The sequence below is a fragment of the Heloderma suspectum genome, chromosome 3, assembly GCF_057233095.1.
Source record: "Heloderma suspectum isolate Gila_16-S chromosome 3, 16-S_ref, whole genome shotgun sequence".
NCBI lineage: Eukaryota > Metazoa > Chordata > Lepidosauria > Squamata > Helodermatidae > Heloderma > Heloderma suspectum.
In genome coordinates, this window is record NC_139460.1 from 252,880,807 (window position 1) to 253,166,355 (window position 285,549).

Here is a 285,549-nt window from a genome sequence, read left to right on the forward strand (position 1 = left end):
GATGTCTCCAGCCAGTGAGCACCGGTGGGAAAATTTCATTCTTCAAATTTGGGATGATGAGACCTCAAAACCCACACTTTTTGAAATTGTGGAGGAGCTTTATTCAACACTGAAGAAGAAGCATACCTGTTGAGAAGAGTGTCATTATTATGATTCGGAAGTTTACAAACATCTGTTTCAATCAAACAGCAGCCAAACACTTTGGCATTGGGAGATCAACAGTTGCTGAAATGTTTATTGAGTTGTGCTTTGCCATGAAACATGTGCTACTGTGGTGTACCATTAACTCTGGAGATGTATGAGTATGTGCTTTTTTGGTCTGACTGTAATGTATTTCTGCACACCTACACAGGGGCGTATACATTATTAATGTTGCTTACCATTTCTTTTTCAGATTATGGATGAGTTTGGAAAACTGCATAGTTGCTTGTGATGGGATATATATGCCAATAGTGTCTCCAATATGGCAGGGAAATGGTTTCATAAATTGGAAGCACTTCAAGTCCATGGTTCTACAAGGCCAGATGGTTAATTAATGTTGAAATTGGTTGGAGTAGTAAAAATAATGTCGCTTATGTGTTTTGAAACTCTGGATGCCAGTGCATAATCCGCCATTTACTCTGGGTGGCATGCAGATTCTTCTGCTTATAGTTGCTGACCCCTATATGTAGGCAGCTAATGAAGCCTAACAGGTGGACCCTCCAGGCACATTTCAGCTACTGCTTAAGCAAAACTAGAAACATGGTGGAGCATGTGTCTGGCTGTCTGAAAAGCCATTACTGTTAAGTTGCCCAAGGAAAATGTTGCATCCGTCATTAGCGCATGTGTGATTTTGCATGATGTGTGCGAATCCAAAGGTCATGTGATTCATGACATACTTGAGTGCATGGATCGTATATTTTTTACCAACACTGAGAATGCCATATGAAAATAATGATACTGAATACCCTGGCAAGGAAACACAATCACTGGTTGTGGACTGGCTGGGCCACCTGTGAGGTGCAAGTACTGATGTCTGTACATTCACTCAGTTCATCTGCAGATCGCTGCATTAAGTTTTGCTCCATCCTCTTTCAATTTGTACTGCACGGTTGCTCCATTTATGCTCCTGGTCTGTGTAGCAAATAACTTTTTAAAAAAACTTTTCCTTGAAGTTGTGTTAATTTCCTGGAAAACATGCCATCAAATATTAGATGGAACTTATTTCCCTGGGCAGCAACACAGCAATGCACATGCACTTGAAGGGCAGCAGGTGACAAAAAAATGTACTATGTAGTAGCTGGGACACTCAGTGGACCCTGTATCTCCTTGTCCACATCCTGCCCAAACTGTCACCAAGGCTAGTGGCCTGCTGGTGAGACAAGGAGGTAGAAATTAGGCCTGTGCATGGACCCCCAACCCACTTTGGAGGCTGATTCGGAGCTTCGGATTTGACCCTGAACTGCTTCAGACTGATTTGGTCCCGATCCGACCCACTTCAGACTCCGAATCCAAAGAAAGGTTCGGAAATCCTAATTATTCAGATTTTACATTTTCCCATTGACTTGCATTGGAAAACAGAAGCGGCCATAACTTGTTTAGTTTTTAGATAAATACATGAAATTTGGAGACCTGGCATGCCCTATGGAGGTGATTGAACCTGCCAAATTTCAGACAGCTAGGTTCAGTGGCTTTTGTGTTAGCCATGCATAACATTTCATTTTCTCAAAAACTAAAACAAAAAGGGAAAAAAATCCTGTCAAGCCACATAGAGGATTAGAGATCCTAATCAGAAGGTGTTTAAGAGAACAATTAGGAGGTCACTATCCCTAATCTCTGGTGTAGGTTTTCTGAAGTGCAAAATAACCCCCCATCCCTAGTACTTTCCTTTTGTCTGTCCTGAATCTGCCGCTATTCAGCTTCACTGGATGACCTGAGACTCTTCTCATTAAGGGAAGAAAGAAGTTAAACCTCTTTTTGGCTGGAATACACATTACCTGGGAGTAGGTTACACCAAACTCAGTGGAGCTTATTTATTGCACTGCTCCACTTCCTCTACTCCATATAATTTTATAATTCTCCTCCTTATTTGCCCCCCCCCACATTAAATAGCCCAAACATTGAAGCCTTTCCTTATAGAGTTGTTCCAGATCATTTAGGCAGGCCTTTCCCCCATTTGTAAAAGGAAGGGTAAGTTGAAGCAAACATTTTTTAAAAAATGCATACAGCCTAGCCTGATCACATTCTTCTCATGGTCATTTGATGTACACAAGGGAAAACAAATGACAGCAAAGTGTCTTAGAAAATCAAAATTGTGTGGTGCTTCGCCCCACAGTGTATACTGGATGGTGTAATAGTGTATGCTTTGGCCAAACACACCATAGGATTTCACCCTACGTTTTTGGAAGCCACAGTAAATTATGACTTTGAAGGTCTAGCAATGGCATGGGTACCATGGATAGAACATCATGGGTATGCTTCCATTCACATACCATGCAGTAACCATTGCATGGGACATGAAGCGACACAAGGTGGAGTATAGGAAGGCATCTTGCCTGTGCTCACTATAGAAATGGTGTGCATTGGAGCATAGTTCCCCATGAACAATGGTTCAGGGATCAGTACGTTAGTATATAACACAAAAAGTAATACTTCACCCACTAAGAAAATGAAGACTGGGCAATCCAAGGGGCTACAGTCAGGGCCAGAAATATTGGAACAAGGATAACTGTTTTGGCAGTTGGCCTCTGTACACACCACATTGAAGTTGAAAGGAAACACACCCAGATGGGAGCCAAGCCAGGACTTTCAGCTGTAATTCAAGGGTTTGGACAAAAGTGGGGCACTAACCATTCAGGAAGGACAGCCAGTGGCATACACATACACCCATCGTTGGTGGCTCATAAGTAATGGAACGAATGGCTGACAAGCAGCTGCAGGGCCAGGTGTGGCCTGTTTCCTGGGTGCCCCATGACCAATCAAGCAGATAAAAGGCCTGGAGGTGGTTCTGAGTGTTACATTTGCATTTGGTAGCTGTTCACTGGAACTCCCAACATGAGGTCCAAAGAGGTATCCATGCAAGTGCAGGAGGCCATCATTAGGCTGAGGAAACAAAATAAACCCATCAGAAAGATAGCAAAAACAGTGGGAGTGGCCAATACAACTGTTTGGAACATCCTGAAAAAGAAGGAATTAACTGGAAAGCTCAGCAACAGCAAAAGGCCTGGAAGACCACGGAAGACAACTAAAATGGATGACCGCAGAATTCTGCTCATGGTGAAGAGGAACCCTTTCACAACATCTAGCCAGGTCAAGAATTCTCTTGCGGAGGTAGGCGTGTCATTGTCAACATCTACAGTCAAGAGACGGCTTTATGAATGTAAATACAGAGGCTTCCCAACAAGGTGCAAACCACTGGTAATGCTCAAGAACAGAAAGGCCAGATTAGCCTTTGCCAGCAAACACCTAAAAAAGCCTGCCCAGTTCTGGAATAAGATTCTTTGGACTGATGAAACCAAGATTAACTTGTACCAGAATGATGGGAGGAGAAAAGTATGGAGAAGGAATGGAACAGCTCATGATCCAAAGCATACCACATCATCTGTCAAACATGGTGGAGGCAGTGTTATGGCATGGGTATGTATGGCTGCCAATGGAACCGGGTCACTGGTGTTTATTGATGACCTGACTGCTGATAAAAGCAACAGGATGAATTCTGAAATGTATAGGGCTATACTTTCTGCTCAGATTCAGCCGAATGCTGCCAAACTGATAGGACGCCGCTTCATACTGCAGATGGATAATGACCCAAAACATACAGCAAAAGCTACCCAAGAGTTTCTGAAGGCAAAGAAGTGGGATGTTCTTCAATGGCCAAGTCAGTCACCGGATCTCAACCCAATAGAGCATGCTTTTCACTTACTGAAGACAAGACTGAAGGCAGAAAGACCCACAAACAAGCAGCAGCTGAAGGCAGCTGCAGTAAAGGCCTGGCAAAGCATCTCGAGGGAGGAAACTCAGCATTTGGTCATGTCCATGAGTTCCAGACTTCAGGCAGTCATTGACTGCAAAGGATTTTCCTCCAGATATTAAAGGTGATCCTTAAGTTTGAAATGATGCTGGTTTGTTCTATTACTTATGAGCCACCAACGACGGGTGTGTGTGTATGCCACAGGCTGTCCTTCCTGAATGCTTAGTGCCCCACTTTTGTCAAACCCCTTGAATTACAGCTGAAAGTCCTGGCTTGGCTCCCATCTGGGTGTGTTTCCTTTCAACTTCAATGTGGTGGTGTACAGAGGCCAACTGCCAAAACAGTTATCCTTGTTCCAATATTTCTGGCCCTGACTGTATGTGGCACCTACTGAACCTATAACTGTAGGTGTTTGGACAGGGGCCACGTGAATGTTGTTTGTCCATGAACACATACAGTCCTGTCACATACACTTTGAAGGGCTGCACTGCAGAGCACAGGTAAACGTATGAGAAGCATCTCATCATTGTAAGGGTAGCCCTACAATAGTATGTAAATGTATGCATGACATACTTCAAGGGATTATACTTGGGTGTGAATACTGCTTGCAACATAGGAATGTACAGAGCTCCTGTTGTTCAGTGTGGCTGTGTATAACACCACTGCACAACACATTCCTGAGTGCAGTTTTGTCCCTGCAATGTAGCTCCTACCTATCCTATGTTTGGGGAAAGAGGAGGCATCTCACCCATTACTGTACATTGATTTAGTGCATGATACATGCATTCTGTTCTTACATTTCACTTTCCTGTTCCTCCCACATCCCTCAAAACCTGAGAATACACAGATCTGCAGGAAAAGGGGAGGAGGAGGTGGTGGAGGAGGAGGAACAGGATAATACCCTGGCCCAACATGCTCCAAGTAATGGTGAACAGGCTTACTAAGGGTGCAATCCTATGCATGTTTGGACAGAATAAAATCTTACAGCTCCCAGGATTTCCCAGACATGCTGACTGGGAAATGCTGGGAGTTGTAGGACTTTTTTCTGTCTAAACATGCATGGGATTGCACCCTAAAATCACTAAAATATGTTGACTTCCTTGTGACAGTTTTGCTTAGCTATAGGTACAGTATAGGTACAGCAAGGAGTAACAACTTCAATATGGCATAAAGTGCCATAGGCTACAGTTAACGCCAGATGCATGGTGTCCGTCTTGGGTTCCACATTTATGTAGATACAGACTTTTAAACAGTGACACCAAGGGGAAGGCATATATTACCAAATGCATCTGAGGAAGTGAAATGTATTTCACTGAAAGTTATGCCATAATTAAATTGGTACATTAAAAGGTGACACAAGAATCTCTCCTGTTTTTGCTGTAGCAGACTAACACTGCAGACCTTCAGGAATATGTGCAGTGAATTCATATAATGTTAGTGTGTTTTTGTCACCGCAGACATGGTATAGTAGGGTGCTTCCTTCATTTTCAGAGCAAGTGGAAGAGAAGCCTTCAGCTTCCTCTGCAGGTCAAGCACAGCTGTCTGTTGCAACTCAGACAGAGACCTCTACCTATGGTTTTGGTTGTGGGACTCAGACTGTCTCCAATGACTGCATTTCTGGTCCTAAGGGACTCTGTCCACAAATCAGTTAGGTGACCCCCACAAACCAGTCCCTGATACTGCTTCTGCATTACTCCTCTATTAAGAACTTCCTAACTGCTTCTTACAATGAGGTCAATAAAGGAGAGGGTTATACCACTGAAGAGATGCACCCGAAGCCAAAGAGCACATTGTGGAAAGAGGAAGTAAGACAGAGATCGGCAGCCTTACTGGGCTGTGGGCACATACGACATTTTGAAAAAGTGTCTTAGGCTGCACTGCAAATTGCCATGGGGGGTAAAATGTTGGGAGCAGCCTCCCTCTCTGGATTCTGACTGTTCTTGCCAACCCCAACCTGCCCAGCCATTTTTTGGCAGGGGACTTTTGTCTCACCTCAGTTCAAGTCAATGGAGCAATATCACTCCATTGACTTGAACAGAGATGGGGGAAAGAGTCCCCTGCTGAAAAATGGCTGAAGAGGGGAAAGTCCACCCACCACCAAGGTCCCTGCTGCTCCAAAGGTCCTTGATAGGGATGAGCTACCTCCCCCTGAAGCCATTTTCAGCAGGGGACCCTTTTCCCCACCTCTGTTCAAGTCAATAGAGTGACATTGCTCCATTGACTTGAATAGAGGTAGGGAAAACGGTGCTGACTGGGAGATGAAAAGGGCAGTGGTGGTGAGTGGAGGGCAGTACAAGGGCCTTGCAGGTACACTTGGGGGTCTTAGCAGGTGCCAATGCACCTGCACCCACTGTGTAGCCAGCCCTTAAAGTAAGGCATTCTGACCCAAATGAATAAGTGTTAGTAAATTCAGGGCAGCCTATTTCTTTGGGGGAAGTAATGAGTGCCTCTGAGCTGTTGCACAGGAACCACAATTTTGTGAACAAAATGGGATGTCATAATATGCCTAGGGGAAAATGGAATATTGAGTCTGTGTGCCTTTCAACAGGAGGTGTTTATTGTGTGTTCCTGATTCCTCTCACCTGGTAGTTTGCAGGTGCTTTACACCACATCGTCATCCTCTAGAACCTCTCCTCTTCTTTGCAACCATTATAGTGGGGGGTTTTCTAATGACAAAAGTCTGGTATTTCTGAAAATGGTGGCATATAGCCCTGTGTATTTGCACAATCCTACTATACCACGGTGCCACCTAGTGTTTGGGTAATGGAACATATAGAAAAGCAGAGAAAGAAAAACCCTTTACATGTGTAAAGGAGCCGATTTTAATCCCACAAAGAATCTGGAAGCAGAAGTCTCAGTAAAGTGGCGGGTCAAAAGCCTCAAGTAGAAAAGCCCAGAAATAATGCCAGGATAATGGGTCAGGGAGTGCCTTTTGTGCTGTGCAAGTGAGCCAGGTGTTGCAGTAAAGGAAAAAAATGCCTTGTATAGATCCAGACAGTGGGGGATCAGGATTCATTGCAATGGAAAATGCCAGGGTAGAAAACAAAGTCTAGCTGTCCTGTGGTGTTTAAGGTTTCTATCCTAAACCTGAGTAGAAAAACAACAACATATCAAAAGCCCAACTTTTCTGTGAATACCCTACTGTAACTAAGCCTAAGTAGATGTAACTGAAACATTCTTTCTCTATTTACCCCTGTCTCTTTTTCCTTCTCCTCCCTCTGTTATCTCCTTTGTATCTGTTTTCAGAATGTGAGCCCATTGGGACAGTGATTTGTCCTCCTTCATTGTACAGCACCATGCATATGGATGGTGCTTTATATAAATAAATAAAATTAAGCTAGGCAAGAAATTCAGCTTTGCCTGACACTACAGTGACCACACCTGGCTGTACAGGGAGCCAGGAGGGGCAGGCACAGTTTTTTAAAAATCTGTCTCTGCTCTGTTGCCGGATGGGAAATGGGTTCTATTGCACCACTGACATCCCCTTCATATGATGGGTGTTACATTGTGATTTTCAACCATAGGATCACTGATAATCATGGCTGCTTTTCATATCATCCCTTTCCATATACACCCATTTGGTGTCTGAAATGCACTGTCCCTACAAAAGCTCCAGGCACTGAGCGTCTGCACTCCCTTACGAACACACCCAAAGTAATAACCTGCCATGTTTATGCTCTGTTTTGTTTTGTTTTAAGGGCAGAGCTTTTTAGCCCATGGTTTTTTTTTCTTTCCTTTTAAAACTGGTACTTAAGTTATAGTCCAGGGTAAAGTGGAGTGGCAAATGGATATAATTAGAGGTTCGAAGATCTGATTATACAGTTGCCAGCAACATATAAGCAATATTATGTTACCAAATAATGGGCGAGAAGGTAACACTTCAACCTGGCAATTATTTTGTTATGATACATCAGAGCCACAGTGGAACCAAATGGAACACTTAAAGCCAAGGACGGGGGGTCATAAAATGTCTGGGTCATAGGGATTTTCATCTGAGCAATTCAGATTGCTAGGCAGTATTGCCCTGATACCCTAGCCTGAAGGGCATGTTGAAAATGCTTTTAATAAATACATGTAGTAGGGTACCATCAATAGTGCTGGGATACCTCATTTAGGGCCAATCGTGCATATATACATATTACCAATATTTCACAATAACTCAAAACGTTAATTACTCCCATTGAAAACCATCACCTTTGAGATGCTTTTAAGTGATATAAACAACCTGTGGGTTTTGACCTGATTCCAGTTTCATACATGTAAGTCATCACTTGAACTTTCAATCAAGCAACAAACAGGCATCATGGGTTCAGCTATGGGAACTGGTGTCACCCCAATTGGCTTGGCCTTGGTCAAGCTCTTCACCCTCAACTTTGGTTTCTGAGTGTCTGGAGCCAAGGAGGAAAGAGATTCTGCAAAATGTCCCCTTTGAGGCATGTGAATCTGCATTCGTGTTTTGCAGCTCCTTTCCCCCTGCTTTGTAGCAGACAGATACCAGGTAATGACTGGTAGTTTGAAGGGGTAAGAGAAAGTGGGGGGAAAGGGCTCGAATTATGGGGTATATATGACCAAAGGCTTGGGAGGTAAATTTAAAAACCTTCCAGGATAAAAACGCATGGGATTTTAAAATGATCTAAAATAAATTATTTTAGCATACAGAATGTATGACTATTTCAGCAAAGTCCTTTAAAGAAATATATTCAGTTAATTCTGAGGAAGAATCTTTGACTCAAAATACATTGGGTCACACTGAACAGCGCTGGGTTTTGTGCACCTTTGGGGTCCTTGCTCTGTGGATTCCTGGATTAGTTTCACCCTGTTTTACTGTTCTAATCAACTTGCCCCCCCCACCCCACAGCACATGGCAGCCCATAGGTGAGAATAAGCATGAAAATGAGCTGAATTCTCCACAGCCATCTTGTCCCCCATTGTGGCAGTTGGCTTGGCACAGAAAATTCTAGATCCTCTCCCTTGGGCTCCATTGTGCAGGGCATTAGCATGCACACCATTCAGAAGGCTAGTCTGGGCAACTCCTTGGCATCATTTATTTATTGTGAGGAAAATGAAAAGGGTAATGCAAATGTTGGGGTGGGTGGGAGAGAATCATGAAAAGACCAATGGGTGAAATTATAACCAAGAGAATAAAGCCAGCTACCTCATAACAGATCCAACATGAATGTTCTTTCCAGTGACTAAGTATTTTGAGCTGAAACATGCCAAAATGTGCCTCTGTCTGATACACCACATAGTTAGAGAGATAGAGAGAGATATGTACCTCCACCTGGCTCTGGGTTGTCACATGTTGCATGTGAGTGGTTTCATTCCCCCCCACCCCCCGCACTCTGCCAGACTGATTTTGTCTGGATATCAAGTCTGCACTCTGTGGCCAGGTTCAAGCAGACAGCTAGACAAGCAGGCGAGCCATTCTCTGAGAATGTGGCCGGGTGCCATCTGCTGTTAAACGTGATTCCCCCACTCCTCTCCAACTCACACACATGGCCCTGGCTTTTTTAGACATGCTTACCGACTGTCAATTAACAGGCCTTCCATACACTGGAAAGGGAAAGGAAGCTGCCCCATGGCAAGGATGGTTTCCCTTCCCCCAAGTGTTGGGGCTGGAAGGCCTAGATCCCCAACATGTTAGCTGTGAAACTTTAACCTTATAAGGTCTCTGGCCTTAAAGGAATCCCAGCCTCTTGGTGCTTTAGATGACCCCCCCCCCCCCAGGGCTTAATGAAAAGCTTCATTGTGATCACTTTACGCAGCAAGGAGATTGCGATGATCTCATTGGCCTGGGTGAAAGGGACCTTCGTTACTTGGGGCTATTGGAGTGATCTCATTTGTGTGCTGGGCTCTAGGCAAAGGGAGCCCATCTGCAGAACCTTTTTTCCCCCATGAACAGAACGGGATGTTGTGACATGCCCAGCCCTGGATATCAGTGGAGGCTGGTGGCTCTGATGCCAGTGGGGCAGTGAATCCACTCCAGGTTTCAGTCAGAACCAGTCAGAACTCTAAAGGAGCTCTCCAAGGTGCACTGCTGACTTTTCCCTAAGTGGTGGGCAGTTTCTTCAGAGCTGGTTTCTTTTGGAAATAGGAAACCTGGGATGCTGTTGCTCTTGGTGAAAGGCGGAGGTGAAGGGATGGGAGGCAGTTGGCTCAGGTCATTTATCCTAGAATCATTCCAAGCCATTTTGCTGCCTGAGACAAAGGACAATATGGTCTCTCCCCCCCCCCCCACACCCAATTCCATGTACAGAAGCTGATTGGACTGCAAGTTGAATCTTACTTCAACACTGGTGATGGACAGCATCCTACACTCCACCTGAAGGCAGCAGGCTAGTTTAGGGCAGGTGGGTGGGATGTAGGGTAGGCCACATGATGCACACAACTCTGTCCTCCAACACCTCACTGCCTCTTCTGGCCCCTTCACCATCTGCCACATGGGGCAGCTGCCTCAGTCTGCCTAAGGGTAGGGCCAGCCCTGGCTCTACCCTATTAGAATTGCTATATTCCAGCATGGACCAGGGACAATGGTGGACTTCAGTAATCCCCTCTTAGCCACAGGTCTGCTGGATAGTCATTGATATCAGCTTTAACCTTCTGCCTCTACCATCTGCTCGGTCTGGATCAGATCCCCAGGCACCTGCTATTTGCAATAGGGGGGATGCTCCCACTGGTGCCAGTCTTAGCTCAACCTCACTTTTAGAGCTGATGCACACAACTGACAATTTCAACAATACTGTATCCAAGCAGGAACATCCAGTATTTTATTTTTTTGCATTTGAGACTGAGTCAGTTCAGAAAGTCAATCAGTAAGCATTGTATTTACATATGTTAAAATATATCAACATAACCCAAGGGTAGGCAACTTGTACTCCTCCAGATGTTTTGGCCTACAACTCCCATCAGGCCTAGCCAGCATAGCCAATGATGAGGGATAAGGGAAGCTGTAGACTAAAACATCTGGAGGGCCACAACTTGACCATCCCTGACATAAACAAACGAGCAAGGGACATTTTTTTCTTTGGGAGACATAGCAATCCTATTGTGGATTCAAACACTCCCCCCTGCAGTCAATTTTTGTTTTAAAACTAGGAAATCTGCATTTCCCATATGGCTGTGGCTTCAAAAATCAGCCTTGCTGAGACCCATCTGCATGGAATGCAGGCTGCATCCAAATGATAACTGAAAATCCTTACCAAGTATGCAGTCAGGACAGTCAGACAAACAGGATCTTTATTGCACATAGCTAAAGGCCACTACAATAGAGTAAAATTATATAAAACAAAACCCAGTGCACAAGGATTCAATAATAAAACAGAAGACATTAAGTCATAAAATGAAATACAAGGATTACCTTTAGACCATGGACCCATAGTCCATATCCAAGTATGCAGGCATTGACATTGACTCTCAAAAGATACGGGAGACCTAGAAAGCTTCACATTACAGCCACCACATCAATATGTTCTGTACTTCTCTTAAATTCAAAGGCTGCTCAGGAATACATACAAGTGTAGTAAAGGAATCAATTATTCTAATTTATGTTAAGGGTGGGCAGAAGGTTGATCAGGAGCCACTGGTAGATCTCTGGGTGATTTTAAATGGATCGGTAAAACTTTCTGATTCCCAGTTGTTCAACAATGGAAGCAACAAAATGGCTTGGTTCGCACATAACAAAAACCCATGGATTGTCAGGGCCAAGTACAAGTGAGTGAACTGCTGCTGCTCACCCACTCACTCACACCTGCACGGCCCTGCCAATATATGGGTTCTTTAATTGGTGTTATGTACGAATCAGGTCAATGATACCCCACCCTCCCCAGTTATACTGCTGAAGTGAAGAAAGCTGTATAACCAGGAATGGCTTTTTGTGTGGAAGGACTGTGAACTCAGTTCAGTTCCTGGGCTCAGAATTCTTTAATTAAGTCTATGTGTTTTTCACATGGCTCCAGTTGTAAGGATGTATGGATTTTGTAAAATCTGTTCTGTCTGCATCTCACAGATTGTCAGGTATCTTTTGTTCTGTCATCTGTTCATTGGTGGAATCAGATTTTTTTCCCAATGTCCTGAATTTGCACAAATCTGCATTTGTGTAAGTTGCATTTGTGCCAATTTGCACCTACAAAAATGTGCAACCCCCCCCATGCACAAATCTCTCAACAAATACACATTTTCATGCTTTATCCTATAGAGGAAATGTGCATTTTCAGCTGTTTTTTATTTTACATATTTTTCTACATAAATTTCCGGAAAATTAAAAAAAAAATGGTCTGCAAGCCCGCTGAATCTGTGCAACTCAGGAAAAGCCAGGCTGCTGCAGAATCTATGGGTTGGACTCACAGAAATCCAAACTCATTTGATTCCATTGTGGATTTCTCCAACATCCCTATCCAGCTGGTGGATCTCAGGATTCCACTAAAAAACAAAATAGATCCCGCAAGCTGAAGTTTACCCACCCCTAGTTTATATAGTGCCATTAAGATACAAGGTGCTTTACCAAGCTTCATATGCCTCCAGAAAGTTTACAGTTTCAGTTTTGATAGTCAAGGAGATGGAGAAAGGGATAACAAGAGAGTGGGGTGAGATCCAAATTACATATTATGCAGGAGTCCTGTGATTGCCCAACTTTTTTTTCCAGTTAAGATTGCTTCCATCCTACAGTCTGGAATATCTATGCTTTGTTCACTCACTTTTTATGGGGCATTTGACATTGGGTGCTTCCAGCCGAGGCTTTTATGGCACCATCACCCAGCCTCGTTCACAGAATTTTACAGGGTGGTGGTGGTTGCAGACATCGTCTTCCATGTAACCCTCCTTTGTTTTCCCACTGGTTTTTCCATCTTTTTTTCTTACCAAAGAAAATCCATTAAAGAGGTGAAAATGGAATAGCTTCACCATGTCTTTTGGCTGGTAGCACTAGGAGCCCTCCATCTGGAAGCACCGTTCATGATTATGTACGCCGCCTTGGGTTCCTTGGAGGAAAAAAGGCGGGATATAAATGCAATCACTAGATAGATAGATAAATAAATAAATCAAATTGCTGCTTCCCTGTGGTTCTTGTTATTCTTTCACTTTTTCGTCAGCAGAAAATCTAGCTCTTTTGGAAAGAATGGAACGGTAGTGCAAGATCACCTTAGTGCTACTCGTCCATCTTTTTAAAGAAGCATGGTTTTGATATGTGCAGTGACGTATTTGGCAGGTGAGCCTGTCACCATATATCTACTTCAGCACACCTTCACTATTACCTTTCCCGTTGGTGCCATTTTGTCAGCATGTTTATTTTTTAAAAATATTGAAAAACATTTTAAACATTTGACATATTTACAGAAATGAAAAGGTGTTTTTGAGCACATTTAAGCATTGATCAGTACAAACAGAAATGCCTGTCAGGCTGATGACACTTTAGCATCGTGTTCATTTCCCCTCAGTCTTGTAATTAGCGCTAATACACTTTTCAGTTTCTGCTTGCCCCAAAGGAGGGAAGAATACAGGTGCCTGCACTTTCCCCCAAGGAGCAGCAAACACCAGCAAGGAGGGGAATTAACCCACATCACTGCAGAAAGTTGCAAAACACTGGGAGGAGGACACAATTTGTGGTGCTGAAGTGAGAGGTGGGACAGGGTGCTTTGCTCTTTCCCTACTTATCACTTTCCCTTTGCAACTGTCTCCCCGCAACCATTTTCTCCCTATCTGGCTCCCAATGCATGTTTTCCAAGATGAAGATGAGAGGTAGGAAAATGATGCTTTCAGTAGAATTTGCTACCAAAAGTGGCTGTTTCACACTGTTTCATGTTAAGCCACCTCCAAACCAGGTAATCCAAATAAATTATTCCCATCACTCAGTGTCATATGGATCTGAGGTGTGCAGTAACTGAAAAACAATTAACTCCATGGTGGAAAAAATGATCCTATGAATCCACGCTGTGCTTCATTAACATAATCTGAATGTATAAATACAGAACCAGCCAGCATATGTTTAGGAGTGCAATCACCTACTTCAGTCATGGACTTTTATGGAGGGTCCAGATGATGTTATCTTTCACTTGTAACCCTCCCATGTTTTCCTACCACTTCCAGGTTTTTTTCTTATCAAAGAAAATCTGTTAAGGAGGGAAACACTGAATAGCTGTTCAATGCCTTTTGACTAGTAGTGCTAGAAGCAGTCTGGAAGCACCCTAAATTTTAATTTCCAAGTTTGGCTTCTGTTGTTAGGTAATTGTCTAATGTAATGACAGTTGATTATCTATGAAGACTGGAGGTGATGTGTGATGGCTGATCTTGTGATAGAAGTTTCACATATACAAGTTAAGCAGAAACTGCAACCAACATGAAAAACATGTAACACATGAACTCATCCAAAGATCATTCAGCAACAATATTCTATCATTACTTCAGCTTGATGGTCTGCACCATCTGCATATTCTTCACATGTGTCATGTTCTGAGATGCAACATGGAGAGCTCATTGCTCCACAGCTCATCCTGGATAGTGCTTCTGATCACAGGCCTACGGCTGGGTTGTGCTGTAGTAAAGCTAGTACCTTAAAGAGGCACTGACTTTTGTAACAAGGACATTGACCTATATGTTAAGGGTCACTGCTGCATCTACCTGCAGTGCTATTTCAAGAGGCAGGTTGGCACAAACGCGTGTGAGTGAGTTTATTTGGAAATGCGTTTTCAGCTTGTTGCTCAGTTCAGCTCCTTTATTCCTTGCATCTCTGGTCTTTCATTGTTTCTCTGCTGATATTTGTATATGCACGTAGCAGACGCGTCAAGGGCAGCACGGGAATAAATGAAAGGAATTTTTTAAAAAAGTGAATGGCAACTGAGGCACCCTGGGGTTCTTAGGCCTTTTCTACATGAGGCTTTTAACCTGCAACTTTACGGAGGCTGCTTCTGGATTCTTTGTGGGATTAAGATGGGCTCTTTTACAACTGTACTTTCCCGGGGGGGGGGGGTGTCTTTCTCTGCCTTTCTATATGTTCCATTACACAACCACTAGGTGGCACTGTGATATAGCAGAATTGCACAAATACGCTAGGGTTTCATGCTCCCATTCACAGAAATACCAGACTTTCTGCATTAGAAAAAAAAAAGATAAAATGTTTGCAAAGCACAGGAAAGGCCCTGGAGGATGACGATGTTGTGTAAAACACCTGCAAAGTACTGTGAATGAGGAATCATGAGTGCACAATAAATGCCTTGTGTAGAAAGGCACTTAGTCAAAACAGAGAAAAAAGAAAAAATAGAGAAAATATAAACACACAGATATTTTGCACCATGAAGGAAGACGAGAGTGAAGCCAACTCCCCACACACATTTTTGACACACTAACATGCTGGATTTGGGAGTAAGACCCCCAAGGCAGCCTTCCCCATGCTGGCACCTTCCAGATGTGTTACATTACAATTCCCATCATCCCCATCCAGCATGACCATTCTGGCTGAGGATGATGAGAATTGTAGTCAAACATATCTGGATGGTCCCAGTTTGTGGAAGGCTGCCCTAGGGAATTCTGAGGTGAGGGTTAATATATCATACACCCACCCCAGGTCAGTAATCCAGTGCAGAATTAAATACGCTTAAGCCCATTGATTTAAATTGGCTTAAGTATGCCTAGCCCTGTTGGACTATGACTTAGGGCCCTCATACTGTCTGCCTGTCTGGTCTACAGGTAGCAAATTTGATGGGTGGTGCTTTTTGACCTTGACCTTCTTTTTCCAGGGAGAGTCAAACAGAGTGGGCTTGTCCAAGATGGAATGTCCAAAATGGGCACTTGTGAAGATCTGTCTTGCTCTGGCTCAGCCAACGGTGGTGGTGAGAAGGAGTAGTAGATGCCACAGCCTCCTTGCTCACTGCTCCTCTGTCTGTCAAGCAAGCAAGCGGAAGCAATGATGAGAAAGAGCGGAGGAGGAGCGAGAGCAGCTCATGACAGTGTCAGTGAGAAAGCAGACTTCCTGAGGGAGGTGGCCCACTGCGGGTGTCTTGCCCAAGGGCCCTCAAAAAGCTGGAGCCAGCACGGTCAGATATGTTCTTTTATAGTTCAAGATAAAAAATTGATAAGTGGCTCTGTTTTTTCTTTTCTTTTTTTTAACTGAGTGGCTGTCCAAAATTGCTACCTGCCATGATTTACTACCCTGAGTCCTAACAGCTGTCTTGAGATCCTGTTTTAAGGCAAGAAAACAATGTAAATAAATAGATGACGACACGAGACAAATCCTGCAGCCAGAATGACATGAATTAAGCAAATATGCATCATTATTTTATGGTGCAATCCTATGCATGTTTGGACAGAAAAAAAACCTACAACTCCCAGCATACCCCAGCTGGCTGCAGCATGCTGAGAGTTGTAGAACTTTTTCCTGTCCAAATATGCATAAGAGTGCACCCTTAACTAGCAAAACTAAGGATGCAATCCTATGCATGTTTAGACAGAGAACAGGCCTACAACTCCCAGCATGCCCCAGCCAGCAAAGCTGGGATATGTAGACCTTTTCTCTATCTAAACATGCGTAGCATTGCGCCCTAAGAGGCTGAAGTTTCTGTTTGTACAGTTATTTTTCTTTGTTCCAGAATTGGGTTTCTTTGCAGGAAAAGGTTCTGTTGACTAAAGAAACATTTAAAAATCCAGCTGGAGTTGAGCAAAGTCCTTGCTCAGCAGAGTCCAAATGTGTTTGTGTGCCAAAACATACGTTACCGCAGGAATCTGAGATCAAGGTCAGAGATTCAGGCTTCAAAACGTATTTCCAGTGCAAGAGTCCATCAACCAAAGCCTGAGTAAAATCAGGGTGAACATTGCAGGACCTTCCCCATTTTCATTCCAACTGCTTTGCATTCAGCAGATCGAATGGATGACTAGGTTCCACCTGAGATGACCAGCCACTGCCTGAGAAAGACCAAACTGTCCCTTTTAAACTCTAGAAGATGTCAACAACCCCCTTCAAAAGAACAGACAGCTGTGGGTGGGGGGTGGGGTGGGGGATGAAGCTGAGCCAGCTTGAAGAAACAGACTCGAATGTTAGCCACAAAAACTGTTAGGCCAAGAAGCAATTTGAGTGAAAAGCTTTTGTGGGCATGCCAGCAGCACATTCAGCCCCTAATTGTTTTTATCATTTTTCCACAGTTGACAGCCATTTTCACACATTTATAAGAAAGAGCTCTCTTCCCCCCTTTCCCCCCTTTTTTTAGTCTAAAGAGGGGGAAACCCCATAATTAGTAGTAATGGGACTAAAGATCTATTCTGGGACAGAAGGCTTTTTGTGCAAGCAACTTTGCATAGGCGTGCATATATTTGGCACACGTTTTCGCTACTCTAAATTATAGCCCATGTCCTCAGAGTTGGCACATGATTTGGGAAGCAGGGAGGCATGTAAACAGAGGGTTGCCTTGGCTGGGATGTTGCAGGCCAGTCAGGACAGTTAGGCTGCTTTCAAAGGTTGTCTGGTGAGCATTCATGCTTAATTGTTTTTAAAAGCACTTCAGAGAGAGACATAAAGGCGGTGGCAGTGGTGGCGGGGTATTTGTTCTATATCTAAGTTGCATCTGCACAAAACCTGATATGAGTGAATGCTCAAAGCAGTTTAAATGGGCCAGTTGTTCTGGTTTGGGATTCATAATAGTTTATCTGAGGGATCAGCCTTGGGCACAGCAACAAGTGTGTAGGGGATACAGAGAAAGCACCCATAAAGCCTTTACACATCGGTTCCCAAGCCTATGTGCCTCTTCTGCTATGTGTGGGATGTAGGCATGCTGTCACCAATTATCAATAAGCAGTTTGGAGTGATGTGCCAGAATCTAGATCCTTGTGTGCATAGTGGCAGCAACACACCGCTGGCTAACTTTGGGCCGGGAAACCAGCAGTGCCGGCTCCAGGTTCTTGAGAGTCCTTTGGCAAGACATGTCCAATGGGCCTCCCTTTGCTTGCTTGACAGACAGGGAGACAGAGAGTGAGACATCTGTGCTGCTCCTGTTCACCACCACTGTAGTCTGGGCCAGAGCAAGAGGGAGGTGAACCCGTAGGTTGCAATGGTGAGGAGGAGCAAGTCCAGGGGGCTAATGTCAGTGGGCCCCTGCTGGGGTGTGGGCCCTCAGCTGGTGCCTGACCATTCCTTCCCTTGCCGCTGGCTCTGGCCACTATGCACATGCTTTTCATATTACCATCACACACCCAGATGGTTGTGGAAAGTCAGCTCCCTTTGGGCATTTCAAGTGCCCTGCAAGCAAGGTGCACTTGTGCAAGATTGCACAAACAAGCCTGGACCATAAAGTAGAAAAAAGGCTACCTTACTGGCATGTGGAGCATCTATTATAGTGCTGGTATTAACATGGCTTGGGGAGAGCTTACCTGAAGGTCTTTTCCCATATACACCTGCTCAGACCCTAAGATCATCTTCAGCAGTCCTTCTCCAGGAGCACCCGCCAAAGGAAGTGAGGTGAGTGGCTACTAAGAAGAGGGCCTTTTCTGCTGTGGCACCCTGCTTGTGGAATGAGAAGCTCGTCTGGTGCCTACATTGTGCTGTTTTCGGTGCCAGGTGAAAACCTTTCTATTTTCTGAGGCATTTTAATTTTTTAGTTTTTAGTTTTAGTCTTCTCCATCTCCTACCTTGGCCAGTGACAGCTCTGCTGCCACCAGGCTTTTTAGTTAGCTTTATAGCAGGGGTTCTGTGTCTTCAACACCTGCCTGACATGCAGATATGTAGCAGGTGAGGCTTCTAAAAGTGTGGTTAAAATGTTCATCTGCCAAATTTCTGCATGTCAAGCAGTTGTTAAAGCAATACCTGACAGAGCGCCTCTCCTAACATGAACGTGCCCATACTCTATGCTAAGGTCCTCCTCTTGGTACTTCCTCCTAGGGAAACTTGGAAGGCCACAATGAGGGACAGGGCCTTCTCAGTGGTGGCCCCCCCAACTATGGAATTACTTCCCTGACAAGACCTGCCTGGTGCCAACATTGTTATCTTTTCAGTGTCAGGATAAGACCTCTCTCTTTTCTCAGGCATTTGGCAGCATATGATGAGTTTTTAATTGATCGTGGATCTATTTTCTGGTTATAGTTGACTGCTTAAAGTTGTTTTTAGATATATGTTGTCTCTGCGTATACTGTGTGCTGTATATAAATGGTTTTTAAACTTTGTGTATTGTATTTTAATGTTTTTTAATCTTTGTAAACCATCCAGAGAGCTTTGGCTATGGGGTGGTATAGAAATGCAAGTAATAGTAATAGTAGTAGTAGTAGTAGTAGTAATAATAATAATAATAATAATAATAATATAGTTTTTCAGTGTATGTTTTAAATCTGGTACTGTATTTTAAATCCTTGCACTGCTGCTAGGTTCTATTTAGTAATTTTATTGTATTTTATCATCCTGTATTTTAAGAGCTTCAGCTATTGGGCCATATAGAAATGTAATACACAAACAAACAAACCAGACTCATGTCAAAGACCCTGCAGTCTTAAGAGCCAGTTGTTAGCCTGCCTCCTGCTTTACTTTTATCTCCCAGCTGTGCTAAAATTTCTAGCCCTGTTCCTTTAAATTATAAATTGCCCTTTTGACTGTGACCGTGGGGTGGAACTCTGGATCCTGAGTAATGTCTTTGCTGGCTTTTGTTGGTGAATCACCCCAGCCTCACTGATTTTCCATTATTGACTCCACCCCCCCTCCCTCCATTTCCTGGCCCTTGTTTCAGCACTGTGTCACCTTGGGTCCACTGCAGACTTACGGTGCTTCCAGACGGAGGGCTCCTCGTGCTACCAATCAGAAGGCATTCTGCAGCGATGCCATCTTTTTTTCCTTAACAGAATTTCTGCGATAAGGAAAAGGAAGAAGTGGTGGGGAAACACAGGACAGATATGAGTGGAAGGCAGACTTCAGGGCTCCCCATAAATTTCTGTGAATAAGGCAGGGCAATGCTGAATAAAAGCCTTTTCTGGAAACGCAAGGTTTGGATGGGGTGGTCAATGGCAAAGGCTTGGATGGCTTCATCATTTGATGGTGTCTCCTGTGACAGTGTTTCCATATCTTGTCTAGAACATAAATAGGGCCCCATTTATATGACACCACTTTGACCCCCCACCCCGTCACAACTGCGCAGCAATGCGGCTTCGAGTCAGCATGCCCTGCGATACACTCGTGATGTACTGCGTGCTTCCCTTACACACTTGCCGTGCCCTTTTTTTTTGCTATTATACTGAAATGCGCAGCTGTGCAGTCTTGTGAGTGTGGGAGTGCGACACTTCAGTGGCTGTTTTGTATTTGAGGGGCTCTGCTGTGTCTTTCCATCCCTTTTTAGGTAAAAGGTGGGTGTTTTGTGCTCCTTCATTTCCACACCATTAGTTTTTGTCAGTTCCCCAGCCTGATACTCGCGATGGTTCGCACTCAGAAGCGTGAGCGCTACGTGCCTAGCCATTGCTCCAAAATGGTGGCTGGAGTGATGTTGGTCCTCCCCCAAGACACCCCCCCCCCAGCCCTTGGGTACTGAGTCCAAAATCAACTGTTGCGAAGATATGAAGCTGCAAACATGCGAAAGTGTGATTAAAAAGATGAAAGCACCCCTCTGTGCCTCTGTAACAGTGCAGCTGTGAAGGGATGGGGGAAGTAAAGGGTCATCACGGAGTGACACAGGCACTACGCACACCCACAATACACCCACCGCAAAATGCGAAGTTGGTTTGGGGAAGGGACAGACAGCTCACAAGCGTGGGGAAACCCGCAGCAAATGAAAAACATCAGAGCAAAACGACTCCCTGGAACTCCGCATTTTCTGGGCAAAAACCATGGATGGCTGTGAAGTGGTGATTGTGTCATCTATCATGAGGGACCTCACCTCGCAGCCGCCCCGGAGTAAAAGCCTGGTGTAGATGGTGCCCTGGTTTTATGTTATTTTGTGACTGTGGGCAAGACATGGTTCTTTTGTTTAGAAAAAAAAAGGTGAGGCATGATAGAGTTGTATAAAATTATGCATGATGTGGAGAAAATGGAAATGGGAAGTTTTTCTCCCTCATGATACTAGAACCTGGGAGCATCCAATGATGCTGAATAGGGAGTTTCAGGACATATAAAAAGAAGGACTTCTTCACACAGCACATAGCTGAACTATGGAATTCGCTACCACAGGATGTAGCAATGGCCACCAACTTGGACAGCTTTAAAAGGGGGTTAGACACATTCATGGGGGATAAGGCTATCAAAGGCTACTAACCATGGTGCTTATGTATTACCTCCAGCCAGGGTCCCATGTTGACATTCCTTACAGCATCTTGCGTTGGTTAAACTGGATGGAGGGTGATCAGGAACGGACAACTCAAAAGGGGCATTCTGCCAGATTTCATGCAGTTTGACTAGAGATGATTTTGATTGACAACAGCAATGGAATGGGCCAATGGGCATCAAGTCATGTAGGCAGGGGATGTCCAAGGAAGAGGGCAATTACCTCATGAAGGTGAGAATTGGGACGGAAGGCTAATCTTTTCCTGCCAGGCGGCATTGTGTACCCGACAGGCTGCAGGATGGGACATGACAGGACGGTTTGCATCGAGAGCCAGTGTGGTGTGGTGGCTTGAGTGTTGCACCAGGACTTGGGAGTCCTGGGCTGTAGTCCCCACTCATCCATGAAGTTTACTGGGTGACTTTGGTCACTGACTCTCAGCCTACCCTACCTCACAGGGTTGTTGAAAGGATAAAATACAGAAGAGGTGGAGGATCACTTTGGGCCTCTTGGAGGAAAAGGTGGGATATAAATGTAACTAACTAACTAACTAACTAACTAACTAACTAACTAACTAACTAACCAAACTAACTAACTAACCAAACTAACAAATGGAGCCTGCTGCTGCAGTCATTACAGGGAAAGCTAAAATGTCAGCTTCATAAGGGTGGAGGGCAGCCTTCCCCAGCCTGGTATTCTTCAGATGTATTGGACTGCAACTCTCTTGGCCGTTGGCCAACCTGGCTGGGGAATATGGGAGTTGCAGTCCAACACCTCTGGAGGGTGCCAGCGGTGCAGGGCATCATAAGCAAATGTGGCAAGTTCTTCTGGTGACCGCCATGCCTACAAATGTTCTGCTCATTAGAAATACTGCTGAAAGCAGTCCCATGTAAAGTTGAAATGAAACACAATCAGACTTAAAAAAAAAAATTCAACCAGTATCTGAAGTTTTGTTCCAGACTCAGCCAATTGACAATATACATACAAAACAGCAATGTGGTCATGTTAAGGCTACTTAAAGAAACCATATTAAACAATGTAGTACTTCCAGCTCACATTCAAACCTTTGGCATCATTTAAAAAACAAACATATTAGCATAGTTGACAATTTCCACATGTTTAGCACATCTCTGCCATTCTCAATCTCTCATAGTCTGCAGATTGGATACTTTTAAAACAAGGATTTGACTTTTAGAGTATTGGATAAAAGCATCCTGTGTCCTACTGGCACTGCATGAAGGATATACTGTATAATAAACAGTCACCTAGGAGCCTTTTGAGCAAGAAGTGCTTTTCCCAGAGATTTTGTGGTCTCTGGTCAGGGCAGCTATCTCTGACCTTTGCTTTCACACAACAAACAACTTGGGGAGAAAATACTGGTTTGAACAATAGATCAGATGGTATCAGTCAGGCAGTAGGGAGTAGGGTGCACGTGTCTATGGTAGTGAGAAGAGAAATCTATATTTGGAACAAAAAATAAAATTGGATATCTTGCCAGGGCAGACTGGTTGCGATTAAGACTGACCGTTGAGTACCAGGGTAAACAAGCACCTAATCTCTATGATGCCTGGATCTGCTGATTTCAGCAATTGTACACTCACCCCAAGTGAGATACAGCCATGCAAACTGTAACCATGACCTCTGTTACTTAACCATGTTATACTATCAAAGTTCTATGTTAAGTGAAACTTGGGCTCCTGCCAAGATAATGCACTGAAAGGGAAGACTATAAAGCCAACGCTTGCACTGTGCCTCAAGGGGACTTGTTTAAAGGGCTTCTTTATGCTTCAGCATAAAGATCTCGAGAGCCGGGTGGGGCGGGGAAACACACACATCTCCCTATTGTGCATATTTCTTTTATAAAACTTAGTTGACCCACAGGGAAAAAAAGCAGCCTGGAATGATGGGAACAAAGTCATTTCTTTATTATTATTATTATTATTATTATTATTATTATTATCATCATCATCATCATCATCATTATTATATTTATTAATCGCCCATCTGGCTGGCCACCCAGCCACTCTGGGCGATGCACAACATACAACAAAACAGTTTAAAACAATAAAATTCTACAATAAAAACATTTTCTAAAATGTTCTAACCCACCCCAAATGCCTGCCTGAACAACCACATTTTTAATGCACGACGGAAGCTCATTAAAGACGGAGTTCCCTAGGGAGGGAGTTCCACAGAGTGGGGGCCACCACAGAAAAGGCCCTCTCCCTCGTCTCCACCAGTCTAGCTGTCCTGGCTGATGGGACAGAGAGAAGGCCATCCGAGACTGATCTTGTTAAGCGGCCTGTCTGGTGCTGCTGGAGGCGCTCCTTAAGATAGGCTGGGCCGGAACCATATAGGGTTTTAAAGGTCAAAACCAACACCTTGAATTTGGCCCGGAAAACAACTGGTAACCAGTGCAACTCCTTCAGCACTGGAGTGATGTGATCTCGCCGGCGGCTGCCTTTAATCAGGCGAGCCGCCGCGTTCTGTACCAGCTGCAGTTTCCGAACCGTCTTCAAGGGTAACCCTTCTATGTAATCCTCCCTGTACACAGGTAGTAGATCTCTAAATGCCACATGCTATGCTAGGCATAAATGACAAAGAAAGGTGCAGTTTATTGACATCCACCGGCATCTGGCTGGCTACTATTGGAAGCAAACTGCTGGATGGATCTTGGTCTGATCCAGCAAGGCAATTCTTACGTTGCTAACTTAACACATTTTTGGACAACAGATTCTGGCACTTTCGGCAGAGGTCAGCATCATTGGGCACCTGCTAGGGCCCATGCCTCAGGAGGGGCCCACTGCTGACTGCCAGATCTTTGTACTCCTCTTCACATTGCCACCTGATATGTCCCAGTGGGGGTACTAGCAGGCAATGGGAGTGAGCAGAAAGAATAGTAGCTGTCACTCTCTGCTCATTTGTTGGCCCTTCCTCTGTGGCCAGTGGTGTGGTTTGGGCCCAGAGGAAGAGTGAAAGGACACATGCAGGGAGGAGAGAGAGCCTCCCCAAATCTGGAGCTGGCATTGTACATAGTGCACATATGGTAACATAGAAAACTGGTGTAGGAAGCTTGCATGGGCTGCCCTGGCTGTGTGCTCTGCTCTTGTCACTGCTGTGGATTGCCATCAATTCAGTGCACAGCTGGAACCTCCCCACAGCTGTATTTGTGCTAAATCCTCCTTCTTGACAAGGAAACTACAAGCCCAGAGCAGGAAAAATGTATTTTTTATCAGAAACCCTCGAAGGGGGTTCTTCATCAGCCCCCCCCAACACATTGTGCCAAAGCCTGCAATAACATTATTTACAGACCCACCCCCACCCCCAATCAATAGGATCTGTGCTCAAACTGACTGCCCCATTCATGCACTTGCAGCCAGGTTCACGGTGCACAACAAAGTAGAAGGTCTGCTGGAAGCACAAGCTAATCCAATCTTTTGGGAAGTACTTTTGTCTGGTAGTCTCCCATACTGGGGTTTATGTGTTCAAGGAGCACCAATTCATAAGTCATTTTGAATGAGGAAGTACATGACATCAAAGTTCTCGATGAACCAACATAGGCAGGAGCAATCACCCTCAGCCTGTGTCTCCATCTTCCACTGGAGCTTTTGCATTTTAGATGCAATTCCCTGGTATTGCTACTTGTCAGAAGAACATAAGAGCCATGCTGGATCTACCATGGGTACATCTAGTCCAGCACTCTGTTCACACAGTGGCCAACCAGCTGCTCACAGGAAATCCACAAGTAAGACAGGAGTGCAACAGAACCCACCCTTGTCGTGGGTGCTAATCATCCATACCAAACAATCCATAGCTGCCTGATCTCAACAGCCATCTTTCCTGAGCTATCAGAAACCTTGCTTTTCCTTGATGTGCCAGCTCCACGTCTGTCTTATGGTCCCAGTTCATGTTTGGCTGTCCCTTGACTTGCACACACTGCTGCCTCGGTTGCCTTCTTTCCACCTTGCTCAAACTTAGGCACTGATGCTCCCGAGAGGGGATGCTAACTGGAGTTGACCCCCTGCTGACTCTGCCTGCCTTTTGTTTTTCAATCCTTTGCTCTCCTCCCAGGGACTCTAAGAACTGCAATTCAGCACTCCCTGGACCACCTTAGTGAACATGTCTGCTCAGAAGCAACAGTTCTCCTGAAAAGAGGGTTGAAATACATCCTTCACTCATCCTGTTGGCTAGATCTGGGGTGTGTGTGTATGTGTGTGTGTGTTGGACACTTTCCCACTCTTTCTTCATAGTTTTCCAGCTAGAAACTTTTAAAAGACACAAAGTACTTGCCTTTACTTGTTCTTGGCTCTCTGCCCCTCCCTCTCAATTCCTGTATTCCTTCCCTTACCATTTTTGAACTCTGTATCTTTTCCCTAAAAAACAAAACACCATTTTCTTTGCTTGCAGGTAGTTCTGTATTTGCTGTTCTTTTGCTCCTCTCTCTCTCTCTCTCTCTCTCTCAATCTCTCTGTGCTTGTGTTGTGGAAAGCACTACACATGTCTGCATTTCAAAATACAGTGAGCAAAGCACTACATCTGTTATTTAAATGATACTCCACTGTGTGGCAAAGCCAAATATGAGGCATCTTCAGAGACTTGAATCCGTTGCAGATTTCTCCAACATCCCTACTGTTACAGAGTACTTGACAGAGAGTGAGAAGGAAGCTATATGGATTTAGAAAAGATGGAGCTATAAATTGACCAGATGTTAGAAATCCAGCAAATTTTTACCACAGAGCAGTTGCATGCATCAACCATCTCTTAAATCCAAGATGGCAAATTGGCAGTCCACAGCCTGGATGCCAACTTTATCTGGCCGCAGATTACCAAATTTAGTAGTACTAGGGGAGAAGAGTTATTTGCACTTCAAAGAAACCTGCAGTAGAGATTAAAGATAGTGACCTCCTTCTAATCACTGCTTAAACACCTAACTTCTCTGATTATGCCTTTATGACCTTTGGTTTGAATTTCTGAGAACAGCACATTTTATCTGTGCCTAGCACAAAAACTACTGGGCCAAACTGCATGTTGGCAGGTGAAATCCCCCCCATGGGGGCTGTCCCCAAATTTCATGCGCTCCTGTGGAAACAGTGAAAAGTTATAGCGCTTCGCTTTGAGAGTTTTTGTTGGAAAAAAAATCTAATTTTAACTCCGTCTAGCACAAAAACTACTGAGCCAAACTGTCTGAAATTTGGCAAGTGGTGCCCCTCCATGGGGGTTGACAGGTTCCCAAATGTCATGTATTTATCATGAAAACTAAAAAACATGGCCATTTCTATTTTCCAATGCAAGTCAATGGGAAAATGTTGTATCAGAATTATTCGGATATCCAAATCTCACTTCGGATTTGGATCCGAAGCAAAGCAGATGGGGTCTGAATTGGTCCAAAGCAAAGTGGGGCTGCTTTGGAAGGTCCGAAGCGGCATCCGAAGAGGAACAGGGGGTCCATGCACAGGCCTAGTTTTTACTGCATGATCTCTCTCATTGCAGCCAGGCAGAGCTAAACAACCCAGGGACATTGTGTCCCTGGGTTTTTTACAGTGATATCTGAACGTAGAATTGTGGGTTGTTAGGGGACAGGCGATATTCTGGAGGTGACGGACTCGACCTTGGGGGAGCTGGGGTGGCGATGGCCGACAGGAAACTCTGGCATGGGCTGGTCCATGAAGTCACGAAGAGTCGGAAACGACTGAGCGAATAAACAAGGGGAGAGGCAACCCAAAGTTCGAACCAAACAAATTATGGGTTCTAACTCTGGACTGTCTTTTCCCCAACAATCTACAATTCCAGGTTTGGACATCACAATAAATAACCCAGGGACGAGCATCCCTGGGTTGTTTAGCTCAGCAGAAATGGGCAGTCGGGTGCTAGCTCGCTCACCCACTCCTGTTCGTTCACAACTATACAATGTTTAAACTAACTGGTTTAAACAAACCCTGTGTACCTGTGACACGTTTCCTCTAATTGGTGATTGTGGTTTATTGTTATGGGGTATGCTTCCTTTAGGTTGCTTGTATTTTCAACTTAATTTCAAAGTAAAATGTCATTGTGGTCTCCAAACTGACCTGCTTTTTAGTCAAGCAGAAGTACTGGAAGTCTCTCTTGATTCAGTAGCAAAGTTTATGAATATGTGGTTAAAGCTATCAACCTTAATATAAATGCAAATAAATTAACAGGGTTATAATTTGTGCTCTTTTGCATAAAGGTATCACCTGCAAACCTACTAGGCATTTTCCATCCTCAATAAAGGAAAAAAGTTCAGACTTCAAGAAGCTCCTGCCCCAGGCCCACTGAAACCTGGCACAAGGCCTTAGCAGAACAGTTCACATGCAGGACCTCAAACAAATCTACATCAGTGTTTTTAGGAGGGGAACAAGATCCTTCATTAAGGGTGTTTATAGAATTCCCCCTTTGGGCTCCTTGCCGAGGATCCCACAATTCTAAAAAAATAATAATCTATAAAGATTTTGGTGCTCTAAACATTGCAATGAGCCATGGTAGAGATCATGCTTTGTAGGCAAAATGCCAGGTTGAATCCCTGGTATGTCCTGGTAGGGCTAGGAAAGAATACTGCCTGAAAATTCAGGGTCAGTGTTGACAACAAGAGTGAAGCGGCTGGGCCAAAGCCGAAAGGACACTCAGCTGTGGATGTGTCTGGTGGTGAAAAGAAAATCCGATGCTGGAAAGAACAATTTTGTTTAGGAACCTGGAATGTCAGATCAATGAATCAAGGTAAGTTGGAGGTGGTCAAAGATGAGATGGCAAGATTGAACATCGACATCTTGGGAATCAGCTAACTAAAATGGACAGGCATGGGCGAATTTAATTCAGGTGACCATCATATCTACTATTGTGGGCAAGAATCCCTTAGAAGAAATGGAGTAGCACTCATAGTCAACAAAAGGGTGGGAAAAGCACTACTGGGGTACAATCTTAAAAACGATAGAATGATCTCAGTACGAATCCAAGGCAAACCATTCAACATCACAGTAATTCAAGTCTATGCCCCAACCACTGAGGCCGAAGAAGCTGAGGTTGATCAGTTCTATGAAGACCTACAACACCTTCTAGAACTAACACCAAAAAAAGATGTCCTCTTCATCATAGGGGATTGGAATGCTAAAGTAGGAAGTCAAGAAATCACCAGGATAACAGGCAAGCATGGCCTTGGTGTACAAAATGAAGCAGGACAAAGGCTAATAGAGTTCTGCCAAGAGAACACGCTGATCATAGCAAACACTCTTTTCCAACAGCACAAGAGACGACTCTACACATGGACATCACCAGATGGTCAATATCGAAATCGGATTGATTATGTCCTTTGCAGCCAAAGATGGAGAAGCTCTATACAGTCAGTCAAAACAAGACCTGGAGCTGACTGTGGCTCAGATCATGAGCTTCTTGTTGCAAAATTTCGGCTTAAATTGAAGAATGTAGGGAAAACCACTAAACCATTCAGGTATGACCTCAATCATATCCCTTATGAATACACAGTGGAGGTGAGGAATAGATTTCAGGGATTAGACCTGATAGACAGACTGCCTGAGGAACTATGGATGGAGGTCCGTAACATTGTTCAGGAGGCAGCAACGAAATCCATCCCAAAGAAAAAGAAATGCAAGAAAGCCAAGTGGCTGTCTGATGAGGCTTTACAAGTAGCTGAGGAAAGAAGGGAAGCAAAAAGCAAGGGACAAAGGGGAAGATATATCCAACTGAATGCAGAGTTCCAGAGAATAGCAAGGAGAGACAAGAAGGCCTTCTTAAATGAACAATGCAAAGAAATCGAGGAAAACAACAGAATGGGAAAGACTAGAGATCTCTTCAAGAAAATCGGAGATCTCAAGGGAACGTTTTGTGCAAAGACGGGCATGATCAAGGACAAAGAAGGCAGGGACCTAACAGAAGCAGATGAGATTAAGAAGAGGTGGAAAGAATACACAGAAGAACTATACAGGAAAGATCTGAATGTCCCTGATAGCCATGGTAGTGCGGTCACTGAACTTGAGCCGGACATCCTAGAGAGTGAAGTCAAGTGGGCCTTAGGAAGCATTACTAACAACAAAGCCAGCGGAGATGACAGTATTCCAGCTGAGCTATTTAAAATCCTAAAAGATGATGCTGTTAAAGTGCTGCATTCAATATGCCAACAAATTTGGAACACTCAACAATGGCCGCAAGACTGGAAAAGGTCAGTTTACATTCCAATTCCAAAGAAGGGCAACGCCAAAGAGTGTTCAAACTACCGCACAATTGCGCTCATTTCACATGCCAGCAAGGTGTTGCTCAAAATCCTACAAGCTAGGCTTCAGCAGTATGTGAACCGAGAACTACCAGAAGTACAAGCTGGGTTTCGAAGAGGCAGAGGAACAAATCGCCAACATTTGCTGCATCATGGAGAAAGCAAGAGAATTCCAGAAAAAGTCTATTTCTGCTTCACTGACTACGCTAAAGCCTTTAATTGTGTGGATCACAACAAACTGTGGCAAATTCTTAAAGTGATGGGAGTACCAGACCACCTTACCTGTCTCCTGAGAAACCTGTACGAGGGTCAAGAAGCAACAGTAAGAACCAGACATGGAACAACCGAGTGGTTCAAAATTGGGAAAGGAGTACAACAAGGCTGCATATTGTCACCCTGCTTATTTAACTTATATGCAGAGTACATCATGAGAAATGCCGGGTTGGATGAATCAGAGGTTGGAATTAAGATTGCTGGGAGAATTATCAACAACCTCCGATATGCAGACGATACCACTCTAATGGCAGAAAGCGAAGAGGATCTCAAGAGCCTCTTGTTGAGGGTGAAAGAGGAGAGTGCAAAAGCTGGTTTGAAACTCAACATTAAAAAAACGAAGATCATGGCATCTGGCCCCATTACTTCCTGGCATATAGAAGGGGAAGAAATGGAAGCAGTGACAGATTTTACTTTCTGGGGCTCCAAGATCACCGCAGATGGTGACTGTAGCCATGAAATTAAAAGACGCTTGCTCCTTGGGAGGAAAGCTATAGCCAACCTAGACAGCATAGTAAGAAGCAGAGACATCACCTTGCCGACAAAGGTCCGTCTAATCAAAGCTATGGTTTTCCCAGTAGTAATGTATGGCTGTGAGAGCTGGACTATAAGGAAGGCTGAGCGCCGAAGAATTGATGCTTTCGAACTGTGGTGCTGGAGAAGGCTCTTACGAGTCCCCTGGACTGCAAGGAGGTCAAATCAGTCCATCCTAAAGGAAATCAACCCTGAATGCTCATTGGAAGGACAGATCCTGAAGCTGAAGCTCAAATATTTTGGCCACCGAATGCGAAGAGAAAACTCTCTGGAAAATACCCTGATGCTGGGAAAGATTGAAGGCAAAAGGAGAAGGGGACGGCAGAGGATGAGATGGCTAGATAGCATCACCGATGCAATGAATATGAACTTGAGCACACTCCGGGAGAGAGCGCAGGACAGGAAGACCTGGCGTGCTATGGTCCATGGGGTCACGAAGAGTCGGACACAACTTAAAGACTGAACAACAACAAACACAGCTTTCTATGTTCCTAATATTTCATAACCCCTGGACAAGTAGTATGCAGCAGGATCCATCCTTCCACACAGAAGCATACTTAGTTACTATTGCATCTTGCTTTGCTTAACAGATGCACCCATTTTGATCAGCCAAAAGCTGGCTTCATCATCATAGGAGCCAGTCAACTTGGGAGTGGCAAAACTATTGGTAACCTTGCCAAGAAACCAGGTTTTTTTTTGCAGTAGACACCTGATTTCAAATAGAATGGACAAGTGCAAGAGAATATATGCATTAGCTATAAAACTGGTTGTACTGCCATAATAATAATAAAGATGATGATGATGCAACCAGTTCAAAGGCGGCTGGTCAATCCTTGTTTCATTGTAATCTGCCAGAGGGATAGCCATTTTAAGCCTGTTGTAGCAAAGACAATTAAGTCTTTTGCCACCTTAAAGACTGACACATTTATTACAGCATAAGTTTTCATGGACTACAGTCCAGTTCATCAGACAGATGCATGAAATGTTATCCTAAGTTAGCAGGTTGTGTGTATGTGGTGGAGTTGTAAGCAATGAGATCAGAGGAAAATAAAATACAAAATGTACAGAAATTCATCAAACTAATTCCATACATCCAGAAAACAAGCAAGGTGTGTGTATGTGCGCGCACACGCGCGTCAGACAGAAGCTGTGCAAAGTAATGTTTTGAATCACCAGTTTTTTTCCCCATTGACACATTATCTAGTGAGCAGAGCCATTAGTGGGTGTGTTGAACCTGCACATGATGTGATGTCTTTATCAAACCGTTACATGTAAGGTTTTGACAGTGTATATATGCTTGGAAACCACAACTGCTAATGGTTTCCCAGCACATGTATACTGCAAGTACATGCAATGAAATACTTATATGCAGGTTGAAGTGGCCCTAAAATGGAGAATAGTCTAGCATGTTAATTTGGAAGTTGTATCATCAGAGAATAACATTTGTTATCAGAGAATAACATTCTAAAAATAGGAATATTATGGTACCCAACACAGTTGACAAAAGCTAACATAATAACCTTACAAGATTTTAAGGAAAATGTGTGGGGAGAAAATGTGTGTGTTGGGAGGGAGAGAAATCCTGTGAGAAAAACATTCCATTCCTGGGTTTCTAACTGAGCTGATAAACACAGACGTCCAAAAAAGCCAGCTGTTCCCTTTCATCTGTTTGAAGTGCAGCTGGAATAATGCCCACAGAGCCTCCACCAAAATGCTTTCTTTGAAAGCACATTGCTAATTGTCTTTCAAGGGAGTAATCCCATATACATCAAAAATGGGAAAGGTAGCTGGTGCCACCTAATGGTCATATGCTGCACTGCTTTGCACTGTACAGATGCCCGTATCTTCACAGTAATTACTACACCGACAGTATACTCTGCTATAAGTTGTTACTGCCTGCTAAGAACATATACACAGCCAAGCAGCAGCAATTGTGCGATATGGGTGAATTGCAGTGAACGCAGTTGAGTTACACTGAATGTAGCGGCCACACAGCAACACAATTTCCCCCTTCACAGGCTTTAATAGACATTGTTGTTGTTACTCAGTCGTTAAGTTGTGTCCGACTCTTCGTGACCCCATGGACCATAGCACGCCAGGCCTTCCTGTCCTCCACTCTCTCCCGGAGTGTGCTCAAGTTCATATTCATTGCATCGGTGATGCTATCTAGCCATCTCATCCTCTGCCGTTCCCTTCTCCTTTTGCCTTCAATCTTTCCCAGCATCAGGGTCTTTTCCAGGGAATTTTCTCTTCACATTAGGTGGCCAAAATATTGGAGCTTCAGCTTCAGTATCTGTCCTTCCAATGAGCACTCAGGGTTGATTTCCTTTAGGATGGACTGATTTGACCTCCTTGCAGTCCAGGGGACTCGTAAGAGTCTTCTCCAGCACCACAGTTCGAAAGCATCAATTCTTCGGCGCTCAGCCTTCCTTATAGTCCAGCTCTCACAGCCATACATTACTACTGGGAAAACCATAGCTTTGATTAGACGGACCTTTGTCGGCAAGGTGATGTCTCTGCTTCTTACTATGCTGTCTAGGTTTGCCATAGCTTTCCTCCCAAGGAGCAAGCGTCTTTTAATTTCATGGCTACAGTCACCGTCTGCGGTGATCTTGGGAGCCCCAGAAAGTAAAATCTGTCACTGCTTCCATTTCTTCCCCTTCTATATGCCAGGAAGTGATGGGGCCAGATGCCATGATCTTAGTTTTTCTAATGTTGAGTTTCAAACCAATAGTTTAATGTTAATAGACATTGCCTACATTTTAAAAGTTTTCCCATTGCAACTATAAATCTAGAAACCTGATGGGAATATCTCTTTTATTATAAGATTCTACCCTAGAGACCATGCACATTGTGATTACACATTTCTAGACCTTCTGAAAATAAAACTAGGTAGGTTGTGAAAATTGCATTTCTGTTTGCCACATGGTAATTTCCTAATTCATTCTCTAAAAAAAATAAAAAATAGAGATCTGATTAGCGAGCTATTTTACTCAAAGCCTGCTGGCTGCCCTGCATGTAAGGGCTGCATATTACATGCTCCTTTGTTGAGGAATGCTGTGAAGAATAGGTAGCTTCCAAAATCCATCTATTTAAAATACTGTTTATTTGTGATTTAACATTAATTAGCATTACATCTATGAGCAATTTCCAACAACATTTATATATCTTTTTCCACAGGACACAGAGTTGGCTGGCTCATTCTTTATGCCAAAGCAAGTAAATAGAGGCATTAGCAAAAAAAAAAAAAAGGTGCAAATAGTTCACGGTTGCAGTTTTTAAAAAATATTTATGCACATTGCATTCATTTAGATATATTTTTTAAAAGTTATGAAAAGCATAGTTCACAGGTTACTGTTTCTACATATGTTGTAATACAACAAAAAATGTAGAACATAAACAAAGTTAAGCAACTTAGAGATTCCCACTATTTTTTTTAAAAGAACACACTGATTCCAGTATTTTGAGATATCTAGGTATCATTTCCAGAGTCACTCCAGCGCTGCATTGTCACACTTACACAGTCACAGCTAACCAGCCCTGTAACATGCTATAGTCAATTTTTGCATGCCAAACCACGCCCCAGCCATATTTAACAATCTATATACGGTATATATTTGAACTGGAAATCTGGGAGTCACATTGATATTTGAGGTGTATTTGCTCTTGTGGCTATTGATGTACAAAGGCTAGTTCAAAGCCTAGGTTAATTTCATGTTTAGTGTGTATTTACAGGTTTATTTGTGTTTTATGTCCAAAGCAAAATAAAACTACCAGCAAAGAGGAATAAGTGGCAGGACCAGCACATACAACGCCAGTTTACTTGGTTCTACAATTCTTTGAGAAGGCAAAACTCAGATTAAAATGATCCTATTAAAACCTATTACAGCAAGGGGGGAAAGTGTGGCACTCCATATGAAATCCCTATACATTATTTTATCATTTTAAAATATGAAACTGCTGTTCAGTCAATTTAATAAAAATACCCCCAAATCCATACCATATATTTTATGAAAAATAACCCACAATGTACTACTCTTTACCTCCACCCCTTTATTCTTTCCATTTCACTTTCCCCTTTTCAGTTTTGGCTCCTTCATTTGGCTGTGGGCCTTTCCAGATGATCAGTTCGTAGTGCAACATGTATGCAGTTGCTTCTAATTTGTGGCGTGGGATCCAGACTTGATCCCACAAGGAAACACAACTGTTGTGGGGATATTGCATTTTGCCAGCATACAGATGGCAAGAGCGTCACTTCAACGACGTTGTTCTTTCCCCAGCTAGTGTGGGGCCATTGCCGCTTGGGAGTACAAGTGTGACTGGCATGTGTAGTGCCAGTTATGTGCTACTAACCAGCAGCACAACCCTTTGTCCCATGACCTTGCCATTCTGTGACTGCAGCACCAGCACTCTGTCTGCAGAGGGAGCTCATACAGGACCTGAAACTGAGTACCCCAAGGCAAAGAGTGGGGAAGGCCCTTGTGGTTTTAACTTGACCAGCAAGTCCCCAAGACTGTGCCTTGAGACTTTAGCTGGGCTTGCTATAGGAGTAAGCCAGAAAAGCTAAAATGAAGCTGGGACAGGCTTTGAACTGATCTCCTGGATAGGCCTTACATCAGCAAGATTATTTTTCTTCATTCAATAGCAATACCATGAGGAAAAAATATAGCAAGATTTAAACCTGAATCCAGTTAAATTTGTATGCTTTCAACATCTGGTATCAGAAGTTCTGGATTCCCGAATTATCTTTAAGTATATTCTACGCCAAGCATCCTTAAATACGTTCTACTGTTAAATGCTTGGTTTACATGCCTATAATACTTTATACTGAGTGGTATACAAAAATTTCAACATATAAAATTCTTTTTCTGTTTTGCCATAATTAAACTAAGTTATCAATGTTAAGCGTATAAAATCCCCTTTATTGAAAAATAAGGGCTTTCTCCCTGCCCCCCAACTGATAGAATAAAAAAAGTTTTCAAAAATTATATCTTACTAAAATGAAATATTTGGCAAAAGTTATTGTTGATGAATGCAATCTTTACAGAGTCTGTAAAATTCCAAATGCAATTCCTTTTACAGGTTTCCCCTCTAATATTATGTGCCAGTGTATAATAAATGACCTACTCTTGAAAAAGGTGTAGTGAGAAGCACCCTCTGAGGCAGGGGCAAAAGAAATACTATGGTCAAGATCACAATACGAAGAAGTATCATCCAATTACACAGTGAGGCAGTAGATTAAAAACAAACATTATCTGATAACTCAACAGCTACCTTAGTGAAACTGTGCTGAAGATTTTATAATCAAGAAAAATCTCCATGTGTAACTTGCTACCATAAGGATATCTGAAATCACTATAGTGCTATATTGGAACACCTGCTAGTGTTAGTTTGTGGTGGAACTATTCCATATTTCAAACCCTTATCGGAATTCTTACTCATACTAATTAAGAGATGAATTCTTTGCTTAATTAACATAAAAACTGTTTCTAGTATTTTTTTCCAGTTCTGTTCTTCAGTTAAGGCCCAGTTTCCTGCACAACCCTACCTAACTTGACCATGTTAATGGCTGACTAAAACGTGGGTTTGAAATGTGCAATGTAACCTCAGGCTTCCACCTTTTCCTTCTTTTTGTTCTTTTTTAAGAAAGATGGAGTGCGGAATTTCTTCTTCTTCTTTGATGGTGACTTCGACGGAGAGCCTTCAGGGGACAGGGCCTCCTCAATCTTTTCAGAGGTCTTAATTGTAATCTCTACATTTTCTACAGTACTAGTGGTTAACTGGCTGACTCTCTGTGCAAGTTCCTCTTCCACATCATGTGCATCTTCTTTGCCATTCATCACCACAACTGGGAGCTCAGGAGAGATGAGGTTAGCATCCTGTAGGTAATCATCATCATTTTCTGGAGAAAGAAAAGGGGGAGGTGTTTTACTCTTTGTTGCATTAAAGGTTATGCAGCAATTCTACAACGAGCTCAGATGCAAACTGTAGATTTGGGGCCTTGAGACAGTAAAGCCAGTATTTGGGACTGGGCTCCTCCTACCCACCGCCCCCAGAAATGTTCACTTTCTTCCCTTCGTTGTTTCTTTTTAAATACAAAGAATACGGAATTTAACTCATGGGCAAGATTAATTGCCAGACACCCAAAATCAAGGTTTTTAGCCAGTCCTGACCTGAACACAACTAGACACTTACAGACTGTATCTCTGATTAGAATATGATGTAATGACAATCCCACCAGAGCAACATCATGGCCTGTTACGTTAGCCTGGGTGTATAGACCAATGTACATATATAATTCTGGGAAAGAAATGTGGATGCATTTCCCCCCCAAAGATACAAACACAGATTGGTGCTAGAACAATAGATCAATGTAATGTTGAAACTGTCTGTAAGTGACCTGTCCTGAAAAATGAATGAGATTACAGCCAACTTCTATCCAATAATTCATAGGGAGAAGGCACTGGATCCCCTAGTTATGATAAATCCAGAAGGATTCTTAAAAGATGTGGAAGTCAATAAAATAAAATCCTAGCCTTCACTTTTAATTCCTTGCATGAACTAAGAAATTAAAAAAAAATAATTGGCCAGGAAGAATATAACAGGCTCATGATATTGTACAGGACGTTTACATTGTATACCTTCTAATTTGTCAGGGACATTTTGTGGGGACTGTGTTTGAGAGTTAATTTGTGAAACAGATGACCCATCATCTGAGAATAATTCCTGATCAGCATCTGTAGGACAAGAGCTTGAGTTAGTAAAAGCCATGCCAAAATAAACCAAACAGAAAAAGATCAGTGTATGTTAGTGCATACAAAACACAAGCAACTCTGCTAGCACTGATCCGATCATGCTAATGTTATAACACAGAATTAGATTATAGTCTTATCCTATTAGCAACCTATAATTATTAAATGTAAAATACACCAAAATGGTTCCAAATATTTAGAAGAAAGCATTCCATGAGAACATACTTTGGTTTAACCATGGAACTGTTACTATACAAAATAGACAGAACAATCTATGCAACATTAGTGCTGGAAATGCTAGTGTTAGACAATAGCAAGTTAGTAATTCCTGTATTATTAAAGACCCTTTTCAGATGCTTTGAATGAAGATGGGTGAAAAAGTTTGTTGAAATACAATATTTTTACCTTTGAATCTTTATGCTTTCAAAAATAAGAAATTGGCAAGTTAGAAGATTGCTAGCTGTAATACTAAGATCACAGGCAGCATAACATACTATTGTCAGACTGTTTTGCTAGAAAAAAATGATGATTTAAGAAGTCTTACCTTTTATTTTGCTGATTGCACTGTTGAACAAACCTGGTAATAGTTTCTAATTTCTTTCAATGGATGTGTAAGACTTTGTTTTCAAATGCAAACATACTCTTAGACTAGTAACACGCAAAAGCAATACAACTGTTCAACAGATTGCACCAAATATATGTAGCCATATTTCCTTTCTATATAAACCCCTTTATAGAACTATGAAATATAACAAGTACCCATTTTTATGCTGCATATTTCAAGACTACTAGATGCATGGTCCAAGAGCTGGGAAGTGAAGGATAGCTGAGGGATGACAGTTAAGAGGGACAGGTTGGGTCAAGAAATGTTTTCGCTTTTTGGAGAATGGGGTGATGGTTTCATGCTTGATTGCAGTGGGAAACAGATCTGGAGGACAGCAACATCATGGTTTTGTGGAGGGTGGAGATAAATGATGGAGGAGATAGCAGCCAGGAGCTGAGAGGAAATATGGAGGGCTTAGATGAAGACCATAGGGAGGCCATCTTATGTAGTAATACTGTGGGTCAGTACAGGTTGGTAAAGTGATTGTAGTATATTGCTTCAATTTTGTAACTGAAACAATAATCTGGGCAGAAAGCATGTGTGTATGAGAGAACAGTAGTCTTCAGTAGTGTATTAGAATGCATTGTTTACATATAGAACACACAGATATATCCAATTATGAAGTCTGAGTAATGGTTGTTCTTCTGAAGTTGTATAATGATGAGTACCAAGATGGAAATCTTGGAACACTGATGGTCCATCTGATGACCTGGACATCAAAATTATATTCCTTTTTGAGTTACAAATCAGATTTCATTTCAGTTTTTAATCTCCATTGATCTAAGCAGATTCTAAGGGTTGTGTAAGGTTCAGGGTTTACTGGTCACAATATAAGGGGGGGAGGGGGGTAAACACAGCTCCTCTACAGGTTGAATAAACAACACTAGTAGCCCAATCTCTGTAAGCACCCTAAGACTCATAAAAGAATGAGTGTTCTTCCTAAAACACAAATAAGTGAAAACCTTTAAAAGTGACTGAATCTGTCATTGATAATGTAATAGCTTTTAGTCTAGGAATTTCAAACATTCAAAATTCAGTTCAATTATGTTAATTCAAACTTACTCCACTAAAACAAAATGTTCAGGTGATCAGAACACTCACCCTCCACTCCTTGCTGCTTGCGTTCGATTGTCCGCTTGTACTCTTCCAGTTCCTTTTCAGTGAGATGACTGAATGGATTGGGAGGTGCTGGTGGGGCATGCTCATCTTCTTCAAACTGCATGGGCTGGAAGAGGAAATAAAACGTTTTAAGGAGTAGAAAGCAACTCCCAAAAACAAACATACTAAACAGTTCCAAATCTTCCTATTGTTGGTGATAACATTCCTCAAAACAAGAATCTGAAAGAGTGAAACAGTTAAAAAACAACTACCATTACATAAATTTGCCTTAGTTAATAGGCACTCAACTACTGTAAAAGCAGTTTACCTATGTGCTGTGTGAAGAAGTACTTAATTTTATCTGTCCTGAATCTCCCACCATTTTGCTATTTTGGATGACCCGGCATTCTAGTATCTATATACTATGCATATTTTTATACACTTCTATCATGTCCCCTCTTACTAGGAGGGGAGTTGCTCCAGCCCTTTGATCATTTTGAGCCCGTTCTGCTCCCTGGTATATTGGGGAGCTGCGGTCAATGAAACAGGCTGGACGTCGGCTAGAGCGCAAATGGCACAAGTCTCAAAGTGAAGACGACTGAGCATGCTCTAGAGTGCATAATTGTGCCTACTGCATGGCAGTGCGGGCAGCAAATGTTTATTTTGCCGCCTCCATTGCATCCTCAAGCTGTCCAGCGGAGCTCTTCCGGGTGGTCCGGCAGTTGTTAACATCTTCCCCAGTAAATGGGGCCCTGGCCCCATCGAGGACCCGCTGTGACCTTTTTGCATCACACTTTGAGGACAAAATCGCTTGTCTCTGCAGCGACCTTGATGCTGTTGTTAGTGCAGTACCAGTCGAGCTGTCTGATGCCACCATCTGCCTGATTTTGTGGGATCAGTTCCAGTTGTTAAGGCCAGATGATGTGGACAAGATGCTTGCAATAATGCGACCGAACAGGTGCCCTCTTGATCCCTGTTCCTCCTGGCTAATAAAAGCTAGCTGAGGGGGTATGACTGGGTGAGTCCAGGGAGTGATAAATGCTTCCCTACAGGAAGGGGTGGTCCCTGCTGTCCTTAAGGAGGCAGTAGTACGACCACTCCTGAAGAAGCCCACTCTGGACCCAACGGTATTAGTTAACTACTGCCCAGTTGCAAATACCCTTTTTCTAGGGAAGGTACTTGAGAGTGTCGTGGCAGACCAACTGCAGGCACTCTTGTTGTTGTTGTTGTTGTTCAGTCGTGTCCGACTCTTCGTGACCCCGTGGACCATAGCACGCCAGGCCTTCCTGTCCTGCGCTCTCTCAGAGCATGCTCAAGTTCATATTCATTGCATCGGTGATGCTATCTAGCCATCTCATCCTCTGCCATCCCCTTCTCCTTTTGCCTTCAGTCTTTCCCAGAATCAGGGTCTTTTCCAGAGAGTTCTCTCTTCGCATTAGGTGGCCAAAATATTGGAGCTTCAGCTTCAGTATCTGTCCTTCCAATGAGCACTCAGGGTTGATTTCCTTTAGGATGGACTGATTTGACCTCCTTGCAGTCCAGGGGACTCGTAAGAGTCTTCTCCAGCACCACAGTTCGAAAGCATCAATTCTTCGGCACTCAGCCTTCCTTAGAGTCCAGCTCTCACAGCCATACATTACTACTGGGAAAACCATAGCTTTGATTAGACGGACCTTTGTCGGCAAGGTGATGTCTCTGCTGCTTACTATGCTGTCTAGGTTTGCCATAGCTTATCTAGACCCATTTCAATCTGGGTTTCATCCTGGTTACGGGACTGAATCAGCCTTGGTCGCTCTGATGAATGACCTTTATCGAGAGAGGGACAGGGGCAGTGCAACCCTGTTAATTCTGCTCGATCTCTCATCGGCTTTTGTTACCATCGACCATGGTATCCTCCTGGATCAACTCCGTGGGATGGGTATTGGAGGCACTGTGTTACAGTGATTCCAGTCCGACCTACAGGGATGATTTCAGAGAGTAACATTGGGTGACTATTCCTCGGCCCCTTGGCAATTGAGCTACGGGGTGCCGCAGGGTACCATCTTGTCCCCAATGTTGTTTAACATCTATATGAAGCCCCTGGGAGTGGTCATTAGGGGATTTGGAGCTAAATGCCATCAGTATGCTGATGACACGCAGTAATGGGCTGGATGAGGGGGCCAATAAACTAAAGCTGAATCCTGGCAAGACGGAAGCCCTGTGGGTGAGTGGTTCCCAGGTCTGGGAAATAGGCTCATTGCCTCTTCTGGATGGGGTTGCATTCCCTCTGAAAGATCAGGTCCGTAGTCTGGGGGTACTCCTAGATCCATCATTGTCACTGGAGGCCCAAGTGGTCACAGCAGCTCGGAGTGCCTTTTACCAGCTTCGGCTGGTTCGCCAGCTACAGTGTCAGGGTGGACACTGAGCCCATAGAATCCCAGAGTAGTTCTGATTCTGAGGAAGAGCAGTCGCTCCTGGGAGAGGAGCGCGCTCCTCTTTCCCAGGACCAACAGCTGACGGAGATTCCTCCCACCAGCATTCCTAGTTTAGTTAGCAGTCCAGGGAGTAACCGAGCACAGATAGCAGACTTGGTGGATGCGCGACGCAGACGCAGAGAGCGGCGCCAGATGGAGGGCGCGGAAAGGAGGCGTAGTGCCTGGCTGGCGCGCAAACAACGGCTGCGCCCAGAGGATCCAAGGGAAAAGGGGAGGGACTCTCCCTAGTCCTTAAGTTCAGGGATCTGCCAGTAATTCCCTTTCAAACGGGGACCAACTGTTCCAACTTAGGGCATAGGTATTGTGCTGCTCAGATCTAGTTGCAAACAGTATAGTTGTTAAGTTGTAAAAGAAGAATAAAGCTTTGAAAGGAATCCCTTTGTCTGTGTCTGGATTTAGCTACTGGATTAGACTGAGAGAGCCCTCCAAGGAGCCCTTGACATACGGCCTCTCCTGGCCAGGGATAGCTTGACCACGGTGGGACAGGCATTAGTAACCTCAAGCCTAGATTACTGCAATGTGCTCTATGTGCGGCTGCCATTAAGGATGGTCCGGAAGCTGTGCACAATGCAGCAGCTCGGCTGTTGTCAGGAGCTGCGCCTTTTCAGCGTGTAACTCCTTTGCTGAGGGAACTGCACTGGCTGCCTATTCGCTATCAGGCCAGGTTTAAGGTATTAGTACTAGTGTACAAAGCCCTAAACAACTTGGGACCAAGATACCTGAGACAGCGTCTCCTTCCTTACCAACCTGCCTGGTCACTGAGGTCATCAGAGGGCTTGTTCCTGGTGGTTCCACATGGACCCATGGCCCAGTTGGAGTCCACCAGGAAAAGAGCCTTCCTGGTGGTCCCCTTCCTGTGGAATTTCCTGCCTTTAGAGGTCAGGCAGGCGCCAACATTGTGTTCCAGGGCTATATTTCCTGGAAGATGGGCTGTTGGCTAGGGACGGGCTGCACCTCACAAAGGATGGGAAGAATGTGTTTGGCCACAGCATGAAGAACTTCATCAGGAGGGCTTTAAACTGAATCCTACGGGGAAGGGAGATGTAATGTTGGGGGTAACAATGGACGTAGGCGCATGCACTGCAATGGAGAGAACAGCTCTCATAGCACCCAATAATAGTCTTCAGACACATGTAGGAAGAAAGCCAGACTATGAAGCACATGGTCTTCGATGTCTATATACTAATGCCCAGAGTATGGGAAACAAACAGAACAAACTTGAACTCTTAATACAAGAGGGAAATTATGACCTGATAGGTATAACTGAGAATTGGTGGGATGACTCTCATGACTAGAATACAGCAATTGAAGGATATAACTTGTTCAGAAAGAACAGGAGGAACAGAAAGGGAGGTGGGGTTGCACTGTATGTGAAAAATACATATCTCTGCACAGAAATACAGGAGAGGGAGCTTGGTAGCCCCATCGAGAGCATCTGGGTTGAAATAAATGGAGCAAAGAATAAAAGGAACCGGGTGGTCGGAGTCTGCTACCGGCCACCCAATCAAGGAGAAGACGAGGACGAAACTTTTGAAAAGCAAATAGCCAATGTTTTAAGGAAGCATGATGTAGTAGTAATGGGGGACTTCAATTTCCCCGATATTTGTTGGGAGACAAATTCTGCAGAACATGGCCCCTCCAGGAAATTCCTGACTTGTGTGGCGGATAACTTCCTCCTACAGAAAGTAGAGGAAGGAACTAGAGGATCGGCTATCCTTGACTTGATCCTAACCAACAGAGATGACTTAGTGGATAAAGTAGCAGTTACAGGAAGTCTGGGGGAAAGCGACCATGTTATACTTGAGTTCTTGGTTCTAAGGGAAGCAAAAGCCGAGTGTAGTCAAACGCGTACCCTGGATTTTAGGAAAGCTGATTTTAATGAACTCAGAACAATGATCAGTAAGGTCCCATGGCAAGCGACGCTAACGAGAAAAGGAGTCCAAGACGGGAGGGAGCTTTTAAAAAAGGAAATTCTCAAGGCACAATCACAAACAATTCCAACAAGAAGAAAAGGTGGAAGACAACAGAAGAAGCCAATGTGACTTCACAAAAAGCTTAGGGATGACCTGAAAACAAAAAAGGACACATATAGGAAGTGGAAAGAAGGCCAAGTAACAAAGGAAGAGTACAGGCAGATAGCACAGAATTGCAGGGATGGCATCAGGAAGGCTAAAGCTGAGAATGAGCTGAGGTTAGCAAGGGATGCTAAAAACAACAAAAAGGCTTTCTTCAGCTACGTGCATAGTAAAAGGCAGAGGAAAGAAATGGTGGTTCAGCTATTAAATCAGGATGGCAAAACGATAACAGAGGACAAAGAAAAGGCAGAGGTGCTTAATTCCTACTTTGGCTCAGTCTTCTCCCAAAAGAGGGTCTATAACCCCCCTGGCAAAGGCGAAGTACAGGCTGAAGGGGCAGGACTGCAGCTTGAGATCAATAGGCATATGATCAAGGAACACCTAATGACTTTGAATGAGTTCAAATCTCCAGGGCCAGATGAACTGCATCCTAGAGTAATAAAGCAACTGGCAGAAGAACTTTCAGAACCGCTGTCTATTCTCTTTGAGAAATCATGGAGGACGGGGGAAGTGCCAGATGACTGGAGGAGGGCTAATGTTGTCCCTATCTTCAAAAAGGGTAAAAAGGAGGAACCTGGGAACTACAGACCAGTCAGTCTGACATCAATCCCTGGGAAAATTCTGGAGCAGATGATAAAGGAATCCATCTGGAAGCACCTTGACAACAATGCCGTGATTACTCGAAGCCAACATGGATTTGTCAAAAACAAGTCCTGCCAGACAAATCTGATCTCATTTTTGATCAAGTAACCTCCCTTGTAGACCGTGGGAATGCTGTAGACATCATATACCTCAACTTCAGCAAAGCTTTCAACAAAGTGCCCCATGATATCCTGATGAGCAAATTAGCTCAAAGTGGGCTAGATGAAACAACGATCCGGTGGATCCACAGTTGGCTACAGAATTGGACTCAAAGAGTGCTTATCAATGGGACCTTCTCAAACTGGGGAGAGGTAACAAGCGGGGTACCGCAGGGCTCAGTCCTGGGCCCAGTGCTCTTCAACATTTTTATTAATGACTTGGAGGAGGAGGTGCAGGGAATGCTGATCAAATTTGCAGATGACACAAAATTGGGCGGGATAGCTAATACTTTGGAAGACAGAAACAAAATTCAAAGTGATCTGGATAGACTGGAGCGCTGGGCAGAAAACAACAGAATGACATTTAATAGGGATAAATGCCAAGTTCTGCACCTAGGAAAAAGAAACCAAATGCACAGTTACAAGATGGGGGATACGTGGCTCAACCACACTACAAGCGAGAAGGATCTTGGAATTGTTGTCGATCACAAGCTGAATATGAGCCAACAATGTGATGTGGCTGCAAAAAAGGCAAATGCTCTTTTAGGCTGCATTAATAGAAGCATAGCTTCCAAATCCCGGGAAGTCCTAGTTCCCCTCTACTCAGCACTGGTTAGGCCTCATCTGGAGTACTGTGTCCAGTTCTGGGCACCACACTTTAAGAAGGATGCAGACAAACTGGAGAGGGTTCAGAGGAGGGCAACAAAGATGATCAGGGGACTGGAAACAAAGCCCTATGAAGAGAGACTGAAAGAACTGGGCATGTTTCGCCTTGAGAAGACTGAGGGGAGATATGATAGCACTCTTCAAGTACTTGAAAGGTTGTCACAGAGAAGAAGGCCAGGATCTCTTCTTGATCATCCCAGAGTGCAGGACACGGAATAATGGGCTCAAGTGACAGGAAGCCAGATTCTGGCTGAACATCAGGAAAAACGTCCTGACTGTAAGAGCAATACGACAATAGAATCAATTACGTGGGGAGGTGGTGGGCTCTCCCACATTGGAGGCCTTCAAGACGAGGCTGGACAGCCATTTGTCAGGGATGCTCTGACTTGGATTCCTGCATTGAGCAGGGGGTTGGACTCGATGGCCTTGTAGGCCCCTTCCAACCCTACTATTCTATGATTCTATGATTCCTTCCGGCGCCTCCTGAAGACGTTGTTATTCCAAGAGGCCTTCCTTGCATGACCAGCCGTGGTTTGTTAATTCCATTTTGTTGGGGCTTGTCTTTTAAAAAAAATGTTTAACTCTTTTTTAAAAAAATGTTTTAACTCTTAACCTGTTTTTTCTTTTTCTTTTACCATGTTGTTCACCGCTCCGAAATCTTCTGATGTGGAGCAGTATATAAATATTGTAAATAAATAATAATAATAATAATTTTGGTTGCCCTTTTCTGCACCTTTTCTAGCTCTAAAATATCCTTTCTAAGCTTTGGTGACCAGAACTGTACACAGTATTCCAAGTGTGGTTGCACCATAGATTTGTATAAAGGCATTATAAAATGGCATTTTTATTTTCCATTCCTTTCTTAATGATCCCCAACATGGAATTCACCTTTTCACAGCTGCCATGCACTGGGTCAACATTTTCATTGATGCACTGGGTCGAGAGTGTCATTGAGCTGTCCATCACAACCCCAAAATACCTTTTCTGGTCAGTCACTGTCAGGTCAGAACCCATCAGCAAATACGTGAAATTGGGATTTTTTGCCCCAATGTGCATCACTTTCCACTGGCATTTACTGAAGTGTATTTGCAACTTCAATTCCCATTCCTCCAGTTTGGAGAGAAATTTTGGGAGCTTTTTGCCATCCCTTTTTGTTTTAACCACCCTAAATAATATGGTACCATCAACAAATTTGGCTGTCTTAATTACTGAACATATGGAATGGTGCTTTAATCAGCGCAGTGTGCCAACTTTAAATCAAAACAAAATGTAATTATGAACACCAACTTCTTGGTTTGAGAAATCTTGCCCAGAAAGTAATAGAAAGCAAAGAGTAGGTCAGTTCATTTGTACCCAACTTCTCCTTTGTTTGAAGAGGCTTACAAAAGCAACAAGATAAGAGTCATGCAACAAGACTGAACTTAAAGTTTAAGCACTGAACATTTCAAAAGTTTTTTTTTTTTTCACTCAGACAATGGATAGACTTACAGCACTGGGCTTTTTATCCACCACTATCCCAGCAAGCAGCTGAGACTGTGGACCTGCGGTCTTTAGGTCATAACGATTTTGCTCTCGAATCTGGAAAGAAAGCAAAAAGGTTTTGAAAGTACTCATTCTCTTTACTTCACAAACACACTGAAATATTAGGAATTCCAGACTTGATATGGGATGTAGAAAACAGATATTAGGGCTAATCTGTCACCCTACCGTTATTTGCTTTTATTCTGATCAATGTAAAGTGCTTGCAAATCCTTAAACAATGGCAATATAGATTATTTGCTTGAACATGCATTTTGGAATATTATCTATTTGCAAAATGTATGCCAATATTAGCCTGAATTATTAGCCTTCCTTTCTGCATATTTATGTTTCTGAATCAACCGTAGTGAATTTGATAAGAAGCAGGCAGTTCTTATGCAAGGCAAGACATATATTTACACTTTAAGGTTCTCTCTAAATATGTTAATATATTATCAGTCCTGCACATCATCTGCTGTAGAGTTTCTGCTTAGCCTTAAGCCCACCCTTCCAGCTTAACCCAACTCCAGTCTCAAGCTGACATTAATCATTCTCCTTTGTGAACTACAGTCCTGCTGATTCTGTTGCCAGCAGAGCATTTGGAAACCCAAACAGAACTTCTGTAATCACAACATGCTCTGTCTTTTGCTGCAGCTAGCTGCCCTGGTTATACAGCTCTGTGGTGTACAGCTGATGACAATTATGAAAATATACTGAAACACAGCCTCTCACTTTGACACTCTAAAAGCTCAAGTCTGCCTGAGAAAGCTGCGTGTCTAGAACTGATAATACTATTCTAAGCTGACGTCTGGGTGACACTGCTGTGTTGATCCTTTCCAAGAAAGACAGCAATCTCTTCTGAACCAAGTTGACTCCTCAGGATTGTGGCTTAGCCCTTTGATTGCTAGCAGATGTGAAGTAAGAAATTCCCAGAACGTCTAGATGAACCTTCTTGTATTTGGCAGAACAATCATTTCCCAGGGTGGAGCTTGAATTTGTATGAAAAATCAAATGCACTGAGGACAAAAAACAGCCAGGAGTCTGTGCTTACAAAGAATCTCTTGTCATTATTCCTCATTGCCATTGTTAAGTACCCTAGCTGACTGGGAACCAAGCAGGCAGAAAACAGCAGGGTTTAGGCTACCAGGGTAGACCATCTCTTGTGGAAACTGTCTAGCTCTTCCTTGAAAAGTGAAAAGGAAGAAGGAAAGTCCAAAATATTGCAATGTTAAGAACAGCATAGAAGAAAATATCACTTTAAATACTTTTCTTCAGAATCAGAATATGCATTTTTGATGGGAATTTAAAGCTGAAGAATTTCCCAGAACAAAATTATGGAAATTTTTTAGCAAGTGCTAAATACTCTGTTTTACCCCAAGGCTGCCTTCAAACTACCAGTAAAACCTATAGTTTTAATGCTATTCAAACAAACAGGATAATTTAAACATAGCCCTTTCATGACTGTTGTCAAGAAACAAATAAGATATATCTTCATGAAATCTGCCATACCCTATTTCTGTTTTCCAATACATCACTTGGATTTGTATTCAGAGGAACGAACTGGTTTGGATCTTCAATTTTGATTGGAGTTCCTCCACTAATCTTAGATGAGTCTTCAGCTTTTATCCACTTGGGAAAGAAAAAAAAAGTAGTAAGAAAAGAGGAGATTGTGCTCAAGGGAAGGAGTCAGTTTAGTGGCTGGAGAGGGCTATGGGGAGTTTTAGGAAAATAGGGTTTATATTCAGCTATGTAAATGGCCTACTAATAGTTCTTTGCCATGTAAATTAGCTTCTCAGTACATAATTTCATAGGGATATTAATAAGTGGTCCTCTTGTTGAATAGACCTTACGTATTTTACTTAATTATCTGAAAAGTATTGAAGTTTGGATATCAAAGTTACAAGTATATTTTCTAAGTATTTGTAGTGTCTCCACTGCCAAATACCATTCTGATGGACTAAACATCCACAGCATTTCTTAACTCACCACCCTGATGTCCCTTCTAATTAGGCATTTTTATTCTTCCTTTAAAGCAGTACTTCTCATAGGGTGGCTTACTGAAAACCACTGATAAAAACAAAAAAGCATAGTTGAATTTGATAAACCACCACCAGGTGGAGTGATCTTTTAATGTTAAATTTATGCTGTGGTCAACTACGTGACAGCTGCCCTTGAATAATATTTTTTATATATGCTCTCTGGATAATTTTGAAAGAGTAAAATACTATCCTTGGGACAGTGCAGCAGAAATATTTTCTTTGAACCACGTTTTGGAGAAAATGGCTCTATAGAAAAAACTGGTCTTGGGTGTAAATTGTTCTCAGGAAATGTAAGCTATCTTCCAGCTAAGAGGAACACAGGAATTCAAACCATTGGTCCATGTAGCTCAGTACTGTCTACGCTGACTAGAAGCAATTCTCCAGGGTTTCAGACTGGACACCCAGCCAGCCCCACCAGGAGATGCTAGGGGCTAAACTGGACCCTTTGTATGCAAAGCATGTGCTGTATTACTGAGCTGTGGCCTGTGTAAGACATAGATAGAGGGAAGAAAGGTGCATAGGCGTATTCAGATAGTTCATTGAAAACATGGAATCCTGGTCCAAAGATACTAGTATGATATGCAACTGTGTGAAGGAGAGGGGGTCAATTGCAGCAACAGGAATAGCCTTGCTGTGAGGTGGCATTAGCACCGCATTTCTTAAAGACTGGATGATATGCCACCCAGTCACGAAAGGGCACACACTCAGCCTGTGAAGAGGAGGCAGGTGTGGGAGTTAAAATGGACTGATCGTATTGTGTATTCGGTGTTGTTGTTGTTGTTCAGTCGTTCAGTCGTGTCCGACTCTTCGTGACCCCATGGACCATAGCACGCCAGGCCTTCCTGTCCTGCGCTCTCTCCCGGAGCGTGCTCAAGTTCATATTCATTGCATCCGTGATGCTATCTAGCCATCTCATCCTCTGCCGTCCCCTTCTCCTTTTGCCTTCAGTCTTTCCCAGCATCAGGGTCTTTTCCAGGGAGTTTTCTCTTCGCATTAGGTGGCCAAAATATTGGAGCTTCACCTTCATTATCTGTCCTTCCAATGAGCACTCAGGGTTGATTTCCTTTAGGATGGACTGATTTGACCTCCTTGCAGTCCAGGGGACTCGTAGGAGTCTTCTCCAGCACCACAGTTCGAAAGCATCAATTCTTCGGCGCTCAGCCTTCCTTATAGTCCAGCTCTCACATCCATACATTACTACTGGGAAAACCATAGCTTTGATTAGACGGACCTTTGTCGGCAAGGTGATGTCTCTGCTTCTTACTATGCTGTCTAGGTTGGCCATAGCTTTCCTCCCAAGGAGCAAGCGTCTTTTAATTTCATGGCTACAGTCACCGTCTGCGGTGATCTTGGAGCCCAAGAAAGTAAAATCTGTCACTGCTTCCATTTCTTCCCCTTCTATATGCCAGGAAGTGATGGGGCCAGATGCCATGATCTTCGTTTTTTTAATGTTGAGTTTCAAACCAGCTTTTGCACTCTCCTCTTTCACCCTCAACAAGAGGCTCTTGAGATCCTCTTCGCTTTCTGCCATTAGGGTGGTATCGTCTGCATATCGGAGGTTGTTGATAATTCTCCCAGCAATCTTAATTCCGATCTCTGATTTATCCAACCCGGCATTTCTCATGATGTACTCTGCATATAAGTTAAATAAGCAGGGTGACAATATGCAGCCTTGTCGTACTCCTTTCCCAATTTTGAACCACTCGGTTGTTCCATGTCTGGTTCTTACTGTTGCTTCTTGACCCTCGTACAGGTTTCTCAGGAGACAGGTAAGGTGGTCTGGTACTCCCATCACTTTAAGAATTTGCCACAGTTTGTTGTGATCCACACAATCAAAGGCTTTAGCATAGTCAATGAAGCAGAAATAGACGTTTTTCTGGAATTCTCTTGCTTTCTCCATGATGCAGCGAATGTTGGCGATTTGATCTCTAGTTCCTCTGCCTCTTCGAAACCCAGCTTGTACTTCCGGTAGTTCTCGGTTCGCATACTGCTGAAGCCTAGCTTGTAGGATTTTGAGCATCACCTTGCTGGCATGTGAAATGAGCGCAATGGTGCGGTAGTTTGAACACTCTTTGGCGTTGCCCTTCTTTGGAATTGGAATGTAAACTGACCTTTTCCAGTCTTGTGGCCACTGTTGAGTGTTCCAGATTTGTTGGCATATTGAATGCAGCACTTTAACAGCATCATCTTTTAGGATTTTAAATAGCTCGGCTGGAATACTGTCATCTCCGCTAGCTTTATTGTTACTAATGCTTCCTAAGGCCCACTTGACTTCACTCTCTAGGATGTCCGGCTCAAGTTCAGTGACCGCACTATCATGGCTATCAGGGACATTCAGATCTTTCCTGTATAGTTCTTCTGTGTATTCTTGCCACCTCTTCTTAATCTCATCTGCTTCTCTTAGGTCCCTGCCTTCTTTGTCCTTTATCATGCCCATCTTTGCACAAAACGTTCCCTTGAGATCTCCGATTTTCTTGAAGAGATCTCTAGTCTTTCCCATTCTGTTGTTTTCCTCGATTTCTTTGCATTGTTCACTTAAGAAGGCCTTCTTGTCTCTCCTTGCTATTCTCTGGAACTCTGCATTCAGTTGGGTATATCTTCCCCTTTCTCCCTTGCTTTTCGCTTCCCTTCTTTCCTCAGCTACTTGTAAAGCCTCATCAGACAGCCACTTTGCTTTCTTGCATTTCTTTTTCTTTGGGATGGATTTCGTTGCTGCCTCCTGAACAATGTTATGGATCTCCGTCCATAGTTCCTCAGGCACTCTGTTATTCAGGTCTAATCCCTGAAATCTATTCCTCACCTCCACTGTATATTCATCAGGGATATGACTTAGGTCATACCTGAATGGTTTAGTGGTTTTCCCGACGTTCTTCAATTTAAGCCGAAATTTTGCAAGAAGCAGCTCATGATCTGAGCCACAGTAAGCTCCAGGTCTTGTTTTTACTGACTGTATGGAGCTTCTCCATCTTTGGCTGCAAAGGACATAATCAATCTGATTTCGATATTGACCATCTGGTGATGTCCATGTGTAGAGTCGCCTCTTGTGCTGTTGGAAAAGAGTGTTTGCTATGATCAGCGTGTTCTCTTGGCAAAACTCTATTAACTTTTGTCCTGCTTCATTTTGTACACCAAGGCCATGCCTGCCTGTTATCCCGGTGATTTCTTGACTTCCTACTTTAGCATTCCAATCCCCTATGATGAAGAGGACGTCTTTTTTTGGTGTTAGTTCTAGAAGGTGTTGTAGGTCTTCATAGAACTGATCAACCTCAGCTTCTTCGGCCTCAGTGGTTGGGGCATAGACTTGAATTACTGTGATGTTGAATGGTTTGCCTTGGATTCGTACTGAGATCATTCTATCATTTTTAAGATTGTACCCCAGTACTGCTTTTCCCACCCTTTTGTTGACTATGAGTGCTACTCCATTTCTTCTAAGGGATTCTTGCCCACAATAGTAGATATGATGGTCACCTGAATTAAATTCGCCCATGCCTGTCCATTTTAGTTTGCTGATTCCCAAGATGTCGATGTTCAATCTTGCCATCTCATGTTTGACCACCTCCAGCTTACCTTGATTCATTGATCTGATATTCCAGGTTCCTAAACAATATTGTTCTTTACAGCATCGGACTTTCTTTTCACCACCAGACACATCCACAGCTGAGTGTCCTTTCGGGTTTGGCCCAGCCGCTTCACTCTTTCTGGCACTACTTGGAAATACCCTCTGCTCTTCCCCAGTAGCATATTGGACACCTTCCGACCTGAGGGGCTCATCTTCCGGCGTCATATCTTTTAGCCTTGTGATACGTTCCATGGGGTTTTCTTGGCAAGAATACTGGAGTGGGTTGCCATTTCCTTCTCCAGTGGACCACATTTTGTCAGAACTCTCTGCCATGACCTGTCCGTCTTGGGTGGCCCTGCACGGCATAGCTTATGGCTTCACTGAGTTACGCAAGCCCCTTCGCCACAACAAGGCAGTGATCCATGAAGGGGGTATTCGGTGTAATGGATAGTAATGTATGGATTTTCTTGAGGAAGGGTTTTTGGTTCCTGTACCAATGAACAAGCCACACTTTTGTAGTGGTATGAACTGACTGTGTAGAAAGGCCTGGTAGATGTGAAGGAGGGAGTAGTAGTGAGTGAAAGGATGGAATATAGGCAATCGGTTGAAAGAATACAGACAGCTTTGCAAAGAATGGAAGCAGTTGGAGCAGAGATAGGAATTTCCCTTTATTGACAGAAAACATTATAAAAGTGCTTTGAAATAATTTATTCTCTTTACATTAACAAAAAATAAAGGCTAGAATCTTCCCCAGAGTTGCACATTATTCCTACTGGAAATCAATGAGACACTGTGCAGAACTGCTGCCAAAGTTTGCCATCCAGATGTTCTCAGTACTCGTTTTCTCAGGGGCATAGTTCTTCCAAAAATGTAGCTATTCATGGACTCCTCACTGAATCATCAGTTCTACCATATAGGACACCTGACATTCCAAAAGAGCCCTATTCCCATTCCTTTTAGGACATCCCATACAAATCACTAGAAGCTGCTTACTGTAGTTTTAGTCCGGGGACTTGTTTCTCCATTCCGGGATTCTTCAGGAACATCCACTTTCAAATATGTATTTGGGGAGTTTAGCCATCTTGTCTTCTCTCGCTGCTGTTTTTGAGCTAGGAATTTGAGAGGGGAAATTGGGACTGGATCGTCCTCAAAGGAAAAGGCAGTCACAGTGGCTGGGATCTCAACGTCGCTCTTGTGCCTGGGTTTCTCCCTCACTAGGGGTTGTCGATAAGCATAGCCTGTTCTGTAACCCTGTAAGAAAAGTGGGGGAAATGTTTATTTTTTGTGCCTGAACAACATTAAAAACTGGGCATAAAATTAATTCTAAATCATACATGATTGCCAGTTGAAAATTTCATCAAAAAATACCTATGCAAACCTAAATGGTGAAAATATCAGCTAAACTGCCACCTTTAAACCTAGCCACTAGGGTTGCTCTCTGGCACTCCATCTTTTTTGAGGCAATACGCACTCTGGTGCAGACACTTACACCATCACCTACAAGGCGTCACAAAAGGCAGCTGTAGAACATTCTTGGTATGGTAGTAATCAGTTCTGCAGCATACACTGCATAGAAAGGATCTAAATCCTTACACAGACTGGGCAGAGCCCCCCAAATAAAAAAGTGCAGGAGAGATGAGATTTTTTTTTTAATATGGGCCTAGCTGTTCATGAACTATTGCCTCAACCTCAGTCAAATCAAGTATCTTTAATGTATTAAAACAAGATGAAGCCCAGTGCTGGTGGTTTCTTCTCAGCTTGAATTCTACTGCAAGAACATGCAGAAAAGTACACACATGTGCAAATTAATGTAACAATTTACATGCAGGTGTTTCATTTTCCTACATGTAATACTATCAGTGTAGGAAAGGCACAACACGTGAATAGTGTTGTTCACCAAATAAGGAAGACAAATGTATCTTGTGGGCCAGTAACAAGAGACTGAAGAATTGGCTCTTTTACTGCACCCCAAAGGAAGTATGTACTTCTCTGTACACCAAGTTCCTTATCACATGTGCTATTCATACACTAAGATCCTCATCAGAGGTCCTTCTACAGGTTCCCCTGCTACCCAAGGTACTGGATGGAGAAAGGGCCTTCTCAGTGGCATCAGCCCAATTAGAGAATTCTCTCCCTGGGATGCACACCTAAATGACCCTGATGTCATTCTGAAGCTAGGCAATGACCTTTTAATTCAATCCAGCATTTTATTGTGGCTAGATCTGTTGTTATTCTCCTGCTCCTAGTGATTTTACTATTTAAGTATATATTTTAAAATTTGTACATTTAAAATTTCTTTTATTGTTTTTAAATTCTGCAAGCCACTTTGGAAATTTTATTGAAGGTTGGGGGTATATATCCCTCACTTATCAATCAATCAATCAATCAATCTAGTATGAGGACTGGGGGGAGGAGGAAGTGACACCAGAATTTCTTTATGGCACAACCCATAGGGAATACATTGTTCAGAATATGAGAACCCATAGATTAGACATGTGCACGCACCAGGTTGTCCAGCATCCTCATCAGTGCTTCAAACTCCAGTTCTCCAACTTTCCACTTGAACTGAGAGGCCATAACAATTCCTCCACCTGCTGCCACATGGTGTGTGAAAGGTTTATACTTCTGCAAGTCTAGGACAAGAAGATTGTCTATGCCGCCTGCAGCCAAGGCATGTACCTGTGATATAAATGACTCAGTAATCTGCATTCTTACAAGTACTCTTTGAAGGCTAAATATGTAGCCTTCTTGAATTTTCCTGAAAGAAAACATTTGTTATTATTGTTCCTCTAGACATGTTAACATATACAAAAATGATAACTATCTTGTAAAATGCAGTAACAACTAAATACTAGGACAAGGGCTGTGTCACTTCTGCATCTTAGCATGCTGTTGGTGCTTTATAAATGTTAAATACAACGAGTTTTCCTTTCACCCCATGGATTTCCTATAAATAATTGCTCTTAGAAACAAGCACCCTATTAATATACAAACATTGACTAATAATAGTAAAAATGTAGCATTTATATAGCATTTCCAAGCGTTTGAAGTGCTTCATTTACATCTCTCTCACCTGTGTTTCGCAAGCTAATTGCACATTGTAGATGTAGTGGAAGGCCTCCTCTAATGTCTCTCCTAGTGCTACTACCCCATGGTTTCTCAAGACCAGCACCTAAGGAATGGAGACACTCATAACTGGAAGAAACTGGGCAAGTACTAGAAAGCTTTGACAAAAATATTAAATCGATTGGAATACCTTACAACTTGGCCCAAGAACTTTCTGGAGTTGAATTTTCTCTTCTTGTTCATCCAGAGATCCTTGATAATTGTAGTATGCAACATCCCCTAGAATCAGAGCTTCCTGAGAGATAGGAAGTATACCACACTTCATGGAAGAAACCTATTTCAAAGAAATAACATTTCTAAGGTGGGCAAAATGTGAAAACTATTTAAAATCTAAGGCAAGTACAGAAGTATTTATTCTATGAATTTAATTATCAATGATTTCAAAGTAGGAGAACAACAATTCGTACCTAGTACAAAGCCCACCAATGGGAATCTTTAGGATGGATTGCCAACATACGGATTTTGAGGCAAATGTGGACAAGAGGGATGGCTTCAAGATTAAATGGTGAGACTGACTGGTGGGTTCTGAACAAAGACAAGACTCCCCATCCCCCACCCCAGGACCAAAGCTGGGCTGCTCATACAGTTCTGGAAGCAAGCTAGGCAGGGAGGACTGCTGTACACTGGGTTGTCTAATTCAATGACAGAGTCTAGAAACTGGACTTACTCTGGACTTACTCTTCTCTTGCTAACAGACTGAATCAGGAAAGGAATTACATATACTATAGTTAGGTGGAAATTTTATTCTTTTCTGGCACTACTATCTTTAAACACCTTGCATATATTTATAACTTTTTCCTATTTTTTAAAAAAAATGTTACTCATTTAAAGAGTTTATAATTACAAGCACCATATAAAACAATACATTAGTTATACAGACGTACTAAATGTATAAACTTGCTAAAAAGAGAGCTGTTTCAATATGCATTCATACAAGAATGTCATAGAATCATAGAATAGTAGGGTTGGAAGGGGCCTACAAGGCCATGGAGTCCAACCCCCTGCTCAATGCAGGAATCCAAGTCAGAGCATCCCTGACAAATGGCTGTCCAGCCTTGTCCTGAATGCCTCCAGTCTGGGAGAGCCCACCACCTCCCTAGGTAATTGTTTCCATTGTCATATTGCTCTAACAGTCAGGACGTTTTTCCTGATGTTCAGCCAGAATCTGGCTTCCTTTAACTTGAGCCCATTATTCCGTGTCCTGCAGTCTGGGATGATCAAGAAGAGATCCTGGCCTTCTTCTCTGTGACAACCTTTCAAGTACTTGAAGAGTGCTATCATATCTCCCCTCAGTCTTCTCTTCTCAAGGCTAAACATGCCCAGTTCTTTCAGTCTCTCTTCATAGGGCTTTGTTTCCAGTCCCCTGATCATCTTTGTTGCCCTCCTCTGAACCCTCTCCAGTTTGTCTGCACCCTTCTTAAAGTGTGGTGCCCAGAACTGGACACAGTACTCCAGATGAGGCCTAACCAGTGCTGAGTACAGGGGAACTAGGACTTCCCGGGATTTGGAAGCTATGCTTCTATTAATGCAGCCTAAAAGAGCATTTGCCTTTTTTGCAGCCACATCACATTGTTGGCTCATATTCAGCTTGTGATCGACAACAATTCCAAGATCTTTCTCACTTGTAGTGTTGTTGAGCCACGTATCCCCCATCTTGTAACTGTGCATTTGGTTTCTTTTTCCTAGGTGCAGAACTTGGCATTTATCCCTATTAAATGTCATTCTGTTGTTTTCTGCCCAGCTCTCCAGTTTATCCAGATCACTTTGAATTTTGTTTCTGTCTTCCAAAGTATTAGCTATCCCGCCCAATTTTGTGTCATCTGCAAATTTGATCAGCATTCCCTGCACCTCCTCCTCCAAGTCATTAATAAAAATGTTGAAGAGCACTGGGCCCAGGACTGAGCCCTGCGGTACCCCACTTGTTACCTCTCCCCAGTTTGAGACGGTCTCATTGAGAAACACTCTTTGAGTCCGATTATGTAGCCAACTGTGGATCCACTGGATCATTGTTTCATCTAGCCCACTTTGAGCTAGTTTGCTCATTAGGATATCATGGGGCACTTTGTCGAAAGCTTTGCTGAAGTCAAGGTATATAATGTCTACAGCATTCCCACGGTCTACAAGGGAGGTTACTTGATCAAAAAATGAGATCAGATTTGTCTGGCAGGACTTGTTTTTGACAAATCCATGTTGGCTTCGAGTAATCACGGCATTGTTTTCAAGGTGCTTCCAGATGGATTGCTTTATCATCTGCTCCAGAATTTTCCCAGGGATTGATGTCAGACTGATTTGTCTGTAGTTCCCAGGTTCCTCCTTTTTACCCTTTTTGAAGACAGGGACAACATTAGCCCTCCTCTAGTCATCTGGCACTTCCCCCATCCTCCATGATTTCTCAAAGAGAATAGACAGCGGTTCTGAAAGTTCTTCTGCCAGTTCCTTTATTACTCTAGGATGCGGTTCATCTGGCCCTGTCTGGTGATCTTTTTATTTTTCAGCTATGCTATCCATGTAATTATTCATTAATGAGGTGTTTTGATACTATAGCATTTGTTTCATTGACATATTTTGACGCATTAGTCTGGATGAGCCCAGCATATCATGAATGTGTGTACCATATGATTTCACTAATTTACCGCAATATGGCAATCATGGGGTGGTTTGATTTAGATTTTAGTAGCATGAAATCATCTTCCTTAGCATCTTGCTGTTTAATTACTATGCATAGCATATAATCAGAATGAGATTGCCTTGTATCATACTTATCAGAGGTTAATAATGCAAAATCTGAAAACACAAATAAATTAATACTGACTTATTATTATTATTATTAAATTTATTAATCGCCCATCTGGCTGGTCACCCAGCCACTCTGGGCGATGTACAACATACAATAAAACAGTTTAAAACAATAAAATTCTACAGTAAAAACATTTTCTAAAATACCCTAACCTACCCCAAATGCCTGCCTGAACAACCACATTTTTAATGCAAGACGGAAGCTCATTAAAGAGGGGGCATGGCGGAGTTCCCTAGGGAGGGAGTTCCACAGAGTGGGGGCCACCGCAGAAAAGGCCCTCTCCCTCGTCCCCACCAGTCTAGCTGCCCTGGCTGATGGGACAGAGAGAAGGCCATCTGAGGCTGATCTTGTTAAGCGGCCTGTCTGGTGTTGCTGGAGGCGCTCCTTAAGATAGGCTGGGCCGGAACCATATAGGGTTTTAAAGGTCAAAACCAACACCTTGAATTTGGCCCGGAAAACCACTGGTAAACAGTGCAACTCCTTCAGCACTGGAGTGATGTGATCTCGCCGGCGGCTGCCTTTAATCAGGCGAGCCGCCGCGTTCTGTACCAGCTGCAGCTTCTGAACCGTCTTCAAGGGTAACCCCACGTAGAGCGCATTACAGTAGTCTAAACGAGAGGAGACCAGGGCATGTACTACCGATGGGAGCAGATGGTCGGGAAGGAAGGGGTGCAGCCGCCATATCAGATGGAGTTGATACAGCGTTGTCTGGCTCACAGCTGACACCTGAGCCTCCATGGACAGCTGGGAGTCCAAAATGACCCCCAGGCTGCGGACCTGGTCTTTCAAGGGTAGCCGTACCCCATTCAACACCAGGTCAACATCCCCCAGCCTCCTCTTGTCTCCCAGCAAAAGTACCTCGGTCTTGTCAGGGTTCAGCTTCAGCTTATTCCTCCCCATCCAGCCACTCACCGTCTCCAGACATTTGGACAGGGATTCTACGGCCAACCTTGGTGAAGATTTGAATGAGAGGTAGAGCTACGTGTCATCCGCATATTGATGACACTGCACCCCAAACCTCCTGATGATAGCCCCCAGCGGCTTCACATAGATATTAAATAGCATTGGGGAGAGGATGGAACCTTTTGGCACCCCACAAGTGAGTGGCCACGGGTCCGAAACCTCCTCTCCCAGTGCTACCCACTGGTACCTGCCGGAGAGGAAGGACCGGAACCATTGCAATACGGTGTCTCCAATGCCCAACCCCTCCAGGTGGTCCAGGAGGATACCGTGGTCAACGGTATCAAAAGCCGCTGAGAGGTCGAGGAGAACAAGGAAGGAGCATTCACCCCTATCCAGAGCCCTCCTCATATCATCTACCAAGGCGACCAAGGCCGTTTCTGTCCCATGCCCAAGCCTGAAGCCCGACTGAAATGGGTCTAGATAATCAGTTTCTTGAGTTATATCTAGCACTGCAACCCCATAAAGCAGAGGGTTGTGGGCACATTGGGGAATTTGAGAAATTGCTGTGGACACCACTACAAAATGGCTCCCATGGAGGATCTAGCTAATCACATAATAGCTGCCATCAGGGCCTGGCTAGTCAAGAGAGGTTGTGGAGACTAGGGATAGGGAGAGAAATAGCGAAGTGAGAGGCTGGAGGGGGGAGAAACAGTGAGGTAAAGAGTGGGGAGAAATAGCAAGATGAAGGGGTGAATGGGAGAAAAAGAGCAAGGCTAGGGGCTAGGAAGGGAGAGACAGAACAAAAGTAGGGACAGGGAAGGAACAGAAATAGTGAGGAAAGGGAGAAGGGAGAGATAGAATGAGGAAAGGGTGGAGAGAAATAGCAAGGCTAGAGGCTGGGAGCAGAGAGATAGAGAGCAAAGGGGAAAAGTCTGTGTGAACAGAAGAAGGTTGGGTGGGGCCAGGAAGGAACACTTTTCCTGCTTGCTGAACAGCTGATCAATGGCAGGTTCAGGACCAGGAAGGAGAACCTGGTGCCCTAACGTTTTTCAAGTTTTTTATTGAAAATAATTTTTTGACGGGGGCAGGGAGTGGAGAGTTTTGCAGGTCCTGGGCTAGGGACCCATGCCATAAAGGAACAGCTTTGATTTTCAATTTCTAGAATGTGAAAGATCCTGGGGGGAGAAGTTTGCTTGAAGTAGATAATGACTTCTCCTTGTTGGCTCTTCCCTTTGTAGTATTGTATAAATTACAGTTAATCAGAATAAAGCTACCTTGACAGGACAATCAGATCCATGAATATGCGAACTACAGCCACAAAAACAAAACTGGAGTTCCATACAACTGACATCAGCCCCAAAATAACTCAACCCATGACAACAAGAGGATGATTTCTTGTCTGTATAATTTCTTAGCACATGAGAAGATGGTAGATGAGTGGTTGAAAAGGTTAAATACAAATTATGGAGAGCAACAATCCATTATAGACTCGCTTATTCATTTCACAATGTGAGTTAGTTCCAGGCCCAACTATAACCAAATATACTTTAGCTTAACGGTGTATATTGAAACTTCCTCTTTGTTATGCCACATGAAGAACAGACTTACAGCTGCTGTTGCTGGAGTGTGTATGTGGATCACACATCGGACATCAGGGCGCATGGAGTAGATGGCTGCATGAGGGCTGAATCCTGCACTATCAATGCTTAGATTGGTGCTTCCCTGGTCAACCACATCTCCTATGATATTTACTTTTACCTAGAAAGACAAATTAGAGAAACAAGTCAAGAAAACACTGCTAATTACATTTCAACCTTGACTGCAAGTAGCTAAGGAACACAGGGTGACTTTTATAGTTCATCAGCTAGCAAAATGGAGCATTAGCTTTTCGTCAGAATTTTACCTGTAGGATTTGTGCTAGGATCAACATCTATGTTAACATTACAGTAGATTAAAGGAGCAATCCTCTGGCCCCTAGACTTTGTCTGAGGGGCCATAGGATAGTGGGGATATTTCCTGTTATAAGTTCAATCCAGCGTTTTACTTCTCCTGAATATTTTAATGACAGGATTTCTGATTTTCCTTGACTGACTTTATAACCAAATGCTTCTAATTCAGTTCAGACCTTTAAAGATTACAAAAAACGGACTCCATTTCTTTGCCATTGGAATTGATTATATATTTGAGTATTAATGATAAAAATAAAAAGAAAGCAAAGTAGGAAAGGAGAGGAATTTATTATTAACATTCCCATCAAAGATTTCAATGAGTATTGAATATGGTATTTTCAAGCCATTTCAGCTGGCCCTGTCATACATAACTTGTCTAATAAACTTTAAAGAAAAAGGACCAGCCCTCAGAAGGAGAGCAGCATTGTCACTGAAGTTCGTAATTACCTGGCTTGCAATAGGATTTCAGCCAGCTCATAATGTTTCACTGTGCTATGAAACCCAAGAGTAGTTTAGCTCATATTAATTAAAATGAAGTTCTAAATGTCAAGCATCTGTGCTTTCCTATCACTTTATATAATGCAAAAACATTGCCTTAGGGCTCTTTTCACTGGGACACTGCTAAGGAGCCCTGAGGCATGGTGTTTCCAGGGTACTTGACATCCATATTAAGGACGTAGGTGCCCTGAGAATATTAAAATTTCCAGGGTTCTTGTTTCCTGACTCTGCCATTACAGTATATAAAATGCCAGGGAGGGAATGATACCTCACCAAAAGGCCTCCATGAGACTTTTCTGCTGCCGCCACCAAGGAAAATGGGAAGGGAAGGGTACAGCTGCAATGGGGATACCATTAAGACCTCCAACATACTTCCCATTATGTCACTTGGAGCATGATGGGTTTGAGTTTCAATATTGGGGTATTTTCCAATGATCATTTGAGAGGATAGCTTGGTGTGCCAACTACAAATTGAGTCTTTAAAGGAGAATCTCTGAAATAGTTTCTTAAGCAGAACATAGAGGTTGCCTGGCTCACCCCATTCTCCACCCTCTCAAGGTATACCCCTGGTAGGTAGTTTAAGAATATCCAAATTTAATATAAGCTGGTCAAAAACTCTGGATCTACATTGGCCAGGATAACCATAAACATGAGTAGGAGATGATAACAAAGAACATGCTGGCAGATCATAAGTAAGAATCAGCAGATAAATTATGCAACATGTTTTAGATCTGGGCAAAAAACAAGTTCAAAATGTAAATGTTTACCAGAGGAAAGCAACAGGTGAAAGGGAATGGAAACCTATCACAACTAGAACTTCCAATGAAATAGAATTGTTCTAGTATCAGAAAAAAATAAACATTTGTTTTGCTAGCTGGCTAAAAAGAAAGATGAGGGTCAAATGCCCTATATGTTCCGAATGGTACATTGGGTCAATAGTTTTGTTTTGTTTTGTTTTAAATCAGAACAAAATTTTGAATACAACTAACTAAGCCTACAAAACTACCCACTTTTTTTAAGCACATACCAAATTGGAAGCAGAAGCTTCAGAAAATGATAGGCCTCTTGGAATGATAAGAATGTGATCATGTTCTTTGCTTACTCTTACCTGGAAACGAAGAGGAAAAGATTACTGTTATACTATCAAAACTGTATGTTTAATCCAAGGTGAAACATATACAGTTCATTGGGTTTCAATATAAATATTGTTTAAAAATAAAAATGTTGACTTCAGGATACTTACTGTGATATATGAGTTGGCCAAGTGTGCCCATCCAAACAAATCTGTCAGCCTATACAAGCTGGCTAATTTACAACGAGTAAGTTTTTCCCCCTTAACAAATGTAGTGGTATCTATCCCAGGTAGGTCATTGATGGGTGTAATCAGTCCAGAGCCTAAAATAATTTGTATAAAAATGAGTAACAATACTATCTTCAAAAGGAAGCATACAGCCACATTTAATATTGAACTAGAAACTACTACCTATACCTTCTCAACAGTCACTAGTATTTAAATCACTAAACATTGTACCTTAGTAATGCTAATTTTCTGACTTTCAAAAACGGGATACAGAACCAAGTTGTTGATGTGACACCAACTGAATTTGAACTCCACAACAAAACACCACCTTTCATTTTGCAAGGCTGCATTACGCACAGAGAGAAGCCACCCTTTTAATATTCTCCTGCACTTTAATTATCGAGCAACTGAATACAATATAAAGCTTAATAACACAGAGGAAAAACAATTATTTCCAACTTTTATCTCCAATCCAATTCATAGGTTAAATGGGTGATGTTTACACCATGCAGAACAATGGATCTTTTTGGTATCACATACACAGACGTATCTGTAATAATCAGGAACAGACATTTGTAAAAGCAAAAAGGAATCTCTAAGAATTTTGCCAAAAACATGTGGGCTGCATGTAACCCATACATTAATACAGGGACATATGCACAAACTAATAGGATGGTATCTAAAGGAGGAAAATTGATCCTTTCAGCTACTAAAAAGGCTATTATTAAATTGCATGCACTTTTACTTACTTAGAGGAGATGAAGAAAACCCTGCAAAAGAACTTGCCATAATGTAGTCAGCAATCTGCTGTAAGGCAAGCAATCCAGTTGGGTTATTGCCTTTCTTCATCTGTTCTTGTATAAGAGATTCCAGGTCCTCCCGAAATGCCTGTAAAGATATTGAAGTATCACAATGTACCTGGCAGGTACATTGCCAGGTACATGGTTCTACATGGTAAGGTGGTTCTACCACCTAAGACTGGTACTTATTGAACAACAGTTTAATTCAAGTTTGAAATATTCTGGAACCTGAAACTCTATACTGAACTTCAGGCCACATACATAAGTGTAGTGTTGCTTTGTATGGATTGACTGAACTTCCAGTTGCTGCTGCTTTATTGTAGCAGAGCCAGGAAAAGGAGAGCATAAGATGTTTAGTAGCTTGTTGAAAAATATTATATTCAATACCAACACCATTCTGCTCCTCATGTTTTTGAAGCTTTAGCCTTTTTGGTTAGCTTCTTAGCCAGTGCGAATGTCAAAGACTGGCCAGGAGTGGGAGGATCTTGTATACTTGGGGGAGTACGATGTTGAGTGGAAGATATCCCCAACACTGGGGCAGGCTCCTGCTCAGCGGGTGAGCTCCCTGAGGGTGAGGTTGGCTTCTCCACCATACCTTTTGGCTCCTCAGCTGCTTCCAACGTTGGTTTCCAAAGAGTGGCTTTCAATTGGTCAGAACGACACCACCTCGCCTGCTTGGAATGAGGACAAGCATCAACAACGTGCCCTTCTCCAAGACAAAAAAGGCAAAGAGGATGTCTGTCGGACAGCAGTAACTTAGCCCCACAACAGACACACTTTCTAAATGGTGCCTTAAGGGCCATATGCCTGTGAGGGTGGTTGTGAGATTGTAAAAAAAAGAAAAAAAGAAAAAAAGAAAAAAAAACAATGCAAAGATTAAAGAGAGAATACTTTGATAGGTAAGAAGATAGAATAAAACCTCAGCTTTGAAAACGTTTTCAGATTGAACTGAATGCAAGAGAAGTTCCCTCACGAGGCTACCACAATGGCCGTCAAAAGAGAACTGAGGGAATAAGCAGGAACCCGCTAAGGACATGCACAATGAGATGGTGGGGGAAGGGTTCCCGCCAAAGTTCCTCAGCTATAGAAGTTGAGGAATTGAGGCTCCACGCAGGGTTTCCTGAATCGAGGCTCCACTTAGCCACATAGCCCATATGTGTGATGCACAAAGACCACGAAGAAGAACTTTTGGAATTGCATATTTTTCCAAAAATGTTTAGGAGTGAAGAGTGAGGTGGCAAAGTTTGCTGATGACACCAAATTATTTACAGTGGTTAAAAGATAAAGGGACTGCTAAGAGTTCCAAATAGATCTCTCCAAACTGTGTGAATGGGCATCAAAATGGCAAACATGGTTCAGTGTAAGCAAGTGTAAAGTGATGCAACTTGGGGCAAAAATTCCCAACTCCACATATATGCTGATGGGATCTGAGCTAGCAGTGACTCACCAAGAAAGAGATCTTGGTGTCGTGGTGAACAGCTTGATGAAAATGTCAACCCAGTGTGCAGCTGCTACAAAAAGGCAAATTCCAAGTTAGCTATAATTAGAAAAGGAATTGAAAATAAAACTCCCCAAATCATACTGCCCTTATGTTGTGACCACACTTGGAATACCATGTACAGTTCTGGTCATTGCACCTAAAAAATGATACTGTAGAGCTGGAAAAAGTGCAGAAAGGGCAACTAAAATGATCAACTGGCTGGAGTAACTCCCCTATGAGGAACGGTTACAACATCTGGGGCTGTTTAGCTTAAAAAAGAAGCGACTAAGGAAAGACATGACAGAGGTGTACAAAATTATGCATGGCGTGGAGAAAGTGGATAGGGAGAGGTTTTCTCCTTCTCTCATAATACTAGGGTCAGCCCATGAAGCTGACTGGTGGGAGCTTCAGGACAGATAAAAGGAAGTAATTCCTTAGACAGTGCATAGTTAAACTATAGAATTCGCTACCACAGGATGTAGTGATGGCCACCAATTTGGATGGCTTTAAAAGAGGATTGGACAAAGTCCTGGAGGAGAAGGCTATCAATGGCTACTAGTCCTGATGGCTATATGCTACCTCCAGTATCACGGGCAGTATGTCTATGTACACCAGTTGCTGAGGAATATGAGTGGGAGGGTGCTGTTGTGCTCATGTTTTGCTTGTAGGTTTCCCATGGGCAGCTGGTTGGCAACTGTGTAAACAGAATGCTGGACTAGATGGACCTTGGTCTGATCCAGCAAGGGTCTTCATATATTCTTTTCTGCACATTTTGTGTATGGTTGTACATTTTTAAAAAGCACTGATAGCATCAGAGAACCTACCAAGATAGGTAGACCTGGCCTCTGAGAAACTCCTGCTGCCATATAGCAGGGCCAAAAGCAAAGTGAATACAGCTCTGGAACTCTGCAACTTGACTCCTTTGACCCTGCCTTTGCACCCACTTACTTGCAGCAGAGCCTATGTCATCCAACAGTCTGGCTATACATCCAGTGCCAACCCATGCCCGGTTCCATTTGCACTGTAGAAGTCCATGGGTCAGATGCACTGCAGATCTCATTATGTCAGAGCACTTCAGATCAGTGGCTTTGTCCATAGGAAACATAGAAGATCTGCATTTGAAGTCTTACTGTGTGAATGCCAAGTTTCTACTTACACAGTCTTGACTACATGATTGGAGTGTAAATATTACTATTCCATGACATCTCAGTGCTGTTTAAAAATGGAGAAATATTTAGCCTATTCAGCAACCCTTTCAAATGTGTGAGACCTATTTTTACAGGCCATATTAAAGAGATACACACACACACACACTATAATATATATATATATATATATATATATATATATATATATATATATATAGTCAATGCAGTAATTTTTCAAGCAGAAAGGGAAATAATCATTTCAGATGAAATACTTGACTGATGCTGAATCAGGAAACGAAACCACAGCAATTGTTAGAAGAATGAGAAATTATATTATTAAATCTGTGGGCACTCTACACCTTATTCAGTGAAGAAAGTGTTTCAGTCAAGAGACTGGCTATATGTGGATTGTGCAAGATATTGCAGAAACTCAGAAAAGCAAAACTCTGTAAGGGACTTGCGTTAGTGTTTATATTTTTCCTGTATGTGTATATGTGGTGGGAATTTGATCAGCTGCTTACAAGATCAATGCTAAAACCAAGTAAGCATGTGTTCAGCTGCAAAAAAAGAAAAGAAAAAAAGGAGCTAATAAAATGAGTTTTAAGACTTGTACGTAGCCTTGAGAGCTTTTGGGCTAAGAATGTGATTTATAAAACATGGCTGCTGCCAGAAGAGAAAATAAAAGAGAACTAAAATACAAGATCTAAATGTTCTCACAAAATTGCTTCATATACCCATATTTACTACTTCCATTTGTTTGGAGACACAGCCATTTTGTTTTGCTGTGTGGAAGATGTATCAACCTAGTTTTTATATATATTGAATATGTAGCTCTTCTTAACTAATAATGCCTTTTGTACTTCATGGACCAAGTTATGACAATGATCCTGTCTATCAGAGCAGTCAAAATCTGCAAGAATATAGTATGTTTTACTGGGTCCTGAACTTGCAGAACATTGATATTTTCAGTGAAGAAAATTCAGTAAGATACTATGAGTAACACCACAGATTCTCAATCAGCAGTTCATATAGAGAGCCTAAGGGGCTGTGTGGGTGGATGTCCAAACTGCCACTAAAGGATGCTGGGAAAAGTGGACTTAAACAAGTGAAGGGACTTTTTGACCAAGCTCTCGAGAGTCAAGAAACTCCTAAAAAACAGTTTTCTGATTTGGATTTCACAGGAAGAAACCCACTCCCTCAAAAGCTTGGTCCTTGAATAGCACTGTTAGCAATAAGCAGTGAGGTTTTCAGAAGGTCAGATTTTTCCAGCTACATAATAATTTATATGTTGACAACTGAAAAGAACAAACAGTGGATAAAACTGTACATTAGTACATGTAATCCATCTGGTTTTAGTAAAAAAAACCAAAACAAAAAACCACATTATTATACTGTGTCTCTATAAGACTTAGCAAACACACTCTAAGCAGACTGGCTAAAATACTGTACTATTAAGAAGAACTATGGAAAAGCCACATATTAAGGGGTGATAAGTGGAAAATGCTGAAGAAATGTTGGTTTAAGGTCTTAAATATCTGCATTACAATATTACTAAAACTGCTATATTATTCTAAATCTGGAGAAAGAAATGAGAGGTTGGGAACATGGGGAGGAAAACCCCAGTGAATTATTGGCAATACCAGTATAGCAGCAGAATTGTGTTCAGACCTCTTCATGTCTGGAAACTGCTGATATGCCAATATAAAGTTAGAGCTAACTAAAAGCTTTCTACACACCACTTTTTGCAACACACAAATGAAAAAAAGACACAGCTGACATGGAAAGAGCAAGCAGGAATCAGCAAATGTGATTTCCACTCACTGTTCCCTTGACCTACCCAGAAATACTGTTAATTCACACACTAGCCCAGGCAGAAGTCTTTTGTCTTGGGTAGTCTCCTTCTGCCATACTACATCCATGCATCTGAAACCATTCTGCAGTGACATGGCTTGTTTCTGCTTTCTCTGACTCAGTATTTCTACCACTGCCTCAATACATAGCAATCATCTTCTCAGTGCTTCAGAAAAGAAGATTCTCCATGGACTCCATGGTTGAAATGCCAGGCTGGATTTTTACATAGAGTGATTTCAGCATTGTGCACTGCCTGTAATCGTAGGCAAGCAGTATCACTTGATCCATAATCTCAGCTGTGCAGAACACAACACCATCTACAGGCCCTAAGCACTAAGGAGCCCTTGTTATTTGTGAGATATTGCAGATTTCCTGAGGAAACAAACGACAGTCCACTGATGATCTACTAGAAAACACTGTTCTGGCCACAATGGATACAGAAGGTCTTTAACAGCCACCTGCAGCCACCCCACCAGCACCCCCTGGTGTCCTCCAGATGCTTTGGCCAATGGTTAGGAATGCTGGAAGCAGTGGAGGCTGGTGGCTCCGATGTCAGTGGGGAGGTCAGAACCAGTCAGAACTCTAAGGAAGCTATCCGAGCTCCTTTAGAGTTCTGACTGAAACCTGGAGCAGGTTCACTGCCCCACTGACACTGGAGCCACCAGCCTCCACTAGCTGGGAGTTATAATCCAAAACATCTGGAGGGCACCAGGCTCCAGGGGAAGACTGCTCTATAAATCAACATTCTACATAATGTTGGTCTACAAGTCTGGCCATCAGAAATATTATCCCTGATGATAGCATGGCATACCCAGCTGCTTACCTCAAGACTTTGCACAGCTTTGGGGACAGTTTGTATCTTCAGTTCAGCAGTGCTGCTGTGGGTACCCACATGGCACCACAGTGCCAGATGGTGCCAACATATCTATGCCTGACTTAGAACAATGTTTTCTCATCTATTCTCCCTAAGCATATCTCCTCCATCCAGCAGACATCAATGACATTGTCAGCATCTGGATCCACAGGAAGGGGGCCCTTGAGAAATTCCACCAGGAATTCAACAACTGCCACTTCACCATCACCCTGAACCTGAACCAGCTGACTCAGCAGGTTTACTTTCTGGATTCCACAGTACAATTATGCAATAGAATATAAATACCACCTTGTACCAGAAAGAAAATAGGACTACTACACAGAAATACATGCTTCCAGTTCACACCACACAGTCTATAGCCAAGCCCTAAGTTATAACTATATTCCCTCCAGTTCTTTGGACAGGGACAAACACCTGCAGAACATACATCAAGCATTCTTAAAATTACAGAGCTCAACTGGGGAAATAAAGAAACAGATTAGCCCTATTCTGACATTCTACTTACTGTGTTGTATGAACATGCGAAAACAAGAGCGCTCCAGCCCCAACCCCCTCCGTTGGTGTATCTGTCACCCTGTACACGTAGAGGGCGACAGTCTGAACAGGAGCGCCTCCTGCATCTATGGAGGCTCTCCATGTGATTAAAAACCCTGATTGTAGAAATCATATAACACCAATATGGCTACCAATATGCTTCTGGCCAGAGATCAAGGTGTCAGTAACGATGTTTACAGCCCTAAATGGCTTGGGTATTTGAGGGAGCACTCAAATACAGGGCTCTCTTCTGTGCCTCACTGTTGGGATCTGTACATTATATGAATATGCAAGAAAAGGCCTTCCTGACTGTAGCACCCGGTTATGAATACCCTCCCCTCGGAGGCCTAGCACTGATGTTGACCTCATTTTGGAACCCAGTTACAACCTGGCTATTTACCCAAGCATTTGGTCTTATTGACTGTAGCTTGGTTTTGATTTATTTGCTTGGACAGTTGAAGATTACAATGGCATGGTTTTATGTTGTATTATTTTAATGTACCCCACCCTGAGATCAACTGATACAGGGTAGGTTAGAAATATTTTAATAATGAATGAATTAATGAATGGATCAAATAGAATTAAGGGTGTATGCACAAATATTTGAGGCTTTTGTGTTGCTTTCCACTGTAGGAAGTTGATCTGCATGCAGATATGCAAGTTCTTTCTACATATTAAAAGAAGCACTAGAGAGTCTAAGCTGAAGTCTTCTCACATACTCACTTTTCACAGCTTTTAGTAATGAGTAATGAGAGGAGAGGTCCTTGTGCACATGTGCAAATCCTGCGTAGGCACAGCTCTTTGGCTTGTCAGGAGTGCTCTGATGGTTTTGAATCTATTTCTTATATTTAGCCATAGCCATTAATGCCAGTTTGTTCATTATCTTCACACACATTAATGAAATAAAATTAACCTAGTTGCAGTTTTAGAAAGTTTTGATGCCTCAAGAGAAACTAAATATAAACCTTTTAATGTGCTTTAATTCTACTTTGTTGTTAGTAATACTCTCTTTCATCTACAATAATATTTTCTAAAAGTCTGATGATGGAATATGGACATTATTACAAGCCTGTAAAGCAGTACCTTAGAAAACAGTAGCACAGCTACTATTATTAAACTTTTTTTAAGCACAAGAGTGTAGACATTTCTGTATAATGCAAAGAACACAGTTCCCGCTGTCACTGAAAAGAAAATTCTAAAGTGCACACTATAGTGATAGTTTCTGTTTTATTTAGACACTCGAGAAGTGTTACATGAAATGGCCTGTGTAAAGTACATGCTACAGTTTATTTAGAAATAGTATTTTCTTTCCTAGTGGAACATCTTTTGCTCAAGATAAGGGCTACCCAGTTTTGTTTTACTTCGTATGTTCAGTGAGCACACAATGAGTGTGTGTTAGGCCTCTCATAGAATTTATGTTCGTAGTGATTAAATTAGTCTTGTCACACGTTTAACAATAGTACAATATTGACTCCAGGATGACTGTGACCCAGTCCACAAGTAACAGCAGCAAATCCTGGGTTAATTAACCCAGGATTTGCCATGCATGTGCCAGGCGCATACCGTGGCCATCTTGAATAGTCAACCCCCGATAGAGCCGATTGGGGTTGCTACGTGACATCCAAACCTGGACACTATAGGTTAATCATGTGTTAAACAACCTACAGATAATCTATAATTAGTAGCTAGATTCACTGAGGGTTGTTTAACCCCTATAGTGTCCAGGTTTGAACATCACATAGCAACCCCAATAGGTCCAAATAAAGAACACTGAGTATTCAAAAAAGCTGTGGAATGCACCCAGCATGAGCCACAGCAAATCATGGGTTATTACAGCCCTACTATGTATGGATTAGTCTAGGTCCAAATTTGGCCACATGAAGCTATTCTTGACTGATGTCTATACTGCATTGACAGAATTATTTCACATACAGTTGAAGAAGCAATACAGACAAACAGAATGAGGTAGTTTTAGAATGCAACATTGTTAAAACTGAAAATTTAGAAGCACATTTCAAATAGGTTTAAGTACCTTCAGATTAAGAGTTCTCTCAGATAGATACATTCTAGTAACTTCCCCATCACACAGTATTTGCTACCAATTTTAGCCTTACCTAATAAAAATTATTAGACTTTTAAAAAAGGAGCCTACGTATTTCAGATACAAGCCATAACATTTCACTATAATTGTCTATTCTTCCCATGAATCTATACTGTGTGCAACTCGCTGCCTTATTAACGGCCTCTGAACCATGACTAGAGAGTCCAATGGTGTCATTCCACAAACTCAAACTAGTGGAGTTCTGCTGAACCTTTCTGTTGTACAAGCACAGTTGTACATTGTGAGGATACAACGGTGAGGAGGAGGATAATGTAAGCCGCCTTGAGTTCCTTGCGAGAGGGAGAAAGGCGGGGTATAAATGCAATAAATAAAAATAAATAAATAAAATCATGCTTGCACAAGTGGTTGCACAACAGGTTGCACAATGGGCTGTGGAAGTGGTTGCACAGGTATGATGCAAAACTGGTTGTGCAAGCATAATGCGCAACCATGCTTGCACAAACATAACTTTAGTTGGATTCTCCTCTTGTGCATAGTTTGAAACCTAGTTTCTGGTAGCACAATGTCATTTGTGCTACCAGAATGACACAGTTGGATGCTGCCCTAGGCCTTTTAAAGCTATGAATGCTTACTGGGAGTAAGATTCAATAAATATAGTTGGACTTACTTCTGAGGAAAGCATACACAGGATCACTCCATTAATCACGGTTTTGCCCTTCATTTGACCAGCCTATCACATAATGCCCACTTAGCCCATATGTTAATTTCTTGGGCGTGATATCATCAGCCTCTGATCATTAGCAGGTCTTCTAGCTAAATACAGCCTGGCAAAAGAAAATGCCTCTCAGCACTTTGCGCCTTTCTGCACTATGGCATATAGGCTCACAGCAGGATGAATTTATTACAGAATTTTTCCATGGTAATTTAAGCAACTAAAGTGGGTTTTATGTCAAATGAACAGGGCATAGTAACCCTATTCAGGTGCTTGTTTTCTCCATGCAATTAACATTGCAACATTGCATGGAGAGGAAGCAGGGATGAGTATGCTCACACCAACCCATCTGTCATCCTCTATGCACTCCCCACTGCAACCATCTGCAGTAGGGAGTGTGCTCTGCTCATGCACGGTTCTAGCACAATTGATTCTAAATCACACGGAGAGCTTACACAGTAGAGCAGGCTTCTCACTACAGATGGTTGCCCTCCAACTCATGAAGGGTGATGGGGACAGTGATGGAGGGGGTGGAGCTTGTGCGCTTGTTCTTGCTTCCTCTCCATGCATTGCCTCTAGAAGTGTGGTTGGAGTGTGTTTGATGGTGGGGCCTGCTATCAAAGACTGCTTTCTTGAGGCTTCTCCCGCCTGCTTACCATCATTGGCTGACCAGCCACTCTTCTCTTCCCCAGCTATTAAAGGGTGGGAGCTGACAGAGGCAGTGCCTCTGTGTCATGCAAAGTGTGATGGTAAGTGTGCACTTAGCGTCACACTTGGAGACGCACAGAGGAGCACATACCAGACTCACCCTACTGCCTTTTCAGGGATATCTACAACCAGCCAATAGCTGCAAATAGCAGCAGCAGAGGGCAGCAGCTTCAAAGATCAAGAAAAAAAGAGCAAATGCGGATCTTCATTTGCTCCTTCTTAGCTGTTGCTCTCTCTCTTATACTGTTTTATATCATTTTACACTTCAATGTTTTTAAAATGTGCTTGGAAAACATATTGGGTAACTTGTGGAGGGAGGGGGTGCACCCATAATTGTGGTCACGGGTATGGGGAGGTATGGTGTTAGGTAATTAACAGACCAGCTGAGGAGAAGGGGGGCTAGATACCTTACAGCTATCCCCTTTTCTGGTTCTTCCTCCAACCAGATGGTTCTTGGTGGCCTTACCAGCTTGCCCTTGGGTCTTCTGCTGCTGCTGCTGAATGCCAGGTCGGTCCAAAACAAAATCTCCCTCATCCATGATTTGATTGTGGATGAGGGGGCTGACCTGGTATATATTACTGAGACCTAGGTGGGGGAACTGGGAGGGGCTACTCTCTCCCAGCTGTACCCTCCTGGGTACTTGGTGCAGCACCAATACTGACTGGAGAGGGGGGGGGGGCTGTGGACTATAGGAATATGATCTCCCTCTCTAGGCTCCCTGTTCATTCAAGAGCAGATCTTGAATATCTGTACCTTTTTGGGTAACCAGGACAGATTAGTGGTGTACCATCCACACTGCTACCCATCAGACTCCCTGCCTGAGCTGATGGAGATGGTCTCGGATTTGGTGTTGAGGACCCCTAGGATGATGGATCTGGGCAATCTTAACTTCCATGCTGAGGCTGCAGTATCCGGGGAGGCTCAGGACTTCATGGCTGCTATGACAACCATGGGGCTGTCTCAACTGTCATCGGTCTAGCACATGATTCATCTCATTTTCTCAACTGGGCAGGAGGATGGTGTTCCCCTTGTCAAGCTCAGATCACTTCCTATTGAGGTTTAGACCCTCAGCAGCCTTTCCCCTCTGCAAGGGTGGGGGAGCTATTACAATGGTCTGTCCCTGGAAGCTTCCAATGGATTCCAGAGGGCTCTGGGGGATTTTTCTGCTGTCGAAGCCCAGGTTGCTCCGTGGAATGGAGAGATGACTCGGGCGGTCGACACAATCATGCCCAAGCACACTTTTCCTCTGAGCAGAGCCCAGACAGCTCCTTGGTATAAACCTGAGCTGAGGGCAATGAAACAAGAGGGGAGATGGCTAGAATGCAGGTGGAGGAAAACTAATGTTGAGTCTGACTGAACACCAGTTAGAGCACATTATCAAGCCTACTCTGTGGTGGTGAGGGTGACAAAGAGAGATTTCTTTTCCACCACCATTGCATCTTCTCAGTGTTGTCCAGCAGAGCTTTTCCAAGTGGTTCATGGCCTGCTACACTCTGAGCCAGGAAGAGAAACTGTAGAACCCTCAGTAGCACGGTGCGATGAGTTTGCATGACACTTTGAAGACAAAGTCGCTCAGATTCGTCATGAATTGGACACCACGATTAATGCAGTTCCATTAGTAGTGGCATCCAGAGCACTGTCTAGTCCACTTTTTTTGGATGAGTTTCCGTTATTAAGGCCTGAGGTTGTGCTTGGCCAGGTCCAGCTGACCATCTGTGTGCTCAACCCTTGCCCTCCATGGCTCTTCACAACAAATAAGGAGGGGATATCCGGCTGGGTCCAAGAGGTTGTACATTCATCTTTGAGAGAGGAAGTGGTGCTGGCCTCTTTAAAAGAGGCGGTAATTAGGCCACTCATGAAAAAGCCTAGCCTGGATCCTGAGGATGTTAAAAACTATAGGCTGCTGGCTAACATCCCCTTCCTGGGCAAGGTGCTTAAGCGGGTTGTTGCAGGACAACTCCAGGCACTCTTGAATGAAACAGATTATCTAGATCCATTTCAGTCAGGAATCAGGCCTGGTTATGGAACAGAAACTGCCTTGGTCACCCTGTGGTATGACCTTTGCTGGGAGAGGGACAGGGGAGTGCAAGACTGTTGATTCTCTTGGACCTCTCAGCGGCTTTCGATACCATCGACCATGGTATCCTTCTGCATAGGTTGTAGGAGCTGGGAGTTGGAGGCACTGTGCTGCAGTGGTTCTGCTCCTACTTGGATGGCTGATTCCAGAAGGTGGTGCTGGGGAATTATTGCTCTGTGCCATGGCAATTATGCCATGGGGTTCCACAGGGCTCTGTTTTATCCCCCATGCTGTTTAACATCTACATGAAACCGCTGGGGGAGGTTATCTGGAGGTGTGGGCTGAGGTGCTATCAATATGCGGATGACACCCAGCTCTACCTCTGCTTCTCATCAAACCCAGGTGAGGCAGTGGCTGTTCTGAATCAGGGCCTGGGCACAGTAATGGACTTGATGAGGGCCAATAAACTGAAACTCAATCCAAACAAGGCAGAGGTACTGTTAGTGGGTGGTTTGTCTGCCTGGCTAGGTGATATTCAACCTATTCTGGAGGGGGTTGCACTCCCCCTAAAGGATCACATTCATAGTTTGGGGGTGCTCTTGGACCCAGAACTGTCACTTAAGGCACAGGTGGACTCGGTGGCTGAGAGCGCCTTTTATCAGCTTAGGCTGGTATACCAACTACACCCTTACCCGGACAGAGATAGCCTAGCTACAGTTATTCATGCTCTGAAAACCTCTCATCTGGATTACTGCAATGCGTTATACATGGGGCTGCCTTTCAAACCAGCATGGAAACTTCAGCTGATCCAAAACAGGGATCGTCTTTGGGAGCCCCTGCCAAAGGAAGTTAGGCGGGTGGCTACAGGGAAGAGGGCCTTTTGTGCTGTGGCACCCCGGCTGCCGAATGAGCTCTCTAGATAGGTTTGCCTGGTGCCTATGTTGTACTCCTTTTGGTGCCAGGTGAAGGCTTTTTATTTTCCCAGCATTTTAGCATTATAGTCTTTTAACTTTGCTGTTTTAAATATCTTACTGTATGTTAAATCTCTGCATCGCTGCTAGGTTTTATTCTGGTTTTATTTTTATACTGTACTTTTAAGCTTTTATATTTTATACTGTTTTTATTCTGTACTTTGTGGTTTTAATTTTTGTGAACCGCCCAGAGAGCTTTGGCTATTGGGTGGTATAGAAATGTAATAAAGAAATGATAGAAATCGAACACCTAAATAGGGCTAGTAAAGTCAGTCTTCTATGCTTTCTTTGAAACTAGAAACTTACAGATGACAAAACGTTCAGAGGCAACCAATAGTAGTAATGGGGGATTTCAACTATCCTGACATCTGCTGTAAGTATAACTCTGCAAAGAACGGAACATAAAATAAAATTTTTACTTGTCTTGCTGACAACTTCAACTCTCAGTAGGGTGGAAAACCAATTTCCTAAAATTTTCAACTTTAGGAAAACCAATTTCAAAATGCTCAGGGAAAAGTAGGGTGTGATCCCATGGCTAGAAATCCTGAAGGAAAAAAAGAGTTCAAGAGGTAAGGGAGATCCTGAAAACTGAAATACTAAAGGCACAATCACAAACTATTCCTATGAGAAGGGAAAACGGGGGACATTTAAAGAAGCCTGTGTGGCTGCACAGGGAGCTCCTGATAAGCTGAGACTCTATAGGAGATGGAAGGAGGAACATATTATGAAAGGAGAGTGCAACAGAGTTGCCTGAACCTGTAAGGATGGTGTCAGGAAGGCAAAAGCCCAGAATGAGCTGAGGCTGACAAGGGATGCTAAAAACAACAAAAAGGGCTTCTTTGGCTATGTTAGGAGAAAGAAGATCAAGGAAGGGGTGGGTCTGCTGCTTAGGGAAGTTGGTGACTTGTTAACAGGTGATGGCGAGAAGGCAGAACTATTCAACTCCTATTTTGCCTCAGTCTTCTCCCACAGGGGAAGATTTATACAACCAGAGACAAGTAGAACAAATGATATATGGAGGGATTTGCAGCACAGACACAAGGGCATGGTTAGAGAGCACTTAGCTACTTTAAATGAGTTCAAGTCTCAAGGGCCATCTGAATTACATCCCTGGGAGCTGAAGGAGCTTGCAGACATTATTTCAGAGCTGCTGCCTGTAATCTTTGAAAACCCCTGGAGAACAGGTGAGGTGCTGGAAGACTGGATATGGGCAGATGTTGTCCCCATCTTCAAAATGGAGAAAAAGGTAGATTCAGCAAACTACAGACCAGTTAGCCTGATGTCAATAGTGAATCTCAATCAGATGATTAAGCGGTCAGTCTGTGAGCATCTAGAACATAATGCACTGATTAGTAGGATCATAGGTTTGTCAGGAATAAGTCATACCAGACCTACTTCCTGACTGTTAGAGCAATACGACAAGGGAACCAATTACCTAGGGAGGTGGTGGGCTCTCCCACACTGGAGGAATTCAAGACGAGGCCGGACAGCCATCTGTCAGGGATGCTCTGACTTGGATTCCTGCACTGAGCAGGGGGTTGGACTCGATGGCCTTGTAGGCCCCTTCCAACCCTACTATTCTATGATTCTATGATACCTTATCTCCTTTTTTTGATAGAGTTGCTAGCTTGGTAGATCACGGGAATACTGTGGACATAGTGTATCTTGATTTCAGCAAAGCATTTGACAAGTTTTACCATGATAGCCTTGTTATGATGATGATAAAATGTGGGTTGGACGATATAACAGTTAGGTGGTTTCACAGCAAATTGAACAATCATCTTCAGAAAGTGCTAATTAATGGCTCAGCATCTTCCCAGAGGGCGGTCTCAAGTGGAGTGGTGAAGGCTCCGTTCTAAGCCCTGTGTTCATCAACATTTCAATAAAGGCTTGGATGAGGGTGCAGAGGGGTTGCTTATCAAATCTGCAGATGACACAAAGCTAGGAGGGATAGCCAATACCATAGAACAGCAGTCCCCAACCTTTTTGACACCAGGGACTGGTCTTGTGGGAGACAATTTTTCCACAGACCGGGGGGGGGGTTGGGGATGGGACCGGGCCACAGTAGGGGTGTGGGAACCCCCCTTACCTTGGGTCTGTGGGGAGGGGAGGCGATCTGTCCCCACCCCACCCCTGGAATCCTCGCTGGCCCTGGCCAGCTCCGCTCCACGGCAAGTCCGCAGAGCTGCCGGCTGGCTCTGGCTGCTGGCGGACTTCTGGCCACTGGGACGCAAATGGCGTCTGCTATGCGGACGCCATTTGCATCCCTGTTCTTTGCAGTAATAGGCTACGTAAAGATTTACGTAGCCTATTACTTGAAGAACAGAGATGCAAATGGCGTCCGCTATGCGGACGCCATTTCTGTCCCAGTGGCCAGAAGTCCGCCAGTGGCTGGAGCCGGCCAGCAGCTCCGCAGACTCACCGCGGAGCACAGCTGGCCAGGGCCAGTGAGGATTCCAAGGGGGGGGGAGGGACGGATCACCTCCCCCCCTCCTGCGGACCCAAGGTAAGGGGGGTTCCCACACCCCTACTGCAGCCCAGTTCCTAACAGGCCACGGACCAATACCAGTCCGCAGCCCAGGGGTTGGGGACCCCTGCCATAGAAGGCAAGATCAAGATTCAAAATAATCTAGACAGGCTGGAATACTGGGTCAAACCTAACAGGATGAGATTCAGCAGACATAAATGTAAAGTCTTGTATTTAGGTACAAAAAGATCAAAGACACAAATATAGGATGGGAGAGACCTGGCTTGGTAGCAGTACTTGTGAAAAGGGCCTAGGTGTCTTGGTAGATCAGAAACTGAATATGAGCCATCACTGCAATGCAGCAGCTAAGAAAGCTAATGGAATCTTGGGCTGCATTAACAGAAGCATAGTGTCCAGATCACAAGAGGCAATAGTTCCACTCTATTCTGTGTTAGTCAGCCCACATTTTGGAGTACTATGTCCAGTTTTGGGTAACTGATTTTAAGAAGGACATTGACAAGTTGGAGCGTGTCCAGTGAAGAGCAACCAGGATGGTAAGGGGTCTGGTAACTAAGTCCTATGAGGAACAATTGAAAGAACTGGGTAGGTTTAGACTGGAAAAGAGAAGAATAAAGGGAGGCATGATAACTGTCTTCAAATATCTAAAAGGCTATCATTCAGAAGATGGAGTAGACTTGTTCTCTGTTGCTTGAGGGAAGGACTAGACCTAATGGGTGGAAATTGCAGAGAAGCAGGTTTTGGCTAAACATTAGGATAAATTTCCTAACAGAGCTGTTCAGCAGTAGAACAGATCACCTCAGGAGGTGGTAAGTTCTTCTTCACTGGAGGCATTTAAGCAGAGCTGGATAGCCATTCTGTAGCTACACCCTGCAGTGCAGAGCTTGCACTGGGTTGGACTAGATGTTCTCTGAGGCGCCTTCCAGCTCTATGATTCTATGAATAGTGGGTTAACTTAACATGAAAACTAGAGGAGACCAATTGCCATTTCAGGCATGAATACAAATTAAATCTTTCGTGCAGGATTAACAGTATTATGCATTTTTTGACAAATATATCATAGTAAAGAATTTGGATTTCCTTGTACTGCTAACTTTAGACATTCTCATGCCTGAAGTTGAAGATCACACACTTAGATCAGCTCTGAAATTCAGTTTTTAAAATGACTACACAGAGATGCTATCTTAACAGTGCATGTTTTACTCACCACTTTAACAGTGCAGTCCTATGCATGTTTTACTCAGAAGCAAGTTCCATTGTCCATTTAGGCTGCAATCCTATGCACACTTACTTGGGCTTAGACTCAAGCAAGCATGCACAGGAATGCAGCCTATATAGACCATGCCATGTTGTTTGATGGTAGGCTGGTCCTGTTTCCTTGGCACAGAGCCTTATGACCAGACAAAATTGGATAATGTCCAATAAGTACATGAATTTAAAAACAGCAAACCAGATTTCTTACAAATGTTGAGCAATTACAATCTCTCTTGGACTCCTGAAGGAGTTACACAGACTTGACCACAGTTATGAGATCCACTGATTTCACAATGGAATGTACATTAAGCTGGTGTTCCAAAACATTATCTCAGTGATAATGTAAAATAGTTTACCTTTTCCAACAAAGCAAATCACGTGAAGGCATTAGAGGCAGCTTTTAAGTACAGAATTCAAAATAGGAGAGGAATGACGATCTGCATGTAAATATCCCAACAGTTTGTATCTGGCCAGTGACTTCCCCTCTCTTCCCTGTTTCTAAGCAGCAATGAAATGCCATGTAGTTTGGAAGCTACTTTTGTGCAGTGTTAATGAAGCATAGCATTAAGGGAGGGGGGGAGCAAAACTCAGGATAAAGGGCTGTTTGTTCACACATGAAAACTGTGCAAACAAATACTGTACAAACTATCCACTGATGATCCTCACGAAGAAGTTACAGTCCTGAGATATTCTCTCTTGCTGTGATGTAGTCTGAGTATTTTCTCCTTTGGTCAGTTTGTTCACACACACACACACACACACACACACACACACACAGAACATACAAAAATGCAAGTCTCTGAAAATGAAGAAATACTGTTCTGTTTCCTTTTCCCCTTTGAATCCTACTCACGGGACTCTGCAGTATCTGGGTGACTCTCTTCCTCTGTTCCATCATGTTGAAGTCTTGCCTGAGGTCAGGAGACATGTTTCTTTCACGGATGTAGTCAGGGTCATTTTCATTGATGCGGTCAAAATATCTCTCTTTGTGAGGCACACTGGGTGGTGGAGGGGTTGTGATTACCCCCTGGCTTGTCTCAGTGCTCATGCTTCTGGATTATTCTCTTCACCTGGAACATTAATAGGCCAGGAGAGATTTAATGGCATTTAAAAACAAACCATCAAATCGAGCTTACAAGCATGGACAAATACAATCTTTCCTCCTCCTAAGGCAAAACAGACAACGACAAATGTACTCCGAACCCTGCAGTTCTACAAAAGAGAAATAAGCAACAAGAAGTCTTAATATTTTATAACAATCCATTCACTGCCTGCTTGTAGTATCTTCACTGAAACAGATGCCACCGTTCTAGGTTTACAATATGCTGACTAGCAAGGTCATGAAATATTTTGACTATCTGAAATGACTACTGCAAACTAGCCACCACTGAGTAATTATATGAAGTCTATGGAAGTTTACAAGTGGGAAGGGCCACCCGAACTGATTTTGTGAACTCGCCCTAGGGGCCATTCAGATCTGTTCAGTTTTAGATCCTCTTTAACCAGGGGTCTAAAATCTGGATGTCAGTGACAATTACCCTTCTTGCCTAAGGTGATCACATCTTTTGAGCACAAAAACCCACCCACCTCCAAGTTCTTTATGTACTACAGAGAACTCTGAAGGAAAGAGAAACTTTGTGCTAGGCACAAGAGATTTGTGCTTCTTCAAAGCTTGGCACAGAGATATAAAGAATCCCCCCCCCCCCGCCTCCGTTCCCAAGTCCTCTGCATGTAGCCACAGACCAGGCCCTCATCTCACTTTGTGTTGGACTTAGAGGGAGGAAGAAGCAGTGAGGGAGAGTCATACCACCTCTGCTTCACTCCAAAGTCTAGTATGAAATTAGATACCAAATCTACTTTATCTCAGAGTTCTCTGCCTTTTCCAGGACTGGGAAATGAGATAAGGGGGTCAGTGGTGACCACAAATAATGGCTGGTTATTAAACCAACCAGTATTTATGGACCACCGATATGTCATCTGTAATTGCCACTCTGTAATGTACACACTTGTATCAGCATCATCACTTCCAAGTCAGACTGTAAGTTCAATGGGAAGATAACACTTCCGTTGCTGTAAATTGCTGCTAGCAGATCTCAGCAGACCACCAGATGGTGTCTAAGCCCTGAGATCTTAATCAAAAACAGCTCAGATATTGGGAAGAAGGTCACATGATTAGTTTCACTGAATTGTATCTAGAGTTCTGAGACCATCTAAGTTCAGTTTCTTCCAGCTGTATGTAGTGCTATCTCCCCCCCCCCCCCCGGTTTGAATTTTAAATATCCTGTTGTAGAAAGTTAAAAGATCTTCTTAGCACTATTTGTACACAACAGTTCTGAACAGGAATAGATGTCTGAATTCTCACATAAAGCTTTTTCATAGAATGTCATTTCCTCAATTTGTGGTTAAACACTACACTGGATATAATTTCTAATGGCTAAACTCTAGATCCATTTTAATCAGGCTTCAGGCTGGGTTTTGGAATGGAAACTGCCTTGGTCGCCCTGTGGAATGACCTCTGCCGGGAGAGGGACAGGGGGAGTGCAACCCTGTTGATCCTCCTGGACCTCTCAGCAGCTTTCGATACCATCGACCATGGTATCCTTCTGCATAGGTTGTCTGGGTTGAGAGTTGGAGACACTGCACTGCAGTGGTTCTGCTCCTACTTGGATGGCCGATTCCAGAAGGTGGTGCTGGGGAATTATTGCTCTGTGCAATGGCAATTATGCCATGGGGTTCCACAGGGCTCTGTTTTATCCCCCATGCTGTTTAACATCTACATGAAACCGCTGGGGGAGGTTATCTGGAGGTGTGGGCTGAGGTGCTATCAATATGCGGATGACACCCAGCTCTACCTCTGCTTCTCATCAAACCCAGGTGAGGCAGTGGCTGTTCTGAATCAGGGCCTGGGCACAGTAATGGACTTGATGAGGGCCAATAAACTGAAACTCAATCCAAACAAGACGGAGGTACTGTTAGTGGGTGGTTTGTCTGCCTGGCTAGATGATATTCAACCTGTTCTGGAGGGGGTTGCACTCCCCCTAAAGGATCACGTTCGTAGTTTGGGGGTGCTCTTGGATCCAGAACTGTCACTTAAGGCACAGGTGAACTCAGTGGCATGGAGCACTTTTTATCAGCTTAGGCTGGTATACCAACTACGCCCTTACCTGGACAGAGATAGCCTAGTTACAGTTATCCATGCTCTGATAACTTCTCGTCTGGATTACTACAATGCATTATACATGGGGCTGCCTTTGAAAATGGTCCGGAAACTTCAGCTGGTCCAAAATAGGGCAGCAAGATTGTTAACAGGGATTGGCCAATGAGCTCATATTATGCCAGTACTTTTCCAGCTGCATTGGCTGCCAGTCCATTTCGGGGCCCGATTCAAGGTGCTGGTATTAACATTCAAAGAGGATCGCCTCCTCCCATATGTGCCTGCCTGGACCTTAAGATCATCCTCAGCGGCCCTTCTCCATAAGCCCCTGCCAAAGGAAGTGAGGCGAGTGGCTACGAGAAGTTTTTTCTGCTGTGGCACCCCAGCTGTGGAATGAACTCCCCAGTGAGGTTCGCCTTGCACCGACATTATATTCCTTCCAGCACCAGGTGAAGACCTTTTTTATTTTCCCAGGCATTTTAGCATTTTATCTTTCTAGACTTTTAGCTTTGCTGTTTTAAATCTGTATTTTAAATCTCTGCATTGCTGCTAGGTTTTATTCTCGTTTTATTCTGGTTGTATTGTTATACTGTGGTTTTAATGTTTTATATATTTTATATTGTTTTATTGTGCGCTCATTGGTTTTAATTTTTGTGAACCGCCCAGAGAGCTTAAGCTATTGGGCGGTATAGAAATAAATAAATAAATAAATAATTCTCAGATGTATGATTTTGTACATACATCAAAAAATCAGTGATTTTTATCCAGGCTTTTCTAAAATGCTCAAGGTGTTTTTCCAGCCATGAACCTCCATGTGAACTGTGACAAATATAATATGCAAACACTACAGGTTTTTCTGGATATTGAAATAAGCAATTTTACTTGAATATAACATGCTGATAGGGTGAATCAAACTCCAAAACATAACTATGAAATTATTTTCAGGTTGTAGCTAAAGATGCTTTCCATATTATTTAAGAGTATTGAATAGAGGAGTGGGACTGTGACTATGATCCAGAGCTCCAAATAGGGTTTCTAATGGCAGCTATGCAGGTCTAGCATGGGAACACACAGAGCTATTTCCCTGAGAATTGCTGAAAACAGAGTAACTTTATTTGAATGTGTGGGGCTGCCTTACTGGATTGTGGCCAATATTCGGTAACAAACTCTTGTAAACAAGAGGTCAACATAGTATTAAATGCATAACTGCTCCCCCCCTCCCGCTACATAGAGGGTTTTTGGATGGTGATCTTGTCTTCAGTGTAATACTCTGTCCCGCACATAGCAGGCAGCTCTATAAATAGTAATAAGTGTAAATCCAGGGATTCTCCAACTTGGTAAGATGTAGAAAAATGATAACGGACTTTATGTATAACTCCCATGATGGTAAGTTTCTTTAGAGCAGTAATTCCCGAGCTGTGTGCTGGGGCAAACTAGTGGAATGAAAGAAATTAAATATTCCTGAAAATTCAAAACAAAAACCTGAGCATATAAATATCATAATGTGTAAAATCCTGTGTGAAATAACTGGTTTAAATTGTTCCTTTACAATTAATTTGTATGGTGACAAAGGTCATCTATGTCCACAAAAGACAGACTCAAGAAAGCATCTGAATGGCCCTTCAGTTTCCATTCAGAAACTGAATGGAAACAGGAAGTCTCACATGTAATGCTCTCCCTGTTCTCACCCTATCCTTTTCATTTGATTTGGATGTGTCAATATTATAAGAGAAGATTAATAGCTTTGGTGTTCTGTTTATAAATATGTACTTTTGTGATTCCACTCATGACATATTACAGCCTGATCTTATGTAGCTGCATTCCATTACAGGAATACAAGGCACACAGGTCCAAGCATTGCTGTAAACAGACCAGCCTCTTCAGGCTGGCACCAGGATACTGCTCTGATACAGCAGTGCAATGGAGGGTTATTAGAACAAAGCAAATAGGAACCTGCATAGTGCACCTGTATGATGCAAGGGTCTTTGTGATGCTTTGGCAGGGAAGTTACTGCAGCCAAGCTTCACCAGCCAGAACTGATACAGAACAAAAGACTGTAAGGCTTCTCAGGCATTTGGTCACATACCTAAACGACAGCAGCAGAAGTCCCAATTTATGCAGCAGCAGCTTACGGTGACCCCCACAGGTTCAGGATACTTGAATTTTCAACCTAGCCACTATCTATATCAATTCTTAATAAGTATTATGAAAGTGGGTAAAATTCTTATTACCCAACAATATTTTTATAATGGCAGCGAAGTGCAGCAGCTGGGACTGGGGAAGGAGGTTTACTTCACCATCCTACTTCTAAGATCTCTCAATTGATACTGCACCAAGAAACAAGACACAATCTGCAGGGACCCTGCTGGACTAAGCCAGCCCCTGTGGAGTAATTACATTTCTTGCCAGGTGAAACATGTCAGCCTACCCCTGGGGGAGGGATACTTATTGCAGGCCTGTTGCAAGCATCCCTATAGGATGATCTGTGCCAGGAGAGGGACAAGGAGTGCAACCCTGATGGTTCTCCTGGAACTTTCAGTACAATTTACTATGCGTCCTTCTGGATAGGCTGTCTGAATTGGGGTTTGGGAGACAGTGTTTTGCAGTAGTTTTGCTCCTACTTGGCTGGCTGATTCCAGAAGGTGGTGCTGGGGAATTATTGCTCTGCCCCATGGCAATTGTGCTATGGGATTCCTCAGGTTTCTATTTTATTTCCCATGCTTTTCAACATCTACATGAAACCACTAGGGAAGATTATCTGGGGATGTGGGCTGAGGTGTCCCCAATATGTGGTTGACACATAGCTCTACCTCTCCTTTTCATCAAATACGGGTGAGGCAGTTGATGTTCTGAATCAGTGCTTTGGCAGGATAATGGACTGGATGAGGGCCAATAAACTGAGATTCAATCCAGACAAGATGGAGATGCTTGTGGTTGGTTCATTTGTCCAGTTAAGTGATGTTCATCCTGTTCTGGAGGGGGCTGCACTCCCCCTAAAGGAGCAGGTTTGTAGTTTCGGGAGGTGCTCTTAGATCTATCATTGTCACTTGAGATACAGGTGCCCTTGGTGGCTCAGAGCGCCTTCTATCAGCTTAGGCAGATATACCACTATGGCCCTACCTGGACAGAGATAGCCTTGTGACACACTGGTATTCTCTCTGTTTGGATGACTGCAATACATTTATACATGGCTCTGCCTTTGAAAACAGTCTGGATTCAGTTAGTCCACTATAGGGCAATTAGACTGCTAACTGGGACTGGCTGATATGATCATATTATGCCAGTACTTTGCCATCTGTACTGGGTGCCAGTGCCCAATTCAAAGTGCTGGTTAAATAAAAATGCAGTATCTTCTCTTGTCTACCCCGTCTCCATCTCCCTCCCTTTCCTCTGTTGTCATCTCTGTGTTGAATATTTGGTTGCCTCTTCAGAGCAGGGACCTGTTCCTCCTGTACTTTGTAGGGTGCCATGCACTTTAATGGCACGGCAATAACCCTTTTCTAGGTATACACAATTTATCTTCATATTGACACATTTTCGTCTTCTCACATCTGAACAGGTAGCTATGGTTTTCCATAAACACACATTCACTATTTAAGATTCAAATCAGCAACAGATCTTTTTTTAAGGACATCCATTTTTTTAAACTACATTTATTCAAGGTAATTTTTATGTGAAACACCAGAAGAAGGAAAAAAATCAGTTGATACTCCTATTAGAAATGCTATTTTTCACCTTACCTTCTTGCATTTTTACTTATTTCACTGTAACCTCTTAAGCTGAATACAGTCCCGCCACCAACAGCACAGAATCATTTATGATGCCCTCCTTAATAACTTCATTCTGTTTGTTCACTAGCTGCAGGGAACTCACTTCCCCCTCCCTGTCAAAAAGAATACTGAGCCAAAGGGAAGCACACACTGGTGTCTGCCATCAGCCAGCCAATGAGAGGCTGTAACCTCTGCATCCCAGGAATAACATCAAGCCAAGGGGGTGAGCAACCTGGTCCATCCAACAGCCAGAGAAAGAGTAGTTGCAAGGAGTTTGTTTCCACCTCCCTGCCAGAAAGAATACTTGGCTCCAACTGCTTGTAGCCCTGGGATGGCAGAAGGAAGGAGAAAGAACACTCTGGCCATATCTATCGACCAAATAGCCACCAATTGCTATTCAAGCAAAAACACCAGCAAGGGAAGATCAGCCTGGCCCGAAGTGCATGTAAATACTCACTAGTAGTTCATCACTTTGTTCACCACTTCGAAAAATTGATCTCCCTCCTCTTCCTTTTTCCTCCACTCCACTCCCCTTCCCCTATCTTTTTAGTTTATAAGCCTGATGGCAGGTCCTGCCTCTTTATTTTGATTGATGTGAGCTGTTTTGGGAGATAACATTATCTGAAAAGTGGGATTAAAGTACAGTAAAAAATTAATATAAATAAATATAAATAATACTACTCATAAAATGAAGTTCCCAGGGGGAACATCAGTATATAAGTATAACAGAACCCGTAGTGATGATTCTGCAAAAGTAGAAGGGCAGGAGAAGAGGGGATACTGGAACATTCTTTTTGATAAACACTTATAAGTAAATACCCATGCAACCAACCAAAAAAATTCCTGCTTTAACCATAATTGAAAATTGCTACATTAATATGACATATTTCTCTTTCATAACTACAACACTACCAACTTACCCTATTCTTCAAATTTCAGAACTGTGTATTGATTGAACAGCCAGTATCACCTTTGGAACTTGTTAGGATTTTCCCTACTGCCTTTGAAATCAATTGCAAAGTTCCCAATTATGATAATTAAGTTCAGTTACGCAAATGTAATAGCAGAATAATTACCCTTTGAACTCCATGTCCCCACAAAATTAATTAGGATGTATAATTATATGACATGCCTTATTACAAAAGGAGATTTTCCTATGAGATAAAACTAGCATTTTGGTATCCCCACCCACCCATTCCCAGTTACTGGCTGGATATTCTTGTAGACGCCAACAAACTAAGAATATATAAGCTGAACAAAGGAGAGGAGAAATATCATTTCAGGGGAAGGTATTTGTTCAACAAATTAAGCCACTTCTGTAATCACCCCCCCTTTTGCCCCCCCCAAAGGTCAAACTGTCAATGATTGCCTCAGGGGATGAGCAGAATATTTTAATTTGGTTCTGCACAAGTTGTTTTCTACTTAGATTAACTGAGCTGACTCTAGTTAAAAAGAGACTTGTCTCACCATTTGTTAGTGTCCCCCCGCCCCCTGCCCAAGTAATGAGAACATTTATACATTTAGTCTCAGATAATTAATTACATTTTAGGTTAAGGTCAGGAATTGGAAAGGCCTATAAAAGAACTGTCTAGGCACCTTCAGTTATTTTCTTCTCTTGTTTTTGTTAAATACAAAGCAAACCAAGAATGTGAAGAAACATGACAATTGTATGTATTACTAATAGCAAACTTGGATGGTCAAGCACTACAGTTTAGAAAAGAAATGAGGCCACTCAAATATAAGGCATATCTGGGGGACTCCCTAGGTAATACCCCAACCCCTAAATGGCCTGACAAGAAAGTATGTGCTGTACAGAGTGTCAAAATTGTTTGCGTGTGTGTGCGCTTAGACCTCCCACTCCCTTCCTCCCAGGCCTGAACAGGACCAAAAGGGTCTTGTTCCAAGCTAGCTGAAACCTTGAACGGGAGCACTTTCCTTAGGGGGCGAGATGATGATGATGACGGAGATAATACCACCATGTCAAGAAGACTCCTGGCAATGACTTTGCTATCTAGAGCAGGGGTACACAGCGTGGCACCCATGGACACCCATGTGCCCCCAGACAACTTTCTTGGCATCCCTAGAGGTCTCACAGAGATAGAGAGAGAGAATGTCTATCAGTAGTGAGCCAGAATGAGAGAGGTGGGCAGGGTGTACGGAGGACCGCAGGGCAAAAGAAGCCATCGTGGCTTCTCCCCCCACTGCTGTGCATTCTCCACGCACACCCATTGTTTACATAATTACCTGCGCTGCAGTGCGGGTTGGTGTGTCATGTGACCCCAGCGTGTGGCACAGAGAGGGTGGCTTCATACCCACCCTACAACCCCTACTACACATCATGGGTTGTAGGGTGGGTACAAAGCCATGCCCGCCGTGCGCCAGGTTTGCATGACACACCAATTGGCGCTGCAGTGTGGGTAATGATGTAAACAATGGGTGTGCAGACAGCACATGTGGGGGGAGAAGCCACGATGGCTTCTTTTCCCCCCTTGATTGTCCAAATGCAGACAGAAAGTATGTGTGTGTATGGGTGGTGATCCAGAGTGTGAGAGAAAAAGACATAAGGAGGAATGAGTTGGTGGCAGAGGACTGGATCTGGATATGGGGAAATTTCCCCCAAATGTAATAAGTACTGACAGAAAAGAAAGTTATTCGAAAATATATATCAATGGCACCTAACACTTTATAAGTTGCACATCTATAGAACTAACACATTCAGTTTGGAGAGAAAACAATGCAGTAGAGCGATCTTCTCCATTTTTTTTAAAATATATACCATTAATCAGCCAAAATTACAAAAGATAAAGGACATATTTGGCTTCAGTATTCCTCATGAGTTGAAGGAGAGGAGGTTTCAGACCCGTGGCCACTTACTTGTGGGGTGCCATAGGGTTCCATCCTCTCCCCGATGCTATTTAACATCTATGTGAAGCCGCTGGGGCCTATCATCAGGAGGTTTGGGGTGCGGTGTCATCAATATGCGGATGACACGCAGCTCTACCTCTCGTTTAAATCTTCACCATGGTTGGCCGTAGAATCCCTGTCCAAATGTCTGGAGACGGTGAGTGGCTGGATGGGGAGGAATAGGCTGAAGCTGAACCCTGACAAGACCGAGGTACTTTTGCTGGGAGACAAGAGGAGGCTGGGGGATGCTGACCTGGTGTTGAATGGGGTACGGCTACCCTTGAAAGACCAGGTCCGCAGCCTGGGGGTAATTTTGGACTCCCAGCTGTCCATGGAGGCTCAGGTGTCAGCTGTGAGCCGGACAGCGCTGTATCAACTCCATCTGATACGGCGGCTGCGCCCCTTCCTTCCCGACCATCTGCTCCCATCGGTAGTACATGCCCTGGTCTCCTCTCGTTTAGACTACTGTAATGCGTTCTACGTGGGGTTACCCTTGAAGACGGTTCGGAAACTGCAGCTGATACAGAACACGGCGGCTCGCCTGATTAAAGGCAGTCGCCGGCGAGATCACATCACTCCAGTGCTGAAGGAGTTGCACTGGTTACCAGTGGTTTTCTGGGCCAAATTCAAGGTGTTGGTTTTGACCTTTAAAACCCTATATGGTTCTGGCCCAGCCTATCTTAAGGAGCGCCTCCAGCAGCACCAGACAGGCCGCTTAACAAGATCAGCCTCAGATGGCCTTCTCTCTGTCCCATCAGCCAGGACAGCTAGACTGGTGGGGACGAGGGAGAGGGCCTTTTCTGTGGTGGCCCCCACTCTGTGGAACTCCCTCCCTAGAGAACTCCGTCATGCCCCCTCTTTAATGAGCTTCTGTCATGCATTAAAAACGTTGTTGTTCAGGCAGGCATTTGGAGTGGGTTAGGGTATTTTAGAAAATGTTTTTATTGTAGAATTTTATTGTTTTAAACTGTTTTTATTGTATGTTGTACATCGCCCAGAGTGGCTGGGTGACCAGCCAGATGGGCGATTAATAAATTTAATAAAAAATAAAAATAAAATAAATTATAGAATGACCTGGAATTTATTTTATCTTTATTATTCTGTGCAAAAGTAAGTCTTGTATCTCCTCGGAAGAGAAACAAGCCATCTACGTTATTTGACAGGCACTCTAGCATTTCGGACATTGCACTGTATAAACTCACAAATTACATTAGGGAGAGAAGGCAAATAGATGAAAAATTATCTGGAAAATGGTCTTTATTTGTCAGATTCTGGGACAGTATAATACTAATGTTAATCCATACTTCATTCTCATTGCATAAGCTTGCTGTAGCTTTTATTTTGTTTGTGACTATGTAATGGATTAGATTCTAAAATTATTTCCTCTTACACAAATAAGTAAACACTTGCCATTTTGAACTCAGGATTTTAAGTCAATGCAAGTTTTTGACTTTAACAGCTTAGCAGAGACAAACAATAATTTGCAAGGGGGAAATCTCCTTTTGACAGTCAATATTCATTTTACTCTTTCCTTTCAGTTATTTCTGCCTCTTGCATTGAAATTCAACTGGTTCTGTTGGAATTCACTGGCTACTAAAAATTACTATTTTACTAAATGCTCCAGAGGAGTCTGGGATTAGGCAAATTGCACAGCATTAGAAAAAGACATTACCAGCTAGAGGTATCTGTTAGCACATTACTTTGCATATTTTCCTTGCAGGCAGTTAATATGATTTGCATACTATTTGCAAAACCATGATTGGATGCCAAATCATAGCAGGTCGACATGTTCCACTAATTCTACATTTATATTCTGGAATCGTTACAAACTGAAAAGGCTTGGGCAAAAGCTTGAATTGCATTAGAAACTGTGGGATTACAGAAGCAAGCATTTTATAAAAACTGATTTCCTTGTTTTCAAATTTTCCTAAAGTTATTTTTTTTTTAAAGGTGACAGTCTTCATAGCCACTCTTGAGCTTGTGGCTGTGGCCCTTCCCTAAACCCCAGGTTTGTAGCCCACAGACATAGCAGTTGTAACTTCACAGTGGAAGAGGCACAAAGGCAATTGTGGCAGCAGGGAACAAAAGGTTGTTGTACAAAATAAATAATATAACAAAACCAAACCTTATGCAATACAGTTTTTTTACAGCTGCAGATAAACTGAAGATCAACAGCAACAGGTCACTCTCTCCATACCTCTTCCCCCCTAACATTTTTTCCTTCACCAACTTCACTCCAGAGTAAAATATTTCCTTTAAGCTTTGGTGCCTGCTGAGCAAACAAAAAGAGGGCAAACAAATCTGACAATAAGGGCTGCAGCACATATTGTTATAAAACATCCATTAATCAGGTGACAAGTTTTCAGGAACTCTGTTCCAGCATCAACTATGAAATTGCTTTGTTCTATTCCCAACTACTTCAAGAAACTACTCAGAGAGAGGTTCAGCAAAGAAGGAATGTGTCAGCAGGGCTGTTTTGTTCTCTGGAAACGTCCATTTTCCACATCTCCAGCTGGCACCCAAATAATAGAGATTCTTGATTTCCTACATAATGGAACTCAAGTCTTACTATTTATAGTCAGCTTCAACTGACTAATCCCAACAAGTTTTAATCGCCTCCCTAGCTCTACTACCACAAAGGTGTCCAATGTTAGCTGCTCTGCAAACACATACAAAACTTCTTCATAAATCCTGAAAGCACTTCTTTCCTGAAAAAAGCGGCTATTCGATTCCTCTTGAGTACTTTCTACACATTGAGCACTAGCTGAAGGTTTATAAAGAAATCCTTCAAGACTTCATATACTTAATACTGTTGTTGTAAGCACACTTCTAGGAAGCAACTTCTTCACTGGGACTTACTATTTAAAGCAACCATGCTTAATATCTGCCTTCAAATGTACTAATAACAAACAAATAATAATTTATTCTTCCTAAGTTACTCACGTAAAAGCATAGGAGCACACACTGGCATCATAATTGTACCTATATGGATGGCCTTATGCCAGGATACAGACAGGTGTAGTGTGACCCTGTTGATTCTCCAGAAATCTCTTGGCAACTTTTAATACTATCAACTATGAGTATCCTCCTGGACCAGCAATGCAAACTGGGAGCTTGGGACATGGTGATATGGTGGTTCTGCTCCTATTTCCATGGCTGCTACCAGAAGTTCAGACTCATGGTACTTATGATATGAGGTCCCAAAAGGTTCCATCTTATACTCCATCCCCCAGGGTAAGAGAAGTCCTACCCTGGCACCAATGGAAAATTAAAAGTTTCATTCTTGTAGGTTTAAACAATCTATATAAAAGAGGATGTCTGTCTGTCTGTCAGCACTACAGAACCAAGACTCTGCAACTAGACACCTGAAACGTGGCATACATACTACATGGATTCTTGGGGTGTATACATCAGGATTATTTGGTTTTTTAAACATATTAATTTAAATATGTCCATGTGTTTGAAGTCTGCTGTACCATCTTCAGTCACTAGGTAGCAGACTTCCCTAACCAGCACAGTTTTGCAGTCAACAAAGTTTGAAGTTGTGAGAAGTAGTCTGAGGGACAGAGTTACATGGCTTCCCACTCCCCCTGCTCTGGGGCAAACCCCTACTTAGGGGAATGAAATGGACAGGTCCCTCCCTTAGGGGACTATAAGTGTGCACCATGGCAGGGGCCACACTTAAGCTTGCCAGCAGGCATGGCTTCATCAGATGGGGCAGGCACAATGACAGCTGCATAATGTCACCTGAAGTCTTCTCTGTATCAAATTAAGGACTATTGCAACACGTGCAAAGCAGGGTTCGTGTGTGTGCTTGTACGCACGTATACTCACCTCTTTCAAATTTCTGTCCAAGAAGCAGTAGCTGATGAAACTAGCTGGGAGGAAAGCAGCTCCTTAGCCAGTAGGCCTGAGACTAGACCCACCAAGCAGTTTGGGCAGGTACAGCAGGGCCTAGAAAACTTCATTTACAGACCTGGGGTGTACAGGGATCCTTTTCCAGATGATTTTGTCCCTGGTAGGCTTGGTTGGCATTGTTTCCCCATCCCCACCCACTTTTTCATGAGTCAACATAGTCAAGGTTAGAAGGATGATTGGCGCCTTTGGCCTAATCCAATATGCCACTATGGGTTAGCTCCAGACCTAGTCATACTTAAGTCCCATTGATTTCCATGTGTTTACTTTAAGTTAGTCATGACTAATGTAAGCCTCATTGATTTTAATGGATCGACTGCATGTATGACTGAGTCTGGATCCAACCCTATGGACACAATATAGGCAGTGTGCAAACTGAGGTACCATTATTGGCAAACAGAACTGAATACTACTACTAAAAGACAAGAAGTCCACATTTGAAGATTTGCTGCAGTTCTTTATTATTATTTCTGATAACTGATAAAATTGGCAAATGTTGTATAACTAGTATAAGTATCCTCCTCCATTGAGTGCTCATGAGAAAAAGCGTTCACATGCCTTTGGTAAGTGAAAGATTATTTGAGGGACCACATCCAGCTACAAGCTAAAGAAATGTACTACTAATGTAACATATGTACAAATACATGAGAGCCAGTGTAGTGTAGTGGTGAGAGTGATGGACTGGGAGCTGGGAGAGCTGGGTTCTAGTCCCCACTTGGCCACGGAAGCTCACTGGGTGACTTTGGGCCAATCACAGACTCTCAGCCCAACCTACCTCACAGGGTTGTTGTTATGAAGATAAAACGGAGAGGAGGAGGAAGCTGCCTTGGGTTCCTTGCAAGAGGAAAAAAGGCGGGATATAAATGCAATAAATAAATACAAATGATTTTAGTAGGTTTTTATACTTTTGAACTGGAGTACACAAATTCAGAACATTGAGAACAAAATTATGTGTAGTATATAGCAAAAAAATCAAACCCTGTAGTATCACCAAAATGGTCTTTGCTACTCCTTTGCTCCCCAATTTGAATTACTCTAGGGTTGCCTCCTCAGTTGTGCCTGATCCTCTGGCTGTTTCTGTTGTTATTCCAGGATGAATGCAAGGCATTTCAGGAAAAGAGGAATGAACTTACTTTTACATGAGACTGAAGTAAATGCCTATGTCCTTTTCTGCTGATCTTAAACTATCAGGAATAGTTTCATTCCCTCCTAACCCCACACCCCAAGGTTGGTGCTGACATCCTGAGCTAGTAAGCCATGAGGAAGGGAGTACAGATCAACAAAGGGCTTAAACTTCTTTCACATACAACATGGCAATGAATTCTGTGACATGAGAGCAACGCAAGAGCCCTGAATGTGCACATTTAGAAAAACCTACAAATAAGTGGGTTGAAAAAATGTTTTCAGAGATGACAGCATTTTTCTTTGCTGGGATAGGAAGATTTTGCTGCAGTCCTGGCAACATATGCATTGCCGCACTGAAACTGCCAGTTTCAGTTTTTGGTTCTCATGACCTAGCTTATTTTCACTGTACTTAATTCAGCTTGGACAAAAGTAAACATAAGCAGAAAGGAAAGAGAGAGAAAAATGGAAGGGAGGGGGAGTACAGGGGGCTCCAAGTGGGAAGAACCCAACTGTGACTTTGAACTCAGCCAACTTTCTGGAACTTTTTGCATCCCATACTTAATAACATTACATCTGGCATTTCAAATCAAAATATTCCTATAGTTGTAGATTTTGACAGATTTTTTTTAATAATGTAGTTTTCAAATCTGGCAGTACTCTGAAATTCCTCATTATTACAAAACTATAAAAATGGCCTATCATATTCTTTATTTACTATCAGCTTGCAATTGTGTGTATTTTATTGTTTGTATTCAGCTGTGGATAAACTTGTAGCCATGGAACAATTTTCTTCACTTTTTATGGTTTGTAAACTGTTTCTATGGTTCCACCGAGATAGCTATTACAAGTCTAAGAAACAATTGTAGCATACATTTGGTCCTAATTAGACAATGTTTTTTGAGGCCAAGAGTTTGGAAGTTTGTAAATATTTCCTCTCATGCAGCACCTCCTAGGCTCCTAACCTCATTTGCACAATCAAGTTCTTTTGGTTCTTTCTAAAATCTCCCTATGCAACAGAAGGAAAAGTTTCCAGTCATTGCTTAGATACACAATTTACATACTCACTGTAACTTACTGTTAGGTGGATGGAATTAATGAGGAATTTCATATTTTTGCACATGCACATCTTATGTTAACTCTCCCTAATGGGAATATCTCTGAAGAAGAATATCAGAAAACATTCTGCTTTCTCTCATTACTTCTAGCTGTGCAGATTAATATCATATCAAAGTCAGATTAATATCATATCAAAGTCTTTTTTATTTATGGTGGCTTTACCCATCCTTAGAAATGTCAGAGCAGAAACAGCTGTCTCCTTGCTCCAAATGTAGGTTCAAAAGTTGGGAAGGAGAGCAACTCTAGTGACAGACGCGCAGCAACTGGTAAATTTTACAAATGTTTACATGAACAACTGATCTCAAACAACACTGCTGTAGTATGCGTCCAACTCTTTTTATAGTGCAGGCCCTTGGACTTTCTCCTCTTTACCCGCATAATATAAGGCTAAGGTTTAATTCTCATAATTCTCATCAATGATATCACCAAGACAAAAAAGCTATCAAGTCTTCTGAAATGCTGCCACCTAGTGAGCACTTGGAGATCCATTACTACTGTATGCCATCTTGAATGCAAGTAGTGTGCTCTAGCAAGAAAATTGGAACTGATAATCAGTAGTGGGAGCAGAGCTGCACAAAGTTTCAGACAGGACTGTGAGCGCAAGCCAAAAACCTTCAAATCCAGCACAAAGGAGTTGCCCAATGTCAACTGCATCATTGCAGCTGCAGGGATGCATTACTGGTTTGCACCAGTCCAGCTTTTCTACCCATGCTGTCTTGACTTCCCTGTTCCATGCTGTATCTGGCACTCCAAAGTTGGGATAACCTCAGCATAAGGTTTTTGAGTAAACAGTTCTCTATGTGTCTATTTTTCACTAAATTTATGTAGCCCTGTTAATCCACTGATACTATTTGCTATTAATTCACTCTGAGCTAGACCTCACAAATAATTTATACGCAATTGTGCAAATTCTTCATGAAGCGTATGGCCCACCTTTGCAGAAGTAACTCCGCTCAATACACTTGAGTTTGCAATCAACAAATATATGAGTCACTCTGATACCATGGTTCACAGGATTAGGTGAAAAGGCTTCAGCACTGGCACTAGGGCACAAACCATCATCTTAAGACATAACATTCTCCTTGGCCCACGCAACGTCACTGCCAATAGATGTATTGAGGAGGATCCCTTCATTTGGAATAGCTCACAATAGATGTGCAGCCACAAAACGTTGTGACATGTTTAGAGGTCAGTAGTACAGCAGTCCCTCAGAACAGGATTGTCATTATTGGCTTGAGATGGATCCTGCCACTCTTAGGTGAACATTTTTAGTTACAGAATAAAATCATATGAAACACAAACTACTAATAAAGGAAATGAAGTATTTTGGACTCTCACACTAAATTTTCTTTTTTATTGATGTAACTGTTATACTAGGATTATAAAATAAAAACTAATATTGGTTTTACTTTTATCATTCAACCAGGTATGACTACACGTACCTAAGAACAAGCCAAAAATGCCACAGAACTTATTTTTATGGTAGGAAAAAAAGGATGCAAAAATGCCTGCTAACGCTTCCAGTCTCTTTTTTACAATTCCAAAATCATAAATCACAGTCATAAACTAGTACCAGATAAATTTTTGAAGATTCTATACAGCAAGACAAAATCAAGCGAAGCTTACAAAAACTGCAGACTCAGTTGTAGCAATGCAGTTTTAAAGTGATAAAAAATATTCTATTAGAGACTAACTAGATATTACTAACAGTAACATTAATTTCTGCACAGTTGGCCATATTGGAACCATGTTAGTATAACCTATGCTCAGATATTTGGAAGGACTTTAAGATACAATCCAGAAAACAAAGTATAATCAAGTAAGTTACCTAAATTGCTTCAAGGCAGCAGCAACAAAATTTCTAAGAAAAATAGCATTTCCTTAGAGAACAATGAGCCAATTTAAAACCTAAAATTGGTTGATGCTGTCCTTAATTTGCTTTGACTTGACCACAAAATTGAATAAAATGCTCTATGATTTTTCTATTGCACTATGTTTACTAGTTTATCAATGATCAAATTTAACAAAGGGAACAATGAAATATTATTAATTGATCTGCATCAGATTTAAAATACATGAATTCAAGGAAAGCTTATCATGCTTATAATTTAAAATCTAACTCCTGATTAATGTAGGAGGCAGTGTACTCGCTGAAAGTATACATTGATGGAGTGAAGTGATGAAAATATCAGAGTTGTAATCATTGTAATGTTAAAAGACATTAATATGAATTAAAAGTCTCCAAATACAACTAAGTGGTTAACATTTGTACTACACATGGAGCCAGCAAGCTGCTCATACCTCACCTGGCAAAACACATGCTCAGTGATGACCAAATTGCTTGAGAGGTCACTGCATCATTTATTTGTTTATCTAATATTTCTTTGGAAGTGAGACATTAACAGAGCCTGTCCCCTAGAGTGAAGAAGGGATGAAGACTATTTCATAGTTCATGCCACTAGAAGCCCTTTATTTAAAATAAAGGCCACTTGTACAATCAGTTTTTTAGAGAGAAGATAGACAAAAACTCTTTATATTGTTGAAATGAAGGAAGTAAACGCTTGTCCAGGACTCTCAGCTTGCTCCAGAGGCCTTTTGGATAAAACTTCACACACAGTTCTCATGGGGCAGCACCAACATTATCATCTGAATAGCTGGTCAAATTGGTCAAGAACAAATTCAGCGAGTCCAGAATCTATATTAGTGGTATATTCTGTAAAAGAGACTACAGTTGTTTATTTCCCTTACAGCGCTATGTGACACACTTGACTTGAATTAGCACCTCACTTTGGTAACCTTTGTACAAAAGCTACAGCAGAATTGCATCTCTGCCTTGAAGATTTTACCACTGGCATGGATGGAAAATATTTGAGGGGTGGATATACAAAGTCAGCATACACATATATACCTTCTAAATGAAATATGCATAAAAGTGGACAGGCTTTCTTTTCTAATTTGAGCCCTTTTGAGCTTGCCACACCTGTTCCCACTAATAGTACCTACATGTTAAACTGGGCACTCAAAGAGAATTCTGTTCAATTTTCTCCTTAAGGAAAATAGCGGCCACCTGGTGGTGATACAGAAGGCCCTGGATGAAGCAAATTGTCATGTTTCTTGCCACCAATAGTTCACAGCCTCTCTCTGCCCTTATACCTGCATTAAGACTTTCCTCCAGAACATTCCTTGACATTTACTTATTCATTTTCGTTTCTATAGTGCCCCAAAGCCGAAGCTGCTCTACAGCAGTGGAAGTGGGGAGAACTCACATTATGGTAGGTTTCAGATGCCTTCATGTTGCAGTTCTTCAGTATTTTTTGTGGTTCCCACTTCCCTCACCATCTTATCTCCTTCACATGTCCCTTCTACGCCCGCCCCTAGATTCCCCTGCTTTTCCTAGGCTTTCTGCTCCCCCTCTATATAGTCCTTTCTACATTCCCCTTGTCTTTGTGTTCTCATTACTGATGTACCAACAACATAGTTCAAACCCAATCCACATACTTCCTTTCAGGTCCTTTCCCCCAGTTCCCACTCTTGCTTTCCCATTCCCCCTCAAGACTTCTGTGATATAATAGTTTCACAGACCCTGAAAAGGGGGATGGGCAAAGAGGCTCTGGAAGTGGTATGGCGGGGGCACACAAGATTTCTGCCTGAAGCAAGCACAAAACAGCTTCTACCTGTTCAAAATATCTCGTGAGTATGCAAGAAACATGTGGTTAGCTTTTCTTCAGAACAGCAATTCATCTGTTGCCAGTGGTCTTTCCTTGAAGAGAAACACAACTTTATGCCTGCTTGAAATGAGCAATATGGATGAGCAATATGGATGAGCTTGTACTTCACTGATTCAATGTGCAGCAATTTCTGTGATCTCAAACATTTATTTATTAAATTTATCAATCGCCCATCTGGCTGGTCACCCAGCCACTCTGGGCGATGTACAAAGCAGTTTAAAACAATACTATTCTACAATAAAAACATTTTCTTAAATACCCTAACCCACCCCAAATACCTGTCTGAACAACCACGTTTTTAATGCGTGGCGGAAGCTCATTAAAGAGGGGGCATGGTGAAGTTCCCTAGGGAGGGAGTTCCACAGAGTAGGGGCCACCACAGAAAAGGCCCTCTCCCTCATCACCACCAGTCTAGCTGTCCTGGCTGATGGGACAGAGAGAAGGCCATCCGAGGCTGATCTTGTTAAGCGGCTTGTCTGGTGTTGCTGGAGGCGCTCCTTAAGATAGGCTGGGCCGGAACCATATAGGGTTTTAACAGTCAAAACCAACACCTTGAATTTGGCCCGGAAAACCACTGGTAACCAGTGCAACTCCTTCAGCACTGGAGTGATGTGATCTTGCCGGCGGCTGCCTTTAATCAGGCGAGCTGCCACGTTCTGTACCAGCTGCAGCTTCTGAACCGTCTTCAAGGGTAACCTCACGCAGAGCGCATTACAGTAGTCTAAACGAGAGGAGACCAGGGCATGTACTACCGATGGCAGCAGATGGTCGGGAAGGAAGGGGCGCAGCCACCATATCAGATGGAGTTGATACAGCGCTGTCTGGCTCATAGCTGACACCTGAGCCTCCATGGACCCCCAGGCTGCAGACCTGGTCTCTCAAGGGTAGCCATACCTCATTCAACACCAGGTCAACATCCCCCAGCCTCCCCTTGTCTCCCATCAAAAGTACCTCGGTCTTGTCAGGGTTCAGCTTCAGCTTATTCCTCCCAGCCACTCACCGTCTCCAGACATTTGGACAGGGATTCTACGGCCAACCTTGGTGAAGATTTGAACGAGAGGTGGAGCTGCATGTCATCCGCATACTGATGACACCGCACCCCAAACCTCCTGATGATAGCCCCCAGTGGCTTCACATAGAAGTTAAATAGCATCGTGGAGAGGATGGAACCCTGTGGTACCCAACAAGTGAGTGGCCACGGGTCTGAAACCTCCTCTCCCAGTGCCCCCCTCTGGTACCTGCCAGAGAGGAAGGACCGGAACCACTGCAATATTGTGTCTCCAATGCCCAACCCCTCCAGGCGGTCCAGGAGGATACCGTGGTCAACGGTATCAAAAGCCGCTGAGAGGTCGAGGAGAACAAGGAAGGAGCATTCACCCCTATCCAGAGCCCTCCTCATATCATCCACCAAGGTGACCAAGGCCGTTTCTGTCCCATGCCCAAGCCTGAAGCCCGACTGAAATGGGTCTAGATAATTGGTTTCTTCCAAGTGTGCCTTCAACTGTATCGCCACAACCCACTCAATCACCTTGCCCAAAAATGGCAGATTCGAGACTGGGCAATATACATTCTGAAGTATATGCAAAATATTACAGAAGTTTCTGCAGCTAATATCTGTGAAATAGCAAGTCACCTGTTACTTTCAGGACAAATATCTTTAATTATTTACTAACTGAAATGGACAGATAGGAAATCAACCCTTGGCATACTAACAGTGATGTGGAATTGAGGCTCATGACAGGAAAGGTGTGGGAAGGTACTAAAAGAAATATCTACTCAACTGAAAAACACTGTTTTCCTTGCATTACAATTTAATACACCCAGCCAACCTTGCCACTGATAGGCCTATGATGGAGAAAAACACTATATTATGCAGAATCAGAATGACAAACTATGAAACAGAGAAAACAGAGAAATTTCGCCATTGTGCAATTATTCCTTCTGCCTGTTCACATCAGTTTACAAAGCTGCCATGGAAACCGGTTGCAAACATATGAGTTTTCTTGCTATTTTAGATTCTGAACAGAAATTCTTTTGTGAGAATCCATGAGGATCTGCAGTCAGTGCCAACCACATAATGAAATTCTAATTTCTTCCATCACGTCCAACACAGGGGAGGCCTGGCACTCACTCAACCTCCTTGACAAAGAGAAAAATTCTAAACATCAATTTCTGCATTAAAATTTGTATCAAAGTCAGTACCAAGTTATGGGATGGGAATTAACTCAATGAATTGAATAGGCTTTGAATTAAGTCCTATAATAGCAGCTTACTTATATGATCAGTTCAAACAATACATTTGTTTTCATTGATGCAAACAGTCCTGAGCATCCTTCGATATGTGCTCATATGGACAAATATAATGTGTGAACTGAGAAGTCACAGATCTAGGCGGCAGCAATTCCAGTGACTCTGGAAGTTGGCAAATGTGCCACCTTAATCACTGGAATTACTACCAATTATATCTATGACTGTCCAGTTCACACAAACCTGGAGTTAGTCAGAAATGCTTGCACAGACTGAGAGTGTAAGGTATAATCTAGAACTTTGTGACAATTATGCACACAGCTCAAACTTAACGCTGGTTCATACACGTATGAACATCAATTGATTGTTCTACTGTTTTTACCATACAGTTGATTACTGGAACCAGAATATGAGAAATTAGTCCACTGAAAAATATTATACTGTTGGTAACATCAGATAATATGTAAGTTATGTGCAATGTCTCATTTATGTATCAAGCAGCTTAGTACTGTGAACAAAATCAAGTTACATTTATAAGGCTCAGGATTGTTATCTGTTACATTAGCTAAACCGTGGTTTAAAAAATCTTATTTCCATAGAACTGTTATAATGTTTAACAGAATATAAAAAATAAAGACACAAATCCCTATCCAAGTCTAAAATCTAAAACTGGATTAGGCTGATGGACAAAGGAATAGTAACATTATATTTTATTTTTAAAGGTGGCATTTATTAGTATTTATGATGCGTACAAAAATAGGAGCATTTGTGGAAGTATACTTATTTTTGAGCTATTACAATAAAGCTAATGAAAATTCAGAAATTTCAGATTATTAGAGATCAACAGTGGCAAATGTATATTTCAGTAAAATTAGATTTTGAAACTATGAGTCAACTGAAGGAGTAGTAAATACATGTGTGTGTCATAGTTAATCTTACAAAAGAGGCTTGACAAGTATTTAAAATTCTTATATTTGTGTTTTAATTCCTGAATAGGGATAAATAAAATTTAAAAATCCAAGTTTCTAGGCACCAGCATGAGATTCCTAGGTGCCTAGGATTGTTCCAGCTCTGCCCTGCAGAAGCTTCACTGTTAGCAACAATGAGTAGTAAACAGAAAAATCACTGAGTCTGTTTAAGACGTTATATGTTGGAGAGGTTTTTCATGGTACTTTACAATGACATTTTCATGTTCTTCAATAACCATTTGGAGCGCTAAGTTTTTCAAGTGACGTGATTGAGGATTTTGACTGTGAAGCACCTTTAAAACTACTACATTTATTTTTGTCACTTTTACTACAGGAAACAGTAGCAGGAAGCTCTGCGGGTTAATTGTGGTGCTATGCTTTGGCTAACGATGAGAATACACCCTAAATTCAATCCAACTGCCAATTACTGAACCCATTCTAAAATCCAACCAACACTTTTTTTAGGACAGTACTCTGAACAAGATATTGGCTTAGTTATGACACTTGTTATTCTAATGGTTTAATAGCTTATTTTTCACTCATGGTTGCTTCAACGAGATAAAAAACTGAAAACAGAATTTCCTTACAGGAAGTGAATTCCCACTGTTTGTCACAGGATTTCAGCCAAGAACTCTGCTTCAGAGAAGGAATAGAACTACAATTACAAATTATGCAAAAACCAAAAAGCCTGTTGAAGTTATTACTAGAAATTTTCCATAAGGTGATTTTATTTTTGCAACTACCTTATGATGAGATATTAGCCCTAACCAAGCATTCGTAATCTGTTTAGAATCTGTGTGAGAAAAAGGGAGTGCACTAGCCTTGCCCCCTCCTCACACATTTGCATCACCCTCTGCTTCTGGAGGGCAATAGTCTGAAAAGGAATGAGTTCTATAACCATGGAGGCTCTCCACACAATTAAGAACCAGCGTGGTGTAGTAGTTAGAGTGTTGGACTGGGAGTTGGGAGATCTGGGTTCTAGTTCCCACTTGGCCATGGAAGCTCACTGGGTGACTTTAGGTCAGTCACAGACTCTCAACCCAACCTACCTCACAGGGTTGTTGTTGTGAGGATAAAATGGAGAGGAGAATTATGTACACTGCCTTGGGTTCCTTGGAGGAAAAAAGGCAGGATATAAGTGTAATATATAAATAAAATAATAAGTACATAAGAACCCTGGAAAATATAGCCTTATATTGTATATGAGATAAAATAGTATCAATTGCCCTCACTTGGTAAAAATTGGCTTTTACTTCTCTCCTAACTACATAGGCTTATCATGTAATCTGAATGTGGCATGAATTTCTCCATTGTCAGGAAGTGGCTTTTTTGAAGTCAATAATGTTAAGTGTCAATTTTGTTTCTACTAGGGCAAGGGTGCTTTATTGTAGTCGCCCTGCCTCGTTTATAGAATTTTACAAGGGTCCAGACTATGATGTCTTCCACTTGTAACCCTCCCATGTAAACCTTCTGTCCCCAAAAAAGACAGAATAGCTGCACAATGGCTTTGACTGGCAGTGCTAGGAACCCTCTGTCTGGAAGCATCCTAACTCAATAAAAAAAGGATGTATTCCTTTCTGCTCGCCCCTCCCCCACTTTTACTGTCATATTTCAAATACCAAATTAACTTTGGTTACCATGGAAAAGCTGTTCTGATTGGCCAAAGTCACATGGATGGAATGAGAATGAGCTTTTTTTGGACTTCCACAATGCTTCTGACAAACCTCTCAAAGGTCAAGATGCCTGCTTCCCAGAATTTGAAGATCAGCTGAGACAGCCCAGCTTCAGGTTCTATCTTAAGTACAAAAGGTTCACATTTTGACAAGTGCAATGTATCTTGCCATATTGGCAGCGTGGGCAAACTACTGCCCTACCAAACTTCTTTCCACAAAGCTCTAAGAGATAACCTAGTCTATTTTGAAGCCCTAGGCATTCAAGGAGGCTAGAGCACAAATGATCTATGCAGAAAACTGAAACCATAGCCCTGCCTTTGGACTATTTACATTAGCTCTGCAGCATATCAAGTTTGATGAAAAAAGTCAGGCTATCCATGGTAAGGCTGACAAACCCCAGCCTTCCTCCCAAGTAAAGAACTGCAGAGGTGGGCAGAGTGTCCAGCAGTTGTGCAGCAAACTTCGCTCCCCAGCTCCAAGGCTGGGGGTTGTTTGGTCGCTGCGTTCCCAAGGCGACTAGGGCACCTTAGCTGAGCAGCAGCCAAAAGTGGAAGCTCTCCATGGGAAAGGGAAGTGGGGACTTTCTTGGATGGTGGGTGGCCAAGGCACCTGGAGCGCTATGGTTGAGTAACCGCCAAAAGGGCAAGTGTGATGGGATTTTACTTCCCTGTGCCACAGCTGCTCTTGTGAGGCAGGCTGCTTGCGCAGGCGCCTGTCAGCTTGGTAGTCTGCCACTTCCCATTTCTATCCTCTCACTCTGCGGAGGGCTCCACCAGAACTCAAGCCTGGGCTTGAGGTAGCGACAACGGAATCCTCCCATCATCACGGGCAGGCAGCTGGTATTCCTCCTACTTACCCATAGGCTCTGGTAGTGAGGACCAAGTGGTCAGGCAGGTGGGGAGAGAAAACCTCTCTCTTAGACTTTGGTTGGATACTCATACTCCAAATCTCCAGTCCAAATTAAGAGAACATGTTTATTAAAGGAATATAGTAAGAGACAAGAAGGGAAATCAGAGGGTAGAGAAAAGAAAACAGTAGCTTGCTAATCCTACACTACACTTCTCTGAGGCAAGGTCATTCACCCAATGTAGGGGTCACCTGGAGAGTGGGAAAACATTCAGCTTTCTTGTTTGGTCAAGAGAGGCAGTGGGGATTCTGTGTGATAGCATACCCAGGTGATGGAGGACACAAATGACAAGGGAATAAAAAACGACAAGGGAATAAAATTCCATTTTATTAAGTTGGCGATAGGGGCAGCAGGGATTGGGTGTCCAAGAAGCTTCACCAGGCAGCATGTAAACAGGAAAAGACTCCTTCGCACCTCTGGGGGCTAGGAAAGGGTTAATTTAAAAGAGATACACTTTAGCTAGCTTTGACAGACTGGGTGAATCAGAAGGTTTCCCGTGTTGTGGATTTGGATGCCCAAGAAATATGTGTATTATTCAAGGAGTCCTATGGATTGTCCTGGTCAGGGATGTTTGTAGGTTTAGGGAAATGTACACAGAAGGGCAGCTCAGGGTTACAGCAAGCTTTGTACCTCCCTTTCTCATTGCAGGGGCAGATGCTCAACATTCTAATTTCTGGCCAAAAATTGTGGATCCTTAAAAGTCTTAATACTCCTCCCTTAAAAAATGTAGTAACCTATACTTCCCAGGATTATAACATATCCTGACTGCTTGCAGCTAACTTGCAGTTGTCTGGGGCAATTAGACAGGTATTTGAACACATACCTACAGTTGCTTTAGTCCTTATGCCAGGATAACAGCTGATGAAATCAATGCTGAAATCCCTCAAGCTAAACACCTTTCCCTTGCAAACATACCAGTCACATCATCAAATATACACACACAAAATCAAGTATGAATCATTTTTACGAACATCCTATCCTTGACACTGTATGAATTACTGCTTCTACAACAATGTACATTTGTTGGCAGGACGGCAGGTTAAAGTTCATCTCTCATTCTGTTTCCTCAACACCACTCAGAAATCTTATGTCATTTTCAGTATTCAATGAAGCAAGGAATAGGATTAAAGGACTAAAATGTAGAAATAACACAAGACCAAGCACACTAATGTTCAGTATTAAGTGCCAATGTTTCATTTTATATGCTTGGCCTCAGAAAAGAGCTACATGAACTTTCAGAAGTAAGGTATATTTTGGCAAAGAATACATTGGCTAAGTTTGAGGTGGCTAAACAAAAGAGATTCCTAAAGATTTTAACAATCTTTTGCACTTATAAAGTTGAAAGTAAATTTAGGATGCAATCCTATACCCCACTTACCTGGTAGTAAGCCCTACTGAACTTAAAGGGACTTATTTCTAAGCAAACATACATAGGATCACTCTGGCAAATTTAGGGATTTGACTCACCTCTTTTTTCCTCCTAAAATACAGTCAGGGCCAGAAATATTGGAACAAGAATAACTGTTTTGGCAGTTGGCCTCTGTACACCATCACACTGAAGTTGTTGTTGTTATTATTATTATCATTATTATTTATATCCTGCCTTTTTCCCAATATTGGGACAACAGTATTGTTGAGAAGTTGAAAGGAAACACACCCAGATGGGAGCGAAGTCAGGACTTTCAGCTGTAATTCAAGGGGTTGACAAAAGTGGGGCACTAACCATTCAGGAGGTACAGCCAGTGGCATATGCACACCCCCATCGTTGGTGGCTCATAAGTAATGGAACAAACCAACATCATTTCAAACTTAAGGATCGCCTTTAATATCTGGAGGAAAATCCTTTGCAGTCAATGACTGCCTGAAGTCTGGAACCCATGGACATGACCAAATGCTGAGTTTCCTCCCTTGACATGCTTTGCCAGACCTTTATGACAGCTGCCTTCAGCTGCTGCTTGTTTGTGGGTCTTTCTGCCTTCAGTCTTGTCTTCAGTAAGTGAAAAGCATGCTCTATTGGGTGGAGGTCAGGTGACCGACTTGGCCATTGAAGAACATCCCACTTCTTTGCCTTGAGAAACTCTTGGGTAGCTTTTGCTGTATGTTTTGGGTCATTATCCATCTGCAATATGAAGTGGCATCCTATCAGTTTGGCAGCATTTGGCTGAATCTGAGCAGAAAGTATAGCCCTATACACTTCAGAGTTCATCCTGCTGCTTTTATCAGCAGTCAAGTCATCAATAAACACCAGTGACCCGGTTCCATTGGCAGCCATGCATGCCCATGCCATAACACTGCCTCCACCATGTTTGACAGATGATGTGGTATGCTTTGGATCATGAACTGTTCCACTCCTTCTCCATACTTTTCTCCTCCCATCATTCTGGTACAAGTTAATCTTGGTTTCATTAGTTCAAAGAATCTTATTCCAGAGCTGGGCAGGCTTTTTAGGTGTTTGCTGGCAAAGGCTAATCTGGCCTTTCAGTTCTTGAGCTTTACCAGTGGTTTGCACCTTGTTGGGAAGCCTCTGTATTTACATTCATAAAGCCGTCTCTTGACTGTAGATGTTGACAATGACATGCCTACCTCCTGAAGAGCATTCTTGACCTGGCTAGATGTTCTGAAAGGGTTCCGCTTCACCATGAGCAGAATTCTGTGGTCATCCAGTGTAGTTGTCTTCCATGGTCTTCCAGGCCTTTTGCCATTGCTGAGCTTGCCAGTTAATTCCTTCTTTTTCAGGATGTTTCAGACTGATGTGTTGGCCACTCCCAATCTTTTTGCTATCTCTCTGATGGGTTTATGTTGTTTCCTCAGCCTAATGATGGTCTCCTGCACTCACATGGATACCTCTTTGGACCTCATGTTGGGGGTTCCAGTGAACAGCTACCAAATGCAAATGTAACACTCAGAACCACCTCCAGGCCTTTCATCTGCTTGATTGGTCATGGGGTACCCAGGAAACAGGTCACACCTGGCCATGCAGCTGCTTGTCAGCCACTCGTTCCATTACTTATGAGCCACCAACAATGTGTGTGTGTGTGTGTGTGTATGTATGTGTATGTATATGTATGCCACTGGCTGTACTTCCTGAATGGTTAGTGCCCCTCTTTTGTCAAGCCCCTTGAATTACCGCTGACAGTCCTGGCTTGGCTCCCATCTGGGTGTGTTTCCTTTCAACTTCAATGTGGTGGTCTACAGAGGCCAACTGCCAAAACAGTTATCCTTGTTCCAATATTTCTGGCCCTGACTGTAAGTGTCCATGTAAAAAAAAATTACAGATAGGCTACAATGTCCAAAGTGTGGAGCTCATAATTCTCCACTGAAGCACAGTATATCTATCCTAATCAGCAATGAGTTGTAAGTAAAATGATTTTTGACTACCTGTGATGGTGATGATGATGATGATTTTGAAGAGAAAATAAGTGTATATATAAAAATTATATCATTACAACTCGCAAATAATAATGACAATTTCTGAGATTAAAATAAAAGGAAAATTTAATAAAACTCCCTCCACTCCAAACTAACCAGGTCTATCTATCTTTATCTCTATCTGGTATAATCAATCACTTGGTAGGAATTCTCATATCGAGCCTCTTGAAACTATTTTGATTTAACCCTTTAACATATTTACTTCAATTTCTTAGTACAAAACATCCATTTCATTTTATTTTGATAGTTGCCTTTAATCAAAAGAAAAGGATTATCAATCACAGTAATTTGTTTAGTGTAACCATGTTAGCCTTTTGTTTACATATCTAAGGATTAAGTATAGCACACACATAAGACTAACAAATTTGTTATTCCAGAATTGCGTAAACTATTCCCAATCTTGCTCAAACCTATTGTGAGTACCCCTTTCCTGTTTGGCTGAAATAGCCTGGATTCAAGTTACCGTATCGCATAATTTAACGACCTATCCTCTATGTCTTGATATTTCATTTTATTTCCAGTGCTTTGCATAACCCTACTCAAGTGGATAAAATCATGTGGAAAAAGTGTTTCTTTAACCTTAGTTACCTGTCCCTTAAAGTATGTTCATACAAACCCCCCAATTTAGAATGAAGAGATAATTTCTCATTAAGGATACTGTTGATTCTGCTAGCACTTGTTTCCAGAATCCCTTAGCCTATTTCAGGGCTGGCCCAATCATTTCTCTCTTACTCTACAAGTCTTTGCAGGAATCACAGGAGGAAGGGCATCGTTATTGTTTCCATTTCACAAGTAGAAAATTAAGGCCAAGGTCAGGCTGACCCTGAGCTACGATTTGAATGCAGTTCTGCCAGTATTGCTCTTCACATTCACACAACTGCAGCCCAACTCCAGCTCCTGCTTCTTACTTCCCACAGATGCCTATCCCACTGCTGATCACCCACCATTTAAAGTAGGGCTGCTGGTGGTGTGACAGATTCACAAAGCACTTTGGCATCTTGTGCCACCTTCCCCACAGGAACAGAACCTGTGCCTTGCAGTTGTTGAGCCCATGAGCTGTACAGTGCCTAGCACCCAGCCAAAGGTGAGATTCTAACCCTCCAAACTTGCTCAAGCAACCCAAAGGAGCTGCTTACTCACCTCTAGTCCACTTTTCAAGCTGAGAGATGAACAGGCAAAATCACTGAATTGGAAGGATTTTTTCTTTGAAAAGTGGAACTTGCATATTATAACCTTTACTCTCAAGGAGGGGGGAAACTGCTGACCAGGGAAGAAGGGGGGGGGAGATCATATGTTTGAATGTGGCTGTGAGTTGGGTCTCCCTCATCTGCTTCCCCCGCACACCTCTTTCTGGGGACCTGTATCACAGTTGGATTGAACTGATCCAAGATCTTTTTCTCATCCCTTTCCGCTTCTTTTTTGTACTTTTGAAAGCCACTTCCTCTGTCTTTGATGGCTTAAGTCAGCAATAGGCAATGGGTGCCCATGGGCGTTAGTGTACCCCCGGGGATCCACCCAAGGTACCCTACCCCTTCCACTTTAAAAAAAAATCAAGAAATGTTTCTCCTGGCATTGAAAAGTGTGGGCTCAAAGGCATTGTTTAATGGGTTGGGGCTCAGATCCCATCTCAGCCTTGTACTTATGCTTTTGGGCAGATTACTTGTCCTTTGTGATTAGCCACACCTCCTATGGCAGCCATTTTGTGGTGGGACCCACAAGAATTTCTCAAATTGCCAAATGTGCCCATGGGCCCAAAAAGGTTGCCTACCCCTGGCTTAAATAGAAGCTTTGCACACAGTTTGATTTTGATGAAAACTTCTCCCCTGCCCCCCAGGTCTTGGGGGAATTCCCCCAGGTGGACTCTCAGCTCTTTCCAGTTGTGGCTTTTGTGGTTTCACCATCATCCCCGGTTGGGCTGTGACTTGCTTACCATGCAGGAGGAAGAGTGAGTGAGTGAGTGAGTGAGCCAGCCAGCCAGCCAGCCAGCAAAACAGCAAGCAGATGCCGCTGCCCCAGCTGCTGCTGCTTCATGGTGTTTTTCTCTTCTTGTCCTCTTCCTTCCCAATGCTGTGCCTCCAGCCCACCTCCAAACCAGAAGAGGTGGGGAAGCAGTATGCAGGCATCTGCAAATGGAGGAGGGCAAGGGAAGTAGTGAGTGAGGCAGAGATAGGGTGGTTGATTGGAGACTGCCAAATCCTGCTGCCGTAAAAGGTGCCCCAGCATCCTGCAGGGAGGATTACGGTAGTGGGGCAGGTGGTTGTTGACTTCCCAATTCTGGTAAAAGTAGCTGCAGTGATGGAAGCCAAGCAGCCGCGGCAGGTGGGGGGCCTGGACCTAATCCACAGCCTGAGACAAAGGGTCTCAGTCTGGCTAACTGGAGGGCCTGGCCTGTTTTCCATTGCCACAAGCAGTGATAAAAAGCTCCTCTCACTATCACATATCTAACAGGTATCAGAATACTCTTGTTGAATCTCTGTAATCTTTACTGGAATTATTCTTTTAAAACTGTTACTACTGTACACTTATCTATCTGGTTCCACAAAAACTTCCACAAGTCCAGTGTTTGAAAATTTCTATTCTTTGATATATCCTGACTTATCTATCTTTATGTTCACAGTAAGATATTATAAATGACATCTATGGTCTATTCACTAAGGCTTGTTCTAACTTAGTAAATGGTCTAATACTGCCTCTTCCCTTCTCTCATCTGTGCATACCTTCCCCCCCCCCATGCCAGATTTGAAAGTATTCATAAAGAGGGCTCATGTTCTGATCACATAAACAAACTTTAAGAGCCTAACAACTGGGTTTATCTAATTGGCTAGAAGACCTAGATGATAAGATGCTGTTCAAGCTATACTCATTCACTTTATGACACTACTGTGTAAGAACTATGCACAATTCCCTGCTGGAGTTTTCCAGTGAGATGAAAACATGATGCCTGAGCCTGCTTTTATGTCAGAAGTGTACACCTTGCAGATCTGGTTTAATTTGTACTGATTTCAGACATGCTTTGTATTCTCCACAGTCTTCTATACCTTTAGATTTCATGAATCTGAGTAATTGCAGAATATCGACCTCTATTCATTTCATTTATTATACTTCTATACCGCCCATAGCCAAAGTTCTCTGGGCGGTTCTCTAGACATATTAACCGAACACTGAATACACAAATCTCCTGATTATCATCTAATTTTCCTTTTGATCATGCCTCTGCTATAGAACTGTTGATTTACCAGTCATTGTCTATCCCTAATATTCAGACTGGAGAGATTGCAGTGTAATTTCTGTGAGAGGGGAAAATTAGCAACATTATTGTTTCTTAACACAGAGAATAGTGGCATTTTAGAGATTTGTCAGGCAACTCTGTTAACTGGAATAGCCACACTGCTATCACTATAGCATTCAGTGCTTAAAGCTGTAGTTGTTTCCATATGCATTATGGATGTTAACACAGTCATTGTCAGATTTGACATAGGGAGCACATCCTGGCACCAGAATAACTCTTTACTGTATAGAAAACTGCCATTATTTGTGCAGATGTCACCCTATCTCCAATGTAGCAAGCCATTAACACAGATTACATAGTAAAAGCTAACACTTGCTTCTAAACCAAACGCATCAAATCCTGGGCTTATTATAACACTTTGCCAATGTAAGTCTGATATCCTGTCAAGAATCCACTTTGCACAATACTACAGGAGGGAAAAACATTTTGCAAAAGAAGAGATTTGGATTAATGTAAAAATAGCCTGCAGATGAAAAAATAATAATTCACACAAATTCAAACTCACCATTCCCATTGCTAAATCAAGATAAAGGGAAAGTTTCTAGCAGAAGAGAATTGAAATATGCTTCCAAACAATCTTTGGCTGCATCTCTCCCCAACTGGTCTGTCAAATACACAACAGCTACAGCACAAAGCATCTTTATGGATGGAATAAAAGGCTCTTTAAATGCTCCTTTTATTTTTTATTGAATGAAACCACTCTTACACAAGGTTCACGCCACGATGTCTCGAACAGCAGAACTGCTACATCACAAGTTATCATCGAATTCTTATAAATTCCGTACAGAAAGCATTCAAGTATTTACTTGATATTCAGTTAATAAACAAAACATATAATCAATGCTTAGTTGATTTAACATTTTAAGAGTCTTATCTATACCACCCACAATACTAAAGTTAATTTAGGATTGTTATTTCAGATCAAGTTTACTCAAGTTTTATTTACTCTGGGATTCCCAGATCATGTGATTTAGCCATACCTCCTTACCTTACCTTCCTGTCTCAAGTTACTCTGTGAATTATAAACTTCATGAACTCTGCCTATACAGTACCACTGACCACAGTGCTGTTTACTTTTGCAAGATGAAATAGTCCTACAGGGTCTCTTTTCTCCAGCTTTTAACTAATTTCAGTTTAGAATTCAGAATGTACCCTTTGCTTGTGTAAACAAATCTATGTGACATCATATAAAGATTATTCTTTAAATGATAATCTCTAATGACAATGTATTTTTGCTACACTTATGAATCTGAAAATATGTTATCTTTTTCCTCCAGCAGATGTATATTGCAGGAGACCCCTCCCGCTGCGCTATTAAAAAAAAGTAAAACAGGAAGCCAATGCTCATCACATATGGCAGTACTGAAAAAGAATCTTGCCCTGGAGGTGACCCTTCTTTTTCATCCAGTTTCTCATAATACATGTGGCAGAGTTTCAGGGTGGAGCTCTTTCTGTGCACAAAACTACTATACAAAACTGCTGAAAGCATGGTCTTTGTACTTCACACTAGCCCAGTCTACAAGTTCTGCTATCTAAGGCAGGATGATTTGAGTTTTGGATACTGGAAAATCTATAGTATCCTGCCAACTGTTGTTTTAAAGAGATCTATACGAACATTAACCTATTTACTCTCTCTCCAAACAGAGAAACTCCTGGCAATTAAAGACTTAATTAAGGAGTTCTCCCTACCAACACCACCCCACACAGCCCTTTCAACCACTGGATGAAAACTGATCAGGGCATTTGCACTTGCACTGCTCTCACGGAGAATTACACACAGAAGAGATGAAATGTTCTCAGGTGTCAAGAAATTGTTCTCAGGTACTGAGAAAAGTCAGACCTTAATATTCCTGTAATTTGCAACTTGCTGGCTCATCTCTGAGGCCTGCCTGGAGCCAACATTGTCATCTTTCAGTGCCTGGTTAAGACTGCCCTCTACTTAGGGCGCAATCCTATCCAGATAGGTGGCCGCCTCCAAACTCGGAGGTGACTGCCTATCCAATGCAGGGCAGGAGAAGCACAGAGAGGATTGTTCCCTCCACGCTTCTCCTGCCCTGCATTTTCGGCTAAACAGCCAATTGCAGCTGTCTAGCTGCGGGAGGGCGGAGCAGGGGAGGAGGCTGCTGTACAACACACTGGATGTGTCGTATAGGTGTTTCCACCCTCCCCGCCCCGGAACGCCCCAGACACGCCCCTTTTCGGCCGCTCTGCACTCCTCGTATAAGCGCAGAGAGCGGGGCTGTTCCACGCTGCCTTGGAGGTGACGTGGAAGTGGGGGGAGGTCGGTTCTCTGGGAACTGACCTCAGAGTGCGGGCTCCAAGGTCGGTCCCCAGAAAACAAGATATCCTATGGCCGTCTAGCCACTGTCTAGCGGCCATAGGATTGCTCCCTCCATGGCATATGATAGGACACTTAGGTCAGCTGTCTTGGACAGGTCTATTATTAAAATTGTTTACTGAAATTGTTGTTAGCTGTTTAAATTGTTTTAAATTTTGTATGTTAAAAATTTTAGACTATTTTTATCATAATGTTATATTTTGTAATGTGTGTAATGTTGTTGTTTGCGTTTTTTGTGAATTGTTGTGAATCATCCAGAGAGCTATTGGGAAGTATAGAAATGGAGAAATCCTCCTCCTCCTCATCTCTGGTGAGCAGCAACTTCCTCTAAAACCGTGTCTCCACGACAACAGAAAGGGAAGCGAATGGAGGAGTACCAGATTTTTTTTTTAAAAAAGGAATCTGCTTTGCTGTGCTTTGGTCCATGAAGAGCTCCATGAGCAAGTGCTCTGCACCAGTAAAAATCACTTCACAGAACATACTTCCTGGTAGGGGCTGGAGTGAATGCCATCTGACTGGCAGGGACTGCTCAACCAATAACAGAGGCTTGCCCCCTCCCTCCCTTCTCCTTTCCCCTGAAACTCCAGATGCACCTACATTTCAGGAGCAAGCCTCACTGAGCACAATGGGAGTTACTTCCGAGAAGATACACATATGCTTGTGCTGAGAAAGAGGGGAGGAACGCACAGGGATGGGAAACCAGCCCCCTTTCTAACCGCAGGATCTCTACAATGAAGGTGTGAAGTAGTTACTTCCTAAGGCAATAAACCAAGCCATGGAGAATTGCAGGTTCAGTAAAGCGCTTTACAGGCTTCAGGGAATCAGTGCTTTAAACTCTGTATTCAATTCAGGGGGATCTCCCAAAATTCTGATGCAGGCATTCAGAATGAAAGCCTCATTCAGCTCAATGGGAGTTACTTCTGAAGAGACACTAATGGGTTTCTTTTGGGAAAGCGAGCACTAAACAGAAGGACAGGAAACCAGCCCCCATTGTAACCCAATGCTGTGAAAGATCTCTATAATGAAAGAACTTAGGGAATTGGGCTTTAAACCGTGCCATTTCAATTGAGAGGGATCTCTGTAAATTCTGATGTGGGCATTCAGGGGACAGGCCTCATTGAGCACAATGGGAGTTACTTCCGAGTAGACGCACATATGCTTGTGCTGGGGAAAGGGGGTGGGGAGAGCACAGGGATGGGAAACCAGCCCCCTTTCTAACTGGATGCTGCCCATGAACTCTATAACAAAGGTGTGAAGTAGTTACTTCTTAAGGTAATAAACCAAACAACAGAAAATCGGAGCCTCAAGATCATGCTTTACAGCACTGAGGGAATTTGGGCTTTAAATTGTGCCATTTCAATTGAGGGGGATCTCTGTAAGTTCTGATGTGGGCATTCAGGGGAGAAGCCTCATTGACCACAATGGGAGTTATTTCTGAGTAGACACTAATTGGTTTGTGCACAGATGAGAAACACACAGGAAACACACCTTGACCAGGGTCACAATGAAAGGCACACCTCTGGGCAGGGCTAGCGTACCCGGGGTAAATGCGGGGGTTGGAGCACACCGCAACTATACCAGGGAGACCCGACTTAAGAAAAAGAATGGGACTTTAAGCAGTCTCAGGAAATCTGGTTTTTCCCTGATATCCGTAACGACCTCCAAACGGAGTCAGCTGGGAATAAATTGCTTGTGGAGACACCCCCCAAGTGAGCACCTAAAGTGTAAAGCCTTATAGGGTTTAGGTTTGGCTGATTGTCTTATCAATCTTCCAAAGTAATAAGAATAAAAGAAATGGCCTGGGCAGGTGTGAGGATTCATTTCATGTTGTCCTGCCTGGTAGGGATGGTTTGTGTTCCAAATTTCAAGACATTCTTTTAAAAAGCCATACAGTAGAAGACGGGGAAAATAGTATTGGCTTGTTACATTAGTCTGTGTTAACTTAGCATAATTACTTAACCTGAGGACTTTATAGTTGCTGGATATGATACTGAATGGAAATATATGTTATGGAAAAGGGGATTAATTGTAGTAAAGGTTTTTTTAATTACAAAAAGAAAAAGGAGAAACTGAAAGTACTTTTTGGAATCTCAAGCGCATTTCTTTATTATAGCAAAGATAGAGCTAGCATTTTTCCTAAACTCAAAATTTTTATCCAGGGAATTTTACATTTTAAAGTATTATTGTTACTTATTCTATGAATACAATGATCTATGTTAAAATATACCTTAATCAGATTAGATCTATTTAACAAATGCCTATTCATAAAAATGTATCTTTGGGATGGGGGGGAGATGCCTTGGGAAGCCAATTTAATTATTAATCTTAGTATCAGACTTAGTATTAAAAATGTTGATGCCATGTGGAAGGGTTTCTATCAATTTCCAGTTAATTGGCAAATAATGTTTTTGTTTAAATAGGCAGGAACCCGTCCTAAAAAGCTTGCCAAAACTGAGTAGACATTTTGTGGTCCAAATATATTTTTGTTGAAATCTTGGGCTTGGGTCTTCAAATCAAGTCTCCAATTACCCACCTTCATTAGAGCAAGTACTTAATTTAGTCATCATCATATCAATTATTGGCAGATTACAAATTGGTATATATTTAATGGTAATAAAAATAATCTAATTACATTTAGGTTTCACAGAACCCCTTTATTGTACTTATAAATCCAAAAGAAGAAATTCATGTTAGTTTACTGCAGCAAACACAACAAAAAGTCTTGTGGTACCTTAAAGGCTAACAGATTTATTATGGCATAAGATTTCATGCACACAGTCCAGTTCTGTGGACACAGTCCAGATGCAGACTGTAGCATCTGATGAAATGGACTGTGTCCACAGAAGCTTATGCCATAATACATCTGTTCATCTTCAAAGTGCCACAAGATTCTTGGTCTTTTTGCAAAAGAAGAAAAAAGTCCTTATATTAGTTAAATTGGATATATGATTTCTACACTTCAAGCTCAATCCAGTCCTGCAATGGATGGGGGTCTTGAATCTTTTTGGACTGTTGGGCACATTTGGAATTTGAGGGAGTATTAGGGGTGCTATCACAAAACACGCATTTCACAGAAAGGTAAACTGGTGATGTTAAGACAAAATTTTTATTGTTATTGTAATTTACATTTCTATACCACCTCATAGCCAAAGCTCTCTGGGAGGTTTACAGAAGTTGAAACATTAAAATACAATATACAAAGTTTAAAAGCCATTTACATAAAAGCACACAGACAATATACACAAACATATAATTAAAAACAGCTTTGAACAGTCAGCCATAACTAAAGACACATCCAGGACCGATTAAAACTCATCATGTGCTGCCAAATGCCTGGGAAAGAGATAGGTCTTAACCTGGTGCCGAAAAGATAACAATGTTGGCACCATGGAGACCTCATTGGGGAGCTTGTTCCACAGATGGGGGGCCAACACTGAGAAGGCCCTCTCCCTCGTTGCCACCTTTCGAGCTTCCCCTGGAGGAGGTACCCAGAGGAAGACCTTTAGATGCTGAATGTAGAGTACGGGGAAGTTCATTTTGGGAGAGGCGTGGCATCAGGTATTGCCGTCCCAAGCCATATAGGGCTTTATAGGTTAAAACCAGCACCCTGAATTGAGCTCGGAAGCATATAGGAAGCCAGAGCAAGTGGGCCAAAGTTGGTCTTATATGTGTGAACCTTCTAATCCCAGTTATTAATCTGGCCGCTGCATTTTTCATGAGCTGCAGCTTCTGAACCATCTTTAAAGGCAGCCCCACATAGAGCACACTGCAGTAATCTAACTTGGAGGTTACCAAAGCATAGACAACTGAAGTCAGGTTATCTCTGTCCATATAGGGGTGTAGCCTGAGTTGGTAGAAGGCACTCTGTGCCACTGAGGCCACTGAGCCTCAAGTGACAAAGATGCTTCCAGGAGGACCCCCAAGCTACAGACCTGCTCCTTCAGGGGAAGTGCAACCCCATCCAGAACAGGCTCACATCCTCCATCCAGTAAGCAGAACCACCCACCAACAGCATCTCAGTCTTGTCTGGATTGAGCTTCAGTTTATTAGCCCTCATCCAGTCCATTGTTGCAGCCAGGCACTGATTCAGCACATCCACAGCCTCACCTGAAGATGAAAAGGAGAAACAGAGTTGCGTGTCAGCAGCATGCTGATGACAGTGCACTCCAAAACTCAGGATGACTGCACTCAACATTTTCATGTAGATGTTGAAGAGCATGCGGGACAAAACTGACCCCTGAGAAGCAGTGTTCCCCAAGCACCACCTTCTGGAGACGCAGGAGCAAAACCACTGCAATACAGTGCCTCCCACTTCCAACTCAGAGAGTTATCCCAGAAGGATACCATACTGAAAGCTGCTGAGAGATCAAGGAGAATCAACAGGGTCATACTCCCCGTCTTTCTCCTGACATAGGTCATCATACAGGGTGACCAAGGCTGTTTCCATGCCCAAACCCAGTCTGAACCCCAGCTGAAATGGATTTAGATAATCAGCCTCACCCAACCATGTCTGGAGCTGGCTTGCAACCAGCCACTCAAGGACCTTGCCCAGGAATGGAACATTTGCAACCAGCCTATAATTATTAAGGTTTTCCAGGACTAGGGAGAATTCCTTCAGGAGTGGTCTCACCACTGCCTTTTTCAAGTGGCCCGGAACTACTCCCTCTGGCAACGAGGCATTAATTACTTCCTTGGCCCAGCCGGCTCTTCCCTCCCTGCTGGTTTTTATAGGCCAAGAGGGGCAAGGATCCAATATGGAAGTAGTTGCACAAACTGTCCAAGCACCTTGCCCATGTCCTCAAGCTCTAACAATTGAAACTTATCCAAGAAAGTCGGACCAGGCTGTGCTCTGGACATTTCACCTGATTCACCAGCAGTAAAACTGGAATCTAAGTCCCAGTGGATGCAAGAGATTTTATCTTGGAAGAGCCTAGCCAGTGCATTACAGCAGGCCTCAGATAGGTCCATACTGTCCTTAGGGCCGGAATGTAATAGGACCTGGACAACCCTAAAAAGCTCTGCTGGGCAACATATGGAAGATTGAATAGCGGCAGTGAAATGTTTTTTCCTTGCCACTCTCACTGCCTTTGAGTATACCTGGCCATAGGCACACACCAGAGTTCGATTGCATCCACTAGTTTTTCTCCACCTGCACTCAAGCCGTCTCTTACTTTGTTTCATTGCTCTCAGCTCTGGGGTATACCATGGAGCCATATGAGCTGTACTCTGGAGAGGGTACTCAGGAGCAATTGTGTCAACTGCCTAGGTCATTTCTGCTTTCCACAGGTCGACCAGGGCTTTGACAGGAGCATCAGCCATATCAGCCGGAAAAACCCCTAGAGACTTCTGGAAACCATCCAGATCCATTAGCCTCTGGGGGTGGACCATCTTAATAGGTCCCCCACCCTTGCAGAGGGGAAAAGCTGCTGTAGGTCTAAATCTCAGCAGGCTATGATCTGACCATGACAAAGAGATTGATGCGAAGTCCCCCACCTTCAGATCACCATCTCCATTTCCAGTTCAGAAAAACAGATCTAGAGTATGCCCCACTACTGCCCCATGTGCTGGGCTGATGACATGTTGGGACAGCCCCATGGCTGTCATGGAGACTAAATAACTTGCCCAAGAACCTGAACACATCTTAGAGCTAGAGTCTGAGCCATAAAACTCAAACCTTTCCCTTTCCTTTCTGAACAATTATTTGGGCCCATGTTGGGACGGCTGGAATCTGAAGCTCTTCTGTGTTCCTATCATCCAAGGTGAACATTTTATTAAAAAATTGGGGAGGGACAGGGGGCTTTGGTCGATTCCAAGAGAGATGTCCAGGGGTGTTTTGGGGCTGGTGGACACCATGTTACCAACCCCAGCTACAGAGTACATAGAGACCCATTTCTCTCCCAATTCCCATGCAGTACATATGCACAGATACATAACATGCAGGGCACCTGGAATGTCAGGCTGTCACAGGCAACAGAAGGCAAGTCTTAGAGGCTTTCCACATCCTATTTGGAATGGTACCCATGTAGTATATCAAGAGGAAACAGGGATTACATGCCCTGTGAGGATTCCTCTATGCACAGGCATACTGACAATACAACTGGACCAAGTCCTAGGTATTCTCTATATTTTGGTCCTTAACAGGTTTCATGTGTTTCCCATTTAAGCAATATTTCAACTCTTCATTTCTATAGTAATATGAACATAAACACACGTGTCTGCCTTCCCACCCCCTTTTAAACTATGCTCCTATTACATATTAGTAGTATACCACAGCTTGTCAGATAATACTTTATTTTTATCTGAATATTTTCAACACTGTGTTTGACTTGGTATTCAGAATGCTCAGTTTGATAGAAAGCTTTACACACACACACACACGAACAAAACTGACATTTTCTGTTGAAAAGTCCTTTCCAAAGCAAATTACTTTTGTTTTAAAGCAAGGATCTGCCCTTTATTTCCCAACCACCACCCACTCTTCCAAATAAACAAGTGAGCTGATGTTCCACAGGAATTTTAATTGTTTCCATAACTCTCATTGTCTGCCAAAAAGTACTTAATACAAGATAGCTGAGGGAGGATGCAAAAAATCCATGCACACAATTGTGTAATGAATGAAACCACATTAAATTTCTGCTTCCGTAAATCTTATTTTGGAGGGAAAATAAACACACCCAAAGAGATGTGAATCATCATTTAAGTCACTTATCTTTGGACCCAGATTCAGTGACCTGGTTCACGTGTCATGGTGGGTTGTTACCATGGGTGGTTGCAGGGCAGCTTAGCATGACATCCGAACCTGGAGCAATTTTTCCTTCTTGGGTGATTTTTCGCATACAAGCCCTTGGGAACCCATGGCTTGTAGTAGGGTTGTTTAGGGTGGCTTGTTCTCAGGGTGACTTTTTGTGATGTCCAAATTGCAGGGTGATTTTATCATGGGTTGTTGGGAACGGCTAGAGAACTAGCCAGCAAAAGCAGTGAAAACCCCCACTGGTCCTCACTAGTGCCACCACCATCCTCCCTCATCCCTTCTCAATGCCCTCCAGGCAGTGCTCCTAAAAACTAAGAAGAAAGGACACTGGAGAATGTCCTGAACTCATTCACAATTCCGCTTCCCCACCCCCACCCTGGTCCTGTACAAGTGCATAGGAGTGAATGTTTGCTGCTAGGAAATTTGTGTAATTTTCTCTTCAGTTTTACTGCTCTGCCTTGAAATCTGCAGTTTTCCTCTTAGTTTTACTGCTTTGCCATGAGATTTGTGCAATTTTCTCCTTGGTTTTACTGCTCTTGATATTTGCTCAGTTTCCCCCTCTGTTTTACTGCTTTGCCATGACATTTGCATATGTTTGGCGATACTGCTCACTGGCTTATGTGAGCAGTATCACTAATATGTATATGTGACAGCTACCAACAGAGACCAGTAGAGGGAAGCAACAAGCACACAGGTGGGGGGGGGGCAAAACAGGTGGTGGCTGCAAGAGAGAAGGAGATTTAGGGGTGGGTGTTCTTACTTCAACAGAACATGAAGCAGCCTTTTAAAAAATGTGTTCACTAGGAAGGGAAGCGCCAAAATAGAAGATGAAATTTACAAGGACATTAACAGGAAGAGAAAATTGTTATGCTAAACTTAACAGCAGACAGATGGTTTTATGGTCTTGCGCAAGACCCCGAAAAAAATGTGAATGTGTTCCTGCGTTCTTAAGGGCTCAGAAACTTAAAGCCATTTGGCAATCTGATGCAGGAGGTGAGAGAAGTTTCCCTCAGTAGCTGGCAACCCCTGCAGACTTATTGCAGAAAGGGTGTTGATGTAGATGACAAGGATTTCTGCCACATAGGCCCCTGGGAGACATGGCAGCAGCGACCAGGAGGACTGACAGGGACTGAGGGAAAACAAGCCACAGCAAGCCACTGAGCAGGCGACTGTCTGTCAGGAGTAAGAGACAAGCCACCCACCCACCATGCCTTACTCTCAGGGTGGCTTAGCATGACTTGCAAACTGGCCCAGTATGTCTTACCTTGGTGGTTGGTTATTTAAGAAAAGGGGGATCCTTTGGGGAGTACAGTAGTGTGACTGGAATGGAGCTGTGAATTATCTCATCAGACTCCATGCATTGAGGAAACTTCCTCCAATTTCAACATTCTTATCAGACTAGCCTACAGAAGATTAGACTTTAAAGGAGTGGAGAGATTGTGGTGAGCAACTGAGGATGAGAATAGGGATAGCACCTAGGGAAAGGCATGTTTAATATTGAAACAAAATCTGCAGTGCTCAGGGATGTAAAGCCATGCACAGAGGAATAGATGACCACCACCTATCCCGGCCTTCTCCAACTTGGTGCCCTCCATAGAATCATAGAATCATAGAATCATAGAATAGTAGGGTTGGAAGGGGCCTACAAGGCCATCGAGTCCAACCCCCTGCTCAATGCAGGAATCCAAGTCAGAGCATCCCTGACAAATGGCTGTCCAGCCTCGTCTTGAAGGCCTCCAGTGTGGGAGAGCCCACCACCTCCCCAGGTAATTGGTTCCATTGCCGTATTGCTCTGACACTCAGGAAGTTTTTCCTGATGTTCAGTCGGAATCTGGCTTCCTGTAACTTGAGCCCATTATTCCGTGTCCTGCACTCTGGGATGATCGAGAAGAGATCCTGGCCTTCTTCTCTGTGACAACCTTTCAAGTACTTGAAGAGCGCTATCATATCTCCCCTCAGTCTTCTCTTCTCAAGGCTAAACATGCCCAGTTCTTTCAGTCTCTCTTCATAGGGCTTTGTTTCCAGTCCCCTGATCATCTTTGTTGCCCTCCTTTGAACCCTCTCCAGCTTGTCTGCATCCTTCTTAAAGTGTGGTGCCCAGAACTGGACACAGTACTCCAGATGAGGCCTAACCAGTGCTGAGTAGAGGGGAACTAGTACTTCCCGGGATTTGGAAGCGATGCTTCTATGAATGCAGCCCAAAATAGCATTTGCCTTTTTTGCAGCCACATCACATTGTTGGCTCATATTCAGCTTGTGATCGACGACAATTCCAAGATCCTTCTCGCTCGTAGTGTGGTTGAGCCACGTATCCCCCATCTTGTAACTGTGCATTTGGTTTCTTTTTCCTAGGTGCAGAACTTGGCATTTGTCCCTATTAAATGCCATTCTGTTGTTTTCTGCCCAGCACTCCAGTCTATCCAGATCACTTTGAATTTTGTTTCTGTCTTCCAAAGTATTAGCTATCCCTCCCAATTTTGTGTCATCTGCAAATTTGATCAGCATTCCCTGCACCTCCTCCTCCAAGTCATTAATAAAAATATTGAAGAGCACTGGGCCCAGGACTGAGCCCTGCGGTACCCCACTCGTTACCTCTCCCCAGCTTGAGAAGGTCCCATTGATAAGCACTCTTTGGGTCCGATTCTGTAGCCAACTGTGGATCCACATGATCGTTGTTTCATCTAGCCCACTTCGAGCTAGTTTGCTCATCAGGATATCATGGGGCACTTTGTCGAAAGCTTTGCTGAAGTCGAGGTATATGATGTCTACAGCATTCCCACGGTCTACAAGGGAGGTGACTTGATCAAAAAATGAGATCAGATTTGTCTGGCAGGACTTGTTTTTGACAAATCCATGTTGGCTTCGAGTAATCACTGCATTGTTGTCAAGGTGCTTCCAGATGGATTGCTTTATTATCTGCTCCAGAATTTTCCCAGGGATTGATGTCAGACTGACTGGTCTGTAGTTCCCAGGTTCCTCCTTTTTACCCTTTTTGAAGATAGGGACAACGTTAGCCCTCCTCCAGTCATCTGGCACTTCCCCGGTCCTCCATGATTTCTCAAAGAGAATAGACAGCGGTTCTGAGAGCTCTTCTGCCAGTTCCTTTATGACTCTAGGATGCAGTTCATCTGGCCCTGGAGATTTGAACTCATTCAAAGTAATGAGGTGTTCCTTGACCATATGCCTGTCGATCTCAAGCTGCAATCCTGCCCCTTCAGCCTGTACTTCGCCTTTGCCAGGGGGGTCATAGACCCTCTTTTGGGAGAAGACTGAGCCAAAGTAGGAATTGAGCACCTCTGCCTTTTCTTTGTCCTCTGTTATCATTTTGCCATCCTTATTTAATAGCTGAACAACCATTTCTTTCCTCTGCCTTTTACTATGCACGTAGCTGAAGAAAGCCTTTTTGTTGTTTTTAGCATCCCTCGCTAACCTCACCTCGTTCTCCGCTTTAGCCTTCCTGACGCCATCCCTGCAATTCTGTGCTACCTGCCTGTACTCTTCCTTTGTTACTTGGCCTTCTTTCCACTTCCTATATGTGTCCTTTTTTGTTTTCAGGTCATCCCTAAGCTTTTTGTGAAGCCACATTGGCTTCTTCTGTTGTCTTCCACCTTTTCTTCTTGTTGGAATTGTTTGTGATTGTGCCTTGAGAATTTCCTTTTTTAAAAGTTCCCACCCATCTTGGACTCCTTTTCTCGCTAGCATTGCTTGCCATGGGACCTTACTGATCATTGTTCTGAGTTTATTAAAATCAGCTTTCCTAAAATCCAGGGTACGCGTTTGAGTACACTCGGCTTTTGCTTATGTTTGGACTTTAACTCTCAGCATTCCTGATCATTGGCTATGTTGGCTGGGGATGATGGGAGTTGGTCCAAAACATCTGGAGGGCACCAGATTGGGAAAGGCTGATTTATCCAATCTGGAAGAAAGTTGCTTCTAGACTCCAAATAGTTATACTCCTGCTCATCTATACCATCCTGCGTTCCATCAGTTGACCTTTCTAAAGCAACAGTACTTTGACAGTCCAATCCTATGCATGGTTTACTTCAAGCAAGTCCCACTGAGCTTAATGGGGTTTACTCCCAATTAAGCATTTATAGGATTGTAGCACAGAGCCCAGTACTGGACTACTCACTTCATTATGACTGTTTGGACTTAAGAAAGGCACTTTACTGAATAGATCTGCAAAAACAATTAAGCACAATTAAAAGGATCCCTGTCTTGTGCATATCTGAGATACACCCAAATATCAAACGTGCCTACGCTTTTCTGCCTGCCAATTTTTTGATTAAGGAAAAAGAGGAATGCATGTCTTTGGAACTGAGTAGTTGCTCAGAGAGACAGAAAGACAGAGTTGTTGCTTGAAAGTACTGTCACAGTACCAGTCATTTCCATGTCAAACTGCTGGCATAGTCCTGATTACCATTCATGGCTGCTTTCTCTCTGAGCACCACATACTATTCAAACACTATTTTCTGCATTTTTAAAATCTATCCTCTCTCCTATACCCCTCAACCAAACCACTGTGGCCTTTGTTGCCTTCTATCTTGCACCATTTACCCATTTGCTGTATTATATAGGTTGTGGGGTGGGGGCCAAAGATGATGAGGGTGAACAGGGTGGAGTAGGGGGTCAATGATTGGAAAAACTCCTCTAAGTTGGTATGGGGCACTGTCAAATTGTTGGCGCCATCTTTCATCATGAAACTGAAACTATGGTTCAACCAGATTACATGATTGTTTAAAAACACAACATCTGCTGCTAAGTCCATTTGCTGACAGTCATGTGATCTCAGAGTTTGGCAGGGATGGGCAGCGGGCAACCCAGAGTGCAGATTCAGACCTCCAGTCCACATCTTGCAGGAAGCCATGCCTCTGTTCCAGATACTGGATGACCACAACAGTTATATAAACCGACTTGTTTTTGATGCGAGCAGGAAAACACAACTGCTTTGCCACAAACAATGGGCTAGTGCAACAGTTAGGGACCCAGCAGCTAGAGACCTAGGTGTGAAGTGCTGAGGCCACTCTTCTAGGGTATGTTTGCAAGCAGTTATTCTGAATTAGTCGATCTAGAATAAAAACTATGCCCCTCATTTAACATTGTTTTACATGAGTTCTTAGCTTCATTATTATTTTTGGACTTAAAAAAATGTAACTGATACATATACATACACATACATACATACCACACAAAACAGAGCTGTTACAAAGTGCCCTTACCTTGTGAATCTCCACTGCTGGGCTCACAACCACCACCTGCAAAATCTTTTCTACAGGTATTAGCAGTCAGAGTACTTTTTCAATTAAAAGTAGAAACACTAAGCATTGGATTGCCTGTAGTAACTTAAACAGTGAGAGAATATGAGGGTGGAGGCTCTTAGCACTGCAATTTACCTACTGATAGTAACAGTAAGCCAGCAGGTTGTTAACTGCCACACCTTTATTGTGTCAGAAATTGCTCATGTAGCTGATGTTTTGTTATCGGATGAAAGAGTGAGCAATGAAGTGTTCTTGAAAAATAGTCAGACATAAAACTGACATTCTTATCCTTAGAAATATATGTACCTCTATATAGAAACCAAATCATTTAGGTAATTATATAGAATGGGCCAGTTTGCATGTCAAGACAAGCCACCATTGGGTTAATTAATCCTCAGGGTACCGCAGCATGTGCCAGCCACCATTCTGAATATGCAACCCCAGGCTGGAAGTTGCCATGGTTTGTTGTGTAGTACAAACGTGGGCAGCAGGGGTTGTACAAGGATTAAACAATCCTTGCATAACCCTAGAACAGACTGTGGGTTATGCAAGGGTTGTTTAACCTTTACACAACCCCCGCCACTCGGGTTCACAAGACACAACAAGCCATGGCAACTTCCAGCCAGGGGCTTGCATATTCAAAATGGCAGCCAGCACTGTAATGGCCCAGAGGGCTAACTAACCCACAGTGGCTTGTCATGACATGCAAACTCAGTCAAGATCTCAATAAAACAAAACTTTCCCAGTGGTTAAAGGCAATCAAGATGATAGTCAAAGTATGAAAACTTGCGGGTGAGTGTCTTCCTAAATTATATAGGGCAAGATGTCTGACAAAATTCAGGGTCTTCATTTTCAGAGTTGCAAGCCTTTGTGAATTTACTTTTTTATCCCATTTTTCCCATAAAACCCCACTGTCTTAGTGGCTTAGGCTTTTTTTCAAAATATGACTGCATGACTCTTGAGCTTTCAGAATCAGTGCTCTTGCAGGAAATATTTAAATCCAAATGAATCTATAATATTTGTAACTTTAGACTACTACTGCTGGAAATGCCCATGCTTTCAGGTTCAGAACTTGCCTTTCACAGCTGCAAAGGAAATGACAAGAGAAGAAAAACATAGGCAGCAGAGATCAGCAATTAATTCCATCTACAACTGGCCAGATGTTTGCATATAGAGAAATCAGTCTGTTTCCTTTAGGAGCTGTTGCCACTGAAAACTGATCTTGTGCTTTCAGAGACATAAACTGTTTGTAATATGTTAGGAATGCATACTGGATCACACAGAGATGAAGAAATCAAATCCAGATCTGGCTGTCTTTGCAGCATGTGGTGCATATCTCGACCAAGAGGATCAAGTTATTCTATCCCCTCCTCCTCACTCCCCTGATAACAATGGACAACTGCCAGCTCCATCAGAGTATGTATCCTGAGTGGACACAGTTGTGCTTTCCTGGCAGAAGAAAGGGGTGACATTCTTAGGGTTCCACCTTTTGTGGCATGTTAAAGTCGTCCAATGCATTAGTACTTCAGGAGGTGCTTGCCAAACACAATCAGTGGTACACAAGGTTGCTTGTGATGACTAGTTTCATGAAAAAACTTCAAGCAGCACAACATTTCTGGTCAAGAAGCACACATGGTCAATGTGAATACTTCTGCATAGGAGCTTCCCACACTCTCTGTCCTACACTATACATAAAACAGAAACCTACCTAGAAAAAATGGTATAATGAGGTGTGGATGTTGTTGTTGTTCAGTCGTGTCCGACTCTTCGTGACCCCATGGACCATAGCACGCCAGGCCTTCCTGCCCTGCGCTCTCTCCCGGAGCATGCTCAAGTCCATATTCATTGCATCAGTGATGCTATCTAGCCATCTCATCCTCTGCCGTCCCCTTCTCCTTTTGCCTTCGGTCTTTCCCAGCATCAGGGTCTTTTCCAGAGAGTTTTCTCTTCGCATTAGGTGGCCAAAATATTTGAGCTTCAGCTTCAGTATCTGTCCTTCCAATGAGCACTCAGGGTTGATTTTCTTTAGGATTGACTGATTTGTCCTCCCTGCAGTCCAGGGGACTCGTAAGAGTCTTCTCCAGCACCACAGTTCGAAAGCATCAATTCTTCGGCGCTCAGCCTTCCTTATAGTCCAGCTCTCACAGCCATACGTTACTACTGGGAAAACCATAGCTCTGATTATACGAACCTCTGTCGGCAGGTTGATATCTCTGCTTCTTACTATGCTGTCTAGGTTTGCCATAGCTTTCCTCCCAAGGAGCAAACGTCTTTTAATTTCATGGCTACAGTCACCGTCTGCGGTGATCTTGGAGCCCAAGAAAATAAAATCTGTCACTGTTTCCATTTCTTCCCCTTCCATATGCCAGGAAGTGATGGGGCCAGATGCCATGATCTTCGTTTTTTTAATGTTGAGTTTCAAATCAGCTTTTGCACTCTCCTCTTTCACCCTCAACAAGAGGCTCTTGAGATCCTCTTCGCTTTCTGCCATTAGGGTGGTATCATCTGCGTATCTGAGGTTGTAGATAATTCTCCTGGCAATCTTAATTCCGACCTGTGATTCATCCAACCCGGCGCTTGTCATGATGTACTCTGAATATAAGTTAAATAAGCAGGGTGACAATATGCAGCCTTGTCATACTCCTTTCCCAATTTTGAACCACTCGGTTGTTCCATGTCTGGTTCTTACTGTTGCTTCTTGACCCTCATAAAGGTTTCTCAGGAGACAGGTAAGGTGGTCTGGTACCCCCATCTCTTTCAGAATTTGGCACAGTTTGTTGTGATCCACACAATCAAAGGCTTTAGCGTAGTCAATGAAGCAGAAATAGACGTTTTTCTGGAATTCTCGTGCTTTCTCCATGACCCAGCGAAAGTTGGCGATTTGATCTCTAGTTCCTCTGCCTCTTCGAAACCCAGCTTGTACTTCCGGTAGTTTTCGGTTCGCATACTGCTGAAGCCTAGCTTGTAGGATTTTGAGCATCACCTTGCTGGCATGTGAAATGAGCGCAATTGTATGGTAGTTTGAACACTCTTTGGCGTTGCCCTTCTTTGGAATTGGAATGTAAACTGACATTTTCCAGTCTTGTGGCCACTGTTGAGTGTTCCAAATTTGTTGGCATATTGAGTGCAGCACCTTAACAGCATCATCTTTTAGGATTTTAAATAGCTCAGCTGGAATACTGTCATCTCCGCTAGCTTTGTTGTTAGTAATGCTTCCTAAGGCCCACTTGACTTCACTCTCTAGGATGTCCGGCTCAAGTTCAGTGACTGCACTATCATGGCTATCATGGGCATTAAGATCTTTCCTGTATAGTTCTTCTGTGTATTCTTTCCACCTCTTCTTAATCTCACCAGCTTTTGTTAGGTCCCTGCCTTCTTTGTCCTTTATCATGCCTGTCTTTGCACAGTGGATGTTTTACCAAGGAGCAAACCATCTCCTGGTAGAGTGAGGAAGCAGTGCATAGTCCACAGTTGCTTGCATCTATAATACAGCTTAAATGAAGTGGACATACCAAATATTTGCACTTATCACATATCCCTCCCTGCCACAGGCACACCCCTGTATTACTGATCTACTGAAGTTTTATGGATGGAATTTGCCCTTTACATAGATACTGAAAAGGCTTTCTTTATAGCTTTTAAGCTAGATATGCATGATATTAAAGAAGAATGTTGACAAAGATGAGAGGCTTCAATATTTTTTACAGTATAACAGCTACGTATATATGGGTTTCTAATTTTTTTTTACGCGTAAGAAAATTGCTGGCAATTTTTCTTAGCTGAACAAAGGCAACTTTGATTTCTGAACAATCTATGTTTGGAACTAATCCAAGGGCAAATCAAGATAAACATCTAGTCAAATTACACTTTTTACATTGGATACATTGATGCAAATACATTTTTGCCTAGTGTAAAAAGTAGTTGACTATGGAAAATGCTTCTCTGTCCGATATATGCACATCTGCCTCTGCCATAGGCACATCCCTTTTACTTCTTTATGTAATGAACTCAGGCTCTGTGGATGCAATAAGAGCAACCATCTCTTGGTAGGTCAGTGTATGGCAGAAGCAGAACATGCTGCTGTTGTCTTTGAAGAAATTAGACTTCTCAGTTCCTTATCAGGGTGCTATTCTTGGGCCTCTTTTTGGTTGATGTATATTCCTGTTCTTACTGCAAGTTGACCAAGTGGGTGTCAAAACAATGACTATAAAAACTGTGATACTAAATTACACATTTACCACTACAAGTCAAAAATATTTTTAGTATTAATAGAAAAGGATCATGCATAATGATTCATTAATGCTGGAGATGAGGCTGCATATAATTCCACTACACAGTTCATGAGTCAATCTTCAGGTTATGATGAAAATGCCCCATTTAGGGAGTTATTTAAAGCTCATGTACTGTCAATTCTCTCATTCCTGAACTTCAGGATTTCAATTATTCATGCAGATCAGCCATATCCTAAGTAGATCAAAGAGAATCATGTCTGATCTTCAACATAAAAACAGAAGAAGAGCCATGCTGGATCAAACCAAGGGTCCATCTAGTCCAGCATTCTCTTCACATAGTGGCTAACCAGCTGTCGACCAGGAACCCACAAACAGGGCATGACTGCAACAGCACCCTCCCACCCATGTTCCCCAGCAACTGGAGTACATAGGCTCACTGCCTCTGGTACTGGAGGTAGCACATAGCCATCAAGACTAGTAGCCATTGATAGCCTTTTCCTCTAGGAATTTGTCTAACCCCCCTTTTAAAGCCATCCAAACTGGTGGCCATCACTACTTCCTGTGGTAGCGAATTGCATAGTTTAACTATGTGCTGTGTGAAGAAGTACTTCCTTTTATCTGTCCTGAATCAGCTTCATAGGATGACCCCAGGTTCTAGTATTTTGAGAGAGGGAGAAAAATGTATCCCTCTCTACATTCTCCACACCATGCATACTTTTGTACATCTCTACCATGTCCCCCCTTACCCTCCTTTTTTCCCAAGCTAAACAATCCCAGCTGTTGTAACCTTCTCACATAGGGGAGATGCTCCAGCACCTTGATCATTTTAGTTGCCCCTTTCTGCACCTTTTCCAGCTCTACATTATCTTTTTTTAGGTGTGATGACCAGAACTGTACACAGTATTCCAAGTGTGGTCGCACCATAGATTTGTATAGGGGCATTATGATGTTGGCAGTTTTATTCTCAATCTCTTTTCTAATTATGCCTAACATGGAGTTTGCCTTTTTTACAGCAGCTGCACACTGGGTTGACATCTTCATTGAGCTGTCCACCACAACCCCAAGATCTCTTTCCTGGTCAGTCACCACTAGCTCAGATCCCCTTAGGTTATACTTGAAGTTGGGACTTTTTGTCCCAATGTGCATCCCTTTACACTTGCTTACAGTGAACCGCATTTGCCATTTAGATGCCCGTTCTCCCAGTGTGGAGAGATCCTTTGGGGCTCTTCACAATCCCTTTTTGTTTTAACCACCCTAAATAATTTGGTGTAATCTGCAAACTTGGCCAGTTTGTTATATAAACCTTTAAGAATAGGTGCTGCTTTTTGCCCATTCTCATAGGATTAAAAGAAACAAAAACAAAAATGGGTGGCTGTGCTAATTTGAGCGGGCAAGATACCAAATTAATAATACAGCGCTGGACAGACCTATGCAAAAATGACTAACTGAGCAAGACACATGGTGTGTACATGCCCATTTCAGCCTGCCTATTTCTAGCCATTTGTAAACAAACAATGTGACAAAAGGATATGTTCAAAAGGCAAACTACTAAGCCAAGAAGGTACAAAGAACACAATTTTTATTATATTAGTTGCAATTCTTTCCCACCTTTGAACCAAAACTCTGTCTTAGAAAAGCCTTTTTCATGCAATGACTTAACAGTTAACATACAAAGTATAATGTCAGCATTCCCACTTTACAGCGGGAAACTGCTTTTGAACTTTGTATTCATAATTATGGGTCCAAAATCTAAACAATTTATACATTTTGCAAGTACAAAAACAAAACAATGTTGACAAAACATTAAAATGTGGAACAACTTTGTCTGAGCAAGACTCTTATTAGAAGAATGTAAGCAAATAAGATACTCCGTTAGCTCAAATATTTAATGCAAACACAAACTTGGATGGTGTCTGAGTAAAATAGAAATAAAATTTTCCCTATTCCCTAAATAGGAAAACACCCATGCACGTCAATGCAACTCAACAATAGGCTGTATACTTATAGCTCCAAACTGACCAAAAAAAAAATGTACCAAAGTTTTCAAACTATGGACATGCCTCTCTGATAGCTGGGCCAAAGTGATGCCAGGAGGGGCATGGGTTTCTCTCTGGCTCAAGTTTGGCTTCAGGGAAGTATCTGGTACAAACATGAGTATAAGCATGGATAAGGTGAGAACAGTATTAATAATTAAACTTGATGGACACATTAGCTTTGTGTGGTACAAGCCACATACCAGAAGGAGTAGTTCACACAGTATGTTTTCTGTCTATCTTGGCAGTCTTGTAAACCTAACATACAAACAGGCCCTACCCATGATTGTAGATCAGTTTTTACTTGTACATGCCTATTTCAGCATGCTCAGGATGGTCACAACTGCTTACATGGAAAGAAAATACAGTTATTCAGAATATATTTATTTGTACTTTATTTACAGCAGTTTTACCCCACATTTCAACCAAAGAAGGCTCCAAGAGTGGCTTACATAGTTTAAGAATAAGACAGTTCCTACCCTCTGGGTTACAGTAAGAGTATAGCCTATTTCAGAGCCTACCCAAATCAGTCCACTGAATTGATTTAACCACCTTATTTTGCCAATAATGTGAACACAATTTATTCTAGCAAAAGATATTTAGAATAGTGTAACCTCTCTTTCTAAGGGAAATACGTTAATGGGTGACTGCCAGGCCTACAAGTATTTGTCCACATGAATCCATACCCAAGGAAGCTCACACCTGCTTGCATTTATAGAACATGTATTGCAAGAAAACAGTTCTAAGTCTTTAGGCTCCAAAAGCCCAATATGAATTGGTAGACTGTCTGCAGGGTTCTCTTAAGAAAAACAATAAGATAACAACACTTTAGGAAACTAATATAAGTAGCACCTGGAGCTGGGAAGCCCTGCTGTCACTGAGACAGCAGGAGTAAGTGTTAAGAAATGGATCAACTCTAAAATTTGCATCTCTCTCATAACTTCCTTAAAAGACTGGAAACATTCACAGCTGTTTTCATCTGTGCATAAGGCAATAATTGAAAATGAAGTTGCACAATATCAAAGATCATCCAGAAAGATTTTACAGCATTAAATACTGGATTGAGACCAGTGGATTGAATCCAAGATCTGCCTTCCATGGATGGAAGGGCTCCACTCATGGAAGGTGCTTCTGCCCAATTTTCAGCCCCCTCCCCCACACACACCACAGCTCACCTCATTCAGCAGGGTCCCTCGACCCTTTCTGTAGCCTTTTTCAGGGAGCTGAAGGGGCTGCCATGGGGAGGGAGAAGCAAGGAATTCCATTTCCACAAGCAGGGATGGCAAGGATTTTGGGGGTGTCAGACTAGAGAAATCAGTCCTATCAAGCAGTTATCACTGACTTCTAACAAACTCTAACAGCTAAAGTAGTGTGAGAAATGCAGCTCTCTGCTTTGATGTATGCATTAGAGGGGCGATTAAGAGCTGCAAAAAGAATACAGAAATCCAATATATATTTTAGGATAAAAAAGATCCTCATTCATCAAAGATATCAGCACGTGCAGCAAATTTAAAAGGACTGTTTACATTAATAAGACAAATATTACTAAAACAATCTAGCTGTTTTATTACTCAGGGAAAGCATACATGTGTCTCTGGATCTTGACCAACACAGGTCTCTCCTTCATACTTTTTTTTAGGTTTTTAAAGAACAAAAAATATACACCTAGAAAACGGAAAACACATCTGCCTCATCAAGTGTGATGCAGTCCTATGACACAAAAGTAGCCCTCACCACAGGGTTGGAGAACCATAATTGGGGGGGGGGAATGACCCACCACCCACAGGCCTGATGATGTCATGGAGTATGGCCATGCCTCCACAGCTGTCAAGGTTGTGGCCATGCCCCCTGACATCATTTGGTCCCTAGCCAAAGTGCCAGCTAGAGCTCCTCCAGCTAGTGACTCAACCAGGGGTCCAGCTTCAGTACATGTCATCTTTCCTCAGCCACGTATTCATAGTTGATGGAAGCTGTATCATGCCCCCTCCCTGTAATCCATCACTGCAGGCACTTTTCAGCTGAGTCAATGAGAAGGGTGCCTACAGTGACAGAGCACATGAGGCAAGGTTTGGGTTCTTCTTGTCCATGCATATATTTGTGCTGTAAAAATGAGATCCAATTTCTAGTTCTACTTTATATGTGAATGGGATAAACACATAAACAAAAATGCTTGGCTGCCCTAGTCGCATCTAGCTTGACCATGAGTTATTTATAGAATCATAGAATCATAGAATAGTAGGGTTGGAAGGGGCCTACAAGGCCATCGAGTCCAACCCCCTGCTCAATGCAGGAATCCAAGTCAGAGCATCCCTGACAAATGGCTGTCCAGCCTCGTCTTGAAGGCCTCCAGTGTGGGAGAGCCCACCACCTCCCCAGGTAATTGGTTCCATTGCCGTATTGCTCTGACACTCAGGAAGTTTTTCCTGATGTTCAGTCGGAATCTGGCTTCCTGTAACTTGAGCCCATTATTCCGTGTCCTGCACTCTGGGATGATCAAGAAGAGATCCTGGCCTTCTTCTCTGTGACAACCTTTCAAGTACTTGAAGAGCGCTATCATATCTCCCCTCAGTCTTCTCTTCTCAAGGCTAAACATGCCCAGTTCTTTCAGTCTCTCTTCATAGGGCTTTGTTTCCAGTCCCCTGATCATCTTTGTTGCCCTCCTTTGAACCCTCTCCAGCTTGTCTGCATCCTTCTTAAAGTGTGGTGCCCAGAACTGGACACAGTACTCCAGATGAGGCCTAACCAGTGCTGAGTAGAGGGGAACTAGTACTTCCCGGGATTTGGAAGCGATGCTTCTATGAATGCAGCCCAAAATAGCATTTGCCTTTTTTGCAGCCACATCACATTGTTGGCTCATATTCAGCTTGTGATCGACGACAATTCCAAGATCCTTCTCGCTCGTAGTGTGGTTGAGCCACGTATCCCCCATCTTGTAACTGTGCATTTGGTTTCTTTTTCCTAGGTGCAGAACTTGGCATTTGTCCCTATTAAAAGCCATTCTGTTGTTTTCTGCCCAGCACTCCAGTCTATCCAGATCACTTTGAATTTTGTTTCTGTCTTCCAAAGTATTAGCTATCCCTCCCAATTTTGTGTCATCTGCAAATTTGATCAGCATTCCCTGCACCTCCTCCTCCAAGTCATTAATAAAAATATTGAAGAGCACTGGGCCCAGGACTGAGCCCTGCGGTACCCCACTCGTTACCTCTCCCCAGCTTGAGAAGGTCCCATTGATAAGCACTCTTTGAGTCCGATTCTGTAGCCAACTGTGGATCCACTGGATCGTTGTTTCATCTAGCCCACTTCGAGCTAGTTTGCTCATCAGGATATCATGGGGCACTTTGTCGAAAGCTTTGCTGAAGTCGAGGTATATGATGTCTACAGCATTCCCACGGTCTACAAGGGAGGTGACTTGATCAAAAAATGAGATCAGATTTGTCTGGCAGGACTTGTTTTTGACAAATCCATGTTGGCTTCGAGTAATCACTGCATTGTTGTCAAGGTGCTTCCAGATGGATTGCTTTATGATCTGCTCCAGAATTTTCCCAGGGATTGATGTCAGACTGACTGGTCTGTAGTTCCCAGGTTCCTCCTTTTTACCCTTTTTGAAGATAGGGACAACGTTAGCCCTCCTCCAGTCATCTGGCACTTCCCCGGTCCTCCATGATTTCTCAAAGAGAATAGACAGCGGTTCTGAGAGCTCTTCTGCCAGTTCCTTTATGACTCTAGGATGCAGTTCATCTGGCCCTGGAGATTTGAACTCATTCAAAGTAATGAGGTGTTCCTTGACCATATGCCTGTCGATCTCAAGCTGCAATCCTGCCCCTTCAGCCTGTACTTCGCCTTTGCCAGGGGGGTCATAGACCCTCTTTTGGGAGAAGACTGAGCCAAAGTAGGAATTGAGCACCTCTGCCTTTTCTTTGTCCTCTGTTATCATTTTGCCATCCTTATTTAATAGCTGAACAACCATTTCTTTCCTCTGCCTTTTACTATGCACGTAGCTGAAGAAAGCCTTTTTGTTGTTTTTAGCATCCCTCGCTAACCTCACCTCGTTCTCCGCTTTAGCCTTCCTGACGCCATCCCTGCAATTCTGTGCTACCTGCCTGTACTCTTCCTTTGTTACTTGGCCTTCTTTCCACTTCCTATATGTGTCCTTTTTTGTTTTCAGGTCATCCCTAAGCTTTTTGTGAAGCCACATTGGCTTCTTCTGTTGTCTTCCACCTTTTCTTCTTGTTGGAATTGTTTGTGATTGTGCCTTGAGAATTTCCTTTTTTAAAAGTTCCCACCCATCTTGGACTCCTTTTCTCGCTAGCATTGCTTGCCATGGGACCTTACTGATCATTGTTCTGAGTTTATTAAAATCAGCTTTCCTAAAATCCAGGGTACGCGTTTGAGTACACTCGGCTTTTGCTTCCCTTAGAACCAAGAACTCAAGTACAACATGGTCGCTTTCCCCCAGAGTTCCTGTAACTGCTACTTTATCCACTAAGTCATCTCTGTTGGTTAGGATCAAGTCAAGGATAGCCGATCCTCTAGTTCCTTCCTCTACTTTCTGTAGGAGGAAGTTATCCGCCACACAAGTCAGGAATTTCCTGGAGGGGCCATGTTTTGCAGAATTTGTCTCCCAACAAATATCGGGGAAATTGAAGTCCCCCATTACTACTACATCATGCTTCCTTAAAACATTGGCTATTTGCTTTTCAAAAGTTTCATCCTTGGCTTCTCCTTGATTGGGTGGCCGGTAGTAGACTCCGACCACCAGGTTCCTTTTATTCTTTGCTCCATTTATTTCAACCCAGATGCTCTCGATGGGGCTACCAAGCTCCTCCTCCTGTATTTCTGTGCAGAGATATGTATTTTTCACATACAGTGCAACCCCGCCTCCCTTTCTGTTCCTCCTGTTCTTTTTGAACAAGTTATATCCTTCAACTGCTGTATTCCAGTCATGAGAGTCATCCCACCAAGTCTCAGTTATACCTATCAAGTCATAATTTCCCTCCTGTATTAAGAGTTCAAGTTCGTTCTGTTTGTTTCCCATACTCTGGGCATTAGTATATAGACATCGAAGACCATGTGCTTCATAGTCTGGCTTTCTTCCTACATGTGTCTGAAGACTATTATTGGGCGCTATCAGCGCTGTTCTCTCCATTGCAGTGCATGCGCCTACGTCCATTGTTACCCCCAACATTACATCTCCCTTCCCCGTAGGATTCAGTTTAAAGCCCTCCTGATGAAGTTCTTCATGCTGTGGCCAAACACATTCTTCCCAGCCTTTGTGAGGTGCAACCCATCCCTAGCCAACAGCCCATCTTCCAGGAAGTATAGCCCGTGGTCCCAGAATCCAAATGAAGAAAAACTAGGGGGACAAGCATAACTGAATATAACATTTTGATATGCATTTGCTATGTGCAATACACATGTCTTAAATACATGTTGGTCAACCCTGCAGGCTATTTTAACCATGTCAGGACAGTGAGTGTAAACTGTAAACAAATGTTTTCTCCTAGTCTGGAGGAAAAGCAAAATATTTAACATATGTGAGACTATGAGGGACAAATTATATTCTACCAGAGTGTCATTCTCTACTTAGTTTGCATAATATTACATGGATCCAAGAATACCAGAAGAAACAAATTCAGTAGAACAATAAATCAGCCACATCTTCTAATAACTGACTAAACTTGATGACAAGACACATTTTATTCAACCATTAGAGTAGAGAGGTAGGCAATATGAGAAGCTATGTATCAGACAAGTAATACGATAAAGCAATATGGTTAGGATGTCAATATCAAAGGTAGATCTGGAGTCATTATGGGCTGGTAGATCATGAGTGGAGTAATAAGTAGGACAAAGATGAGGACAGGCGAGGCTGGCTGTACACAAAAGCACTACAGGGCCATTATTCCTAACTGGTGACCCATCAGCGAGCAATGGGTCACCAGGCAGTATAAATCAAGAACCACAAAGCATGCAGAAGACACTCTTATTAACCTCAAATAACTGAGATCTGTCATAAAGCCAAGGTTTATTGACTTAAAAACTCAACAGTACCCAGTGTTTTATTCTTCTACCACATGTAAGTCTTTCATTGACCTTTTGACCCTTCCATCAGTGAGCATTCAAAGGCACTAGTCCAGGAGAAACTTCCAAATGTCTACCGGTAACCAAAAGAGAGCTATCTGCTCACCTAGTAAAAATAGATAGGGAGAATATCCAGGGCTCCTGTCCAGCCAATCAAAGTATGACTGGAAAGACGAATAAACTTATCTACTACATTGAAGCAGAATCACTGTTCCAAAAATTTATTGGATCCTTCACAGATGCAAGTGAGCATATTTACATATTCTTTATTCTTAATTTAAGGTTATAAAAAGAGTCACAAAGTTAAGACATATTGTAACCAAGTCTTTCTTATCAGTTCAACATAATTTGTTTCTAAGCTGTGAGAGCAGCAGAATAAAACTACAATAGAAAGAAAATGGGTGAAAAAGAATTGTAACTTTCTGGAGGGAAAAAAAATCAGCAACTGTGAGGCATTCAGCTGTAAGTGACTTAATCCATTGAACAATGCTTACAAAAATGACATAAGTTTCGCTGACATGCCAAGATATGTCACTAACACAATATTAAAGTTAAGGCCACTTCTTAATAACAGATCAATCAAACAAATAATAAAAGCCACAGTTTTTGGCCAAATGCACACCATAAAATCCTCACATTATTAAAACAGCACAATGAGATTAATAAAATTGTTCAACAATATATTTACAAAGCCTCTTTTTGGAACATCTCTTAAGTTCGCCAAGCATGTTGTCAACAGTTGACACAGTTTACTGTAACAGAAAACAAAAAACTTCTACAGACATGATTTACAACTTGGCTGGTTAAAAAATGAAGACCTGTGGAAAATCGGGAAAAAAGTTAGTTTCTCAACAGTTACTCATTCAGAATGATCTACCAAGTTCATATGAACCAAAAATAATGGGTACAGGGTTGTGAGAAAATCTCCACTTGAATTTGTACTCCGAGTTCTTTTTCACTGACATATATTTACATAACCAAATCTAAGAGAATCACTCAGACAAGAAAAACAGCACAGCAAGTTTTACATCAAAATAATTTATAACAATAGGTTTCTGTCCATTTCAAACCCAATTTGAAAATAATGTATATCAGCAAAATATGATATGCTTTAACTATCCATAATTAGCAAAACTAAGTAAGCTAAATTTAAACAGCTATGAGCAGTAGTAGTGATCAAGTGATTCATTTACATGAAGTCAGCATTTGCAGTGTAAATACCACTATCCTTTGAAAGGGTTCAGAAAAACCCATATGTCAATACCTCAACATGCAATTGTACCTGAATTATCCTTGCTATTTCTTTTCGGAGAATTATCCTTGCTATTTCTTTTAATTATACAATTAAATATGCAAGAAAAACCATATGCTGTGTTCCTCACCTTGAATAAGGCCCCTAGAATTCAAATGAAAAACAAAATCCATGTCTGGAGGATGGGGAAAAATGAACATTTCAGCTACCACTACAACAACGCACTCCTGCATAATTCCTTTTCAAAGCAATAGCCAAGTTTTCCTTAGCCATGAATGCAGTCAGAAACTTTACATTAACCTTAACCTTTTCGTTTTTGCGTTGTATTAAACTGGTTTATCTCATGGTCCAGGAATCTGACAGGGAAAGCGATACGGAAATTTATCTGCTGCCAGAAAATGGTCTGCATGCTAGCGTGTGGTACTGGAAAGAGGAGGGACAGTTGGAGAGATAGGAAAGAGCATTTTAACACAGTGCAGACGCAATGAGAAAAACATCAGCAGCTTCCTAGATTTAAAATTCAGAAGATTTGTCTTCAAAAGGTTGATTAATTACCCAGCAAATATGCATAGGAAACTCCCTATATTTAGATACCTGTAAAACATTAAGATTGTATGCAGAATAGTAGCGTTAAGAGAAAAACGTCTCTAATAGTTGTCGCCGTGTGTGTGTGTGTGTGTGTTTAAAATCTGCTTGCTTAACTGGTACCTTTATCATCAATTAAAAGGTATTTAAATCGATTAACCATTATAATAAATTGACAAAACATTGTAGCCCTGCTCTCTAATACGCCTTACTACCAAGGCTATTCGCACTTAGCAACTGTGCCCCAAAGGTTCATATTCTAGTACAAGGAACCAAAATGTGACACTCAAGTTATGCAAATACAGTGTTGGCAGTGCCAATGTATTTTCTTGTTTTAGACTATATTTTCCTCATGTAGTCCTATATTCCTTCTTTAAATAATATAGTTACATGAAGTTAGTCATAAATTAATATGTAAGACTACTGGAACTATGATCATAACACAGAAATATTACACAGGCTGAAACAAGAAGAAACTTCTCTTTGTAGAAGTATCTTAATAGCATTAGTTTGGTAAGATTCTTGCTTAGCTAAACTGAAAAGAGCTTTTCTATGCTAAGTGAAAATAAAATATCTGTATTTTATTGATATTACGTCTTATCTAGATTAATAGCCTGCCCATCAAAAGCTCAGGATAAATGTTAAAATAGAGAAAGATATTCTCCAACAAAATAGGTTAAAAATAGTACACAGAACTGAAGTTTAATACAGTTACATATTCTGTTATGGCACAACCTCTATTTTATGTTATAGCCTAATATATTCCTAATCTTGTGCAAATGTAAATTGAGCAGGTATTACAGGGTGTAGAAGCAGTACGCAGAAGATAGTCCCAAGTAAACACCAGTACTCTGTAATCACCAAATGGATGCTTCTAGCTGTATCTCTTGGCAATGTTTCAACAAAGTTCCAAAATACAAACCATCTTGGCACACCACCTCAGAGTGAACAAATCCGTTTCACCACCTCCGCCCACTGTCTAGTATGGATGTGAGCTGGTTATCCAAATAGACAAAGTTATCATGCACTGTTAGTGGACAAGCCATGCCAAAACTAAAATGGAGAGGTGGGAGGCTGAAACCACATAACAGCAGTATTTCTTCAAAATGGTCCCAGGGAGTGGTCTGAAGGCACATTACAGTAATCTTGGTGAAACAAAGCAAATTTGGAGCTGGCCAGTGCCTGGATGGGAAAGTATCTGGTTGCTATTGTAATGCTGGCATTTTCATTTTGAATGTATCCTATTCTTGTTTCTTACATTTTTCAGTCAAGTTTGTTAAAGTTTATACCTGATATTTGTTACTTGTAGCACCAACCTACAAGGAAAGAAGCTTAGTGGCCTCTATCCCAAAATCTGGGATTCTATATAATCCCATTTCATTTTACATCAGCTAGCCTGTTCATATTCTATACTCCATTCCAAAGTAGAATTCGAACTTTCTTGACAGGAGCCATATAATCAAAGGATCGATCAGAGAATCATAGAACAGTACGGTTGGAAGGGGCCTACAAGACCATAAAGTCCAACTCCAAGGAGAAAATAGTTTCTAAGAAGTTTTACCTTATTGCACATAACATTATGTTTAACAATCAAGGTAAAACATTATGGGTTAGATCCAACCATGCCCTTCTGCAGGAGGCCCTGGCCCGTCAGCAGCGGTGTGCACATGGCCAGCCCCATTGGCGTACAGGCTGCTGGTGGCTGCGATAATTCCAAAAATGAGCATTTCCACTCGTCTCAGTGCTTGCCCCCAGAAGTATTACATTGTGGACGCCAGTGGTAGGGTCTCCGCAAGCACTGCCACTACCGGGCCTAGACTGCCTGAGGAGAGATACCACTGGATCCAATCCTATGAATGAAAACCAGTTATCAAGGAATGAGAAATGATTTTTTTAGTCAGATTTCTTATTCATTACCTGTGTTCCCATACAGGTTATTGTAAGTTTGTAATGAACTGCAGGTCTGCTCTGAGGTAATGATGTTATTTTTACAGGTCATTTATTCCAACATTAAGCAGAGAAGAGGGAAGAAATCCTATTTGGAAGTTTAAAAGCAAGTTCCTTGATTTGTATTTAACACCCTTCAACCTCTAATCAACCCTCTGATTATGTCAAGGTCATCCAACAGAAAGAACACACAACAAAGAGTCCTGTGGCCCTTAAAGACTAACAATGACCAGGTCTGCATGATCACAGAGGGGGAAATAAGCCACATGCCAAAGGGGATCTGCATAATTGCCCTTGCCATCGCAGCTTGTTGTGTGAACCTGGAGAGGGTGACTTCTTGTTGTGGTTAACAAACCACCCCAAACCTGTGGGATGTTTTAGACCTGATCTATGATCACCATGGTGGGTTGCAGCATCTATGTGTGCCAGGCTGCTGATCCAAGCTCCCGCAGCTTCTCGTTACGTGTGAACCCAGCAAAGTGTGTTGTTCGGATGGCTGACAAGCCACCCAGAACCCATGGGCTGTTTTAGGGTTGCGGGTGGCTTGTCAACCACCCCAACAACTCACCCTTGCCAGGTGCACACATAATAAGAATGCCACATTCAGCATGCCCCAACTGTGCCCCAAATATTCAAAATGGCGGCTGCCACCACCACCACAAGCCCCGTGGGGAAATTCACCTATAGTAGCTGCTCATTATGTCTGAACTGGGCTTCTGGGTTCTAGGGTGACTTATTAACCACAGCAGCAAGCCACCCTCACCATGTTCACACGATTTGGCATGCTGCAATGGCGAGGGTAATTATGCAAATCCTACTGGCAGGTGCAGCAGGGGAAATAAGCCACCGTGAGTTATTTCCCACCCCATGACTATGCGAACAGGCCTAGTGTTAGTGTGATACCAGCATTAATGGCCAGAGGTTGCCTTATTCGGTGTATGAACCAATCACCTAAGGAGGTAGGCATATATTTCCCATCTCTCTGGAATCGGGGTTTAAATACCTACCCACTCAATCATGAACATGTATGCCCCTATTAATAGTCATGTTAAGTCTAAAATGCCTCAAGACTTTTTTTAAAAATTGTATTATACTAGCCTTCTGGATATTTAAAAAATGGAAGTAGTCTCACAATAGAATAATCACTTATGTGAAAGAAGTTCTAAATTTATTTTAGGTAACATATTAAAATGTTGTTTATAGAAGTAAAGTTCATAGGAAACCACATATCTTCCACAATTTATCTCAACTGGGGATGAGTAATATAAGGGGCTTAATTCACCTCAAAGGTAACCTATTCTAATCAGTTACACCAATATGGTGTTTATCATTCCCAAACCTCCCATGAAAAGACTGATGTACAGTCTGCAAAGTTATGATTCATCACACATAGAGTGGGAAAGAACAAACTTCACCATGCTTCATGCATTTGTAAAAGAAAAGAAAAGATTAATTTAGTAGGTCTTAAGCACACAGACTTTGAAAGAAAAGTTCAACTAAAATTCAGTGGGCAGAATCCAACTAATTTACCGCCGCTGATGGAAGGCTTCTGTCAATGGAATGGGGAGAAGGGCAATTTCCAGCAATTCTACCTCATCACTGCAGCCCCCCAAAATCTGCTCTGTGGGCTTGGGGACCTCCAGAGTAGGTTTGGGGGGAATGTGGGGAACTGTAGGGAGGAGGGGGAAATCAATGAAACTTGTCCCCAACTCTGTTCCACTGACGAAAGCCTTCCATCGGCAGAGGGAAACTAGTCGGATTCAGCCCAATGTGATTTGTTTACAAGAAAGTTTACTGAGAACTGAAGTCAAGAACTATTCAGATAGTATGTTAAGTTCAGTATAGGATGTAAGTAAACACTATTTTAATCTACGACTGCCATGAATCCACACCCCTCCTTGATTTAATGTTCATGTGAATACTACAACCTATCTGCAATATTTATATACTTTTTGCACTTGCATCTGGATAGTGTTCCAGTCTTTCATATTTTTAGTAAACAATACATAAGTGCAATACATTAGCACAAGAGTAATTAAGAAAGAGAAAGGAGACAGACAAAGCCATTTCCTTTCATGCTGAAGAATACAGTTATGACCACTCTGGCGAAAGATGGACTATCTTTCCAAAGAGTTTCCTGTAATCAACAGGAAAAAGAAAATCTACAGAATCTACTGTGAAAACTGTCTTTCCTTTCCAGAGGAGATAGAACCATTAGCACATCCTGTTTTTACTGTGCTATCTGAGCTAAAGCAAATGATACAAAACTATAGCAAACATATAGTGGAAAAAATTACCACTAGCATTCACAAGTAAGTATTCAAGATCCTATACATCGTAACATTAGTTTTTAAAAATCTAATTTAGCCCCTTCACGGGAGGCATAATATTTCTGATTGGGTTATGTTGGTGAAAGATCATCTTTTATTTACAAGACTCAAAATACTGGATACAGGTGCCCAATTGGAGGAGATGACCCATGGCAAATAAGGTACTTTACCTTCACTTGAAGGCACTTAAATTCCACCTTCTAATCATAAACTGAGTTCCAGGCACTACTGATATTCTGATTCATTAAACTGCAGAACATTCAAAGTGGCACATCCTGATTTTGAACATCTGGATACACGGTGCTATTTTTCAAATATTTGCCAAAATATTCCGCATTGTCCTTTGCAGTTCTCATAATACATTCATTATCAAAGTCTATATGCCTAAGAGCTTTATATTATTACCCAAGTTCATCAGTCTAATTCAATTCTGTTGCCCTACAGGTTTGTCAAAAAGGACCGTTAACTTTATCCTTGTATCCCTAAAAAGTTTATTTAAGTACTTACATCCTTTAAATTCTTAGGGTGACTTACAAAATCCAAATGAGAGCCAGTGTGGTGTAGTGGCTAGAGTGTTGGACAGGGAGCCGGGAGATCCAGGTTCTAGTCCCCACTCAGCCATGGAAGCTCACTGGGTGACTTTGGGCCAGTCACAGATTCTCAGCCCAACCTACCTCACAGGGTTGTTGTGAGGATAAAATGGAGAGGAGGAGGATAATGTAAGCCGCCTTGGGTTCCTTTCAAGAGGAAAAAAGTCGGGATATAAATGAAATAAATAAATAAATAAATGCCAGAACAATTAAAATATACACATCAAACGAACCATATGTAAAAGTAGCATAACATCATTTGGTAGAGATAACTATCAAGACTGGAGCTAAAAAAAATATTTAAGAGGTCTGAAAAAATAAAAAGGGTTCCACTTGGAACCAAAATGACATCAAGGCAGGCGTCAGATGAGCCTCCCTGGGGACAGCATTCCACAGCAAGGGTGCCACCAATGAAAAAGTCCTCTCTGAGGCAACCACTCACCTAGTGGGGCATCAGGGAAGGGCCTCAGATGATGAACTTAAGAGTACAACTAGACACATATTGACTCGTAATCTTACATATACCCTGGTCCTGAACCATGAAGGGCTTTAAATGTCAAAACTTGAACTTTGAGAATTGGGTTTTGAATCCAAACTTTCATCAGGGAAAATTTGGGTTGTTAACCACGGACAACCTAGAGTTCAAAACCCAACAACAAACCACGGGCTTTCTTCCTGGATTGTTTGTGGTTAACAATGCAGAGTTAAATCATAGTGCAGGTTTCAAACATAATGATAACCTACGATTCAACAACCCATACTCAGGGTTGTAATTATATGTGAACCAGACTTATTGACCTGGTTTGCACATAACAACAAACCAAGGCTCAATTAACCATGAGTTGTTGAATTGTGGGTTCTCATTGAAAGTGAACACAAAACTATGAATTAACTATGGGTTGTTAATGATAAACTACCCATAATAAGAACCCGTGGTTTGTTGCTGGGTTGTGAATTGCAGGTTGTTTAAACTATACATTGTCATAGAACCCAGAATCATCGGTTGTTTGGCCAGGCTACAGAGGCAATGGGCAAGACTGGTAATAAAACCTAGCCTCTTTACATGCCAGTACTGCAAAGGCAGTTGGGATACAGGGAGGAAGTGGGCGATGAAACGAATAACCCAGGGCCTGAGAGAAGAAAACATGGTTTGTTGGATCATCTGCCAGACAAACCCTGGGTAGGGCAACAAACTATGGTTTAAATAAACAATGGGTTAGCATTATGTGCGAACCATGCCATTGTTGAGATAAATATATGCACTGAGGTGATCCTGAATCATTAACACCTGGGTATTTATGATTATTATCCAAGGCAAAGTCATCTACTGATAAATGACAACAGCAAGACTATGGTCATACAGAGATAAGTGAGGCAACTGATTTAAGAAAAAGAAAAATAGTTTTTTGCCAATATATCCAAAGAATCAAGTAGGATAGAAATTTTATGACACAGTGGCATCTTGGCTCCGGTCAGCTAAAATTTGACAAAAGAAAAGGCAGGTTGCTACCTGTAACTGTAGTTCTTTCAGTGGTCGTCTGAGAATTCACTCATATGGGCTCTGTGCCTGTACGGAGCCTTGATTCAGGAAACTTCTACAGCTGAGGAATTTGGGTGAGAACCCTTCCCGCACCATCCCAGTGCCCATATCCCTAGGGGGTTCCCACTTATTCCCTCAGTTCCTTGAGACCAACATTGTGGCCTCGAAACTGAGAATACCTTTTGTACCCAACATCGAACTCAAGTATGACACCGAAGAGGGGACGGCGGGTGGGTTGTGTGAATGCACAGATGACCACTTGAAGAACTACAGTCACAGTTAGCAACCTATCTGTCTTCTTTGTGGTCTCTGTGCACCATACATATGGGCAAGTAGTAAGCTAACTTACACGGAGGAGTGGGTCGGTGTCCTATTACAACACTGAGGGAAGGACGGCACGACCAAAAGTACAGTCAGCTCTAGCCCGAACATCCAGTCTGTAATGTATAACAAAAGTAGAAGGTGTCGAGCAGTTTGCAGGGCAACACAGTTCAGGGATGGCAACCCTCCTGTCGAATGCGATGGACGTTGCTATCATATGAATAGAATGAGCTCAGACTTGGGCAGATGGTTCAAATCTAGCCAACTCACACGATAACTCAATAGTTTTGATGACCCAGGAAGCAAAGCTCTGAATCAAAAGCAGATGACCTTTACACTTGCCCCCATAACAGATGAACAGGTGAGGTGAAACTTGAAAAGGCTCAGTCCTCAACTTGTAAAAGGCCAGAGCATGTCGAACATTGAGTGGATGCAAAGTCGACTCCAAGGGCATAGATGGAGAAGTGAATAACGCAACAGAATGATGTCCTGATTTAAATTAAATTCTAATATAACTTTGGGTAGAAAGGAAGGGTTCAGTCTGAGGACCACCACGTCCTGGTGAAAGGTAAGATAAGGCTGGTCTACTCTGAGCACACAGAGCTCACTAGCACATTGTGCAGACATAATGGCCACCAGAAAGGCAACCTTCCAGGAGAGATGGTGCAAGTCTGTGGTTGCCAAGGGCTCGAAGGGCTTGGATGACAGTGCCTTCAGCACCACAGACAGACTCCAGCTAGGTACCGTGGAACGAACAGGTGGTGGCAGATTCCTAATCCCTTTTAGAAATGTCTTTGCTGTCAGATGCAAGAAGACTGAAAACCCCTCAACAGGAGGATGAAAAGCAGAGACAGCAGACAGGTAAACTGTGTGCCACAGAGGTGAAACAAGTCCCTCAGGATTGAACTGTCCAGCTCTCATTCATGTGAAGTCAGTTTGACCCGGCTGAGTTGGTCAGCCAAAACACTGTTCGCTCTGGCAACATGGATTGTGAGCAGTTCAGTCAGACAAAATGAACACCACTGAAAGATCTTGAGAGTTAGGGTGAGGAGTAGAAGCAATGTCGTACCCCCTTCCTTGTTCTGGTATGCAACAACTGTAGTGTTGTCCAAGATGACCTGGACCAGTCTGCCTACCAGGTCCCAGCTCCAACACCTGAAAAGTTTTCTTTCTGGCTCTGAGCTCTAGAAGGTTGATATCTTGTGTTACCTCCGAGGCCGACCATTGCCCATGGACTGTGAGGCCCAAGCAGTGGGCTCCCCATCCCAAGAGCAATGCACCCATAGTTACTACTCTGGATGGAGAAGTTTGAAGGAAGGGAATGCCCTCTGACAGGTTGGCTGGCACCACTGGCCACTGGAAGGAGTTCCTGATGTCCCGTAGAAGCAGCAGTTTGGTCTGGTGGGCATCCTGCTCAGTACTGAAGTTGCATATGAGCCAGTTCTGAAGAGGCCTCATATTCAACCAAGCATAGCGGACCACAGATGTTGTTGCAACCATAAGGCCTAATAGCTGCTGAATTTTGAGGGCCAAAATGGACTTGCAGCAATTTAGCTGTGCTGCCAACAAGGTCAGCACCTCTATTAAATCCCGGGGAGAAACGCTCTGCCCAAGCGGGAGTCTAGCAGCGCCCTGATGAACTGTAGAGACAACCCATGACAACCATGGGGCTGTCCCAACATGTCATCGACCCAACGCATACAAAAGGACACACGCTTGATCTGGTTTTCTCGACTGGGCAGGAGGATGGTGATCTGAAAGTGGAGGAATTAACATCTGTCCCTTTGTCATGGTCAGATCACTTCCTGCTGAGGTTTAGACTCCTGGCGGCCTTTCCCCTCTGCAAGGGTGGGGGACCTATTAAAATGGTCCGCCCCCGGAGATTAATGGATTCCGATGGATTCCAGAGGGCTCTGGGGGATTTTCCTGCTGGTATGGCTGGTGCTCCTGTCGAAGCCCGGGTCGCTCTGTGGAATGCAGAGATGACTCGGGCGGTTGACACGATCGCGCCCAAGCGCCCTTTCCCTCTGAGCAGAGCCCAGCCAGCTCCTTGGTACACACCTGAGCTGAGGGCAATGAAGCAAGAGGGGAGACGGCTAGAACGCAGGTGGAGGAAAACTTGTGCTGAGTCTGACCGAACACAGGTAAGAGCCCACTATCGAGCCTACTCTGTGGCGGTGAGGGTGGCAAAGAGGCAGTTCTTTTCCACCAGCATTGCATCTTCTCAGTGTCGTCCAGCGGAGCTTTTCCGAGTGGTTCGCGGCCTGTTACATTCTGGGCCAGGGACAGAGACGGTGGAACCCTCGGTAGCACGCTATGACGAGTTTGCACGGCGCTTTGAGGATAAAGTCGCTCAGATTCGTCATGAATTGGACACCACCATTAATGCAGTTCCATTGGTAGAGGCGTTCAGAGCACCGTCTGGTCCAGTTTTATTGGATGAGTTTCAGTTACTGAGGCCTGAGGATGCAGACAAGGTGCTTGGCCAAGTCCGATCGACCACTTCTGTGCTTGACCCTTGCCCTTCATGGCTTATTAAATCAAACAAGGAGGGGTTGTCCGGCTGGGTCCAGGCGGTTGTAAATTCCTCCTTGAGAGAGGGAGTGGTGCCTGCCGCTTTAAAAGAGGCAGTAATTAGACCACTCCTGAAAAAGCCTAACCTGGATCCTGAGGATGTTAACAATTATAGGCCAGTGGCCAACATCCCCTTCCTGGGCAAGGTGCTTGAGCGGGTGGTTGTAGGACAGCTCCAGGCACTCTTGAATGAAACGGATTATCTAGATCCATTTCAATCGGGCTTCAGGCCTGGTTTTGGAACGGAAACTGCCTTGGTCACCCTGTGGGATGACCTCTGCTGGGAGAGGGACAGGGGGAGTGCGACCCTGTTGATTCTCCTGGACCTCTCAGCGGCTTTCGATACCATCGACCATGGTATCCTTCTGGATAGGTTGTCTGGGTTGGGAGTTGGAGGCACTGCACTACAGTGGTTCCGCTCCTACTTGGATGGCCGATTCCAGAAGGTGGTGCTGGGGGATTACTGCTCTGTGCCATGGCAATTGTGCCATGGGGTTCCACAGGGCTCTCTTTTATCCCCCATGCTGTTTAACATCTACATGAAACTGCTGGGGGAGGTTATCCGGAGGTGTGGGCTGAGGTGCCATCAATATGCAGATGACACCCAGCTCTACCTCTCTTTTACATCAAAACCAGGTGAGGCAGTGACTGTTCTGAATCAGTGCCTGGGCACGGTAATGGACTGGATGAGGGCTAATAAACTGAAACTCAATCCAGACAAGACGGAGGTACTGTTAGTGGGTGGTTCGTCTGCCCGGCTAGGTGATATTCAACCTGTTCTGGAGGGGGTTGCACTCCCCCTAAAGGATCAGGTTCGTAGTTTGGGGGTGCTCTTGGATCCAGAACTGTCACTTGAGGCACAGGTGAACTCAGTGGCACGGAGCACTTTTTATCAGCTTAGGCTGGTATACCAACTACGCCCTTATCTGGACAGAGATAGCCTTGCTACAGTTATCCATGCTCTGATAACTTCTCGTCTGGATTACTGCAATGCGTTATACGTGGGGCTGCCTTTGAAAACGGTCTGGAAACTTCAGCTGGTCCAAAATAGGGCAGCAAGATTGTTAACAGGGACTGGCCTGCGAGCTCATATTACGCCAGTACTTTTCCAGCTGCACTGGCTGCCAGTCCATTTCCAGCTGCACTGGCTGCCAGTCCATTTCCAGGCCCGATTCAAAGTGCTGGTGTTAACATTCAAAGCCCTTAACGGCTTGGGGCCAGGTTACCTGAAGGATCGCCTCCTCCCATATGTGCCTGCCCGGACCTTAAGATCATCATCAGTGGCCCTTCTCCGTGAGCCCCTGCCAAAGGAAGTGAGGCGGGTGGCTACTAGGAGGAGGGCTTTTTCTGCTGTGGCACCCCGGCTCTGGAATGAGCTCCCTAGTGAGGTTCGCCTGGCGCCTACATTGTATTCCTTTCGGCGCCAGGTGAAGACCTTTTTATTTTCCCAGGCATTTTAGCATTTTAGCTTTCTAAATTTTTATCTTTGCTGTTTTAAATCTGTATTTTAAACTCCTGCACTGCTGCTAGATTTTATTGTGGTTGTATTGTTATATTGTGGTTTTAATGTTCTGTATATTTTAAATTGTTTTATTGTGTGTTGCTTGGATTTAATTTTTGTGAACCGCCCAGAGAGCTTCGGCTATTGGGCGGTATAGAAATGAAATTAATAAATAAATAAATAAAAGAGCTTGGGTAGGTTGCAGATGAGATTTCTTGAGATTTAGGCAAGTCCCAGGCTCTGAAGGAGATTGCACACCTATTGACCAAAGAAGATGGCTCCATGTCGATGCCACCAGAAGCCAATCAATGATATACGGGTACACCGCAACATCTCACATCCAAAGATGGGAACAGACCACTGACATACGTTTGGTGAAAACCATAGGAGCGGTGGCTAGGCTGAAAGGTAGTATCTAGAACCGGTAGGCATTGGTACCGATGACAAAGGGGAGGTAACGCTGATATGATTCTTCTATGGCGATGTGGAAGTATGCGTCACTGAGGTCGATAGAGGCGAACCAATCTCTTTTGGATAGAAGAGGGTGTATCAACTCGAGGGAAATCATATGGAACTTCCTGGGAGAGATGTAAAAGTTTAACTCCTGCAGGTCTAGGATCGCTCGAAGACCTCCGTCCTTCTTCGGAATTGTGAAGTACCTCGAGTAAAAACCATCCTGAAGTTGAGCGTGTGGGACTGGTTGAATTGGCTGAACTTTGAGGTGGAGGAACTGGGATGGAGCAGTACTGAGAGGAGGGAGGGTGTCAACCTTAATCCTCTAGACCCTACAGACTATGGAAAGGATCCAGAAATCTGATGCACTGTTGCACTAAGCAAGATGATAGGAGGACAGAAGAGGTCTGAAGATGGGAAGACAAGCAGAGGGATGAAAAAAAGGTTATCTTAATCAAATGCGCCACTTGTTTCTGCTGTCAGTTTTGCACTGATAGCCATGAAATTTTGAACTCAGGAAAGACTTTCCCAATGTTGTTAGTTGAGGATGCTACTGCTGCAGAGACCCGGGTTGTTGAGGTTGGTACCTGGTAGCGGAAGGTTGAAACCAATTCTGTTGGCTGGGTGGCAGTTGGGGCATGACTCTCATTCGACTCGCCGTGGTACGGGCCTTCTGTACTGAGTCCACTGCGTCATCAGTTTTTGCACTGAACAGTCCCTGACCATTGAAGGATAGATCACACTGTAGTTTCCTGAGGAAGGCTAGCTGACCTCAACCAGGCATGGCAACGTAGAGCAATGGACATGACGAGGACATTTGAATCACATCGACTTGATGGCAGGACGTATTTATTTGTTGCCTTGACAACTTCATTGCCTTGGCTTGAAAAAGGCAGCCTAATTCCTTCTGATCATCCAGTAGATGTTCAAAGAGGAGGCCAGTTTTATCCCACAACAGTAGCTGATACTGTGACATCACCGCTTGGCAATTTGAGATTTTTAGGCCCATTGCTGCGGAAGAATAGTCTCTTCCCAAGTAAGTAAAGGCATCTGCCTTCTTTATCAGTTGGAGAAGAATGTGCTCTCCTAGACTTTCCATGTCCAGCCTTTACACCATCAAGTTTGGAGCAGGGTGCTTGAATAGATATTCTGTGTTGGCTTCTTAGAAATGATAATTCCCTCCAAGCGTTTTGACTTTTGTGACACAGCGGATGGGGCTTTCCAGGACTGTTTTATAGTCTCTTCCAGGGCAGGAAGGAAGGGTATGGCAACAGGTTGAAACACTTCAGCATTCACTGTGTCAAAAACTGGATCTTGCACCGTGGAGGTTACTGGTTGGGTTTCCAAACTGAAAGACTGAGCCATTCTCATCATCTGATTAGAAAATTGTCCAGGGTCCTCTGATTGCAAGATGGTGTAATTTGACCCAACAACAGCATCAAGCAAGGAAATGGACTTCGGACAGGAGGACTGAGATGTGGTGTCAAACTGATAGCCTTCCGTACTGGAGAATGGTAATTTCCCTGGCAATGCTTGTAGCAGAGCCTGCTTGTCGCCTTCCTTGCAGGGAAGTGAATACTCTTCACCGGTTTTAAGCTATAACTGTGGCTGTAGTGTGGCTGGTGGTTACAGCAATGGCTATAATGTAGCCAGTAGTTGCACTGGTGGCTGTAGCATGGCAAGTGGTTGGCCGCAAAGAAAGGGTGTTGGTACCTGGATTGCTTGCTGCAATTGTGGAATGGGATTCAGGACCGACAGAGGCACTCAAAAGGTATCCTTTTGATCCAGAAGTCTCGACAAGGTAGCTGATGTATGCAGACAGTAGCAACTCCTGCCCCAATATGGAAGGTCAGGATGGTGGGGGGGGGGCATAGTATGGATCATACCAATCCTCATCCCAATCATGGGGTCTCCTGATTCGAGAATTCCATGTTGGATGTCTCTCCCAATCAGAGATGGGTGATCTGGACCAATCTCTATCCCGGCTCTGCTCGTAAAGACTAGGGGGATGATCTCTGTTGAAGGAGGCAACTGAGTATACCAAATCCAGAGATCCCTGACATCGGTCTCGAGATGTCCCATACCATTGCGGCCAGTATGGACAAGGTGGCAAAGCTTATGGACCAGTTGGGGATCAGACCCTGATTTCACCCTCTGATGTAGAAGTTATCAGAATGGGGTCCACCAGAGGCATAGGGTTCACCATTGGAATTAGGGAGAATAACATTGGTGGAGAGGGAGGCTCAATTGTCAGTACAGGTGAATGCATTTGGTCCTGAGGCATTGGTGGAGCAATGGGAGACACGGCCAGTACTGGAGGTCATTGTCGATCCTGAGATGCTGAGCCAGAATTGAGAGAAGCAGTCGGGAGCGAAGAACATGATCGATCCTGAGGTGGGGTGCTGGAGAGGCGGCTGGTGCTGGAGGTTGCTGTTGTTCCCAAGATGTCCGTGCAGGATCAGAGAACAGGGCAGGGCCCGAGGGACACATTCGATCCCAAGTAAAGTCATCCAACCTTTTAGAAGTCTTTTTCTTCTACTTTTTAGGTTCCAAAGAAGACAGACTAGCCTGTTTTGAAGCTTTAGCCTCTTTGGTTAGCTTCTTAGCCAGTGAGAACGTCAAAGATTGGTCCAAGTGGGAGGATCTTGTATACTTGGGGGAGTACAACACTGAGAGGAAGATATCCCCAACACCAGGGCAGGCTCCTGCTCAGCGGGTGAGCTCCCTGAGGGGAGGTTGGCTTCTCCGCCATACCTTTTGGCTCCTCAACTGCTTCCAACGCCCGTTTCCAAACAGCAGCTTTCAATCGGTCAGAATGACTCCACCTTGCCTGCTTTGAAAAGGCTTGGCAAGGAGGAAAAGCCTCAACAACGTGCCCTTCTTCGAGGCAAAAAAGGCAAAGAGAATGCCCGTTGGATGGTGGTAACTTAGGCCCACAATGGACACACTTCCTAATGGCGCCTTAAGGGCCATACGCCCATGAGGGCGATTGCAAGACAGCGAAAAAGGAATAGAAATAAAAACAATGCAAAGATTAAGGAGAGAATACTTAGATAGGTAAGAAGACAGAATAAAACCTCAGCTTTGAAAACACTTTCAGATTGAACTGAATGCAAGAGAAGTTCCCTCACAAGGCTACCACAATGGCAGTCAAAAGAGAAGTGAGAATAAGTGGGAGCGTGCTAGGGACGTGCACACTGGGACGATGGGGGAAGGGTTCCCAACAAAATTCCTCAGCTATAGAAGTTTCCTGAATCGAGACTCCACGTAGGCACAGAGCCTGAATGTGTGATGCACAGACTGCGAAAAATAACTTGCTTTCTCTGAAATCTCTGTATCTACTGGCTGTGAGAGTTCTAGCTTTAGCAGATTGAAATCAATACCCCTCCTCAAGCCATTGGCTCAGTTGCTTATAAATTACGGAATGTCTGATGAACTGCTCAGAGGCTCTAAAAAAAATGCAGGCACACAAGGCCTAGGAACAGATGGGCGGTAGAAAGGGGTGCAGAGAAGAGAGGAAGCAGCACTATCAACATTCAACTGTTAGACTACATTACTGTGAAAGAATGGGTGTGTACAAGAGTGAATAAGGGTAAAGGGTCACATATGAAGTACTGAAAAAAACAACACCATCCAAATATTGTGATGTCAGTCATGTCTCTATTTTATAATAGAGAAAGTAGAATGATGTTAATACCCATGGGATTTGCATTAAAGCCAACAATAATTTTCTGAAACTGGGAACCTTTACTAATGGCACAGTAAATGTAGTATTTTATTTCTAATCATCCAGCATAAAAACATTCCTTCCTCCACTGTTAAGTTCCACCATACACTCACTTGTTACCTGGATGTTATTTTCACAGTTGTCCTTCGTCTCTTAATGCAGTTGACCTGCAAATAAAACAAAGCATGTAATCTCAAGACAGAACTTGAACAGGATTACAAGTTTCATTATCACTTAACATGAGCAAATACAATAATTCAAATACACACAACTTAAAAAAAAATAAACCAACACCAGGTGCTCAGGAAAGTGAACTCTTCAACTCTTTTGGCTCCCCAAAATTGGCTGCAATACAGCTACAAGGCTGCGCACTTGAAATCAACAGGACTTCATCATGTTCCAGCCAATTCTTATATAAAGCATGTTATTTACAAATCTTGAGGTATGAATCGAAATTGCTCTCAGAAAGTAGTAATGGAGAGTACATCATTGGTGATGGAAACATCAGCCCTGCACAAGTTGAACACCACAAAATCAGCAGTTTGTTGTCAGGACATAATTACCGAGGCTTCACAAATCCATTTAGCAGGTTACCAACTGAGTCAGTTCCACTCTTTACATTTTCCTGAGGAGGAGAGGGCCCAATCTCTCATAATTCTGACTATGTTGAAAAATGATTTGTGCTGCTTCTGCAAAACCTCTGTACAACATGAACCAAAGGCTAGCCCCTCCTATCAGTTGTCTAGCATGTATAGAGCAGGGTTGAGCATAAAGTAGATCTCAGGATGTTTTCGAATTCGAGTCCCAGAAGCCCCTGCCAACATGGCAAATTGATTGCATTTATATCCCGCCTTTTTTCCTCCAAGGAACTCAAGGCAACGTACATGATCCTCCTCCTTCCTCCATTTTATCCTCACAACAACAACCCTGTGAGGTGGGTTGGGCTGAGAGTCTGTGACTGGCCCAAAGTCACCCAGTGAGCTTCCATGGCCGAGTGGGGACTAGAACCCGGATCTCCCGATTCCTAGTCCAGCATGTGGGGAGTTGAAGTCCAAAACATCTGGAGACCTACTTTCTGCCCACCCCAGGTATAGAGGACTTAGGGGGGAAAGGATGGATTTTCTCAGGTGAGAACTTTTGATTCAAAATGGAAAAAAGAAATTGTGTGTGTGCATGTGAACCAGGCATCATTTCCATGATGTGGGGAGCCTGGAAATTCTTGAAATTTGGAGGGGGAGGTTGCCTGTGTGGTGGCAGGGGAACAGGGTTAAAAAAATAAAAAAATGAAAACAAATTCCCCCCTCCCCAGAATGTCACAGAATAATACAATATTGGGGGCATTCCTGGGGGAGGAAGGAGAACAGCAGCCACCAGGAGGCAGCCCACAAGTGACCTTCTACTGGCACCTGTGTGCCTGTTTTAAAACCATACCATTGTTACTGTAAAGCGAGCTTCCAATTTTTGAGGACCTTTGCAACCCTCCCACCCCCAGCCAAAATGTTCCCTAAATATGCCACCAGAGAATGATATGGCAGATCTGGGTGGTATTTTAAGCTCATACCTACTAAACACCATGCTTTGGAAAATAAGAGAACCAGCACAAGTCCTGTGGAGTCCAGAAGAGTTAAGTCACATAGCAGATTTACACTTTTTTTCCTTTGCGCTGTTTCTTTCCAAAGTTAGTTATGAAGGGAAAGAAAAGACTGTGCCTCTGTCCAGAGTCATCTGCATGGTATGGGAGGGCAGGGGTAGGTAATCCCCATAACAATAATTGCAATTATTTTACCAGACTGATAACTGACTCAAAATCAAATAGTGGCTGTAATAAAGAAGGATTCAGTAGTCTAGATCAGCCTTCCCTAACCTGATGCCCTCCAGATGTTTTGGACTTCAACACCCATCAGCCCCAGTCAACACTGCCAATGGTCAGGAATGCTGAGAATTGTAATCCAAAACTCTTGAAGGACACCAGGTTGGGGTAGGTTGGTCTAGATGTTTATGGGATGATCCCTTAACCATGAACACAGGAACATAGGAAGCTGCCTTATACTGAGTCTGACCCTTGGTCCACCTAGCCCAGTATTGTGAACAGTGACTGGAAGCGGCTTTCAAGGGTTTCAGGCAGGAATCTTTCCTAGCCCTACCTGGAGAAGCCAGGGATTGAACCTGGGACCTTCTGCATGCAAAGCAGGTGCTCTATCTCACTGAGCTATGCCCCCTTTTCTGATGCATCTCTTAATCACTATTATTTACAGAGTGCCTGAAAGTATTAGGAGCTGTGCAAAAATCAGAAGTGAATCAGAACCTGTCCACAAACTTGCAACCTGATCAAATACATGATACATTAGAGTGGATGAGTAGAAGCGGGCAGCAGAGTGAGTTTGCAGAAATGGAGAGGGGGGAGGGGACACCTCTGACATCCTGTGGCTGTATCCAAATTAACTGCCCCTAATGTATCCTTCTCAGTCCTGTGTGTATTACTGTGGGCCAGTTCTTCAGTATAGACCCTCATAAGTATGCTGGAAATGCTTCTGTTTGGCGGAGGCTTCATGCAGGCACCTTAACGTTTGGAAGCTACTTAGCATGTGGAACAGTTCCAGGAAATCTGCTGGCATGGAAACTCTCCACATGATTGTAATCGATTTGCCATGTAATTGCCATAAAACCTGCAACCTCCCTCCACCCCCCAAATGAAGCCACTGCCACACAGAAGCATTTCCAGAAGTCTCCCACACTGAGGCCATAAACATCTTCTAAATCCAGGAACTGAGTGGAGAAAGGAAGCTAAGGAGCAGTTATCTTTGAAGCTTGTGTAAGGATCAAAATGCAATATTTTGTTTAAGTAATTTCTTTCAAGCTCATCCCCATTGATCAACTACTCTATTCTTATCTTAAACATGCAAATTAAAAACCAAGGAAATAAGAATACTACATCAAGTGCTCCCATTGCCTTGTCTTTTAATATTGTGAGCTTTGCAACTGTGCAATCGATCAGGAAAAAAAACAGCTTGAAGTTACTAAAACAACATTGGCTTGATTCCCCCAATACTTCTGTACTGCTTCTACCATTAAAATATATGTATATGTGTGTGATTATAGATATGGCAGTGGTCCACATGTTTTGTCACCAACTCTAAACCTGGAGGTTCCATATAGCCATTAATTGACTCATCCTCTGTGAATATGACTCTGTTTTGAAACCTAAGCTACTGGCCATCAACACATCTGTGGAAGAAATTCTATAAATGCATTGTGTGCTATGTGGAGATATATTTTCTTTTTCCCATCTTGACTCTACTACTAATCAGTTTCATTGGATGAACCCAACTACTGGTATTATGGGAGAGAAAACCTTCTCTCTATCCAGTTTCTCCACACCATGCATAATTTTATAGATTTTCAAAATTATAAACTTGATACAATTTTCAGAGTCAATCTAACATTTTGCATTCTTTAGAGGGGCCTACATATAGTTGTATTAGAAAGAAAACTTTTGTATTGGTTTCAGAAATGAAGCATGTGAACAATATGATGAGGGGAAATCTATAACTCTGCATACAAAAATTTCAATAAAACCAACAGTCACATTATAACTATTCAATTATTTTTAACGTGAACTCCTATTTTATAAGAGATATTTTGCATTTGCCTGTATATGCAATAACAGTACATTCATAGTCATTTCAGCATATGTGATTAAACGTAATTAATTTTACAATGTTGATATGGCACCACACACATCACAACAGAAGATATGATTCCATGGTAACTTACTGATGTGCTTTAAATTAGACCTTACCACCAGAGATGAGAGTAATTATAAATAAGGCTGTACTAATATTACACCTTAAACACTGAAATCCAAACTCCACCTCAAAACTATCCTTAAAGTACCTCATGCTTTAGAAGACTTTACATTTTTTTAAAAAAAATCTCCCTTGTCATCATGTTGTCATATCTGAACAGATACAAAATCTCTCCTTTGCCACAATTTAACTATCTCCTCCACACCATGCTGTGTCCAGCATATTTTATGGATAATCTTTCCCTCAAAGTTTTAAAGCCAGAGATGGCTTAAGTCCAGAGAATCCGGCACTGAAGCATCTTCCTAGGATTTCAACATATTGCTAAAATAAAGATTAAATATAAATCAGGATTAAACTTAAGTTGCTTAGAACAGTGTTCATTTAACATAATTTTCCTTAAGAAATAGGTGGCTATCATATGGACTTTGTGCTCCATCCACATGGACTTATATGCACTGTTTAGAATCAAGAAAATCTTTGAAAAACTGTTTTTCAAAGAATAATTTTGAAGCTCATTGAATCACAAAGACAATTTTCAAAGTCTGATGGCAGAGTATCTGGAATAGTTTAAAAAAAACCAGTCACAAGGAAATAAAAAGGATCCATGCTTTCTTGTTATATTATGAAACCTCATTATTTTTAAGCTTCCTGGATTGCCAAGGGTACAGCTCATAATTTTGAACATGAGAGAGTTAACACTACTGGGTCTTTTGATCGTACAGTGTTAATTGTATCAAGTTTCCCATTGGTACTTCATATATTTCCTAAACAATAATGCTTACAAACTGTTACATCGAACTACTAAAACATGTTAATTTACACATAAAAAGAGCACTGCACACTATATAGAAAGGTATGTTTTGTATTATTTGCATGGTTATTTTATATATTACAGTTAATGATATTTACGTTAATTATAGAAAACACTCCATGGGATGGTGCTTATTTAATACGTAAATTTAGCTCATTATGTGCATCAAGTTGAAATGCATTTGGAATCTCTCTCTCTCTCTCTCTGGCCCAGTTCACATAATACCAGTCCAAAGGTTGTTTAAACCACAGGTTGTTGGGGCCGCTTGCTACTTCCGCTTTCCATCCAGTTTCATCAATGACCCCGTTCCTGGGTGGGTTGATGCAAAGTGTGAACCCAGAACTCTGGGTTGTTGAGAAACAAACAACCCAGAGTTTGAACCCATGATCTGTTGTTGGGTTAAGCCGGGTGTTCTTGGAATGCTGACGAAACCAAATGCAAAGTGGAAGCATCAAGCATGCAGGAGAAAGAGTGTGCGTGCTTGCTCTCACATGGCCCCACCAATTCATGGGTTAATCAACCCACTTATTGGTGTTATGTGCAAACCAGGTCACTCTCTCTCTCTCACTCACACATACCACATATATTACATTTGCTTAAACTAAATCTTAAATGTTACATAATTTTTTTGACATTTACGACAATTCCTCAAGTTCTAGACTGTCCTTAATTTTTTTTAAATTTGCACATCTCATCCCACATTCAGACTTGTACACAGATACAAGTTTTCCTGCTTTTACAATTCTCAGTTGTTTTTCAACTTAACTAACTAACCCAAATAAAGAAAATGTTACTGTGCCTGCATTAGAAGATACTGCTTAGCATTTGAAAGACCTTTGGATCTTGTGTTTAAACCAAGGACTTCAGTTCAGTGGAGTAGCTTTGCTTACAATAGTCATCAAACATATACTGCTTGAATAGTTCACCTCCATGGTTAGCATGACTGAAGGGTGGGTGATTCTTAGATGCCCATTTCATAGCTATGGAAGAAGATGCTATTTCTCTAAAATGGGTATCTAAGAATCACCCTTCAATCACCTGTACATCTGGGGTTGAGAATATTGAAAGAAAGTATGGTGAAACTAGTTCTTGGTCAATTTGCTTCTTTAGCGCCTGCACTATGGTTTAACACTGTGGATAGGTATTTCTTTCTTCAATATCTGTTGAAGCACCTTCCAGATTTTAACATGGCAAAAATCTGTATGAAGTTTTTCTGAAACTAGGAGAATATTTTTCAATATACTGAGCACTGGTTATACACTTTTCCTTAAACTAATGTTGTACACATTGGATGAGATAGCTCTCTATTTTGACACAATATTCTGATTTTTATCAGAATGGGCTAGTTCTTTAAAAAAATGTTTGAAACAATGAACCACTGAGCTTCATCATGCATCTTGGGAAGAAGTGATTTATATTTTTTTTCTGCTTTCCTCAGTGAAGTTGAAGCAAGATGGTTGTTATCAAAGTATTTTGTAAATTCAACATTTTCCTTTATTCCTGGAGAAGTATTACTTATGTATTTAGCTCAAAGATACAATAAATAAGCACTGCAGCATGTGTTTCTTATTATTCAAGTTTCTTTCATTGTTTTCTACTAGGGAGCTTCTCATATTTGCCACACTGCACATGTGAAACTTGATTTTTTGTTCAGTCAATTAGTTTTTACTGCTATTTCTTCTAGGTATTTCAGTGTGTTGACATTTCTCGATGTATGTATTGTTTCTGGAAGATATACAAGATACACAACCATTGTCTGCTGTTACACAACCATTTTCTGCTGTCAGTCAAGTTTATACTCCTGGGCTTCATCTATCAAGACTCAAAATGTCAACGTTTCCTAGCAATCTTGTCCTCCGTATACAGCTTTCCAGCAATGTCTGCTCTTTCAGAGGGACTGTAGCATGGTGGTAACAACCAAAGCCTTTCAATATTTTAATTTTATTTTAAACACTATGAAAAAAGATAGTTTGAACCAAACAATCATCTGTGGAGCCTTGCTGATCTTTATTCCAAACCATCCATGGCTTTACTGGCTAATGGAGAAAATCTGTTCCAGCAACATTAGGAAACTAAGAGTGTTAGGATTGCTGCTCTATAGACAGAGGGTTCTGATCTCATCTATCCTAAGTCCTACCAGCAAGGGCCAGACAGGGCAGGAGAAGCAAAGGAAGCATTTTTGCCTCTGGTTCCTCCTTTAAAAGTATTTTAGCTGCACAGGCCTCTGAACCCATCTAGATTGCTTACCTGGGGGTGGGGGAGCAGGAAAGGAGAGGCTTGTGGATCAGGCAGATCCACATCCTCTCCTTTCCCCTCCCATGAACACACTCCCTTTCCACCTTCCTCAGCTTCTTCTGAGGTTGCTAGTGCTACCTCAGAAAGAGGAGTCACCATGGAGCTTAAGAATTTTACCAAATATGGCTTTTTCATGACAGAGCTGCAGCAAGCTTTCTATGCAATTTTTAAATGTACAGGAGCACTCCCCCAGGTTTGGAGTTAGTAACAGTTATTTAACAAATTGTTATTCAATGAAGTGATATTTTAAGATTTTGATGAGCACAGAAAAAAATTGTGAAAATCATTTATTGAAATTGTTTTTCGAACTTTTAATTTAGAAAATTAGTAAAATACAAATATGAAAATATAGATACATTGATGTAATTCCATCTATTCAAAGGTATCTAATTCATAAATTAATATACTCGGATCAATGTAAACATAGAAAAGTGGTTAGATCATAATGGAATTTACCATGGCATCCAATTTTTTACAAGGTTATTATTGTATCTATTATTCTCTCTTGCTCAATATATCCATACACAAACCTCATTATCAACACCACATCCTATATTCTTTAAAACCAATTGGATAATGGGGCAGAAACAAAATATTTCTTTCTAGTGTGAAGCTATAGAGTGAAGCTATAGAGATCTTGCAGCATCTCCATCCATTCTTGTCCACACAACTTTTAAATAATTCAATAAAGTTCTCAAAGGAACCATCAGAAGTTTATATCCTATAAATTGTTCAAATACACTAGTACCAGCTGCAAAAAACTTGATTTTCTCACATTTCCAAAATATGTGCATATAATTGGTATGAGGATGGCCACCAACAACTGTCATGAAACAAATTATAAAAACATTTTCAATTTATAGGGCTTTATGCCTTTAAAAAGTTGCCTTTTATATTAATCACAATCAAAGATTTTCCCCTTCACCATAGCCAGAATTCTAGTAGCAATATTTGTAAATCTTTCCATTTATTCTGAAGAATCAGGATACCAGATTTAATACGCAAGAGTAGTCTATATATCTTACCTATCAACCTTTTACTGATTGGGAAAAATAATAAATACTTTTCCTGTGATGAGTCTCTACTTGGGCCGTATTTCCTAGTAAAAGCAAAAATGGCATGTTTAATTCAAAAAAGGAATTAAATCTAGGCCTACTGAAATTATTAATCAGCTAATTTAGAACAAACTGCTTATATTTAGTATTTTCCTCTTTTTTATTGGTTTAAGATGTCCTCTGTCCTCACAGAGTACTTAAGCCAATCACCACCACATTTCTAGGCACATGCCTATCTTGTAAAACTCACTAAGTGGACCACACCAAAAAGGTAGAAATTGAAAATAAGGCTGCAAATGAGGTATTTCATGTTGTGAGTTGTATGTCAAGGCCTTGTCTCTCTTGCACATCCAGATCACATAAATGTAACAGTTTCCCATAGTATCCCACTTATTCATATTGTTAATAAGACATGAGCTAAACTGTCTAAGGCTGCAATTCTACACACACTTGCCTGGGAGTAAGCTCCGCTGAAGTCAATAGGGATTACTGCATTTTAAGGACTGTATCCAACATCCACAAATAACCCTGCAACTAAAGATACAGTGTACAAGTTCTATACCAAGATACTGAAACATTTGGAGATACATTGGAGAAATATCCTCTGGAATGGAAAAAAAATCTCTCACAACTACTAGCTTGTTTGATGAAATTAAAGGAAGCACCTCTGCCACAATTCCTGACTTGGGGTTATAAAAATAAAGATAAAACCAGCAGATGGTAACACAAAACTGAAGGCTGCACAGTAATGGATTAGAAACAAAATTTCTCTGTTTTCTACTTCACCTCTCTTTTCTGCTTCTACTTCTCGCCTACGAGGCATCAAAGGATTTGGAAGTTTAAAAGGGATCCTCAGGGAAATAATTGGAAATTTTTATAACATAGTATTTCCTTATACCACAGGCCACAGGAATGCAAACTGCTTTACCAAGCAGAGATTTTCTCACTGGAAACAACTGACAACTGGAAACAACCCAAGAATTGTTCCATCCCTAAATATTGCCAGAGCCTTAAGTATAAACAAAGCAAGGAGAGGATACAGAATAATTCCACAAAAATTCCAGAGTATGAAGCGTCTCAAATGTTTTGATGGCATAGGAAAGTTAACAAAGGACATTATTGGAGATACTTACCTGAAAATTCTTATACCCAGAAGTTGTCTTGCTCCCAGCCAGGTAAGTGTGCACAGAACTGCAGCCCTAAATGTACATTTAATTCACTATCATAATTTCCTCTGAGTCAGCACACCCATTTACAGCTATTCTTAACATGAACCAAAGCATAATCCTGTAGCTCACGGTGAAGCAAAACTTCCATTTCTTTGTAGTAAGTTTGCTTAATTAAGGCTAAGATTTTGGCAGCTGGACAGATTATAAAAGGATTTTATAACAGATTTTAAGATTAGTTTAAGCCAGTTCTTTAGCGGCCTTAGCTTGAATTGGAAGCAATTATACAATATGATAATAAACACTACAGTTATTTCATTTCAAACCTAATAGAAAGAGCTTGACAGCTGTTAAACAAGCAGAGCTAAGAGTTTAGTGAAAAAAGAGAAACTGACTTAAAGTGTTTCCAACTGTAAGAAATTATTTGGTTTCAAAAGACACATGTGATCCCTGTAAAACATACCTGCTAAAATACAAGGACATACTACATTTTCTTTGAGATGCAGCCTCCATCTAGTATCAAACTGCTTTTGGAACCACTCTAGTTTTAAAAGTGGTTTGCCTTGGTGCAGAGCGTGAGGCCAAAGCTCCACTGAGTACATGGAAGTAGTCACACTCTGGGCTTTTTAAAAAGATGTTTGATAATTTAATTTGTACACATCTCTGTGATGCCAGGCACTTTCTCATCGTTTCCCGCCCCTTTTAAAAGGGGTATTATTGCTCCCATTTTTCAGATAGAAAATGCAGAGATCTGCTACCTAATGAGCTTGGGGCGGGGGGGAGGAGAGACATTCTTGAGTATTTGTGGCACTGGTACAAGCAAAAATGGAAGCAATAATACCCCCTTTGGGGGCTGCAAACAAGAATTACATTCATTCATTCTTTAAATTGGATTCCTTTTAATCATGAACAACCTAAAGGTTGCTACAGATATAAAGGTCTGATACTTTGCTCATCAGTTACTTACTGCCACATAGGTGGAACACCATCAACAGAAGTTGTTTGGTAGCAGCCCAGAGTACGCATAAAAAAGGTAAAGGTGTCCCCAACCAGTCGTGTCCGACTCTAGGGTGCGGTGCTCATCCCCGTTTCTAAGCCGAAGAGCCAGCGCTGTCCGAAGACGCTTCCATGGTCATGTGGCCGGCATGACTGAACACCGAGATGCACGGAACGCTGTTACCTTTCCTGCCGAGGCGGTACCTATTTATCTACTTGCAATTTCTTGCTTTCGAACTGCTAGGTTGGCAGAAGCTTGGACTGAAGACGGGAGCTCACTCCGTCATGCAGCACTTGGGTCTCGAACTGCTGACCTGCCGACCTTCCAGTCTGCAGTTCAGCGTCTTAACCACTAAGCCACCGCGGCCCCTAGTGCTAAGTAGTATATGCTATACATTGCATTATGCTGCTAATTGCTATGATTTACGTTTGATATTTCTGAGCAGTAGCATTGGATGGTCAAGTTTTCCTTTTATCATGTATGAAAACTAAATGTTTTTCAAAATAATTTTCACAATATCTGCATACTTGAGGGGATAACTATATGTTACATTGAAACAAACTTAATTGAACTCCAGCAGCTTTTTTAAAAAGTCATTTTGAGAGGAACTGATTTGGAATGAGAAGTGGCAGGGTAAGCTTAACCCTTTCCCCACTGAATTGACTCCTTCCACAGCAACTTTTCTTTACAAACAAAAGAGCATTGAGGCTATGTAATATGTATGTGCAATAAAATGAGAGTCCCTGAAAATGTTGGCATTGTTAACCTCTGACCACCTCCTCAAGCAGTCCTATAGGGTTTATCTGTGTTTATCTGAGCAGTGTCTTTGTCAGACAAGCCTCTCTGGGAGGCTTTACACAATTAGAGCACCATCAACGAGAAGACCCTCTCCTTGGAAGCCATCCACCTCACCCTGTACTGAAGATCTTAATGTACAGGTAGGTACAGACAGAAGACACTTGGCCCCTCAGGTATCCTGGGTCTTACGTTGTTAAGGGCTTTAAAAGCCCAAATCAGCACTTTGAATTGAGCCTCAACAGGGACTGGGAATGCAATTCACATAACATGATGTGGTTATAACACCCAGTCCCAGTTAGTAATCTAGCAGCTGCATTCTAAACTAACTACAGTTTCCAAACCACCCACATAAAACATATTACAGTAGTCTAACCTGGACATTATCAGAACATGACTATTAGAGATGTTCACAGATCACAAGATTCATCTCGGACCTGATTCAGTGCTTCAGAGAATAGCCAGTTCTGCTCAGACGGATTTGGAGGCTGTCTGTTTCAACTCAGATAGCCTCCAAGTTGAATTTGTTCAGTGGTAGACCACATGCTTGGCATGCAGAAGGTCCCAGGTTCGATCCCCAGCTTCTCCAGGTAGAGCTAAGAAAGAATTTTGTCTGAAACCCTAGACAGCTGCTGCCAGTCAATGTTGACAATGCTGGGCTAGATAGACCAATGGTCTCACTGTTGGCCTGATCGCACATTATGACAGCTTAACTTACCTGTGGGGGCTGTTGCATCATACCGGGCACCTATACAAACAAAAGCAAAATATGTTATTTTGGGACACAAGTTGTCTGCCTTTCCGAAGCCAAATTGTGAACAAAGCCAAATTGTGAACAAAGCCTTGTTCAGGGTCCACTTCAGAGTTCTGGCCACTTTGGTGGGAAGCCTGCTTCACTTTGGAAACACCAGAAACAGTCTGAAGGGGCAAATCCAATGCACATCCCTAATGTCTATTGGGGCAGAATGCTCTCTGTCCAGGTAAAGCCACAGCTGGCATACTAGCCTAAGTTGGTAAAAGGCACTCAATCCAAAGAAGCAATCTGTTCCTCTAGTTTCAATTATAGATCAAGGAATATCCCCCAGATTGTGAACCTGTTACTTTAAAGGGGGTGCAAACCTGTCTAGTGGAGAGAATGAACACCACTCTCATGGGCAGATGAATCACCTACCTCCTGTCTTTTCTAGACTGAGCTTCAGTTTACTGGCCCTCACTTAGTCCATTACTGTAGCCAGATTTAATATTTCCACTGCTTCACCTGAGTTTGATGTAAAAGAGTTTGGTGTAGTGTTATCTGCATCCTGATGCAACCTTATCACCAGATGACCTTACTCAGCAGTTTCATGTGGATGTTGAATAGCATGGCTAACAAAATAGAACCCTGCAAGACTCCATAATATAAATTAGCCTTCCCCAACCTGGTGCCCTCCAGATGTTTTAGATGACAACATCCAGCTTTCTTGACCATTGGACATGCTGGTACTGATGAGAGTTGGTCCAAAACATCAGGAGGGTGCCAGGTTGAGAAGGCAGGTATAGATGCCAAGGAATCAGGCAGTAATCTCCCAGCACCACCTTCTACAAATCGGCCAGACCCTCTCTCAAGGAAGCATTTACCACATCCTGGACCCAGCTAGTCAATCCCTCCCTGCTCAATGAAATGAAACCAAGAGGGTCAAGGCCATGTATACACAGGGTGGGACACAACTGTCCAAGCACCTTGTCCATATCCTCAGACCTCGACAATGGAAACTCATACAACAACACTGGGCCAGGCAATCCTCTGAACACCTCAACAGACTGGCCTGATTCAGTCCCAATCATCACATCCAAGGTCCAGCACATATGAGCAGTTTTATTCTTGAAGTCCTTTGCAAACACATCAAGCAAACCTCCAGGAATTCCCTCACATCACCAGATGAGTCAAACTGCAAAAGGCCCTATCTACTCAGAAAAGCTCTGGATAGCTCTGCGAAAATGCAATGGTATCAGGAAAATATCACAATAATGGGCTCTTTCTATTCCCAAATGGGCTCTGACTACTACCAACAAGAGCAACTGCCCCTAAAGCGGCTTCAGTTTTAGCCACTCCTGCTAGAAATTCCAAGCTATACTCTCTTACTCCATCTATGCTTGAATTCAAACTGCAATAGTTTCTCTGCCTCTTTCACTAGCTGAAAGGCACCCACATCCAGAGGTATGCACAGAGGAACAATGGGTTGTTTTTTTTTAATGTCAGGTTAGTTGCCAGGTGACTGGCCCGTTTACTGTAGCCCAAAGAACACTAAGAAGATGCAACTACGACCAGTATTTTTCTATAAATTCTATTTTTTCTGTTCTAATTTCAACATTTCATCTAATTTCTGAGCATTCCTTCTCTGTATAGCGCAGAAGTACACATTATAAAATACATGGGGCTGCTGCCAAAAGCAACATAATATCATAATATCTAGCTTAAAACTGTCCTCGTGTCCTGAACACGCATTTCCCAACCTCCAGTTGCCCATAATTGACAATTGCTGGCAAGAGAAGGCAAATGTAAGTTGTGTTTAACATTTCTGGAGGCAGCATGTGCTCCCTGCTCTTAGTTTTAGTAAATTATTCAGCTGAGTAGCACAATTCAGCACAAAAACAATCCATTTCATCTTCCAACTGTTTATATAGAGCAAATCTGCACAACCACTACAACACACACACACACACACACACACACCATTTGCATGTGCAAGCCCCAGAAACTTCACCATAAAACTTGTAACTGTTTAAGACAGCATGCTAAAACTTAAGCTGAATAGCCACAAGGAACAAATCTCGTTTCAAAATTTCCTTACAAGATATAAACAAAGGAAGTGGCACCCTAGTCAAATATAATACAGATCTACAAAGTTGTTCAATTTTACTATGATAAGCACAATTTTAAAAAATAGCATTCTGCAATCTTAACAGAATACAAGCACCAAAAGGACACAAAAGGAAGAGAAGAACAGAGTACCATATTGAAGTGAAGAAGAGATCAAGCAAAAGAAATAAAAGAATTATGAGATGTGTAAAGGCTAGCTAACCTGGACACCAACTGTTTCATGCAGGAAAAATATAGTTCTTTGAAGTTCAAACTCCAGACTCCATCTTAATGTTTCACCCTTTCTGAGCCTGAAGCTGTACTTGGCTAACAAGAGGGGGGTCGCTATAAATCACCTGCAACAGAGACACATCCTTATCAGCTTGCAGCAACACTGGTTATTATTCACAGCAGAGCCAGAAGTTCAGAAATTGTGTTTCCCAGAAACTCCATTAGCTTTAAAATATCATGGTTATAGAGAAGTCTGTGCACTGAAATATAACTGCAAGCTGTTCACCATTCCTTTCAATGCAAAACAGACCTCTTAATCATTTTAAGTTAATGGAGCAGGCATGAATAATAACTTCATTAAACAACAGAATATTCCATTTGTACTACTACAACCATTCCCCTGATACATTCTGAAAGTTGTTAAACCCCCCAAACTTCTCTCCAGGCAATGACAACTTCTCATAGGTCATCAGCTCACTTAAATAAATATGACTTAAATTAGCATCCTTTAACTCTTCCAGAAACTCTTATTAAACCAAATACATTTGTAGGCAAAGCTTCCTTTTCTTTATATTCACACTCTACAATAAAATATGAGTCTCTGCAACTGATGCTAATACTAAATACAGCAAACCTAAACAAAACATCTTTCCAATTACAGTAACTTTCCAAACACCATTGGCAAAAGGGGAGCAGTATATGCAAAAACACATTTCTACACAGCGTTATCACTTAAAACAAGAGTTGGGACAGTCACTGCTGTTAAGCAATTCTGTTGTTTGTTTTTAGAGGCAGACACTCTAATGCTCTTCATATCTGACCCACAAATATAGCAAGATCTTAAAAAATAGTAGATACTGTTGGGACTTACTTGCTCTGCAAAAACTGCTGCAATTTCTTACACCAATTAACCACCAAAGCGTCTTCTGTCCTATTTATGATATGCAGTTACTCAATATTCTTCTTCTGCCTTGAAAGGTGGCTTAGAAATATTTTAAATTTGTGGAGGGAACAATCCTATGGCTGCTAGATAGCGGCTAGATGGCCATAGGGTATCTTGTTTTCCTGGAACCGACCTTGGAGCCAGCACTCTGAGGTTAGTTCCCGGAGAACCGACCTGCCCCTTCTTCCGTGCTGCCTCCAAGGAAGTGCAGAACAGCCCCATCCTCCACGCTCGCAAGAGGAGCATGGAGTGGCCAAAAAGGGGCGTGTCTGGGGCGGTCCATAAATGCGTGATGTGCAAGAGAGGTCAATGTCACAGATTTGCTGAAAGCCACACAAGCTTGGGACCCCCAATGTGAAACCACTGACACAGCCCTCCAACATGTGTCACTACTGCCCAATGTGTTGTACAGTACCCTCCTTCCCCGTTCTGCCCTCCCACAGCTAGACAGCCACAATCGGCTGTCTCCGAGTTCGGAGGCGGCCGCCTATCTGGATAGGATTACGCCCTAAAAAAATCAAGCCCATAAGATGGTTAAGGGAAGCAATAAACAGCAGTCTTTACTGCACTGAAATATGCTGTATCAACTCAGCAAGCCACTTGCCAGTCATTGTTAAATTTAGGGATGTCAGAGAATTTCGCCACGAATCTCGGGGAGGCCGAATGCCAGCGCATTCGGCTCCCCAAAATCGGTGGCGAAACGGTCTGCCCCCCCGCCCCCCTGGGACGGGACTTACCTTGGGCGAATCCTCCTGGCGGCGGCGGCTCCGGCGGCGGTTCTGCGGCGACTCGGTGGCGGCGCCCGGTCTTCCGACCGGCTGCCGCCACCGCCATTTCCAGTAAAAAAAACCCCAACAACAAAAAACATGATAGGCTACATAAAGATTTACGTAGCCTATCACGGCTAGATTTTTAAAAAATACCGTGATAGGCTACGTAAATCTTAACGTAGCCTATCACGGCTGAATGAAAACAAAAACAAAAAAACACCGCGCGTACGCAAATGGCGGCGCCCATGGGCGCAGCCATTTGTGTTCTTTGTTTTGGCACGTCTAGTCTACGTAAACATTTACGTAGACTACGGCGAAAATAAGGGGAACGCAAATAGTGTAGCGTCTACGCTATTTGCGTTCCCCTTATTTTCGCCGTAGTCTACGTAAAAGTTTACGTAGACTAGACGTGCCAAAATAAGGAACGCAAATGGCGGCGCCCATGGGCGCCGCCATTTGCATACGCACAGTTTTGTGTTTTTTTTCACTCTGCCGTGATAGGCTACGTAAAGATTTACGTAGCCTATCACGGCTGACTGCAGGGACGCAAATGGCGGCGGCTACGGACACCGCCATTTGCGGCCTGGCCGGCCAGGGTTCGGGGGTGGAGGGACGGAGCGCCTCCCCCCCCGGCCAGAATTTCGGGGGGGAGGGACAGAGCGCCTCCCTCCCCCGGCCAGAATTTTGGGGGGAGGGATGGAGCACCTCCCCCCCACCGCGAATCAAATTTTGATACATGTAAGAGACTTTCGTACATCCCTAGTTAAATTCAGGAAGACAAGCTGTGCTATAGTGGAACTTTGTAAGACAAGAAAACATAGGACTGGGCTGTTAGAGTCACTGCAGTTAGAGTTACCCCAATGACAAACTATGGGCAATTGTTAGATTAACTCTGGGTTGTTTAACCCATAAACAAGCCAGAGCTCTGGGTCCATGTGTCATGGAATGACTTTATTATCTATAATTAAATAAATTAAATTATTTATTAATTAAAACTGGAAACATAAATGCGTGATATGCAAGGGAGGTCAATGTTGTAGATTGAGCACCTCAATGACGTCATGAGCTAAACTGTGAAGGGACACCCAAGATGGGAAAGTCATGGCAGAGCAGTCAGACTAAATACGATCCCTGGGGAAGGAAACGGCAACCCATCCCAGTATTCTTGCCATGAAAACTAAATGGATCAGTACAACCAGAGATATGTCGGTATACCAGCGGAAGATGGGACTCCAAGGTCGGAAGATGGTCAAAATGCTAAAGGGGAGGAACAGAGGATAAGTTCAACTAGCCCCAAATGTGATGACGCAGCTAGCTCAATGCCGAAAGGACGGCTAGCGGCCGATGGTGCTGGTGGTGAACGACGAATCCGATGTTCTAAGGATCAACACACCATAGGAACCTGGAATGTAAGATCTATGAGCCGGGGCAAATAGGATGTGGTTATTGGGGAGATGTCAAGATTAAATATAGACATTTTGGGTGTCAGTGAACTGAAATGGACTGGAATGGGCCACTTCACATCAAATGAGCACCAGATCTACTACTGTGGACAAGAGGACCACAGAAGAAATGGAGTAGCCTTCATAATTAATAATAAAGTGGCTAAAGCAGTGCTTCGATACAATCCAAAAAAATGACAGAATGATCTCAATTCAAATTCAGGGTAAGCCATTTAACATCACAGTGATCCAAATATACGCCCCAACCACAGATGCTGAAGAAGCAGAAGTAGATCAGTTCTATGAGGATCTGCAGCACCTACTGGATAGTACACCAAAAAAAGATGTTATTTTCATTACAGGAGACTGGAATGCTAAGGTGGGTAGTCAAACGACACCTGGAATTACAGGCAAGCATGGTCCGGGAGAACAAAATGAAGCAGGACATAGGCTGATATAATTTTGCGAAGACAACTCACTGTGCATAACAAACACTCTCTTCCAACAACCTAAAAGACGACTTTATACATGGACTTCACCAGATGGTCGACACCGAAATCAGATTGACTACATCCTTTGTAGCCAAAGGTGGCGGACATCTATGCAGTCGGTAAAAACAAGACCTAGAGCTGATTGTAGTTCAGATCACAAACTTCTTATTGCACAATTTAGAATCAGACTAAAGAGAATAGGGAAGAGTCACAGATTAGTTAGATATGAGCTCATGAATATACCTCATGAATATGCAGTGGAGGTGAAGAATAGATTTAAGGGACTAGATTTAGTAGATAGGGTCCCGGAAGAACTATGGACAGAAGTTCGCAACACTGTTTAGGAGGCAGCAACAAAAAACGTCCCAAAGAAAAAGAAAACCAAGAAGGCAAGATGGCTGTCTGCTGAGACACTGGAAGCAGCCCAAGAAAGAAGGAAAGCAAAAGGCAACAGTGATAGGGGGAGCTATGCCCAATTAAATGCAAAATTCCAGAGGTTAGCCAGAAGAGATAAGGAATTATTTTTAAACAAGCAATGCACAGAAGCGGAAGACAATAATAGAATAGGAAGGACAAGAGACCTCTTCCAGAAAATTAGAAACATTGGAGGTAAATTCCAGGCAAAAATGGGTATGATCAAACATAAAGATGGCAATGACCTAACAGAAGCAGAAGAGATCAAGAAAAGGTGGCAAGAATATACGGAAGATCTGTATAGGAAGGATAATAATATCGCGGATAGATTTGACGGTGTGGTCAGTGAGCTAGAGCCAGACATCCTGAAGAGTGAGGTTGAATGGGCCTTAAGAAGCATTGCTAATATCAAGGCAGCAAGAGATGACAGTATCCCAGCGGAACTGTTTAAAATCTTGCAAGATGATGCTGTCAAGGTGATGCATGCCATATGTCAGCAAATTTGGAAAACACAAGAATGGCCAACAGATTGGAAAAAATCAACCTATATCTCCATACCAAAAAAGGGAAGCACCAAAGAATGTTCAAACTATCGAACAGTGGCACTTATTTCACATGCCAGTAAGGTAATGCTCAAGATCTTGCAAGGCAGACTCCAGCAATTCATGGAACGAGAATTGCCAGATGGACAAGCTGGGTTTAGAAAAGGCAGAGGAACTAGAGACCAAATTGCCAATATCCACTGGATAATGGAGAAAGCCAGGGAGTTTCAGAAAAACATCTATTTCTGTTTAATTGACTATTCTAAAGCCTTCGACTGTGTGGATCATCACAAATTGTGGCAAGTTCTTGGTGGGATGGGGATACCAAGTCATCTTGTCTGCCTCCTGAGGAATCTGTATAACGACCAAGTAGCAACGGTAAGAACAGACCACGGAACAACGGACTGGTTTAAAATTGGGAAAGGAGTACGGCAGGGTTGTATACTCTCACCCTACCTATTCAACCTGTACGCAGAACAAATCATGCGATGTGCTGGGCTTGATGAATCCAAGGCTGGAGTTAAAATCGCTGGAAGAAACATTAACAATCTCCGATATGTAGATGATGCCACTTTGATGGCTGAAAGAGAGGAGGAGCTGAGGAACCTCATAATGAAGGTGAAAGAAGAACATGCAAAAGCTGGGTTGCAGTTCAACCTCAAAAAAACCAAGATTATGGCAACCAGCTTGATTGAGAACTGGCAAATAGAGGGAGAAAACGTGGAGGCAGTGACAGACTTTGTCTTTCTAGGCGCAAAGATTACTGCAGATGCTGACTGCAGCCAGGAAATCAGAAGATGTTTACTACTTGGGAGGAGAGCAATGACAAATCTTGAAAAAATAGTTAAGAGCAGAGACATCACACTGACAACAAAGGTCCGCATAGTTAAAGCAATGGTATTCCCCATAGTAACCTATGGCTGTGAGAGCTGGACCATAAGGAAGGCTGAGTGAAGGAAGATAGATGCTTTTGAACTGTGGTGCTGGAGGAAAATTCTGAGAGTGCCTTGGACTGCAAGAAGATCAAACCAGTCCATACTCCAGGAAATAAAGCCAGACTGCTCACTTGAGGGAATGATATTAAAGGCAAAACTGAAGTACTTTGGCCACATAATGAGAAGACAGGATACCCTGGAGAAGATGCTGATGCTAGGGAAAGTGGAAGGCAAAAGGAAGAGGGGCCGACCAAGGGCAAGATGGATGGATGATATTCTGGAGGTGACAGACTCGACCTTGGGGGGAGCTGGGGGTGGCGACAGCCGACAGGAAGCACTGGCGTGGGCTGGTCCATGAAGTCACAAAGAGTAAGATGCAACTGACCGAATAAACAACAACAAAACACAAGCTTGGGACCCCCAATGTGAAACCACCGATACAGCCCTCCAGCATGTATCACTACTGCCTTCTGAGGCATGGTTGGTGCCAATGGATGAGAGGGCGTTCTCTGTAGCAAAGCCTGATTTCCCTGCCTCAAGAGGTTAGGTGTCAGGGTGGAAACTGAGCCCATAGAGCCCCAGAGCAGTTCTGATTCTGAGGAAGAGCAACAACCCGTGGGAGAGGAGCTCGCTCATCTCTCACAGGCACAGTGGCAGGGAGAGATTCCTCCTGCCTGCATTCCTGGGAGAGATAGTGACGCTGGTAGAGAGCGGGGGAGGGGGTTTTGCTGGATGCTTGGCGCAGACGCAGGGAGCGGCGCCAGATGGAGGGCGCCGAGAGGAGGTGCTCTGCCCGCTTGGCGCTAAAACAACAGTCGCGTCCCAAGGACCCAAGGATAAGAGGGAGGACCTCTCCATAGCCCATAAGTTCAGAGTCTTCCCACTCTTCTCCTTCAAACGGGGACCAACTGCCTTACTTGGAGCTTAGGCTACTCTTGTAACTACCCCAGTGCAGTTCCTTGCTTAGTCGCTGGTGATTAGCATCTGAAAGAGTCATTAAGTTGTAAAAGGAATAAAGCCTTGGAAAGAATCCTCTTCGTCTGTGTCTTAAGTTGGCTATTGGAGGGGACTGTAAGAGGCAGCTAGGGCGCTCCTGACATTAGGCCATCTTCCTCTCTATCTGGTTTGATGAAGTTTCTTTTTAAATTACCTTCCAATTCTGTTGCTGTTTAATTTATTTATTGTTAGCTCTGGCTCTCTGGGGCCTTCTTTTGTTAATGCTGCTTTTAGTTCTGGGTTGTTTTTTGTAATTGTTTTTAATGATGGAATTACTGTTGTTTTTATCTTTATGTTTGTTTTTATACTTTATGTTTGTTTTTATACTACCTGCTTTGAGCAACTCCTTTGTAGGAAAAAAGCAGGATGTAAATTGTGTTTCAATTAAAAAAGTAAATGAACAATGCTAGAAAGAATCCTTTACCAAATTATATTAGATGATATAGATGAACAAGGAATTCACCTCAACATCTGTTACTTTTTATTTTAACAGCAGGTTAGACAGGCCTCCAATAATAAGTATGCTATGTATCTATCAAATCCTAGGTTCTCAATTTTGGGGTTAGGCCCCTCAAAAATTGGGTGTTGGGACTCTGGGAGCAATCAGCAGATCCTGTCAGAAGTCAAGTAGCATCTAGGGAAGTTGCTCCATTCTGAGAAGCAGAGCCTAGATCCCAGCACAAAAAGAACAAGGAGAAAGTAATGACATGAGGCAGAAGACCTTGACTGCGAATTTAGCAGCAGTGAACCGAGAATGGAGCATACAAATTCTGGTCTTTGTGCCAGTGCCTTAAGCAGCCAGTCCTATTTCCTCCTCCATAGCCTCCTCCATAGCTCCAGAGCCTAGCTGCTTGTAATGCCCTTTTTGCTTTCCCACCAGTCCTTTCAGGTAATCAGACATTCCTAACTTTTCGCCTGGGATCAGCAGCAGGACCAGCATGCCTCATTCCCTTCTTATCTCCTGACCTGGACTGGAAGGTAAGTAATGGGAAGTGATGGCAGTGCTCCTGATAAGAGAGTCATTAATACTTCTTCACCCTAATCTCCATATCCTATGTTCAGCAACAGATTACATGCATACTGCTGGAGGTGATGATCTCCACATATGCACCCGCTAAACAGATGATTGGCACTTATTTTGGGGTGGGGACAGAAGGAAGAGAGGATCTACCCCTGGCAAGTTCCTCTGTGGAGCACCACCACCCATGATATTATAGGCTACTATTTATTTACCGTATTTATATGGCTGCTTATCAACATGTGTTCTCTGGGCAACTTACCGAATAAGAGAATAGAATAAAATATTATAATAGAATATAATGATTTAAAAAACTAAACTAGTAAAATGAAGCCTAAAAAACTTTCCTCTCTAGCAGCGGAGCGGGGAAGGACCAATTAGCAGTGGCAGGTTGCCATCCTGTTACCTCAACCTGAGGAAGCTCCGGCCAAGATACATGCCAATTTTTGTAAAAACTAAAACATGTTGAGATAAATGCCTAGGAAGCCCTGAGAGAGAAAGAGAGAGAGAGAGAGAGAGATCAAGTTGTGAGGAATACAATCTTCCAAAACTAAACAAGTTATTGAGCAAGTAACCCATTCAAGGAATTAGAAAAGTGCTGGTCTTAACTCTGATGAGGCTTTGGATCACAGAGTATGGTCTGTGACTCTCTCCAAAATGAGATAGGGAAAACGAGTACTTACAGTGGATGACAATAGCTTGGATGCCATAAGGGATGTTTTAACATGACTAAGTAGGCAGATGGAGGAATATTCCTCTCTCTGTCTTCAGTCTCTTATGTGGTAGCAGAGTTTCATGAGCAAGGAAAAAAACCAAGGAGTTAAACAACCCTGAAGGTAGTTGCTATATAGAACACCCAACACATCTTCAGCACCTAAGATAGGGTGAAGTCCAGGGCTGAACACAGATATCTCCAAGATTCTTTGGCAAGTGGGGTCACAAATCATATCTGTCATGTGACTGAGTAGCCTGGCCACTTGATGTGACCTACCGCACCCTTGGCCCTGAAACATATCAAAGGACTCTTCTGGGCACTGCACTGTGGATTTAGAAGTGTTCCTTGGTATAGGAGCTGAAATGTCTGCAGCTGTCACATAGCTTACTGAGCCTTCATGCTAATGCTCCAAGTTGTATCATATCCAGTGCTTACAGTTAAGCACTAGATAGATTAACTTAACCAGGAAGTCTGGTGCAAGTGAGGACTACTGCAGTACTGAGATTGTTATGGATGTTTTTCTAGAGTTCTAATAATCCTACTAGTATGCTGCTGGAAATATGATCATATACAACAGACACATGTTTGCATTAGTTGCTTTTTAAGCTCTTATGATGCAGGTGGATCTTTAAACTTTTTATAAGGGGTGCAGTTTTCGTTAAAACGCATTCTTTAGAATTCCTTCCAGGTATTAAAACCTCTCAAGCTTAAAACCCTTCCCCCAAGTAACAGTTTGCTACTCACAGCATTATAATGTATGTACATGCCCGCAAAAGCATACTCACTCTTTTTCAAATGTGGACACAAACTTTAGATTATTTAGTTCCTCTCAAATAAAAGTTCATTTCAATGGGAATAGCAATGGAAATGTAGTCTGAAGTGTTGTTTTACAATTATTTCAATAAAGGCTTTCTGAAGAAAATGTAATGCATAGTTACTTCCACTCCAGATTAATTGCATTCCAAACCCAATTGCAAGTTTTTGTCCTGCATTTTGTATTTGCACGCTAATCTCAGTGCTAACATTGTGTGGGTGGGGTGAATCCTATTTGTTCACACATTTCAAAGGAGTCTGGCAATGTTGGTGATAACATTCTATTTCCAGAAGAGTGGCTAAGAGAAGGGATCAACAGTTCAAGACTAAGTTGCATATATGTGCAGCTGTATGCCACGGCTTATTTAAGGATACTTAAAGGACACTAACAAAGCAGGATAGATTGTGAATCAACTTTATAACCTGATTCTATTTTTAGATGTTAAATGCAAATGTATAACTAATTTTCAACAATATAGCAGATTGCATAACAATAAATAAATAAATATCTCTCGCTATTGTACACTGAGGCAAATAAGCCAAAGAATATAGAAACTGGTCTTATTCTGAATATAAATTAAAAGGACAAATCTGTTCACCAGGGCTGCAATTTTCATACTGTGATTTCTGCCTTAACCAAGTCAGCAATTTATATAGTACTTTCAAATGCACATTATCTTGTTATAATCTTTACAATGGCTCTGTAAAATTAGTCAGTATCCTACGATAGGGTAGGAGAGAGGAGTGGAGAACTAGGTCTGAGGAAGTAGCTTGCTGAAAGACACCTAGTGTCCTGGGGGCTTACAGCAGGGGACTTCTGAATGGGTGACTGTATAATAAAATAATAATAATAATTTAATTGAGGACTTCCAAATTTATTGCTCAGCTTTTATGCTACCGTCAATTATTAGATTCTCTCTCTCCCTCTCCAGTTTATAAATTTAGGATGAAGGAGGAACTGCAAAGTGGTGGAGGGGAAAGACAGATGAGATAGTCAAAATAGCTACCCTGGCCTGCTGATGAGGGGCTATAGACCTATGGGATTTGCTAAATGAATACCTTTCAGAGATCTCTGAAACTACACAGGAATCCTTCCCCCTCTCTGCAAAAAAAATAAAAATGAAATAAAAATGAAAGCATGCACATCCCAAAGGCTAGCAGGGCTTGCTGCAGTTCACACAACAGAGCATGCTGGGTGGGTTCCAACTGGTATGTGACAGACTGATGTGATTCTTCAACTTGCTCAGCCCACTCTGCTTAAGTCTACATCCCCTCCCTGGCACACAGTTTTATGTTTTAGAAGCTAAAAACATATGTTAACAGGAAAGGGATTTCTCATGATCACTAGATACATACATGAACTGGTGCAATTGCCCCATTGTATCTCCCTTGTGGTCCAACTATTAAGAGTTCCAGCTTCAGCGATGTCAATGCAGCATTATCATGGAACACACACACCCCAGCTCTTTGAAAGCATTCTTTTAAAATGAACAAAGGCAAAAGTTGAAAGTATCAATCCATTTTATCCATCCATAAAAGAGATAGAGACCAAGCCAGGGGTAAAAGATGACTGATTCAGCACCCACGTCTAACACTTGAACTACACTCTGCCTTTTAGATGTTGTTGCTAGAAATAAATGGCCTGTGTGTCTGACAGACTATGAGGCTTTGATGTGAAACAGAAGATTGAACCAACCTCTAAGAACATGAAAAAGGCTTTATTCTAGAGATTACTTTCTCAAGGGAATACCTTCCATCAGCAAGTACATATCAAAGAGTAAAAAGCTATGTCTAAGCAATATCCCATCTCTATTTACCTTATCTCTGCATGAATACTCTAGGACTGTGGGGTTGATAGACATAGTTCTCTGCTTACACAGTCTTGTTAGGCAGTGACAGTTTACTCACAGAACAGTAAAATATGGTTACATATTAAATAAAATGGGTGGACTACTACAACCCATCAACCTCTTCTGTGCAGCCTTCAAGGCGCTAAGTAATGTAGTCTGCCCACCAGTAAAGTTATGTCAGTTATACGGGCTGTCTTGATTGTTTCCCCTACTGTGCAACCTGACAGCTATCAGTAGGTAATCTGAAGATATTCTTCTTTTTGAAAGTAATTTTTGTTTGTCTTGATTCATTCAAGAGGCAACACTTTCTGAGTTTAGGATTATTTGTCAGAACTGCAGTATCCCTAGAAGAGATTCACTAATGCAACAAAGAAAAAAGAAGATTTAAATGCATTTCCTCTTAGCTAAGATGATTAAGAACTCATTCATACTTAGCTTCTGAAAGAAGTTAAAAGGGACTCTATCTCTTTTCCACTGGCAGCCAATACAAGAGAGAAAGATAAGAGGCTTCCAGGACTGGCCTATTTTACAACTTGCCTTGCCCCATGCCAAGGAAAAGTAGCCACCAGCACACATATTGTACTTCCAGATCTTCATTGCCCTGTGGAATGTCTTCATGATGTTCTGCATGATTGTGCTATTTGGGTCTTAAACATCTTTGGAGTAAGGTGGCAACTACATTCAGCTGGAAATATGTCTTTACTATGAAGTAAAATATATTTGCTGTGTTTTTAGTATATTGGGCTCTGGCCTGTTATTCTTGGAGTATTAAAGGAAAACTTCACCATAGTCCTGTAGCACATGGCTTTGCGTCTTTGTTTTTTAAAAAATAGAAATCTAATTAGCTTTCATGCTTAAGGTTGGTACTTTTTTTTCATGGTTAGTCAGCATATAAAGATGCTTTTTCTGTGGAGGGGTATCTGGCCCTTATTGGAAGGAGCGTGTGTGATTTTATTTAGAAAAAAATATTCTTAAATGTAGTTCTACTCTCTGGGAGAATTGTGTTTCTACACCTTCCAACCTGGTTCCTTGGAAAAGACCCTCCACGCACAGCTCCTTTCAAAGCTGCACTTAACCGCTGCCCAGAGTCACGCTTGGAACGGGAGACATGCTTTGGTCTTGGATCACTACCTTTCGTTTCGCGCTACTGGATAATCCTTCTGCTTGCACAACATGAAGCACCTGTTTTTCACAGATCCACCTCCCTACATACCATTGTCCACCGTGCCATATCCCAGCTGTTCCACAGGATCCTTCAACCCTTGAGAACAGCTTTTCAGGGAGTACAGAGGCACTTCAGTGGATGGGTGAGGGGGGCAATCAATGAAAACCGGGAAGTTGGACTTTCCATGAAATGTTCTTCGGGTCAGGAGGGAGTGGAGCAGACAGCAATTCTGGTTGTATTGTTATACTGTGGTTTTAATGTTTTATATATTTTATATTGTTTTATTGTTGTGCTCTTTGGTTTTAATTTTTGTGAACCGCCCAGACAGCTTTGGCCATTGAGCAGCACATAAATAAATAAATAAATAAATAAATAAATAAATAAATAAATAAAATTCCTGCCAGGTGGCAGAACAGTACCTGGAGTTTGGAAGCAGGCATGCTTTGCATAATCTGGGAGTGGCTGCTCTCCTTGGTAAAAGGAATTGAGCTCCCAGAATAAGAAAGGCACAACTAGTGTTAGCCAGAATGAGCATGGGTTGGCAAAAATGGCAACATTCTTCCCCAGTTCAGTTCAGGGCAAGGTAAGCAGAATATGTCAGGCTTGGAAGCCTCTATATCATCATTTGCTTATACAGTCTGCTGGTGAAAGGGAGTCTACTAACGTACAAATCACTAACCCTATTAGTATTTTCAGTTTTCTGTGGACCTCAGTTTATATTATTTTAATATGTAGAAATATAGGTACCTCAGGAAATAAATAACTTCTGTCTCTTCATGAAATACAGAAAGAAGGCAACATAGCTAACTTTTTCTACTGTCCCGCACATATGAGAACCAATAGTGGTATAACTGCATAACATACATGTATTACAGATGCAATTATCATATATAGTATCTACTTATATGCACAATTTTATTCTTTGATCAGCACATCCACAGAGATACTGAAGCCCTTCCAGTCTGGTTAATTCGAGACACAACTATGCAGTGTGCCATAAAAATATAACGGCACAATTTTCTGATAGGTTATAAAAACAGAAACTAATTCATAGCAAATGCTGTGACCTTGCAGTATTTAATCTAGTGGAGGCTCAGACAGGACAGTTCGAAACTGCTTCATCTCTGGTGCCTTTTGTAACAGCTATTATAATAATGAAAGTCTGCTACTGTTATGTCCATTTCTAAATCAACAGGGGGATTATAAACCTCCTGAAAAGTTTAAATTGCTAAGGGACAACTAAAGAAAACGGACATGCAAAGCAAAGATGTCATAATAATTTGGTTTACTATATGATTAGAAATAAAAAAGAGAAATCATTTTAAAAAATCAAAATAAGTCACGTGACCTAAGATTAATGCAATGGAGTATTCAAAAATGTGTCATTTTGAGAAAATCCAGAAATCCCCCAATTCCCCAATTCAAAAACACACAAACACTGAAGCACCTTTATAAATATGTGCAAATCGTCCCATGCTTTTGAACATGTAAAAAAGTGTGACATGGGTCGGAAACGGTAAAATAAAGCTCGAGTCCTGTCATGTGACAACACTCTCCTTCCCTCTACAGACCATGCTGCTCAGTCCCAAAGTTGCAAAACTATTGCTATGTAGGCAAAATGATTCACTATTCTAGATTTACCTAGCTTCGCTTCAACACTCAGTGAATCTGATCTGCTACTTCTAAATATTTCTAACTTGTTTGGGATAAATACATTTTATTAGTAGATAGTGATTTGATACTATACGACAAGTCAACTGTCTCCCTATTTAACCACAAGCCAAATCTTTCAAGCATACCACAAATACACTTGCAGACTGCTGAATTTAGAAAGCAGTACTCTTTTCAACTGTATCTTGGTGCCTTTGTACTGGACCTCTTCATACATAAGGGATAAATCCTAGATGACTATAATACAGCCCTCCTCTATTCCTCTCCCCTGAGGTTTCTTGCCTTACCTCACCAAATAATATATAATGTGGACATGCAAAATTACTCTGTGCTGCATAGTCGGCTGCTGCTTTATCAATCAAATATGCCTATTTTTGAAATAATGAGCACTTGAATTACATGCTGTGTGTTGTTTTATCCAAGTGTTCATACATTACAAATGAAATAACATAATATTACTTAATAGCTAAAACTCTTATTTTTACTCAGGAGAAAAACTTTAAGGGGACTGAAACAAAACCTATAATGGGGCTATGCAGATAGAAGCACATTTGAATCTTATAATGGCTAAGTCACAAGGAGAAGTGAACAACCCCGGTGGTGCAGCCCCTTTTTTTCTCCAGTAAGTGAATGGCTATTCGTTGCTATAGGAAAAAGTGTCACTGAAATGGAATCAGCAAGAAAAGAGACATAGACCCCACTTCCCCATACTAGGGGTACACAGACTTCAGGCTTGCAGGATCTACTTTCTTTTTCATTAGAACCCCAAGAGGAGTCCGGTGCAAAATAGTGGCTCAGGAAGACACACACAGACTGGGTTCAGGCAACACAATAACCCATAATGGGTTAAATAAGCCATGGTGGCTTATTTAATGCATCGTTGGTTATCGTGTCATCTGTCGAGCATTTTAAAATCCACGATGGCTTATTTTGCTGAAATAAGCCACTTTGACAAGCCACTCTAATAATCCATGGTCTGCAGTAAAGGTTATTTAACCCACTGTGGTTATTGTGCCACCTGGCGTTCCACCGTGGGTAAAGGGCATCGGCCAGTGAGCTGCTTAGCAAGAGTGGCTGAAACCCCTGCTGCTCTTCCCCAGCAAGTTACAATCACCATTCGCCGATCACGCCCAAGCCACTGCCCATGCCCCCTTCCCACCTGGTCGCAATCGTGATGGGGTGGGGTTCCCTTTTTTAAAATTTCCCCAGCAGGGGAAATCAAGAAAAATCTGGAAATTGGGGAGGGGGGAGAAATCCACCCCCACACACACCAAGGACTGTGGGAGCAACACAACTCCTTGGCCAGGGGTTGGATTTTGCCAGGAGGCAAAGTCCCAATTTTCACCAGGAAGACTTTGAAAATGTAATGTAAGTGAATGGAGCAACAAGCTCCATTGGCTTGCACTATATTTTCAAACAGGACCCACGGCAGGGGGGGGGGAGGCAAGTGGGGGGAATCTCACCCTGGAAACCAAGAGCACCAGTGGAAGGACAGGTTTAGCTTCTGTTGCAATGTCGGCCACAACAACAATCCTTTACTACCTTCAATGTAAGTGAATAGCTGCCATTTATTCATATTGGGGGCAGGAGAGTAAAGCTGGGAACGATGTTGCAGTGGGGGCAAAGTTATTAATTACACCTGACAGTGGATGGTCCAGCTACCACCACCTACCCACACCCTACCTGTCATGATAGCAACAGTCACTAGTTAGGGTATAGAAAGCAGCAGTTATAGCTATTATATGCTGATTTCAAATACAAATATTTTATTGATGAATACCTATAAAGAAAACAGATACATCACAAGAAATAAAGCAAGCCATGTATGAAAGCATGCACTTAATTCATCAACAATTGCATCCCACTTTTTTCTTACAAGACAACTAATCTCATCTCCTCTTCTTCCCCTGTTCAGTCTCCTATTAGTAGGAAACAATCAGTAACTCTTCTCTAGGGTCTTTTGAAACCAAGTTTTAGTCTGAGACTGAGAAACACACAGCAGAGTATTTTACTCATAGCAAAGTTTTGAGTCTAATTTATGCAGTGTAAACATATTTGATACATTATGGGCACATTCAACATTTCCATTTTGACATGCCAAACAATCTACAACCTTATCTTCACAACTATATCCTTAGGCTTAACAGGTTAGGAGATACACTTGTTTCTGGAGTATATCATCTTAAATACAGATGAGGGCTCACAGGACTGAATGCTGCTCCATATCCCCACCACCACCAATAATCCCTTAACATAGAAAGGGAACACATCAGGGAGAAGGGCTAGATCTAGGAAGAATGTTAGGCTTAAGCGTCTCTATGATATGCTACATTTCTTCATGAAGGGAATTTCTTTTGAAGGAGAATATTCACTCCCACATACAGTTTCAAGTGGTAGAGTCCAGAAACAGTTTTACTCCTTCACCCACTGTAGTTGAGAGGCAGCAGCCTTTGAAAAACTCACTTAGTGAACAAGTGGCTGAACTGGGTCTCCATGACTTAAACCCAAACACACACATCCTTCCTCTCTATCTTCCTGCATGCAAAGGTACTCCAAGAAATTCTACTTAAGTGCCTTTTACTTGTCCCATACTTCAGAATGAGGACTCACAGCCTATTTCTAGCATCTGCTAGTCAACATAACACAAATTAATCTTCATAACTGGTATCTAGACATGATATTAATATTTGCAAGTGCTAATATTTGAAATTGTTGTATATAGCATTGTTAATAATTATTGCACATACAATGATACGATTCTTCTTCTCAAGTTAAAGCTGTTCTTCTCCCATAAGCAGGAAGTCATTGGGGGGGGGGGTGTTGCTACAAAGAGTGACTGGGTGGCCTCAAACCAGATATGAAGAGACAGGTGCTCATAGTACATTAACTACTATCACAGTTCTATTTCATGTCTTCTGTGGCAGCCACACTATTCTCATTCTGTGGGAGATACATTTCTTCTTCCCCTCTCTCTGTCCCCACCCCCTGCATCTGGTTTCAATCTGGCTTTCAATAATTGTTTTCCTTGAATGTTATTAGAGAGATGCTCACACCCTACATTGTTAAGAGACGTAAAGCAAGCTAGAAAATGATATTTATATAGAGAAATGTTAACAAATGGTTTCTCAAATGCACCATTTTTAACAAACAATGTAGGTGTCTTCAACAGGAAAGACGTTAGCCTCTGCTATGGGTTCAGTGAAATACATTTGATGAATTCAGCTTCATTTGAAAAATAATTGTAATATTTTACTGTTTTTACAAACTTTATTCTTGTGCATGTGTACACACAACCATATATGTATGCCAGTTTCTATTCTTCTGTTAACACTGCACTAGCAATGAGGTATGCTGAATGTGCCCAATACTTTCTAAGGTGCACTCACTCATTTGGATTCCCTGTGCAACCTAAGGACACAGGGAATGTAGGCACTTGTACACAGCCTCATTACTTGCACCCAAACCAAGATGCTAACCTTCGTCTCCCATGACATCTGGTTATGAAGGGATAGGTCACGGAGGACTGGGGATGGATGCAAAAGGAACTCCTATAGCCTGTATAACCTGGTCTCCACTGAAAGAAACTTGTCCTGAGTGGGGGATGAGAAAATGAAACTTGCATAGCTGACACCATTACGAGTCAAGAAGCAACCGACAGACCTGGGTTTTGCATAGGGATGTCAGAGAATTCCGCCATGGATCTCGGTGAGGCCGAATGCCAGTGCCTTCGGCCCCCCGAACTCCATGGCGGAACGGCCTGCCACCCCCCCCCGGATCCCCCCCGGGGACGAGACTTACCTGGGGCGGATCTGCCGGGCGGCGGCGGCGGCTCCGGCTGGTCTTCCAACCGGCCGCCGCCACCGACATTTCCAGTCTTGTTAAAATAAAAAAAAAGACGTGATAGGCTACGTAAAGATTTACGTAGCCTATCATGGCTAGGGTTAAAACAAACACACACACGATGTGATAGGCTACGTAAATCTTTACGTAGCCTATCATGGCTGGGTGGGTTTAAAAACAACAACTGTGTACGCAAATTTGTGTTCCTTATTTCTGGCTGTCTTAGTCTACGTAAATATTTACATAGACTATGACGGCGAAAATAAAGGGGAATGCAAATAGCGTAGCGGGCACTATTTGTGTCCCTTTTTGATTCGCCATTTTAGCCTACGAAAAGATTTACGTAGGCTAAAACGGTGAATCCGGGGCCAAAAATAAGGAACGCAAATGGCGGCAGCCGTAGCCGCCGCCATTTGCATACGCGGTTCCCCTCCCCCCCAGAGCCCTCCGCGGCTGCTCTGGGCTGGGCTGGGCCTGGCCAGCTGCTCCGTGGAGCTGCCACAGAGCACAGCCGACCATCGAGGATTCTGGGGGGGGAGGAATGGATCGCCTCCCTTCCGTCGAGGATTCCAGGAGGAGGGACGGAACACCTCCCCCCCTCACCATCAACATAATCCGCGAAAGGTAAGTCACTTTCGTACATCCCTAGTTTTGCATCATAGAATGTAAGAGCAGCCATGCTGGACCAGACCAAAAGCCTATCAGGTGCAGTATTCTGTTCACACAGGAAGATGCCTAGGGGAGGTACACAAGCCAGCCATGAGTGCAACAGAATCATCCCACTCCTGTTCCCCTGCAACTGGTATTGAGAAGCATGAAACCTCAGATACTGGAAATATAACCATCATGACTAGTAGCCATTGATAGCCTTATTCTCCATGAATTTGTCTAATTCCCCTTTAACGCTGTCCAAGCTGGTGGCCATCATTACATCTTGTGGTACCTAATTCTACAATTTAACTATGTGCTGTGTTCCTTTTGTCTGTCCTGAATCTCCCACCATAGATCTTCATTGGATGATCCCATGTTCCACTATTATGAGAGGGAGAAAAAGTTCTCCCTATCCACTTTCTCCGTATCACACATAATTTGATACACCTCAGTCATGTCCCCTCCTTACTTGTCTTTTTTCTAAGCTAAAAAGCCCCAAATGTTGTAACTTTTTCTCATAAGGGTATTGGTCCAGCCCCTTGATCACTTTGGTTGCCCACTTTTGCATCTTGTCCAGAGTACAATATCCATTTTGAGGTGTACCACTGAACAAGATGCAGGTGATCAGAACTGAACACAGTATTCCAACTATGGCTTTAATATAGATTTTTATGAAGGCATTATAATACTGGCAGTTTTATTTTCAATTCTTTTCCTAATGAGCCCCAATAAACCATTGCCTTTTTCACAACCACATGCTGGGTTGACATTTCCACTGAGATATCCACTACAACCCCAAGTTTCCTTTCCTGGTCAGTCACAACCAGCTCAAACCCCAGCAGTGTGTATATAGTTAGGAATTTTTTTGTTCCAATGTGCATCACTTTACACTTGCTTGCATTGAATCACATTTGCCATTTTAATGCTCACTCCTACAGTTTGGAGCGATCCCGTTGCAGCTTTTCACTATGTCTTTCATTTTAACCACCATAAATAATTTGGTTTGTCAGTAAACTTGGGCACCTCACTGCTTACCCCCCTAAGCACCTCAGGGGTAACCCCCCCAGCATTACCCCCCTCCAGCATTTTCTAGAAAACCCACTAATTATACATACTTCCCAATATGCTCAGGAAGAATAATAAATTAGTTTCTACACGTGGAGAACAGTATTAATCAGTCTAACCTTGTATTTGTATTTTTCATCTATTATATACAGACAAAGTATATATGGACAAAACGTCAAATGAACAGAAAGCCACGTTAGTGCTGAGAAGAAACAGAATAAAGGCAGGATGATCTGTTTGTGTTCTGTGGTAAGTTAGGAATTGCATATACACACATGAACCTGACTAGGCAAACTGTCTACACCATGTCATTTGGCCCTAGAATGGATAGTATGGTCCACTGTCTGCCAAGAAACTCAATCTGCCACCATCACACTAGAATGCATGAAGACCCTCACTGCAGCATGGTGTCATGTGGCCTAACAGTCAGAGCAAGCTGTTCATCTATGATATTTCTTAAATGAATATTAAAATGCAAACTCTCACCTCAACTTATAGTTTGCTCAAAGCCATGCTATGGCTTTGTTGACACTTGTGTGCTCCTGTATAATCTGACCCTCCTTCAAATTCTGCTTGCTTCATTCTTGTACAATAATACTGAATTATTAAAAATACTCTCCTAGATCCTGGACATCTTGACTCTCCTGCTTAGCTTCAACAACTAAATATGAAGCTAAGAGATATTCCAAACTCAAAGCTAACAGTACCAATACAAAGCCTGCCAGCACCTACCAAACAAATCTCTGTATCATGGCTGGTTCCAAACATATGGAACATATACTTACATGCATTATCATGTATGGATTCACAGATTATTATGTGTTAAGGCTTTATCCATACTAGCTGTAAATATTTGTTCTCCTGAGACCAGCCATGTCTGGTTTACAATGCTGACCTGCCAGCTGGATGAAGTTGCAAATGACTGCAAAACAGTCACCACTCCCAGGAAAAGCTAATACTTGGCTGGCTAGGTATCTTATGAGTCACTGTGAAGAATTATATTGTCCATTTTGTATATCACATAGAAGACAGCAAACAATTTTAATGGCAAATTTGCTTAATCAGACACTTTAGTGACTGACTAGTAAAATAAAAGGTAGTTTTAAATAAGCCTCCACAGAATAATTTATTCACCTGCCCATCATCTATTTAATTACCAAACTAAAAACTCCTGAAATTCTCCAGTTTGAATCAACACTGAAAAAACAGATTACTATTTTCATCATTTAGAAATGCTTTATAAACTTAATATTTTTTGCTGCATAACTTGAGCTAACATTTGAGTGATTATTATTAACAAATTAGCCAGACATGTGTTACTTGTATGGTTTATGTTCTTTCCTTGTGACCTTTAGATTTCAACCTTAGGCTAGTTAGGGCAAAATCCTATGTGAGTTTAGACAGAAAAAGTCCTACAACAAGTTGTAGAACTTTTTTCTGTCTAAACATGCATAGGATTGCACCCTTAAGAATTCTAAGATGAAAAACTCCTGAATAAACTTAAAACAGGATAGGTGTGGGGCTATAATGAGTGTGTAATATGGTGAGTCTTCAGTATAACTATTCCAACAAAATAAAGATGTGTGTCATATAGTTTGATCTTTTTTGTGATACACAAAAAAGTTAAGATGACACAGAAAGTGTAACCAGATGTCTCTGGCAGACAGTGATTTAAAAGAGGATTGATTTCTAGGAGAATTACTATGAAATGTGGTCTACCTCTCGTGAGCAATGTTTAAGAAACAGGCATTCTTAATAAAATCCTTCTGCTTTTATAGTAACTTTAATTCTCTAACATCAGTGTCCTGAAGTTTTTAAAAAATGTCTTACGATAATCAGTCAAACACTAAAATAAAACAAGGAATGACATTAGTGCAACATGTTCTTTCCCATTTCTTAGGAGTTAACACCTTGCCAGCTAGGCTGTCAATGTCCAACCTCTACTACTTCCCCCACAAACTGAAATCCTCCACCTTCTATTCTGCTAATACTTACAAAGTAAGGGATTATCAAATTGCCAAACTCCTCCTTCAAGATTCCACAACCCACCTTGGTGCTTGGCCCCATAGGGCAGTATCCAATGGTGACATTCCGCAAACACAAACAGTGCTAGTGGAGCTCAGCTTGCCCATCACACTTGCGCAACCAGTTGCACGAGCAGTTGCAATGGGTGCAAGCAGTTATGTAACCAGTTACACAAACGGAATGTGCAACCGGTTGCACAATGGGTGCAAAGACGTTGCATAACAGGTTGACCAATGGGAATGCACAACGTGTTGCCTAATGCCTTGCCCAACGGGTTGCACAGAAGTTATGCAAAGCTGCTTGTGCAAAAGTAAATTTAGTTGGATTCTTCTCCCGCAGTTGGATACTGCCCATAGCAACCCAGTTGCTGGACTGGGATTCCCATAGTTCAGACTGAGAGGCTAAGTACACATTATGGGCAAACATTCTTATTGGAGCCCCCAGCTACTTTTTCACACCTCTAAAAAGTAGCTTTAGAGGGATGTGATTGAGAGCAGAGGAGTTGCACGAGGGAAAAAGGCACGTGACCTTTTCCCCGCCTGCTGCTTCCCTGCTTTAATTGTGCCCCCAAATGGATTTCCCCTGCATGGGTTCAAATGTCTGTTTGGTCCCACAGAGGAACAAACCATAAGGAGGATAATTTAAAGGGGGAGGAAGCAGGCTGGGAAATGGTTGTGCCTCCTCCGGACATACTCCTCTGCTTTCAATCCCACCTTTGGCTGCAAAGATACTAAGCTTGGACTCCCAATCTGACCTGTAATTCCACTTGCCATTATTGCTTTTGTCTCCAAGGGACTCCTTTTGCAGCCAAATCATGAGCAACAGAGTTCTCAGGTATGCCCCAAATCAAAGTCTTATGTAGAAGATTAACATGCCTCTGACTGTATATACGTATATACACTCTCACTATGAATTCAAGCTGTCATTAATTTGCACAGTAAATTGTTGCTTACCTATACATCCCATAAGCTCAGTTGAATGTCTTTTTCTAACTAACCATACTGTTCTAATAAACTACTAGAGCCAATTCACACACTAATTTCTGGGATTCTGTTTCTGCCACAGCAACTTTCATGATCTTGGAAGCTCCCAAAAGGTTCCTTAAAAGTTGCAGCAGAATTCTATGAAATCATACATTGCATCAGCACTGCATATATTTTGGGAGATGGTTACTCTCCCAGAGAACCCATCCTCTGTTCACTTGCATGCTTTGAGCCCCCCCCACCCCAATTGCTCCAGCATCTTGCTACGCCATCCTCTCTTTTTGTCCTCTGTCATTGGCCCCTCTCTGCCTATTGTGACTGTGTCCTGGTACAATACTTATTAACTGAAACCTTCCTTCACCTTGGGAAGGGCTTAGTTGAGTGCATACATTAGTTACACTTCCTCCTCTCTCATTACCCCAAGTTATGAGAAACATTTTGAAGTCTGGGAGGGAAGTATCAGCTTTCCATACATTTGCTCCAATGCAATACAGGCTCAAATTGCTTTTTCCCCAATAGCAACTATAAAGGGGAAAAATAATATGCATACTCATAGCACTATATAAAACACAGGGCAGCGGTAAGCTAACTGCATGCACAGTACTGTACCCTAACCTGGAGGCAAAGTTTACTCACCATTTCTATTAAGTCAAGTCTATGCTACACCACTAATGCAAGATGAAATAAGCAGCAGAAAGTTACGTATGAATCAGCTCTAAAAATGTTCACTAGTATCTGAAAAAATTCTGTTGTACTATTTTTCCTATTAAGTTCACATGAAGAGTTTGGTAAATAAAGTCTTGAAAGCACATATATGAATATTGTCCCAAATATCTTAAAACACAATCAGAGAAATGTATGTACATCATATAGATGAAACGTCACGTTGTGGATCACACATTAAGAGGGATTTAAGTTTAACCTACAATTGATTGCTTTTATCATATTTGATACTTTGGCACTTAAATATTTAACAGTACTTCTTAAACTGAAAGTAGGGTACTTCCAAATTAGATTAAACTAGTTAAATGCTTAATTTTAAAGTGACTTTTATTACTGAGGTTGCTGCATTGGCACAGTATTTACTTCCATTAAATTGATTTAAGATAATTGTAGCTATGTCAGCAAATTGCCATGACGACATCCTCTGATCTAGCAATTAAAATAAAACACAATTATGGTTTTTCAGTGTTTTAAGAATAGGGTTACTTACTAAAAGCATGTTGCAGAAACTTTACTCTTTCATTTAAAAAATCCTCAATCATCACAATATATTACTTACATTTAAATTGCTGTTCATAATAATAAGAGAACTATTAAACAACGGAAAAAATGAGCTGGAAGATAGTAAATTTAATAATGAAAAATGATAAATACTATTCTGACCCTCTTAGCCTCTGTACCTAAAAGTTTCACAGTACAATGGTAGTTATATTATTATTAATCCTTGCCTAGTCCACTATACAGATGAGAAGCCGAGGCAGAACACAAACTTGGGAATTAACCCTATTGGACACAGTGAAAGTTACTTTGAGTAAATATGCACAGGACTGCACTGCAATGCGAAGAAAGTAACATTTTACCCCTTACTAAAGTCAAGAGAGATTTGCCACTGATATAACTGAAGTCTAAGCTGGAAGACTTTAAGTTACTTAGGAGGTTGGGATAGTTGTCTAATAGCCACTTCTGTAATCAATTATTGAAATACACTATAATCAGTTTTCAGGCAGCAGAATAGAGTGATGATACAACAGAAGCCAACTGTGGTGTGATGACCAGAAGCTTTAATACTGAATCTATACAAAGAGGTAAGCAAAAGAGAGATGAGGGCAACAGCAGAATACAAAACGGGATGCAATACAGGATTTAAGACAATGGTCCAAAGTTAAAAAGACAGCAAGGGTAAGACGGCACCGGAAACGTGCAACCATGTCTAAGGAGCCAGCTGCAAAACCCTCGAACTGCTTGGACAGTTCATTATTATATCCTTGTGTCCCGATTCATAAAATGACAGAAGAAAGTTTATGCCCAAGAACAGTGGTGGGCAGAAAGTAGAACTCCAGTTGTTCTGGACTTCAACTCCCAGCGTTCCTGACCAGTGGCCATGCTGGCAGAGCTTCCCTGAGGAATTGGTTTCTTTCTGACCCAACAGATACTTACATTATAAGAATTCAAGGACCTTTTGCGCAATGTCAAAGAAGACACTTGTGGTAGAGTCAACAAGGTTGCATATATTTGAAATCATCTTTAGCTCATTGAGCCAGCATAGCTAAGGAACACCACTTTCTACTATATACTACACAACTTGTATCACGTGTGACCCATCTTTTTTATTCCCCCAGTGTAATCATTCCGGCTCTTATTTACAGATGAGTGAACTAAAGGGTACTGTCTAAGAGATAACGTCACTTGGGCATCCTGTCCGATTGAGCCAGAGAAGAAGATTTACATCTCCTGCCCAATTTCAACTATCATACTCCACGGGGTTAGCACAGTAAAGTAAGGCTATTACCAGCTGAATAACAGTTACCCAAAGGTAGAGTTATAAAAAACACAAAACACAGTAAAGTGGTACCATATGCTTCTCTAGAATGTAGCTTTTCTTATTGTCCAGAACAAATTATATTGGGGGGGGGGGAGATGAAGATTCTGACATAGGAACACATAACACTTCACTAGGTGCCCATTGCCAAAAAATAAATGTTCCATTGTCTGCTCAGGACATCTGATTCAACATAAAAATTAGGCCATAAGAGGAAATGATACAATGCTTATGTGTGAGTTAGACAGCAAGGCTGGAACTGGCTGCTATTGGTCTAGCAACTTCTCTTAAACACCTATGCTGATTCAGTTTGAAATTATACTTAGAGAAGAAAAAAAAGTGAATGCCTGAAAATAAATTATTGAAAACATCATTTGTAGCCAAATATGCCATTGCTTGCTTCAATTATGTAGAATCATTGTATTCAACTACTAGATACCTCTTAATCAGACCAATGTTTCCAGCTGACTGAAGATGCCTTTATATTGGAAACCCCCCAAAGAGTCATAAATTAATGGCAAGTGCCTTAAGTGCATACAATGTGTGGGTGACACCAATAAGTACAGATTTGGCTCAAAGAAGCTTAATAAATTAATGCCAAGCATTCAATTTGCAATGGGAAGAGTAGGGGTAGGGAAATCAAGTTTATAGGCTCTATAAATCCATACTTAAGTGGAAAAGGATTCTTCATAAATTGAAAGAGACCACAGATGTTACTTAAATGAAGCATTCAGAGACAGAGACCTCCAGTCACATTTCTTGGTAGATAACGATAGTCTAAAGCAGAACCTTCATAGGAGTTACTTAACATTTAAGGATGTCCTACCACCTGCTCCTCAATTCTGAAATGAGAGGAACGTTACCAAAAGCACTGAGCAACTTAAGAGTTCCTGCAGTTCTGTGCAAAGGTGTTTTGAAGGGAAAGATACTCCCTTTTAAAGTAACTATTCTACCAATTTTAAAAATCCACATTTTCTCATTTGGAAGAGCATTCAAACAAAATAAAGTATTTTTTCTTTATTTGCTTTATGAAAGACTAATTTTACTAATACTTTGTGGCTCATGCAAAAGTACTATTACACTACCCAAGACATCAGTTTTAAAACAAGTGTCCACTATAGTCCATGAATATTTACTATAGCAGTAATCTAATAAATTATGAAAGGCTCAATTACACACATAATCATTCCTACTATACTATACACATCTCTGAACATACAGGGTGGCACACAAAAGCCTCAGCACTTCATGACCAGATTGGAGCTCAGCCTGGAGCTGAGGAGGAAAGTGTAGGATTTTCCCAGCAGTTGTACTGTGAGTGCCTCTGAAGCACAGCAAAACTTCAGGAACAATAATCTGCCCCTCCCCCAACTCCAGCCCTCAGCAGGAGAGCTGTGTATAGAAGGGTTTCAATCTTTAACTGGAAGATTTAAACAGTGGGACTGTTTGAAGGCACTCTTGCTTATTTTTGAAGGCATTTTTACTCTGGTGTACTGCGCTTGAGAATGAAAGAGAAAATATTAAAAATATCAAAATATAACACTTCCTGCAGTATCTTGAAAAGGCAATATACTGAACCACTGATAATATCCCAGTTAATTTAAGCAGTTGCACAGAAACTTAAAAGCCAGATAATTCATCAAGAATCTTAGTGTAGGGCCCCAAAATCCAAAATTATCCCAGCTTAACATAATTTTTAATCTTTTAGACATTTTTATGGACAGACTACAAGGAATCAATATCCAACATTTTGCAGGGTTTCTCCAATTGTCTATCACAATGTTAACAAGTAGGGCTTACAATATCGGCTTCAAACACTATATTCTCATTATCAACTATTCCTTGGCTGCTCAGAAACAATCTGTCACGATAGTTTGGTGTGATATAAAAATATGTCAGTTCCACACACCCATTGGTGAAAGCTCTTCAATGCAACTCTGTGACCTTCCATTGCAATGAAATATCCGCCCCAGAACTTGGCTTTGTCAACATTCCCATGGCTGCATTCAATCAAGTAACCATAGCAAAGTCTTGATAATTTAGTAAAGCGTCCAGACTTCTTTAAAGAGTTCAATTTCAGAGGAAAACAATGGATGTAAAAGCTCAAGTAAGCTCTCTAAAACCAAGTACAGCAACTATTACCTTCCAGTTGTACACAATTCAAGGAAAGCTCTACAAAAGCCGTAATGAACGAAAAACCTTAAAAAGAGCGTTTGTATAAAGTGTAGGGAATGAGTTACATTATGAAGTAACTTTTTTTAAGGTACTACGGTAATTTTTCTTTTACTTCCTTTTAAGAACACATATTAAAAGAAGAAAATCAGCTTCCTCAACCTGGTGCCCTCCAGATGTGTTGGACTACAACTCCTACCATCCCCAGCCAGCATCACCAATGACCCCGTTGGGTGGTGATGATGAAAGTTGTAGTCCAACACATCTGGGGGGCATCAGATTGGGGAAGATTGCACTAGAGATTCCATTCATAGTCATTTGATAAAGCCACATTTAAAATCTATTAGTAATTAATTTATCGAAGCAACCCTCTTCTGAAAGTGTGTTTGCTGCTGATGGCACTGTGGGTAAACATTATTATCCATACCCCTTAAATTCAAGCAATATACTAAATTTTTTTCCATACAAAATATTTTCTCTGGGTGGATACTTGATGTGGCCAAGAAATCAAACCTCATTTGAATGTAAACAGTTTGCCAGTCAAAATCTACACATTTAGTTTAAACAATATGAATTATAACAGTTCCTATTGAGGGAGCACACAAACAAGTGAGTGGTCCCCCAAATTATGTTGCTACTATTTTCTACTTTCTTAAATTATAAGCTATACTTCAAACTCACCGGAAGGAAAACTGAAGGCTCACCTGTGTATACATTAAGCATCACTGTTCATTTTAATTGGGCATTTATAAATTACAAATTCAAATCAAATCATGATTTTGGCATACTTCACCTAATGAAATTAAACATGTCCTTTAAAAAAATTCACCTAGTGCCAAAAACAGTAAAAATAGAAGTATATACTACTGATAATATAATGCAGCACAGAACATAAGATAGTCTTCAGTCTCTTACTTTCAGAAATAAAATGATCTGTTATCCTAAGCTGTATGTAAAGAGCACAGCAAGCTCTTGTTTTCCAAGACAGCACTGTTTTTATAACACTCAATATTTAAAGCGAAGCCTACTCGCCTTCTTTACACAACATCACAAACCTATACACGTCTATTCAGAAGTAACGCCAATCAAGTTCACAGGGCTTACTTAATCAAGGTGAGTGGGTATAGGATTGCAGCCTAAAGAATTAAACTGGAAAGGTTACTAGCAAGTCAGAAATCATAATGCAATATAAGTTCTTTGCAAGAGATGTTATTACCTCCCCTATTGGCTAGGCTAGGCTACTGGTTTTCCGCTGATGGGTTATAGTTTGACCTAAGATGGTACAGGGGTGGCAAAAGCAGCAATTCTGCCATACAAACGTATAGTAATTAAGAAGTGGGCCTCTGAAGGCATAATTTGATTAAAAGTGGGTCCTGAGTCTGAAAAGATTGAAGACTATTGCATAGGTATACAATCTGGAGGGTCATGCCTGCTTTTCTCCCAAGTTTTCCTAACCCTGTCCTTGTTCCCACCCACCCCACACTTCTGGTTACCTTCAATCAACTCATGCTGCCTTCGCCATTATAAACTTTTTCTTCCATTTTTATTTACTTGCCCTCTTCTCAGCTGTCTGTCTCCCTGCCACGTCCTAGATCAACTTCCAATCTACAAATGTTCCCCCACAAGACTGCCTTAGCCATATCTGTTTTCATCTCCCATTATAGTAAGTACCACAATGTAACATAGAGCATCACAGATTCATCTGTTCCATGGTGCTTGTTGCCAGCTACCCTACTTTACCCACATCACCTTTATCAAGCGTCTCTGCTTTTTTATCACTTTTGCTTTGTCCACCATATTTACATTGCAAGCACTCTCACGTAAACCTAACACACTCCTGATTTCACAACAAAAAGTAAATCTTTGAAGAAAATGTTTTTAATTGTTTAAAAAAACCACCAAAACATAATCAGAATAGCTCAGCTGCAGTCCTATCCAAACTACATTATGATGACAGCATGCATTATGGTATGCCTTGCTATCACAAGTGGGTGTGGCAAAAAGTGCCAAAGCTAAACTAAGAGCCAAATATGTTACATGGAAGATCTGTGCCTGAATCTCCCAACATTTCCTTTTTAAATAAAAAACAGGCACAGGGCCCTGCTAATTTGGTTGGATAAGTGACACTGGGGAAGGCCATGCTCCCCTGGCTGCTGTACAAGAACATGTAATATTTGACCCCATGAGGCAAACAGTAGCTTAGGGTGAGGATGATGCTGAAAGTTTCAACCATGGATTTCCTGTACAGCATGTAATTGGATCCTAGGCTAGGTACAGCAAGCTAATGATTTGGATTTGTAAATATGAAAGACCCTTACATTGGTTGATAGTCTTAGGGTGCAATCCTATCTGGATAGTCACCAGCCTCCAAAATCAGAGATTGCTGACTATCCTATGCAGGCTGACTGAAGCACAGAGGGGATCCTCTCCTCCGTGCCCTGGTCACCCTACATTTTTGCCTAAATGTCACTGATTTCACCCATCTAGGCGCTGCTTCAAGGAGGAGGAAGGAAGGGGCCTGAAGACCCAATAGGAAGCTGTGTAAAGCAGTCTCTTCCCTTCACCGGGACCACCCCATTTTCCTTGTCTCCGCAGTCTGTTCTTGAGCACGGAGACGTAGCTGGCATGGAGAGAACTGCACCAGCTACAAGGGGGAAGGGGTAAGGACCTCGGTTTCTAGGAACCAAGGTCGGAGCCCTGGCTCCAACCTTGGTTCCCTGAAACCAAACAATCCTATGGCCCTCTAGACAGTGTTGAATGGGCCACAGGATTGCTCCCTCCCCTCCATAGATTTTGCTCTCAAGTTCTGGAGAAGTCTTCTCCCATCTAACACGTCATGTCATGCATGTTTCCCAGTAATCAACTTTTCAGTGGAATGTTTTTCAATCTACAGGTCAGAAACTATTGCTTTGCAAGACCAGATGTTACCGTACAATAGCTTCAATTTACTAAAACAGGAACTGACCTTCAGAAGGTTACATATCTCTCAATAACTGAAATTAAGTTTCCTTGCTTATTTACACAAAGCAGCATTCTTCTTGCTGTTCTTTTTATTTCTATATGTAGGTCAAAAGCACGCCTGCTCTTTAGCCTTGAGAAAGAAGTGGGGACTGGAAGAGTAAAATACGTACACAAAAATAACCAAAGAGTCAAGCTGCATTGTAATCATGCCATGGTTTTGCCCTCATTTGACTCTCCCTATAATCCTCTTATGACTCTCACTTATTCTGTCATGGTGAATTTTGTTTACGTGGCCTTGCAGCAGGAAAAACACAGTCCTATATTTTTTCTGTTAGACAAAATTAGGTACTACATTTTAAATAAATCAAATATTAAAAGCATCAAGTAAAACTGGTTTTATTTTTTTTTTTCAATTAGACTTATTTCTACCTCACCCCCATGTTGCTACACAATAATTTGTGTACCTCTCCATGCTTTCACTCTGGCATTTCGAATGTCGTCACAGATTCAAATGTGAAATTATGCAATTATTCTCCATTTTTATTTTAAAACCAGTAACCAATCCTGAGGGTTTGGGACGGTTAACAAGAGTTTAATGTAGAATGTAATATACTGAAATCATACAATTGCCACAATGCCATTGCTTAAGCCCGTCTGATTTCAATGGGACTTGCATGCTTTTACCATGATTATGACCTATAACTAAAATGAAACAAATGATAACCTATATACTTACTTGTTCTCTCCAGTTTAATGGTGAGCAGCAGAAGACAGCTGACACCGAACTGTTTTGTTAATTCTTCTAAAAGGTATTGCAGCCTCTGCAAGTTTGAAGGGAAATGGTGAGGCAGCATAACATGAATGCATGAATAGTAATTCATGCCTCACACACAAATTCAAGATAGCATCCCACAACTGGGCATGGGAGACAAGGGATCTTGTTCATATAACATAATTTACTGGGATGTGGGGAGAAGAGACAAGAATTAAGGCTACAGCAGGGATGCACAGCTACAATAAACCATCAAACTCCACAGATTCTGGGAAACAGAGCCAGCAATGTTTTTCAGTGAGATCATAATGATCCCTTGTATGACAACATTGCAAATACACGGGGTTGCAGTTTCCAGGAAAAACACTTGGCTAATAGCACAATACATATTAGGTGATGGAGGCTTGGATAGATGAACCCTACTTTTGTGGTGGGTATATGTCCCAAATAAGTGAGGGGGTGGCAAAACGGAGGAGGCCTGGTAATTAAAATGGATTCCAGGCTGCAGGAAAATGGATCCAAGGGGCACATGTGTTGCTCATCATAGTACTTGATTATTATGTCAAGAAAGCATGAGTAATTGCTTCCATACTCTTTAACTCTCAGACATTATGTAGTCAATTGCCATGGCATGTACACTACAGCCTCCTATTAAGCAGCATGTGATTGCAGAAAATGTTCTTTGTCCAATGAGAAGGCCAGCTTAATGACTCTGAGAGAACTAAGCGATTCTTTTATAGTCAGCAGGTTTTCTAGGCTCTTTAGAATAAGGAGCTCTTGAACAGCCACCTGTTCTTTTTAGCTTATAAGAAAATTACATTCTGGGTGCATCAAAATGACTAAGATAGTAGCTTCCTCCGTGATTGGGTTCGGACGACACCTGCAGCTCATTGTGGGGCATGGGGCTGCATGTGCAACCCCTGCTCGGGAGTTGTTGTATCGTGCAAACCTGGCAAGTGAGGGCTGTTTAACCCTTGCATAACCCATGCTTGCCAGGCTCACATAACACAACAACCCCTGAGCAAGGATTGCATATTAAAAATGGAAGCTGTATGCGCCCTGCACGCACCGGAGCTGTCATGTTTATTTACAACTTTTATACTACCTCCACATCTAGACAGATTCCAGAGTGGTGAACAACAAGTGATAAAATGAACAAAAAAGAAAAAAGAAATGTGATATTGAGATTATTCTTTAAAAAACAGAGTGCCAATAAAACTGAGGCTAGTTAACCAAGGAAGGCTTCTTGGAAAAGAGCTGTTTTCAGGAGGCACTAAAAATAACACAGTGTTGGCGCCTGCCTGACCTCCAGAGGCAGGGAGTTCCATAGGATGGGAGCCACCACACTGAAGGTTCTTCTCTGGGTGCACTCCAGTCGGGCCATAGGTCCATGTGAAACCACCAGGAGCATACCTGATGACCTTAGTGATCAGGTAGGTTGGTAAGGGAGAGGGAGCTCTCTCAGTTATCCTACTCCCGAGCTGTTTAGGGCTTTGTACACTAGTACCAAAACCTTAAATCTGGCCCGGTAGCAAATAGGCAGCCAGTGCAGTTCCCTCAGCAAAGGAGTTGCCCCTTTTCAGCATGCAGCTCCCAATAACAGCCGAGCTGCTATGTTCTGCACTAACTCCAGCTTTCAGAGCAGCCTTAAGGGCAGCCCCACATAGAGTGCATTGCAGTAATACAGTCTTAAGGTTACTAGTGCCTGCCACTTTGGCCAAGCTATCTGTGTCCAGGAGAGGCCGAAGCTGGTAAAAGTCACTCCAATCCGCCATGGCCACTTGGGCCTCCAGCAACACTGATGGTTCTAGGAATACCCCCAGACTATGAACCTGATCTTTCAGAGAGAGAGTGCAGCCCCATCTAGAACAGGCAATAAGCCTATGTCCTGGACCAGGAAACCATTCACCCACAGGGATTCCATCTTGTCAGGATTCAGTTTCAGTTTACTGGCCCTCATCCACCCCATTAATGCATCTAGGCACTGATCCAGGACTTGCACAGCTTTACCTGATTCAGATGCCTCAGGGAGATAGAGCTGTGTGTCATCAGCATACTGATAGCACTTGGCTCCAAGACTCCTAATGACTGCTCCCAGTGGCTTCATATAGATGTTAAATAACACTGTGGACAGGATGGTACCCTCCGGAACCCCATAACTCAATTGCCAAGGGGCCGAGGAATGGTCACCCAATGTTACTCTCTGAAATCGGCCCCGTAGGTAGGACCGGAACCACTGTAGCACAGTGCCTCCAATACCCATCCCATGGAGTCAATCCTGGAGAATACCATGGTTGATGATATCAAAACAGCCCCAACAAATTCTTACAGAACCAGAATTTCACACAGCATCTTTTAATTTCTAAGATCTGAACATAAATATCTCAGATCTAAGTGAGCTAATTCACTGTTCATTTGGTCAACTGCCTACCAAGTTGTCATGACCCTGATGGAGGAATCCTCCACAGACGAGGAGCTAGAGCTCCCAGAAACAGACAGTGCCACGGAGCCACCCATGTCAGAAGATCTAGGGGAGCCTGGACCCTCACAGGAGGTCACCACTAGTCCATCCCTGTAGGAGAAGGGAGTTCCACCTTTGAGACAGATGCTGGGCAACCACCTAGCCCTCGAGAGCGTCGCCAGCTCAAGAGGCAGGCCAATAGGCAGACCTGAGAAGGAGTGCTCAATTACAAAAGAGGATTCCTCAGGAACAAGGCCTTTTCCCTGAGTAGGACTTTTTCCAGAGGGCCTGTAACGCACTGCACCTGAGCCCTGGGTGGGGCTCAAAAAGCTCTGGCTATATAAACCTTCTGCCAACAAAGGTCCATCTAATCAAAGCTATGGTTTTCCAAGTAGTAATGTATGGCTGTGAGAGCTGGACTATAAGGAAGGCTGAGCGCCGAAAAATCAATGCTTTCGAACTGTGGTGCTGGAGAAGACTCTTACGAGTCCCCTGGACTGCAAGGAGGTCAAATCAGTCAATCCTAAAGGAAATCAACCCTGAGTGCTCATTGGAAGGACAGATACTGAAGCTGAAGCTCAAATATTTTGGCCACCTAATGCGAAGAGAAAACTCCCTGGAAAAGACCCTGATGCTGGGAAAGACTGAAGGCAAAAGGAGAAGGGGACGGCAGAGGATGAGATGGCTAGATAGCATCACCGATGCAATGAATATGAACTTGAGCACGCTCCGGGAGAGAGTGCAGGACAGGAAGGCCTGGCGTGCTACGGTCCATGGGGTCACGAAGAGTCGGACACGACTGAACGACTGAAAAACAACAACAATATAAACCTTCAGTTTTAGCCTAACCAGCACTGGAACAATGTTGTTCATTAGCTCATGCGCCTTGCTTTCTAGATCTTACCTTGTGATTGACCTTCTGTGTTACTGACCTTTGGACTCCCGTTTGACTCTGCTTCTGGACTGTGCATGGTAACTTACGGCTTAACTGTGCTTTGACCTTTGCTTGTATCTGAACCACTCCTGCCTTTGCCTGATCCCATACTAGACTGGAACTTTTGTGCATGACCACCTGCCTGCTTTGTTGCCTTGCCTTTTGGATTGCCCTATAATTTGCTCTAACACCGAGTCTGATTCAGCCATAGCAGGACACAAATACAGATTCTCACTACTCCTAAGATTCTTCTCCAAGTAACCAAAGTTCATTTACATTTAAGTATCAAATGTACCTTGCTGAGAAAGGCAGACAATCACTTCATCAATTAGGACAATAATGTCTCTAACAGGCACTTCATTTAGTTGCAATATGTTCTGAAATATAGCAGCTTATTACAGTTCCCACAGTAGTAGCATTTTCTTAGCCTTTATCAGTACACAAAGAATAATGCAATTTCCTCTCAGTAGTTTTCAACTCTGCTGCTCATACTAGCTTGCTCTTCACCACTATAGTGGTGAATCATGTTTCCCAACTAGGGGAACATACTACAGTGGCAACTTTAATTGCAGGTTCCCCAGCCCTGCTGTAAATGTTTTATCTCCACCAGCTTCCAATCTAATCAAGCCTAATGATATGCCTACTGAATTGACTTGTAAGAGCCCTAGAGTGGTGAAAGGCGCAATATAGGAGTGAAACCCACTCTTAAGGCAATACAGTGAATATCTGCCATTCATTAACATCCAATAAGGTTAGGACCCCATACCTAAAAGGTGCATGCAACACCCTTTTTCATCCCAGATACATTTTTGCACTCACTGCCTATGGTGAGAGGAAATAACACCCCACTAGCTTTGTATATTTCATCTTTGTTCCTCTTGTTTTAGTAAAAACCCTTGCTTGGAAAACAGATTTTAAGAAGGGTCTCCCAACTAAATTTGATGTCGCCCCACCTATTTTTATACTGGTTTTGTGAGGTATTCTGGAGAGCCTGTGTCTTGGCATTGTCCTTGTTCCCCATGGAACAGCGCCCTTCCTCCATCATAGCCTTCTGTCCAGAGAGATCCATACCACATACAGTTCAAGAACCAAGCAAGAGCTTAGTAATTTCCAGAGGGATAGCCATGTTAGTCCGTTGCAGCACAAACAAGAGTCTTGTGGCACCTTAAAAGTTAACCAAGTTATTTTGGCATATGTTTTCATTATCACTGTCCACTTCATCAGATGCACGAAGTGTTAAGCTCAAATTGGCACTTCCCTCTGACATCTCTTGCCTACCCCACCATCCTAGCATGTGAATATAAATCTGTCGATTTGAGGTTAATACTCCTTGCACCTGATAAAGTGACAGAGTCCATGAAAGCTTATGCCAGAATAAATTTAAGCCTTTAAGGTGCTACAAGACTCTTTGTTGTATTTCCAAGGTCTTAGTGGTGCACATATTCCTCTTATCACAGCCTTTTCTCTGAATGTTTGGAGATCTAGTAATGGATGTCACTAACTTCAATTTTACTAAGTTATCAGAGCATAAGGTAGATCTGGGAGGAATCTCTCTCTCCTCTGAGCCTTGGTACAGACAGCAGCATCCCAATTAACAGTGAACCTTTGAGAGAAAGTACACTAAAACCACATTTTTGGAAGAGGTAATATTTGTTCTCTTTATTCTCCTTTCCAATTCTGTTTCTCTTCGTACTTACTTAGCTTGCTAAGAGGCTACCAGGGCCACCTTGGGCAAGGTATTTACATTTTGGATCCTCTCTTTAAGCTGGCTTTCCTTCTGTCCATCTCATTTCCTTCCCTCTTTCTTATTCAGTGATAGTGGTAACTCCTTATCAGACTTCCTACAATACTTGTCCTGTGCCCTCTGTCTGTATATCCCAAACACTTGCCTACATTGTTTTAACCCAATAGTTGTTGATTTAGTTTTTAAATGCTACATATAGTTTACTATTTTTATAATAAATCATGTATTCAGGTTCCCTAAACAATCATTTGTGTTTCTTTGCTAATTTCCCCTTCTTCCATGGCACACTATGACTCTAAATTAAAGATCCCAACATGTGTCTCTTGGGTGTCTGTGTGTAGCATTATACAGTTTGACAAGAATGCACGGTAACAAGTGCTAGGGTAGATGTTTGTGCCTTCTCTCTTTTCTGGTGTTAAGACTATAATAGGACTTTTGCCATATGTGACTGCTGCCAAAAACAGTCTCCCATCTTCATTGTTCACAGTGAGACAAGACATGTTCAAAGTCATTGCTGCCTCTGCCATTAGAGCAGCTGTACTGCTTTATATGAGACAGCAGGCATGAGCTTGGGCTCCTGTTGCTTTAGCTGAGAAGAATAGCTTGATAAGAGGGACCAGGAACTAGGGCAGTTGCACAGGAAATGAAGGAAGGAACTTATTGGTGTATGGGAAAGCCTATGGCCCCATGTAGTTGGTACTACAAGTTGTCCTCTTTTTCATGGGTATCTTTTTAAGTGTCCTTATTGTTAACTCTCCTGAACCTGTTCTTTATAGAGTCAAGGAGTATCTCAGATACTGAAATAACACAGGAAAGTCAGACTGTTACCTGAATTTAGCCTTCATTTCGCCAACTACAAAAGCACTTCACAAAAAGAGGTGCTCCATTCCCATTCATCCAACATTCAAACATTAGGAGTCTAACACAAAATATTTCCAAAATCATATTAACCGGTACACTTTTAATTAAAAGGCTATGAAGAAGAGTAAAAAAAACTGTCCTTGAGGCTTTGATTATGTAATTACAATAAACTTAAAATCAGACTGGGAACAGAGAACCTCAGGCCACGGAGAGGACTGGAAATGGACAAGTCGGGGCAAGGAAAGCACTTGTTTTTTTCATTTTCTCTTTTTTCCTTTTGCCTCTTCCCTCCTTCCCCTATTCTCTTCTTTGTCCCTCTTTTCATTGGTTTCTGCTGCTCATGTTCCTTTTAAATTTCTTTTTTTGCTTTCCTCTAATTACTCTCCCATCCCCCTCTTCTACATCTCCCTCCCTTTTTTCTTCCTCACCGCCATTCCCTTCTAGTCTTTCTCTGTTTCTTCCTTTTTTTCTTCACAGCCCAAGAAGTTCTTTTTTCTTCACAGTGTCTCCCCTCCTCAAGAGGTATAGTGAGGTTAGGGTTAGTGATAGGACACACCTGTGCATGTTTGAGAGAGAGGGGAGCAGGCAAATGCAAAAGAGGAGTGTTCCTGCACCTTGGGTAGAAGAGGGAAATTTAGCAGGTGTAGCTTGTCATGCAAGGTACATTAGCTGAAATTCTCTGCTCTATTAAGCCCTGTCCCCTTTTACACCTGATCACCCTAGACAGAAATGGTGGTAGATGGGATATGCAGAACAATCCTATGTATGTCTACTCCCATGTACATATACATAAGACTGCAGCCTTGTACTCAGTTTAGTTACTTATCTGAGTCTCACCAATTTGCCTTCTGGAAAACGGGTATTCTGTGTATATGTAGGGTCATATGTTGCTTGGCATTTCGGGTTTCTACCTATCTTCTGCCTTGTACTTAACCATGGCAACCATTCTGTGACCAGCCAAGCCCCCTACAATAGCCATTTTGTGATGACACCCACAACAGTTTTTCAAAGTTCTAATTGTATCCACAGGCCCAAAAGGGTAAGGGAACCCTGTATAAAACAGGATTACACAAGTGGAGTCCTGCAACTCAGTGTTGCAATGTGAAATAGTTTTGTTTAGTGTTCCAACATTAACTCCATTCTACCCCTACTTGTGTTTTCCTCCCCGCCCCCTCCCCATCTATCAGTTAGCTCAGTCCTCATCCGGCACAGGTTTTTTCCCCCTTCTCCAGATTTTTTTTTGCAGGGGTAGACACATTTGTGCCCACTTTCAACTACACTAAAATCTTGGGTTTCTCCAGTGATTTGTAAGGGGAATTCTCACTTCCTTCCCTGGGGGCATTTTAAAATAGCTTGTGTGTGTGAACCAGTAAATGACCTACCTAGACAATGAAATAGTTCTCTTTATATCTAGAGGTTTCTTTCCCCTCCTCCCTTTCTAGCCACTCCAGTCCATTACCCCTCCCACATGGTTATCAAGTTCTCTTCCTGTTCAACATATGCCACTGAGTCCTTGTGGACCTCTTCACATTAGAGTTTTTCCTCAAGTATTTTTAGGCATCCGCAGACCTTGGGGTTACCCCAAGTCTGCTGCTGCTTTCCTCTTGCGCAAGGGTAGTGCCATTTTCACTACGCTCTATGAGCACAGAAAGACTTGAATTAGAAAAAGAGGGAATGATTATATAAACATTATAAACAACTCCCGCTACCAGCTATATAGACCAGATAATGGCATCATGATGCATGAAAGAGGCCAAACCCAGCTCTCACAAAGCCCCTGGCATATGCAGAAAAATCAGGGCAGGGGTGAGTTTGAACTCCCACTTTGCAATAGATTTTGCCCATAGATCTACAATCACGCTCGCTACTGGTGAACTCATTTGTTATTTTTGTGACATCCCCTGGGACCTGTCAGATCTCACACTGAGCCCTGAAGAGGCTCAGACAGTCTTACCGCTTTCTGAACCTCTCTAAGGTTTACCAGAAGTTAGAGTAATTTCCAGCACCACCCCTTCTTCAAGCTGCAACGTGTGAAGGAATGGTTCTGATTTGTACTGAGCTGCCAAGAGGTGCAAAGCAATGAGATGGCTCAAAATACTTGCTGGGTTAAGCTACAGTACCTCCAACATAAAGTGTAATGAAGGAGGTTGAACTTCTTTCAGCCCAAGGGCTGAATTCAGAAAAGCCGGGGGGGGGGGCAAAGGTGGGGCCGAAGGAAGACCATATTTTAGCTTAAAGTTCTTACTGACAGCAACTAAACCTTAGGAGAGGCATTTCAACATTTTAGAATGGGGAGAAAACTGCAGAAAAGCCAGAAAACCACCAAGAGAAAGGGGCATGGCCATCTGAGGAAGCCCAGTTTGGGAACCCAGGAGGGCCAGATTTGGCCCCCGAGCCTGAGGTTCTGCATCCCTGGTGAAACATCACAGGCAAGATTACGTCCTTCTCCTCAGAGGAGGATGTACAGTTGGTGGCCGCTGTAATTTGGGCACTATACCAAGGCCCAACAAAATGTGTAGACACCTGCATTGTCCAAAGCAAAATGAAAACAAAGACGGATCCTTCACCTCCTCAGAGTTCTCTGCACATGCTAACTCAGGTGAGGGTTCAGTAACGACTATACATTACATATAGTTTAGGCACTGAGTACAATCCATCAAGTAAACCAAAGCACACAGAATTTCATTCCACAGAGAGCAGAACAATGGCAAACAGGCACAGGCACATGTGAATTATGACACTTGGATATGAAAATACCATGGGTCAGCAATTTTATTCCCTCAAGTTTCAAAATACGAGTTAATGATTAACAGTTTATGAGAACTGCATGCATGTTAGTATAGCAACCCTAATTCCAAAATGAAGCAGAAAAGCTCGTGATTGAGGTGTGTATGTATATATAAGGGATGTATGCTTAAGAACCACATGCCCACAAATGATGTGCCTGGTATGCCTATAAATGACACGTTAACTGACAACCATTAACATTCAAAAAGGAGCTCATGAGTTTTATTTTAAGCTTTACAACTTGAATTTGACAGTGTATTACATAAAAGTCAACCATTTCTCCCTCTGATCAAAAGGTACTTATAAACACTGGGGAAGAAAAGCCATATGCATTTCTGTCTACAGTTAACTTATTAAAGAAAATTAGGGGTGCAATCCTATGTGTTTAGACAGAAAAAAAGTCCTACAACGCCCAGCATTTCTCAGCTAGCATGGCTGGCTGGGGAATGCTGGGAGTAGTAGGATTTTTTTCTATCTAAATATGCACAGGATTGCATCTTAAGTTACACTGCTTTTAAGTCAGAATTTTCCATGAGAAACTTTTCTAACAGCAAGAAGACACTTTGTCATGCTGGCAGTTCAGTTCTATAGATACCTATGCCCCATGATACAGTAGCTGGTCAAATCCATGTTGCTCCTGCAGTGCTGCCAGGCAGATGTGAAGACTAGCATAGCTTTAAGAAACCCCTGCCTGTCACTGAAAAGTTAATTTCAAACAGCAGATCACATTAGATACCGTATATCTGGGTCTCCAATATGATGCTCATGGGCACCAATGTACCCAGATACTGCTCTCTTGATGAAAGGGTCCCAGCCTTTCCTAATTTTTTTTTTTTTTTAAGTTTAACTAGGAGGCTGGCATGATGCAAAATGAAATCAGCTTCCAGCACCATCTTTATTTCCAAGAATGCCTCTGGGCTCAATGAGGACCCCAGAGGCATTCTTGGGAGGGGGGGGGGACAAAAGCTGGGAGTGGCAGGAAGCACTCTGGAGGAGTAGACAAGGGTGGGAAGCAAGGAGGGCTGCTTTGTCTATGCTGTGTGTGTGCACGCGCGCACACACACACATGCTTGATTGTATACATACGTTCATGTAATGTGTTTTGCCCAAGAGGTGTGTGTGTGTGGTTGCATATGTATTTTGTATGGGCTTTTTTGGTTTGGGCATGTGTTTTGACGTGCATTTTGTGTTTCTGTAAGCATCACCAGTTTGCCTCCTGTGAAATGGGTATGTTGTGGTGTTTTGAGAGGGGAAATATATGATTTAGCATTTGGGACTCAGACCACACCTCTGTCTTGTACTCAGTTTCTTGTCTCTGAGCCTCTTCAGTCTGCCTTCTGTGAAATGAGTGCTGGAGCAGAAAACTGGGTTCAAAGCCCACCTCTTCCTTGTACTTAGGTTCTTGGTCAAGTTAAGTTCTTTTAGCTTGCTTTCTGGGAAATGGGGTTTTTGTGTCTGGCCTGCCCACCATGGCAGCCATTTTGTGAGAGTCCCCATGACACTCCCTTAAATTCCATATGTACCCACCCACACAAAAAGGTTGGAGAATCTTGCCCTACTTTGAGACACAAAAAGTATTATCTGAATAACTTCTGTATTTCTACCCCAGTCAGACAACGCAGTGTCTCACATTCTCACTGAGGGCCAGTTCATACATTAAAGCCACCATATAAAGGTGGCTGCAACTCTTCATGTGAGAAGGGGGGGAAGGTTGAAACACTCTTACCACAAGAGCCAGTCTGATTACTGGAGATCAATGCCATCAGCTACCAGGAGCATATTAAGAGGCTTACAAAAGGTTACCGGCCTCTTTGCAGAATTCACGTGGAGTTCTTTTCACAGCCTCCATATAGAGGACATAATGTCTGTAATGGCAGTGATTGTTTGAGGAATAAACACTTCATTTTTCTAGTAGTAACACTTAATATTCTCTCAGAAAAAACAAACATTTGAAGAATGCACCTTACAGTAAAAACTTTAGAGAGCAATCCTATGCCTCCTAGACAGTGTCTGGGGGGACATAGGATTGTTCAGTTTTTGGGATCCGAGGTCAGAAACAGGGCTCTGACCTTGGAGCCCAGAAACCCCACCCCTTCATAGCCAGCGCAGTTCTGGCTACGTCTCCACGCTTAGAAGCAGAGCACGGAGACGGCAGTTCTGGTGGTGGAGAGGGGAGGAGACTGGGGAAGCTGTGTTAACAGCTTTCTATGCTTTTCCCAGCCTTCTTTCTTCCCACTCGGAAGCACTGCAGCCAGATGGATGAAATCGCCCATCTAGAGAAAATGCAGAGCTGCCCAAGAACAGAGCCAAGGATTGTCTCCGTGCTCCAGCCACCCTGCATTGGATACTTGGCAGCCTCTGACTTCGGAGGCTGCTGAGTATCTCCATAGGAGTGCACCGTTAATTGTTCAGTGCCAACACGAAAGCACTTAAGGTCTTTCGTTTAATTATTATACAAAATGTATAAAAAATACAAGATGAAAGACCAACATTTGTGAATAGATATAGTAGAAGACATATAACTTTTACTGACTTTTATACTGATCTTTCTCAAAAGTAGTGGTCTTCACTGCAGGACCTGAGGGGGACTGATGGCTCCCAATCACCTCCAGGGTGGCTTTCCATCTGTGTGTGTGTGTGTGTGTATATATGGGGGGGCGGGTTCTGCAGTAGGTGCACACTCACAGCAGAGGCTCTAACTTTGCCTTGTTATTTGCTTTAGTGGCAGGCCAGCTGCTGTGATATGAGCTACAGGAGAACATTAACATTTACTCTGCTCAGCAGCAGTAGGAAAGCTTTATATGTATATCAATATTGATTTTTAATTCATATATTCAATAAATAGAACCCAAGAATGCTTACATTCTCTCTCTGTTGTCTATCATCTTGCAGGCATCAGACTGCAATGAGTTTTTAAAAAGACATTATAGCTATAAAACAAGTCTTATTCCACCGTTCCCTGTCTGTAAATTATCTTAATCTCATTTAGCTGCACCAGAATTTTTGTAGCTGTTAAGATCCCTACATGTTCTAACCATACTGCATTGTTAAGGAAACCCAATTAAAATATAGAAGAGACCCATTTGTACTTATATGCAATCATCTGATTTACAAGTGAAATAAAATGAATGTGTTCTGGAAATCATTTCCACAATTCCACCAGGAATCTGTGAAAATCTGCTGTACATTTACCACATTTCCATCATATATTATTTTTGAAGGGTTAAATACCAACCAAAAAAAATTAAGTAGTTTGTTTTTATGTTCACACAAGGAGATAAAACTAGACCATCAATCACTACATAACAAATTCTACCTCTCCTCCATAATCCTTAATTACAACTTCTTAACTTTTTAAAATTCCCTTATTTTCATTTGCCATCATAATCCAATATATTTAGGATAGTGTTTTTAAAAAAACTTAACCTCCCTGATTTCCCCCACAAAGGTATTCCTTCAACTTTTTTTTAAAAAGTGCTTAATATATGGCATACTGAGGACACCACCAATTTAAGACAAAACATAATTGTACACTGTCAGTGAAAGTTTCTTTGGAGCCAGTGTAGTGTAGTGGTGAGAGTGACGGACTGGGAGCCGGGAGATCCGGGTTCTAGTCCCCACTTGGCCATGGAAGCTTACTGGGTGACTTTGGGCCAGTCACAGACTCTCAGCCCAACCTACCTCACAGGGTTGTTGTTGTGAGGATACAATGGTGAGGAGGAGGATAATGTAAGCCGCCTTGAGTTCCTTGCAAGAGGGAGAAAGGCGGGGTATAAATGCAATAAATAAAATAAATAAATAAGTTTCTCTCTGTAACCTTATAGCAAGAAAAACAAAATCATGACAGCACTATTACGAAGGATTCAGTAACTAGAAGTCAACACTTTACATTTATTAACAGTGCAATCTTCTGTTTACTCAGATGTATGTGTGTATGTATGTCGGTGATTGAAGTCGAAGTTAACAAATGCTTTCTAGATGTTCCCTCATGATTTGACAGGGCTGCTGACTCATGACTTTTGTCAATGTGGGTTAGCAATATCAAGTCTATGGATCTCCGAAACACTTAAGAGTCAAGGTGTTAGGCAGGGGAATGCTCACCATGACTTGCCAACTGTATATGCAAATCAGCCCAGCCCTCTGGCTCTAATGAAGTCCTTGGCCACATTGCTCACCCCAGTCCTTGACAATCCTTCCCGATTTAGAAATATAAGCAGGATACACAGTCCTCCAAGTTAATCAATAAGCAAAATACTATGGGATTTATTTTTATTGTGCACTCATAAAAGTACCCTTGACAACTTTGTATTTAGTAAAAAGTAAATATCAGGTGGCTTCTGTACTACAAATCTATAGATTATTAAGAATTCTGCAAGTATCACAAGCAAGAACAACCAATTATCTCCACATAAAATGTTAATTGATGATGCAAGCATGCTTTGATTCTCAACTTCAAACATGTTTTGACAATTAACCACCCGCATATTATAGTCAGGTGAGGGCTGTAACCAAAATCTTTTACAACAGGTCCTTGTGAAACCTGAAACCAAAATATATCAAAGGTCACCTTGTATAAAAGAGAGACTTATTGTTTTTCTGAGCACTCTAACAAAACCTTTGTTCGAGTAGGAGGAACTCAATATACTATTTTATTTAACCCTAGGCAATGGATGCAGTGTACAATTTATATTACAAAGGTGGAAGATGAGATTACCTGTTGCAGTAAGGTTGTTTTATGTTGGAATACTGGCTGGTGGCATTTCTCAGAAGTAAAGCTTCAGGCTACTTTTTTGCCGTTATGAACTAAACGCAAGATTACACAATTCAGTTTTCCTTTGTTCTTATATTGTGATAAACATTTTAATAATAGTAATGCACAGCCTTAGGCTAAGGACAAGGGCAAATACTGAAAGTAAATGTTCTGCCTATGTTTGATTCAGAAAATGCTATAACTATGTTGCCAACCCTTTAAGAAGAAGAAAAATAACAGTATGCAAATCAAGTTGGTTATTCTCTCTTTTAACCATCCTTTCTAGCCATGTTTAATTTGAGGTGAAAGAAAACTGTCAAATCTCCTTTGACTTATCGAGCTCGTGTGGTAAACAAACATCACACTTGCCATAATTGTAGCATGTCTGGATAGACTGAAGAGGCATTTACTATGCTCAACTATATTTCTGAATATTTTGAGCCCAAACCAAGAAACTATGAAGGAAGATCTGTGTGTGTAGGGGAAAAAACCCAGAATTCTGTTTTGAATGGCAGATGCCTCCCATGTTCTTTCCGCAAAGGGATCTGCTATTTAAACCCATGAAGTTCAAAGGCAGCTTCCAATGTGGCACAGGCTACTGCTATGAGCTTCCTGAATCAGGGCCTTATCCTAGTGTCTTGTGTCAAGTATCTTTGGTAATCTTTCTGCCATATTAGGACTACAAATATGATATGGATGACAATATATTGTGTATATTTAAAGCGCTACAACATTTTGTGGCTGCATTTTGCATTGGAGAGCTAGATTCCTTACCATGGCGCATGAAGGGAGGGTGGGATGTAAGAGGTGCACACTAACATCCCATTCCCTTGTTTTGCCTGTATGTGCTCACATTAGCGGGGGAGGGGGAGGGAACAGAGTTTTATTGAGTTCAATGGGGCTCCTTTGTAAATTGGCACTGTGTCCTTACTCAAATGGATCAAATCCTCTGTCTCTTCGGAACAGAAATCTGTTTTTTCTAACATATGCAGACCATTCTGAAAAGAATGTTACAGTCACTGTTCCAATCTATTTTATGCCATACCTAAGTCACACTTACTTTGAATGCCAAGCCACACAATGTGTAAAGAATGTATGAAATCTCTCACCATTAACAGATCCATAAGAATTCTAATTTAGTCACATCTATCATGTGTAAAATAGGACCCTCCATGTCTGTCCATCCCCTCTCCCTAATTCCAAAAGCAGCTATTCAGGACAAGGAGAAAATAATGTTTGCACAATTGCAGTATATTTTATTAAACAAACTGTGGTGTTCCTACCCCTTCCCAGTAAGACTACCCCTTTTCTAAGGCCCTTCTCACCCTAAGCAGGAAATACCTTCTTTACACACAATCACACTGCCACCAGGACCCTTAAAGCTCAGGTCCAACCTACACTTAGTCCTCTATCTGAGAGGACACACTTGTTTATATTTTCACCTGTACTGTTTCCTTTATTACCTTCCCCTAACATAGCCAAGAGCAGAAAGCATAGGATTTTTATAAACAAAGACACTTTTATTATTTACACCATGAAGTTGTTGAACAGCACATAAATCACTTTTAATAGTTCTATCAGTGTATATTTTCTCATACACAATATTCCAGACCACCCTGTCAAACACTCCACAGACCTCTCTCTCAGTTCTAAGATCTTAACAGATCAATGCCCAATCTCTGATCCCTATCTCTGTTCTAAACCCTGTCTGTCTCATATAAGCACAGCACCCAGCTTTTGTAGCACACACACTTCCCTCCCTCTAGTCTCTCAGCCATTCAGCCATTCATCACACACATGCAAATCCACCACTCTTTCCATCACTCATCCCATTCCCACCCTAGAGATATTCAGTATAAACACAGACTTATAACAAGAATACATTATTATACTTACAAATTCCATGCAACATCACACTAACCCATTATAAATACTACTCTTCAATGTTGAAGACAAATCCAAGTTTGCAACTTTGTTCATAGGTATTTGATGTAGAAGCTTACAAAGACAATAACCAAGGTTCACACAATTCTGACCATACTACCAAATTCCAAGCTATGAGGCCAAATTCTACAGTTTGGAGCACAAAATTCATTACCATAGTTAAAGCCATACCTATTGACATTCTCCTCCCTTCACTATACAGGAACTTTTCCCAACCTGGTGCCATCCAGATACCTTGGACTTCAATTCCCAACTGCCCCATCTAGCATGGCCAATGGTGAGGAATGCTAGGAGTTGTAGTCCAAAACATCCAGAGGGCACCAAGCTGGGGAACACCGCTGTAATACAATATACAAGGAGCTGCCCATAAAGTCTGTGAAGTTTAAACCAGTGGAGAATTCAGCAGCTAGATTCTGACTGATTTAACCAAGTTGAGCCATATTATGCCACTTCTGAAAGAAATACATTAGCTGCTTATTTGCTTCTAAGCCTAATTCAAGGTGCTGCTGGTGCTTATGGAACATGCTGCAGCTAAAACAAGCCACAGTGACTTGTTTAAGCCCTGGTGATCACACCAACAGGGTCACTCTGAAGCATTTCCTAAATTCTGCCACACTTGATTTGTGTATTGTGCGAAAGCTCAAAATCCACAGATCTGCAGAATGGCAATACTACTGGAGCTTGAAGAACGTGACCTGTATCTGTGTTTTCCTGACAGAACATGCTATTGAGCTTCAGTTGCACATAGGGATGTGCAAACCCACCCCTGCCCAGTATCAGCGGGCACCCACTGAAGTGTCACCCCCGCTTGAGCCTCCCTCTAATACTGAGATCAAGCCTTCCAGCCCGAATGTGCGCGTATTTAAACATACGCATTTTTTAATTAATTAAAATTAATTAAAGCTCCTTTTTTGAGGGGGGAAAAAAGGCCTGGGCAAAATGGCGGGCGCATGCAGATGGGTCCAGGTGAGTGAGAGCATCTGGGAGGGGGCGAGCGAGGCCAGGGGCTCAGTGGGCATAGTCCGAGGGTGTGGGCGGCGGGGGGGGGAGTCCCACAGACTCCTAGATCCAGTCAAGCGTCCATGCCATCTCTAGTTGCACATGCTCTTTATGGAAAAAGCAGCAAGCTTGCTATTTTTCCTTCAGTTTCCCTGAAGCTGCATAGGGAAGTATAGTATCTCCTACCACTCTTCACTGTGTCTTCAGAATGATGCCCTTCAGATACAGCTATGTGAGAGCTGCTTTTTTGTGACTTAATCCCATACAGCTGGGCACTGTATCTGAATGAAGCAACCAAGTTTTCCTACTTCTCTAGGCTTGACTTCTGTAGCTGGGTGTCAGACATAGGTACTACGTTAACAACAATTAAATACTGTTATTAGCCAGCCCAGTACATTTGGGGTATTTCGACGTAGGGTCTAGTTGTTTGACACGGTAGCTGTATAGATACTTCGATGATGTTTCACTAGTACTCTTCCTAGTCATGCTATTTGATGGAAAACATTTTTACTTCACCTCTTTTCTTGTGTGCATCCCCCAACCCTAATCCTCATCAATCTAATACTTACTGTAGACTGTTAGGAGCATGATCAAAAGAATTCCCTCTTTCTCCGTCCATTTTTCTCCCCTGCCCCCAACTGAAACCTATAACATTCCACAGCTTAATAGTCCTCAACATTCCAAAGATCTTAGAAGCCCACAATATTTTGTGGGCTGTTTTTGTTTGCTGCTGTTTTCAAATGTCTCCTTTTCTTTTAAATGTACCAACTTCTGCATACATAGGGGATCAAAAACCAATTTCATGACAGAAACCCATTTCATTTCAAAATTGATAAGCATGGGATCATCTAAGTTTGTTATTAGGGGGAATGTATTGTATATAAATGGAGTTTTCGGGGAGAGAAAGGAAATTTGGGAAGGAATTCAACTATCTTACTGGCTCAGTATTTGATGTACTCTGTGTCCTGATGTACATATTTCATACTGCCAGTGAACTGTGGCAACTCTTATGCAAACACTGCTAGTGAGACCCGATTTCCATTTCATTACTACTTTTTTTTTTTAAAACCAGAGCTATTGTGGAAAAATGTACTGACATGCTACCATAAAAGGGGGCAATTACAGTGGGTGAACTATAACAAACTGCTAATGATAACATTTCTGAAGGACATTAATTTACCCTTTTTTAAAAGATGCCAAAATGGGCATTGAAAGTACATGACATTGTTTTAGTACCAGACTCCTGTCTGGACAGGCATTTAACAGCCAAGTTCAAAACAAACATGAGATAATTTTAATTTCTATAACTTAAAGATCTGATTTAATTGGGGGGAAGAGAGAAGTAGGATAGAAAAGGAGCTAACTAAATAATGGGAACAAACTCATATTACAAGACAGAGATGAAGTTTGGCAAATATTTCTACCAGTAGGCATCCACAAGGCTACACTGGCATACTATGTTTTGTTAAGAGTATGATATCTCTAACATCTGTTCAGGCACCACTTGTACAAACCAATCATGTTCCCATTAAGGCAAATGTATGACAACACTATTTCAATTCAGTCAAGTCATTACTATTCATTAGTCCCAGGTTAAAAAAGATCTCTTGGGAAGATGTGGGAGTGGTCAGGAAGAAAATCAACCTTTTAATGAAAAAACACACCATAAGCGAAAGTCTCCACACACCCTGTAAATTACCTGATACATTAGTGCTTTCTAGTGCCACTATGAGCCACTGAATCAATGGGACTATGTAAGTGGTCTCTAAGTAACTTTAGAAGTGAAAAATTAGCAACAAACAAAGATGGTATTTAAGGCTGGATAATTTTAGCAATCACTCATTAAGTATTTAGTAGCTTATTAATATTTTTCCAGTGAGAAGCAGAAAATCTGGGTTTAAAAAGGAAGGCTATGCACTAATTAGCACACAGTACACTCTTAGAGCAAAACACCACACAGCAGTAAATGTGTAGCTTAATACAGCATGTATTTGTTTGTTTGATTTACTGTAAATAGCAGCATATGGGGTCCCAATCAGGTTTGGGACTTTCATAACTAGGGACAGGTATTTAAAACTTTTCTTCCTGCACTGTGGTTCAGATGAAAATTGTATCCCCAGCTGCTATTTGGCATGGGAGGGATATTTCAATTGGCAACAAATGGTTCCATGCCATATAGCAGTGGGGGTGGAGGGGAGAGACAGTTTTCATCCGAACCAGTGTGAAAGGGAGGAATGAAATCCTCCCACCTGCACACCACAGTCCCAAATCTGATTGGTGTCAGGGTTGGATCAGAGCCCATAGAGCCCCAAAGCAGTTCTGATTCTGAGGAACAGATAGAAACCGTGGGAGAGGAACCTGCTCTCTCTTCAGAGGTGCAGCTGGAGGGAGAATCCCTCCCTGCTCACATTCCTGAGAGTGACAGTGACCCTGGCAGGGAAAGGGAGGTACAACTGGAGCTTCTGGATGCGAAGAGTCGGCGCAGGGACAAGCGAGAGGTTGCGGGCACCAAGAAGAGGCGCTCAGCCTGCTTGGCGTGACGACAACAGCTGTGCCCCAATGCCCCACAGGAAAGGGGTGGACTCTCTCCTCCTAGCCCTTAAGTTCAGAGGCTTCCCGCCCTTTTCCTCCAAACAGACACCAACTGACTCCCTAAGGCTAGAAACCCCTGGTAGACTGCTCCCTCTTAAGTTTTCCTTTTAGGCTAAGGCAATTAGCATCTGTAAGTGTCATTAGGTTGAATGGAAATAAAGCCTTGGAAAAGAGCCCTTTTGTCTGCATGTTGATTCTGGGCTACCTGAGGATTTCAGAAGGCAGCAAGGGCGCTCCTGACAATTGGGGCCACAAGTGATTGCTATTTACAGTATCTATTTATATAAAAAGATACACCATTAAACCAAGTGTTTAACATCTCATGTTATTTGTCCCTTAGAAATAAAGAGGGTCGCTTAGATTACGTTTGAGATTCTAATAGAATTCACACCGGACTAGATTAATCTTTACAGGTCATGATGAACTTCTGGGCAAAAAAAATACTCCTTTGTTAGAAGTTTTATTCTAGGACAAGAGTAAGAAATGGGAAAGGCAAAGATTAAGCCAAACAAGCAAAATGATTATTCATTTAGATACACACCCAACTAGCATTAAAAAAACACTACAATATGGTGCAGTATCTCTGAGAATTAAAGAAGCTTGTCATTCCAATCAAATATATACAAAGAGAACATTGGCCATTTTTCTGAGTTACATCTTTTTAAAAAGTTAGAAAAATATCAATAGTAGATGACTTAATTTACTGAATTTAGGATAATGGCTGAAATCTCTACTCCACCAGGAATGTATCAGCATGTTGAGCAAATCACTTTCTCAGGAAGGTGGAAATCATGATCTAATTCACAAGATCACTGCCAAGATTCAAAACATATATTACTCTGATCAAGTCAGCCAAATGGGAAAGGAGGAAGTTGTTGCAGAGACCACATTCTACTCTTGAACCACTAGGAGAAATGGATAAAAATGGAACCCAGGAGCTACTCACTGGAAGAGGTTAGGATTGGGTGGAGATCCTATTCCATCGGAGGAGCTCTGTCTGCCCAAAGAAATATCTGTGGACAAAAAATTCCTACCTGCAGTAGTGGGAAGGCCCCAAAATGTAGCATTTTAGGGGCAGGGCACTAGCAGCTTTGGAGCCACTGGATCTAGAGTCCCACAGATCTCCTGAGGGGACCAATCCAAAAAGAAAAAACACCATTATCCACACCTTCTGCCTTGGCTGGCCCAAGCTAGCACAGCTGTGATGTCACATGTGCGTGCGTGCATATACATCTATATAAATGAATCTGTGGTTATATATGTGTATGAATGTTATGACTCTATGTTTTATGGTAAGTAGATCTAGAAAGTGGTATGAGTAACAGGAAATATGATGTATTTACATTTGTGAGATAATTGGCTGAGTGAGCGGGGGGTGAAATGGTGTGTGATATAGAAACAGGGAGCTGTGCTTGTGGAGTTTAGATAGGGTTTGTAGTGTTTTGAGATAAGGCTTGGGAAGAGAGAGATTGATGGGAATAGATAGGGTTGGCGAGGAGATAAGTGACATAGTGATTAGGATTTGTGTGTATAGGATTAAAGTGGTAATTGAGTGTCTGCATGTGTCAGATAGATAGATAGGCTTTTAAAGTTGTTATTGTTTAACATCTTAACTCTGTATATAAAACATACGTCTATGTTTTATAAAATTCTACACCTACAGCTCACGGCTACAAAAGGGTAAAGTAATAAAGAGAATACAGGTCAGAATAAAAGCCAGTGTGTCATCACATCTCACAGGTGTTGGACCTGAGGTAAAGGTCCTGGTGGCAACGTTACTGTGGGTGATGCAAGGTGTTGTCTGCTGTGGGAAAGCCTATTTGAAAAGGTATTCTCACTGGTAAATAGGCAGGAACACCACAGGATGCAGTGGTGGATCTGCTGCTCCACTCCTCCCCAATCTCTCTTTGATTCCTCTGCCCATGGACTTCCAAACAGTCAAAAAATGGGCCTACAATACCTAGAGAGAAAACAACTGGATAAATACAGAGCTGCTCTAGGCTTATCTCAGGATACCTGAGCTCACCTTTTTTAGTTAAGTCCTGAGTAGCTAAGAACTTTATTATTTCAGAAAAATACTGAACTATGTCCCTAAGCAAGACAAGCAACTATTCCAGTTCAGGAATATCACACTTTAAGTCTTTACATAGGTGAGTACATTAAGTGCCAAAGCGAATCAGATAAGATATGAGAATGATTTAGATGGCGTGCTTGAAAATATCTCAAGATACTACAGATGTTGCATCACGTATGTTGGATGCCTAATGATCACAATATTAAAATTGCAGATGATCTTGGAAGACAAAGATTAAAGATCCATATGGCCATTTTTATAAGTAGACTCTGGCCATTACCAGGAAATTCAGAGATTTCTGAGTTACGTTTAAATTACAATCTTATACACACTTACCCAGGAGTCAGTTTCCAGGCTTGAACTCAATGGAACTTACTTCTGAATAAGCACTAATAGGGTCGCACTGTTAAAAGATCTTTAAAGACTGTCATAATCCTTGAATATCAAGCAGCATGGAAGATTTGAGGGTCAACTCATAACCAGAGGTTCCACTGTTGGCATACGCCTATGCTCAAAGCACAGCTAATGATAGTTTGTTGTTTTCTCTGGACCAAGAATTACAATTAATTTTAACTATGGTTTATCCGAACAAGCCAGGAACATAAACCAAGGTTTGAAGCTAACCACAACATGTCTTGGATCAGATGAAAAGAACTGCAGCTTATTAAAAATGGATGCTTCCTATCTCCTGCTCAGGTTCACACGGGGGCTTGTTCACATAGCATTGAACTATGAACTCTCGAAGCAAATAGATACATTCAAATTTTGCAGACCATATGTATTCAAAAGTGCCTCTCAAAATCTATAGAAGGGGCGTGAAATACATAATGCACAATATCTCTCACTTATCCCAAACCACACTGGCATAACCACTCCTCATAAGGAACGTTACTACTGTAGATGTGTCTATTGTATGGAGGTGGAAGGGACAGAATATTATTTGAAGCTTAAAGGATAGTTTTTATCTAAGATAGTCTGGACAATTACATATCTCTATATAATTTTTTTAAAGTGTACTTTTGGAGGCTCAGCTACTAGTCATGCTTGTTTGCTGCTTATATCTGTACATCTAGATGTAAAAATAGGGAACATTCCTAACCAACTTCATTGGGTCTTTCATAATTACTACCACATCAGCATCATTTCACAAAATCTTATCTTGCTGTTCCAGTTTGTACAGTATTAGGATCATATCTCATTATGGGTTGCAGCAGTTCTATATAGAAGGCAAAAATCATCAGTGAGAGAAGGCACATGTATTGGATGCCTCTTTGGATCCTACGAAACTCAGAACATTCTCCTTCAACTATTATCCTTATTTTAGGTTTACTGTTATATTAGAAGATTACAGTATCTACACCTTTGAAAAGGAACGGTTACTCGAGGTAGTCAAATATTTTCTATGCATCTATAAACAAAAAGCATAGCAGATACACTTATCAGCCTCTAATGGCCCAGTCATATGTGTCTACGCAAAAAGTTAGTCCAGTTGAGTTCAGTAGGGCATATTCCCTGGTGAGTGTGTATAAGATTACAACCTTAAGTTCCTTTGTCCCTTTACGATGTCAATTTCACCTGTCACCAACTTGCAAGCTATGTACTATTTTTGAAGAATGCTGAAAAATCGGAAAATAATTGTGTCTGTTGGACACATTTTATGTAGCAATAGCAGTACACATCATATATCCCAAGATTTCAAATTATATTTCAAGACTGTTATTTTTAACATGTTTGATTATATAAAGCATTCTATCTAGCATCCAAATTATAAGAATGAAAGGTACCTCAGTGTTATACTGTTAACTATCAATCAGGGAAATAAAATCTAAATCACCCATGAAATTTATTAACCCTTCTTCATAACAGCAGAGAAGGACATTACACAACATTACCCCTAAAGCCTGCTCAGTGGCTTAACTATCCACTATTTTTTTCTTCAGCTAACTATGTACCAAATACTACCAAGGAACCTGGCAGGAAGCAGAACAATTACAGAATGATTCATCCTCTGCCATTCACTGGCAGCTTCTATCAATCAGGGGATCATGGACACCTGCAGAGTAAGGATGAATGCTATATCTTGGCCAAAAGCCAGCGTCATGGGGTCTGAACATCTGTATGGCTGCAACTGCAATGCAAAGAAAAGAATTTGGATTTACCACAGTACACAAACTGGAAGCCTAGAACTATGGCAATCACAGCTTCTTTTAAAAAGCAGATTTCTCCTTTTATTGTTGCAGAGAACTACTTGAAGATGTGCTAACACTGGCCAGGTTCCAAAAGGTTCATATAGGAAGATCCAAATGAATAGTGGAGGTTATGGCAATTGCTCAATTTCTATTTTGATGTTTACCAAAGTTTTTAAACACCCAGCTACTTCAGAACATTTATTGGCAATAAATTCTAAAGGTTGATTATATTTTTTTAAATGAGAAAGGCCTTTTATTTGTCCTTGATAACTTTTCTTGATAGCAATGCTATATACAATTGTCAACCACATTTAACCAATGAAAGTGTCATCTTAAAAAAAAACCTTGCACGAAGTCCTTTATGAACCAATTAGCAAAAAAATCTCAATACTCTCCCTCTTGTACCACGACGGATAGAATATATTAAATAAAGCTGTGAACTTTATTGGAAGCAAGGCCCTCCAAGGTTTAAATAAATACCCTAGAACTCCTCGGCAGACAAAATTCAATCCACCGCTAGACACTGTTTATACTATCCCCTAGGTTTCTAAACAGAGGCATTTTAATTTAGTTCAGTGACTGCAATATAGATTGTAACAGCAAAGAAAAAAGAATGTGCTCTGTAGGCTGATTCTACATTTGGGAGAAAAAAATTGGACATTTTTATTTTTGTGGAACTCCTGTAAAAAGACTGCTCATCAATTGTTATCATGAAATTAGAACAGAAAAATGAAAAACAGTAGTCTACCAACACAGCACTTGGATCTTCTACACCTGTATGAAAAATGATATCTCCCACAAATTCATTGTGGACAATCTGTAGCTTTTTGTGCCTACAAAATCTTTTCACAGTGGTAATATTTAGCATGAGGCAACAAGTATTAGTTCTGAATTAAGCCAATTCATAACATACACTAGCGGTGGCTTAGTGGTTAAGATGCTGAACTGCAGACTGGAAGGTCGGCAGGACAGCAGTTCGAGACCCGAGTGCCGTGTGATGGAGTGAGCTCCCGTCTTCAGTCCCAGCTCCTGCCAACCTAGCAGTTCGAAAGCAAGAAATTGCAAGTAGATAAATAGGTACCGCCTCAGCGGGAAAGGTAACAGCGTTCCGTGCACCTTGGTGTTCAGTCATGCCGGCCACATGACCACGGAAGCGTCTTCGGACAGCGCTGGCTCTTCGGCTTAGAAATGGAGATGAGCACCACACCCTAGAGTCGGACACGACTAGTTGGGGACACCTTTTTATAACATACACTGCTTCCTAAAACATGATCGCAATAGTGCATATCCTCATTCATGGCCCCAAACACAATATGTTCAGGAAGGTGCATTTACATATGCAAATGCAAATGTGCCTTCCAACCCCACTATTCTATGATTCTATAGCAGGCCTCCACAACTTATGACATACTAACCCAAATGCTGCCCACCAGCCGTGTATGGTGGCCCACAGGGTCTGTATAAATGTCTGTTTTGTTATATGCTTAGGGCTGCAAAATTGGGTTTTTTTGAAAATAGGTTTTTCAAGTATTTGGCAGGTCAGAATTGCATAGCTGGTAAACTGTGTTTGTGCAGACCTGTTGTAGACTTAACTTTAATAGCTTTTTATTAAAAGATCACAACACAAAGAGCTTAAGAGGAGTTTCAGTTCTTTAGATCACTCATTTTTATCCAGCATCTCCTCACTCACCAAGTTATAATAGCACTGAAACCTATCTAACCAATGCTGGCATTTGCTCTATCTATGTATTATTTGCACATAGCAACCAACAGAAGCCAGATATTTTGAATGGTCGCAGAAAGCTATGCTTCCCCCCAGCTACAAGTCCTTGGATGAAATTTCATTTAATTTCATGCAATGAAATAAACCGAGTATACAATGCAGTATTTTATTTTTATAGAGAAACTGAACGGAGGTCAGTTGTGAACGGAGGTCATCAAGAACCGGAGCGACACCTCCTCAGAAATGCTGCCACAGTAAGTTGACAAAAATTTTATCTTATCTTCACTCTCCAGCAGTGCCCCAATACAAAATATCTTACTTATATCTTCTACATGCACACTGTAGAAGAAAGTATATCACAAGGGCTCAAGAAAAGCCTCTTTCTTCTTTTCTTTTTTTTTTACTAAGGTCTGGAACCTATGTAATTTCAATGAGTGGCTCAGCTGGATAGGATGCTGAGTAAATTTACAATTGTATTCACTTTACAGCCCGCTGGATATAGGAGGACCTGGAAATACATATGGCGTTGGGCTGCAGTCTTCCACTGGTACAAAAGTACTAATCTCCACCTGGCACCCAGTGGTCTACCTCTGCCTTAGTACAAGGAATTAGTATCCCTACTATACCCATGCAACTATGTGAGTGCAAGTTATCCATACAAGCCCATAGGTGTAGTGTAACTGAGAGAAACAGAGCATTCTGTGGGAGAGCTATAGGATTGGCAAGGGTAGCTGGCATACTATCCACAGTGCCAGGATAGGGATCCCACTACCAATGCAAGAGTGCACTCCCAAAACAACCCCCCCCCTCAGAACACAAGTTTAACAGCATGCGCAGAGAACACAAGATTAACAGCATGCGCAGAGAACACAAGATTAACAGCATGTGCAGAGAACACAAGATTAACAGCATGTGCAGAGAACACAAGATTAACAGCATGTGCAGCCCTATAAGACCAACAGCACAAACAGCCAATCCATGCACATGTGGCAGGAGTACAAACAGAACAATGTAAGATATCCAACAGCACTCCATAAAGTCTCCTGTGCCAAGACATAGGAGTAGGTCCCCTGAACATAAAGGATGGTAGAAAATGCAACCCACTGTGGAGACAGGGCACAAATGAACAAACTGAGTACCGCCTCTGTATCAGTGCTAATAGGCTATGATGCCAATTAACTATAGGATGGGACACTGACTAGTTTGCACCAGTTGCAAGTAGAAATATAGTGGCTGCCATTCTAGATGGAACACATGATCAGGCTACGATTCCCAAAGGATGCATGAAGGTGTCCCTAAGTGTAATTAACCCATTAAACATGGGTCACTTACCACAAAAGTGACATCAAAGTCCCCAAATTTAAATGGCATTTCCAAGCTTAAAAGATTGCAACCCATCCCACAAAAGCTGGATGAGACTGACCTCAAATCTGGATCAACAACCCATCCCCCCCCCCCAAAAAGATGATTAAGAGTGATACAAAACTTAGAATAGATCTACTAGGCAGTTCGTCCCAAATGGTGCCCAAATCTAGGTAAAGGTAACTCCAAAGTTAGGATGAGCAAGAGGCTCTTCTTCCACCGACGATTTATCAGTAACACGCCCCATTTCTCTCAGCCGTTCGAAACAGAGATGGTGCCCCACAGCAACACTAGAGTAACATCTCTCATCAGCGGGGGGGGGGGGAGCTATTTGAATTAACTTGCCTCGGGGTAGGAGCAAAAGTGAGCACCGTAGTCGTCGTAACTACAGCAATCCCCCCCCCCCATCCCCAAAGCGACAGGAACACTTTGGCTCTCCCACCCCAGTGAGAGAACTAGGAGGGCTAAAAAAGGACGAAGCTACTCCCCGCCCCCCGGCGTTCACCTATTACTCCCCTCTGCGGAAGGGGGTGCAAGGAGCTGGCTTACCTCAGCAGCGCCCGCGCCTTTGTGTTTCCCTCTTGCCTCCTCTGCTGCTCTGGCTGGCTCGCGGGAGCAGCAGCGCCGCCTACGAGGGAGGGGCGTGTCAGACCGAAGCTACAAGGGGGAGGGGCGAAACGGGGGCGCCTCACTATCTGGCAGGAAGGGTCTCGCGGGCTCCGCCCCTCGCCGGCAGCGCTAACGGCGCACTATCTGGCAGCGCCCCTTCTGCCCTCATTGATTCCCCCGCGTCCCTCCGCCCGCCCCTCCCCTGAGCTGAGTGGCGCCGCCAAACGTTCGTCCAAGTTTGAATCTCCCCCCCCCCCGCCTCGACACCCCTCAGAATGGCGGGGTGAAGGAGGGGGAGACAGTTAGGTGGGCCGCCGGCAACAGCTGCTGTGCAGTCGGCGCTCCGGGCTTCAGGATAACACAGAAGCCCCTCTCGGGTTTTTCGGTCCGCAGCCAACGAGGCAATGGCCAAAGGGGATGGTCTGTTGTTATCCCACGGTGGCCGCGGGCGACTCCTGAGAGGCGGAGGCTCTGCAGTAACCGAGCTCGCGGGGCGGGCCTATTCGCGCCGAGCGCCTACGAAACGTCCCTCATCTTTCCCCCACGTCCCTCACACGCTCAGGTCGCCGTCGTCTCCAGGACGTGAAGTCCTACTCCCCGCCCTCTTTCCCCACGCAGCTCCTCAGAAACCGCTCGGTTCTGCGCCCCGTTCCCTCGGTAGGCTGCACGGGCGGTGGAGGGAGGGACGCTTTCACACATGAGTTAAACCGGCGTTGTTTTCGCAGCTGTCCGCACCCCTACGACGAATGTGAAATCTCCCAAATATAAAATGCGCATGAAAAGTTGCTTTCTAGCCTGGATTAACACCAACCACATGTGGCACACATGGCTCGAGTTCCTCGCTGCCACCTTCATTTTGAGCATGACAAGATGGCTCAAGTAATGGGCTCACACGCAATTTTAGTGCTACTTCCTCCTGCATTGTAGTCCCTGGGCTGCAGACAAACCCTTACGCCTTGCGTGTTTTTGTTTGGCTGCTTCTGCTATCACGTATACCACGCCTGTTGGTAAATAAGCCCATTCCAAAGCAAAGGAGTAAGTAAACAAGTTCTCTCGGGTTTATTTGTACACCCTTTTCATGTCCTCCACACTGCCCTCCCAGGACCAGTTCAATTCTCTTTTCCTCATTCCTTCTGCAGTCACCTCTCAGCTAGTTCTGCTACTCCATATTCCCTTCACGTTCTCTGTACAACTCTTCCATTCTCTACATTAAAAATCCAACGATTACAATTTACCTCCCAAATCCTACTGTCGATGCATATACAGCTTTTCACTTTAGCCATTATATGCCGTTATATTCACACTCCAAAACCCAATAGGTTCTAAAAAATCCCTAGGTAGGTTCTACAACTTGGCTTCAATGGAACTACTTTAGTATGTGACTTGAAAATCAATCCGCTTCAGTATATGTTAACCTCCCCTATCTCTGAAATAAATCAGCCACTCCTTTCAAACTCCACCTTCCTTCAAAGCAGACTCTCCACACCCATGCCTGCAGTCACCTGTTTCATCTGTGCCACCGATCCTATGCACGTTTGCTCAAAAGTAACTGCCATTGCGTTCAGTTGGGTTTACTCTCAAGTAAGCGTGTGAAGGTTTGCAGCCTTTTAAAAAGCGTTCACTCTACACTGTAGCGCGCACTCCTAACCACCATGTTTACTCGGCAGTAAATTCCATTTATTTCATTAGGATTAGGTTGCAATCCCAGTATACACACCTGGAATTAGATACCGTTGAATTCAATGGGACTTCTAAGTTGACTCTATAGCCTATAGGATTGAGCTGTTAGTTGTAAATCAATGTTTGGAATGACAGAGTTTCTTCTCAAAATAAATTCCATGAAAGCTCTTTTTGTAGACACATATTTTACCTCCGATTTCCAGCCCTTCCAGCTGACACACATTTAACATGCTTTCCATTTCTCTATCACGTTGCCACTCACCTCAGTCAGTCAGACACACCCACACCTCCTACTACAGTCGTTTAGTATTCGCTTCATCTCCGCACGCACCCACCCAGCCACCCACAGTTAAACCTTTTAATAAGAGTAAGGTTCTTCTGGCAGCCAAGATGATGCTTGAAAAATATAACCTTCATAACACTTGAAAGCTCAAAGACTGCAGAGTTCGACTACCTTCAGTTCTCCCTACCCTCCTGGATTATTTTATCACCCTGATCATGCTTTTAAATTCAAAAGCATAGGCTTTATTTGCTTGAGGATGTGGGGATTTTGCCAGCTCCATTATGGCAATACATCCATTGAGATTTGCTGCGGTTGGATCTTCAATACAGAAAGGAAGAGGTTGCATATTTCTGTGTCATTAAAAAGAGAAAACGCAATTCTAATTACTTCCCTTCTTGTACGAAAGTTTATCTTAATTAACTGTACAAAAGCAGCACTCCGAAGGCAAGGAAAGGGGAGGTGTCTCTTGCTGTCAGACCGTCAGATAACCATCCAAGTCTGCAGCCCTTACATAAAAAGCATGCAGCAGAATATATTCCAAGCATGGCTGAGCATTCCTCCTGCTTTTCCCACTACAACGTGTATATTTTAGAATCTGATAGAAAATTCCTTACCAGATAGGTTTCTTGGTTGTCCTGTAGGTATGCCTTTTTCTTTTGTAGGAGTGTTAAATCTCACAGTGCTGCATAGAGAGAGAGAGAGGCGCGCGCACACACACACTGCAGCAGTTCTAAAACCAAAGGACAGGAAAGTATGTTTCTTCCTAGAGAGTCTCTATGTTGCCACTAGGCGCTGGCAGAAGGAAAAGGCATTTTTCCTTAAAGCTCACTGATTCCTCCGCAACTGTTTCCTGCTATCTAGAATACAGGGAAGCTCATCAAACGAACTGTACTGGAGAACATTGTATAGAAAAGTTCAAACTGAGAATTAAGAAGAAAAAATACAACTTGACCATGGATCAAGGAAAGGAGGAAACTTCACCCAATACATGTTTACTCGGAGACTTGAAGCCCCACTGAGTTCAATGGGAGTTACTTCCCAGCAAGTGTGCATAAAATTACAGCCCTAATACTTCAAGAAACTTTAAAGTATGCCTCATTCAGCTCCCCCATATACTGAATATGTGTTGTTGTCACTGCTGGTTAAGTGTGCATTGGAATAAGCAAAGATACTACGGTGTGGTTCTAGGGAATATATTGAATGTAATTGTATGTAGTATTTAATAGAGTATGTCATACAATTTCACATTCTTTTATGGAGATAACTGTAGACACAGAATTTAAACACAACTTGTAAATTTGATACAGAGGAATACCAGTGTGATCTGCAATATCTTCTAGAACAGTATATATAGAAAGGACAGGGGAGGAATAGCGGGGAAGAAAGTGGGGAGGAAACAAGTTTACAGTGCAATCCTGTGCATGTCTGATGGGAAGTAAATCCCTGGACTTCAGTGGCACTTACTCCTAGGTGAGTATATATAGGATTGCAGCCTTAGTCCTGTTGAACTCAATCACAGGATTACCATTAGTTTCCATTAATCAAAGCGGCAGTGCAAGCCTATACATGGCTACTCAGAAGTAAGTTCCATTGAATGCAATGGGGCTTACTCCCAGGTAAGTGTTTTAACAGATGATAAAGAGGCAGCTGAATGCTGCTTCAAATGGCATGAAGTGTGATAAGTGGTGTGTGTTTTCTGTTAATGACAGCAGGATACCAGGGAAGTGTGAATGACAAAGATGCTAAATATATGTAAGGCTCTCTAAAAAGAAAACAGTTCTGTATATACAGTTAAGGCTGAAGGTTAATCTTAAAGCAAGAACCTATAACAGAATTGCTAAATGATATTAAGTTATCCACCTGATAACTGATTTAGGGTGCAATCGTATGCATGTTTAGACAGAAAAAAGCCCTACAACTCCCAGCATTCCCCAGCCAGCATGGCTACTTGGGAATACTGGAAATTGTAACTCTTTTTTCTGTCTAAATATGTATAGGATTCTGCCTTTAGGGAATGCATATAGTAACTGAAGAGCTTCCTTCCCATTGACAAGAATCACTATGTGTGATGAGTAATATATCCACAACAGCTAACTTATAATAGTATTGTTACACAAACAAGCTATCACATGATAGTTGTAATTATACGTAAGTTATGATTATGTGTTCAGTTTAGTCAGTGTGCACTGTAGAGTGATCCAATAACTACAATAGGCCAGTTGCTAACATTCTGTTCTTGGGCAAGGTGCTCAGCCAAGTGGTTGCTGATCAATTCCAGGCACTCTTGGATGAAGTTGATTTTCTAGATCCTTTTCAATCTGACTTTAGGCCCAGTATTGGGACAGAAACTGCCTTGGTTGTCCTATGGGAAGACCTCTGCTGAGAGAGAGAGAGAAAGAGAGAGAGACAGAGACAGAGAGAGATGGGGGCATGCAACTCTCTTGGTTCTCTTCAACCTCTCAGCAGCTTTTAATACCATAGAATATGGTATCCTTCTGAATCAGCTGTCTGAGTTGGGGGTACTGTTTTGCAGTGGTTCCATTTCTACTTTCCAGAAGGTGGTGCTGGGAATTCCTTCTCTATTCTGTAACAATTATGTCACGAGGTTCTGCAGGGCTCAATGTTATCTCCAATGCTATTTAACATCCATATGTTATCCCTCATGCTATTTAACATCCATATGCTGGGGGAGGTTCTCCAGGGATGTGGGCTGAGGCATCATGAATATGCAGATGACACCCAGCTTTACTCTCCTTTTTGTCTAACTCAGATGAGGCAATGGATGTTCCTGAATTGGTGAGTCCATTGGTGAGGGTAATGGACTGGATAAGGTGAGGATCAATAAACTGAAGCTCAATGAAGGCAAAATGGAGGTATCATTAGTGGGTGGTTCATCTACCCAGATGAGTGAGACTGAACTTATTCTGGAGGGGGTTTCACTCCCCCCAAAGGATCAGGTGTGCAGTTTGGGGGTGCTTCTGGATCCATCATTTTCACTTGAGCCAGAGGTGGCTTTGGTAGCTAGAGGTGCCTTTTATCAGTTTAGGCTGATATAACAGTTGTAACCCTGTCTGGACAGAGATAGCCTGGCAACAGTTATACACACTCTGGTAACCTTCTGGGTGGATTACTGAAGTGCATTGTACTTGGGGCTATCTTTGAAAACAGCTCGGAAAGTTCAGTTAGGTCATAACAAAGCTGCTAGGCTACTAACTGGGACTGATGGAAATGATCATGTGACTTCAGTGCTTCATCAGCTGCACTGGCTTCTAGTCCATTTCTGATCCCAGTTCAAAGTGTTGGTAATGGCCTGTTTTAGGGTTGCTGGATGGTTTCTTAACCACCCACCCTTGCCAGGTTTGGACATCTTAACAAGCCATGCCAGTGAGAGTAATTTTGTAAATCCAGCAGGCATGCAACTGGCAAACGCAGGGTAATTAACAAGCCACTATGGCTTATTAACCTACAGTCCTGCGAAACAGCCAGTCGTGTCACTGATCCCTAGTGATGCCACGGACACCAACTGGTAGCTGCCCAAGACTAAAGATTTTTCCAGATAGGGTTTTTTATTATGCAATTGCCCTGCCTTGTTCATGGGATTTAACAAGGAACTCCAAACATAGTTGTCTTACTCTTATAATCCTCCCTTGGTTCCCACTGCTTTTTCTGCCTTTTTTTTCTACAAAAAGAATCCACTAAGAAGGAAGAAAAGCTGTACAATGTCTTTTGACTGGTAGTGCTAGAAGCCATTCATCTGGAAGTACCCCAGTTCTTCATAGCACTCTTACACACTAATCCTGTTATTTCCAGGGTGGCAGTAACAAGGGTGCTTTTTAAGTCTCTGAGAGACCATCGTGCTGTGATGTCTTGCCCTTCTCCTACACTTCTGTGCCTCAGTGGCTGCATCAAAAGTCCCTAGTATCTTCATTTGGGAAACTATTATTTAATTTTTAAGTGCTGGGAAACTGAAATTATCCTGCAGTTGAACCAATTACTACTGAACATTCTAGGGCTGAGTGAAACTGACAGCTACTCAAGATCACTAATATGTCTAGGTGTGCCATGTTTAGTTTTAAAGGCTCTTGAACTGTTTACCAATCCATTTGTGTGCATTTGCAGACCAACATTCTATGACTCAAGTCACTAGTGAAAAACACACCAAAAGGCAGAGGACCTTAAACATCACACCCACCACATGAGCTGCCTACTCTGCTTTTTGGCAGCTTCCTTGTGGGAGCTATCAGATTTAAACAGACCCTTAAGCTGCAATCCATTCTATGAATTTATTCTGGAATAAGCCCTATTGAACTCAGTGGGGCTTACTTCCAAACAAAGTTGTATAGGATTGAGCGGCTTGTCCCACGTACTGAATTTGCCCTTTAAAAATACATGGAACATTGGGTAGTTACATCTGACAGTTGTAAAGAGAAGGTGTGGACCGACACACCATTGATTCATGTTAAAACTCGTAACTATGTACACATCAAAAAGGGTGAGATCTACCATCTCGGAACATCATTCACTTTCTTTATAAAAAGGCAATCAGAATATGACTAGGAGATAAATTACGAAAAAGTATTAGCAGTTAAACAGAAGTTACTTCAGGAAAGAACTTGATAGTTCCTCATACAGCTGTGGGTTACATAGTATACATGCCCAACAAGTCATTCTAACTTGTTCAATAATAATAACAAATACCACAATAAATACCAAATTCCTATGCACCATTTTTCTCTCCAGACAAGAGCGTTATGTTCTTAGTACTACCCCTTTATTTTCTGTTTGTGTGGTGCAGAGTGGTAGGCAGCAGTATTGCAGCCAAAACTCTCCCCATGACCTGAGTTTGATCCCAGTGGAAGCTGGGTCTCGGGTAGCTGGCTCAGGTCGACTCAGCCCTCCATCCTTCCGAGGTCAGTAAAATGAGTACCCAGCTTGCTGGGGGAAAGGTAGACATGACTGGGGAAGGCAATGGCAAACCACCCCGCTATAGACTGCCATGAAAACGCCAGCACAAGTGGCGTCCCTCTAGGGGTCAGTAATGACCCGGTGCTTGCACAGGAGGAACCTTTCCTTTCCTTGAAGTCCTTACAGCTTCAAGAGTTATATGGCATAGTGCCAGATTGTAATGTTGTAAAATGTGTTCTTTGTGCAAATTACCCTAAGAACTCTCAGAGGATGATGCATGTTGTTGCTGCTAATGGCCATATGTACTGAAGGAGCTTGCTCAGATTGCTAAGAAGAATCTTTCAGATAATGGCTCCAAGCTTTTACAAACTGCTGCATTGTCTATTGGCCAAATCAAAATTCAGCTTCCCAACATGGGTATGTAGTTGTAGCTAAGGTATTTTTTGCCTAATGGCATTATAGCCTCCCAGTTGCCTTTTGCAGTTACTCTCTAAAGACTTTAGACTTCTTTTCATATCACAAAATGTCTCAGATTTAGCCCAACACATGGACTTCAGAGGGCAATTTCATGGAGCAATTCCACCATTGCGAAGTGAGCAGGACCAGAGAAGAGAAGTAGAAATCATAGCCACTTGCTCACCTCCCAGTCATGCCATTGCCCAATATTTACATTTACTGCTTACAAGCATGAATCTGGACCCAAGAAGTGTTGTGTTAATTCTTGGACAAAGTTATGATATCAGCAAGTATAAAAGCTGGAACTGCACTTGAAAATCATTGCAATGAGCACAAAATCCATAATATAATGTATCTACTTATGTATTAAAAGTTTCATCCTGAGGTTGGAATGGAGTGGCAAGGAGTTTGCTGGTATCTCTTTTATGATTTTGTGTAGGATTGGAGAAGTACATATAGATTTGTATAAAATCAATAGGAAAAAAGAAGACGTTTGATAATGACGTAGGACTTCAGACTAAGAAATAATGCTTAGACCACTATTTTAAAATAACTGTTCCAGATTTTATGTAAGCAAACCAATTAGTTGAGCTATACCATGGCTAGGTAACATGGTACCTGTGGAAAAGTGACTTCTCTGTAGTGGCCCCCCTGTCTATGGAATGTTAATCCCAGGGAGATCTGTCTGGCATCTTCACTGTATACATTTAGGGTGCAATCCTATCGGATCTGCCCTACTCGGAGGCTTACGTGTATCCAGTGCAGAGTGGAAGGCACAGCAGAGTTGCTCCTCGCCTCCTGCATCTCCCGCTTTGCATTTTAGCTAGACAGGCATTTTTGTCTGTCTAGGTGAGGCGTCGGGGAGGAGGAGGAAAGGAGACTGGGGAGGCCAGAGTATTCCTCATACAGCAGCCTCCCAGTCCCCTCCCCTCCCACTGGAACACCCCTTTCCCTTCTCACTGTTGCGACCTCGGAGAGGCAGGAGACATGGTTCTCTCTGTGCCGGCGGGGAGGGGAAGGGGAGCTCAGACTCCTGCTCTGAGGTTGAAGTGGTGTGTCTGACCTCGGATCCAGGAATCCAAACTATCCTATGGCCCCCCAGACTCTGTCTAGAGGCCATAGGATTGATCTCACAGACACCAGGTGAAAACCTTCCTCTTTAAGCAGGCATTTAATCTGTTGCTTTACTGATTTTACTCCTCAATATTTTAAATATTTTTACTGCTTTTAATGTTTATTATATTATTTTGATACTTTTATTGTTTTATTATTATTTTGTTGTTGTTTGGTTTTATTATTGTATCACCCTGAGGGCATTTGCTAGTTGGACGGTATATAAATCTAATAAATAAATAAAAGAAATAGGTTTCTTCTGGCATTGAAAACTGTGGTCTCAAAGGAACTGTTTAGTGTGTCGGGGCTCAAACCCCACCTCTACCTTGTACTCCATCTTTTGAGCAGGTTACTTGTTCTTTGTGATGAGCCAAACCTCCCATGGCAGCCATATTGAGGTGGTTCCCAGGACAGTTTATTGCACTGGCAAATATGCCTACCTCTGAACTGTACAAATGTTATTATGTTAATGGTTATTGGGAGGAACATTTATTTTGGAGCCTAACAGGAAATCTGTAGAACATGGAAGACTCCATGTTCACTATCAGGTTACCATGTTTGCCCTGTGGTTACTGAATGCCCACAGTCAGAAACTGGCCTTACAGGGGGGTCTTGAGCTGGAAAGATTTTGGCCATGCAAAAATACACTAAGACTGTATGTGGACTGGAACAAAGACTTCTTCACTGTAAACACACAAAGAGCCCACGGATTTCATATAAAGAAAACATGTATTAGTCCTCTAGTACAGGTTTGAACCAGCCAATCAAATATTTCTGAGTACTAAACCGCTAATAAGTATCTGAGGAATGGGAGGGGTAAAGCAAGCTCAGCTGTAGGCCCCATAGGAGTCTCCGGTCCAGTCCTCCTGGAATGTGATTTGTATTATAGTGGCCATTGGCAACAAACAATACAATGTGGCTGACTATAGCCCACCCTCCCCCCACCCTCCAATGTGGAAACGTATTCACAACTGCTACTGTCCCTTACAGCATGTTCCTATGCATGTTTACTCAGAATTGAGTCCCACAGCATCCAGCAGACCAGGGCTGGGCAGCCTGCAGTGGGAGGACCACATACAGCCCTTGGCCTAACGTAATGCAGATGGTAAGAAGGGGGAAATGGGTGGCAGAAAGAGAGAGAAGGGATGCCATGCCCACTTTTGGCTCTGGCCCAGCTTACGATCAACATGTAAGCCCCAACAGGGTATCCCCCAAGGAAATGTGGCCCTCAACAAGAAAAGGATCTCCCACCCCTGTGACATTTACTCCCTACTATGTATAGCAGGCCCCTTCATGGATCACTGCCTTGTTGTGGCGAAGGGGCTTGTGTAACTCAGTGAAGCCATAAGCTATGCCGTGTAGGGCCACCCAAGATGGACAGGTCATGGCGGAGAGTTCTGACAAAATGTGGTCCACTGGAGAAGGAAATGGCAACCCACTCCAGTATTCTTGCCAAGAAAACCCCATGGAACTTAGGCTAAAAGATATGATGCTGGAAGATGAGCCCCTCAGGTCGGAAGGTGTCCAATATACTACTGGGGAAGAGCACCGGGTATTTCCAAGTAGCGCCAGAAAGAGTGAAATGGCTGGGCCAAAGCCAAAAGGACACTCAGCTGTGGATGTGTCTGGTAGTGAAAAGAAAATTTGATGCTGTAAAGAACAATATTGTTTAGGAACCTGGAATGTCAGATCAATGAATCAAGGTAAGCTGGAGGTGGTCAAACATGAGATGGCAAGATTTAACATCGACATCTTGGGAATCAGCAAACTAAAATGGACAAGCATGGGTAAATTTAATTCAGGTGGCCATTATATCTACTACTGTGGGCAAGAATCCCTTAGAAGAAATGGAGTAGAACTCATAGTCAATAAAAGGGTTGGAAAAGCAGTACTGGGGTACAATCTCAAAAACAACAGAATGATCTCAGTACGAATCCAAGGCAAACCATTCAGCATCACAGTAATTCAAGTCTATGCCCCAACCACTGAGGCCGAAGAAGCTGAGGTTGATCGGTTCTATGAAGACCTACAACACCTTCTAGAACTAACACCAGAAAAAGATGTCCTTTTCATCATAGGGGATTGGAATGCTAAAGTAGGAAGTCAAGAAATAACCGGGATAACAGGCAAGCATGGCCTTGGTGTACAAAATGAAGCAGGGCAAAGGCTAATAGAGTGTTGCCAAGAGAACACGCTGATCATAGCACACACTCTTTTCCAACAGCGCAAGAGGTGACTCTACACATGGACATCACCAGATTGTCAGTATCGAAATCAGATAGATTATGTACTTTGCAGCCAAAGATGGAGAAGCTCTATATAGTCAGTAAAAACAAGACCTGGAGCTGACTGTGGCTCAGATCATGAGCTTCTTGTTGCAAAATTTCAGCTTAAATTGAAGAATGTAGGGAAAGCCACTAAACCATTCAGGTATGACCGAAATCATATCCCTTATGAATATACAGTGGAGGTGACAAATAGATTTAAGGGATTAGACCTGATAGACAGAGTGCCTGAGGAACTATGGACGGAGGTCTGTAACATTGTTCAGGAGGCAGCAACGAAACCCATCCCAAAGAAAAAGAAAAAGTGGTTGAAGAGACAAAGGAGACAAAGGAGACAGAGGCTAAGAGGTAAGTGGGTTGCAGGAAGCCCAGGGCGCTGCCCTTTATCCTTCTGACTGGCTGTGAGCTCACCAGGAGCTTCTGAGAGCTCCAACTGAATTGGAGGGGTGTGGCCTGAGTACTCCCAGCAGCTGACTGGGCGGGAAGCTTCAGTCTGTTTCCCGCCTCCCAGCTGAGCAGAGCAGAGCAGAGCAAGCTGCTCCAGCTGGTCCAGGGACTACAGAAGCAGGCAAGCTCCCAGAGAGCGAGCGAACAGAGCGAGCGAACAGGGGGAGCAAACAGGAGTTGGCCAGGGGAGTTGCAGTGGTTGAAGAGACAAAGGAGACAGAGGAGACAGAGGCTAAGAGGTAAGTGGGTTGCAGGAAGCCCAGGGCGCTGCCCTTTATCCTTCTGACTGGCTGTGAGCTCACCAGGAGCTTCTGAGAGCTCCAACTGAATTGGAGGGGTGTGGCCTGAGTACTCCCAGCAGCTGACTGGGCGGGAAGCTTCAGTCTGTTTCCCGCCTCCCAGCTGAGCAGAGCAGAGCAGAGCAAGCTGCTCCAGCTGGTCCAGGGACTACAGAAGCAGGCAAGCTCCCAGAGAGCGAGCGAACAGAGCGAGCGAACAGGGGGAGCAAACAGGAGTTGGCCAGGGGAGTTGCAGTGGTTGAAGAGACAAAGGAGACAGAGGAGACAGAGGCTAAGAGGTAAGTGGGTTGCAGGAAGCCCAGGGCGCTGCCCTTTATCCTTCTGACTGGCTGTGAGCTCACCAGGAGCTTCTGAGAGCTCCAACTGAATTGGAGGGGTGTGGCCTGAGTACTCCCAGCAGCTGACTGGGCGGGAAGCTTCAGTCTGTTTCCCGCCTCCCAGCTGAGCAGAGCAGAGCAGAGCAAGCTGCTCCAGCTGGTCCAGGGACTACAGAAGCAGGCAAGCTCCCAGAGAGCGAGCGAACAGAGTGAGCGGACAGGGGGAGCAAACAGGAGTTGGCCAGGGGAGTTCGGCAGGGGAGGTCAAGGGGGAGGCCCCTAACATTTTTTATTTTATTTTATTTTATTTTTTTTTACTAACTTTTTTTCATTTATTTGTCTTGTAACACACACTTCCACACCAGTGGGACTCTGCTTTTAACCTCTACTGAGTAGAGGAGCAGGCACAGGCTAGTCTAGAACAATCACAAAGCTAGACACAAAAAGGGAAAAGAGGCTATGGAAGGACAAGACTCTCCAGTGGTGGTGACCTGCAATGTGTGTGCAATGTTTGTTTTCTTGCCTGAGAACAACATGGCCTACACCTGCAACAAGTGCAAGTTGATCACGCTGCTGGAGGAAAAAGTAAGTGGACTGGAGCGGCGACTGTCAACCCTCCGGGGAATAAGAGAACACGAAGAGTTCTTGGACAGAATGGGGGAACTACAGCAGCAAAGGGCAGACCAGAAGCTTGAAGAGCAACAGCAAGATGAGGCAGTGGGAAATGCTGAGGTGAAGAAAAATGGAGTAGAGGATACTCCTTGGAAAACGGTGACAGTTAGGAGAAGAAGAACTAGACGACACTCTGCACCAGTGGAAGCGGTGGAGCTGTGGAACCGATTCCAGGTACTTGCAGATGAGACTGGAGGACAGCCTGCAGAGGAAGAATCACAGGGGAACCTGCATGAGAGTGAGCAAGAGGCTAAAGGTCAGTCAAACAGAGGCGATGAAACCCAGGCCTACAAGAAGAAGAAGAGAAGAGTGGTAGTAGTGGGAGACTCCTTGCTGCGTGGGATCGAGACCCAAGTATGTCGCGAAGACCCGTGGACTCGCCAGGTATGTTGTCTCCCGGGAGGACAGATTAGAGACGTGACTGAAAGGTTGCCTGCACTCATAAAGCCCACTGACAGGTATCCCTTTCTTCTCATCCATGTGGGAACAAATGATACCGCCAAGCGGAGCTACGAAGAGATCACGTCAGACTTTGAAGCTTTGGGAAGGAAACTCAAGAACTTTGGGGCCCAGATAGTTTTCTCATCCATCCTTCCAGTAGTTAGAAGAGGGATAGAAAGGGAACGAAAAATACTCCGGGTGAATGACTGGCTACGAAGGTGGTGCCGACGAGAGAGATTTGGATTCTGGGACCACGGGCTATACTTCCTGGAAGATGGGCTGTTGGCTAGGGATGGGTTGCACCTCACAAAGGCTGGGAAGAATGTGTTTGGCCACAGCATGAAGAACTTCATCAGGAGGGCTTTAAACTGAATCCTACGGGGAAGGGAGATGTAATGTTGGGGGTAACAATGGACATAGGCGCATGCACTGCAATGGAGAGAACAGCTCTGATAGCGTCCAATAATAGTCTTCAGACACAGGTAGGAAGAAAGCCAGACTATGAAGCACATGGTCTTCGATGTCTATATACTAATGCCCAGAGTATGGGAAACAAACAGAACGAACTTGAACTCTTAATACAGGAGGGAAATTATGACTTGATAGGTATAACTGAGACTTGGTGGGATGACTCTCATGACTGGAATACAGCAATTGAAGGATATAACTTGTTCAAAAAGAACAGGAGGAACAGAAAGGGAGGCGGGGTTGCACTGTATGTGAAAAATACATATCTCTGCACAGAAATACAGGAGGAGGAGCTTGGTAGCCCCATCGAGAGCATCTGGGTTGAAATAAATGGAGCAAAGAATAAAAGGAACCTGGTGGTCGGAGTCTACTACCGGCCACCCAATCAAGGAGAAGACAAGGATGAAACTTTTGAAAAGCAAATAGCCAATGTTTTAAGGAAGCTTGATGTAGTAGTAATGGGGGACTTCAATTTCCCCGATATTTGTTGGGAGACAAATTCTGCAAAACATGGCCCCTCCAGGAAATTCCTGACTTGTGTGGCGGATAACTTCCTCCTACAGAAAGTAGAGGAAGGAACTAGAGGATCGGCTATCCTTGACTTGATCCTAACCAACAGAGATGACTTAGTGGAGAAAGTAGCAGTTACAGGAACTCTGGGGGAAAGCGACCATGTTGTACTTGAGTTCTTGGTTCTAAGGGAAGCAAAAGCCGAGTGTACTCAAACGCGTACCCTGGATTTTAGGAAAGCTGATTTTAATAAACTCAGAACAATGATCAGTAAGGTCCCATGGCAAGCAATGCTAGCGAGAAAAGGAGTCCAAGATGGGTGGGAACTTTTAAAAAAGGAAATTCTCAAGGCACAATCACAAACAATTCCAACAAGAAGAAAAGGTGGAAGACAACAGAAGAAGCCAATGTGGCTTCACAAAAAGCTTAGGGATGACCTGAAAACAAAAAAGGACACATATAGGAAGTGGAAAGAAGGCCAAGTAACAAAGGAAGAGTACAGGCAGGTAGCACAGAATTGCAGGGATGGCGTCAGGAAGGCTAAAGCGGAGAACGAGGTGAGGTTAGCGAGGGATGCTAAAAACAACAAAAAGGCTTTCTTCAGCTACGTGCATAGTAAAAGGCAGAGGAAAGAAATGGTTGTTCAGCTATTAAATAAGGATGGCAAAATGATAACAGAGGACAAAGAAAAGGCAGAGGTGCTCAATTCCTACTTTGGCTCAGTCTTCTCCCAAAAGAGGGTCTATGACCCCCCTGGCAAAGGCGAAGTACAGGCTGAAGGGGCAGGATTGCAGCTTGAGATCGACAGGCATATGGTCAAGGAACACCTCATTACTTTGAATGAGTTCAAATCTCCAGGGCCAGATGAACTGCATCCTAGAGTCATAAAGGAACTGGCAGAAGAACTCTCAGAACCGCTGTCTATTCTCTTTGAGAAATCATGGAGGACCGGGGAAGTGCCAGATGACTGGAGGAGGGCTAACGTTGTCCCTATCTTCAAAAAGGGTAAAAAGGAGGAACCTGGGAACTACAGACCAGTCAGTCTGACATCAATCCCTGGGAAAATTCTGGAGCAGATCATAAAGCAATCCATCTGGAAGCACCTTGACAACAATGCCGTGATTACTCGAAGCCAACATGGATTTGTCAAAAACAAGTCCTGCCAGACAAATCTGATCTCATTTTTTGATCAAGTCACCTCCCTTGTAGACCGTGGGAATGCTGTAGACATCATATACCTCGACTTCAGCAAAGCTTTCGACAAAGTGCCCCATGATATCCTGATGAGCAAACTTGCTCGAAGTGGGCTAGATGAAACAACGATCCGGTGGATCCACAGTTGGCTACAGAATCGGACTCAAAGAGTGCTTATCAATGGGACCTTCTCAAGCTGGGGAGAGGTAACGAGTGGGGTACCGCAGGGCTCAGTCCTGGGCCCAGTGCTCTTCAACATTTTTATTAATGACTTGGAGGAGGAGGTGCAGGGAATGCTGATCAAATTTGCAGATGACACAAAATTGGGAGGGATAGCTAATACTTTGGAAGACAGAAACAAAATTCAAAGTGATCTGGATAGACTGGAGTGCTGGGCAGAAAACAACAGAATGACATTTAATAGGGACAAATGCCAAGTTCTGCACCTAGGAAAAAGAAACCAAATGCACAGTTACAAGATGGGGGATACGTGGCTCAACCACACTACGAGCGAGAAGGATCTTGGAATTGTTGTCGATCACAAGCTGAATATGAGCCAACAATGTGATGTGGCTGCAAAAAAGGCAAATGCTATTTTGGGCTGCATTCATAGAAGCATCGCTTCCAAATCCCGGGAAGTCCTAGTTCCCCTCTACTCAGCACTGGTTAGGCCTCATCTGGAGTACTGTGTCCAGTTCTGGGCACCACACTTTAAGAAGGATGCAGACAAGCTGGAGAGGGTTCAAAGGAGGGCAACAAAGATGATCAGGGGACTGGAAACAAAGCCCTATGAAGAGAGACTGAAAGAACTGGGCATGTTTAGCCTTGAGAAGAGAAGACTGAGGGGAGCTATGATAGCACTCTTCAAGTACTTGAAAGGTTGTCACAGAGAAGAAGGCCAGGATCTCTTCTTGATCATCCCAGAGTGCAGGACACGGAATAATGGGCTCAAGTTACAGGAAGCCAGATTCCGACTGAACATCAGGAAAAACTTCCTGAGTGTCAGAGCAATACGGCAATGGAACCAATTACCTGGGGAGGTGGTGGGCTCTCCCACACTGGAGGCCTTCAAGACGAGGCTGGACAGCCATTTGTCACGGATACTCTGACTTGGATTCCTGCATTGAGCAGGGGGTTGGACTCGATGGCCTTGTAGGCCCCTTCCAACCCTACTATTCTATGATTCTATGATTCTATGAAATGGAAGAAAGCCAAGTGGCTGTCTGATGAGGCTTTACAAGTAGCTGAGGAAAGAAGGAAAGCGAAAAGCAAGGGAGAAAGGGGAAGATATATCCAACTGAATGCAGAGTTCCAGAGAATAGCAATGAGAGACAAGAAGGCCTTCTTAAATGAACAATGCAAAGAAATTGAGGAAAACAACAGAATGGGAAAGACTAGAGATCTCTTCAAGAAAATCGAAGAACTCAAGGGAACGTTTTGTGCAAAGATGGGCATGATCAAGGACAAAGAAGGCAGGGACCTAACAGAAGCAGATGAGATTAAGAAGAGGTGGAAAGAATACACAGAAGAACTATACAGGAAAGATCTGAATGTCCCTGATAGCCATGATAGTGCGGTCACTGAACTTGAGCTGGATGTCAAGGGCTCCTTGGAGGCCTCTCTCAGTCTAATCCAGTAGCCAAGTCCAGACACAGACAAAGGAATTCCTTTCAAAGCTTTATCTTTCTTTTACAACTTAACAACTATACTGATTGCAACTAGATCTGAGCAGCACAGTACCTATGCCCTACGTTGGAACAGTTGGTCCCCGTTTGAAAGGGAATTACTGGCAGACCCCTGATCTTAAGGACTAGGGAGAGTCCCTCCCCTTTTCCCTTGGGTCCTCTGGGCGCAGCCGTTGTTTGCGCGCCAACCTGGCACTACGCCTCCTTTCCGCGCCCTCCATCTGGCGCCGCTCTCTGCGTCTGCGTCGCGCATCCACCAAGTCTGCTATCTGTGCTTGGTCACTCCCTGGACTGCTAACTAAACTAGGAATGCTGGTGGGAGGAATCTCCGTCAGCTGTTGGTCCTGGGAAAGAGGAGCGCACTCCTCTCCCAGGAGCGACTGCTCTTCCTCAGAATCAGAACTACTCTGGGATTCTATGGGCTCAGTGTCCACCCTGACACTGGACATCTTAGAGAATGAAATCAAATGGGCCTTAGGAATCATTAGTAACAACAAAGCTAGCGGAGATGACAGTATTCCATCTGAGCTATTTAAAATCCTAAAAGATGATGCTGTTAAAGTGCTGCACTCAATATGCCAACAAATTTGGAACACTCAACAGTGGCCACAAGACTGGAAAAGGTCAGTTTACATTCCAATTCCAAAGAAGGGCAACGCCAAAGAGTGTTCAAACTATCGTACAATTGTGCTCATTTCACATGCCAGCAAGGTTATGCTCCAAATCCTACAAGCTAGGCTTCAGCAGTGTCAGGGTGGACACTGAGCCCATAGAATCCCAGAGTAGTTCTGATTCTGAGGAAGAGCAGTCGCTCCTGGGAGAGGAGCGCGCTCCTTTTTCCCAGGGCCAACAGCTGATGGAGATTCCTTCCACCAGCATTCCTAGCTTAGATAGCAGTCCTGGGAGTGACAGAACGTGGGAAGCAGACTTGATGGACGCGCGACGCCGACGCAGAGAGCGGCGCCAAATGGAGGGAGCAGAAAGGAGGCGTAGTGCCCAGTTGGCACGCAAACAATGGCTGCGCCCAGAGGATCCAAGGGAAAAGGGGAGGGACTCTCCCTAGTCCTTAAATTCAGGGGTCTGCCAGTAATTCCCTTTCAAATGGGGACCAACTGTTCCAACTTAGGGCATAGGTATTCTGCTGCTCATATCCAGTTGCTAACGGTAGGGTTGTTAAGTTGTAAAAGAGGAATAAAGCTTTGAAAAGAATCCCTTTGTCTGTGTCTGGACTTGGCTACTGAATTAGACTGAGAGAGGCCTCCAAGGAGCCCTTGACAAGCAGTATGTGAACCGAGAACTACTGGAAGTACAAGTTGGGTTCCGAAGAGGCAGAGGAACTAGAGATCAAATCGCCAACTTTCGCTGGATTATGGAGAAAGCAAGAGAATTCCAGAAAAACGTCTATTTCTGCTTCATTGACTATGCTAAAGCCTTTGATTGTGTGGATCACAACAAACTGTGGCAAATTCTTAAAGAGATGGGAGTACCAGACCACCTTACCTGTCTCTGAGAAACCTGTACGAGGGTCAAGAAGCAACAGTAAGAACCAGACATGGAACAACTGAGTGGTTCAAAATTGGGAAAGGAGTACGACAAGGCTGCATATTGTTGCCCTGCTTATTTAACTTATATGCAGAGTACATCATGAGAAACGCCGGGTTGGATGAATCACAGGTCGGAATTAAGATTGCTGGGAGAATTATCAACAACCTCAGATACACAGATGATACCACCCTAATGGCAGAAAGCGAAGAGGATCTCAAGAGCCTCTTGTTGAGGGGAGATTGCAAAATCTGGTTTGAAACTCAACATTAAAAAAACGAAGATCATGGCATCTGGCCCCATCACTTCCTGGCATATAGAAGGGGAAGAAATGGAAGCAGTGACAGATTTTATTTTCTTGGGCTGCAAGATCACCGCAGACGGTGACTGTAGCCATGAAATTAAAAGACGCTTGCTCCTTGGGAGGAAAGCTATGGCAAACCTAGACAGCATAATAAGAAGCAGAGACATCACCTTGCCGACAGAGGTTCGTATAATCAGAGCTATGGTTTTCCCAGTAGTAACGTATGGCTGTGAGAGCTGGACTATAAGGAAGGCTGAGCGCCGAAGAATCGATGCTTTTGAACTGTGGTGCTGGAGAAGACTCTTACAAGTCCCCTGGACTGCAAGGAGGTCAGATCAGTCAATCCTAAAGGAAATCAACCCTGAGTGCTCATTGGAAGGACAGATACTGAAGCTGAAGCTCAAACATTTCGGCCACCAAATGTGAGGAGAAAACTCCCTGGAAAAGACCCTGATGCTGGGAAGGATTGAAGGCAAAAGGAGAAGGGGATGGCAGAGGATGAGATGGCTAGATAGCATCACCAATGCAATGAATATGAACTTGAGCCCACTCCGGGGGAGAACGGAGGACAGGAAGGCCTGGCGTGCTATGGTCCATGGGGTCACGAAGAGTCGGACATGACTGAACGACTGAACAACAACAACAATGTATAGCAGGGGTGCAGAACCTCAGGCCCGGGAGCCAAATCTGGCCTGCCAGGAGTCCCTATCTGGTGCACTGGAGTTCCCCAGATTCCCCCTACACCTCTTTTCCCCAATCCCAACCACTGGTCATTTGGTGGTTTCCCTGATTTTGTGCAGTTTTTTCCCCATTCTAAAAAGTTTAAAGGCCACTCCTGAGGCTTAGTTACTGGTATTAAGAATTTTAAGCTAAAATATGCCATCAGTAGTGACAATGGTTGGAGCCAAGTGCCTGGCCTTTGCCAATGGAGAGCTTAGCTACATTGCTTCTTGCTGTTGGGAAAGAAAACTGTCAGAGCAACACAGCTGAGACAAGACAGTTTTCACATTTAGTGAATGAGGTATGCATTGCAGGGTGGGGAAGAGGAGAGGAAGAGAATCACATATCAGTCACACCGTGTAGCAAGTGTTCTCCCTTTCCTTGCTTAACTGTGTGGGGTTCCCTATCCTGGACCCCCAGTTGTGGGAATAGGGCTTAGCTGCATGTGGGCTTAGCTGTACTGCTCCCTGCTTTTGGAAGGGAAGAGTGCTACAGCAATACAGTTGAGGCAAGATATTGTTTTCACATATGGCAAAAAGGGAGTGGAGGGAAGATGGGAGACTGTCACAGCAGTTACACTTCGTAGCATGTGTTTTCTCTTCCCTTGCTTACCTATGTGGTGTGCTCAGACCTGGCCAAGCTTGGTGAATGGAGTGGAGTGGTGTGGGGTGAGTTTGTGACTGGAGTCACAAAGCGAGGTATCTGTTAGGTTTCTAGGCAGATACATGCTAGGAATGTGTTCAAGTTAACTGACCAGAATACATTGTTGATTTGGTAGTATACAAAAATTATGTAAATAAATAAATTCCCATGTATTTTCTGGAGACAGGTTGTTTTGTCCAATGTACCCTTTCTCTATCATTCCTGATCACTAGAGTTACCCACACTATGAGCTTTAAGCGTGTATGACTGGGAGCTAGAGATATATAGCCCCTAACTGATTTATTTATGAAATTTATATACTGCCCAATGGCAAATGCCCTTGGGGAAGTTTACAGTAATAAAACTGCTTCCTAAATGTAAATAAAGCAGTTCTCAAATTCATGAATCCTCAAATTAATTATGTCATCAATGGAATTCATCAGACTTTGCAACCCTCATAAACATGCAATTAATATTGAGATAGCTGCCTATTTAATGACAAATTAATTCAGAATTAAACATATCCCCCCAATTCACTAATGAAATCAATCAAGAAGTTAATATTTTACATATTTCCAGTAGCAGCTGAAAATGTTTGATTATTTTATTCCTTCATACTCTTTGCAAATCCAAAACCAAAATATTCATACCGGACATATTTGCCCAATGTACATTAGCTTCCAGGCCCCTCTGTCAGGCTGCCCTGGAGGATCATACTACGGCAGTGATGCCCATTGTGGGTCATTGTCCTTTGTGTACTGGCCACAGAAAGATGGATATCAGGCTTCTCCTCAAAGGGGGCCGCCTTGGTCTGGGCAGGAATAGTGTTTCTTGGGCTCCGCTTCTCTCCTTCAGCCAAGTTGGAGGAATGGCAGGGTCTCCACTGAAAAGCTAGAGAAAAGCAGTGGTAGGAGGGACAGCCTGCTTGAGTAGTTGTCTGGGGCACATGCATTTCTCTCCCTTTGATCTCAACACTACCCTTTTTTTGTATGTTGCAGGTTGTATGCCAAGGCCCCTGGAGTATGCTCCATGGAGGCAAAGACACATCCCTGCAAAGTGGTTGCTCCTGGAAGTTCCTATGGGCTAAGGCTCTTTGAGGTCCTATTTCCCACTGCTGAGTGATTAATAGCACCAACCTAACCATGCCCACTCAGAAGTAAGTCCCACTAAGTTCAATAGGGCTTCCTCTCAGGTAAGCGGGTATAGATAGGACTGCAGCTTAAGACCTCTACTTTGGCCAGACAGCATTGTGAAGCCTCTGCTTCGGACAGAGTCCATTGAAGGAAAGGTGTGGGAGAGAATTAAGATGGAGAAATTGTCAGCAAAATGTATTATTTATTTATTACATTTATATAATGCCTTTTCCTCCAAGGAGGTGTACACGATCCTTTTCCTCCTCTCTATTTTATTCTCACAACAACCCTGTGAACTAGGTTAGGCTAAAAGTCAGTGACTGGCCCAAAGTCACCCAGTGAGCTTCATGGCTGAATCTGGACCAGACCCCCAGTCCTAGTCCAACTCTCTCGCAACTAGTATAGGAAAGGGTCCTGAGTTCCAGCACTCTGATGCTTGGGAGAGCCTTTCCAAGGTTGGACTTGCCTCAGCCTTCCCTTCCCTAAATAGCTGTTCCTTCCCCTGGGCTGAGAAAAGGTGAATACTTCCAGATCCATTGTACACTGGAAAGGATGGATCCTGTCACTACTTCAGACAGCTTAGCTCAGCCCAGCCTCTTCTCTTTGCCTGCTGCTTAGCTGTGTGTCTCTCTTCCTCCCTCATCCTGTCTTTAGGGGAGAAGAAACAGTGGAGAGGTTTGCACGAACAGCCCATTGTAGCTTATTTAAGCCATGGTGGGCTGTAGCACATGTCAGTGGCCATTTTGAATATTCAAGGTGCAGCTCATTGTGTTGTCCGAATCTGGGGACCATGGGTTGTGCAAGGATTGTTTAATCTTCACATAACCCGCAGTCCCCTGGCTGCAGCTTGAATATTTAGTAAGGTGCCCATGAGTGCTGTGGCTCATCATGGCTTAAATAAGCCATGACGAGCCATGGCAATCTAGAGAACCCAGTCAATGACTTAAAAGAGGAAAAGAGTTCCTGCCGTCCATGGCAGTCTTATCTACTTTTATCTTCCTGATTCTTGCTATCAGCTCTGACTCCGCGTTCTCTTCAGTAGTGCAGCTAGGCAATTTCAGAGCATGGACTTAATGGTCTTACAGCCCCCCACCCCTTGAGATGGCCTTATGTAATACATCAGCATGCAACTAACATTTATTTTTTGCTGCCCTGATGCTAAACACATTTACTAGGGAATAAACACCATTTTGTTGTAGAAAATGATCGTATGTTTTAAAGTGAAAATCATAAAATGAGTGTGCCCAACCAGCACCCCAGCTATAAAATGTTTTTAAAAGAAGAAGGGATAGTGCAGAGAATAGCATCAGCCCCAGGGGCCCCCAGCAAGCTCATGCCAGCCCAGATGCTGACACTGGGGCCGTTTGCTATGGTCCTAACACCTGCCACTTTCTGGGTGGTTATTTGTGGGTGGTCCTGTGCAGCCCTGGACTTCAGCCCCAAGGTCCATCCCTAACTACACTACTGATTCTCTTTATACAATGAGATAGACCAATTGCAGGAGAGAGTAACATCTATCCCTATGGGGTCTAAGGCCAGGTGACTGAGACAGTGATACCTATGGGAGTTAATCGGGGAGACAAGCCATGCTATAATTCTTAAAGGGGTGCTCTTCTCTGCACTCTTAAGGTTCCTCCAGACCTCAGCCATCTTCCTGTGGACAGGAAAGGGCATCTGCTGCCTATTTTGAAACCTGTAAGTAGTATACAAGTAAGTTGCCATGTGAATGGCTGTTACCCTGTTGCAAATCTGAAGCCATTGGTTGAATCTAGAATCTCATTTCTCCCTCATTAGATTAAGTTTGGGACTTACTCTCTAGTAAGATTCCTTTTCCACAGCAGAAATGAAACAAGGTTCAAATTCTTGGGAGTAAAACTCCAGGATTATGAAAATAATCAAGCATATATCTTCCCTTTATGTAGTACTATTCTTGTCCCAATAGTATTATAGCTCATATCATGCCAGAAACCCTAGTTCTCATTTCCTGCTAGCCCCCTGAGGGCAGGCAAGAACATCCTGTTCTTTTAATAACATGAGCCAAACAACAATAATTGGGGGTGGGGGTGGGGGGTGGAGAGAGAGAATCAAATCAATTTGGAAGTATATGAAAAGAAAAGACAATTCTAATCCTGGATTCGAATTACATAAATGTAATAAGAGCAAATCTGATATCTCTGAATCTATTGTTTAGCCTCACAGAAGCTTAGCAAGGTCATATCAGTTCAGCAGTGAAAATATCCAGGTGTTATCTTTTAAGTAATGGGTTATGATGTTGAAGGAGGGCAACACCCACAGTTTCTCATGCACTGCTTCACCAAGGGACCATATTGGACGGGATTACAGATATAAGTGGGCTGAAGGAGGGGGTAGGAACCACAGTTCCAATCTGAGGTCACAGACTGGACAGTGGAATTCATGCTGATTCAGCAACTTTGTAGAGTAAGTGCTGGAGTTCCATTGCACCCATCCCATTTTCTATATATTTGCAAGAGAAAGGATGGATTGTTCCATTCTGGGTACCATTCTGTACAGACTCTCTGGTCTATACAGAGGATGCATTTTTGCACACACAGTATGATTCTTTAACCAAAAGGCTAAATCAAATTGCTATGGTATATGTGCAAGAAAAAAAATAAGCTGGTCAAGGAGTAAGTAAGCCACCTATGGCCAGCTCTGGTCTCGCCATAACTACAGAGGGAGAGGGGGGTTGGTTGCACGAAGTTGGAAAGTGCACCTTTAGGAGCACTGATCCCGATAAGCAACAGGATTTGGAGGCAAGGGGATGGCACCCCACTAAATATTTGAATATTGTTAATGTGGGATAAAAACTGGAAAAGAGCTTTTTCATCATTTAAATATATGGTTGAACCATTATAAGATTTGCATTCATATTGCATATGCAGGAAATAGAAAAGGTACTTTTAGTGCCATATGTGAATAGACCTTGGCGTACAATCTTAAATTGCTTCTTTGGAAGTATGTTCCATTAAAATCATTAGCGCCTACTTCCACATGTTACGTTTAGCTGATGGATTGCAACATTAAGTTCTTCATTATTTTTAAATACAAGTATTGAGTATGCATATAGTTGGCAATTTTTTAGTTTATCATTCTCTACAACAGGGGTGGGCAACTTGCGGCCCTCCAGATGTTTTGGCCTACAACTTTCACCAGGCCTAGTCCACATAGTCAATAGTGAGGAATGATGGGAGTTGTAGGCCAAAACATCTGGAGGGGCACAAACTGCCCACCACTGCAGAAGAATGCTTGTGTGTGTCTCTCTACACACTTGGCTGATCTAAGCAGATGCAAGTTATCATCTCTGTGTGTGTGTGTGTGTGTGTGTGTGTGTTTGTCTGTTTATTTTATTGGGCTTCACTTTGATCAAGAATAGCTGTCTCCCAAGAGGTGCTGACCTTGTTTTTCCCAGCAGTAAAGTAACACTTGTGGATTTATTACCAGTGTAACACAGGATTATCCATGAACTGGTCATATTCTGTACTTGCATATTTGCTTTAGCTGCTCCCCCCAACCCTTTCCCCATTAGCAATATTCAGTTAGCACCAATATTTCAACAAATTATTTAGATATAATTGAAATTACTGTTATCATAATAAAATCAGCTTCAGTGGAGCAGACCACTGTCCCTCTACTCAACATTCTGTCTCTAACAGTGGCAAGTTTAAAATGTTTTAAGAGTACAACAGCACAGACTACTAATGGGCAACTTTACTGCCATTGTGAACCTGGGGTGTGTTTCCATGCTATTGGCTTCACTGTGTTTGCAACTTTGCTGCGATGTTTCCCCAATTGCATCTTCTCCTTTGCTTGTTTCCACACTTCTAAAAAGCCCGGCTTATCATCTCTGTAGCCTGGGGGTCTGCGCTGTTTCCACAAAGCTCTAATGGCATTATTCTCTTGATGGCTGGGTGGAGTCTGAGTGGAGTGGGTTGGGTCTGATTACCTCATCAATGTTCCCACCTCCTCCTCTTGCTAATTCCCCCCTCCCTCGCCCCCTCTACTCCACTCAAGTTTACGGCTCCAGGCAGTCTTTTTCCTGCCTTCCAAGCCATTTTTTTTCTTTTCAGTGAGTTTTAAAGCGCTATTGCGCATTAACGACTGACTGAAACTCCCCGCTTTTCACAGGCAAGGGGCCTTTGCTTGAAGACTGTGCCATGGCCATGTACTCCTTACAGCAGTCCTGAGGGAGAAAGAAGTTTCATTTCCAGACTCAAGAACCAGCCTCTGGATTGTGGGCTTTTTGGACACCAAATGATGCGTGGAAATCAAGCAGTCTTGCTAAGCATTCCAGTAAGGGGAAATGAGAATGCTACTTCGGTGGGGCTTGGGGGGAGGAGCAGCTATGAAATGCCACCATTTCTCTGTATGTGCTAGCACAGGAAGGCCTGTTCCTGATGGCCAGCTGCCCCTCAGGACTAGATTTCAGTACGTTATAAGGTGGAAGTAACATTGCCAGAAGAGGTGGGCGGGCGCTTTTAGGACAGCACAAAGGCACGTCAGCCAGCCGTGGGGTTATGGTGGGAAACATGAAAGTTTCTCAGGAACCGAGACCCATGGCCGTACTAAGTTGCAGAAGCAATGGCACGCAGTAGCGATGAAAAGCGGGGATGCACCTATTTGCAGTAGTGCTTAAACACCTCTGTACTCTCAACCGTTTGTATCATTGTGGATGCGCATTCTCAGCTTTGTGAACCCCCTCAGTTCAGGCATCCTCACTGCAAGCACCAGCAATTTCTCCCTTCTGGACTTTCCTATCCACACCTTCACCCACAGGCTTTAGGGCAGTCTCTCGTTTCTCCCCCCCGCAAACCTCCATTTTCCCTTGGAGGAGTAGCCCTTATGCCTTCTCCCCTTTACCCATTTCCTGAATTGTGTGTTTTGCTCTCATGTTTATGCGGTGTAGCACATTAGCGCCTTTGCCCCTGTGCCGTCCTTGCCATGCTCCAAGCTATCCACAGTTATTTTGCCCATGCATTCCATTTACCCTAAGAGGTGGGCCACCAGCGATTCTCCAGATGTGCAGGCTGTGCTGGGAGTACTTGCTGGCTGCGACAGAGTGTATATATGAAACTATACTCTATAGGTTATCCAGCTCCAAAATGGCGATGGAAATTCGGGAAAATATGGAAGTGAGGAGTTGGGTCAATGAGGTCACAGGCAGGTGAGCGACACACCCACAAGGGCTGGGCTACACACCCCATGGGCAGAACTATGATACTAAACCCAGTGCGATTGTGGAAACAGGTCAGAATGGAGCCGTGGTAACCTGGAAAAGTTGGACTATAAGCAGTCTCAGAAGAAGCAGTTTTTCCACGATAAAATGAGGCACTGGTGTCGAATGGCCTTGACATCATGGAAACACAGAGACCTCAGTGCACAGCCAGGTTGGAGTAAATCGCTGGTGGAAACACAGCCCTAGTCATGTAGACCTTGAACACTTTGTGTTCAGCAGATTGTCATATTTCTATGCTGCATTAGTTTTGCCAGTCTTCTGTTGAATCTAGTTATATTCTTGGCTTTACAACAACCTCTGTCAATTTTGCACTTTGTGAAAATATTACTTGTATTAGGTTACTTAGCTATTTCTGGGTTCAGTTGCATAAAACTCTTGCTGCCCTCAAGCCTTGGCTGCCTGCTCCCAGGCCCACTATATTAGAAATGATGACATTATGGAAATAAAAATGGCAGTGCCAGCCAGGTTGTGAGATCCAGGTTCACTGTGACTCTCAGTTTCACTGTTCCATTCCATTCCTCAGTAATTAAAACTGATTGCTAATTTTCTATTTGATTAGTCTACACACTAAACTTGTTACATTTTGCAGACCTCTTGTTTTTATAGGTAGCTGTCTGAAGTTCTTGCCTCAACAAAATAACTAGAAATTCTCCCTCCAATACCTAGATCAGCCTTCACCTTGGACCAACTCCCATCAGCCCCTGCCAGCATGTCCAATGTGCAGGATTCCTGGGACTTGTATTCCAAACCATCCGGAGGGTACCAGGTTGGGGAAGGCTGATCTAGATCAGGGGTGGGCAGAAAGTAGATCTCTAGATGTTTGGGACTGTAACTCCAAACATTGTTGATCATTGGCCATGCTAGCAGGAGCTTTTGAGGTCTAAAGTCCAAAACATCTGGTGATCTATCTTCTGCCCACCCCTGATCTAGATCATCCCTCAAGTTTCAAATATTACAATATTTCAAACCCATTAGGACTATTAAACATTTTATTTTAAATGTTTAATGTTTATTTAAATTTATACAAAAATTGTACTCTGTCCTCCAAATGCATACTCCAAATGCATACAAATCAGGCTAGCTTACAACAACAAACATCACAATATCATCAGAAAACAACAATAACAAAATACTGGGGGGGAAAAAACTAATATTCACGCAACAGTCTCTGCTTCCCTCCCCCCACACTCTCAATATAATATCCTATCTCATATTTCCTCTTAATTCTATTATTGTTGTCTTTAGAGTAGTACTACTTTTAACACTTCTGTTTCCAGCCAGCTGGATTGTGCTGTTGTGAGCTATCTGTAGTATTCATTTCAGTCAGTCTAGTCTTCTGTAGCATTGCCTTGGCAACAACAGTTTGCAGTGAGGCACCAGCTTTGAACTTGTTCAGGTCTATAACAATATGCACCCAGCATGTTTTACTCACTAACACACATCAGGTTGCCGTGACAACTATTCACAATATAACCTCACCCCACATGCTTTCCATGCTCTAGCATTTACCCATTAATTCTAAGATGATCTCAGGCTGCAGAAAGTCAATTCTGGGTTCATCAGGCTTTTTTAAATGAGAAAAATATTACATAGTGAAATTAGTACTAAGGAATTGGAAAGGGTGTGTGTGTGTGTGTGTGGTCATAAGTTCACTTGATAGGAAGGTAAAGTTCTCGTCAGAGGAGCGGGGGATCACAGATGAATGGAGAATCAATGCTGAAGGAGAGAGTACATATTCCAAAGTCTTCCTATATTCACAAATTCACGAATGTGGTTTGGTTCATTTGTGACGTGCTTTAGTTTCCTTTTAGTACATGCACACAGGGCATTTTAGAAGTCATTAAACATTGTATTTATATCAATATTGTATTTTCATTAGATTATGGGTGCATTGGCAATTTCAATCTTTGTGGATATGGAAATTATGCTAGTGGTTACTCCAGATTAATCAGTGTGTTTGTCTTGTAGGCATACTCCAACTGCCTTTGTGGACAGTATATAGCAGTGGTCCAACATTTCCAATCCTCTGCCTTTAACATAAGCCCATTTATTTTTCTTTACAAAAATTCTTCTTCTCTTTCTCCCATCTCCCTTTAGCTTTCCACTGTTTCCTCTTTATGCCATCAAGCCAGGATTTACACACAAGCAGTTGCGACACAAATCCCAGTAATAATGTCTGTGTTAGGGTTGATATGTGAAGGATCCTGAATTAGGATGTGATGTTAACCTTGATCTGAGCCCTCTTAGTCTGTTGAATCTGTGGCTGCATCCCCAGGTTGATTTACCTTTAGTTCTCTTAGTTCTCATTCTTTCTGCTTACATGGTAGTACTTCTTTCTATTTGTCTTGAAACCTCTCTTCATGTCTACTATGCAATCCTTGCGCATTCCAGAGGATTCCAGGAGAACATGTCCATGATTCCTGATCTTCTCTTTGAGGAATCATGAAAAGCTTCTGAGGAATCCCAAGGTTCCCCGGAACACAGTTTGAAGATCATGGCTTGCTTTGGTATATACATGTGGAACCTGCAAACAAATGTTGCAGTGTGGAGTGATCAAAGTGCCAGCCAGCAAGCTATCTCCTTTTCATGCCCCAGTATTCTGTTTTTCTTCCCAACAGACAACCAGCATTTTTTGGCCTTTGAGCATGATCACGGTCCTCACATTGACCTGGTTGTGGGGGGAGGATATGTTGCCTCCTTAGGTCCCCCCCATAAATATATTTTGTACTTCTGCAAACCGTGGGGTTCCCCCAAGTGTCAATACCTTCTGTGTGTGGGGTATGTGTGTGCTGTTTTGGCTACATAAGGTTCTGCACTCACTCTAGAACATCTCTAATACAGGGAATTATGACCAAGATTCAGAGTAATATATCCAATTCCATACATGTACTGGAGATGGTTGGAAGTCCTGCTCCCCTTGCCATGGTGAACAGCCCAACCTCAAATCACCATGAGTATCTCCTTTATCTCTCCCCCCATCCCCTAGTTTTGTTGGGCGGAACTGAACTGCTGGGTAGGAGTCATAGTATGGCTCCAGTCTTCTGCATCACCGCCTGGACAATAAAGGAGCCTCTTAAGCTTCTGAGTTCTCTCTCTCCCCCCCCCTCAACACCCCCCCCAAACACACTACCTTTTCATGGTCTTTCTTTCTGTGGTTTGATTCACTTGGGTTGGATAAAATAATCATGCTTCCACTGCTTTTCACAATGGTGAATCTGTCTACTTATTGTCCATCTTGATGACCATGCTACAAATCAAATGTTTCTTCGAGGGAACATAATTCAAAAGGCAAAATGTTGAACAATGGGAAAGTTTGTTTCAAACTATAAGACACTAGCAGTAAGACAGGATGCAGCATGTTTAAAGTGTCGCTTATGCTTGCAAACAGGAACAGGAAAGAAGCTACAGTTTTTCCTTCTTACTGAACAAAGTTCTCATCACCCCCAAGGCAGGAAATATTCATGGTAATGGGATAATTAATGTAGGTTTGAAAGGACAGATGTCCTATTTTAGATGTATTGCCTATTATGAACTGGAGAATAGGACTCCTCCTCGTAACATCCTGATCCTATATGCCGCTACTTGACATGGGTGTAAGTTCCACTGAAATCAATGGAACTTAATTCCATGTTGTTTTGATTTAGGAAGCCACAGTTTTCTAAAAACATTTCTAAAGATAACAGAAATTGAGAAAATTAGTATCGTAATACACTGACTTGCAAGTTAGGTTTATTAAAAAAGAAAAGTCTATGAGTAGAAATAGGAAAACATGAAAGCATGAGGCATGATAGTGTGGCACACTGAAACAGCATTGTACAATGGCAGCATGACTGCACTGTTTCAAAATTTTGAAAGAGGCCAAAAGAAAGGGGTACTTTCAGAGAACAATGAAAACAAACTGGCACAGTGACGGTAATTTTGCTGTAACTTAAAATACAGTGATAGGTACAGTAGAAGTATAATTAGCCAGCAGGATATGGGAATGTTTGAACCTATTGTATATTTTATCTTTCTGATGAGTGCGTGCTTAGCACTAATGAGCTGTTGAACAGCTGTTTAGCTATCAGTGCTAATCAGCTGTTCACATATGTCAGAACTAACGAGTTAATAGGGAGATAATTGGCCTTGAAAGCTCTGAAGGGGCTATTATTAGCAGAATTACAGATGTGCTGTTCTGTTATGCAAAGTGACTATCTCCTAGTCTGGGCCTTGACAGTACATTTTAATGGACTCTGAACAAAATGGAACTAGAATATGAATCATAACCACCTGCTTAGCACAGGTGGATGGCTTGGACCTCTTTTTTGCCGAGTTAGAGCGTAGGTAAAAGGAAAGCTGGTGGAGAACGCCTGGGTTTGGGCTAGAGAGCTGTTTGGGGTATTAGATTTTTAGAGTGCAGATGTTGCTTTTGGGTTAGCAGCACTGCCAGACTGAATACACACTTGCAACCTCATACTATGTTCTCAGCCTGGAGTGTTCACACATAATGATAAACCAGAATTTCTGACTTACCCTGGTTTATTGTAAATAAACTGTGTGCTAGTTGCTTCTCCATTCATGTGAGTGGGTAAAACAAACCAGAAATGGAAAGCTTTGTGTGAACCAGGATTGTGGTTTATTACTTCCATACAAGTCATGATTCATAAGCCAAAAACAAATCTGGGTTTATTCCTGACTTCTGAGCATGGCTTGTTTGGGAAGAACAAGCCAGGAGCCTGGCTTTGAATATTATGCAAAGTGTTCTATTTCTAGTTTGTTTCCATTTCTGGTTTATCTGCTTGAGTGAAGTTGGAGCAGATAGGCTGCGTTAACAAATAATGATATGCCAGAATAAGCCAGCAATTCTGGCTTATTATTTGTTTATGCAGCCTATGTGTAATTAAACAGATGATTACAAAGATCCCTTAAGGGTGCAATCCTATTCATATTTAGACAGAGAAAAGCCCTACAGTTCCCAGCATTTCCCAGCCAGCTTGGCTAGGTGGGGAATGCTGGAAGTTGTAGGACTTTTTCTCTGTCTAAACATGCATAGGATTGCACCCTAAGTGGCTAACCTTACTTCTTCCAAACAACATAGATGCTGAAAACCCTGCACTGGATTTCCAGGTGTTTTGTATGTCTGTTGTTATAATTAACTGTAACACCCTTATCAGGCTAAATGGTAAGATAAATGTTTTAAAACTACATGAATAAAACTCAATAGAGGACTTGAGCAGATGAGCTGAAGATACAACCACATTTTAGTTGAGACAATGTTGATAGGAAAGATCTTATGGCACTCCATAGCTTATAAAGATGCCAGGTTTCTGGTAGACTAATGGTAAATTCACCTTGTCCTGGAACAATGCAATAACTTATTAATTAATGGTTTCACATGCTTTCTTGTAATCTGGTGGCAATAGTGTGGTGATCTTTTTTATCAGGGGTAATTTTGCTTATGATACCAGACCTAGGGGCACACATTGGATTACAGAAAGTTAGAAAGGGCCGTCCCAAGACATTTGGTGCCTGAGCCAAAGAACAAAATGGTGTCGCCTCCCGCATTCCATATACAGAAGCTGACTGGACTGCCAGCTGAACCTTACTTCAATACTGGTGATGGGACATCATCCTCCACCACCACCCCTGAGTTATGCTCCGGAGGATCAGACAGGGGACTGCCGCTACTTCCCCCCCAGCATTTGCTGCCTGCAGCGGTTGCCTCACTCTGCCTAATGGTAGGCCTGGCCCTGAAGTCAGTAAAGAAGTATGTTTCCTGTGGCTATCACACTGTAGAAAGAAGAGTATTAAACCATTAATGTTGGGTACAGATCCAAATGGTAAGTAGCAGGAAAATGGTCTGCATACTACAAAGATATTACATCTATTTCATGGCTGTATGGATGCAACTTTGGGCAAGACTCAAATAAAAACTAATTAGGCTAATTCAAATCTGCCATAGCTGCTACAGCTTCTGCTCTCTGCCACCTCATTGGTACTCCCTTGCCTTTATCACACTATGTTTAAAGTGGTGCCAATGTAGCATATGCCCCAACTGGTTCCCATTTATCAGGGACAGTCCCTGTTTTACAACACCTACCCTGTTAAAACACTGTTACTATTTTGCCTTTAGGACAGATTTTGGGAGTGTGTTACTGTGCATAGACTAGAGTTGAGGTTTTAGCCTGCCCCCCTGCCCCTGCTAGAGATTGAGTCTCTACATGGATACTGCAGAATGGATGCCTTCTAGATAATTGTTGCTGAAAGTATTGTATTGTGTTGCAGCATTTAACATAATAAGAAGCAGACCCATTGTGAGATCAAAAATGTTTTAATGGTGCATTTTTGCTGATTTTTAAAGAGAACTATTACGGTCAAGATACTTAAAGGCAGCATACAGTATCTGAGAAGTGTAATAGTGTATGTGGGGTGGAGGAGGGGACTGGTGCTCAGGTAGTGAACTTTGGTATGAGAACAGTGTGTTGCTGTCTTTGTATGTGAAATGGTGGAGGCTATGATGCAGATAAAATAGTGGTGTGACATGGTGGCTCAGTGATAGAGCACAAATGCTTTGTAAGCAGAAAGTCCCAGATTCAATCCCTGACACCTCCAGGAAGGGCTGGAAAAGACTCCTGTCTGAAACCCTGGAGTACCACTGCCGGTCAGCGTAGACCAGGGGTGGGGAACCTGAGGCACTAGGGCTACATGCAGCCCTTGGCCTAATTTCATGCAGCCCTTGGCCCAGTTTCAAAAGCCTCTCGCAGTTCAGGTCTCTGGCAAGAGCTGTCTGCCCTTGCCTGGCAGCCCACTAGGCAGGAAGGAAGAGGGAGAGAGGGAAAGGGGGTGGCAGAAAGAGAAAACACATTACCAACCCACCTTTGGCTCTGGCCCTACCCACTGCCTACATGCACGTCTCAAAAGATTACCCATGAAGGAATGCGGCCCTTGCCGGAAAAAGAGTTTCCATCCCTGGTGCAGACAATACTGGATTAGAAGGACCAATAGTCTAAGTTACATAAGCTTCCTATGTTCCTGTGACACTACCGAGGCATTAGGGTGTAGCAGGAGAACTGGGCTGTTCACAGTTGGGGATGTATTTTGCAGAACATGGAATAAGGTCCTTCCTTGTCTACCCTTCTCTTTTTGTGCTCTACATGCTTTTCTGCCTGAGAACTAAAGACTCAGTATCCTGCAGTTATGGATTCTTAATCTACCACTTTGAAAACAAATCACTTGGCAAACAGACACATTTTTGAACTTTGACACTACCTCATCAACCCACAGTGATGTGATAAGACTATGACAAGCATGGACTTAGCAAGAGATCAGGAAACTTCCTCAATTATAACCTCACTGTTACATTTAAGCTCAAGTTTGTTCTTACTCCAGTTAATTTACATTTCAAGGTTCCTTCCTTTTCCCCACTTGTTTGAGTAAACAATTGCAAAACTCTCCACCTCCCGCAATACATATGCGCACACATACACACTGAGTCAATCAGTGCGGGGGGGGGGGGGGATTAACTCCAAAACATACCACTTAGATCCAAGAGGCTTGATTTTGTTTTCTTGAAAAGGTGAAAATCAGCCCATATGCTCTATGGTCTTGTAACATAGACTTGCTTTTGAGATTTTAAATCATGGTTAGGGATGAGTTCCTAATCTAGTGTCCCTTGTGCCCTGCCATGGACACTTGGAACATGCACAGATTTCCTAGTTCTCTTCAACAGTGTCTGTCTGCAGCTCTCCATGCATAACTCCCACATGTGATAAGATTCAATTTACAGTGTTGCCAGAGGCTATAGATGTCCAGTTCCTCAATACATATTTATAAACAGAGTGAGCAAGGAATTACCTACTTTTAATCACACAAAAACAATTTTCAAAACGCTTGCAGGGCAAAGAGGAGTGGTGGAGGGATGGGGCAGGGAGGAGCATGTGTAATTCAGGTGATCAAAGTCCCTGGTTTTGAACAGGTCATGCTTTTTCAAAGGCTCTTTGGCGTGGTCTGTTGTGGGTCATACACAAAAGGAATTAGAGCCAACTAAACTGCATGGGCTTCTTGAATACAGCTCAAGAGTTTGCATGACAGCTTAGCAGCTTTGATAGAGGGGATGAGCTTTTATACTTAAAAAAACAATATGAATGAACCAGGTGCTTCTCAGTGGCAAATAATATTTCTGCAGTTTATCTGTGAGGGGAAGAGAGTTGCTCTAATCTATTTTTACAGAAGCCTATTAAAAAGAGGAATGGAAATACTAAATATATATAACTTTCTCTCATTAGGCATCCAAGTTGAAGTTTATTAAAAGATGGATGAATGTGGAAATGCTCTGAAAAAGATAAGGTTTCTCTTAAACACATACTGGGCCTATTTGCATGACACACAACGAGCCGTGATGCCCACAAGTTCCATCCTTTATATTCAGCTCCCAATTGTGGGTTGCCGTGTTGTGCAAACCCAGCCAACGGGGGTTATGCAAGGGTTGTTTATTACCCTTGCATAACCCATGCTGGCTGGGTTCACATGATATGACAACCCATGATTGGGGGGCTGGCAGTGTGTGAATATTCAAGATGATGCACATGCGAACCCAGTCACTGTGGATAGAAAAGAAGAGTAGGAAGAAACCTGAAATTACTAACGTTGCATCAATTTATACCCGCACCCATCTTTAACGCTTAATTTGGTGTTATGCATTACAGTAAAATCTCTCACTTAAAAATATGGAATAAATGGAAAGGAACAGGAAGGTTATCTTGAAACCTTTCCCTTTTAACTTCATTTTTGTACCAAACATCTCTTTAACATAGATAGAATATTGGGCTAATTTAATTTATGGGAACATGGCAAGATTACAAGAAAAGTAAACATGATTAAATGCATGCCTTATTATTTCCTAATAAGATGTAGTTTTAAAATTGGAAGAAGGTATTTCTTTTTTGTATTTGATACCTTCAAGTGAGATCCTATGGAAGGGTTGCTAAGGAACCAGAACAAAACAAAACAACAAAAGCTGCTGGCTGGGTTTCTTCTTCTTCTTCTTCTTCTTCTTCTTCTTCTTCTTCTTCTTCTTCTTCTTCTTCTTCTTCACTGGAAAAACAAGGAGCATGGTTGTCCTCCCACTGACTTGGCATTGTTTTTCTAAAGCTTTATACCTTAAAAGTGAATAGTACATTTTTGTGCTGGGCTCCACTCCCAGAACTAGCCCCAAACTGCTAGGGTCTAGCTGGTGCGTCAGTACCAAAGTCTGAAGATTTTGATGTCAAGGATGGATAAACCTATCATATGTATCTATGAAAATCAAATAAGGCAAATACGTCATTATTGTCTCATTTTTAAGAAATTGTCTATTTAAAAGACAATACATGAGAAAAGTTTACTATCACCACTTTTTGTTATTGTATCATTTGGAAAGAAGCACTTAGAGATAAAATATTTTAAAAAGTAAATTGGAGTTGGGGTGGGGGAGAATTCATCAATCTCGATGGTATGAAGCAATCTGAAAGTTCAGTACATGGCTTTAGATCAGAAGGTGAGGGAAAATGTGTTTGAAATATTTGTACAAGCATACAGATAATGGAGACTTACATGCAAATTAATACTAACAACATTTATGGTAAGATATTCTTACAGAAAAATGACAAGTCACTGAGTTTCACGAAGGATATGCAGCTTTATCCTATGCATATTTATAGAAGTCCTCTTGTATTCAGTGGACCTTATTTAAAGTTAAATTTGCATAGTGACTACAGTCTTATTGCCCAATCCTATGTTTATTTGGAAGTAAGTCCCACCAAATTCAATGGGGTTTACACCCAATTAAGCATGTATAGGATTGTCATCCAATAACCATGATTACCTGGTGTGGTTGAATACAATACACCTAATTCCCTTGAAAGTGCTTCTAAATGGAATTGGGTTTCATGTTAGCTGTGCAAATTACCTGTCAGAAAGGCTGACTATAGAAGCAAGGCATGGGCTTTGTTGGTTTGAGATGTTGGATTTTTTTGTTTGTTTAAAAAAGATCTCTAATATGATGTGTGTGTCTTCCCATTGGCAAACAGAAGCAGGTAAAGTAAGACACCTGGAAATTAGTGGCAGGATCACATTTCAGTCATTGTTCAGTGCATAAACAGAATTGGGTAGGGCATTCATGGGGCCTGTCATTCTAAAACAAAGCTCCACAAATGGTAATTTGCTGAAGTGAGTAAGCCCCACATCCAGCCAGTTAACAAACAAGTGAAAAAAACCTGTTCCCTGGTTCAGCAAATACAGGTACTAAGAACCTCACAGAAGGGTCCTCTCACATTTCACCTTCTGCCAGGAGATTACAGTGCTTTATAGTGGTGTAGTGGAGGGAGAGTGCATTACTGGGACTTCTTTCAGAGCAGCAGCGATGACAACATCTGCTGGAGCGCCAGGGTAATTGGTCAATCTTCCTTGCTCTGGCAAGTGAATGAGGTGATACAAGACGTGAAAGATTTACTATTGTTTATGACAGACTAGCATAGACTAGAGGAAGTCAGAGGATAATAAGGACATAGAGACTGAATACTTCTTGCCTTTTTTTATGGTGTTCCTCCTTCATGCTAGCAGTTTAAATGGTATCACTTCCTTGTAAGACTGTTTGCATTTCTAATTAAAAGCAAAAGGTTGAGGAACTTTTGTTAAAGTTCAGTGTGTTTTACATGTTGAATCTATGCAGACAGAATTAAACACATCACTGAATTCAATGAAGCTTAATCTCAGGTAACTAGGCATGGGATTGTAATCATGTCCAGTAAACTTAATTGTGCATTTTATTAATGGTTTATTTGTTTGGAGTGTCTGTGTTTTATGGTGGAGTTTTTTCACCAGCGTGATTACTCCTTTGAGTATAAATAATAGAAACTCTATCTATCTATCTATCTATCTATCTATCTATCTATCTATCTATCTATCTATCATCTATCATCTCCTGGGGGTGGAGTGGGGACTATGGATTCTCCTTGGCTGTATGGCTCTGGGGACTATCATGATGAGCTCATGTACTTCAAAAATTACCGCTACATCACTGCAAGAGAAACACTGATCACAAGTTTCTCTAAAAATACCAACAGCTAAAAATAAGACATGAAAGTCACTAAGGACCCTTGGGCAATTGACAGCCTCTCAGTCTAATTCACCTCGCAGAATAATTATGAGGATAACATGGGATAGATAACCTACTCACGTTGCTTTGAGCTCCTTAGATGGAATGGAAATAAATAAGGCTGCAATCCTACAGAGCAATCTGCATCTTTAGGGGAGAACTGAATGTGAAGCTAAAGGGGATCTGGTTTTGGCACATGAGGATGAATTCATGGGTAGGTCCACTGAAGCTGTCTAGAGTGGAACCAAGAGGAGGTTCTGCTCATCCCTGCCTCAAAGTGACATACACAAGGTTGTTTTATCCTCAAAAACAACCCTATGGGTTAGGTTATGGCAAGAGCATGACCTGCCCAATATTAGTACAGCCCCATAGAATTCAATATGCTATACACTCATTACTGTAAAGTAGTGTCCTTTGATATTGTCAGTCCTAGTTGATCTAGAGTTACTTGCATGCTATCAGCATATTTAGGGTATCTTTTTGGGAAACAGTTTAGAAGGGCAGTCACCCTGGAGGCCTCAGGGAATGGGAAGTGTAGTGGAAGCTGAAGATGGCATATGGAAGGGCCAGTGTTAGGGGTCAGCATGGTTGGACACCTGCCAGGGGAACCAGGGCTCAGAAGGGCCCATTGCCAATCCTGCAGCCTCTCCTGCCACCATCAGGGCTGCCTACCCAATGCTGTTGTGTGCTGCTGCCAGTCACTCACCTCCTCCCTTCTCCTGGCCATGACTTTCCAGTTTGTGGTGGCAACAGTGGTGGCACCAAGCCAACACTTGGCTCTGGTCTGCCACAGTTACCCGGTAACTTAATTAGCCAAAAAGAATGGATGTCAGGCATCACATTTTGGTCCGTTTAGAGCCTGGCAGCAGTGTACAGCAGTAGCTGCCCAGTGGGAAAATTAATCTGGGCTGGGGAGGTGACTGGCTGCTGCTGGTGGCACGCAGCAGTATGTAGCAGCTCTGGGCAGGGGCTTCACAACTCCGAAGGGGCTTCACAACTTCAAATCTTTGAAGATCATGCCTGAATTAGAAAAAAAAACATCGCGGAGAAGCCCCGATTCTTAATTTTTTAAGAACGCCTTAATTTTTTAAAAAAACATCCAGAGCGGGGGATAGGAGAGGGTAAAACTTAGTCTCATTTGAAGGGATAGAACAACCCCCTGCTCAATGCAGGAAGCTTGATTCCCAGGAGGTCACCCATCCAACTACTGACTGGGGCCGACCCCGCTTAGCATCCGAGATCAGACAAGCGCGCGCAGGAAAACAGCACAGCGCTCGAGTGTGAACCGAGCTCGTGCATTTGATGAAGCACGGCAACGGGGAAAATGGGTGAGTGTGAATAATCACATTTTAATGCGAGAGCGTTTAACTCGACGGGACACCGAATTCATCGCGATGGCGGGCGCAATGTAGATCGGCCCATTGTATGTGCTGTGCAAGCTGTTGGTGTTGCAGTTGTTTTAGAATGGAAAGAGGAAAGGGTATGGACACTGAAAATACGTTGGATGATAGCAGACACATTGGGTTAGTTGTGAGAGAGGTCTGAAGGCACATGACTACAATCTGGTTGTTGAATTCTGGCCTTGAGCACTGTCTAGATGGGAGACAGCCTAGCAATCTTCTGAAAGCTGTTCTGAGTTCTTTGTAGGACGAGCTGCATTCAAGTGTAATAAATAATTAAGACAGTGTGACAAGGAGCTATGTGGAAACCCAGTGCAGCCCTCACGCTGTATTCTGACATATCACTACTTATATCACTGGTTGCATGTTTTTAGATCTCTCTTTGCAGCCATAAAAGGTTTTTTTAAAAAACATCTGAAAGCTGATTCTCAGTAAAATTCTGTATCTGATGCCAAACTCCATACAGATATATAAAATAGACATATAGCTTTGCTACAAGATAAATCCTCTTAGTCATTTCCCTCCTCAGCACTTATTCAAAACTATTTGGGAATTTTTATTTTCTCTCTCTGCGTGTTGATTTTGGAGAGTGGTGCATGGAAGCGGGCTGCATCACAAACAGAGCTAAGGTTAGGATATAATGTTTTAAAAAAAATGTTTGAAAATGTGGGAAATGAGATTTGGAGTGGTCACAAAGGTGTGACATTTAGGAGCACAGATAAGGGGATGTTTATTTCCTGATATGGGTAGGATAACAAAAGGGTAACATCCTCTGTCACATGACAGGCATTAGTACCTTCTGATGTCACATCCTGCTTTTTAAAAAATATGATCCAAATGGAATGGAAAAAGTGCAACCAGATTCTAAACTCAAAGTGCAAAGTGGGGGGGAAGCATGTCTTTGACCACTGCACACAAACTCGCTGCCACACACATACAATCATTTAAAAATAAGCCAGCAGGCATCATCAAGATCAAACTGCTTCAATTAGTAGTTTTGTATCTTAAATAATTAAATATAATATGTTTGATAAATTAATTATTAAATATTTTGCATTAGACACAGGATGGTTTTAGGATTATCAAGGCTCCTAAATGCCCAGAATTTAGCATCAAATTGTCCTTGGATTTATTGGAAATCTCACCCCATGCACTGGAATTTAAATGATTCTCCATGTATTATTCAAACATAGCAACGAGTAAGACTGCCAGGAAGAACATTAATTTCAGCAAGTTCTCCAGAGTTGTCATTTACATCCATGCTAATAATTCATGTCAATTTTGCTCATCCTAAATAGGCATGTAGAATGAATGGTCTCATGCTCCTTTACACATACATTAGCTGTTAATGGATCTACCACCTCCAATAGGATTATTCATGTAGTTAAAGTTGAAGTAGGATGATTCAAAATCCAATTTATGCCAGCTAATAATGTATTCCTGTGAACATAGCAGTTTGTGGAATCAGGTGATAGGGTCCTATTGTCCATGCAAATGCCACTGGACCACTATACTCACGTCAGGATCAGATTCAAATTCCATCACATTCCATGAAAGCTGATGTACTGAGGGTTGATCTGTGCCATAGCATAATTGTTTCATGGAAGGGCCACCATAGGTTAGGGCAGTGAGGAGGATGCCACTATTTCAGTCAAAGCCTATACTGCCATTCTTTGCAGGCAGGGCCGGGGTCAAGGGTAGTCATGGTTGGTCACCTACCAGGGGCCTTATACCCCAGCAGGGACTCAGTGACCTGGAGTTGCTCCTGCTCTTCACCATTGCAGCCTCTGCTCACCTCTCTCTCACTCTGCCCCAGACAACAGTGGTAGTGAGAAAGAGGAGCAGTAGATGCTACTGCCTGCTTACTCACTGGCTTTCTGTCTGCCAAGCAAAAAAATGGCAGCAATGATGAGAAAGAGGACAAGGAGCAATAGCAGCTGGTGACAATGGCGATGACAGTGAGGGAGGGACCCAGGGAGGGTGTCCTCCCCAAGAGCTCTCAAAAACACCACTACCATTAGGTAAGATGAGGCAGTCCATTTCACCAGGCAGATTTTGGAGCACCATTAAAGGAGAGCAAATTGTGACCTATTTTTAATCAGTAAAATACATTGTCACGTATTTTGAACCATTAAAAGTCTCCTGCTACCACTAGCGGGGACTGGGGAAACATATCCTCTATTCTAGAGATATACTTTTCCATATCTTCCCAACAAGAGACATTAAAAAAAGTACTAAAGACTGGGGTTGGGGTAGGAAATATAAACATTTATAAATATATGAGGCATGAACTTTCCTAAGCATCATTGCCAAAGTTCCAGAGTTTTGATAGTTGTTAGTGAGCCTTCCATGGAGTTAGAGACCAAAGTCGCTATTCCACCACTAGGCCTCCTCTGCAATGGATGAGAATGCAGGAAGATGATAGACTTCATATCTGTTCAGCTCCTGTTTCTCACAGAGCAATGGTCCTTGCAACAGAAAAATTTGACAGCTACTGACATATTCTAAAGAAGAACTATCTTGCAATGTATTCATCCAACCAGCCACGTTCCAAGACACACAGTTGAGACAATTTATTTTCTGCATAGCCTCCTGTCAGCAGTCCAGCAAGACTTCTGTCAATTCTGTCTTATCATGGACCACAACCCCATTTTTAAATAGCTCAGCAGCACCTAAAGCACATTGCTGCAACTGCAGATTCAGCGTTTTATACCACTTTTAGTTTCAAGAGAGCCTGTTTCCCTAGTCTCCAAGGTCCTAGCTGTCAACCAGTCAAAAGATGTCTAGTGTAGTGCTTTCTACTGTCTCAGTTCAGGGGTTTTGTAATATATTTCTCAAATATTTTCAGCATAGGCAACTGGAACTTGTGGCTTTGCCAGAAACAAGTTTCTCATGATATGATTTGTTAGTTCTCATTGGTCCTTGTTATGGATCTGGGAGGGAGGATGACTCTCCCTACTGGTGGACATCTTCTTAAGAAGGGCTCCCTAAAAAAGAATTACTGATAGGCTGCCACCAATCAGGTTGAGACTCCTGACACACCATGGTCTGTCTAGATGCTTAGGGAGTTCTGAGCCCTTCTACCAAGGTTCTCTCCCTTTAGCCCAGCTCCAGGGGGAAAAAGCACTTCGGATTTTCTTGCCCAAAGTCCAGAAACATAGAACTTAACCAAAAAAAGGGCCAACCTTGTGAAAATCTTAAGAACAGAAGTGGTAGTGTTACAACTGTGCAGTTCTTCATCTGGGAAATTTTTTAGTGAGAAATTCCTTTTTAAAACAACACAGGCAAATGTCCAAATATAAAAAGTAGTTTATAAGGGGGGATGGAAAAAAATGGGGAAAGCAATAGTCACACAAACAGAGCTTTTCTACATGAGACTGTTAATTGGCTGTTAATTCGCTGTATCTACTTTTGGTTTCGTTGCAAAACTGCGATCTGAGCACTACACAAGGAGCATTTCCTTTCCCGATTTTCTGCTACACAACCTTTAGGTGGCACTGTGGTATAGTGGAATAGCACAAATACAGAAGAGGAAATTGTGCTTTCTTTCACAATTAAATGCTGAATTTCCCTGCTCCAAAAAGACTTGCAGAAAGTGCTGGTTAGACACAAAAATGAAACTGGTCAACAACCATGAGTAAGGAATAACAAGCAGATGATAAATTCCTCATGTAGAAAAGCCCACAGAGTTGCAAATAAAAATCAATAAAGTCATCAAGCTTAGCTAGTTACCTTGAGTAGAATGTTAGATTTCAGAAGCCCTATTCAGTCATTCAAAAGGGGTTAAAAATCAACATGTGAGGGGAGGGAGTGCTCCAACCCTACCCCTCTCCCTCATCACATTCATCACCATCTACTCATGGAGGATGAATGTTTGAAGAGGACAGTCTCCTCTATCCATGGGGGCTCCCCATGTGATGGAGAACACTGGAAGAATAAGGTTCTCAATCGTGTGAAGAGCCCCCATGGACAGAGGAGGCTCTCTTCTTCAGACAGTCTCCCTCCATGAGTAGAGGGTGATGAATGCAATAAAGGAGAGGGGCTGAAACACTCCCTCCATTTGCATGTTGATTTTAACCCATTTTTGAATGACTCAATAGTGTTAGAGTTTATCTAGAGTTTACTGCAGAGAGGATGGTCTGAGAGACAGCATCTTTGGCCTCCTGATAAAATTTTGTTGAGAAGACAACACAGAGTGAACAAACTCTCACTTTTATGGGAATTTGAGTTTAGTAAAAGCTGGCCCCTTACCAGAGACTAACTGTTGTTTTGTTTTGTAGTGTGATACCTTCCATTTTTTATGTCAGTACTCTAGCCAGCAAATCAGAAAATACTTAGTGGCTGGACCCACCTGCACTTGAATTATCAAAGAGCCAGTCCATTCTAACTTGAACAAACCATTGGGGAAAAGAGGTTAAGTTTTGGATGTGTATTGGGGAAGAAAAGGTGAGAATGGGCCTTTTCAGGTTTCCTGGCATGGTGCCAACTTATAAACACTCTAGGGGGCATTGTTGAGTTGCATCAGAATATAAAGTTTATCACAGCCCTCAGCTGACTCAAATACTGACTGAGTTTTTTCATTGGTTCCACCAAAGGGATACTCCATGAGATTAAATCTTGTACCTCCTGTTCTGCATAATTTTGGTTAACCTGCTTGACTGGTGCTGTCACCAGTAAAGGTTTTTAAACTGTTATCAAACTGACTACAGTCCCACAACCTGGTAAAACATTTCGATTTCTCAATGACAGGGAAGGATTTTCCCCACTGCCTAAATGCCAGAAAAAATATTTTATTTTAATGATCTGAGTGCAAAATTTCTGTTGACACAGGGTCAATTGCCCATTGTGACAAAGATGATAAGATACTTAGATTTGTTTTAATGGCATGAGGAGAACTCCAAAAGGGTCTCTTTCCATAATATGAACCAATATTCAAAGTTTTCTGTCTGGGCTGTAAGACAAATTCACTCTGTTTCTTGAATTTGAACACCCTTACATTTACTAGACTACAGACAATTGAAATCACCACCCTTCTCATATCTGGGTTTCCCTAGAGTTTACCTATTTGGGGGGCAAAGAGACTTTGTCTTTTTTCCTTTTATTCTGCAAGATGATCTAGTGATGATCTAGTATGGTATCCATAACACCTTCACTGTTTCAGCAATTTAAAGAACATAGGTCTACCACTATTCTGTATTCTAGATAATAGGCCATACTTGATTGCTTAGGCTCTGGTAATGAAGACCATTCAGTTTGGTTTTGTAACTACTTTTCCTCTCCCATATATGAAATGCTTAGATGGTTTGCAGGCAACAACGCAGCAAGAAAGGGCAGCAGAAGTATCCAGGATCATGGTGCTACAGCATTTGAGCTACAAGCTAAGAGCCAAGGCCAAAAGCCCTTTGGCTCATGCCTTAGGCAATGCAGAGTATTTAGCATCTGCAGCAGTAAAGAAGAGCAGCCTCAGATTAGATCCAGCAGTCATCAGCCACATCTGTTCTGCACTCAGCCTCTCCCCACTCCAAAATGAGAGAAAACCCTTTGCCTCATAGAATGCGATATCCAGTTAATTAATAGTTCAAAACTTCAAATTCTTATGTACGCTGTGGGATTCTTATGTACACTGTGGGATTCTATAAGAAACTTATTCCAAAAGTAGGTCTACTAAACTGTAGGGTTTTTTTCAATCATTTGAAAAGCCTCCAATAAAAAACCCTATTGCCTGCTTTGCTGGCTCCAGTGAACAAGAGACGCACAACACACACATACCACATCAGAGAATACCAATTTATCATTTTAAACTGCTTTGGCCAGAGGAGAACAAACAGCTTTGTTTCAAAGCATTTGATGCACTAGAAACATTCCAATTTTCTTCCAAACAATGGACAATGCAGACATTTTGAGGAAACTATGGAACTTTAAGGAGTGTACGCAGTTATCTGTTAATCGTAATGGCTTGCTACAATCCTGCAATAATGTAGAAGCTTTGATAAAATCTAATGTCTGATTTGCCCAGCTGCCCTCAACGTTTTCCTGGAACATGGAGATCCAGAATTTCGTTCACAGAATCAAGGTCACAAGCAGAATGCCAGAAGACGAGTGGGAATAATGATGAGTTACAACGCAAAAGTGTGTGTGTGTAGAAAGGGCTAGGCTACATTTATTTTAAGTGACAGTCTTAATGCAATGTTGATATAAAAGGCGGAACTGCACGTCGCTTGCATATGCATGTAACAAAAGCCAGATGGCTGCTTTTCCCAGGGAAAAGCAGTTCGGGAGGAGAAATGGGAGAGAAGAGATGTTAGGAGGTGAAGCTGTTACTCTCCATACTCTTCTCATACCTCTTACTCCTCCTCCCAGTTGGTTTTCCCTTTCTGAATTTTGTTAGGTGTATGCTGGTATATATGATCAGTTCTGTCTTTGTTTTTAGTTCTGTTCATTTCTTTGTTGTGTTATTTTAGGGGTGTATTCTTAAACATGGTTTAGGGTGCAATCCTATGGCCGCTAGACCGTGACTAGATGGCCATAGGATTTCTAGTTTTCTGGGAACTGAGCTCGGAGCCAGCACTCCAAGGTCGCTTCCCAGAAAACCTCCTCCCTGCCCCTCCTCTGCTGCCTTGTAGGCGGCGCAGTTTGTCCCCAGCTCTGCGCTCATAAGAACAGCATGGAGCGGGGGGGGGGGGGAAGGGGAATTCCTGGGGGCAGGGAGGGGACGGCGGAAGCACCATTGTGATGCTTCCTATGCGCCGTTCAGCCTCCCTCCCTGCTTGAAGGTGCCCTAGTTAGACAGCCAAAATTGGCCATCTAGCCGCAAATGCAGGGCAGCTGGAGCATGTAGGAGAAGATCCCCTCTGCGCTCCACCTGCCCTGCATTGGATAGTTGGTCGCCTCCAAGTTTGGAGGCGGCCAACTATCCCCATAGGATTTCACCCTTAGTTTGCATTTTGATAAATGTTCTTTTTATTGTTAGCCGTCTTGAGTAATATTCTGCTGGAAAAATGGGATATATATATATTCTTAACAAAATAATAATAATAAATAAAGTGTGTCGTTAAGCCTTAAGTTTAGAGAGGGCTTATAATATAGTACAAATTATAATATAGTACAAATGTCCCAAAGGTTAATGCAAGACAGTTTCCTGATACATGTCTGGCAGGAAGACCTCAGGATGCTTGAATATTTGTTAGGGTGGGTCACAGGCAAGGAAGAAATAAAACCTGTCAGAAACTGAAGATTTTTGTGTTTCACCCCTCAACACCCTTCAATATTGCAGTAGTAGAACAGGACCACTCATGCATTCTCAGCCTCCTGACTACACCATCATAAAAATTGATCTGGAGGATACTTCAGGGAAAACTTTGAGCTTCCCCTCTGTTCCACAGAACTATCTGCACCCCCAATTTCAGAACCACATTCTTTTAGCAAGTCTCCTTGACAGCTAACTGGCATTTATGAAAGACTCTTTTAATGCAAGAGCCCCATCTATAACTTGCCTGTTGCTGCTGTGTTGGAGGTTTTAAAATTAAGATCTTGCCATTTGCAAACAGCAGCAGGAACCATGACGCTCTCTCTTTTATTTTATATTTATGTATTGAAAGCATTTCTACACCACTCTTCAACTGAAAAGGCTCCCAGAGTGGCTTACATATAATCAATAAAAACAAGGCAGTCTCTGCTTGCTGGCTTGTAGCTGAAAAGGCAGACACAATAGGAAAAGGAGATAGGGAGGAAAGTAGCGGGGTGAGGGGAAGCAAAAGCAAACTTGGGCATCAGTTGTTAAAATTACATAGTAGTTGTTTTAATGATCGGGTAGAAACTGTTCAGGAAGAGCAGGTGCCCTATGGAGCTGGACTGTAAGCAGGGTTGATGGAATGGCCTCATTTCCCATCTCCCTCTGCTGCAGCTTGAATGGAATAGTACTTGCCTTGGTGATAGTTGAGGGAGGAGCCCGATGTTGCCACTCTTTCAGCTGTGCTGATGGCAGGGCACTGCTTCCCCTCTCCTTCTGCTGCAGCCTATCATGTTGTGTCAGTGTGGTAGACTGGACAGAACTGTTGAGCTTGGCTGTTGGGGACCAGGTTCAAATCCCTGCTCAGTCATAAAGCTCATGGGGTGGGTGGATGTGGACAGGCCACTCTCAGCTTAAGCTATCTCACAGGGCAGTTCCCCTCTCTAAACTTCCTGTCTGATAGAAATAAGTCAGAAGAACCAGACCTCCCATTTATGCAAACCAGCTTGTGACCTTCTCAGTGTAACTGTAGTGTTATGTAAATAGCATTTCCATTTATCTGAGCAGTTAGATCTGAGTATCCATATGTTCTGAATGTCCAAACGTCCATTAAATGAATTCCTGCTTGCATTATTTATAGTAATTGTATTAAGTATTTGCCTTTTGGGGGGGGAGGGGTCTATCTTTGCGTGCAGGAGAACATGAGCTCCATGTTTTCTCTCTATTTCTTTTTTTGGCCTTGAACTCAGAGCCAGATTCCCTGACTATTCCAAGGAAATGGGTTTGCGTGCTATGCTATTTCCAACAACAGAAGTACTGTCCATGTAGACAATGAATCATGTTTGACACTGCCTGTAGATGCTGTAAACTGCTTTTTGCATCTGTCTCTTGTTCTTTTTGTTTTTGTGTGAAACACCATAAATAAAGATGTAGAGATTGCAAGAGGACCAGTGCAAGGACAAAAATGTTAAAAACCCAAGATGTGAGAAGTACTACTTCAATGTGGTATTGATACTCCCTCCTCACTTGTCAGTTAATTTCCACACACATCATACTTGCAACACAATCCAATGTTTACTTACTTCTGATTTCATGGCAATTGCTCCCCAGTAGGGGTAGTATCCAGTGTTAGTCCTACTTATAGTAGACCCATTGAAATGAATGAGATTTAAGTTAGACTAACGTTGGATACAACCCAATGTGTCCATAGAATTGCATCCTTGGTTTATTTCCACTAGATAAAAACTTCTGCACCTCTCAAGCTAGACTTTGTATTTCTTCCCTCTTGTGGAACCATCAATATTTTGAGTTTGTAGGCAGAAAGCCATATTAGCCCTGCAGCCCAATCTTCACACCCAGTGGTTTGTTAGTGAACATTACTTACCTCCTGTTGTGGCTCAAAGGCTGTGCAATTTTACCTGTTTTGCTTGGGAGTCTTGAGTGATCAGAAAGCATGCTGACCTGAGGCTATTGTACAGCATGTCATTTTGTCGTTTCTTCTCAGCAGTACTGCAGAGGACTGAAATCTGCTTATTCATTCTAGGCATCCTGGGTCTGACTTGCCTGCATTATGCCAGACTTCCTCTGTCTGGTTTGGCTATGAATTTTAGCAGCCCACAAAAAAGGGACAGGAATATGTCCTATTTGATGCTACTCGGTTGTTCTTCATTAGATCTAGTGTTGCTTCCTTCCCCTTATTCCTCAAATATATCTCCTGCTTTAAATCTTAGCTTGAAGGCATAGCTTACCTGCACAACTCTTATTCAGGGATATGAATTCACTTTTCCATATCTCCACAATACATATTTGTTGTTGTTCAGTCATGTCCGACTCTTCGTGACCCCATGGACCATAGCACGCCAGGCCTTCCTGTCCTGCGCTCTCTCCCGGAGCGTGCTCAAGTCCATATTCATTGCATCAGTGACGCTATCTAGCCATCTCATCCTCTGCCGTCCCCTTCTCCTTTTGCCTTCAGTCTTTCCCAGCATCAGGGTCTTTTCCAGAGAGTTTTCTCTTCGCATTAGGTGGCCAAAATATTTGAGCTTCAGCTTCAGTATCTGTCCTTCCAATGAGCAGTCAGGGTTGATTTCCTTTAGGATGGACTGATTTGACCTCCTTGCAGTCCAGGGGACTCGTAAGAGTCTTCTCCAGCACCACAGTTCGAAAGCATCAATTCTTCGGCGCTCAGCCTTCCTTATAGTCCAGCTCTCACAGCCATACGTTACTACTGGGAAAACCATAGCTTTGATTATGCGGACCTTCGTTGGCAAGGTGATGTCTCTGCTTCTTACTATGCTGTCTAGGTTTGCCATAGCTTTCCTCCCAAGGAGCAAGCGTCTTTTTATTTCATGGCTACAGTCACCATCTGCGGTGATCTTGGAGCCCAAGAAAATAAAATTTGTCACTGCTTCCATTTCTTCCCCTACCATATGCCAGGAAGTGATGGGGCCAGATGCCATGAACTTCATTTTTTTAACGTTGAGTTTCAAACCAGATTTTGCACTCTCCTCTTTCACCCTCAACAAGAGGCTCTTGAGGTCCTCTTCGCTTTCTGCCATTAGGGTGGTATCATCTGCGTATCTGAGGTTCTTGATAATTCTCCAGGCGATCTTAATTCCGACCTGTGATTCATCCAACCCGGCGTTTCTCATGATGTACTCTGCATATAAGTTAAATAAGCAGGGCGACAATATGCAGCCTTGTCGTACTCCTTTCCCAATTTTGAACCAATCGGTTGTTCCATGTCTGGTTCTTACTGTTGCTTCTTGACCCTTGTACAGGTTTCTCAGAGACAGGTAAGGTGGTCTGGTACTCCCATCTCTTTCAGAATTTGCCACAGTTTGTTGTGATCCACACAATCAAAGGCTTTAGCGTAGTCAATGAAGCAGAAATAGATGTTTTTCTGGAATTCTCTTGCTTTCTCCATGATCCAGCGAAAGTTGGCGATTTGATCTCTAGTTCCTCCGCCTCTTCAAAACCCAGCTTGTACTTCCAGTAGTTCTCGGTTCGCATACTGCTGAAGCCTAGCTTGTAGGATTTTGAGCATAACCTTGCTGGCATGTGAAATGAGCGCAATTGTATGGTAGTTTGAACACTCTTTGGTGTTGCCCTTCTTTGGAATTGGAATGTAAACTGACCTTTTCCAGTCTTGTGGCCACTGTTGAGTGTTCCAAATTTGTTGGCATATTGAGTGCAGCATTTTAACAGCATCATCTTTTAGGATCTTAAATAGCTCAGCTGGAATACTGTCATCTCTGCTAGCTTTGTTGTTAGTAATGCTTCCTAAGGCCCACTTGACTTCACTCTCGAGGATGTCCGGCTCATGGTCCTCTAACTATGCTTCCGTGTGAACTATGACATCCCCAGATAACTTTTCTGGAAATTGAGGCACTAACCTTAACCTCACTTAAACAATGCTGATATTAACACTAGCCACCAAATCCACTGAAGTTATTAACAATGAAATAGTTAATAATTTAAAAGCAAACAATGCAAGAAATATGCCTACATTATGAGTCCTACATGTTTCTGCTGCAGTAATAATAATAAAAAACTTGTTCATACACTTAGATAACATCCTAAGCATTTAGTTGTGACTTCAGGGGAAGTCAAAATTAAATACAAACAAACCACGTCGTAGGCATCAATGGATCATACTTTACAATCACACAACCATAAAATTCTCTTGCACTTGCTGCTTAGTTGATGGATGAAGGGAAATTTCTCCTAGATTTAGCCTGTTAGCAATAAAACCAAGCAGATGATCTGCTGTGTCTTCCCTTGGCAGTTAAAAACTAGGGGCTGCTGCAAGGCTCATGATTATATTGCTGTACAAGCCACATGGCAAGTCCTGTGGGTAACCCCAGACTGTAGCAAACTTGCTCTAACCTGGAAGCAATTACCCAAAAAATCCCTCACCACAAATCCTTTTGCCTGCAGTCATAGCAGAGTTCTTTTTGCAATTCTATAGCAGTGGTCATCTGTAGCAAACTCCTCTTTTTAAAGGGGCTAAGTGAAAAGCCACCTGTGAAAATTCGCTCAAGGCTAAATAAGCTGGCAAGCTGTTACACTTGAGGGAACAATCAGGGGAAAGATATCAGATTCTGCAGTAATTACTCCTGTCATTTTTAGGCTTTATGGATTCAGATGGTAAAAGGGGACTGAAATAGAAAAAATATCCATGTATTTTGAAAACAAAAATGACACATAGAGGAAGTGGAAGGAAGACCAAGCTACAAAGGAAGAGTACAGGCAGGTAGCACAGAATTGCAGGGATGGTGTCAGGAAGGCTAAAGCTGAGAATGAGCTGAGGTTAGGGAGGGATGCTAAAAGCAACAAAAAGGCTTTCTTCACATACGTGCATAGTAAAAAAAGAGGAAAGAAATGGTGGTTCAACTATTCAGTGAGGATGGCAAAATGATAACAGATGACAAAGAAAAGGCAGAAGTTCTCAATTCCTACTTTGGCTCAGTCTTCTCCCGAAAGAGGGCCTTTGACCCCCCTGGCAAAGGCAAAGCACAGGCCAAAGGGGCAGGATTGCAGCTTGAGACTGATAGACATATGGTCAAGGAACACCTAATTACTCTGAATGAGTACAAATCTCCAGGGCCAGATGAACTGCATCCTAGAGTAATAAAGGAACTGGAAGAAGACTTCTCAGAACCACTGTCTGTTATCTTTGAGAAATCATGGAGGACGGGTGAAGTGTCAGATGACTGGAGGAAGGCTAATATTGTTCCTATCTTCAAAAAGGGTAAAAAGGAGAAACCTGGGAACTACAGACCAGTCAGTCTGACATCAAACCCTGGGAAAATTCTGGAGCAGATTATAAAGCAATCCATCTGTAAGCACCTTGAAAACAATGCAGTGATTACTTGAAGCTAACCTGGATTTGTCAAGAACAAATCCTGCCAGACTAATCCGATCTCATTTTTTGACCAGGTAACCTCGCTTGTGGACTGTGGGAATGCTGTGGACATAATATACCTCAACTTCAGCAAAGCTTTCGACAAAGTGCCCCATGATATCCTGATTAGAAAACAAGCTAAAAGTGGGCTAGATGAAACAACTTTCAGGAGGATCCACAGTTGGCTACAGAATTGGACTCAAAAAGTGCTTATCAATGGGATCTTCTCAAACTGGGGAGAGGTAATGAGCAGGGTACCACAGGGCTCAGTCCTGGGCCCAGTGCTCTTCAACGCTTTCATTAATGACGTGAAAGAGGATGTGCAGAGAATGCTTATCAAATTTGCAGATGACACAAAATTGGGCAGGATAGCTAATACTTTGGAAGACAGAAACAAAATTCAAAGTGACCTTGATAGGCTGGAGCACTGGGCAGAAAACAACAGAATGACATTTAATAGGGATAAATGCCAAGTTCTGCACCTAGGAAAAAGAAACCAAATGCACAGTTACAAGATGGGGGATACTTGGCTCAACAATACTACAAGTGAGAAGGATCTTGGAACTGTTATACATCACAAGCTGAATATGAGCCAACAATGTGATGTGGCTGCAAAAAAGGCAAATGCTCTTTTGGGCTGCATTACTAGAAGCATAGCTTCCAAATCCCGGGAAGTACTAGTTCCCCTCTACTCAGCACTAGATAGGCCTCATCTTGAGTACCGTGTCCAGTTCTGGGCACCATACTTTAAGAAGGATGCAGACAAGCTGGAGAGGGTTCAGAGGAGGGCAACGAAGATGATCAGGGGACTGGAAACAAAGCCCTATAAGGAGAGACTGAGGGAACTGGGCACGTTTAGCTTTGAGAAGAGAAGACTGAGGGGAGCTATGATAGCGCTCCTCAAGTACTTGAAAGGTTGTCACAGAGAGGAAGGCCAAGATCTCTTCTTGATCATCCCAGAGTGCAGGACACGGAATAATGGGCTCAAGTTACAGGAAGCCAGATTCCAGCTGAACATCAGGAAAAACTTCCTGACTGTTAGAGCAATATGAGAATGGAACCAATTATCTAGGGAGGTGGTGGGCTCTCCCATACTAGAGGCATTCAAGATGAAGCTGGACAGCCATCTGTCAGGGATGCTTTGACTTGGATTCCTGCACTGAGCAGGTGGTTGGACTTGATGGTCTTGTATGCCCCTTCCAACCCTACTATTCTATGATTCTATGAAGAGCTGATTATCATGTCTGCTGAGATGCAAAGGAAAGTCATAAGATTTTTAAGCATTAAAAAAGAATCAACAGCAACATACAAAAGTGAGATTACTCCATAAATCTTTATGGAGCATTAATAATCAGGTGCGGAGTATGAATAATTTGCTGACATTGTCTGCCATCCAAGGGATATCAGGGATATTCTGTTTACCTGATTTTGAAGTACCAGCAAGGGCTGATTCATGTTTTTGCATAGTCCTGCAAATACATCAGCGTTTGCTACAGTAAACTTGAACTGTGAACAGGAGACATATATCTCCAAGTACTTAGGAGCTGAGCTTGGCTTTGGCTTCGTAGTGCTAGGGAAGAAGGTAGATCTCCAAATGTTTTAGACTTCAAATCCCAGAAGCCCTTACTAGCACTTCCAAAGGTCAGGAATGCTAGAAGTTGAAGTCCAAAACAACTGGAGATCTACTTTCTGCCCACCCGTCCTAGCATATGCCCAATGTGTTTGAAGCCGTGAATCTCCCCTTTGCAACTTGACAGGGATTCAAAGAGCTACTTCTGATGCGCCCAACAGTTTGGGAGCACACAGTGGTAATTTTTACTGTTTCCTTATGAACAGCAGATACCCCCTCCCCCGGTGCTATACCACAATCTGCTTTTGAAAGTCCCTTCAGTTTCAGAAGTTGTTTACTAGGTGTCAGAAGAGGCTGCTGTTTGAAAAACTGAAGTTTAGAACTAGCCTAGCTATGTGAAGTTAGTTGTGCTGTTTTTTGGATCCAGGCTTATTCAAAAAACAACATATTTTTTATTTCATGTTTGTTCTAAACTACAGAACAATTGAAAAATATAAATGTAATAATGAATAATGAAAGCATCAACAGTACACAATACACACAGTTTGTGTTACATTGTTTATCAGATATGTTTATCAGATTTTGAGATGAGATATTGGTTGAAAATAAGGTTCATCTTCTATTGCTACCAATGATATTCCTTTTTCAGTTTCCAGCCTTCCTAGCTATTGTTCCCTTCTAGAAATAGGACTGGATGTTGATCTGTGGAGCCTGTATTAACAAAAGTTATAAAGGGAAGCCACGTTTCCATGAATCTGTCTTTTTCATTGTTTCTCTAAGTAATCTATTATGCTGCACTAGCTTTTCAGCTAAAGCTACTGTCCAAATGATCCAGGCTCATATTTGTTTACTAGTGTTCCAGCTGTGCCATGCAAAGTGTGAATCGGCCCCCTCCTAAGCTGCCCAAACACTAGGTTTTACTCAGTGAGGTTGAAAACCACAAATGAGAAAATATGACATATAAAACTGTATTTGGGCACCATTTTGTTTTGAAATTTACATCCTGGATGCCTTTAAAGGAAGGTAACTGAAATGTCCCTTTATTTAAAGTGTATCCTGGTAAGAGACAGGCATTGCTGACACTTTTCTGGTAGCTGGAACGATCTTGGGCTAGAGATGGATTTTTAATCACCCTGGCAGTATTGTAAAATCTAAAGAGAGAGAGAGAGGGAGAGAGAGAGAGAGAAGTAAGTTGTCAAATTTTATTGGGCCAATCTAAGACTATCCAAGTCTTCAAGACATCATCCAGCACCACCACTCCCATTAACATTGAATTCAATTCCAACGTATGCCTCTGAATACCAGTTGCTGGAGAACACGAGTGGGAGGGTGTTACTGAACACATGTCCTCCCATAGACATCTGGTTGGTCACTGGGGGAACAGAATGCTGGACTAGATAGGCTTTTTGGTCTGATCCAGCAGGGTTGTTCTTATGTGCTGGCAACTTTGTAGCAAAAACAGAAAGGGCCACCAAGGAACAAGAGATAATGCATGCTTGGGTGAATTAAAAACAAAATCCAAGTACAAAGAACCTTTAAAATATCAAATCAATGGGAGCCCCCGGCCCCCTGCAGTCTAATGAAGTCTTAGCATGCTCAATAGCCAGAACTTCGGGAGTCTGCTGGAAAAAAAAAACTTGGGGGAATGGAATGGTGTATCCTGCTGGCTGGCAGTAGTTAAGGGTGCAATCCTGTTGATTGCACCCTCGATGATTGGAAGCCCCCAAACCCAGAGGATTCTGATCATTCAATGCAGGGCGGGAGGAGTGACAGAGGTGATCTTCACTTCCCCTTCCTCCTGCCCTGCAATTTTTGCCAGATGGGTTTTTTTCTCCATCTAGTGATGGCACTTCAGCGGGGGGGGGGGGGAGCGGAGAGGGCTGGAAGAGGCTCAGGATAGCTCACATTCTGGCCTCTCTGTTCTCCTTTCCTCCCCACCCACCCAAATGCCCCTCTCCGAAGTTGCTTTTCTGACCTTGGAGGGCAACCAATGCAATTCTTTCTGTGCTGGCTGTGTGGGGACAGGGGTCGGATTTCCAGCTCCCCCTTCCAAGATTGGAGCGCTGTCTCTGACCTCAGAGGGGGAATCCCCAGTATCCTATAGCCCCTCAGACAATGTCTATGGGTAATAGGATTGCTCCCTAAATGGCTGGCTGCTGACACCAATACTTTCCCCCTTTTCCTCCTGCTGTGAATCTTTCTTGCTTTCTTCATCACTTGCTCCCCTGGGCTAGATGTTGGGGTGAAAATTTAAATGGAGGAAGGGAAGGAAGACCTTGCTGATGAGCTGGCAGGTGGGCAGGAGACATTAGCAGAGAGACATTAGGTAAGAAGGAGAGTGGAAAGTAGGTGGCTATATCTATGTGTCTCTTCCTCTGTTGTCCTTCAATTAATTTCCTCTCCCAAGAGAAACAAGTAAAAGAGGAATAAGTAAACACATAGATATACAACAGTAGAAAGAACCATCTCTTTGTCTGGATCAGGTATTTCTTAACACTGAGAAATTATTTTTAAATGTCCCCAGTGAGAACTGCCCAGAGCAATCACTGGAGAAATCCAAGATTTTAATATAGTCAGAATTGGGCACCGGCATGTCCAGCCCTCACCCGCCCCCCCAAAAAAAAGGTTGCAGCAAAAAGAACGAGTTCAAGTTCTTTCTACTGAGGTTTTATTTAATGTGAAACATTAAAAACATAGCTCTACTATTCCAAACTCCAAAGCAAATGCAGCTCATTGCCCCCATGTTGCATATTAGAAGGGGCTGTGGCTGGGAGTGAGTGGCTTATGACTGCCCTGCAGAGTAATTCACATTGAATACTGTAGGTCATGTTCTTATTGGTTTGCAACCACCTTGCAGTGTTGTCCTTATTGCAGGTTGAGTTGAAGTTGAATGAGTAGCTTCCCTATTGCAGATTGGAGGACTATGCTGAGGGACAGTAACTTACAGCTACCCTGCAATGTATTTGTGCATTAATATTGTAAGTCAGAGGTGAGGTTTCTCACAGGTAAGGCTCACTATTGGCAGGGGTTGGCACAGCTTCTTTCCTTTATTCCTAAGGGTTTCATGGTGTTGTTTTTTTATGCTGTTACTACAAGGACCAACATCAACTGTGCTGGCAGTCTGGCCCCCAATTTGCATCATCCACAATGCAGGTATGAGGGGGGCAGCAGTGTTCTGTCCCCTCCAGGCAAGAGGTGGAGCTAGTCCTGTGGCAAAAATCTGTCCTCCAACTTCCTGGATGTTTTCTTCGCCATGAAAAGGGCTCCCATTTTTCTGCCTCATTCTCAGGGCATTTTATAATTTATTTTGAATTTCTTTTAGGGGTGTTTGTGAGCTTACCTAATCACTGTGAGGTGATCAAAGGTGTTGTGTGTGTGTGTTTTCTTTCTATTACACATCTTTCCACTGCTGTGCAGCCTTCCAAGTTTTCTCACTTCCTGATATGAAAAAGGTCTATGGGAGGAACTCCTCCTTGATGTCTTCCCCTGGACTTTAACTGGCGCACGGGAAGCTGAGAAGGCTATAGGTTGCCAGAGAGATTTATTTATTTATTTGCTTATTGCTATTTATTACATTTCTATACTGCTCAATAGCCAAAGCTCCATGTACAGTGCTTGTACAATGAAAGACAGGACACTTGTGCACACTACTTGGACGCTTCATAAGTAAAGTAGGCAAAAGAATCCAGAAACCACCCATGAGAATTTATCCTCAAATAACCCTACGACAGTGGGTTATTTGAGGTTGTTTAACCCTCAAACAACCACTGCCACCCAGGTTCGGATGACACACAAACCACAGCACCTCCCTGCTGGGTGATGAATATTCAAAATGGCCACTGGCATGTGCCGCTACAAACTGTGGCTTAAATAAACCACGGCAGCCTATGGTGATTGTACAAACTGAGTCAGAGACCCATTTCATTGTGGCTTGTGTGGTGTGTGCCAGCTAGAGATGGTGGAGAAATCTGCCACAGATTCTTTGGAATCCGGCCCCGCGGAGTCTGTGGCGGAACGGACTCCCCCCCCCCCCCGAAATCCCCCTAGGACGGAACCTACCTGGCGGCAGCTGGTCTGGGTCACCGTCTTTGTTCCACAGCCATCCGCTGCCGGGCTGCGGGCACCATTTGTGTCCCTGCTCTTTGCCATGATAGGCTACGTAAATATTTACATAGCCGATCACGGCCAAGAGCAGGGACGCAAATGGCGTCCCCTATGCGGGACGCCATTTGCGTCCACAGACCGGCCGTGTCCGGAAGTACGGCAGCGGCCGGAGCCGGATGGCAGCTGTGTGGACTCCCCACAGAGCAGAGCTGGCCAGGGAGGATTCCGGGGGAGGACCAGATCGCCTCCCCCTGCCTGTGGACCCCCCCACAGACCCCAGGTAAGGGGGTCCGTATATCCCTAGTGCCAGCGTGTGCCAGGTGCCATTTCCTAATTACCTACCCAAGTGTGGCTTGTCATGTCATCTGAACCTGGGTAGCAGAGCTTGTTTGAAGGGGAAACAACCCTCGAACAACCCATAGTCTGTTGTTGGATCTTTCTTTAATGATCTTAAGGATTTTCTCATTTTTCCAAATGGCAGTTGTTAGTATACTGTGTACACAGAAGTTGTTTAGCCTGTTTGCACATCATGACAGCCCACGTGGTCTAATTTACTTGTGGGGGATGTCGTGTCGTGCTGGGTGCCAGTTTTGCATGGTGCCTGTGGGTGCTCAGCTTGCCATGGCTTGTTGTGTGAATCCAGGTGGCATGACTTGTTTTAGGGTTCTTTGAGTGTTCTCTAACCTTCAAACAACTCCTGCTGTCTGGGTTCACACAATACAACAAGCCACAGCAAGTCAGGTGTCCAGCATGATGCAACAGCCTCCATGGGTATATTAACCCAGGTGGGCTGTTGTGTAGTGCAAACCAGGTCACTTTTCCTTTCTCATTCTCCAGTACCATCAACCTCTATATAGCAATAAAATGCTAAGATTAAAGGACTGGCTTCCAGCCGCAAACACAAACCTTCTAGCACTATTTAGCACAGCAAACACAGACCTCAGGAGTGAGAAATAAAAAATGGGTGCTCTTCTCTTTGTCTCTCCCCTCCAGACCAGGCTTGAACAGGACTGTAAGGTCCTGTTCCAGGCTGGCTGAAGCTCTGAAAAGAACAACTCCATTTAGGGGATGATGATACACTACAACATTTTGTTGCAGATCCCACTTGTATAGATTTAAATAAGTATTTGGATGTATTTTACATTTCATCCATTGATATCAAAGTACCAACAACTGTAGTTACAAAAATGCTAATTAAAAAATATCAACATCACATGCAGCCCAATCCTATACATGTTTACTAAGAAGCAAGTTTCACCCAGTTTCTTAGGGTCAACTCCCATGTAAGTGTAGAATTTCAGCCACAGGCAATTAATGTCCTTCCAGTAGGAGAACAATTGCATTCCACCCTCCTCTGCATTGTGGATGTGGACTAGGTGGGAAACCTGGGTTCAGATCTTTATTCAGCTGTGAAGGCAAAGGTCTCCCTGTCTCTCAGACTAACCAACTTCACAGAGTTCTTGTGAGGATAAAAGAGATACATACCCTATATAACCCTCCCCCCCATACACACATACACACTATAACCAGGTTTGTGTGACATGAGGGTGGTTAATAAGTGACAGTGGCTTGTTAACAACCC

At 42.6% G+C, this 285,549-nt stretch overlaps 1 protein-coding gene across 50 annotated transcripts; it reads right to left on the minus strand.

The window, feature by feature from the left end:
• Positions 1–33,291: 33,291 nt before the first annotated feature.
• Positions 33,292–229,496, minus strand: ADD3 (adducin 3). Of its 50 annotated transcripts, XM_084846303.1 has the most exons (20): positions 226,736–226,786; positions 168,983–169,115; positions 166,639–166,668; positions 164,096–164,161; positions 162,933–163,006; positions 155,116–155,162; positions 80,111–80,327; positions 63,110–63,248; positions 62,304–62,455; positions 62,088–62,168; positions 60,222–60,371; positions 55,044–55,187; positions 54,861–54,959; positions 54,293–54,466; positions 52,781–53,038; positions 47,699–47,818; positions 46,160–46,249; positions 38,660–38,783; positions 36,844–36,939; positions 33,292–36,104 (listed from the first exon to the last, which is right to left on the minus strand). In XM_084846303.1, the coding sequence occupies exons 7-20, from the start codon at positions 80,303–80,305 to the stop codon at positions 35,809–35,811; spliced, it is 2,118 nt and encodes a 705-aa protein (XP_084702429.1). In that variant the 5' UTR covers positions 80,306–80,327; positions 155,116–155,162; positions 162,933–163,006; positions 164,096–164,161; positions 166,639–166,668; positions 168,983–169,115; positions 226,736–226,786; the 3' UTR covers positions 33,292–35,808. The 50 variants fall into 50 exon arrangements, with proteins under 50 accessions (XP_084702429.1, XP_084702428.1, XP_084702435.1 ...); XM_084846302.1 differs by lacking the exon at positions 164,096–164,161; XM_084846309.1 differs by lacking the exons at positions 162,933–163,006; positions 164,096–164,161 and adding an exon at positions 199,731–199,815 and having other exon boundaries at positions 155,109–155,162.
• Between the last annotated feature and the right edge of the window lie 56,053 nt (positions 229,497–285,549).

Excerpts from the sequence above, each read along its gene's own strand:
- ADD3 (XM_084846304.1), bottom strand. The coding sequence starts at position 80,305 with ATGAGCACTGAGACAAGCCAGGGGGTAATCACAACCCCTCCACCACCC. Across the intron at positions 62,169-62,303 it reads TGGCCAACTCATATATCACA|GTAAGAGTAAGCAAAGAACA; the intron begins GTAAGTATCCTG and ends CTTCGTTTCCAG. Across the intron at positions 47,819-52,780 it reads GTCCCCGGACTAAAACTACA|TGGATAAAAGCTGAAGACTC; the intron begins GTAAGCAGCTTC and ends TTCTTTCCCAAG.